The sequence below is a fragment of the Monodelphis domestica genome, chromosome 6 (genome assembly GCF_027887165.1).
Source record: "Monodelphis domestica isolate mMonDom1 chromosome 6, mMonDom1.pri, whole genome shotgun sequence".
Lineage (NCBI taxonomy): Eukaryota > Metazoa > Chordata > Mammalia > Didelphimorphia > Didelphidae > Monodelphis > Monodelphis domestica.
Genome location: NC_077232.1, coordinates 82,425,297 through 82,660,691, shown reverse-complemented (window position 1 = coordinate 82,660,691; position 235,395 = coordinate 82,425,297). Strand labels below are relative to the sequence as shown.

At 40.0% G+C, this 235,395-nt stretch overlaps 2 protein-coding genes across 2 annotated transcripts; both read right to left on the bottom strand.

The window, feature by feature from the left end:
- Nucleotides 1–13,853: 13,853 nt before the first annotated feature.
- DOK7 (docking protein 7) lies at nt 13,854–153,846 on the bottom strand. Its single transcript, XM_007496806.3, has 10 exons — nt 153,542–153,846; nt 153,350–153,395; nt 136,815–137,045; nt 133,714–133,914; nt 94,213–94,332; nt 79,144–79,251; nt 68,909–69,786; nt 41,386–41,428; nt 20,121–20,237; nt 13,854–19,214 (listed from the first exon to the last, which is right to left on the bottom strand). Exons 1-10 carry the CDS (start codon nt 153,593–153,595, stop codon nt 19,078–19,080), a joined length of 1,935 nt encoding a protein of 644 aa, XP_007496868.1. The 5' UTR covers nt 153,596–153,846; the 3' UTR covers nt 13,854–19,077.
- Nucleotides 153,847–175,545: 21,699 nt separating this feature from the next.
- HGFAC (HGF activator) lies at nt 175,546–234,713 on the bottom strand. Its single transcript, XM_007496810.3, is given in 15 exon segments — nt 175,546–175,876; nt 181,566–181,714; nt 182,461–182,601; nt 185,298–185,437; nt 193,251–193,506; nt 196,025–196,110; nt 198,488–198,662; nt 199,831–199,941; nt 205,748–205,879; nt 208,665–208,787; nt 220,582–220,638; nt 220,641–220,654; nt 223,257–223,353; nt 229,130–229,202; nt 234,440–234,713. Coding segments are annotated over 15 exon segments (1,809 nt in total). The 5' UTR covers nt 234,515–234,713; the 3' UTR covers nt 175,546–175,696.
- Nucleotides 234,714–235,395: the final 682 nt, after the last annotated feature.

The following is a 235,395-nucleotide window of genomic DNA, read 5'->3' as shown; positions in this document are numbered from 1 at the left end:
CCTCTGGCACATCCTCTCTGCAAAATTCTGCTTTCTCAATCCAAACAGAACCATTCTCTCACCCCTCCCCCTTGCCCATTTCTACCCATGGAATATTTAGAGGTAGAAATCATCTCTTTCCCCACCTTCCCAAGCTTCTCTTCCTCAAATGAAATAACCATAATCCCTTTGGTCAGTCTCTATAAAGCACGATCTCCCTACTCTCTCTGAGCATACTCCAGTCTGTCTTGTAAAATGTTTCCCAAATCAAACTCTGCTCTGTACTTTGATCAGGACAGAGGGTTTTCGGTGTCGTGTGTTCTAGACATGACACCTTTAATGACTCCAGATCAAATTAACTTTCTCTGCTGCCTTGTCATACTTTTACTTCCTAATGAGTTTACAATCCACCAAAAAAACCCTCGATCTTTTTTCTCCCCAAATCAAAAATCTTAGCCATGCAGCCTCCATCCCAAGTGTGTTCAGTTTACTTTATCCTGTGCAGGGCTTCACACTTATCCCTATTCCATTTCATTTTACTCAATTTAGCCTGTTGAAAGTTTTATTTTTGACTCCAGACTCTTTCATCCAGCCTTAGCAGTGTCTACCTCCTTTGTATTGCCTGTAACCTCACCTGTATATGCCTTCATCTAAGACTTTGATAAACATTTTCAGAACAAGACCAAAGACAATTTAATACTGAAAGTAAACCAAACTGCCAGACCAGCAAGTGCCTTTTCTGCTGCACAATAGCTGCTTTTTGGAAATAAGCAAGCTTGATAGAAAAGGAGATTCCGTGTCCCAAGCATAGACCCAGGGAACCAATTTCTAACATTTTGGCTACTGCAGAAATGAAACCAGTTATTCTTTGACTCGGCTTCCTTTTATGAGGACTTTGTCCGTTGTATCGATTCCCTTAACCACAGACTTTCTCAGGGGTGTCTGTTCCTTCCATATCTTTTCTCACTAATGAACAAAAAGAAAGGAAGGGATAGGTAGAAAGAGATTTCATATTTTTATTTTTCATATTCATATTTATAATTTTATCAATTTTCAATTAATCAAATTTATATTTATATATTCATTATATAATCAAATTCATAATTTACTTTGTAATCACACTTATAAACAGATAGGTGTTTTATGCATTTAAAAACATTTCCAGAAGGATTTCATAGGCTTCAGATTGCCAGATTCATGACTCAAAAAAAAAAAATACATTAAGAAACCCCCTGAATGCAGTGCAGATTTCAAGAGAGATAAACTAATAATAACTCCTATTGATATAGTCTTTTATGGCTTACAAAGCACTTTTCCCACAATAATTTTGTGAAATAGGAAGCACAAATATGTACATTTTACAGATGAGGAAACAAAGGTCCAGAAAGGTGAATTGATTTTCTCCATTTCAAAACAATTAATTTAGAGATTTGAACCCAGGTCTTGACTCCAGGACCCAATACTGTTTTTACTGTTACTACAGCAGTTTAATTTGGCCTAATGAATTTCATACTAACAGCATTGAATCCAGGGCTCTCTAATTGATTAGCGATTAAAGACCAAGCTTCATTCTCCATGGTCTTTGCCTCTATTTTCTTGCTTCATTCCTCCCTTTCCTACAAGTGCCTATCTGTTGCTCTCCTCTTTTCTCTGCTTAGAAAGTTCTTATACTTGGGGGCAAGTGACCTTGGAGGAGTAACTACTCCTGTTAATTCTGGTACCCTCTATTCTTACCCAAAAATATGAGAGCCTTACCAGTTCTTTTATACAAGTAACAAAGATGACACTCAGAGAGAGAAGGAGGAGAGAGTCAGGTAGCTTTTCCCTATAATTATATTACTGCAATTGTTGATGGCTAATTTCCTAATCAAATTCTTATTTTCATTAATGAGTAGAAATTCATTGTTTAATTAAAATGGAGAGAGAATGAATTGGAAACTAATGAACCTTCAAAGGATAAACGAGATTAGGCAGAAGCCCATTTCCCATCCCTTGCCAAGTGGCTATGGGAGGGCAAAAGGCAGAGGGAGTATTTAATGGAATAATCCTTCTTTATTCTCTATGATCATTATAGATTTCCATTAGTGGAGAGAAAAGCCTGGTGAAAGTTCAGGTCCTTCAGGTTAAAGAAAAGTAGAAAATAAGGGGCTGGAATCCAAGAGTTAAGGCCAAAAAGGGAAAAAAAAACTTTTCTTCCAAAGAATCAACCAAATTACATTTAGTGCTCAGGAGGGCCTCGACCCAGAGGTGAACTGATTGAAGAGAGTAAGGACCAGAGTCTAGCTGACCACATCAACAAAATTTAGGCAATATTCATCCTTAAGGTACATGCCAGGTTTGAGTGACCTCAGCTTCCATCCATCCCAGAGGCCAACTCTCGTTCTTGCGAAGGGCCAAGCAGACCTTGTGTTAGCCTCAGCCATGCAGTGAAGTCAGGGAATTCAGCTGCGTTAGGTAAATTCACTTGTGACACTTAAAAGTGTATCACATTCATCCCATTTCCTTTGGTCCGTGGAAGATCCCGCTCGGGATTTTCCCTCTTCCTGGTTAGGACAAGGTCACATCCAAGGAGGTTCACTCGGCTAAGAATAGACAATACCTAATAAAGCTATTCCATAAGCACAGCAGAGTATTAAATGAGTAAAAAATGGGTCCCTTTAAAGCCAGGACACAGGAGATATTGCCACAGCTTCCAGGAAGCCACTTGGACTGAGATCATGGGCCTGGGTGAATCCTGATTGACCAATTGACTGAATCTCCAGAGACAGGCACCCCAACAACCCCGACCCTGGATCTGGTGAGAAACCATCCACTGTTCAGACTGGAGAGCACCCATTTTATACCCCCATGCATTCCCGCTTTCTGATGCTCAATGAGCTTTTCTTCATTGCCACAAGGGCAGAGTTCTATCAAAGTCTGAGTGATAGGTATAAACAGAAAGAGACAGAAGAGGAGAAAGACCTAGAAAGTCCTTATATTGACCACACGCTCAAAGACAACCCACAACACGCTTAAGCTGCAGAATAACTGTCCCGGGACACTAGACCAAGACATTGAGTCCCTTTACAGCCCACAATGCTCCCAAGGGCTGCCGGAACAAGAGTAAAATGAATCTGGGAAATATTTAACAAAATTAAGTGCCAGGGTCACACAGCTAAGAAGTGCCCAAGGCCAGAACTGAATTCAGGAAGATAAGTCTAGCTCTCAAAGCCTCCTAGCTTTAAGGGAGATAACCCATGAGAGAAAGATAGAGAAAAAAAAAAAAACATGTCCGTTCCCCACAATTGATTTAGTAGAGAATGATCCTTCATCGCCTAATCCTTTCTCGATGCCATGGTGCCTCCCAACTCTAGGATTTGACTTGTTTTTGTTGCCAGAGGAAAGCACTGGGGCCAATGGAAGGACATGCTACATCAGCTTCCATTGAAAGATTTGTGGGGGGAAAAAGAAAGATTTGGGGATGCTTAGCCTGAAGGAGAGGAGACCTCACAGGAATGTAATAGGGAGAAAGTGGCTTAGAGTTGTTCCATGTGGCCCCAAAAAGCAGCAGTAGAAGACAGGAAAAATTGCCATGAGATGGGCTCCATGTCAGGAAAGAATTTTTAGCATTTGGACCATTCAGAAGTGGACTTCCTGTCTGGGGAGGTGTACTAGGACCAGCTGGACAAATGGTCATTTTGGATGCTGTAGAAGGAAGAATTCCTTCTCAAATACTAGCTCCACTATATGTTCTCTGAGGACTGAGATTCCCCAAGGCCATGATTCCACATTTTGGTTCATGAGAAGATGCTAGTAGCTTGAAGGAAAAAAAAAAGGAGGGGGGAAACGTTCCTCTGGTCATGAGCCTTTTAGAATGCTTTACTAATTCTTCACCCCCCCTAAAGACCCAGGCAGCACCTTTTTTTTTTCTTTTTAATCCATCTCTAGGATGCAGGAAACTTTGGTAGAAGATGGGAATTTTTCTACTTGAGGGCAAAACCCAAGTGATTAAAGTCATTGCAAATGTCAGGGCACCAATGGCTTAGAGTTGATTTATTCAGCAAGGAGAGATAAACACAGCACAGAAATGCCACAGAGCCTGCTGAAGTCCCCTCTCTCCAGAGCATAGTGGGGAAACCACAGATCAATGGAATCCTAGATCGCAAGAGCTAGAAAAATGTAGTGTATAATTGAAAATCTGCTACCCTAAAAAGAACTACATATCCCAAGAGCCCACTGACTTCTTGTCATTATATACTTCCTGTAGTCATAGGATAAAGGGAATGGGTGTTGAGTTTCTTGCTCCTCTCCTTGGGCATAATGCAGAATCATTGGTGATTGGTGGTAAGGTGGGAATTTTAAAAATGACTAACCAGCCATGGGCACAAGTTTTTTATTTTGTATCTTTATTTGATTTCTAATTAACATTTTAAGAAACCTCATAAAATATATTTTTGTTAGTTGAGATTAAATTTTTATTATTACAGTAGAGACTAGTGGACTGAATCTCCTAATTTTCCTCCTGAAGAAACTGAGACTCAGAGAGGATAAGATCAAAGATCAGCTCCAGCACAGGCCTTTAGACCTCCATTTCAGTGCCATTTTGTACAACTCTTCACTTCTGTAATCTGCCTAAAAGAGATTTTCCCTATTGAGTTCTAAATTGACAGAAATTCAGGATGGACTAAGACAGATTGAATCATGAGATTTAGAGTTGATAAGGGACTCAGAAACCATATTGCCCATCCATGACATTTCTGCAGAGAGAACGTGACTTGCCTAAACTCACATCCATAATATAGGAGATCCAAGATTTGAATCCATGTTCTTTGACTCTAAATCCTTTTTATTTTTTGTTTTTTTGCAATCTAAGGGAAAAGGAAAGAAAAAAATATTAAAGCACCCACTGTGTGCTCTACACTACTGTCTCATTCAATCCTTACAACAACCCTGGGAAACAGGTACTATTATTATCCCCATATTACAGTAAAAGAAACTGAGGCAAGCAGAGATGAATTGACTTGTCAAGGGTCACACAACGGATGAGGAAGGCAGAATTTGAACTCAGGAAATAATAGACAAGTAAGCACAAATCACTATGAAGACTTGTGATCATTAGTGAAAATCATTCAAGCTGCATTTTGCATCCATGAGACAACAGGTTAGGGGTGATCTAAGTGCCCTAAGGAAAGACAGTGCTACTAATACAGGGGCAGAGTATTGGAGAGATGCAGAGATCACTCTCTTCCTCTGGCCTGAGTATCTGGCAGGACCAGATATCTAAACTCTTAGACTATGAAAGATTTGTAAGCTGGCACCATTGAGCTCTGATCCTGAAGATGGGAGATCTTGAGTTTAAATCTAGCCTCACACTTACCAACTGTGTGAACCTGGTTAAGTCACTTACCTAGTCTGCCTCAGAGTCCTCATCTATAAAATGGAGATATAGCATCTACCTCCCAGGGTTGTTGTGAGGATCAAGTGAGATATTTGTAAAGTACTAGATCAAAGCCAATTATTATGATTACCTGAAAGTCTGATAGTAGGGGTCGGGGTCTCTGAATTAGTCACCCTCTTAACTGCCTATTGGCCACCACTCTCATAAGCACAACCAATTCTGAAGAGACCTCTCTACCATGTTTGGTTTCCATTATTCCATTTAAACCATAACCATTCAAAGATGGAGGCAGGAAAAGGGTCATCCTCATCTTGCCCAGAGCCCCTCGGGCAACTCCTAACTCCAAGTTCAGAAGCAGGCTGTCTCTCATAAGTACTACTTCAGTCAAGTTAAACTCCGTGCCTAAACTGGGCTTCTTTTCCATCAAAGCACTCCATCTTCCCCCAGAGACACCCCCCCTCACTTGCTTTTTGAAAAATCCTGCCTTACACCAGTTTCAATCTTAGTAATAGATACTCTTCCCCTTCCATTGTCAGTCTTCTTCTACCTAAACCAATATGTAAGACAAAGGAAATGAAAGAAAATGCAAGACGGAAGTTACTTCAGCACTGGAGTCAAGACTATCCTGGGCCTTCAAGCCCATAGTGTTGTCTAGCTGCATCTGGTACCCAAGCACTGCATCCAGCCCACAGCATTGTCTAGCTGCATCCTAGCCCTCAGCAGCATCACTGGAAGAACCCATACTTGTCTTCCCAAACCCGTGGATGCTATGCTTGAGATGCCCACCAAGCACATCATTCAGAAATTGTTAGATGGAACAAAAAGATAATTCTTGGACTACCAACAACCAGACCAGTTTAAAAGACTCAGTTTAAAAGCAAATCTACCCCTAATGTATATGAAAATATGTACAAATAAGCACAAAATTTGTCCAACTTGACATGTTTCCATTGTGAATCTTCATCATCCCTTGTTTTCTTTTATAACTAACTGGGCTTCGTACCTTATTAGGTCCGATGTGGCCTCTCGGCCTGCGAGAAGCCACAAGGTAGGAAGATAGAAAAAGGAGAGAAGTTTTGGATACTGCAAGGGGTGTGGTGGAGCCAAGTTAGAGATATGAGATGGCAGAAATGAGTCAGAAACCAGGCCGTATTGATTATAATGGAGCCAGAGCAGAACCCCGATCAGTCTGGACCTCTTTCAGAAAGGCTAATTCCATCCAGTGATCCAAATTTAATACCACAGGTCGGAGACATGATAGAGAAAAGAAAGTGCCTGGCAGAAGGCCAGGTCCCAGGTGAGAGAGATAGAGGAGGAAAGGAATTAAAGATGGAGCTTGGCCAGAGGCCAAGCTCCAGCATGGTGAGAGCTAAGATCCAAGAGAGGGCGGAGACTGCTGTGGCTCTGCTTTTAATCTCTTTGATATGCAAATATACACAATACATAGGGATGATTATCATTGATTAATGACAAGGTATAGGTGTGGCTTATCTTAGCCAGGTGAACACAAAGAAACCTGTTTTTCCCACCTCACCTGGGGGAAGCTGGGATCAAGGGTCAGAGGCTTTCCTAGCCATTCCAAGACTGAGAGTGCTCTCTTCTAAGCCACTCTGTACCTTCTGTTTCCCTTGTCCCTAGATAGGGGCGGACTGCTACATTCTCTGTAACTGTGTTGGTATTTTGAAAGAAGCAGGGTTTTTTATTTATGGTCCTGCCTGTGCCAAGCAGCCAGCAGTCAGTCATTCCCATCAAACCCACCAATTCCCCTAACTCATGGAAGCTACTACCATTCTTCCACTGGCCCAGTTTCAACGACCTCAGAATCATCCTTCATTCTTCCTTCCAGTTACCAAATCTTGTTTTCCCTTTTTTAACATTTCTCACCCCATCCCCTTATCTCCATTCAGACTCAAGACCCCCGGGAGAGCCCTCATTACCCAAACCACAACAAAAGTCCCTTCATTGGTCTCCCTATCTCCAATCTCTTCCCCTTTCTAGTCCTGCTGCCAAACTGACATTCCAAAAGCACAGATCTGACTTTGCTCTCTCTCTGCCCAGGAGACTTCAGAGTCTCTCCCTGTTGCTTGAGGATAAAAGACCAACTCTTCTGTTCTAACATTTAGAACCCTTCACCTTCTGATTCCAGCCTCTTCCCATGCTAGTCAGACACCCTCTCTTCCAACCACACTGTCCTGCTCATAATTTCCTAAATGGTGACTCCCTCGAGAGGAGGCAGGATTTGGAGAGAGATCCTAACCCACCTTCTATAGGAAGCCTTTCCCAGCTCTCTCCACTTTAGTGCCTTCTCTTGTGTTGATTCTTTCCCGTTTTTCCTGTATTTAGCTTGTTTGTACATAATGATTTCCTTCTTATCTCCTCCATTAGACTGTGAGCTCTTAAAGAACAGTGGCCATCTTTTCCCTTTGTTACTATCCCCCCAGCACTTAGTGCATGGCCTGGCACGTGAAAATCAATTGACCTGTTATACTATTTTCAACTGAAAAAAATTGGAAGGATTGAATAACTTTGATGCTTTCATTCATCTCTGAGTATACAAGTAGATAGAATTCCTTGTCTTTTGAAGCCAACACAGGCTGTCCTTCATTTCTGGAGTGCTCTTCCTCCTCCCTGGGGCAGCTAAATGGCACAGTGGATAAAGCACTAGAGTTGTGTCAGGAAGACTCAAATTATGTCTTCCTGATGTCAGGAAGAGTTCAAATCTAGCCTCAGACACTAGCTGTGTCACTTAATCCTGTTTGCCTCAGTTTCCTCTTCTATAAAATGAGCTATGACAAATCATTCCAGTATCTTAGCTCGGTGCCCCTGAGCAAGTCACTTAAACCTGTTTGCCTCAGTTTCCTCATCTGTAAAATGAGCTATAGAAGGAAATGACAAACCAGTCCAGGATCTTTGCCAAGAAGACTTCAAAATGGGGTCTTGAAGAGTCTGCCACAACTGGAAAACAATTGGCTGATTTTTGGAATCCTTTGACTCTTGGAACCCTTGGTCCCCTTCAAGACTCAGTTCCAGTGCCACTTCCTTCAAGATGCCCTTCTTTACCCCTGCACTTCCTTAGTGCATACCCCTTTTCCCCATGACTATGTAATTCTTTGTATTTATGTAAGCAACTGGTAGCACAGTGGATAGAGTGCCAAAGACGCAGGTTCAAATATGATTCCTTTTTACTAACAGTCACATCTCTCAGGTTCACTTTCCTCATCTGTAAAATAAAAATATAAAATAAATATAAAGAACAATTTGAAAAAGATTAAAATATCTATAAAATAAGAAAAATAGCAGCACCTGTTTCCCAGGGTTGTTGGGAGGAACAACTGTGCTTTGCAAATCTTAAAGCCCTAAGTGAATTCTAGTCATAATTACTCCTCTGTGAGCAGGTATCTCCCCAGGAGAATGTAAGCCCCTGAAAGGCAGGAATTATTTCCCATCTGTTTTCGTGTCCTATCACAGTGCCCAGTAAATGTGTGCTCACTGATTCATTCTCCTCTTGGGCAATTCTTGCATAGGTTTTCCTAGAAGTCCATCCTGGAAAATCTCCCCTAGTATATTCAGGGAGCCAAAACAAGTTTTCAGAAGAGAAGGCTGGAAAAGTTTTTGTTCCCCTCAAGTTGACTTCCTGCAGTCAGACAGGTTCTGCCTGGCTACAATCATACTGTACAATAATAATAATAATGTATGTATGTATAAGACCACAATAACAATAATAATACAACGATAATATAATAACATACTGAGCAGAATGCCACGATTAGCCAAGGCCTTTCCTATGATCCTCACACCAATGCCATGCAACAGGTGATAGTATTCCCATTCCGTAATTGGGTAAACTCAGGTTCTGAACTGCCCACAGCACCTTGCTAACAAGTAGAGAGCTGGGATACTGATGCAGTTCTCCGGATTCTTATTCTTTACACCCTAGCACTCCCCCACCAATGCAGCTAAACTTGGACTAACAGCATTCCCTTATGCCAACTTTTGATCCTGTAGGAAATGTGGCCGAGAAATAAGTTCACTGGATTTCAAAGCCTGGGGCCCCAGATTTGAACCCCAAGATTCAAATTTACTCTATCACTACCAGAATCAATCACTTCTCTTCTGGGGAGCTCACATGAAAACGAAAGAGTAGCACTGGACCAGAGCTTATTAATCTAGCATCTGTGGGGGCCTGCAGAGAGATTTCAGAAGGCCCAGGAGCATGATGGGGGCAGGGGGGATGACTTTGCTGTTGTCCCTAACCTTTAGCTTCCTTTGTGCTCCCTCTGTATTTTACTTATGCATTTAAAAACATTATTCTGAGACTCATACAGCTGCTTAATACAATTAATTTTGTTTACAAAGTTTCCATTTTGTCTCTTGAGAAGAAATCTAAACTTGAAAGAATAAATGTCAGAGTGGAAGGTGGGCCATAGCAGACCTTGTAAATTACCAGACTTTCTGAAATTGGATCTAAGTCAGCCACATTGGCCAAAGAACCCAAAAAGGAAACTCATTATGCTTAAGTGAAGGAAGCTGGTAAATCCTGGCTTCAGGCATTAACAATCACTGTCACAAATTTATTAGCCAGTTTCAACAACAACAAAAACGTTCCTTGGTGCTGCTATTATTGTATCTAAATGAGTTGGGTCAAATTTCAGTTGTCATCAGGTAGATTCTATCATCTTTCTCATTGTTGGGTATTTTTGTTACTTCCTGTGTATAAAATGAACTGTTTAATAAATAAGAAAAATCTCAGCCTCCCTCCGTGAGGGAAAAAATAATCCTGGCCAAGTTAAACATGCAATACATTGACTCGGCCGGAATTAGCTTTTAGACATCGAACCACAAAATGAAGATCATAGGGTTACAGCACTTAAAAGCCGGAACGGACAACCCACTCCTTTTAGAGGTGAGGAAGCCACAATTCCAGTTAGGCCAGGTGACTTCCCCAAGGTCATACAGGTAGTAAGGAAGCGTCAGGGGCAGGATTTAAACCTAGGAGGTTCAAGCTAGAAGGAATCTTTGAACCAGGAGGCTAGAAAATTAACGCTTCTGGAGACCCCACCCTTGGAGTCTAGCACCCCACCCTTGTTTGTCAAGCAAAGAGAATGAGAGCAGAGAATGGAACTGACCCATGTCCGAGGCTTCAGCGCAAGTTAGCGACAGTGCAGGGACAGGAATGCCGCTCTCCTCACTCTCTCAGGCCCGGCTCTACACTTGTTGGGAACTAGCAGACCCTGTAGTTCTTGCAGGAGACCATTTTCAAGCCTCGGGTAGGAATTTGCCTAAAAGGCTTGCACCTGAGGACTCCCGGGGCTTAACAGCACCGGCTTTGGGTAATCAAATTTTGAGGAGCTTCTATGTGCCTAGCACTGTGCTGGGGCGGGGTGTAACAGAGACTTTGTATCACCTTTGTAATACCATGAGGCACTTTTAGGGATGCATTGTAGCGCCCTTGGTGTTACAATGTTTCGCCTTACTGCCCTGTTATTTCCCACTTATTACAATATATCATGTTCGGTGTCGTTTGTGTTACAATGTATCACCTTGGTGTCCAGCTGTTCCTGCCCCTGTTATAATGTATCCTATTCATGTGCCCTTTGTTGCCCCACTTGTTACAATGTGTCCTGTCAGTTGTCAGTTGTTTCTCCTGTTGTTACAGTGTATCCTATTGTTACCATGTATCATGTTGGTGATACAGTGTGTCACAAAGGACTCCTTTTCTAATTGGAGAGAAAAATCTATATGTGAGCATGTTCAAAATAAATATAAAGACAAATAAATGCAAAGCTGCTAAATACAAGGTCATTTGGGGAGGGAAAAGACTAACAGCTGTGGAGTGGAGTTTCATGTGATACATGTATCTTTTTTTTTAACCTTTATTTTCCATTTTTCAATTAATACTATGTATTAGTTCCAAGGCAGAGGCACAGTAAGATCTAGGCAATGGCAGTTAAATGACTTTCCCAGAGTTACATAGCTAGGAAATCTCTGAGGCTAGTTTGGAACCCAGAACCTTTCACCTCCAGGCCTGGCTCTCTTTTGAAGCACCTGGTGGCCCCCTGTGATGCATGTATCTTGAAGCCAGAGATAGACTCTGAGACGGCACCAAAGAGGGAATGCATTGGAGGCCCAGGGCAGGGCCAGGTGGTGTCACCTATGAGAAACAAAAACCAGGAGGGCTTTGTCTTAAAGTGTAGGAAAGGGAGTGATGTTCAATGAGGCTAAAAAAGACAGGTAGGGGTGGAAGACAGAAGGTTAAGACTTTTAGAAGCTAAACAGAGCTGCTTATATTAAGCCAATAGGGAGCCATTGAAGTTGATTGAATTGTGGAAGGACAGAATCAGATCTGCATTTAAGGAAAAAACATTTGAATAGCAATATGTAGTCGGATGAACTGGAGTCTGTAGGAAAAGATAAGTCTGAGAGACTAACAGATGTTGAGGAGGTAGAAACAGCCAGATTAGCCAACTGATTAGTGGCATGAGGAAGAGTGAAAAGCTGAAGATAGTGCCAGAATTTCAAGACTGAAAGACTAGAAAGAGGGTGGGTGGTTCCTTTGACAAAAATAATGAAGTTTGGAAGATTAGAGGGTTTGGGGCAATGATGGGGGGGGTAGTACTTTCCCTTTATATCAAAGGCATAAGAATGTCTGTTGTGATTTATAAAGTAGGAGTAAGACTAGGGAATAGAACTGTGATTTCATTGATGCAAAGAACTGCTACTTAGAAAAGCTCCCTCTACCTGAACTTTCTACTTTGCACTCTTAGAGTTGCTTAGAACGCTGAGATTAGGGTGACTTGCCCAGGGTCACAGTATATTTCAAAAGAAGGACTTGTACACAAGTCTTCCTGGCTCTGATGCCAATTCTCTTAACTACGGTGTCTCTGTTGATCCTTGCTTTCTACAACAGAGTTTACTGGTGCCCTATTCTCCCAGTGTAGCTGTGGCTGGCAATAGGTTAAGCCCTTGTCCGCTTACCCAGTTTATGTCTAGGGAAAGGCTCGTGGGCCAGCCAGAGACATCAGGGAAAACAACCCCTTTATGAGTTCAGTCCTAAGAATGACATGTAAAAGAATGGGAGTCAGTTCAATGAAAAGCTTATTGCAAGCAATGGGAAAGAATGGGAAGGCAAAAGAGACAAAGGGGACCATACAAACAACTCCAGCAAACACACTAACACAGAATATAGCTCACTTAAGGGCTGTGCCACGGTGGAGAGCACAGAGACACAGGTCCATTAAGCAGAAAGGGGGTGCTCCCGAAGGGAGATGTGCACCTGCTGGAGGCGGATGTTCCAGAGTGCTCTTCTGAAGATGATATTCCTATTCTATCATTTTGGATGGCCTCCCTTAAGCTGACTGAATTGTGTTTTAGGGGTCAAGGCAAAGTATTGGGGGAGGGGTTTCAAGGAGAAAAATAAGCTGACAGTAGACAAAATATATTTTGATGGCTTGCATGTCAGTGAAAAAACAATCTGGTGGTTGACAAAAATATCACTTGGGGGACACAGCTGTACCAGCCTTTGAAAAATATTATTGCCAATAATTTTCCATGAGTAATATTCTATAAGCTTATAGCTTCCCTTAAGGGGAAACTGTCATGGTAGTCTCAAAGCCACCAGGCCTAATCTCATAACAGCCTTTTTTATAAGATTTTATAAAATCCATAAAGATACAGAAGTCACACCATTTTTAATATACCATACCAAAAACCCTAGACCAGTCCCAGTACAAATAACCCATGTAATTTGTGAAGCCCTTTAAAAAGACTATCTTTAGTGATTATAATAGCCAACATTTATTTGATTCTTACAATGTACCAGGCACAGTGCTAAGTAATATACAAGTATTATCTCATTTGATCTTCACAACAACTTTGAAATAGCAAGGAAGGAACAAATGAATGAACAAATGAATGAAAAAGGAAGGAAGGAAGGAAGGAAGGAAGGAAGGAAGGAAGGAAGGAAGGAAGGAAGGAAGGAAGGAAGGAAGGAAGGAAGGAAGGAAGGAAGGAAGGAAGGAAGGAAGGAAGGGAGGGAGGGAGGGAGGGAGGGAGGGAGGGAGGGAGGAAAATGATATAGTATATTTTGTTAACTCAATAGTTTGTCTGTTCAAAGATTTTGTGATTCTTGGATAATTCTAAAGATACTCTCCTTCACTACCTTCCCAGGATTGGTGAGGATATAATGAAGCCCCATAGGAGAGCAAACATGTGAAGAGTCCATTCCACTGTTATGCCACCCTGACCCTGCAGGGAAAGGCAACTCAGGTTCCTTATACAGGTAAAGACTCACAGTCATTAATTTTATGTTAGCATAATTAATTGTTAGGATCATAGGACCTGATATTTAGAGCTAGAAATCATCTTGTCCAGGGGCTCTTAATATGTTTATATACCAGGAGTCACTTGAGCAATTTGGTAAAGCCTGTAGAGTCCTTTCCCAAAAAATAATGTTCATTAATGTATTCAATAAAAAACAACAACATAGGAACAAAGGAAACGAGATGTACTGAAAGACATTTATTAAAAAACAAATTCACAGACCCCACATTAAAATCTGACCCAAACCCCCATTTTACAGATGAGGAATAACAGAGGTCCAGAAGTTAAGTGGCTCGTCTAAGGGACACACAGATAATGACAGATGGGCTTTAAATGTAGGTCCTCTGGCTTCAAATCCAGGATGCCTTGCTAGCTAAAAATACCAGCAATCATCTTGTTCTCTTCCCTAGATAAATACAGTATTTTATGACAGCCCTATGTGGGTAGAAATACTGTCTGTCTCCTGAACTGTGGCCACACCTGTCCCTTTCCCATCCTATGGTTCATCTGCATTGCCTTTCCTGCTGTGCTAACAGCTATCTGTATGTAGAATAAATTCCAAGAATCTATTGCTGGGATTTTGAGCTAGAGTAAATGTTTAATTCATAGGAATCAACTATCTTCCTTCTCAATAATTGCTACTCCACCCCACAAAAAATAAGAAACTAAAAAGAAAACATCCATTTCTTAAGAAAGTTATCAATCCATGAAATTAGGCCAAAACTCCATTTGTGTAATGGAAAGAACACTGGATTTTGTTCCAGAGGACTTGGGGTCTGTTTAGACCTAGTTGGTAAGTCACTTATCTCTTGTGAGCCTTCTATGCCTCATTCTGATTCTTCATCAGTAAAGTAGGGGTTGTAACATGGTACAAAAATCATAGGACTGGCATAGAGAGAGAGCTTTATAAACCTGTAAAGGGCATAGAAAGAGGAGGAAGACAACCAAAAGCTCAACATTGTAAGGGACCTCAGAAGTCAAAAACCCATGCCTTAATAATGACAGCTAGCATTTATATGGCATTTTAAGTTTGGCTAAGTACTTTAGGAGATATGGGCTATTGTTATTATCTTCATTTTACAAATGAGGAAACTGAGGCAGAGGTCAAGTGAATTTCTCAGGATTGTACATGAGTAAATATTTGAGGTAGGACTTGAACTTAGATCTTTCTGACTCCATGTGCAGAGCTCTAGGTATTTTACCACCTATAATCTCCTCAGAAGCATACTCATAAAGTAGTCCTCCTATATTCCCTTCAAAATTTCAAATGCTTTGTTAAAAGTCTATGTAAAATATATTTACAGAATTTCACAATTCGGTAACTTTGCCTTTTGGAAATGAGCTTAGTTTGGCATGACGAAAGTCAAGCTAACTCTTTATTATCACATCTTTTTCTAGATGCTTGTAAACTGTACCTTTGATGGGCTCTACAATCTTGCCAGGAATCAAAGTCAAGCTCATTGGCCTGTAGTTTGGATACTTTGGGGTTGGGTTCTTTTTTTGAAAATAGGGGCACTTACTCTTCTGTAGGCCTGTGGGGACATCTCCTGTTATCCACGATCTTTCCAAAATCATTGTCACTGGTACACCAATCGCATTCACCAGTTTTTTTGGTCACTGGATCATAGCTTATTAGGATCTTGAACTCAGAAAGGACAGAATGTTACTCTTATATCCTTACTTTTGTTTCAGCTCTCTGTTGGTCATTCTTGGTCTGTCATTATCTGTCCAGAGTTTATTCTGGTTGACAGAGAAAGCAATGTAAGAATTAAGTAGTTCTGCCTTCCCCTTGCTATCACTTTTGATTATCCCATCCACCCTATTCAGTGAACTTGTCCCTTCTTTGATCTCTCCTCCTCTAATATAGTTTTTAAGGCTTTGCCCCCCTTGGATCATCCTTAGCATTTGTAGCCAGCCTCAGTTCATTCTGAGTTTAGGGCCCTGACTCCACTTTTTTTTTTTAAAGAACCAGATCATGCTTCTGTTTCCCTCCTTTATTACCTGCCCTTGTTTGAACCAATTGAGGAATGAGTTGAACTTCAGGCACACATATCTCAAGAATCTGAGAATTCTTCCCTGCCCTCCTTAACTCTTCCTTTCAGGAATCCAGTTATTAACTGTTGTTAAAGAGACCATGATGAAGCCTTGTTTTCATAGGAGTGAGAATCTTAGAATGTAAAGTCTAATTCTTAAAGGGACTTACTATTTTTCTTCTAATGGAATCATAGAATACTAGAGTCAAAAGGAATCTTAGAAGTGAAGGGAGGGAGGGAGTAGCATTTATTAATGCTTATTTGATGCGTCAGGCATTGTGCTAAGCACTTTTTTAGTTTTAGTACATTGCAAAATATATTTGCCTTCGTGGATATTAATTAATACATATAATATTAAATAACTAATAGTCAGTTATAAATTAATCGGAAGGTAGGGATTACAGATTATCTGGCTTCTGTGTCTTCTTCACCTTTCTACCTCTAGGCTGCTTTTAATTTTCCTTCTCTCCGATGTTCTTCAACTTCTTTGCATGGACAAAAGAAGTGAAAACCACCTCTCCAATAGGTGGGTTTTCTACTGGAAGAGGTTAATAGTAGGTCCTAAATGGTGTGGTCGGATCATTTGCAAACAATCACTGACTCACCACAAAGGGGATCTGAGCATGTGTCAGGATTCTCCTGCCACCCATTCCCCCATTTTATAAATGATGAAACCAAGGCAGAGAGAGGGGAAGTGAACAGTGCAAGATGGCCCACTGGAGGAGCTCTGGTGGGAGGTCAAGGCATCTGTCTCCCAGGCAATCTTTCCACAGCTTCACAGATACTTCTCTTCCCCAACTCCTGTGGCTAATGAAGAGCTAATTCAACAGGCTATTGAAGAGGTCATATTGCATACCTAGTCACCCATCATGGGAGTATTTAAAATCTAAACCAATATGAACAAAGACCACTAGGTTTGCCCCATTCTGGTCCCTCCACCTTAGCTTACTTTATTCGTTTTTTTCCTCATTTCCCCTAGCAGGTGCATGTGGGCAAATACTTTGCTGGTTGTCACTTCAATTTGGCATTTGAATTTTGCTTTATCAACCCTTTCAAGGACATTAAATCAGGGATAGCACTAAAGCTATTACATTGTAGAGCTTGCGAGGCCAGCTCATGAGGGGACAGGCAACACAGGGCTAGTCCATATTCATAATAACAATCTCAATCCACTAAAAAACTGCCTAATATTCTATCCAGAGTCTTTAGTTCTAGCACTTAACACAGTCTTTGCCCCACAAAGCACCCCTGTCAAGTAGGTAAGCACTGAAGCCTAGTCACAGAGAAATGGAGAGCCTTCCCCTGAGGGAGCCATCTGAGGACCAGGATTGAGATTCAGATGTTAAAAACTCAACACTGGCCTTAGCAGCTGTGGGTTAGGATTCCCCCACCTGCGGGATGGGAGGGCACAGAAGTCATCCCGAAGCCTAGAACTGGTCTGCCCCTCCAGATTCAAGCAGTATAGCTCCCCAAAGTCAGATCTGGGGCATGGGAAGAACAGAGAAAACCAAAATCATCCATAAAGACCCAACAAAACATTACAAAAGAGAACAGTGCCTTCCAAGGAGAAGAATCTGCACTTTAAAATAGAACATCAATGGTTCAAAGCTGTTTACATGAGCAACTACAATAGGTCCCAAGAAGCACTTACAGTCAGGTAGATAAATGATGGGCTTTCTCCAGTATACACATATGGAATGAGGGAACACTTTTAAAAATTCTCTTCATTTGAAAAAAAAATGTATTTCATTCCTAAGTTACAATCGAGTCTCTCAATACCTATACACATGGGAAAGTCCATGATATCAGCTCCTGTGCCCTTCTGTGAGAGCAGGAAGCAAAGGACTTCACATGGTTCAACTAGGAACTGAGCCTGAACCTCAGACTTTGGTTAACTAGAGCAGTCTAACTCAAACAACAAAGTCTATCAGCCCAAGGAGATGCTGCCGCCACAAAATGTAGTCTGTCAGAAAATTCCCTGTGGCCACCACCACCATCTAGAATAATAACAACAACAATTATCATCTCTCACTCTAATTCTCCATCATCACACTGAGGTATCCCTGGGCTCTGGAAGGCTCCACTAGGGGAGCCCAGGCTTCGGCAAGACCTGTGCAGCTGGAAAGGATTCACGCTTGGGCTCACGAATGATCTCCTCATCATCTGAGAATAAGCTGAGCCAAGTGTGGGGGAGCCCAGCACCAGAGGGACCCAGATTGGCATAGAAGGGGTCCTCACACAGAGAACTATCACTCTATAAAGAACAGTAATAATTATAATAATAAATAGTTCACATTCAAATAACACTTTACAGATTATAAAGTGCCTTAGGTACATGATCTAATTTGATCCTTACAACAGCCCTGTGAGGGGCAGGGCAGGGCAAAGCAGGGATCATCATCCCCATTTTATAGGTGAGGAAACTGAGGCCCACAGAGGGGAAGTGACTTGACCAAAGTCAAATCAAACCAGGAAAGGGCAGAGCCAAGGTTCCAGCCCAAATATTCTAACATCCACCACCCCTCCTCCCAAAATGTGCAAAACTGCAATTTCCCTCTTGTCAACAGTCAGTGTCTTCAGTCAGAGGATTAGTGGTGAGTTGCTAGTGGCACTTACTGTCCTTTTTGCCTTTTTTGTTTGTTTGTTAACTGAAACAACTTTGACATTTGTTATTTGCTTTTGAGGGGCTTTTCTCTGCAGTCACTAGGGACTCAGGCTCTACTGCAGCCTGCTTTCAGTGTGATTCCACAGAGAGACAGCAATAAGCACATGAATCAAAAGCCCAAAGCTTCTGGTGCCGCACTCATTTGCCATCATATTATTTAATAGTTGGTGCTTTCTTCCTGAGCATGGTCTCTGGACTAAGACCATTTGGCAATGGGGCCTGCCCCCTCCCACTATTGTAGGAATTTCAGCTAGAAGAACCTTCAGAGATCACCTACTTCAGTATCTTCATTTTAGAAATCAAAAACCTGAAGCTCAGAGAAGGGGATCAACTTGCCCAGGATTTCACAGCAGGGCCAAGATCCAAACCCAGCACTCTGACAGTGGATTAGTGACTGTTGGGTCAGCTTTATCATCTTCCCTCTCTCCAAGGGGACACAAAGATCCAGGGAGGAAGAAATTAACTTGGGGACTCCCATTATGTGGCAAACATTGACCCTCTGAGCTGAAAAAAAATTCAGCCCTTGCTCTACCACCACCTCCTTCCCTGAGTGGGAACAAGGGCTCTAGGAGGTACCTGGTCTGAGGGCAATGTGCCATGGTTGGACCTGAAGGGGGCCCACCCCAGAGGTGAGAACGCAGAGCCCTCCCAGAAGGACCCTGCAGCCCCAGCAAGGCAGTCCTCCAGTGCTCTCCACGGGCTGGTCACCGATGGGCCCCTTTTTGTTTCTGCTCCAACTCCTGCAGACGCTCTTCCCGGGTCTGGGCATGCTGAGCACCCACTTTGTGTGCCGTCTCTGTAGCAGTGATGTCAATCTGTGCATACCGGGTGGCTCCAGCCCCTGGGAACAAAACATTTCATTCATTCCCAAAGCACCCCCTCCTCAGAAAGATGTACCATAGAGGAGGTTCCTATTGGTACAATATGGTGATGATGCCTCCATCAGATATATCCATTCCAGACAAGTACCACTAAGCACAAAATAATCCTGCCTCCTTGTAAGATCATGGGCTGAAGCTGCAGGGGCCTGACGGATTATTTGATCCAGCCTCTTTGCTCTGAATGTGGCCAAGAGAAGGAAAATGTATCCCAGACTACATAGCATGTCATGAGCAAGGAGAGCCCTGTTTCAGTTAAAGCTAAAGAATACTGATTAATTGCTTTGTAAAGAAGCTCCCTGCTAAATTCACTTCCCGAGAGTTTGGAAGTGACTCTGGGTGTGAAACTGGAGGAATGGAGCACAGAACTAAAGAAATCCCCAACTCTGGAAACTGTGAAGCAGATGAATGTGCGCCCAAAGAGGGGCATCCCATCCCTTCTTCTTCTGGATACTGGAGACACCAACAATGGGATAGAAAATTGTCCTTCAGGGATGACTTGAGTACAGGCCTTCCCACAAGCAGGAACGTGAAATAAATGAGGAGAGCCAGGCATCAGCCACATAATTGAACGCTCTCATTTTTTCAGTTGGGAAAATGGAAGCCCAGAGGAGAATGATTTACCCAAGGTCAAATGGCTAAAAAGCAGAAAATTGTACTGACTTTAAGCCCTGTGCTCTTCCCCTTGCATACCCTCTTTTTCACTTGAGGCATCTGTGATAGCATGAAAATAGGTAGTTTGGGGGGAGGTTTAGAAAAAAATGGAAACAAATATCTAGGGTTGGCAACCATGCCTAAGGGGTTTCTCTTCCCAAAGGGGGTCCAAATGTATTTGGAGAAGGTGCAGCATCGTTGGCATCCCTCCCTACCTCTTATTCCTGGGCTGGGTTCCTGAAGCTCCAATTCCATGTAGTGAAGCTGTTTCTTGGAGGTGGGACTGACAGGAATATTCACATAGGTAGGGGTCTCACTGCGCGATCTTTCTCCTATGAATGGCGGGGTTGAAGGGGAAGACAACAAGTAAATGGATAAGTAAATACAAAATATACACACAATTTAATACAAAGTCATGTCAGTGGGCACCTAGGTGACAGGAGATAGAGCACCCAGCCTGGAGTCAGGAATATTCAATCCTAAAACCTTCTTCATGACTTCAAATATACCCCCAGACCCTAACTATGTGATTCTGGGCAAGTTAACTAACTCTGCCTCAGTTTCCTCAACTGTAAAATAACCCAATAAGAGTCGTGAAGAATCAGATAGGACTGAAAAACAACTCAACACATTTCAATAGGAAAGCATTAACAATGAGAGGCTCAGGGAAGCTCATCTACCTTTTGTAGATGGTAACATTTGGGCAAAGCCTTGAAAGGGGCTGGAGGTTCCACAAGGTGGAGGGAAATTCCAGTCTAACCAGAGGTAGGAGATACAGTATTGAGTATAGGAAACAGTAAGTAGAAATGATCAGTTTGGCTGTTATGGGGGAGTGTATAAGGAACAGGGACGGGCTGAATTTGAGATGCCTATGGGACCATTCTAATAGCATGATAAATACCCATATTTCTGGTCTCTGTCCTTTCCAGTCCATTCCTGACAACTGCCAAAATAATCTGCCTCAAACATGGGTCTGTGCTTGAACCCTCAGGGACTCTTACTGCTTCTAGTATAAAATACAAATTTCTCAACTTGGCCTTTAAATCCCACTGAAATTGGACTTCAGCCTACATCCCCAGGCTCCTTTCGGATCCTCTCCCTCCATCCCCTCCACATTCCATTCAGTCTGACCTTCTGGCTATCCCTAGAACTCATCGCTCCATCTCTCACTTCTGTATCTTTCCCCCAGCTGTCCATGGGCCAGAAATGCATTCCCTCCTTCACTCTGCCTCTTACTGACTTACACTTCCTATGAGGCTCAGGTCAGAGCCTACTGTCTATATGAAGCCAGTCCTGATTCAATCATTAAACAATGCTCCCTATGTCCCCAAATGATCTTGTATTTACTTATTTAGGTATTTGTTGTATCCTCTTTTCCCCTGCTTCTGATCCCAAGAATGTGTAAGTAAGTGCCTTGAATCAATCAGTAAACATTGATTGAGCACCTACTATGTGCAGGCACTGTGCTAAGTGCTGGGGATTCAAAAAGAAGCCAAAGAAAGCCCCTGCCCTCAAGGAGCTTCTATTCTTCTGGGAACTCTTTTGAAGGCAGAAACTCTTTGGGTTTTGAAATATCTCTAGGACCTAACCCACTTTCTTATACATTTACTTAGAAGTAGTATGTTGAACTGAATGAGATGAACCAGAAGCCAGGGTCACCTCTGTGACATGAAGAAGCTTTAAAGGATGTTGTGGAGCTACCTGTCATATACCTTATAATGACAAAACTACATTTCTTAAAATGCTATTAACAGTAACATAGCTAATCCTTATATAGCACTTACTGTGTACCAAACACTCTGCTGAGCTCTTTACAATTATTGTCTCATTTGATCAAAACTTGCCCAGAATCAAAAAGCTAGTAAAAGTTTGGGGCTAGATTTGAGCTGGGGGATTCCTAGCTCCAGACCCAACCATCTACCTATCCACTGCAGCACCTCACTTTTTCCCAAATGTTTATGAATCCAAATAAAATAAGTATTTCTATATACAAAGAAAAAGAAGGTATTCCACAAAAGAAATCCCAGATCTCCTATATGTTTAGCTTCCTTTTCTTGATATCCTATCCACTAGTGTCCCAACCTTTTATCACCCTCCCACATCACATAGGATATGATCAGGGAAGCCAAAATGTTCATAGAAATTAAATCTTCCCTATTTCATCTCTCTGCTCACTTTCAAGAAGTAACTTCTCAGTTTATTCTAAAAGAATTCTGTCACTGAGCATAATATTTTCCTGATTCTACTCATTTCACCATTCATCATCTCATATAGTTCTTTCCAGGTTTTTTAAAATAAGTTTGTTCATTGTTTCTTATGCACAGTGGTTTTCCATCACAATCATATACCACAATTTGTTCAGCCATTCCCCAATTGATAGACATCCCCGCATTTTCCAATTCTTTGCCACCACAAGGAGAGCTGCTACACATATTTTGGAGCATTGGAGTTCTTTTCTTCTTTCCCTGATCTCTTTGGAAAACAGACCCAGAGAGAGTATTGCTGGAACTAAGGGTAAACAGTTTTATAACTCTCTGGGTGTAATTTCAAATCTCTCTCCAATAATTAGTTCATAGATCTAATGACAGTGCATCAGTTTCCCCATTTTTCCAAATCCCCTCCAACACTTTTCACTTTACTCTTTCGTCATTTTGGCCAGTCTGATGGATGTGAGATGATATCTCAGAAATTGTTTTGGTTTGCATTTCTTTAATCAGTAATGATTTAGAGCATTTTTTCACATACCTTTATAGATTTGAATTCTTCATCTGCAAATTATCTGTTTGTATCTTTTGCCCATTTGTTCAGTAAGGGATGGCTCTTATTCTTATTAACAAATTTCACTATATATTTAAGATTTGGGAATCTGAGGGGCTGTCTATAAAATTTTTCTCAATTTTCTGCTTTTCTTCTAATCTTGGAAACATTTATTTTATTTGTAAATAAACTGTTAATTTTAATGTATTCAAAATTATCCATTTTAAATTTCACAATGCTCTTCATCTCTTATTGACTCATAAATTTCTCTCTTCTCCATAAATCTGAGCAGCAGTATGTTCCCTATTCTTCTAATTTACTTATGGTATCTCCTCTTATGTGGAGATCATATATTCATTTTGATTTTATCTTAGTGAATGGTGTAAGATATTGGCAGATACCTAGTTTCTGCCAAACTAGTTTGTAGTTATTGCAGCAATTTTTTTCCAAACAATGATTTGTTATCCCAAAATCTTGGATATATTTTGTCAAGTACCAAATTACTATAAGCTTTTTCTGCTGTTTGTTATATGTCTGTTCTGTTCCATTATCTTGCCTTTCTATTTCTTAGTACCAGATAACTTTGATAATTACTGCTTTGTAATACAATTTAAATCTGTCACTTTACTGTTACTGTTACATTTTTTCATTAATTCCTTTGATATTCTTGTCATTTTATTCTTCCAAATTAATTTTACTTTCTTCTAACTCAACAAAATGTTTTTTATCATTTAATTGGGATAACATTCAATAAGCAGATTACTTTAGGTAGGGTTGCCATTTCAATTATATTGGTTCCACCAATCCATGAACAATTAATATTTCTCCACTTATTTAGATGTGACTTTGAGTAAGAAGTGCTTTATAATTATGTTCATGAAGTTATTGGGTTTGTTTTGGCACATGTGCTCCAAAGTATTTTATTCTATCTGTGATTATTTAAAAGGAGTACCTCTTTCTCTCTGTTCTTGAAGTCTTTATCAGTAAAATATAAAAATGCTAATTATTTATATGGATTATTTAATACCCTGCTACTTTACTAAAATGTGACAATGAAATCACTTTAAAAGACTGATATATATTAATTTAAGGTCGCCAAGGAATTCAGCTATGCAATTCCTAAATGAAAACTCAAGTCAGTAGTCAACCTTTTATGGAGTTTAATTACAAACAGGAGGAAGAAAGGTATTAGAGATAGAGAGAGAGAGGGAGAGAGAAAGAGGAGAGAAGGGAATAGGGCTTAAATACCCCTTCTGTTTAGGCTGGGCCAAAAGACCCAAGCCCTTAGATAGCTGAGGCAAAGAAAAGAGATCAGTCCCTATCACTCACGTGACCAAAATGGAGAAACAGTCTCAGGGGCCTCCACCTCCAGCTTCCTTCAGAGCAAGCTTCTCAGAGCAAAAACCTCTCCAACCAACCCCCTTCTAGTCCTCAGACCCCGCTATCTTTAAGGAAACCATCCAAGTTCCCTCCCCTCAGTTCTCACATCTACCAATCACTGTCCATGTCTTCCCTGTGCCAATGGTGGCTCTAGCTTAACCCAGGACTACCCAGAGGTCTGTGGCTTTGCACATGTCTGTTGAAGGTCATATTCTCAAATAATTAAATCTTGATCCTTTGCTACAGCCCTTCCTAAATCCTGTTACCCTGAGTAGGGTGGAGATTGGAATAATTAAATTTTGATCTATGCTGCAGCCCTTTCCATTGTTCAGCAAAAGGTTTCTGTCCTAAAGTAATCTTAAGAAGGGAGGAGGAGGAACCTCCCTTGCCAATGGGGTTCACATTCCAATGGTGAAATTTCCAACATTCACAAGTCTAAGAAATTTTAAGGTTTACAATAATTATCTATAATTTCAACTAATTTTTAGTTGATTTTCTGGGATTTTCTACATCATGTCATCAGCAAAAAGAAATAGTTTTATTACCTCTTTGCCTGTTCTGATTCCTTTGCTTCTTTTTCTTCTTTTATGGCTATTGCTAGCATTTCTAGTGCCATGTTAAATAATATTGATTATAATGGACATTTTTGTTTCATTCCTGGCCTTATTGGGAAGGTTTCTATTTTCTCTCCAATACTTTCTAATAGTTTTAGGTAGGCCATCACCTAGCTTTCTATCGCCTGTACTATCCAGGAAAAAAATTTGCCAATTTCTAGAATATTTAAGTAGTTTGATAGATTCCCCAAAAGTCCCTAAGAACAAAGAACACACTCATTTTTATGAATATATTTGTTAATATTTGTTTATTTGCATGTTTTGATAGAATTATCAATCAGGGTAGTTGGGTATCACATCCTTCCTGAAACCTCTATGTTAATTAGTTTAAAGAAAAATTCTTTGAGAATCCTTAAAAATGGGTTTTAGGATTAGGAACTTATAGAGTACATTTTGTTCTGAGACCACAAGCTTTGTGATATCCATCATCTCATTCAAAATTAATCTGCCAAATCAAAGTTACTGCTTTCAAAAAATGGTCTGTGTGGGGAATCTCAGAAGGCCATTAGGAAAGCAAAGGTCTCATGGCCCAGAGAAATTATGGAGGCCTCTTTTTATACTTCAGAAAATAAAGACACAAACAAGTGGCCTTGGTTGCCTTAGATCACCCACACTGAGGCAGATACAGGATTCAAATTCTCACCTCCTGACTTCTAACCCAGTGATTTTTCTCCTAGACTGGGAGGCAATAGTAGGTTGCAGCCAAAAGACTCCTGATGTCTTGGCCACAAGATTTCCAGTCCAAACTGGGAGTCCACAGACTCCTAGATCTGTGATGTTTTCACCAACCTGTCCAATTATTGATGCTCTTAGTGATGGCTCTGACACCCTGCTAATGCTTTCTGAATTGTCAAAGAAAGATTAGCCCTATAAGGACTTTAATCATAACATTATAAATTTATTATTTAAATATGATTATGATAAATTTATTTTAAAATATCATAAATATTTAAATAAAATTATTATTTAATTATAATACAAAAAGAATTTTCATGTTTAGTGTATTTTACTCCATGTAAAATATCACCTCCAAGTGAAAACCAATCACCTATGCTGATATATTTGTTAGCTCCCTATTATTAGAAAGTATAAGGTTTTACATAAAATAATAATAATAAAAATATGGTCCTGTTTAGCTCTTTGGTTCTCAATTCCATGACCTTCTAGCATTAACATTTTGTGTTTTATAATTCTTTCCATGACAAAGTATTATGCTGTGGGGTCCAAAGTCCCTACTCTGCCTGCCCTACTCTGATGTCCTATGAATTTAGGCAAAATCTGAATATTCAACTGGCTAGATTATCTCGTAGGAATTTACTAGACTTTATTACTTTTTCCCACTCAATCTAAGATAAAGCATTAAAAAATCTCTATCAATCTCAAAACACAAGAAGCCTGTGGCAGACAAAGCATCAGGCCCCATCAGATGCTGGTCAATTAAGTTCTGTCTCCAGCTCCTTAGCTTGCTGAGAACATTGATGTTCTTCAATTCCATCAGGTTCTTCATTGATCCAGATCATTCTCTGCCCTTGTTCCTCTAGCTCTGGCATTCAGGTTCACAGCTTTAATTCATCCAATGCAGCAGGAGAAATATCAGAAGTGAAACAGCACTCCCATAGAAAGGAACTCTGGAGAGTGTTCCAAGCCCCTGCTTTCCCGGCCCCATGTTGGGAAAGGCTCTCATCACCCACCATCTTTTTCTTCCCCTGATGTCCAACGACATCAAGTCTGAGGTGCTGTCAGCCTTCACCCACATCAAAGTTCTATTACTAACGTTCAAATCTTCCAGAGGCCTCTGGCTGTTCCCGGTGCCTCTTCTCTGCCTGGATTCCTGTTCCCACCGGAAGTTGGCTCTCCCCTCTGCCTCACTTTGTTTGTATAGAGGGGTCCTGAGGCAGAGTGAGACAATCCCTGCAAGTGGAGCCAGCTGGGCTGGGGTCCAAGTGCAGCTCTGCTCCCTGTTATCCCACAAAGGGCAGCTGCCCCTCTGCCCGTAGCATCAAGTTTTAAGGGAGAAGAATCATTCCAGGGCTCAGGACCCCAAACTACCTGCCTAATTCTCAGGCTCATTCAGCTCAATGCAATAGGTCCAGTGTTTCCCGAGTATTCCTCATGCACAGATCCAGAGGTAAGAGCTGTGCCCCGAGGGCTGGGGACACCAATTCAACATATGCCAAGCAGTACACGAGGGCAAAGATAAAAATGAAAGGGCCTCCTCTCAGGGAGCTTCCATTCTTTCTCTAAGTCAAAGAGGTCATCTCTCTGCACCTCATCCATGCCATTGCTCACTCTCTTCCCAGGACCAGAAATGACCTCCTTCTCTGACCCTCCCTGTCTGAATTCTACTTCATTCCTTAAAGCCTAATTAAATGCCACACCTCTTCCAGGCAGCCTTCCCTGCTCCCCTAGAATCAGAAAGACCCTTCTCCTCAGGTATAACATATATATTGCTATGGTGTGATTTCTTTGAATCTCATTCTCATACCGAGTGTTTTACTTTTCATCTCTTTGGATGCCAAGCTCAGGTCTTTAAAGACAAGTTAACTAATTAGACTAAAGACAGTGTGACTAATTAGTTGACGGGGTTACCACAATCCTTTCCTCCAAGAGCTTTTCTCCCAAACAAAAATGGTTTACAAACCAATGAATAAGGCAATCACAAAACTGTTTTACAAACTAATATTGAGTGAAATATTTGAGCCTGGGATTGTGGTAGGTTTGGGAGTAAAAAGGAAGAAAACGATTTCAGAATTTTCATTTTGATTACAGCACCTTGATATGTCTCTGAATTAGGACCAAAGTTAAAGTGTGTAAGAAATAAGATTTCTTTTTTTTTTTAAACCCTTACCTTCTGTCTTGGAGTTAATACTGTGTATTGGCTCCAAGGCAGAAGAGTGGTAAGGGCTAGGCAATGGGGGTCAAGTGACTTGCCCAGGGTCACACAGCTAGGAAGTGGCTGAGGTCAAATTTGAACCCAGGACCTCCCGTCTCTAGGCCTGGCTCTCAATCCACTGTGCTACCCAGCTGCCCCCAAGAAATATGATTTCTGTCTTCTGCTGAATGACTGTAGCCCTGACCCATAGGATTTTGTGTTTTGTCTCCCTGAAGAGACTATGAAATTGCTTTGTAATCCAAAATCTGATACAAATCTAAGCAGTAGAAAGGGAGGAGGATTGAAGGTCACAGTCCTGACTTGGCTGCTTCCTAATCTAAGGGAAATTAGGCAAGTCTCTTCCTTCCTCTTGACTTCAGTGTCATCATCTATAAAATGAAGGAGCAGAACGAAATGTTCTCTAAGGATATTGCCAACTCTAAAGCCTGCCATTCAAAGTAATAGACAAATGCCTATATATCTTTTCTCCCAGCTAAACGAAATCTTCATGTGAGTCTTCATATGGGAATCAAGGGCATCTTCAATGAAGGTATTAATAGGGAACAACATGGAACCAGCAGCGAAGTGGCACAGTGGAGAGAGCACTGGGCTGAAGTCAGGAAGACTCATCTTCCTGAGATCCAATCTAGCCTCAGACACTTACTAGCTGTCCGACCCTGGGCAAATCATTTAACCCTGTTTATCTCAGTTTCCTCATTGGTAAATGAGCTGGAGAAGGAAATGGCAAACTACTCCAGTATCTTTGCCAGAAAACCCCAAAATAGAGCTATGAAGAGTTAGAAACAACTGAACAACAAAACATGAAACAACCTGGTGTGTGGAACATGGAATCAGCTGAGATTTGGTTAGAATCCTACTAAGGGACCAGGCAAGACACTTTCTCCTCTAAGCCTCATTCTCCTCTTCTAAAAATATTATACTAGATATGCTAAGTTATAAAATTATAGAATATGTATAATTATGTTTAATATAATATAAATTATATATTTAATATTTAAATATATTTAAATAATTATATATAATCCTATGTTGTATTATTTAATAAATATATATAATATAATATCGAAATATACTAAAATATTTTTCAGTTTGAAATTTTAAATTTGCAATACCTTTTAAATGCAAGTCACCATTAGTAACCTGTTAGGGTCACCTTACACTTGCCATCCTCTTTCCTTTGCCCTCTGAATCACAAATAATGATCATTCTCAGATTTGCACCTTTGTAGCAACACCAAGAGAATAAAAAGTTAGATGTGTATGTGCATATGTACACATCTGATGTCTTAGTCAAGATAAAAGGCCTCAGAGGGATATGTACACAGTTTGATTTAGGTACTTCTGTGATATTTATTGTCCAAAAAATGAAGGGTTTGGAGTCATTTTTTCCTCTTTGACATCTAGCTCCAACAGGATCCTTCATATTTTCCAAGCAAAAGCCAAGTTTATCTCTCTCAATCCCAGTCAAAGCACTGAGCGTTGCTGAGGGATTTCAGTAAATCCTTCAGCATTTGTAATACATGGGATCAATTATTGAAAAAGAAAATGCCAGGCCCAGGCAGACACACCGGGAAAACCAATACTGGAGCTTTGCCAGGAATGAGAGCCATGGAAACTATGCTGAGGGCTAAGCTACAGGCCTCTCACCTTCTTCACTTCTCACACCATTTCAAGTGGCAGGAGGCCAGGATGTAAGGAGTAGAGCTGCAGAAACAAAAAAAATCACCCTTCTAGATAGCAAGCAAAACCTCAGTCTACAGAAGGTTTGCCCAGCCCACAACTGAACTCCTTCCTCCAGGGCCCCCCTAATGTGGAGAGGAGCCTAGAACTAATATCAGCAAAGCAGAAGGTATAGCAGGAAAGGCTGGCAAAAGACTGTCAGTCATCCTGGGATCAGCCTAGCTAAGTCCATCCCTTCATCAGAGGTAATGAGTTGCCTCTCCCAGCTTGGAGGAGCACTTGTTGGAACAGTGAAGCAGGTTCAGCTCATTCTAGCAAATCACTTAATCTCTCTGAACTCCAGCTTCCTGATATGTAAAATAAAGTAATAATACTTACCCACATAATTTTGTTGGAAGGCAAAAGTTCTTTAGAAAACTGAGTTATTAAAAGACCTAGAAGGGATGGTCTGATTTATTTTCTCATTTAACAGAGGAGTCGACAGAGACTCATAAAGATAAAGTGACAACTAAATTCATTCACTGAGTTAATAGCCAGAGGCAAAAGACTAGAAGCTAGATCCTTTGACTCATTAGCCAAGGACTACCATGCCATCCTAAGGTTGCTGGAAATTATAAACAAACATACACACACACACACACACACACACACACACACACACACACACACACTGAGCTGGATTTAGACAAATATTTTGAGGACAGCCAGTTCCAAACTAGTTGTATGCAGATTTGCTTGTTTGTTTTTACAATCTAGTTTATGTGTTTTGAACATCTCTGGCTATTGTCCCATCCCTTTCCTCCCCTTCAACCATTAAGTCTTGAAACGATTCTCTGCACCCAATATTTCCACTTCCTCTTCAACCCATTGCAAGTGAGTTTCCATCTGATCACTCTCCTGAAATTACTTCCTCAAAAGCTATTCTCTAATAGCTTTCCAAAATGCCAGATCCAAAGGCATTTTTTCCCTCAGTCCTTATCCTCCTTGACCCCTCTGCTCCATTTGTCACTGATTCTTGATGCCATTTCTTTCAGTGAGTTCAGAGTTGCCACTCTTCCCTAGTTCTCTTCCTGCCTTTCAAATTGTTCTTTCTCTGTTGATTTCATTTCTCAACTTCTTCCCAACTCCTTATTGTAGGTATTGTCTAAGGGTCTGTTGTGGGTGCTCTTTATTTCATTCTACACTCTCTTTCCCACAGCTTTTGCTACAACCTCTATGTACAGGTCTTCAAAATCTTTATTACCCACTATTGAATTTAACTATGAACTCCCACAATTCCACAATTCCAACTGCCTATAGACCGTCTCCATGGCTGCCTTTTATAAAAACTCAGCAAGTCTCAAATTATGTTCATTAGTTTCTCCCTTTAACATGACTCTCCTTCTGATTTTAATTTTTCCATTTCTAATTCTATCACCTGTGATTACAAAATTGACTCTCCCTCAATCTCTCATTGTTGTGAGGATCAAGTGAATTTTATATATGTGTGTGTGTGTATACTATATATTGCTTTATAAGCCTTAAAGCATTATACATAAATGTTAACTAATATTATTATTACCAGATTCTGTCAATTTTGTTTTTGAAACATCTTTCAAATCTGTCTCCTCTTCCTAAAGTAGTGCAGGATAAAATGATGTTGAAGAAAGCCATTCAAGTCATCTTGAGGACATTTAAGGATGTAATTAGAAAAAAGAAAACAAAAAGAAGGTTAAAAAGATCTATAGAGGGGGCAGCTGGGTAGCTCAGTGAATTGAGAGCCAGGCCTAGAGACGGGAGGTCATGGGTTCAAATTTGACCTCAGCCACTTCCTAGCTGTGTGACCCTGGGCAAGTCACTTGACCCTCATTGCCTAGCCCTTACCACTCTTCTGCCTTGGAGCAGTATTGTATTGACTCCAAGACAGAAGGTAAGGGTTAAAAAAAAAAAAAAAGATCTATAGAGATCCCTCAAGCATACTATTTTCACCCTCCAGAGATATCACAGTCTCAGGTGTGCTTATAGAGGAGGCAGAAATGTCTCTAAAGAAGCAAAGAGTAGAAAAGCAACTGAAGTGAACCACCGTTGGTATATAGAGGAGATCCATGACAAATGAAATACCAATTATGAGAATGCTGACTATCTGAAGGAGGGGAATGATACCAAAAACATTAATAGTAATGCTGGAAAAATGGCAACAAACAATAATAGAGACATATGCCTATTCTCCCAGCTATACAAAATCTTCATGCGAGTCATCTATATGTGGATCTAGGACATCCTTAATGAAGAAATTAATAGAGAATAAATGGGCAAGGCCACAGCCTGAACTAACACAATGAAGATAAGCAGTATGAGGCTGAATATGAACTCAAAGTATTAATTATTTCTTGTTCCTCTCCTTGGACAGGCTGTAGAGGAGGATTCTTAGAGCAGCCAGTTTGAGTGTGAGTTGGTTTGGATAGCCTTTGAAGGTTTTTTCTAGTCAGAAGTTCAGTACTGTGATTCCTTAATGCTGTTCTTCTCCAGAAATTCTTCTATCTATTTTTTATCTGCCTATTTCACTGGGTTAGACTTTAAGTAAGCTCCTTGAGAACAGAGAATGTTTGGCTTTTAGATGTGTATCCTCAGCATGTACACAGTGCCTAACACATAATGGGCACATAAGAAATTTATGTTGATTAATTGGGCTCAAAAAATCTTAGAATCTTGGATCTGCAAAGAATTTTCCAGTTCCTCTAGCCCAGAGGTGTCAAACACTTGTCTGCCACATTCTCAGTGTTGGGGAAATCAGATTAAAATGTAATTAGAAAACATCTAAAAACAAATAAAAATATAATAGATCAGGGTAGATGTTAACACATGGTTTTTTAACTCAACATGGAGCCTACAAGGGATGCTTATGTATGACTCCTGTTTTTATTTAAGTTTGATACCCCTGCCCTAAAATAAAAGATACCTGAAACATAAATGTTCTCTAGATTACTTAACAGTAATCCATACTGATATAGTAGTTTAAATTTTGCAAAAGCAATTTCCTCATAATGATCCTATAAAGCAGGTAGTTCAGTATCATCATCATTTTATAAAGAAAGAAACTAATGGTCAAGGGATATGTCTCACAGCCAATAAATGTCAGTCAGACCTGATTTTATGTCCATTGCTCTTGCCCTCCCATCACACCGTCTCTGAACATTCTGAAAAAGCTAACATCCAGTCTCTCCTTAAAGATTTGCAATAATGGGGAAGCTCAGTTTTGTTTGGAATCTAATTGTTTGGAAGTTTTTCCTTCTATCAAACTAAAAATCAGCCTTCCTGTTGCTTTCCTGTATTACTCCTAGTTAAGTACTACAAAACTGAATTAAGCAAGTCTCTTTCCAACGTAATAGCCACACTAGTACTTGAAGACAACTATGATCCCCAACTAAATCTACTCCACACCAGGCTGAGCATTCCTAGATCCTCCAACTAATCTTTATATGATGACATTCACAATGTTCTTTATAACAATGGCTCCCTCTATCCACTCCAACATGCCAATGTCCTTTCTAAGCATGTGGCATTTTCTTTTTTTTATTTTAAAATATATTTTATTTAATCATCTTTTCAATTGGAACATAAATGTTTTAATTTTTTCTTTTCATATATTCTTAAATTCCAAATTCTCTATCTTTCTCCCTTCCTTCCCATACCCATTGGGAAGGCAAGCAATATGATGAGTTATAATTGTAAAGTCATGCAAAGCATATTTCCACATTTGCTGTGCTTTATTTTTTTGTTGTTGTTGCTCAACTATTTTATTTTATTTTTTATTTTATTTAGTCAATTTAGAACATTATTCCTTGGTTACGAGAATCATTATTTCCCTCCCTCGCCTCCCCCCACTCTGCTCGTAGCCAACATGCAATTCCACTGGGTTTTATATGTGTCCTTGATCAGAACCTATTTCTATATTATTGATATTTACACTAGGATGTTCATTTAGAGTCTACATCCCCAGCCATATCCCCTCAACCCATGTAATCAAGCAGTTGTTCTTTGGTGTTTCTACACCCACAGTTTTTCCTCTGAATGTGGATAGTGTTTTTTCTTGTAGATCCCTCTGGGTTGTTCAGGATCACTGCATTGCCACTAATGGAGAAGTCCATTACATTCGATTGTACCACAGTGTATCAGTCTCTATGTACAACGTTTTCCTGGTTCTGCTCCTTTCGCTCTGCATCACTTCCTGGAGGTTGTTCCAGTCTCCATGGAATTCCTCTACTTTATTATTCCTTTTAGCACAATAGTATTCCATCACCAACATATACCACAATTTGTTCAGCCATTCCCCAATTGATGGGCATCCCTCGTTTTCCAATTTTTTGCCACCACAAAGAGCACAGCTATGAATATTCTTGTACAAGTCTTTTTCCTTATTATCTTTTTGGGGTACAAACCCAGCAGTGCTATGGCTGGGTCAAAGGGCAGACAGTCATTTAGCACCCTTTGGGCAGAGTTTCAAATGGAGCATGTGGCATTTTCAAATGCTTCGATTTAGGAATTATATGTTGGCCCCACAGCAAAGATTTGAATTGACTCCATGAACTCTTAATGGCATCCTAGAAACAGTCCATCTGCGAGCATTTATTAAGCACTAAATGTGCCAGGCACTCTGCTTTTAGTGCTAGAATTAGCTTGTCTAAGCCTCTTATTTTACAGATGATAGAATAAGACACAACCCCAAAAAGTAACCTGCCCAAAGTCACAACAAATACATGGTAGGGCTGGGACTAGAACTGAGGTCTCCTGATTCAATTCATTCCCCTTGTCTGGGTCTGAATTATGAAGATTGGATTTAGCTATCTCCTGATTATAACAATGAAGGTACTTAGCTCTTCTTTTATTGTGAAGATTAAAATGTAATCCCCCATGTCTATTTTTAGATCTTAATCCCCAAAAGTGTTAACTCAGTATTTAAAGTAGATCTAACTATTTTAACATCAAAAAGGTGTTAACTAATCAAAAAAGGTGTTAACTAACTACAAAAGATATAACTAACTACAAAAAGGTGTGAACATTCATTTCATACATTGAGTGGGCAGTTCTAGAGAGGAGCATCTACTGTGATTGGTAGACGTAAAATTTAGGGGAGGTGATACAAGAGAAAAAGATCTTTAAATAGAGGAAACAGAGGCACACACACAAAAAATCAATATAGAGAATTCAGTCACTTGGAGTTGGACTAGAAGAATCAAGAATAAAGAAGAGTCACTTGGAGGAGAGACTGGAAGACAGTCTCTTGAGGGGAGACTGGAAGACAGACACTCAGACTTGGAGTGAAGACACTTGGCTGTGGTACTGGAGCCCTGGAGGAGTTCATGCAGGAGACCTCAGACTACTTTCCTTTTAGATGGTCACCATGGTGAGTGAAAGGCTGACTTGGTTTCCTTGTCTTTCTGGAGGTGTAAACCTCCAAGAAAGCCCCATCCTCTTGAGACTCCTTTCCTCTGTTTAGGGCCTGAGAATTTCTACCTGGCCCTGAGGAAGCCAGAGCTCCCTCTCCCTCTTTCTCTCCCCTTTTCTCTCTTCCTTCATATCTTCCCTCTATTGTAAATAAACTACCATAAATTACATTTCCTTTAATAATTCATTTGGGGATTTAGAAATTAAATCCCTGGTGACCACAAATTAAATATTCAGTCCAACCACAAATTCTAACAGTATCGTCCTACTTAAAAATGAGATGGATAATTATGCTTGCATTACCCATACTACTGGTCTGTTGGGAAGAAAGTGTTTTGTAAATGGCAAGCAGCATAGAAATGGGAACTGCAGTCGTTTTTGTTATTAATTCAATTCAACAGACATTCCTTTTTAAATTTTTATTTAATTAAGAAAACTTTTCCATGGCTACATGATTCATGTTCTTTCCCTCCCCTTCTCCCACCCTACTTCCAAAGCCAATGAGCAATTCAGCTGGGTTTTACTTGTGTCATTGATCAAGACCTATTTCCATATTATTGATATTTGCACTGGGGTGATCATTTAGAGTCTATATCCCCAATCATATCCCCAACGACTTGTTATCAAGCAGTTGTTTTAATTCTGTGTTTCTATTCCCATAGTTCTTTCTCATAAGTCCTTCAGAATTGTCCTGAATCATTGCATTGCTGCTAGTAGAGAAGTCAATGGACATTCCCTAAGTAGTAAATTAAGCACTGGGTTCCAGTTGGACACCTGACTATACCACACTGACTCTACCTTTTTAAGGAGTCCAGGCCTATTACACCCCCAAAGGCAAATAAATATGTTCAGGCATTAAGAATTCACTAAAATTTACAGTGAAAAAAAAATGTGCTAGAAGAAAGGACATCTTGTAATTTCTGAACAGCAGTTTTCTAATAGGATTAACAAATTGGGAAGACAGAAGAGGAAGCCCCAGGCTTCTCTTCTGATTGATTTTGCATTCCTAATCTCCCAAGAACCCCATAGTTCCTCAGCTTACACACAGATGACTGTCTAATAACATGCTTCCCTCTTGCCAAGAATCTTATATGAGACAGGGGCACTGGCCCTCAGTGATCCTTTTACATGTAGGACTTCTGGGTGGGTTTGTTTAGCTTCCCCATTGGCCAGTTCAGCCCTTCTCACTGCTTGGCACAAGCAATTCAAACCAAGAATCATAGAAGCATAGTTTTAGAGCTAGAAGGGACTTCAGCATCCATGAAGTCAAATCCCTTATTTTATACATAAGGAAAATGTGATCCAGGAAAGTTAAGTGATTTGTCCAAAGTCCTATAGGTTGCAAGAACCAGAAATGGAATTTGAAACTGGGTCCTCTGACTCCAGTGAAGGCTGGAGTTTCCTCTACCCCTTGCTGTCTCACTGACTTCTTGATATATCAATTTCCACCAGCACTACATTTTTCTTGGTGGAATGTCACTGATCCAACCATACTCAAAAACTGTCTGTAGTCCATCTAATTCTCCTCTTCCAACCTCTTAGCACCCAGTGATCCCTTTGGATCCAAGAGGAGAAACCTTCACCTTCACCATGCTCAGTATGCATAGAATACAATCTCATGTTCATGTAATTAAGAAAGCTTAGAAGACTAAGATCTCAGCATGCTACAGCTAAAATGAACTTTTGTTGTTCAGTCATTTCAGTGATACCCAACTAACTCTGCATTTGCCCATTTAGGATTTGGCAGAGATACTACAGTGATTTGCTGTTTCCTTCTCCAGCTCATCTTACAGGAGAGAAACTGAAATAAACAGGGGTAAATGACTTACCCAGGGTAAGCTAGTGTCTGAGACAGGATTTGAGCTCAAGAAGATGAGTCTCCATGTCTCTGGGCCCACTACTCACTGTGGTACCACTTATATGCCCCATAATGAACCTTAAAGACAACTTAAACTCTATGCTTCATAGAAAACTGAGGCCCAGAAAGGGAAAGGAACTGACCTAAGGTCATATAGCTAGTTAACTGGCAGTGTCAGGATTTGAACCCAGGTCTTATGAATCTAGATCTAATGCTCTATCTGGCTTATACTACTCTGAGCTTGAAACAGCTCAACTTCTAAGTCAGGAAGCCAGATGAACTGTTGTAACCAGAACTAAACTTTCTTAAACAAACTGCCAAAAAATTCTGATGTCCAAGAACCAAGTCTTCAGTTGGGAATCACTATGGAGAGAGTCTCCCTCTGGATAGGACTGGCAAGTTATAGAAATAGTACAAGGGAGAAAAATGGAAAACATGTAAAACATCATCCTATATACCATCATGGAAAGAGATACAGGAAAGAAATGAATTCCTGTGCAAATGTGGACATAGACTAGCTCAGCTCAAGTCCCACCTCCATCAGAAAGGTCTAAGTCATACATTTCTCCCTGATCCCACTCATTGATGAACTCCCAAGAGCACTTATAATCTGTTTTCAGTGACCCAAATGACTATTTGATTACTTCCTTTCTGGTTGGTCTCTAACTGTTTCATGTGTTGGTTTTGTCTGTCCAAAAAAAAGGAAAATCATAATCCAGAACAGGAGTGATGGCTTCTTCTGTGGCTCCCCAGGGGTGTGACCCTGGTTTTCTCATTATCACAGTCCTTCTAAGAACAGTATTAAATGCTTATTATGTGCCAGGCTTATTATGTGAACAGACGGAAGAAAGCAATAAGAAGGTTCGACGGCTGAGAGGGCGATGCAGCAAAGCACTGTGGAGTGCTTAGGGCGTGTTGGAGCACAAAGGACAACACGGACATCCAATGCAGCTGAGGAAGTCTCCAGGTGTAACGACTTTTTGTGCCACTGGACCCAGGCTTCCAACGCCGAGAGAGTGGGACTGTCTCTGTGCATCGACTTTTCCACTTAAATCTTCATGCACAGGTGTCTTTGTGCACAAAAACGCACAAAGACAATTGTCATCCTCAGTTACCAAGAGACTACTACTACTACTAAAAAGCAGGGACCATTTCATTCTTGCCATATAAATGTATGTATGCATATATATATATATATATACACATAAAAGTATATATAGAAACCTATGTATATATTGTATATTAGATAAGTATAACATAGTCAAGGTATACATATAGGAACAAAAACACAACAGTCATACATACACAGTAACCTTGAGTTTCTATCCACAAAGAGCTTCCATGTTAATGAGAAACATAGGTATATATGTACATACATGCATAAAATATACATGTGTACTTATATGCACATATGTTTATGCACTTATAAATGTGTATTCTTAAAAGTATGTGTATATATACTTATATGTATATCTGTGTCTAGTGTGTTAATCCATATATGTATACTACAGGGATATTTTGTACATGTATATGTAACTATGTGTTCACATGTATAATTCTATGTATGCAAAAATCTCACACAAGGTAACTTTAGGAGGGAAGGCATCAGCTAGCCATTGTAGGGGAGGGGGCCTCAGGAAAGTCCTTTTACAAAATGTGGAACTTTGAAGGAAACTGGGGACTCCAAGAGGTAAAACTGAGAGATGAGTCCATTCTACGTCTGCAAGACAGTCATGCAAAGGCCCAGGGACAGCAGATAGAGTATTATATGTGAAGAACATCACAACATCCATTTTAACTGGACAATAGAGAGAGTGGAGGGGATTAGGTCAAATGGCTAAAAAGAAAAAAGTAAGATGGTACCAGATTGTGAAGAACCCTAAATGCTGAGCAGAGTAGTTCCTATTTTTTCTTGGAGGTAATAGGGAGCCACTGGAGTTCACGGAGAGGAGGAGTAACATGGCCATATTACTGTGGCCACTGTGTGGTAGTTGGGTTAGAATAGAGTAACTGTAAACACAGAGACCAGTTAGGAGGCTATTAAAGTAGTTTAGTTGAAAAGTGAAAAGGTCTGGGACTGGGATCTGTGAGTGGAAAGAAGGGAATATATGCAAGGGATGTTGTAGAGGAAGGAACAAGATGATTTACCAGTTGCTTATATACTGAATAGTGAAATGGAAATTAGAATGGGATGTCAAGGATGACACTGAAGTTGGGGGACTAGTGAGGGAGCAGGAAACTGCCGGACCTTGGAAGTGAATATGTCAAAGGTCCCAGCAGCAGTAGGTCCCAGATAAGAACTTAGGGACCATAAATGCTGGCAAACATTCCAACAATGAGATGTACTAGATAGGGACTGGGGGGGGGGGGCATGCATGCTGGAGGGGATATATATCCCAGCATCCCCAGACTACGATTGGAACTCTATGGCAGGGCTCCCCTGGTGTGTGCTGCTGGTGCACACCAGTTCAATAAACTACTCTTTTGCTTGATTGCATTGTCTTTTGGTCTTCCGTGGTGGTGGGCGAAAACCCAGACCCTAACACTAGACATAAGTATTTGGGAGAAAAAACTAATGTTTTGTTTTGGACATGTTAAATTTGAGATGATTACAGGACATCCAGTTCAAAACATCCAACAACCATTTGCTGTTGGGAAACTAGAATTCAGTAGAGAGCTGAGGGCTGGATTAATACATCTAGGCATTATCAGCAGAAATGATCATTAAATCCATGTGAGCTGATAGAGTCACAATGTAAGAGTATAGGAAGAAAATGAGGTGATCCCAGAAAAAAGATACTTACAATTAGGGAGCATGGACATGGACAAGGATTAAGCAAAAGAAGCTGAGGGTCGGGTAGAGAAAGAACCAAGAGAGAAAAGAATCAAGAGAGGAGAGAATATATAGTAGGAGAGAGTGCCAACATCATCAGATATTGCCAAAAGAGCTAGCACTCAACTCCATGTAATAATAATAATGGTGCTAGTTTACACTCATGTAGTACTTTTATGGTTACAAAAAAATAGGCCCACATCTCATCTTATATGTTTCTAGAGAACAGAACAGGAAAATAAGAAATATAATCATTTTTTTCTAGTATTTAAAAGGCTGTCATGTTCTGCTTGGCCCCAGAGGTCAAAACTAGCAATAATGGGTAGATCTCAACAAAGATTTGGGCTTGATATGAAATAAAATTTACTGATAATTAGCACTTACATTACTTAATTTTCACAAGCAACAGAGATTCACACTGTGAATCTCTTTAGTTGTTGAGTAGAAGGCTTTGTACACATTAAATGCTTAATGAAAGTTTCCTGATTTATTAATCAAAGCAATTAGAAATTAAATGGGCTACTTCATGGTGAGGTAAGTTTCCCAAACTGCGTATCTCCAAGCAGAAGATCATTTGTCAAGGATATCATCCCTGGAATAGGCTGCAGCAGACATCTGGGTTTCTAAACCTCATGATTCCAAGATCCTCAACCTTGTAAAGTAGATGGTGCAAATATCATGAAATCTAATTTATAAACAAAGAACTCAAGATCCTGAGGAAGGAGGCAAAATTCATTATCCTGTGCTATTTCATGTGCTTTGGGGAGGACTTAGACTTAGACTTCCATGGACTAGACAGTCTGAGCCAGTGTTGCTATAAGCAATAAAGCTTTATCAGTAGTATATTTCATCTCACACAAAGGAAAATATTTGACTTGAGTGACTAGGTGAGTGGGGAAGGGATACAAGAAGGGAGAGAACAAAGAAGTGACAAGGAATCCTCAGGAGCACAGTGCCCTGAGGGACAAGAATACAATGGGATTTCCAGTTACATCAGCAATTTAGATAATGGGGAAAGTGGTCTTGAAGCTAAGGCAAGAGGGAGGGAAGGAAGGGAGGCAGGGAGGCAGGGAGGCAGGGAGGCAGGGAGGGAGGGAGGGAGGGAGGCAGGGAGGCAGGGAGGCAGGGAGGCAGGGAGGCAGGGAGGGAGGGAGGCAGGGAGGCAGGGAGGGGGGAGGGGGAAGGGGGAAGGGAGGAAGGGGGAAGGAAAGGGAGGAAGGAAGGAATTCATATAATCACAAAGCTCTCAAGTCTTAGAACTATTGTTACAGAACCTAGGATTCAAAGAATCACAGAACCTTAATATCAGAGAATTTTAAAAGTTATAGAATTCTAGGATCCTAAATCCTTAGAATGAGGGTCATAATTTTAGAATCATAACAGAAACCTGGAGAAGTATAGGCAAGTTAAAGTCAAATAATCTTAGAATCACTAAGTCATGAGGTCATGGAATTAGATTACCATAAGCACTGATTTGCACCAAGCACAGTGCATGACACATAGTAGGGACTTAAATGGTTTTAGAAAGAATAGGCAAGAAAGAGGGAGATCTTTGGAATTGAAAACAGTATTTTTAAAAAAGAAAGACTAGTCATAAACTGATTTAATCTTAGGATCTCTGTCTTAAAATCATTGCCCACAACTACAGTTTTTGCTGGTAAGAAAATGAAGCCTTCAGGTAAATAATGGTAAAATGGTTTCTTCAAGTCATTTAGGCTTGTCAGGGTCAGGGTTAAGAATGGAACCCAGGTCTCCTGGCTTCCATTTCATTGTGCTTCCCACCACACCATGTCATCTGTCTCTCCATAGGCCATCCATCCCACTCCCACTGCAGTTCCTTCTGCTCTACACCTGGAGTCCTCTGGTAGCCAAATCAAACAGGTCAATTTTCAAGGCTAGGTATGGAAGCTACAAATAGTGATTCTGAGTTTTTAATTTAGTTACCCCACAAAAAGAGAAAGTCCAGGATTTCCTTAGCACATCTCCCAAAGGAGACAAAATAAAAACCCTCCTACCCAAACATGCATCCACATTATACCAACCTGAGGGTGCTGGGAAGAGTCGCAGGGGGAAAAGAGCTGCTCCCTAAACAGAAGAGAAAAGGGGAGAATGAGAGTTTTTTTCTCTAGTATCAGAGTCCTTGTTAAACAGCATCCCCTAGAAATCTCCTAGATTTCAAAACCCTTAGACTGAGGCCCAATAAGTCCTGTATCCATGATGTCTGCTAGAGAGCCAGAGTTCCCTACAGATAGCTCTCAAGGTAACTCATCAGGTTTGCAGACTGATCTCTTCTACCCAGGCTTGGTTTGGCCTTTCACAGGCAGGAGGATATTCATCATTTGTGCTTCCTTCTGGGAGGACAGATTGGAAAACCTTCCTCCAATCTTTGGATGTAAAACTAATACAAACTTCCTTAAAGACACCTGAAAGAGCTATGTAGGACTTACCATAACACTTCTTATGGAGAGAAGGTGACCTTCCAACACTGCAGGAGGGCTTTTAGACCCATGTAAAGAATTATGGGGTGATGGGGAAGAAAAGAACAATGATGTGAGAGATAGGAGGGCCCTAAGAATGTAGAACATAGGAGGGAACACTTTAAAAAAGAGGGAAGTGAAGGGGAATCTTTTTAAAAATAAGTAAAATAATGTTAAGTCACTCATTTTATGAAGAGGTCTAAAAATAAAACAGCAAGGAAGATTGAATTATTATTATCTAGGATAGCACTGAGAGTTAATAGCAGAGCTAGGCAACTGCCCCAGGTCTCACTGATTCTCTCTACTCTGTGAAATGTCCTAAAGACTTTGGAGAACTAGAAATAGTTCAAAAAGACCTTTGCAGTTTAGATTTTTGTTCCTTAATCTGAGGCTGCTTCTGTTTCTCATTCATTAGTGATAGAGCTTCACCAACCACTTTCAGAAAAATCAAGACCTCTTACATGATAGAGACACATCAGGGAGCTAAATATCAATTGCTATCTTTCAGGTGACTCTGCTGTTTGGTCAAATCCCCATGTTCAAATGCCATATCTAAGAGATAAAAAATACATTAGAAGAATTTCTGCATTGGATTGAGCTTTTTGAGAAATAATAACAGAAAGCATGTCTGAAGTAAGGGATAGGAACAGAAATTTAACAGGATAGAGGAATGAACGCCAACCTTGGAATTCAATCTATTCTAATGGAGAACCCTAGACTTCCACAGTTTGAAGTGTCTTCAGAAGTTACCTAGTTCAATTCCTGCTCAACACACCTGTCTACCATATAGCATATCCCAAATGATTATCCAGTCTCTGCTTGAAGACCTCAGTGGAGATATATTTCTATATTCTTTCCATTGATCTTCACCCAAATGCCTTCCACCATAAATGCTCTAGAGTCATGGATTTCATGAGCTGGGCATATCTTCTTCACAGGATCATAGAATTACACCACTGTCCAGCAAGATTGTGACCAAAGTTGCATCGTGGTTACAGAGCTTCAATGTGAACCCAACTCCTTTAATTTCCCTCTTCATGCTTCCTACTCTCTCATACTGCCTCCATTCAGGACATAAAATGTGATTACATTTTTCATATTCTGTTCCTTTTAAATAAGATATATCCTTCCAGAGCCATATTCAAGTCGAGTCCCATCTAAAGTCTCTCATATCAGGGAGTATTTTATTAGCTACTTAGAGGATAGCTGGACATTGGGTCAAGGTCTGATTTCAAGGCCATTTCTCTCCTACTACAACCTTCACACTGTTTCCCATTTCAAGAAAGAGTGAATCTGCAGTGACTGAATTTTTGAGATACAAGGACAGTGTGCACTGAAGTACATGAGACTGCCTGAACAAAGACATGGAGATAAAAGGGTTCTGTGTTCCAGCAACAGCAAGCAGGGAAGGGGGAAAGAGTAAACATTTATGTAGCACCACTTTTGTGTCAGGGACTACGCTAACTGCTTTTTACAAATATTAACTCATTTGGTCCTCAGAGCAACCCTACAAGATAAATGCTTTTGTCATCCCCATTTTACAGTTGAGGAAACTGAGGAACACAAGTTAAGTGACTTGCCCACATTCACTGTGTGACCCCACAGTGTCTAAGGACAGATTTTAATTAATGTCTTCCTGCCTATAAGACCAGCACTTTATCCACTGCAATACCAGCAGGTTAGTTAGACTGAACCACAGAGATCATGAAGAAGAATAATGCATAATATTACTAGAAAGGTAAGAAAGAGTCAGATTCAAAGGGCTTTAAAAGTCAAACAGAGGGTTTTGTACTTTATCCTAGAGGCAAGAGAGAATTCCTAGAGCTTCTTAAGTAGGGAAATAGCATTATCAGACATTTGCTTCAGGAATATCAATTTGATAGCTGAATTGAAGACAGATTGAATTTAACATGGTACTAGAAATACTAGCAGTAGGAATTAGAGAAGAAAAAGAAACTAAAGGTATTAAAATAGGCAATGAGGAGACCAAGCTATCACTCTTTGCAGATGATATGATGGTCTACTTAAAGAATCCTAGAGAATCAACTAAAAAGCTAGTGGAAATAATCAACAACTTTAGCAAAGTTGCAGGATACAAAATAAACCCACATAAATTATTAGCATTTCTATATATTTCCAAAACATCCAGGCAGCAAGAGTTAGAAATTCCATTTAAAGTCACCCAGACAATATGAAATACTCAGAGTCTATCTGCCAAGACAAACACAGTAATTATAAGACCATAACTACAAAACACTTTCCACACAATTAAAACTAGATCTAAATACTTGGAAAAACATTAAATTGCTCATGCGTAGTATGAACTAACATAATAAAAATGACAATCCTACCCAAATTAATTTACTTATTCAGTGCCATATCCATCAAACTACCAAGAAATATTTTTACCGAATTAGAAAAAAACTATAACAAAGTTCATTTGGAAGAACAAAAGATCAAGAATATGAAGGAAAATAATGGAAAAAAATTTGAAGGAAGATAGCCTAGCAGTACCAGACCAGATCTTAAACTGTCCTATAAACTGGTTAAGAAACAGAAAGGAGGATCAGTGGAATATACTTGGGGTAAATGACGTCAGCAAGCCCAAAGATTCCAGCTTTTTGGACAAGAATCCACTATGTGAAAAAAAGACTGCTAGGAAAATTGGAAAACAGTATGGCAGAGATTAGGTTTAGATCAACATCTCACACCCTATACCAAAATAAATTCAGAATGGGTGAATGACCTGAATATAAGAAGGAAACTATAAGTAAATTAGGTTAATGCGGAATAGTATACCTGTCAGAACTTTAGGAAAGGAGAGATTCCAAGACCAAGCAAGTGTTAGAAAAAAAATTATAAAATGTAAAATAACAATTTTGACTACATTAAATTACAAAGGTTTTGTACAAACAAAACCAATACAATAAAAATTAGAAGGGAAGCAACAAATTGGGGGAAACCTTTATAACAAAAACCTCTGACAAAGGTAAGGTCAAATATGTAAGGAACTACATTAATTTAATAAAAAATCAAGCCATTCCCCAACTGATAAATGAGCAAGGGACAATTTTCAGATAAAGAAATCAAAACTATCAATAAGCACATGAGAAAGTGCTCTAAATCCCTTATAAATAGAGAAATGCAAATCAAAGCAACTCTGAGGTACCACCTCACACCTAGCAGATTGGTCAATATGACAGAAAAGGAAAGTAATGAATGTTGGAGGGGGTGTGGCAAAATAGGGACATTAATGAATTTCTGGTAGAGTTGTGAATTGATACAACCGTTCTGGAGGGCAATTTGGAACTATGCCCAAAGGACTTTAAAAGACTGCCTGCCCTTTGATCCAACCCTACCATTGCTGGGTTTATACCCCAAAGAGATCATAAGGAAAAAGACTTATACAAAAATATTTATAACTTCACTCTTCGTGTTGGCAAAATGTTGGAAAATGAGGGGATGCCCGCCAATTGGGGAATGGCTAAACAAATTGTGCTATCTGTTGGTGATGGAATACTATTGTGCTCAAAGGAATAATGAACTGGGAGGAATTCCATGTGAACTATAATGACCTCCAGGAAGTGATGCAGAGTGAAAGGAGCAGAACCAGGAGAACCTCATACACAGAGATGGATACACTGTGGCACAATCGAATGTGATGGACTTTTCTACTAGCAGCAATGCAATGATCCAAGACATTTCTGAGGGACCTATGAGAAAGGACGCTATCCACATCCAGAGGAAGAACTGTAGGAGTAAAAACACACAAGAAAAATAACTGCTTGATCACATGGGTAAATGGGGATGTGATTGGGGATGTAGAGTCTAAACGATCACCCTAGTGCAATTATCAATAATATGGAAATAGGTCCTGATCAATGACACATATAAAACCCAGTGGAATTTAGCATTGGCTATGGGAGAGGGGTGGGAAGAGGGGAGGGAAAGAACATGAATCATGGAATCATGGAAAAATTCTCTTAATTAATTAAATAAAAATTTTTAAAAGACAGATTGAATAGAGGAGAGGCTAGAGGCTAGAACATCAATTGGGCTATTATAAAAATTCAGATGAGTAATAATGAGATCGAAAAACAGGGTAGTGGCCATGTAAGTGAGAAGGAAAAGGTAGATAGAACATTTAATGTGGAGGTAGAAGCATGGAGAGTTGGCAGTTGGGTGGAGGTGAAGGGTCAGGAAGAAGTGGGAAATTGAGACTAACTCCACCCTACTTATTCTTTAGAATTTTAGCCACCAGGAATGTATATACTCCCACTTAAGGATTAAGTGTGGGGGAGGAAGGTCTATGACCCACATGTGCCAGCAAGTGACAAATCAGAAAAAACTGCCTCCTGGGCAGGCCAAAGACAAATTTAAACCACCATTGGTACATGTAAAGCACAAGAAATGATGCAAAGAACTGTCTTTAAATTTCATGGTTACTTCCTGTGAGGAGGTCCTCACCTTGGAACTTGACCATGGAGGAGCTCAGGCTTGAGATCTCAGACTGCTTCCCTTTGGACTGTCATGTGGTGAGTGAAAAGGCTGACTCCTTTTCCTTGGCTTTCTGGAGACACTAGCCTCTGGAGAGACCCCTCATCTTGGAGGAGGCCTCTGTGGCTGGAAGTCTTACTAAATTTAATCCTCTGCTCCCTCCCTTGCTAGGGTCTCTGAATTCCTGTCTGGCTCAGACCAAGCCAGAGCACAGATCTCTCTCTCTCTCTCTCTCTCTCTCTCTCTCTCTCTCTCTCTCTCTCTCTCTCTCTCTCTCTCTCTCTCTCTCTCATTTCCTTAATTTCTTCTCTATATCTGTAAATTAACTACCACAAAAGCCATTCTGACTTGGGTAATTCATTGGGATTTAGTTATTAAATCCCTGGCAACAAACTCTCAAATATTCAGTCCAATCATAATTTTTATCCCTTATAGTCAGAAGAATCAAGGAGGACAGCAAGGGCTGGGTGATAGGAAGTGTGGAGGAGGCATGAAGGAAGAGAGGATTTACAAGACAAGCCAAACATGCAAACCAAAGTAAAGGACCTGATCTGTTAATCAAGGTGAACATTCCAAAACAGAATGTTCCCAGGAAAGGCAGTTGGAGCCTGGCCAGAGGGGATGAACTGAAAAACTTCTTCTCTGGGGGTTACTGACCAAGAGAGAAACTTCTTCTCTGCAGTTTTCTGACCAAGGGAGTGACCTGGGTGGCTCTGACAGAGTAGTGGAGAAGAAGCTGGGATTTCTGGCTTTGAACTATTTCTCTTGGTTTTGGAGAGAGACTTCCTTGGCTTCTGGCTGAAGAGGGAAGAAGCTGGGAACAGATCCCCGGTTAGCTTCTGTCCTAGGCTGAAGGACCCTTGGGGGAGGAGGGGGAGGGGGCTTCTGGAATTAGACTGAGAAGAAATTAACTTTTGTTGGTGATTTTGTGTAATTGGAAGAAGAAAGAGGATTTAACGGTTGTCCTCCATCTCTCTGACTGTCTCTGAGTTACAGTTGTGACAGGACTGACATTTTCCATAATCTTCATAACCTTCATTATAGATTAGGGACAACCTCATCCCTCTCACCTCAATTTCCATCTTTGTTCTGTTTTCCCATTAAATCTCCTTACCTGAGAAATGAAGAGTAAAGAATATTTCTCTGAAATCTCATAGTTCCCCTGAGTTACTTAGAAGGTGGCTGACTGAGACTGGGGGAGGAGAAAGGGAGGCAGAAGGGCATGGGTGGAAACTGGGAGGTGAAGGGTGGTATCAAGGGAGGAGGAGGTTAGGAAAAATATTAATCTATTAGCCATCAATAGTGATCAATAGGCAACCCCAGAGTAAGCCCTCTAGAAGCATCTCTATATCTCTCTATTTCTCAGAAGTATTTCTATCTCCATTACATCTAGGCATTCACGAGTGTCCCCTAGCAGCTCTCTAGTCAGCAAAGCCAGAGTATCCATTTACTGCAACTAGAAATCGTTCCACACAGATTATCACTTTTATTACAGAAGGATGGTGATGTTCTCAACAGAAACAGAAAAGGAAGTTAGAAAAACCACAAGGTTTGGATTGGGATGGAAAGGGGATTATAAATTCTTTTTTTGGACATGTTAAGTTTATGATTTCTCTTGCCTCATGCCCAATTGTTTCATCTTTCTCTTCTTTTAAGGCTTAGCTCTTGTGATTCCACGAAGCATTCCTTGATGCCCCAAACAGAAAGTGATCAAATTTTCCTATGGTCTTCTATCTGGATTTCTCCTTTGGCCCCTTCAATTCCATTCAGTTCAGGAGACTGTAACCCCTTTACAGCAGGGACTATCTAGTTTCTGTTTTTGTATCTGAATCTGGGGGCATACAGCAGACTTTTAATAAATGCTTGTGGGATTTTATTAATTTAACAGACATTTATTAAATGCCTATCGTGTGCAAAAGCCTCTTTCTTACCCTATTCTGTATCAAGTCCATATGTATACTTGTTATGTCTCAATTCTACCACCACCCCAACTTCACCTTTCCAGAGACTATAAGCTGCTTGAAGATGGGATGGTGGTGAAGAATAATATACACAGAAAAGTGTAATACAAAGTAGATGGTGAAGGATCATCCCATGAAGCTTCATTGTTTAACTTTCAGACAACTAGAGAAATGTTTGGGGGTCATTGCTCAAAGCAGAGGCCCTGGCATTTTAAATGATTAATTAGCTCCCTTTTAAAAATCTGGACATAGTCTCCACAACATCTGCTGAACATTCATTGGAAGCTCCTCTTTTTATATTCAGATCTGATGCTCAGTCATCCACCTTGTTCAGAACCACCTGTTCCTTTGCAATGATCTCCAAATTGGCTTTTGACTTCAAATCTTATTAGCAAAGGTCAGTCAATTCTCATTTAATTCATTCCCTCATCCCCTCATATCCCCTGATCTTCTAGCACTTCACACTCCTGTGCATTTCCCCTATTTTGATTTGTATGATATTAATCTGTGCACATATCTTATACAGCTTAAACTATAAACTGAGCAAGAATACGGATTGTTTTATTTACTGTTTCCTCCAGTATAGCATTGGTTCACAGAAGGGGTATAATAAAGATTGTGGACTTTAATTGAATCCCTAGAGAACAAGCAAAAAACTCGAGCATTCTTAGTAATAAATAATAATGCATTGAGCATTCATTGAAATGAAGCAATAAAGAATGAAAAAGAATAAACTCCCCGTGATGTCCACCTCCTATGCCCCACCATGGTGTAGAGAAGGACCCAAGGTTTTCTGAGGCTGGGCCAGTGGCTCCCCAAACTTGTCCACATTCTATAAGATGGACAGAAAGGCTTTAACAATAAGCCCAGTGACAGGGACAACTTAGCCTCAGTGCAGAAGGACATGTGACCAGAGAGGTAAACCATTACCTGGCAAATCAGTTTGACCTCCTGAGTTGAAAGAAGACTACCTGCAAAGTTATAGTGGGGCTGGTAATCTTCCACAGAGGAAAGAGTGTCCACTCTACAAAATCTTGGAACTTTAAAACAACATCATTGGTGTCCACTGTTTCAAGTCATAACTTAATATTTCAGTTTAGTTCCTCTGCTTATTTAGTCTGGTTGGCTAGGAAGGGTATATTCAAAGCTTAGATTTTATAGAGTCATGAGTTCAAGTATGGGAGCCTGAAAGCAGTTATTTAGTTATATCAGACTATTCTTAGAGAGTGTGAGGATAATATTAGAAAATAAGTATTGTTTTATTAGTTTAGGGATAAAAAGTAGAGTGCTGGCTTGAGAAAGAATTGGAGTTTGAAGCAGAACTGAGAGAGCATGTTGATTTCAAATGCTGACATGTGTCAATTACTCTCTCTGGCAGTTGGCAGAGACAGTCTCAGAGACTCTCTTCCAGGCTAGTGGAGGTAATATTTTGGCGCTCTCTCTCTCTGTGTCTGAGGGAAAGATCTAAAGGAGCTCAGTGTTTTCCTTTCCCAACTTGGGAAACACTATTGATTATCTATTGTGATTTTTATAGATTGATTTATCTCTGAGAAGACCAAAGAAAAACCTGGTCTTTGGTTTGGACTCTGAGTCTGTTAAGGCTCAGAGTCCTAACTTAATTCTTGTTGAGACTCAACTAGCTAGCCTTTGCTATTTTATAATTTGAAGGTGAAGTTAAGAATTATAAGGATAATAGTGGCAGTGTTTATTTAGATAGTATAAATTTGATCTGGAATAAATATCTGGGATGAATAGTGTAGCCTGTGAAACATAGGAAAAGTGGTTTCTTGCAGAACCAGGGAATTTATTTGGGTGGATTTATAATGCCTTAGAATTAGAAATCCTTTTTTATCTTTATATATTTCAATAATTATTTTATTTTTATAATAAGAGTCTCTTTAGTGTCCTTGTACCTGGCCCTGAAGGGAATTTCACATTTGAGTTTCACTTAATCACTGAGGATACTTTTGATTAAATCTATCAAAAGTATCTGAACAGTTTTGATTACATCTATTTTTATGTACCTTGCCATTGTCATTTATTTTTATAAAAGTAGAGCAGCAAAGTGTTGAAGTGGATAAAGAACCAGCCTTGGAGTTGCAAAGACCTGGGTTCAAATCCAACCTCATACACTTACTAGCTATGTGACCCTTGCCAAGCCACTTAATCCCATTTTCCTCAGTTTCTCACTTTTAAAATGAGCTAGAGAATGAAATGACAAACCACTCCAGTATCTCTGCCAAGAAAATCCCAAAATGGGTCATAAAGAGTCAGACACAACTGACACAACTGAACAACAAAAACTCTTAGAGAGGAAACTTGGTGTAGTAGATAAAACACTTCACTTATAATCAGGATACTTGAATATAACTTTGAGTCTGGACACTTAAATATAAATCCCAGCTATGTGACTTACTGGAAAATCATTCCTCTCCCTCTTTGCTAGTTAAATTTCTACAACACCTTTAGAGCCCATCTCAAATGCTACTTCCTCTAAGAAGCCATCCTCAATCCTCATTGCTTAGAATGACTTTCCCCTTGAAACCTCATCGAACAATTTGATGGCATCTCTCCACTTACTTAATATGTATATTATAGTTGCTTGTGTATTGACTTGGTTATAATAATGTTCATATTGAGAGAGTGCCTTAAAACACTTCGCTCACAGTGACCATTAGGTAGAACAAGAATTAATCTCCATTTTGCAAATGAAGGAAAACTTCAGAGAAGTTATGAAACTTACTCATGATCGGAGCTAGTAAAGGTCAAAACTGGAATTCTTTCTGAGAGACTTTAAATTTCATGAGGGTAGTGTCTCTATCTTGTCTCTCCTGGGACTTACAGAAGCAGTCCTGAAGGCATGGAATAAGGGAGACCTCAGTTCAAATCTGGCCTTAGACATTTACTAGCTATGTGACCCTGAGAAAGTCACTTAACCCTGTTTGCCTCAGTTTCCTGATCTGTAAAATAAACTAGAGAAAAAATGGCAAAACACTCCAGTAGCTTTGCCAAGAAAACCCCAAATGGGCTCACAAAGAGTCAGAAATGACTGAAAAACAACTGAACAACAACAGCACCTACCTCATAGGACTGTTGGAAGAGCCCAGTGCATAGTAGGTGCCATGTAAGTATGTATTCCCTTTACTTCACTTCATGCTTAGCAAACAGTAACTCCTTGGTAATTGTTTGTTGTATTAAACTGAATACCCTCACTCTGACCTTCTTCATTTTTTTTCTCATCTGTCAAACTGGCATCATATCACTTGGACTAATTCCCTCTGAGAGGCAATGCCAAGATCAAATGAGCTAACTCTTCCTCCCTATTGGAGGTATATAATGTAATGGTGAAGTACAATGTAAGTTATTATAAAGAATACTGCTTTGACCAGTCCCTATGAGGAAACTAAAGATTACAGAGTAGAAACAATATCTGACTTGAAGACATAAAACCTGAGTTCAAATTCTAGTGCTACTATTACATGTGTAAACTCCAGTGAGTTACCTTCTCTGAGCCTCAGTTTTGCTCTCTAAAAAATGAGAGGGGTAGACTAAATAACATCAGAAATTTCTCCTGTGACATATAATATCATTTCTAGGATTTGAATCCAAATCCTGAGTCTCAAAAAGTCACAGAATGTTGGCTGAGATCAGCTAGGCCATCCAAATTGTTTTACAAATGAAGAAATTGAGGCCCAGAGAGAGAAAAATATTTGAGCAAAGTCAAAGAGCTACTGTCAAAGTAAAGATTTACAGCTGCGTTCTTTGGCTTTGAGTTTAATTTCTTTCTGTTACTCTATACTGTTTTTCTTTGTTGAAAGGGAGCATAGTTATCCTTCCTGATGCCAAACTCAAGTAACAAGGTATCCCTCAAGAGAGGGAAAGGGGAGGGGAAAGGAGAGAAAGAAAGAAGAGGAGGAGGAGGAGGAGGAGAAGGAAGGGGAGGAGGAGGAGGAAAAGGAGGAGGAGGAGGAAATAAAATAGGGAAGAGGGCAGGAAAGAAGGGGAGGAGAGGAGAGAGGAAGAATTCAAATGAGACAGATTCTGGCTTTTGAATGCATAACTTTGTATAATATGAATGTCTCCTCTTGGCTGCCAAATTTCAAGGACTAAACTGAAAACCACAGGTAACATGGGGAGATAGACTTGTTCCCTTGCAATCAACAATTAGATTTTAGTCTGGCAGCCCAAGCTCAGCCAAGTTCACCATCTGTTTCATATGCCAGATAGGCCTTGCAACTAAATAAACTCTAGACTCCAAGATGAACCCTGGGTGGGATGGTGATACACTAGTGTCTTGTTCAATTTGTATCTGCTTTTCTTTCCTGAATTGTCTATATTTCAAACCTCTCCTTGGCTTGACTGTCTCTGAACAAAGTCTTCCTCTTTGATTTTACAAAGCACCCTCTCATTTCACAAGCAGACCAGCAAAAACAACTTACCCTGCAAAGACAAATGCTCTGCACTTTAAAAATGGGAATCCAAATGCTGTCTTCTCTGCCTTTGACTTTACAAAGAGTTGCCATTTTAAAGAATTAACAAATAGTAACAGCTAGTATTAAATAGCACTTTACAGATATCTCATTTTGTCTTCACAGCCACGCTTGGTGCTATTAGCATTCCCATTTTGCAGATGAAGAAACTGAGGTGAAGTGTTTTTTTCCAGAGTTACACAACTAGTAGGGGGTCTATAGCTAGATTTGAACTCTGGTCTTCCTAACTCCAGGTCTAGAACCCTACCCACTGTACCACCTCTTGAATTATTTATCAGCAGAGTAGTAAGGGATCTCAAAAAAGAGAATGTCAAATCTGTAAAGATCTTGAAACAGTGACTAGCAGAGCTGGAAGGGCTTTTAAATGTCATAGAATCATAGGATCACAGATTTGAGCTGGACTTTGCACACCATTTAGACCAACCAACCCCCTCATTTTGTAAATGAGCATACTTCAGTTAGAGAAGCTAAATGATTTGCTCGAGGTTACACAAAGAACCTGGAATGGCAAAGGTAGATTTTGAGCCAATTTATCTATTCCACACACCCTCCCCTTGTTTTATAGTCCAAGAAACTGAACCCAGAGAATTATTTTCCCAAGCTCACACAGCTGGTGCAGAGCTAGAATTTCAACCCACATCTCCTTAACATCCAAGTTCAATGTTCTTTTTGCATCCTTGTGGGCTTTAATCAAAGTCAAGAAAGTAGGACCTGGAAGTAGGGTGGTTTTCATTTTGAGAATAGGGAGATTTTCAAAGGAGAAAGTAAAGCCTTATCAAAGCAGAAATAGCTCTAAATAAGTATTAAGGCCCACTTGAATGGTTCCTATATAGATTACCCATATTTTAAAATGTATCAACAAATTGAAAAGTAAACATTTTTGAAAAGAGTGATAAGTACCTATCAGTTGAGGAACTTGTTCTAATAAATAAACTTAAATTTTTTTCTGAGCTCCAAAGGAAGAGATCAAAGCTGGAACAATTCCTATCAAGCAGAAAATGATCTTAGGTCAAACCTCTGAAGCTAAGGAGAAGGGAGGACCTCTGTCTAGAAGGAAATATATAGGTATTTCCTGAGCTGCCTGGCACTTCCTTAGCACTCCATCTTCCACTCAATGTAAGTGGAGAACAGAAGATGCATATGAGAAAATGTTTACGTAGAAACAAGACTTGGCAGCAAACTGGACGGGTGGAATAAATACAAGTAAGGAGTTGAGGATGATACTGAGGTTGGGAGTTGGGGTGACCAGGAGAATAGCAGTGCCTCTAACAGTACCAGGAAAATTGGAAAGCGAGAATAGTTTGGGGTGGGGAGAAGATAATGGGTCCTATTTTAGACCTGTTAAGTTTAAGATGTCTATGAGGCATTCAATTTGTGATGTTTAAAAGGTAGTTGGTGATTCAGAATTTCAGTTCAGAAGAAAGATTAGAGGATAAGCAGGTCATAGGCATGTGATAATAATAATACAGGTATCCCTTCCATATCATAGCTCAGAGATGCATAAAATATATGTCTAGTATTGTAGAATATCAACTCCTAAATGCATGTAAGGGATTTTGAACAATAGAATTAAGGTAGCATTCACATAAGAGAAAGAAGCCAATGTTAGAGATATTATGGCAGCCTAAGACTTTGCAACTCATTGAATATTGGAGTAAATGGGAAGAAGAAAGAATCAGAAACAGCCCTGAGTCTGTAAATATAGGTGAGTGAAAAGGTGGTGGTAACTTTAGCAGAAAAAAAAAGTTGGGAATTTTGGAGAAGGGAAGTATTTAGGTTATGGAAGATTAAGATTTAGCTTAGACATGATATCCATTAGAAATCTTGGTAGAAATATCCAGCAGATCTGGGATTGCATTCCTGGAAAGACATTTGAGCTGGGTATATAATTTGGGGGAATCATCTGCCTTGAGAAAATTGTACCCTCAGAATTAATATCTAGAGAGAGAATGAGAGAGAGAGAGAGTGAAAGAGAATATGAACAGGCTGCTCCTGGAAGAGATAAGAAGTTATAGAATCAAGGGCAGAAGGAGAGAATTTGACCATGACAAAGAGAAGGGCCACCTCTACCTGAAAATCAGAGCACAGAAGGAAATAATGAGGGACACGACAAATGGGGTTTTGAGGAACAGTATGGAGATGAGGAGTTACCTGTGAATGACCTTGGCACTATCAGCAAAGTAGGAATAAGACTCTCCAGTGAAATAGAACAAGCAAGGGATCAGACAAAGGGGTTGAGGATATAAGGTAATATTTAGAGAAGAATCTTGGGGATTGTTATAAAGTCAATCAGGGAAGAAAAATTAGACTCCTGTGCATGAGTGACCACCTTGTTTGAGAAAAGAGAGACAATATTATTGTACAGTGGATAAAGAAAGGGACTTGTAGTTAGGAGCCCTGAGTTTGAATTGTGACTTTGCTACTAAATGACTATATGATCTTTGAGCAAGTGACAGCTTTTCAGACTTGCTTTCTTTTCTTTTAGAAACATTCTCCATGCCCCCTTGGAGAAATTTAGTTTTTGGACAATTAACAGGACACATTTCTTCACCTCCTATTAAAATATTATCACCAAATCAGCATATCACCCCTTCCAATTTCTCAAATAAATTTACCTTTCTAGGTTTAAAAAAAATTGCAAACACTTCAGGAATGGTTGGCCTAGAAAATACAAGACTTGGGACATGATAGCTGTGTTCAATTATCTGAAAAGTATTACTCTTGTTCTGAATAACCCGAGAAAGAATTGGGAGAAATGGGGAAATTCTAGTAAGCCAAAAACATCTGCCTTCCTTTATCTTCCCCCCCATTGACCCCAGTTCTGCTCTCTGAAATCATGTAGAATAATTCTAATCCTTCTTCTACTAAACATGATAAAGCATGTAAAAGAGTTTGGTAAACTTTGGCTGGTATACAAAAATGGGGAGAGGCATAATTGTCTTATAGTGCTTAATAATTTACAAATCTCTTTCTGGTTTTTTGTTTCTTTTTGTTTTGTTTTAAGCCCGGATCACATTGTCATGGCCAGAGCCAACCCCTCTACAGATCAGCATGGAAACTTTGACCTCCATTTTTATCTAGACCAATTCGGAACTTTGTAGGCAACTCCCCTGGCTCCTGAGTGCTCATACTATTGGGCCCAGACTTGGTTCAGGTACCCAATTAGCTTTAATAATTCAGAATTCTCAAGCTGAGCTTAAAAGATTCACCCATCTCAGCCTCCCCAGGAGCAGGACTGAGCAGGTGGGTGCCATCATGCCTTGCTGCAAATCCCTTTCACATCCATCTCTTATTTATCCTCAAAATATGTGAGTGACATAACATCCAGGGTTGAGAGCAGCCAAGGCTCAACACCCAAGGGGAAGAAGCACAGAGATATGGCATGATGCCTACATGGAGGCCCAGCAGAACATAGCGTCCAAAGAGATCAGACCAAGAAAGAGCAGTGAGATGACATCACCAGAAGATACCATGTGAGGTATGAATGATCTCACTTGTGCCCTAGTCTGTGTGGGCCCTTCACATGGTTCCTAAGTGTATACCTCCCTGCATTATCCCAATGCAGGTCAATGCTTCTCACTGATAGGTTATGTATTTGTGAGAAAGTGTACCCCAGCTTCTTGGGGGAAATGCTCGACTTGTGATAGAGACATGAAGAGAGAGAGGTTTTGTGTCAATGTCAATCAAGATGTCAATCAAGAGAAGATTCCAATGGAATGTTCCCAGGAGAGGAAGTTGGGGGCTTTTGCTGGTCACACTGAGAGGAAAAACTTGGCTTTTGGACTTGGTCTCTGACTGGAAGTCACTCTCTTTCCCAGGAGGTTTGAAGCTGGCTGACTTTTTTTTTTTTTGGAGACTGAGTCTCTGTCTCTCTGGCTCTGAGCAGTGGAAGCTGACCAAGGGAGAAGCTTTTGAATTGGTGATCTATTTGAGAGTTGAGCTGGCCAGTAGAAAAGGAGAGATTTTGAACTTTATTTCTTTCTGGGGTTAAGCTGAGAGACCTGGCTGATTTGTGAAGAAGAAAGAATATTTTGAACTGCTGTTGTCCTCTATCTCCCTAACTGTCTCAGAGTCACAGTTTGTGACTGGAATACTTCCTCAGACCTTCCTAAAATTATCACTTTAGATTAGGGAAATCCTCATCCCTCTTACCTCAGTTTCCCATCCTGTTATCCCAATAAACCCCTTGACTGAGAAAGCAACTGGAATACCTTTATAGTTTACTCAGGAGGGAGGAAAGAAGCAAAGGCTTCAAGAAGATTTGGGAGGTGAGGGAGGCAAAAGGGAAAGGTTGGTTAAGGGAGGGAGTGAGGGAGGAAGGAGATTAGGAAATACATTGATCCATCAGCAACCAGTAGGAATCAGTAGGCAGACCCCAGTGTAAATAAACCCTAGGGCATTCCTTTATAAGTAGTTCTCCTGTGTACCGGCATCCCTGTGTGGTGGCATCCCCCAGCATTTCTCATTTCTACCTCCATTATCAATAAGTAGGTTTAGATTCCTGTAGCAGTCCTCTCTAGTCAAAAGCCAGAAAACAGTTTACCACTTCCTTTTCAATAAGTAATAGTTTTCTATCAGTTTACTTATTTTATTACATACTGCTGCTTTTATTGGCTATTCTCTCTCGTGACTGATTTTGCTTTAATACACACACACACACACACACAGAAAACATATGAGGGAGACCTATGAGGACAGAGCTGGGGATGTAGAACCAGAAGAGACCTTAGGGATCACCTTAAGGATATAACTCCCTCATTGCAGAAATGAAGAAACTGAGGCACAGAAAGAAGTAACTTGCTCAAAGCCACATTGTTCTTTAGAGTAGTTCCCAAATCCATCATGCTTCCTGCAGCACTGCATCTGATTGCCACTGCCCATAATAATGTCACACATGCAAATTGGGAGGAAAATAAGTAAGAAATTGTCTGCAATTTAACAACTGGATGGTTGAATGAATCTAGTCATTCCTACCAAATAACCTACTGGAACTCTAACATTGCCTCTCCCCACATGGCCAGTCCCTGAAAACCAGTATCTGTGGCATGACTAGAGGCCGGAGATTCAAATAAGATCACCAAACCAATTCCTGACTTCCCTATAAAATCTCATAAAAGACAAGAGGAAACTCATTACTGATCAACAGATGAGACCAAAGGCTAGAAGTGAGAGTTTCCACATGTGCTCTCTGAACACTCCCAAAGAAGAGACGGGCCTCTTGGTGAGGGACAGAGCATTTCACTCAGGGCAAGGACACTTGGAAAGAAAGAGTGACTTTATTCAGAAAAATCATGGTTTCATTTTCTAAAGCACTTTCAGATTTACCAAGTGCTTTTCTCACAACTGACTCAATGAGGTCAGTAGGTGGCTTAAGGATTTTTATCCCCATTTTACAAACTGAGAAACCAGGGCACTAGGCAGAAAAAGGTTTTGCTCCTGGTCCCACTAAGTGTTAGTAGCAAGACTAGAACCCAGGTTTCTTGTCTCCAACTCCAGTGTGCTTTCCTCTACATGGAATTATGAGCTTTATTTTCAGGAACACATTGGTAATATATTCCTGCCCTTTATTTAGAATAAATTTTTCAGCTGGTCCCTTTGATGAGATCTCACATTCCTGATTTAAGATTAGAGCACAGTTTCATTTCTAAAGCACAAATGTATGTTGAAAGAGGAGAGATGTGTCACCAACAGAAATGAAGGCAGCCCTTTAACTAGGCCTTTGTTATTACAGATAATTAAATGCTGAAGAAAGCCCCCAAAAGATTAAAAATCCTGTGGCTCCAAGGGCTGACAGCCATCGAGGCCAGGCATCCTGCAGGAGCCAGCAAAAAGTAACTCTGTTCTGAAGGAAGGAACCAACCTCACTGAACATTGGAAGCTCCCAGGCCTTAGTCCCTGGTTATATCTGCTAGGAAGTTTGTTTGTTTGTTTGTTTTTTCAGAGTTTAGAACACATTTTAAAAAAAGATAAGAAAAACTTCCAGCCTGATCATTTTGAAGTTAGAACAATAGGAGGACCAGAGAGTCTAGATGATTTTATAAAGGAGATGGAATCTATTTAGAAATCTTCCTATTCCTTTTCAAGGATCACAAAAGGTTAAAGCTGGCAGGGTCCTTGAAGATCATCTAATTCTTTTGATTTACAAAGGAGGAAACTGAGGCTTACAAAAAAGGAAGCAACTTGCCCAAGGTTACACCAGTGATAAATTATAGAGCCTGGATTTGAACTGGATTTTTCCAAATCCAGATGATGAGTTAATTACTTTTCATTGGAATTTCTCTAAGTAGGAAGAGCACTGATCCTGGGATCTGGAAACCAGTGTTCAAATCCCATCTCTCTCACTTATAAGTTGTATGACCTTACATAACTCACTTAACTCTCCTAAACTTTAGTTTTCTCATTCTAAAACTATGAAAGTTGACTTTTCAGATCATCTCTTCCTCTCTGTAAGATTTTATGATTAATAGAATGGTTATTGTAAGGAACCTTGGGGGCTAACTACCCAAACATTGCCAAATACAACACCTCCAAGTGGTCACTGAGGGTCAATTTGGAGACTCCTGTTGGTCAATAATGTACTATATTATTGGGGACAGCTGAGTAGCTCAGTGGATTGAAAGTCAGACCCAGAGATGGGAGGTCCTGGGTTCAAATTTGGCCTCAGACACTTTCCAGTTATGTGACCCTGGGCAAGTCACTTGACCCCCATTGCCTAGCCCTTACCACTCTTCTGCCTTGGAATCAATTCCAAGATGGAAAGTAAGGGTTTTTTTTTTAAATACACTTTGTTTCAATTCAGCTCATTTCATTTCAGGAAAGTCCTAATGTTAGGAAGCTTTTTCTTATATTGAGGCAAATTCTTGTATTGAGGCAAAATGTTCCTCCCTGTTACTTAACCCACTGCCCTTAGTTCTGTTCTCTAGGACCATGTAGAATTTGTCTAATTCCCTTTCTCTATTATAACCTCTTATGTATTTGAAGAGATCTACAATATCCCCTCAAATCCTTCTCTGGGCTAAACATCCCAAGTCTTCCAAATAGTTTCAATGTTCTATAAAAAATCATCTAAACTCTCTGGTCCTTTCTTTGTCTTAAATGCAAAATGTTCAGCCTAGGAGGTTTTCTTGTCTTTTTTTTTTTAACATGTCCTAAACCTTGAAAAAAAAAAGAATTTTCCAGGAAACATATTTAGAAACTAAGGTCTGGGAACCCCCCATTTTCACTGAGATTGGCTCACTCCAGAACTAGAGCTACTTAATGTCTGATTCTCTTATGTTCTGATCTTGACTCCTTTCACCATGTGGGGGCCTCCTCTTCAGGACAAGCCCCAGTTTTATTGATATTCTTTCCAAGAAGCAATGTCCAGCACTCAACATCATATTTCAAATGGTGGCTGGCCAGAGGAGAGAAGCAAAGGTATGTCCCTAAAAAGCACGTCCTAGACACTATATTTCTTCTGGCAGAACCACCTCCACCTTGTCTCCCAGAAATTAGAAATATTCTCCAGGGAAATCTAGACTTCTGGAACTAACGCTTCTTGAATTTTCATCTTTCTCACTGGACCAACATTTGTAGCTGGGCCTCAGAGAAGGAGTATCCTTTACACAGATATTATATGAGATCTTTTTAAATCCCATCTAAAGATATTTGAGACAGATTCAAAGTGATCATCTAGATTTATTATGGCAATGCCCTCTCTGTCCTGATTTGGCATTTCGATTATAGAAGTACTTTTTAAAAATCAATAGCCCTCCAAGAAGCACTAGTTGAACCTACTATGTTACATTAAAAAATAAGTGATGATTAGAAGGCATTTTACTAGACAGTGGTTCCAAAAATAAAATAAAAGATACCCTACCTGGGGGAAAATGGTAATAGTTGACAGCATGTTTAGGACTGTAGGATTTAAAGTCAGTTGACACTTAAGAGATATAGTCTGATGACCTAATTTTACAGATGAGGAAACTGAAGTCTAGAGAGACAGAGTAATGTGTCCAAGGTTACACATTTGACAAGTATACGTGTTGTGGAAGATCAATACTCAAGTAAAAAAAGGTGGAATAGGGAGCAGGGAAGGCACAGGGAAAGTCTCTTATATTTCTTCATGATTAGGTATTTTTATATCCATTGTATCATTTGTTCACTCCAATAAACCTGAAAAGCATGTAATGCAAGTATCATTATTCTCATTTTTTTACAGATGAGGAAGCTCATATTCAGGGAGGGGAAGTGACTTGCCCAAGATCACACAGTTTATAAACTATTGACCTGGGCCTTGAACCTGGCTCTTCTGGCTCCAAGTCCTGTGCTATTTCTCTGCCAGGACAAACAGTAAGGAAATCTTGGCTGCACATCTCAGATCTGATAGGGCCTTAAATTTCCCCTTTACAAGGTATGGTTTTCATTCTTAACTGATAAAAACACGGTAGCTATTAAGAAGGGTTTTGATGCAACCAAACTACTTTGTGAAACATATAGAATTAATATGTATAAGATTATGTTATATATATATAAATACATGTGTATATATATATATATATGTATATTTATAAATACAGCTTTCCCTAATAAAAGGAGAGAGACAGAGAAAGGGAGAGAATGAGAGAGTATCAGTCTAAAATCTACCTCTGGTGCCTCACTAGTGTGGTGACCTTGGGTTCTTAAAGACCATGCTAAATGGAGAACAGGCAGGTCCTACCAAGCTAAAGGAACTTCAGACAAGGGTCTAATGATGGACTATGTCTAATCTTCAGGGGGCCAGTCTAGCTAAGTGCCAAGGGATTCATTCCCAGAAAGTTGGCCTCCAGGGAATTCATTTTCTTTTTCAGTCATACAAACTCCTGAAACTACCTACACATATATTATATGTGTCCTCCCCAAAGCCCTGGGGAACAGAGATTTTCAAAACCTTTAAAGGTCTTCTAATCTGACACTCTACAATGATTCCAACAAGTAGTCCTCCATCATCTGTTTGGAGTTATCCCGTGATGAGGAAATCATCACCGTACTGGTGGAAGAAATACTCAGACCTTGATTTATCTCAGTAGTTAGAATCTGAGACTCCTCAGGAATAATCCAATGAGAGACTTAATATGAACAGCCTAGAGAAATGCACCATCAAGATATATAGGGGTCTTCCCCTCCCTCTCAATTTCTAAAGATATTTCATGGTGACTTTAGCCTGAAGATGAGCTGGGAAGGTCTTATAGTTCCTTCTCCCTATTCTTAGAAGGATCCAAGAATTAAAGTAGATGTATCCCAAGGGCTTTCACAGCTCTCCAAATAAGGTCTGGAGCAATGAATGAGTTTGCATTTTCCAGTGCTTGATCAAAGCATTGGAGCAAAGGAGTAGAACTCTAGCAGCGCTCAGGTTTGCTGTATAGCAACACGTTCTTCTCCTATTCCCAGTAATCACATCTCAGAGATGGAAAGGCATTAGATTAGAAGGCATCTAGTCCAGATCCCTCCATAGCTTTCAAATAAGGGTGGTTGCCCAGCCTCTGCTTGAAGACCCCCAAAGATATTGAGCACACCATCTTCAGCTCTATGACATCCTACATTTTTTAACAACTGTTAGGGAATGTTAGGGAATTCCTCCTTATACTGATCCAAAATCTGAATATCTAAGGAGTTGAATTTTGCTCTCAGAACTATAACATGGTCTGATGGAGTTAGTGTTGGATGTGCATTCAGAAGATGAGTGTGGATCCCATCTCTACTCCTTACTCTTTGTGTGACCTTAAAGAAGTGACTTTATCTCTCTAAATTTAAGAGGAGAAATTAAATGATATTTAACATCCCACATAGTTCTAAATGCGACCCTATGATCCTAAGTTTGAATAGTTTGACAGTGGAGAAAGGACCAGGATTGGTTTAAATGACATGAGTTCAAATCCTTTCTCTGCCACATACTCACTTTTTTGCCCATAGGCAATCCATGCTATCACAGAGTCCCAGGTAATTTTCTAAGACTATATATTACAAATAAATCACTGGTGTGGCTCAATGGAGGAAGTCTCCGTAGTAAGGAGTTCCACACACAGATGAAATCACAGGTCTGAATGAAATAGAAAGAGAAAGAGACAGAGAGATGTTTGATCTACTTCATCTTCCATATCACAATTTTTAGATATTTAATTAATGTGATGATGATCTCCAGAATCAACATCCCCAGGCCACTTATCTATTCTTCAGAAAACATAGTTTCTAATCTCATCATTCTGATTGCAATGCAACTTACTGATATCCTTCCTAAAATGTGGCATCTAGAACCAAGTAGAGTAATCCAGTTATGGTCTGACCAAGGGAGAAGATTGTTGGACTTTCACTTTCACTTAGACTCTAGGCCTAAAACTGTTCACTTTTCCTTGATCGCTGACTAATAATGTAGCTGTGCTTATATTTGCTTACTAGTTCATATTGTGTGTTAGCTCATATTCAGTTGCTTGCAACTCACTAAAACCCTCCTCTCTTTTTCACATGCCCCATCATCTATCTATCTGTGTTTGTTCCCATGTGGTTGTTTTTTAACCAAAGTACAAGACTAACTTTATTGAAAACACTTCAGAAACTTTGATTTTGAAATCTTTCATTCCTTTCCACTTCCCCTCAAAGTGTATGTATGTGCATATTTTTTTTTAATAACATGATGTCCTGGGTCCCTCGCAGGCTCCTGGGAGTACTGAAAAGATTCAATAAGGCCATTATTTATGCCTTGGAGGTGGGAACAGCAAGCTATCCATCGCCACCAAGGTTCCAACTGCAGAGGATTTTGTATTTAATTATAGATTTATATCTCATCTGTTTTCCAAATAACCCAAAAGATTTTGATTCCCTAAATTGATCCTTAGGCTGTCATCCTTGGCCTTTGGCACAGACAATGTCACAAGTAGTGGCCTTGCAGACTCAGAACACTGAAAAAGGACAGGAATGGTAAATGCATCAAACAGACCCAGATTTTGTTGTGTCACCTCTAGGCATGTGCAGATGTCATCAAGACCCCTCTCAAATGCCTGAATACCAAAGCACATGCAATTAAAGCAGTGGGTACAACCAGGTCAGCAAAAAAAAATTTTAAAGTGAGGGCAAAGGTTGTTAGTGTATATAAGATTATAGGTTTTAGATTAGAAAGGTTCAAATTCTTGCTCTGTTGCTTTGGCCATGTATGGCAAGTCATTTTGTCTCTCTGAGTCTCAGTTTCCTCAACAAAAAGAAATGGAGAAAATAGATGATCATCCCTAAAGACCTTCCAAACTGTAAAAGCTTATGATCTGCCTGCCGGCTCAAGTTACCAACAGCCTGTTAAACCATGTTGTAGAGAAGCTTCCCCTTCCCCTTCCCTCCTTCAAAAAGAGTCTGGAAGAAATATTCCATTTACATTCCTTTTGAACTGATCACTTCTTGAAACTCTCTTATACTAGCTCAGGATCAAAAAGACCCTATCCTAGAACCCTTGAATTTTGGAATTAGAAAAGACTTCTAAGATAACCAACCATTTTTGGATACATGAGATCACCAAGTGGAAAGGGGATGAGTCTTGTTCTGTTTGGTCCAGAGGGCAGAGCTAAGACCATAGAAGTGAGTTAGAGAGAGAGGCAGATAGCTTTTCAACATAAGGAAGGACTTCCTAACAATGAACTGCCTCATTAGGTAGTGAGCTCTCCATCACTGACTAGAACTAGTGTTCAAGCCAGAGGCATTCTAGAAAAGGCTCCTACATCAGAAAGGTGATTGGCCTGGATGACTCCCTCGGTCTTTTCCAACATGATAGTCTGTGACATTGAATCATGCAGACTAACCTCCCACAAAACATAGGAGTATCCACTTCAGAATCCTTGACAAATGCATAAGCACAATTTCTTTCTTTGTGGCCTGGGTCACATTCATGACATCTTCCTAGGCTTCTGTGGGTATCTCCCTCTAGCTCCAGAAATCCTGATCTGAAAAGGCAGAAAAGCTTCACCTTCCACTTAAAGAAAAAATGAAGGAAACATGCACTGTCACATCTGAAACCACAAATGAGGACCGGTAACACTGACAGCCAGGATCGTTCTCCTATAAGCACACACATATGCATAAAAATACACACACACACACACACACACACACACACACACACACACACACACACACACACATGAGTTCACCCAGAAGCAGAATTAAAGGATTGTTATGGCAATGAAATCTTCAAGGCAGCAGTCCAGCAATCAGCCTAATTTTCTTTTATTGCTGAAAGCTCCTTAAGGTCTCAGGCTCAGAAAAGGAACCTCATGCTGGTATGGTGACGGGATCAGTCAGTAGGCTCGATTCATTAGTGTCTCCATTTAATAAGTTCATTCCATGCACACTCAAAGCCACCTCTGTGAAATGGATCTGATAATATCCATGGAACATGAGTCTGCCCTTGGATCCTAGATTCCAATCCAATCCTTGGATCCCAGTCTCCAATGCCAAATGCTCTTTTGAGGAAGGCATTTCAGATACACTCAAATGACCAGAATATTGGGAGAGGGGTTGGGGAAGGATATTGGCCAAATGGAAATGGACAAGATGGTTGGAAAAGAGAAAATTTTATTTCCAAACTAAGAAGGTATTACAAACAGTGGATGATTAAAAAAGAATAAAAATAGCATCAAAATGTCACCTGATAATAAAGTTACAGAATAAAATATGTACACATTAAGCTACTTTAATCCCAAACCAAAGCGTGGAGAGAAGGTAGCAATACACCTGAAAGGGTACAAAACAAAAAGTGATCATGGTTCCCAATGGGAGATGTCTGGTGATGTGTACAGGGCACTTAACTAATACCTTTCACTGGTGCATCTGAAATCTCATAGCTAAAATAATTAAAATGATGCAAAGAAATTCACACTCCATGCAGTTTGTCATCAAGAAAATTCTCTGCAGAATGGCAGAGTTGAGCTAGAAGATGAAAAGATTGGAAGGATCAAGGCCCTGATCTTTCTTCTCTGATGCTGTTGCTAAGCTCCCAAAGTTCTGGGATTCTTAGTCAAGGGCTTCTCCTTGCCATGAGAAAGTATCTCCCAGCCATCTCCATTCTGAATATGATGCCCTGTATCCTAACAGCCATTCTTCCCAACCCAAAGTCATAAGATGAGGGTCCATTTGGACCTTCAGCTATACCTCATGTTCTATAGCTGAGTAAAATAATTCATTTGGACCCTGTGGTCCTCTTACCACCCGCCAAAACACACTTCCCGTCATTTCCTTCCAAGAAACTTTCAAACAACCAAAAGTTAAGACATCCACAGAGACCAGCCTCCTGGTTGCAGAGAACCAGGTTCTAGACTCAGACTCAGACCACTCCCAAGAGTTCTTTTTTTCTAATATATCTATTCTCCTGAGGAAGATGGGCTGATAATCTACTGTACTACAAGCAACAAAAAGTAACTCCCCCATCCCAAATCCCACTGATAAAGATCACTAGGTTCAAAAACTGAATAAGTCTTATTGTCACTCATTTTGATCACTATGTAAGAATCAAAGTACAAAACTAATGTGCTTCAGCATTTACCATAATATTTCTGGAAACTGCCAGGCTGATTCTGGAGGCATCAGAAGGCATACAAGGTACTATAGAAAATCCTGAGATTAGGGCTACCCAAAGGATGCTCTATCTCTTCCTCAGACATCACTATGTTGGCAACTACTGCTCATGCCATCATGGAGGCAAAGTGGCATTAATATAAAGAGAAAAGAAGATAATAGGACCACGTACTCTTGGGAGCTCCTCACCACTGATATAAGGGGTTACTATTTTAGCATAAAATATAAGGGTAGCACCAGGAAATTAGAACCCTTTATTAACAAGTCTCCCAACTCCATCCTCCTATGAGCCTCTCAAGTGCTCTCTTGGAGAGATCAACCTCTCAGGAAGCCATGCCCAGATGTCATTTTTATGTGAATATCAAAGTAACCTCCTGAGTGATGTTTTGACCAGATATCACCTGATCACAAATCTTCCAGCAGATTACCTTATAGCATGAACATTAAGGAAACCATAAATTCTGCTTATGAGGTTGAGAGAAGTAAATGAGAAAGGAGATTTTGGCAAAACTTCCCTGATTCCTTAGAATTTTACCACTTCCCATGATGGCATTGAGGCATCCAGGGGTATTTCTAAGCTAATTTATACAAAAAGTACAGATAGGATGCTTGCCTCCAAAGGGACCACTGTCCACTACCACTTCTGCATGCTTAACTGAAATCAGTTGCATTGCTTTAACTTCAGCCTTTCAAGAAATCCTATGGAGCCCGGTATTCTCAAAAAAACTCTAAAAAAGAACTATGTGTTTCAGAGTTCTGGGAAATATTGGATAGTTGCAATGGAGAGAAGTAAAAATCTCTTAATGATTTTTTAAAATTTCCATTTTAGGTTTACAATTCAAGAATTGAGGTCTAAGATCTATTATCTGATCAATTATCTGTGGTGTGGTTTAAAAAAGAATCATTGGACTGAATTTTAGGGAAGACTTGGGTTTTAGTCCTGTGTGGCTTCCACTCATGCACTGTGTGTGCTTGGCTATAAGAGACTTTCCTAGTTAAAACCTCAAGTTCCTTAGCCTTAAAATTTGAGAACTGGACTGGACGCTTAGGTCCTTTCCCAGTGTTGTAGATCGTAAGGCCACTTTCTGGTTCAAATTAGTCTAAGACAAACCCATCTCATGTTAACAGAAAATGGTGCTGAGGCAGCTAAGTAGCTCAGCAGATAGAGAGCCAGGCCCAGAGATCCTGGGTTCAATTGGCCTTGGACACCACCTAGCTGGGATCCTGGGCAAGTCATATCACCCCAATTGCCTAAAATTTACCACTCTTTTGCCTTGGAACCAATATTTGCTATTGATTTTAAGATAGAAGGTAAGGGTTTTAAAAAAATAAGTGGTGCTAAGTTACAGTTAGAACATAGAGGGGATATAAATGGCATCACCTATCTCTTAACTCACTGCTTAAGGATGCAGAGCTCTGTTTCCAGAATCACAAGGCAAAGAAGTAAAGTACATGCAAAACACGAGAGGTGCAAAGACCAAGAAAAGCCAAAAATCCTAGGAAGTCTTATCTCTCAGTCACCCTCAGTCTAGGGTCTCCACTATTCTTGCCCCAATCCACAGATGGCAATTCTTGTCCTTTATTGATTGAATATCCTGGCTTAAAAAAAAAGTGTAGCATAATTGGGGGAGGGGGGAATAAAGATAAAAAAGGCACTGGGTTTGGACACAAAAGTCCTGGGTTTAAGTCTCTCAGCTCTACCATTTACTAGCTATGTGACCTTCACAAGTCACTTGATCTCTTCCTACCTCAGTTTTCTCATCTGTACAATGGGGATAACTCTTGAACTCCCTGCTTCACAGCATCCTTACAAGGGACACATTTTACAAATCATCAAGCATTATAGTAAATGTAAGCTATTGATGTGAATATCTTGGAGGACCAAGTCACTTCAGTCTTTTCTATTCTGAAAATTCTCACCAAGAGGCAGCACCAGGAAATGGAATAATAAATTTGGAGTCAAAAGACCTGGGTTTGAATCCTGGCTCTGCCTGTGAAACCTTGGGTAGGTCCATTATTTGCCCTGGGCCTCAGTTTCCCCGTAAGACAAGGAGACTAGATGGCCCCTAATGATCCTTCTAGGTCAAAAATTCCTTGATCTTTGGATCCAATCCATATTTCTGGATAGCACTTAAATTCCTGCTCAAGTAATATATCTTCAGCTGGGGTTCTTCTTTCTAAATACAAGCTTTTCCTCCCTTCCTGAGGCTTTTTCTCATCAAAAGTATGTTAAACACTAAGGAAGTGCTCTTTCCACCCACCTGGTCTCCTCTCCTGAAGGAAAAAAACTACCTGCCTCTTCAAGGCTAAATGACCCCAAGGGTTAGTAGCCCATGGTTGAAAATTACTCCCTGTGCCTTACTTCAAGGCCTGGGTCTCTCTGGTGGGGTTTTGGTCATTTATACCTCACTTTCTAAGCTAATTTATACAAAAAGCATGGGTAGGATGCTTCTCCAATGGGACCACTGTCCATCGCTTTTTCTGCATCCTTGATAAACTGAAATCAACCACATCACTTTAACTCAGATTGAGCCTGGGTTATAACACTTCTACTCAGGGATGGGTATTTACCTTGAGTCCACCACAGACTGGACATGATGTAAAGAAAGCTCTTGGAGCCCCGGGGCGGTGACTACACATTTCACAAGGCTCAGCGGACACTCCACTAGGTGAAACCGACTCACTACTTTGGGATTCTAACACCTGTCCTGGAGGTCTGATGCCTGACCACCTGGAAAGAAAATCTGCATAAGTCTCATCACCCAAGTCTTTGGTGCCTTCTGCAAGGGAGGCAGTGGGCCCCCCCAAGTCTTGGTCAGGCTCAAGGGCAGCTCCTGCCTCTGAGAGGGGGGCTGGTGCTGCTTTGGGGTCACTGGCCTGTTGAGGGCCTGGGGCCTGGTCCTTGGGTCCTGTGGAATCTGCACCTCCATCACTGGGCTGAGTGCCCTTAGCAGCTGCTTGTAATACACTCCTTGGTGTGTCATAGAGATGTCGGAAAGAGCTGGGGACCTGATACTCCAGACCCCTGGGGGGCTCACTGGGTGGGCAGGTGCACAAACTCTGTTCCGAAGCAAAGTTCAATGGCAAGCTAAGCAGGGAGCCAAATTCATCACCGTGGCAGATGTCCAGGCTCCCGGCATAGGAAGAGAAGCTACCAGAGTAGGAAGAGTGACTCCCTGTGGCTATTCCACTGTCAGAAGAACTCTGGCGGCCGATTTCCTGGAGCTGTCTGGACCGGAGAGGTTTTGGCAGTGGCTTGGTGGCACCATGAGTAGCCTCTGCATGTGCCTTGTCTTCCCCAAGGTGGAGGGACTTAGCAGCTGCCAGCCCGTGGCTCTCCTGGGAGGTGCTCGCTGAGGACTGCTCAGGCCAGAGAGTGAGCCGGCTCCCAGCACTGGCATCTGAGTGGCTGGTGTCTGATGATGAGCTGGACAAACTCCTATCATCTCCTGAAACAAAAGAAAAAAAGCAAAATCATCCAGGTGCCAGGAGCCAGAATCACAGAATTCTAAAGGCAAAGAGGGCTTCAGAGACCATCTATGTCCAGCCCCCTCCTTTGGCAAATAATGAAAATCAAGCCAAAGTGGAGTGGAAAGGGTGGGAAGAATGACTTCTCCAAGATCCAACAGCTCATAAATGACAGAGCGAGAACTCAAAGGCAAAGAGGGCTTCAGAGACCATCTATGTCCAGCCCCCTCCTTTGGCAAATAATGAAAATCAAGCCAAAGTGGAGTGGAAAGGGTGGGAAGAATGACTTCTCCAAGATCCAACAGCTCATAAATGACAGAGCGAGAACTCATACCTAGGTCCCCTAACTGATGTTTTAAGTCCTGGTTCTGCCAGTTTCATTAAAAAAAAATTATTATTATTATTTATTTATTATTATTTATTTTTATACTTTTTTATTTTTACTATTTTACTATTATATATATATTATAAAATTACTATTTACTATTATTATTAATAAGTATTCATTCTTACTAGGTTTAGGGCATAGTGCCAGATAATAAAGATACAAAGATTAAAGATAACACCATTCCCTGTCTTCCAAGAACTTACATGTTGACCTTGGGCAGATGTATTGCTATAATAAAAAGAGCACTCTGGAAGGGAGGACCAGCACTCCTCATATCATGCCTGGCACATAGTACAGGTGCTTAATATATATGTACTGTTTGACCAGGGTCTAAGTTCTGCCTTGGAAGCTATCATATGGTGAATAAATGAGGTCCACTTTAAGGGGCTTCAATTTTCTTATCTGCAAAATGGGAAAATGATACCTACATCACCTACCTCCCAGAGATATGATGAAAAAAAAATACTTTCTAACACAGAAAGCATTCTAGCAATAGGAGCTGTTATCACCCCAGCCCTGTCAAATTTACAGGGCCACTGTGGGGATCAAATGAGACAAAGTATGAGAAAGTAATTGTAGGGCTAAAAAATCCTAATGAAAGGTTTTACTATTATCTGGAAGCTAGCAGAATCCAAATAGTGGAAATGAAGAGGAAAGAGAAGACTATATTTCTCCATCTTGCTTTGTTCTCCAGGTCAACAGCAAATCTAAGTCCTTGGAGAAATTGAAAATCCAAATGGTGGCCATTTCTGTGGGCACATGGAGTCACTAAAATGCCATTATATTCTGTGCTCAGGCACAGATTCCAAGGTATCCAAGGAATTCCAAAGCCAAGCTGACTTAAGAGGATGCTCCCATACTGTCGGATGACCCAGAGCTGCTGAGGGCCTCTCTGAGCTGTGTTAGATTTAAAATAGTTTTGAGCGTTAAATTGTTGTAGATAAGAGAGTGGGAGCCATAAACTGTGATAAGTAAAATGTTTGGGAGCAAGGGAAATATATAACAATTATGACCGCTGAAATATGTTTTCTACTGTGTCTTGGTTTTACATAAATATATGATGGTCGCCAGGGAATATATTTCCAATTTATGAATATGCCCAAGCCAACTGGGTTTTATAGAGAATTTAATTTATAATACACTGATTAATCAATAGAAAAAGAGAGAAAGTAAGAAAGGAATAAGAATGAAGGGCCTCAAGCCAATAAGGCCTAGACCTCAGTCCTAAGAGATAAATCAGTCAGTTGTTTTTATCATTCACCCAAGATCTCTCTAGGTAAAGCTTCTCATGCCAACCTCAGGCTCCACCTTCAAGAGAGCCTCCTTTCAAGAAATGTTTCCAGAGAATTCTCCTCCTGACTCCTCCTGAGTTCACCTTCCACAGCCTTCTTCAAAACCTCTCCAGGAACTCTCCCTCCAGGAACTCTCTCCTCTCAGACCTCCTTCAGAGCAAAAACTCTCTCTCTCAGTCCTCAGACCCCGCTATCTTTAAGCAAACAGTCTAAGTTCCCTCCCCTCAGTTCTCACATCTACCAATCACTGTCGATGTCTCCCCTGTGCCAATGGTGGCTCTAGCTTAACCCAGGACCGCCCAGAGGTCTGTCCCCTTTGCACATGTCTGTTGAAGGTCATATTCTCAAATAATTAAATCTTGATCTTTGCTGCAGCCCTTTCTAAATCCTGTTACTCTGAGTAGGGTGGAGATTGTATTTTCCAAGACCTGGTTCTGTCATTCCATGTATCTCTATTGTATCAATTCTAAAATCAATCATGACTCAAAGAACTTCCTGTTCTATGCTTAAGCATAGGTCAAAGCCCTTTCCATTGTTTAGCAAAAGGTTTCTGTCCTAAAGTAGTCTTAAGTAGGGAGGAGAAGGATCCTCCCATGCCAAGGAGTTTCATATTCCAAGAGTTCTTACTATCAGTAGGAAATTTTTTCAAGTATGAAATTTCCCAATGGGGAAATTTCCAACATTCATAAGTCTAAGAATTTTTAAGGTTTACAGCTGTGGGCCACTTTTAGTGCCCCTCCAATTCATCAGAACAAGATGAAGATTTCACAGAGCATGTGGGAAAAGAAGCAGTTGTTCAGAGGTTCATTAAACTTTGCCTTTGGTTGCTAGATGCAGAACACTGGAAGGCTGGCTACTGAGAACCAAGCTCTCCTGCCCAGAACATGGACAGCAAGAAATGCTTCTGGCAAGAATATAGCCTGGTTCACTTCAAGAAGGCTTCATGGAACACCAACATTGTCTGTGTCAAATGGTCACTTTGACAGAAAGCCAGATAGATACACAGACAGGGAGAGAAGCTGAACTTGTGATTTTATCAGCAGAAGGAACTCCCAAGTCGGGGAGCTCCCCTTAGTTTGGCACTTTTTCTGGAGCCTTAGACAGTTGCCTGGAACATTTAAAGGTTAAGTGGTATCCCCAAAGTTATTTACTCAATATGTGGAGTTTTTATTTTTTAAAACCCTTACTTTCTTAGAATCAATTCTAAATATCAATTTTAAGACAAAAGACCATAAGGGCTAGGCAAATTGAGAATAAATGACTTGCCCAAGGGCACATGATAGGAAGTGTCTGATGATGAATTTGAACTAGGTCCTCTGGACTCCAGGCCTGGCTCCCTATTCAACATACAACCTAGGAACCCCTTAATATGTGTTAAAAGAGAGACTTAAACCTAACTATTCCTACTTTTGAATCCATCTCTCTAGCCACTCTTACACACACTGCCTTTTCCACTTTAATGTGAATGTTTTAACAGGTGCAGTTGAGAGAGATTGGGAAATCTTTGACCTAAAGATGAGAAGTCTTGTGGTGAGGGCAAACAATATGATTGCTGTCTTTTAATACCAGAGATCACTTTGTCCAATGTGGCTGAAAAGGAATCTCCTCTCTCATCCCAGAAAAGGAAGCAAAATGTCTAATGGAAGATTCCCCTGGAATGAGAAGCCCAGGACTTCCTGGGACAGCTTATTGCACTTTGAATAACCTAATTATTGGGAAGTTTTTCCTTACAATGAACCTGCATCTGTTTCTCTGCAATTTCCTTCTGTCTCATTCTTGTTCTGAATTTTAGGATCGTGAATGAGTCTACTCTCTTCTACTTGACAGTCCCATAAATACTTGAAGACAGATATCATGTCCATATTAAGTCTCTCTTCTCCAAGCTAAATAGCTTTAATTCCTTCAACTGATCCTCATGCAGCAAGGTCACCAGTCTACGGCCATGCTCACCCTCCTCCAGAGCTGATCCAGTCCATCGAGCTTCTAAAAGTAGGGTAGCCAGAACTGAGTACAGAATACAGAACACAGAACTATACTCTTCCTATAAATGTGATGTCTGACCACAGCAGAAGAGAATGGGGCTTTCATCTCTATCATAAAGGACACTACCTTATCTATACAACCTGAATCAGTATTACTGTAAAATAGCATGTGGAAAAGAAATCATATTTGGTTGGCTTAGCCTCAGAGAACAGGACAAAGCTAAAGGGATGGAAATTATTTGTCCTCTGAAATCTGTCTCACCTCTAAGATTCTCTCAAATACACTAATGTCTCTGTGATCGTGGATAGAGTGCTGGACCCATAGTCAGGAAAACCAGAGTTTCGAATCCTGCCTCAAATACTTATCACTTAATATTGTTCTATAACGTTTGCAAAGTGCTTTGTAGATTGTTCCCTCATTTGATCCTCACAACCCTGGAAGGTGGGTACTACTATAATTCTCATTTTATAATTGAAACTAAGACAGACAGAGATTAAGTGACTTGCCCAGGATCACACAGGTAGTAAATGTCTAAAGCCATATTTAAAATCCAGACTTCCTGAGTCTGGGGCCAATGTTCCACCCACTTTGTCACCCAACTGGTCCAGCTATTGTTGTTAGAGTTACTGTTATGCTATTATTTGCTAAGAGCCAAAATGTAATTTGCCAAGGTCATAAATTAATAAAAGGAGGAGCTAGCAAGGAAATACATGACTTGGGATTCTCCATCTACCTTCCTGAAACTAGCAATAGGAGATGACATATTGAGGTGGACAAAGGGGCAAGCTACAGGTCAGAATAAGTCAAAATTCACAAAAATCATTTCCACACTGTATGTACCCTGTCAGTTGACTCAATTCTGACCTAGATCCCTTGAACAGCCCCCTCACTGGTTTCCTCATTTCCAATCCAGCCTACATAGACCTCCAATCATCTTGTGAAGTCACTGCTATCTCAGAATACTACATTAAAATAATGATGGCTCAACCCTCTGAGAGAGGTAGCGCAGGGATGATTATATCCATTTTAGAGAGGAGGAAACCAGGGCTGGGAGAGCTTGGGATTAGTGCCTCAGCTCTCTGACTCCAAGTCCAGTATTATTTTTATGTCACATTTACTGGTTACAGTAAATCCAAATTTCTCACTATGGTATTTGAGACCTTCCACAATCTAGTTTCATTCTATTTAGCAACATCGTTTTTCTCTTACTCTAATTACACCCAAGTCCTCAATAGGGAATCAATCTCCATTATTATTTTCAATGATCTCCAAGATACTTGCTGCCATAAAAGTATTCTTTAATGCTAACCTTTGCCCCATGATGCTAAAACTGGAAGAGATCACCCTCTTATTTTACAGATGGTGAAACTGAGGACTAAAGAAATGAAATAGCTTGCCCAGGGTCCTAAAATACCAAATAGTATTCAAACTCAGATTCTTAGCCTAATGTTTATTTGGTAAGGTGGGTACCAAGGATAAATAAGTCTCTTTTCACTAAACTATTCTGCCTCTTCTATGGGCTCTTCTAGCATTTATGATCCTCCATACACAATTTATCATTTAATTATATACTGTTTTATTCCTAGTTATAACCTGTGATAAAAGAACAGCTTATACTTATATGGGCTTTACTGCCACAGAACACTGTTATATACATTATCTTGTTGAACCTTCACAACAACCCTATAAGGTAGATAGTATGAGTAGTATTGCTCCATTTTACATACTGGAAAATAGACTCAGAGAGAAGTAACTTGGTCAATGTCACACAATCAAGCTAGTGAGTGGCAAAATCAGGGTTTCTAATCAAGTCTTCTAACTGCAAATCAGTGCTCTTTCTACTACACCATGATTTATTATAGTTATCTACAAAATGTGTCTAACCAAGCTTATTATATTTTAAACTCCATGAGAGCGAAGATTATGTTTTATCTGTACTCTTCACCTCTCATAGACCTACCTCAGAGCTCTCCACATGTACATACTGTGAATCTTTGCTGAACTGAACCACATTGTCCTGTGTATAAATCTGTTCAGTCTGGAAGAACGAAAGCTCCTTGTGTCTTCCAGAGAATGTCTTACACTCCTCTTGTATTACTCCCCTAATCTTCCCCTCTGGGACAAGCACGATGCTTTACATATAGTGCACTACCCTTCAAAAGGTTTCAGAGCCAGTAGAGGAATTTTGGAATATAGTGGTTGGCTGTTGTCTTTCACACACAATAAGGCCAACAATGACATCACTGTGTCAGGGTCAATGTACAGTGTGTCCACCTGTGGCTGATCAGACCAATGTGAGCTTGGAAGGCCCTACCACAGGTCTGGCACAAATAGCCTGCATGAACATTTGGATGGAGATGGCTATAATTTTGAACATCTCACATGTCTTTTGAGCTCAAGAAATTCTGCTTTGCTTTTAGAACACATATCTTCTTTGATGCTACATGGTCCTATGCTGGTGTCTCTTATATATATATATATCACAAAGAAGAACTGAGTGCAACAATGGAAATAATGGGAACCTTGGGAGAAAGTAACTATTCCATTTAGGATTTGTGATAGGAAAGTTGGAAAAAGTGATGTATACACCAAATTGGGGTGGGGTGAGGGAATCTTTCAAAGTTCAGAGAAAGATTAAGTATTACCTAAAGGCAATAATTCTATAGAGAAAGTCAATCCAGGAGAGAGGGGAAGCTCCCAAATATGACATTCTGAAGATACCACAAAAGATTCTTTCAGTGAGAAAGTTAATAAAGGAATTGTCTAAAGATACAGATATGGATGCATAAGGAACTCATTCAAATACCCAGCAAGACTATAAAAAGGCATATTTACAAGTGGGAGCAAGGGAAGGAAATGGATGATGAACACAAAAGCATGGAATGGTTCAGGAAATATAGCATCAGTAACCCTAAAACACAGAATAAGATGGAGTGGTCAATGAAAGTCAAGGACAACAAAAGAGTCAAAAGTTGAGTTTTGATGGTGGCGGTAGTGTGTTACTATACTAGGAAAAAGAGAAAGCACAAAGGACGTGACTGCTGCTCACAAAGTAAAGGACAATGATAACTAATAATGAAAGGAAAAAGACAGGGCTCAGTTCCTCTATCTCTCTTTTCTTTACCAAGAAAAATGATCTTTGAACTAGATAAGATAGAACAAAAATGGCTACTAAAGAGTCAATTGTTGTACAGTCCTGTCTGACTCCTTGTTATTCTTGTGGATCACAGTACACTAATACTGTCCATGGAATTTTCTTAGAAAAGACATTGGAGTGGTTTGCCATCTCCATGTCTAGTGGGTTAAAGCAAATAAAGGTTAAGTGACTTGCCCCAGGTCACACTACTAGCAAGTATCTGAGGCCATATTTTAACTCTGGAAACTCCAGACCAAACATTCTATCCACTGAGCCACTTAACTACTTGGACAGTCAATTATTTGGAGATGGTAAGAACATAGTTGCCCTTGATGAGTTCAAACCATCAGACTCAGAGAATTAAAAATTTATTAAAATCCATTAAATTTTTTAAAAAACTAAAAATTACACACCACCACAGAACACTAGAATGTGGTCTGAATTTTCAAAAGAGAGAAGAGAATGGAAACTAGAGACCTGTGAGTTTGGCTACAATTCAGGGGATATACTATGAAAAGAATAGTTATATTGTAAAATTTGATTGTAAACTCCTTGAGGTCAGGGACTTTTTCTTATTTTTGAATCCCCAGCACTTAGCATACAGTTTTTAATATATAGTATACACCTAATAACTATTTACTGATTGATTGAGAGGAAGCCAATAGAGAAGGAAGCTATAACCACAAAGATCCCCAATGGTTTCATGAAGATCAGTTTATGTCAAATTAATTTCAATTCCATTTTTTATCAGAATATAAGGCTGATAAATCAGAAGAATGGCATAGATAACTCACCTACATTTTAGCAAAGCATATAATAAGGTGCTTCAAGATATTATGAAAAATAAGTAGAGATTTGGGTTAAAAAGAGTACAGTTAGGTGGACTTAGAATTTGTTGAATCAGGCACTGAAAGTCAATGATCAGTTTAACATTAATATGAAAGGAATGATATCTCTAGTACAACATACCAGAGAGCTATAGAAGCATTGATAGCATTGAAAGCATTGGTATAACCTATATCAAACTATTTACTGCCTCAAGGAACAGGAGGAAGGGAGGGAGGGAGAAAAATCTAAATTGTAAAATGTCAGAAAACAATTTTTAAAAAGTATTTATACATGTAACTGAAAAAAATAAATTTAAAAAACTTGTAAAAAAAAGTATTTAGAGAAGCTCTTTTTGTAGAGATAAAGAAACAGAAACAAAAGGAGTGCCTTATAAACCTGTAATGGAATGCTCTTTTATACTCCAGGGAATTATTAAAGATAAACTTCAAAGAAACTTGGAAAGACTTATGTAAATTGATGCATAATGAAGTGAACAGAATCAAAAGAGCAATTTATCCTACAACATGAGAATTTTGGGAAAGGCTTAAAAATATGATTCCAGAGAACCAATGATAAAGAAAGTTACCCAACTCTTTCCAGAGAAGTGATGGATTCGTATGGTGAAAGATATACGCACAGTTTCGGTCTTTGCCAATATGGGAATTTGTTTTGCCTCATTATGCGTATTTGTTACAAAGATTTTATTTTTCTTTCTACCCTACCCCAGGGAATCAGGAAGGGGAAGGAACAAAAAACAAATGTTCCATAATTGAAAATATTTTTAAAAGAATAATTAATAATAATCTGGCTGGGAAGACCTGACCCACTGATGATAGCCAATATTTCTAAGGAATACTAAACAGGCAGCATAATGCAGTAGAGAAAGGGCAAAGTTTGGATTAAGGTGAAGCCTAGCCTTGAATCCAACATTCATTTGCTGGGATACCCTGGACAAGTCTTAACTCTTAACTCCTCTGAACCTTACTTATGAACTAGAAATAACCCATGTACTTCTTACTCCACAGGGATATGATGTGGAAAGTCTGATATAAGTCTTAAGATATTTTGTATAGATGCCAGTAGTTATTCATTTTAAACTCTCCCAGCATTTTGAAAAAAAGGTATAAACAAATGACAGAGGAATAGCAGCACCCTAAAACATTGGCTTTTTCCAATAACTAACATTTGTTGTCCAGTCAGGTCCAAGCCATAACTATCCATAGGGTTTTTCTAGCAAGGATACTCTAGTGGTTTGCCAATTCCTTTTCCAGTGGATCTTTCTGTCAGGCATTCAGAGGTTGAATGACTTGTCCAGGATTATGCAGCTAGGAAATATCTGAGGCCAGATTTGAATTTAGGTCTTCCTGCTTCCAAGCCCAGCTAAGTATATAGGGGTTAAGTGACTTGCCCAAGGTCGCACAGCTAAGCAGTTATCTGAATCTGAAATTGAACTCAGGTATTCCTGACTCCTAGTCTAGTGCTCTGAACCACTGAGCCACATCTTCCTCTACTTATAACTTGCATAATGCCAATCTGTCTTCTGTCTTAAGGACACTGCTTTAGGGCGTTCTGAGAAAATACTTACTAGTTCTGCTAACATAAAAAAATTACCCCTAGAATAGAAAGATCCTTTTTTCTCCCTCTCCCCTAACCCCATACTATATTTCCAGAGTGCAGAGGAAAGTTGCTATTGACTTCAATGACTTCTCACCTCCACTTCCTGGACGACTTGAATGCGAAAGAAGGCTGAGCCTCTTCTCTAACTGTAGGGCTTCATGGGCCACTCTCTCTTCCATGGATGATGGGTTTGGATTTGGATCTAAAAGGCAAAAAATGTTTGGAGGTTGGGGGAGACAGGATATAATGATTAACCACAACAAAATAATATCTCTCCCTAAAATAAAATCCCTTTGCTAGTCACCACTCTATTGCTGGGTCTTCTCTGGCAAAGTCATGTGAAAATTTGATCTTGTGAGGGGCTCAGTCTCTAGAATAGGATGAAGAACCTAGCTTGGTTATATTTAGGCTGCTTCCTGTGGCAGGTTTCTGTCTTTCACACTGTAGAGAGGCCATCTGGACCATTTCAGTTACACCCCTCACTGCACCCCCATAAACTGTTTTCATTTTGTTTTAATGACCAGAGCTAATTTTAAAGAAAGCCCCAAAGATATAAGATAATTATGACACCTTCAGTTTCATTCTGCTAATGCAGATAAAGGGAATATGGGTAAGGAAGACTGAAAAAATTATCTGTTGGCTAAAAAAGAAATTAACTGCCTCTAAAAGAAGAGGACTCATTTCTATAGGTCTCTACTAATGGGTTATCATTAGCTTCAAAGAATAATGGTAAAGTTAGGATAAATTTGTCACTGTTCAGTTGTTTTTCAGTTGAGTATGACTTTGGAATTCCATTTGGGGTTTTCTTGGCAGGTATATTGGAGTGATTTGCCATTTTCTTTTCTATCTCACTTTACAGATTAGGAAACTGAGGCAAATGGGGTTAAATGACTTACCACGGTTCATACAGCTAAGAGTGTCTGAGGTCAGATTTGAATTTAGGAAAATAAAACTTCCTGACTCCAGGCCTAGCACTCTTTTCACTGCATCCTCTAGCTGCTCTTAAGATAAATTTAATTCCATTCAATTTCAATAAAGATTTATTAAGTATCTATTAAAAATATTGTAGCACAGTGTGTGAAGCACAAGGATACAGAAATGAAAAATGGTTCAATCCCACTCCTCAAGGAATTTATAATCCAATGGGGGTATTTATATTGTACATATAGCTAACTAGAATACAGTTTAGATTGAGACTTGGTCTGGGGATACAAATCAGAGCAAGGAAAGTCAAAATCTAAGCCAACAAACTGCTTTGGAGAATAGAAATTGCTAGGGAACAAATTCTTGTATCCCTAGTGCATGATGCTATCATCCCTAAACTCAACTATGGAGGTGTCCAGCTTGATGCAACAGTGTATAGAGTTCAAAATCACGAAAACATTATCTATACTATATTGCACTTTTATTTACTTTGTTAAACATTTCCCAGGTGCATTTTGGTTCACAGTTTTCCTGACTGCCTGGAAGTTTGACACCTCTGTTCTACAAGCTAACTGAAATCAAGAGCTGCAACTATCCGTTACTGATAGGGTTTTTCTCAAGCTCTCGGAGTAGTTAGATGGGTAAGTAGCTGAGTTACTGATCACAGCAAACCCCTCAAAAAAAAACAACAATAATAATGATAATAACAATAAGTAATGTATATACCACCTTCAATTTTGCTTGTTACTTTCCCCACAACAACTAGTATCCAAACCCAAGCTCCCTGACTCAAGTTTAAGACTCTTTCTACTCTACCATGGTGTCCCCAAAAAAGTCCTGAGGCTGAGGCTAGTTCTACCTCTCACCATCCCTTGATTCCTTTAACTTCTGACTCCATAGTGTAAAGGACTCCAAGGATATAACTTCCCAGAAACCCACTGAAGCAACCTGGCATCAAAAAGAATCACAGGATTTTCTAGCCATAAAGCACCTTAGAGATTATCCAAATAGAGGAGCATAGATTTATAGCTGGAAGAGACCTCAGAGGCCATCTAGTCCAACCCCTCAATTTTTATAATTAGGAAGCTGAGATAGAAGGAAATTAAGTGATCTGCTCACATTCAGTCTGTCTCTGTGTATCTCTCTCTCACACACACACCCAGAGTTGTTGCTCAGTCTTTCAGTTGTGTTGGACTCTACAGGACCCCAAAGACATTGTCCACAGGGTTTTATTGGCAAAGATAATGAAGTGGTTTGCCATTTCCTTCTCCAGTATGTTCCTATTTTTCAGATGAGGAACTGAAGCAAACAGAGATTAAGTGACTTGCCCAGGTTCTGAAGCTAGTATCTGAGGTAAGATATGAACTCAAGTCTTCACTCCCTCCACCTAGCTACCCCAGAGTAAGTACAAGAAATGAATTCTGAACCCATATCATCTGACTGCCAATGCAGAGCTCTCTCCCTTATACCCTAATACTGCCTTTTCAAAATAAGATAGGTTCACATTCCACTTTGGACACTTGCTAGCTACATCACTACAGATCATTTAGCTTCTCTGAAAATCAGTCTTCTTATTTGCCAAATGGGGATAATGCTCACACTGTGAAGAACCTTAAAGCAGGAAGGAGACCTGTTGTTAGGAGGTTAGATAGAATAGGAGTGATCAATTCCATTTTTTCTGATGAGAGATTAAGTTTCTTGCTTAGGTGAAATAGTTGATTATCAACAAATTTAAGAATGGAACCTGGCTCTTCTGTCTCTAAGTTTCCTTCTTTCCCCAAGATCCCACCCCACCTCCAAAGCCCTCTGGGGATGATTTCTAGAGCAACTAAAGGAATGTTTCTGCCCCGGCATCAAAGTCAATGTTGGTCAACCATCAGACTTTGCAGATTATAAATACTTCAAAGCTTTAGATTAATATCACTCCCCAACCAGATGTTGGCAGCAATCTGGAGGGTACTTCAATAAGATTACTGTCAACGATTTTTAAATGCCTGGCATCCTCAGCAGCTATTGTACCAATGGCTATCCTTCCCTTTAACTGTAAGCCCACCCCTACCTAATTACATAAGGAATGGATCAGTACAAGGGGAGAGCTTAGCTGTCTCAGAAAATAAAGGCTAATTTATCTTCATCCTCTTAAAAAAAGGCTACAGCATTACCAAGGCACCCTTGAGTCTCTCCATAGAGTAAACAACCTAAGAATCCCAGAACTACATAGGCCCTTAGAGGGCACTTGGTTCATACTGTAACTAAAAGATTTCTGTCTATAATCACTCCAACCAGTGGTCAGTTCAACTTCCTGTTGCTCTCTACCCAGTGCTAGCAATGAGGTACTCATTATCTTTCAAAGCCACCCAGTTCCATTTTTAGACACCACATTTTTAGGAAATTTTCCTTTTATTGAGCCAAACTCTTAACAACATGTAACCTCCGCCCATTGTTCCTAGTCTGGACTTTTTGAACATGGAATTTTAAAACTGCATAGAATCTGAAAGCATGTTGATAAAAACTTTAAAACTATAGAATCCCAAACATCTGAAAACTGTTCCTTCCTCAAGATTTTTGCTATCATGTTTCTCAGAAAAAGTAATCCTTTTCCTTGACAAATTACTTGTTGAAGTAAGGGACTTCCAATCAGGAGTTGTTTGTTCAGTTATTTTTCAATTGTGTTCAAATGTTCCTGACTTCAGGGTTTTTTTTTTTTCTTTCACAAAGCTACTAGAGTGTTTGCTATTTCCTTCTCCAGCTCATTTTACAGATGAGGAAATGGAGGCAAACATGGTTAAGTGACTTGCCCAGGGTCACACAGCTAGAAATGTCTGAGACTGGATTTGAACTAAGGAAGATGAGTCTTCCTGACTTCAGGACCACTCTATCCACTGCTGCCATTTTAATCAAAAGAGTTGTGTATGAATCCTAGTTCTGCAAGTTCTGCAAGCTGTGTGACGATGCAAATGCAGTCACTCTCTCAAAGTCTTTGTTTTCCTTACCTATAAAATAGGGATGATATCATCTACTTCTCAAAACACCTTATCTACTTCTCAAAATTGTTGTGAAGTTCCAATGGAAAAATATAACAAAAATATTTTGACACTGGTAAATTGCTATTTGGTAATAACAGCAGCTCACATTTGAATCTTGCTTTTAGTTTATCGCTTCCCTACAACAACCCTTTGGGGAGATTCATGCAAGAATCTTTTTAAACTCTTACTTTCCATCTTAGAATCAATACTCCATATTGGTTCCACAGAAGAAGAGTGGTAAGGGTTAGGCACTGGGAGTTGTGACATGCCACACACCTAGGACATGTCAGAGGCCAGACTTGAACTCTCTATTTTAAAGAGAAGGAATCTCATTGAGGTAAAGTAAACTAGTCACAAAGCTAATAATAAGTATTGGAGCCAAGATATGAAGCACTGTTATACTTGGAGTTCTTTGTTTGGGGACTGGAAACCAGAAGCATAATTTCCCTTAAATGCTTAAAAATTCTAATCTTTGAAGGCTTAAAATATCTCCCTTTCTTGTCCTTTTGGGTAGTCAATTCACGCAAGTTCCTCAGGGATTTCAAGAGGGCAAGATGAGTCCATAATGTATTGTGAAAGTTAATTCCATACAGACAAGAGAAAGGAAGGAGAAATCCTGGATAGAGCTAAATAAAATACAAACTCTTTGGCTTAGCTTTTAAGACCTTCCACATCTAACTCCAAACTCTCTTTGGTCCTTTACTAGAAGGTCTTCAGAGTACTCTAGATTCCAGCCAAACTTGACTAGGAGTTGGTCCCCTAACTGTGCTCTTCCCTCTCAGATTGCCATATATATTCATGCAGGATCAAAATAAACCCACTCCTCATCTCTGCCTACTGAAATTCTTCCCTTCCTTCAAAGCCTAGCTCAGAGGCCATAACCCCCATGAAGCCTTCCCTTACTCCCCCAGTTAAAAGGCACCTTCCACTCTTTAATTCTTACAGTACTTTGAACATCCCTATCACCTTAGCACATCTTTTTATCTGTGCATTTATGTGCACATACTAGATATCTAGCACAGAGCAATGGGAAGAGTTAGATTTGAAGTTAGGCAGAGGTCCTTGACATCTGCTCCCTGTGCAATTGTGGGGAAGTCATGTAACCTTTCTAGGTGTCTGCTTCCTCATCCTTAAAATGAGAGGTTTGGACTAGATAACTTATAAACTGTAAAACAAGGATCTCCTGTTAGATTATAAGCTTGAGGAAGATAACTTTTTTCTCTTTGTATCCCCATCTCTACGCCCATTGGCTTGCCTATAAGAAGTGCTTAATAAATGGTCATTGAATTGGTTGATAATGGATCATATCTGGATCAATATCTTATGGAACTTCCCAGGCTTCTTCCTTGAGCTCAAAGTCTCAGCTGCTAAAAGGGTGATTTCCTGTATACTGTCCATGCATGCATATGGACAGGATGAGCAATGACCCATAAGAGAGAAGGATCTGGGCAACGTAATGGTTGGAATCCTGGACTTAAAGTAAAAAGGTCTCAAATCCAGCCTTAGACACTTAATAGCTGTTTGACTATGGGCCAGTTGTAACCGCTCTCTGCCTCAGTTTCTTTATCTGTAAAAAGGAGATAATAAAAGCACCTACTTCCCAAGGATTGCTAAACGGCACAGTGGAAGACCTGAGTTCAAATCCAGTCTCAAACACTTACTAGCTATGTGACCCTGGGCAAGTCACTTAACCTTATTTGCACTGTTTCCTCATCTGTAAAATGAGCTAAAAAAGAAAATGGCAAACCACTCTAGTATCTTTGCCAAGAAAATCCCAAATGCAGTCGCAAAGAGTTGGACACAATTGAAAAAATTGAACAGTAATACCCCTGGGAGCATTATGAGTAAATGTGAAATAATATTCACAAAAAACTTTGCCAACCTTAAAGCACTACATAAATACTAGCTGTGATTATCATTAAATCTTTATTTATCACCTACAACTACAGTAGGAGCTTCTATATAACAGATGATCTGCCAACAAATAGTTTCACCTGCACTAACAATGTCTTTAAGATCCCAACTGGCTCTTTGAGTGGGATTAAATTGAGTGTATCTGCCTAATAGAATTCCAGGGTGATAGAATTTAGAACCTTATCTTACTGACATGGGTGATACAGAAACAAAACCAGGATTCCCGTTGATGTTTTCTGGCTCAAAATCAAGACCTTTCTACCAGAACACACTGATGCTCCAAACAGAGCAGCCAAACCAGCTATGTGCCCTGGGTATCCCATTTACAGTAACTTTTACTAATATGGTACTTGAGGAGCTACAGAACACTTTCCTCACACCTATTCTAAAGAGTAGGAAATACAAGAATTACCCCCATTTAATATATGAGAAAAGTGAAGTTAAATACCTTGCCCAGAGCCATATGACTAGTAAAATGGCAGAGCCAGTGCCTGGACCCATGCTCTATCAGTCACATCACTACTATCTGCCTCTATTATCTTTTCTGAAACCTGAAATTCACCTGTGGAATCCAAGTTCAAATGAGCAAGTAGATCATCAATACCTGAAAGTTCTGAAGGAAAAAAGGATGCTGAAATCTACAGATGACCAATTTTGGAAGCCTCTGTTTAAATACAATTTTAAAAAGTCCAATGGAACACAGCCATTTTCCAAATGACTCAGATATTTTCTGTAAGCATGGTAGCCTATGTGGGACACTACAAGGCCAGATTTGTGTTTACTATAAAGAACTCTCAGTAGCAAAGGTGAAGGGGCTATAGTTAAACCATTGGCTAAATCCTGACCTTTATCATGTAGAGTAGCACCAATGGTATCTCAACCTTTTGCTTCTTGGCTCTTAGATTATTATATGTTCAGGGAAGACAATTTTGACCTCTGGGAAATCCAAAGAGAAGATTAAATAGCCATATGACAACCTGGGTCATATTTCCCAAATGCCCTTCTGGCAGAGGGATGGAAACTCTGTCCTTGCCCAAACCCCTTAACAAAAGCCTTTCTTCAGCAAAAAGAAATGCCTTTGGGCAAAATCAAAACAAAGGTTCCCTCAGTTACCTTACATAAACACAATGAGCCTTTGCCTGTAAAAGGCTTTTGCTTCTTAGAGGCCCCTCATCTTGTAACCATCTTCCCAATTTCTCATCTCCAGCTTCATAGACCTCCCTCCTTTGAAGACCTACAGAAATTTCTGGCTATATCAATCATCTCACAAATAGTCATCACTGAATACTGTTTTGGAACAGCTCTTTTGCTGCTGTCAAAAGCAGATATTTCAATTATGTGAAAAAATAAAAAATTTAATTTTGTAATTATTTAACTTCTGAAAATTTAACTGTTTCGCTTTTCCAAGGCTCATTTAACTAATTAACTTTTTGAAAATGAACTGCTTAACTTTTTAAAATTTAACTATTTAACTTTTCCCACCCTCATCTGTTTCACTTTAAAAATTTTAACTGTTTTCCTTTTCCCACACTCATCTAACAACTTCACTTTTTAAAATTTAACCATTTAACTTGTCTCACACTCATGGCCCATCTCTCCAGCTAGAATAAAAAAAAATTAAAATGGTAAAAAACCTCCAGTAACCCTCTAATCCAATTCATATTCTTTCTACCAATTCCTGAGTAATCCATCCTCCAAATGCAAGTCTCCACTGATGGGGTATCAGTGCTTCCAGAGAAGTTCTGCAGAGTTGCTACAGAGAAGCACAGAATCTAAGTATAGAAAAGGACCTCAGAAGTCATCTGGTGTAATGGGTACCCACTAAAATAATCACCAACAATCCTCCCTGTCCAGTGGGGCTATCCAACCCCAACTTGAAGGTCTCTAAGACATAAGGAACTTACCAAGGAGTCTACTGCACTTTGGGTAATTCTGTTTCCACCATGTGAGTCCAGGTCTAGATCCCTATAACCTCCCCACCCCAGTGCTTCTAATTCTGCCCCTAGGGACTAGGCATAGCAAATCTAATCCCCACATGCCAGACCTGAAGATACATGAAGATAGTGAGCATGTTACCCCCTAAGTTGTCTTCTCTTCCACTGGCTAAAACCATTCCTATTTCCTTCATTAGTTCCTTATGTGGAATAGAAGCTGATTCCTTCACCATAATGGGACAGCTAAGTGGTGCAATTGATAAGAGTGCCAGGCCTGGAGTCAGAAGCCTTATCTTGGTGAGACACTCCCTAGCTATGTGACCCTGAGAAAGTCACTTAACCCTGTTTGCCTCAGTTTCCTCATCTATCAAAGGAGCTGGAGAAGGAAATGGTAAACCAGTCTAGTATCTTTGCTAAGAAAACCCCAAATGGGGTCACAGAGAGTCGGACTCGACTGAAACAACTAAACAAGAACAACAACCCTTCACCATACCGGTTGCCCTCCTCTGGATACACTTTAGGTGAGTAATGACCTTCCTAAGAAACAGAACTCAAAAATTATGTGTTCTGACCAGAACAAAGGATAGAGGTTCTGCTGTCTCTCTCACTAAGGATGATACTCATGCAGATTTATTATTCAAATGGTTCTAAAAACTGCAAGGAGGAACAAGGCCACTGAAAGACCTAGTTTGTTTTTTTTAAAGTTCCACTTTGGTTGCCATCTCCAAAATCACACCCATTTTTGTAGCTCTCAAAGGTTTATACAGTACTTTTTCACTCTATGAGGAAGGTGATTCAAGTATCAAGAACTTTTTTGCCCATTAGAAATAGAGGTTCAAAGACTTTAGGTAACTTCCTCTGGAATTGGGGCATGCAGAATTAGAACCCAAGTTTCTGCTGGGTTTACATTTTTTTTTCCTTTTGCTTTACATCATGGCCTTTTTTGTCTCTATCTCCTAAAAAATGACCTTTTTCTCACCTTCTCTTGCCAAATAATAAGAGCAAGACCTCCAATGTAGCAGGACCTGGATAAATAAATGCCTACCCAATTTAGCCAAATTGTATCATCTAACCACAACTGTGAGAAACTCAGACTGGCAGCAGGGGGAGCCAGCGTCCTTCCTTACACAAAGCATCCCATCACGCTAAGGGATTTGAAAACTCAAACTAGAGGATCACAAAGTAGATGGATGGGAGGAACACTACCCAACTTGGGAGGATGCTGGTTCTGATATTCTAGGATGTGAGTCCTAGAATGAAATGCTCCTGTGTGGTAGAAAGAGTACTGGACCGCTATCAAGAGAGCTGGGTATTAAGACTGGAACCCTAATAGCAAGTCATCACACCTCTCTAACTGTCCTCATTTGGAAAATGGAGACATTGATACTGGCACCCACAAGGAAGGTTCTTTGGAAACTTAAAAGTGCTCTAGGAATACAAGTGATTTTTAAAAATTAAAACCTTTACCTTCTGTCTTAGAATCAATACTGTATATTGGGCTTTGGGGTTTTTTTAACTCTTACTTTCCATCTTAGAATCAATACTGTATGTTGGTTCCAAGTGTTCCCTCCTGCTTATTTCCTTATAACACAAGGCAAAAAAAGTAATAGTGACTTGCGCAGGGTCACACAGTTAGTAAGTGTCTAATGTCTGATTTGAACCCAGAACCTCCTATCTCTAAGACCTGGATCTCTATCCACTGAGTCAATTGGAAGGGTCCCTAGAGATCATCTAGTCCAGTGGTTCTCAACCTTTCTAATGCTGTGACCCCACAATACAGTTCCTCATGTTGCAGTGACCCCAAACCAAAAAATTATTTTGGTGGCTACTTCAAAACTGTAATTTTGCTACAGTTATGATTTGGAATGTAAATACCTGATATGCATTACATATTCTCATTGCTGCAAATTGAGAGGTTGAGAACCACTGATCTAGTCCAACCCTTTTATTTTAATTTTTCCTCATATTTTTATTCCTTTCCCCTACCTTATTCCAATTATTTTTTCTTTATTCCCAGGCCAGAATTGTTTATATTGCCTTTCAAGAAAATATAAAATAAAATCCCCTCCCCTACTTTTACAGCTATGGATTCTCATCCCCCTTCTCTATTATTCTCACACACAAAAAAAATGTATTTGTGGTGTTTGCAACCTCACCTATTATTGAGAGCCAGGCACCAGGGATGATTGACAAGAGCCCTATCTTACCTGGGTCAGGTTTGAGTTCTATTTAATACATTCATAAAACTGATCCCACTTGTGAGGTTCCTGTTGCCAAGTCTGGCAAAGTACAGGAATGAATGGCCAGGGGAGGTCCAACTGACTTCCAGTGGATCATCTGCAGTTGTCTCAGATCTCCTGCCATCTCCCTCTGGGTCTGTTTGGGTTGGCCCTAGCTGGTGACCCTCTGGGGAAGGCAGGCAGAAAAGCTCATGTGGTCTTTCTGTGTTCATCTGGGTGTTTGCGTGTGGTCCATATGTGTATAGCACTCTGTGTGAAGCTAAAACGGAGAGTGGTACATCAAAGTGGGAATCTCGCTGTAATGGCATGTCCCATATGGCAGAAGAAGAGACGCTTCCACAGGCTTCCAAAGGCTCAACATCCTGTGGCCAATAAACTCCTTTGTTTAGAACACAAAGCTAATGCAATGAGGTCAAGGTCAAAGACTAAACTACCTTGTGAGCTGGGGAGCCCAGCTCTCCCCCACAGTCACCATATAGCTGGGAGGGGAGGGTATTTGGGAGGAGGAGGAGGAGAACAATTCCTAGCACATGTCCTCATGACAGTGGGTGGACAGCATTCCTTTTGTGCACAAAGGACAGAACAAATTTCCCATACATGATATGCTCACACAGGGCTGGTTCTGGCAACTGCTTTGACTCAATCCATCTGGATGGATGGAGCCAGGAACCAGTTCAAATAGCCATCTTGAAGCATAGACAAGACTGCTGCTAATTGGACCAACAAAAGACTTTGGCCTTGGTGCTTTGTTAATTAGTACATCAAACCTTATTCTGTTCACCAAGGGATCCCACGTCTGAGGGCTAGGTCTGTCTCTACTCACTGTGACCTTGGGCAAGCCAATTCATTTTTCTAAGCTTGTGACCCCATTTCATGGGTATTTACTCATTCTATTGCTTAAGCTTCTACCAAGCCCAGTTCAGATGGCATCTCCTGAATGAAGTCTTCTATAATTCTCCCAAAGGCAAGTGAACTCTGTCTCCTCTCAGCCCTCCCAGGATGGCATCTGGACCTCTAAGGCATTAATCTAGTCCTATATTGTTTCACAGTTTTATGTGTCCCTGTGTGCCTCCTACTGGGCATGGTGTTCAGGGGATAGAGCAATGGACTTGGAGGCAAAAGAGATGAGGCAGGTGGGAGAGGGACATGAATTTAGGTGACTCAGGTCTGAAGCAGGTGGTCATCAGATTCAAATCTGGCCTCAGACAACTCCTAGCTGTTTGACCCTGGCCAAGTCTCTTAACCTCCATTGCCTAGTCCTGATTCTAAGATGGAAGGTAAGAGGTGTTTGTTTTGTTGTTGTTATTGTTTTAAGGGAAGGAGAGATAGACAGACACCTAGGCTCAAGTCTTGACCATGACACTTTCCATTTATGTGTCTATGGATGAGTCATTTAGCCTCTCTAACCCTCAGCTTCTTCAGCTGTAAAATGCAGATAAAGGCATCTGGGTAGTGCAGAGGACCCATCTTCCTGAGTTCAAAGAGAGCTTCAGACGTTTACTAATCTGTGTCCCTTCTCAAGTCCCTTAACCCTATTTGGCCTCAGTTTCCACGTCTGTAAAAATGAGCTGGAGAAGGAAATGGCAAACTACTCCAGTATCTTGCCAAGAAAACCCTAAATGGGATCATAGAGGGTCAGACACAACTGAAAGCAATTATGCAAAATGTGAATAATAAGGGAACCTACTTCACAGAGTCATCCTGAGAAGCAAATTAGATCATGTACATTAAAACCTTTGGCTAATCGTAACGTTCTATATAAATACAGGTGATCAGTAATGCTTTATTATTACTAGATCATAAAGTTTCTTGAGGATAGGAGACAAGAAGCCCTGATTTCAAGTCTTAGACCAGCCTGCCACTTATTAACTCTGTGACCCTGGAAAGGCCACGTAAATGTCTTAATCTGTAATATGGGGTGGTAATATGTATACTACTGATCTCAAAGGGTCTTTGTAGGGGGAAATGGCTTTGTAAGTTGTAGATGATAGGCAAATCAGAGGTAGAATTATTATTTATATCTATATAATATCAGTAATTCATTTTCATAGATTTTAAGTCATCTCAATGAATTGACAATGTCCTATGGCATCCAAACAAGCAAATATCATCACAGGGTATGTTAATTAAAGGCAAAATGTCCAGAAGTAGGAAACTGTGCCCTGCTGCATCTGCCCAGGTCAGACATGATGTAATGAACTCTAGGGCATCCGGGTAGCCATGTCAGAATGGAAAGAATACTATACATTGTGTCAAGAAGGCTCCGGTGCAAATTAACATTTACTTTAGATGTTTACTATCTCTGGGACCCCAGGCAAGTCACTAAACCTCTGAATATCTTAGCTTTTCCTCTGTAAGAGGGGGATAATAATAGCACCTAGCTTCCAAGGTTGCTGTAAGGATAAAATAAGATAGTATTCATAAAGTTCTTTGCAAGCCTGAAAGCAAGATATAAATGCTGTTATCATTATTATTATTAATATTTTTCATAAACATGTAGAAGAGGGCAACCAAGGAAAAGATCAAGAGACTGTGCCTTCTGAGAACTGGTTAAAAGAAACTATCAATATTTAGCCTAAAGAAGAGTTTGACAGGGGGGTGGGAGAGTAGGGAAATGATAGCTCTCTCTGCATATCTGAAATGTTAACCATGTGGAAGAGAGAATTCATTCTGCTTTGACAAAGAGGGCAGAACTAAGACCAATGAGTAAAAGTTACAAAGAAGCAAATTTCAATTTAATATAAGGGAAAAAACTCTTTTAATTGGAGTGCTCCAGAATTAGGGCAGATTCTTTTAGTTGGTCAGAGGGTTATAGATCTAGAGACAGAGGAGACCTCTGAGATTATCTGATCCAACTTCCTTCTTCTGACATATAAGGAAACTGAGGCCAAAAGATGAGACTTGCCCAACAAAGTAGAAATAAGAAGTGGTATAGCTAGAACTCTTAACCAGTTTCTTTCAACCCTAGATGTAGGACCTTTTAAAACTACATCCTCCTATCCTTTTCTGAGTGGTTTTCGGGCCTCTGCTCATTTGCTGGAGAAGTTTCAAAGGGGTTTCTTGTCCAGGTGAGTTTGGATTGTCCAACATAATCAGCATAATCTCTGAGCTTCTTTTTCATTCTGAGATTCTGAGATTCCCTGCATATTGAACTCCTGACATTTGCCACACAGTGAGACCCAGAGATATCTGTGTGTGGCCCCTAATATATCCCATTCCATCTACAGAGTTCTCATCAATATCTTAAGATTTTGACTATGGCCAGTAGTGAAACAGGCTCCAAGGACATCAACAGGACTCGGCATTGCTCAAAGATCTTTAAACAAAACCTTTAAATTTCAATACATGAAACTTGTGGTGGCCAGATTTCCAAAAGATGACCATTTCTACAAGATTTTCTTAGAAATTCAAAACACCTGACAAACATTAGGTTTTCTGTACTCACTAACAAAGGACCTTAGAGGACATCTATCTAGTCCAATCCCCTCATTTTGCAGAGGAAGAAGCTTCAAGGGACAAAGAAGGAAAATAATATGCCTGAAGTCACACAATAAGTTAGCTGCCAGGACAAAAACCCAGTTCTTCTAATTCCCTGTGCTCTCCCTACTAGTAATACTTAAGGCAGCTAGCTGCCTGTCAAGTCTAGTTTACAAGAGTTTGGACAGATATTGTCTCTCTAAATCCTTCCAGCTCTCAGAACACCTCAGTTAATTTTGGTCAGCGACCTATACAAACTCTTAGAATAGCAGCTCTTAGCTACAGCTTCATGGAAAACCATATGATTTGGCACAGCCATCGAAAGGCACCACCCTAAAGCATTATTTCAAAAGCTCCAAACACCCAGATTTTCCCCCTGATGTTGCAGGCTCATCTTTCAGCCTGCCTACTGCTCCCCTTCCTAGGTTTACTCAGAAGCACTAAGAGATGACATTTCTTCATCCCTTCAACTCCAAGGCAACATGAGTCTTTGGAAACCATAAATACCCTAGTGTCTATTTCTTCTGCTGCATCCACAACAAAGTCTGAGCAAATTTTTATTTTTGAATAAGCCAGAGTATTGTGTTTCCCCTAAATAGAGCACTTTTAAGAAAGCAGGATCGTGTGGTGATAAAAAGAGCATTGCGCCTGGAGCCCAACAACCCAAGTTCAAGTGCTAAGTCTGCCTTTACTGAGTCTGTGACCTTGGACCAGCCAATTCATTTTTCTGATTTTCAGCTTCCTTACCTATAACAAAAGAGGGATGTGGTTTAGCTGGCCCCCAGGACCCTTCCTGCTCTGGTCCTCCAATCCTAAGGTTCCTTTCGGCTTAAATCACAGAAGCACAGGGAATATAAATACAATTTAGAGCTAGAAGGTACCTTGGACATCATTTTCCTCAGGAAACTGAGACTCAAAGGAATTAAGGAATTCTAAGACTCAGCATGGTTATTTCCTAGCTTTGTGACTTTCAGAAAGTTATTTTTTCTCTCTCATCCTCAGTTTCCCTCTCTGCCAAATGAAAATGACAATGTGAGGATCGAGTGAGGCAATGTAAGGGAAAAGACCATAATTACCATAAAGCACTAGAGAGGCATGTTCTTATTGAGTCATTTCAGTTGTGTTTGAAACATTGGATCCTCATTTGCAGTTTTATTGGCAAAGATACTGGAGAGGTTTGCCATTTCCTTCTCCAGCTCCTTTGACAGATAAGGAACCAAGGCAATCAGGATCACACAGCTAAGATACCAGAGTGCTTTGTCATTTCTTTCTCCAGATTATTTTATAGATAAGGAAATTGAGGCAAACAGGATTAAGTGGCTTGCCTAGAGTCACACAGCTAGTAAGTATCTGAGGCCTCACAAAGATGAGTCTGCCTAAGATGGTATTATATGGTGGTCCTGTTAGGACAAACAAGACAGAGGCCAGTCTGAGTTGTAACAGGAACATGAATGAGCTGAGGGGGCAGCAAGGGAGAGGAGCTAGGTGACTGGGACTGATAAATCTGGACTGTGGTGACATTTCAGAATGAAAACCACCCCGCATCCCAGGGTGTGGTGTCTGTAACCTGTCATTCCAAGTGGAGCTACAAGCTCTAGCCAGGACCAGCTCCAATACCAAGGGGTCACTCTACACTTCTTATATTAACCTGGGAGGACTGGGCGCAGGCCAAAGGGGCCTTTCGTGGGGGAGATGCCTCGGACGATACAGTCGAAAAGAAAGCTGATCTGCTCTCCTTCTGTACAAGAAAGGAAAAATACACCAGCCCCTGGAAAAGAAGAAAAAGAGGACAACATCAATCTAGGCTCTTGTTTTGACAACTGGGCAAAGCATTTTTTAAAAAAAATCTACAGACATGGTGTCCTAAAGAATGTGGACTGCACGGCACCAGAGGAAATCAGTGTGATTTGTGAGCCAAGAATAAAATGACCCAATCTAACCCCAGCACACACCAAGAAGGAGAAGCAAAGGCAGAGTCTATACTTAGTGAATCACTTCTCTAGTCCAAATAAACCTCAGGAGTGAGAATCATGCAAATGAACTGAAAGAAATTAGAGCAGTTTAAAAGACCAGAACAGAGTTGCTTGATTTTTAGGCTCTTGTTGCTATGTGGATTCTGCTTTCTTTTGAACCTTTATCATTTCCCATTTCTGCTGATTCAAATGATGTTTCAGGTAGGAAAGAAAAGCCTTCCTGCAACTCTGAAAATGAAAACTCTGCAATCGACATGACATCTAATTAGAGTCAATCTTTCATTAGCAATAACACGGATAGAAAAGCTTAATTGCTTTATTGACCAACAAGGGGTAAAAGGGACTAAAAATATTCTTTTTTTCCCCAGAACTTTTTCAGCACATTTTGTTCATTCTCAGAGACCTGGGTTCTATTTAAACAAGATGTGTGACCCTAGTTAAGTGCCTTCACCACTGTGAAACTCAAGTTCCTCACTGTAATATGGGGAATTGGATTGAGTGAACTTAACTTCTAGGATATCTGAGTTAGTTAGACCCAGCTCTCAAGTTTTTAATACAATTGAAAACCTATGAAGGAGTTTCTTGAGTTCTTGAGTATTTATTTTTGCTCTTTATTCTATCAATCAATCAATAATCAATTAATAAACATTTTAAGCACCTACTATGTGCCAGGTATTGTAGTAAGCATAAATAAAGCCCTGATTTGTAAGGTTTGCTGATATCTACAATACAAAAAGAGGCAACAAATAGTCCCTACATTCAAGGAGTTCACACCTAATTCTACTTTATCAATTTCATCCTGGGTTTATTCATAATAAGACCCCAAAACAATCAATAAGTAAACATTTGTTAATAGTTACTGGGTCAGGCACTCTGCTAAGCACTAGGGATACAAAAAGAGATAAAAGATAGTCCATGGCCACAAGAAGCTCATGACCTAATTCCACTTTATCAGCTTCATTCTGGGTCCCCTCATAACAACTGAGATCCCCAAATAAGAATTAAAACTCATGAAAAAGCCAAGGAGGGACAGAGTCAAAATGACAAGGGGTGAGAAAGATAAAGAAGCAAGGTGGCAGAAAGTCAACAATATTTGTTATTCATTCATTATTTATGGAATACCTACTAAAGATTGAGCAAAGCCCTGCCATTGGAACTGAGGAAGATAGTTGAGATAAGCTACAGTCATTGGCCTCAAGTAACTCTCAGTCTTTAAGAAGGATAAGATGTGGACACAAATAGTTATTACAGGGGCAAGCACATGATCAGTGTTACAAGAGAACAAAGAGCAATAGGAAATCAGAGATGTGACAGTATAGAGAGGTCCATGAGCTAAGCCTTTAAGGACAAAAGCAGAGAAGGGTTGGGGGGGGGGGGGAAGATGGGCATCTAAAGCTGGGGAAGAGTATGAACAAAGGTCAAAGAGAGGGAAAGAGCAGATCATTATAATTAAAAAAAATAATACTGTAAGTGTATTACAGAAGGAGAGCTAATAGGAGAATTGTTGAGCTTACTAAAAGAATCATGAAAAAAGTGATCTACAAATGACAGGTAGGCATCCAAAAGGCAAAAGTGAGGAGGAGGGCATCAGAAGCATGGGGAACAAGGCAAATAAAGGCAAGGAGGAGGAATATTTAGGGAGTTAAAGGGGAATGTTATAGGAAGAGATTATTCTGAGGGAAGGTAGATTAGGACCTTGGCCATGCTGGTAAATGTTTTACAAATGACTCCTCTCTCAAAAAAAAAGTTTATACAATGCACTTTTAAGTTTAATCTACATTATTAACATTATCTCCATTGCTTTCTTTGTTGATTATCTCAACAATCAACAAAACAACAAATGAAGTCCTGATTTGTAAGGTTTGCTGATTTCTATGGTTTAAATACTCACAATGAATATTTAACAACATTGCCTCTCCACTAGCCTTCACAGAGAAAACACGTTTTGGAAATAGTGCCAATGAGTTAGTTAGTGTTTGTTTCTTATTAAATATCACAAGTAAATGAGCAATTCATACTTTGTTTTAATTTTAGGAATCCACGATTTTCCCCAACACAGATCTTTTTAAAAATTAGTTAATTAATTAGTTAATTTAGAATATTTTTCCATGTTTACATGATTCATGATTTTTCCCATCCCTCTTTCCTCCCCCCTCCCTGAGCTGACAAGCAATTCCACTGGGTATGTATCATTGTTCAAAATCTATTTCCATATTATTCATATTTGCAATAGAGTGATCATTTAATGCCAAAACTCCAATCATATCCTTATTGAACCATGTGATCAATCATGTTTTTCTTCTGTGTTTCTACTCCCACAATTCTTCCTCTGGATGTGGATAACGTTCTTTCTCCTAAGTTCCTCTGGATTGTCCTGGGTTGTTGTGTTGCTGCTAGTAGAAAAGTCTGTTACATTTGATTATGCCACAATATTTCAGTCTCTGTGTGCAGTGTCTTCCTGGTTCTGCTCCTTTCACTCTGCACCAATTCCTGGAGATCGTTCCAGTTCACATGGAATTCATCCAGTTCATTATTCCTTTCAGCACAATAATATTCCATCACCATCAGATACCACAATTTCTTCAGCCATTCCCCAAGGATGGACATCTCCTCATTTACCAATTTTTTGCTACCACAAAGAGAGCAGCTATAAATATTTTTTTACAAGTCTTTTTCCTTATTGTCTCTTTGGAGTACAAATCCAGCAGTGCTATGGCTCGGTCAAAGGGCAGGCAGTCTTTTAAAGTCCTTTGTACATAATTCCAAATTGCTTTCCAGAACACTTGGACCAATTCACAACTCCACCAGCAATGCATTAGTGTCCCAATTCTGCCACGTCCCCTACAACGTTTATTATTTTCCTTTGCTGTCATATCTGGCCATGCTGGCCAATCTGCTAGGTGTGAAGTGGTACCTAAGAGTTGTCTTTATTTGCATTTCTCTAATCAGGAGTAATTTAGAACAGTTTTTCATATGCTTATTGATAGTTTTGATTTCCTCAACTAAGAATTGCCAATTTATGTCCCTTGACCATTTATCAATCAGGGCCCCAACAAAGATCTTAAGCCTTTTCTACCACCTTAGTAGATGACTTCATGAACTACTACAGCCAAAAAAATATATCCTTAGTGAATTAACCTTCTGGTGATGAGTTTCTCTACACTTAGCAAGGCTGATCCTAAAATGAGAGCCACAGTCCATCAATTGGCCTGTACTTGAAATGTTTCCAACTTGGTGAAATCTACCAAGGCTCCTATTCTGCTAGCATAGCCTTTGAGATGGATTTGGGAGAGGCCTTCAATGAAAGAAACTAGCAATTTACAAATATATATATATAGTCAACTTGAGTTTCTAAAATCACTTCCAACCCTGAATTTCTGTATTCCTGGATAGTTTTACCATTTGGCCAACATCCCACCTTTTGGTGAGAGAAATTGTTAATGGATTGAAGGTCCAGACAATTCTAAGAATTGAGGCACTGACCTTCCAAGGATGATCCTTTAATGGAGTGAAGCAAGAGTGTCTAAGTGATAGGGAAGAAGGGAAGAAAAGGTAGAGAGAAAAAAGGAGGAGGTGTATTACTTTCTTCTTTGCATAGAGTACTCATTCAATAAATAGACTTTGCTTACTAGTACTCCTAATCTCTCCCACTATTCTTTCCCCTTACTGGCTAATGTTTTCAAACAACTGGATTCATCTAAAATCTATCATCCCTATCATACTATCTTGCACTTGATTATTCATTCTTTGGTATCTAGGCTAAATATTTTATGGAATTTAGTCCTGCCTCTCTACTAAGTATGTAAACACCTTAGGGAAGAAAGCTGTATCTTCTTTTTCAATTTGACTCAATTCAGCTAACATTCTTCAAGCCCTCAAATTAAGTCAAGGCTCCCACTGGAAATAAAAAGATAAAAATAACCCAATCTCTCCTTTCGGGGAGCTAACAATCAAATATTTCAATTCAGCCCATGCCTTTCTTACCTAGTGGCATAGGGAAATCCATTCTCTGAACCTGGTTTTTCTTATCTATAAAATGAAAAGGCTAATTAAAAAAAAAACAACAAACATAACACCTCTACTCTCAAGGATGTTAGGATCAAAATAGCAACCACTGTAGTCCCAAGACTGTTGGTGAATTGTTGCCTTTATTGTTACTGAGTCCCTTCAGTGAGCAAGGCATTGTGCTAATCACCACAAGGGAATTTCTCTGATGGTCCCCAGTGTTGAGTCATCCCAAAAAGAAATCTTTGCTGTGGCAGAGAACATGTCCAGTTGCCTTGAGGAAACTGTAATTGAACCCACTTTATACACAGGAAAATGAGGTGCAAAAATGGGAAGAATTGAGAAGTTAAACTGAGTTTTCTGACTCCATGACCAGTATTCTTGCCTTTATGGTGTCCTGCATCAACAACACTACCATCTTTTCTGGCTTGAGTTCAAGGCAAATTAACGTGGGTATACTGAGATTCATCTGTTTGGAAGAGAGAGCAGTAAGGTGTCAGAGCATAGAGTATCAGCCCTGGAGTCCAGGAGATCTGAATTCAAATTTTGATTCAGACACTAGCAATACAACTCCAGGCAAGATACTTAACCTCTTACTGATAAGGAAATTACTTTCCTTATCAGTAAAATGTGGTCAATAATAATAGCAAATACCTCCCAGGGTGGCTGTGAGTTTCAAATGAGATAAGGCAGTGAGGTGTTGCAATGGATAGAGTACCAGGCCTAGAGTCAGGAAAACTCATCTTGAGTCCAAATCTCAAACCTCAAACCAGATAGGAAGTTAGCTTACTGTGTGACCCTAGGCAAGTCACTTACGTCTCTTTGCCTCAGTTCAACTATAAAATAATCTGGGGAAGGAAATGGCAAACCACTCCAATATCTTTGCCAAGTAAATCTCAGAAGTGGAAAGGGACAAACAAGACTGGAACAATTAAACAACAACAAATATAAAGTATCTTGCAAATCTTAAAGTGCTATTTATATAAATGCTAGCTATTATGATTATAGGCACTATTGTTGAGTTTTTAATTGTAGTTCAGGTCTCGGTATCTTACTCTCTATGTAGGCATAGGTTAGGGACTAAAATTTTCCCTTGTGAAAACTCCTTTCATTCTAATTTGTGTCCAAATCTGTCATTCCAACACAAAGAATTCATCCGTATGTTAGGAATCACAGTGTCCTGAAATATTAGCTCTGAAAAGGACATTAAAGGCTTGATAACTTCTCAAGTCCCTCTCAACTCCTTAATTCTATGAGTCACTGATTTAAGGTCCAGGTTATCTTTCTCTCGCTCCATTTCCACACCATCAAGCTATGTGCAGCACAGGAAATAAGAACATAAGATTACTATCTGAAAGTCATAAACCCAGTCCTGCAGTTCGATCCAAGCCTTTTCAGCCACAAAAGCAAACTGAACCCACATGATGTGTTGGCTCTCTGGAAGCCCTGTGATGGGAATGACCACTTCGTAAGGGTCATTCACAAGGGACTCCCTAATGATTGGGCAGCAAACATGAACATGCAGGATCAGACATGTAGTAAGTGTTCAATAAATATCTTTCCTTAACATCAGGAATAAAGCTACAAAGACTGAAAATTGGACATTTCTATTGTACTTTAAAGTTTTTAACACGCTTTCCCTTCACAATCCTGAAAAGTAAGTACAGGAGTATCTCATACACACACACACACACACACATCTCCTTTTGACAGATGAGGAAACCCAAGCTCTTTACACCCGTCCACAATATTGTCACACACAAGTATCCTGATTCCAAGACCAAAATTTTGTCCAATACAGCACATGGGAATAAAAGTTGAGTAATGGAAAGAACGCTGGACTTGGGGTCAGAAGATATGGATTCTATTTCTCACTTGGTCATTTACTAGCTGTATGAATGTCACTTTTTTCTCTGAACCTCAGACTCTTCATCTGTAAAACTGACTTACTAATCCACTTATTCCTCACCTCAGGGAGCTGTTGTAAAACAACAATAAAGTCTCCCCCTAGGAAATAGGAGCTATTCTTCGAAAAACCAACACTGAAATCACAGGTCTGAAACCTTTCTGCATAGATATGTTAAGGATAGGTGAAGTGTCAATCAAGTTAATGAAACATTTTTAAAAGCCCAATGGCCCAGGGTTTAAGGTGACTCAGAAAAATGGAATGGCCACCAACCAGATGAGTTTGAGAAATCAAATACAGGACAGACACTGCCCAGGCACACCATCTTCCCTCTTCCTCCCATCCCACATATACACACACATACTCTCTCTCTCTCTCTCTCTCTCTCTCTCTCTCACTCCCTACTCTGCAATAGCACTTAATGAAATAACACCAAGCATACTCCCAAAGCCTGAGCAATGAATGGGGAGCACAGAGCTGGCTGGCTCACATTCCCGCTGACATTGGGAAGGCCACAAGCACAAATGGCCCGGGTTCTCTTCCAGTGTGGCACCGTCACTGCCCAGGAATTCTCTGATAGAGTTACACTGACTGCACATCTTGCCCAAAGAAAGGAAAAGTAAAAAAGGAGGGAGGGCATTGTGGATGTTGGCTCCAGCAGCCAGGGCCAGAGCAAGGGTGGGGAAGTAGGGTCAGAGCCCAATTGGAACATCTGTCTCCCAGTCACACTCTGAACTCCATGGACCTGCTGCCATGGAGGTTATCCAAACACTTTGCAAGTATGGACTGGATCCCTACCAGATCCACATAAAGTAGGTGGGTTTTTATGTCCAATCAACCCTGTACATTACTCTGGGGGGATCTGGAGAGGCAATAAGAAGCAGAAGCAAAGTTTTAAAGGATAAACAAAAAGGGAGCAACTAAATGTCTCAATAGATGGAGAACCAGGTCTAGAGACAGGAGGTCCTTCGTTCAAATCAGACATTTCCTAGTTATGTGACCCTGGGAGAGTCTCGTAACCTCTACTGTCTCACCCTTACCACTCTTCTGTTTTGGAACCAATACCCAGTATCGATTCTAAGATGGAATACAAGAGTTTAAAAAAAAATAAACAGAGGACAGGACATTAAGGATCATTAGGTCTCAAGTTTGGAAAGAACCTTGAAAGACATCTAGTCCAACCTACTTGATACCCAAAGATCTCAATGGGGCATTAAAAGGATGAGAATTCTCCACCTATTCATATAGCCCAGTAAATTCTGATTGTTGAATTTTCCCTTGTATAATGGCAATATTTGCCCATCTGCAATTTCTGAATACTCTTCCCCATTCTGCCTTCCAAGGCCAAACAGAACAAGTCTAATCCCTCTTCTATAGAAAACCCTTCAAATACCTGAAACAGTGACCATCCCTGACATCCTCAACCCTCAAGTTTTCCAAACATTCCTAATTCCCCAGTGCAAGAAATATAATCAATTTAGTTGTCCTCCAGTGCCTCACCTCAGCAGAGAGGTAACCCTGGGTTCTGCCATGGAGCATAAACACTGGCAGATTCTATCACATTGGAAAGCCTGTGAATATAGTTTTGGCAATGGCCTACACATCTATCATCTAAGGGCCAGCTTCACTAAAGGAGGAAATGTTCTCTCACCAGAAAGTTTAGACAGCAGGAAATGGCTGTCCATTAAATTGTCCAAGTGTGGAGGGGCTATGATCTGCATCAGAGAATGGAGTGAACACGCCAATGAAATACAATCTAGGGGACAGCTGGGTAACCCAGGGAATTGAGAGCCAGGCCCAGAGTCAGGAGATCATGGGTTCAAATCTGGCCTTAGACACTTCCTAGCTGTGTGACCCTGGGCAAATCACTTAACCCCCATTGCCTAGCCATTGCCACTCTCCTGCCTTGAAACCAATATACAGTAATAATTCTAAGATGGAAGGTAAGGGCTTAACAAAAAAAAATTACAAGGTAATGAATTAAGAGACTTGAGATATCAGGGAGCCCAACTGAGGCTCAGAAATAGGAAGTGATTTGCCCAAGGTCACTTGACAAATAAATGTCAGAGCCAGGACCAGAACCCAAGTCTCTTGACCTTCCTTAGCAATACCCACCACAGGCAAAGCTCTGAAGAGCCTAGGGGTCTGCTGACTTAGGACAAGCTCTATTTCAGTGAAGTTCTTATTCTGATGGGAGTTAGTGTAGAACTGCGGGGCTGGAGGAAGGCTGACATCACGAGCACTTGGGAGCACAGAAATATGAGGCATGTGGTACTGTAACGCCAACACAGCTGCTTACTCAGGCTGCAATCCTCCCTCTCTGCTGTGCTGTGGGGGTGAGGGGTTTGGAGAGCTCATGTCACTGCCTCTCACAAAAGGCTGAAAGCCTAATCCCGTGGTTAGGGACAGTTGGCAAGAGGCTGCAGGACAATTAGTCCTCCAACTATAAAAAACATCTTTACTGAAGAGAGACCATGTGCACCGTGTTTGTTCAGGTTCTAATTCACTGCCCCACAGCAGCTCACATTTCTGTGCCACTTCAGACTTCACCAAGGGAAGTCTAGGCAGTAGAAATGTTATTCTCTCCAATTAATAGTCAAGGAAACTAAGGCTCCAGAGAAGGGAAATCCTCTCCCCAGGGGCATATGGGCAGTCCAGTGGAGGGCAGAGGTGTCAAACATGGGCATGAGGCTCACAATACTCCCCACTGCTGCCCAAACTGGACCAAAATGTAATTAGGAAATATTTAATGAAACTAATAAAAATACAATAGAACATAGTGGTAATATGTGGTTTCCTAAATAAATATGCAGCCAGTGGGAACCTGATATACAGTTTAGTGGCCCTGTTTCCATTTGAAATTGATGCTAATAGTATTGTGGAAAGAATATTTGACTAGGAGGCAAGAGGTTAGAGTTTGAACCCTGGTCCCATTCCATGACATTAGATAACCAAGGGTATTCTGTAAGCAACTCCTACCCGTGAGCAGATTGTTAAATTTTCAGCATGATTTCAGTTCAGTTGTTTGTCATGTCTGACTATCCTTCATGATCCCATTTGGGGTTTTCTTGGCAAAGATGCTCTAGTATCTTGTATCTAGGAGTTGGTCATTTCCTGCTCCAGCTCATTTTACAGATGAAGAAACCAAGGCAAGCAGGGTTAAGTGACTTGCCCAGAGGAAGTCTGAGGTCACATTCAAACTGGCCTTCCTGACTTTCAGGCCATTCTCTCCACTGCACCACTAGCTGCTCAAATATAAGCACTTACGCCTCTGAAATCAACAAAAACTACAAATCAGGGCTTATTAGATTATTCCATTGATTCTCTAGATTCAAAAAAGTGATGGAGAAAATGTGAATTACATAAATTAAGCTTAAAACTTTGTCCTGCATACATTTTTTCTCTAAGAGACAATTGTTAAACATTTATCGCAAATATGGCCTCAAACACTTCCTGTCTGTGTATTTCTGGGCAAATTACTTAGCCCTCATGGCCTAGCCCTTACCACTCTCCTGCCTTGGAACCAATACAGTATTGATTCTAAGATAGAAGGTAAGAGTTTTTTAAAAAATAAACACAAACAACAAGCCCGAAAGTAAGAGTTTAAAACATTTATTGGCATGCCATTGGGCAAGACCCTTTCTGACCTTAGAGATGTTCAAGGACAAGTCATTCCCAGTTTTGACATTCTAGGCTCTAAGTTCTTCCAATTGAAACCATCAATGAGTTTATAAATCAGAATTTATAAATCAGACTCACATTGAGTCCAATATACTTTCCATTATACCACACTGCCTCTCTCAAGAAGATGCCATCAATGGGAAAATTATTCTCAAGGACATCTCAAGGAGATTTTTTAAACCCTTATCTTCTGTCTTAGAATCAATGCTGTGTATTGGTTCCAAGACAGAAGAGTGGTAAGGGCTAGGCAACGGGGGTTAAGGGACTTCCCCAGGGTCACACAGATAGGAAGTATCTGAGGTCAGATTGGAACCTAGGACCTCCTGTGTCTAGGTCTGGCTCTCAATTTACTGAGCTACCCAGCTGCTCCCCCCATGGAGATTTTTTAAAAGGTTTCAAATAATTATATCTCATCCTCAGATAATAAGTATACAATATAGCAGCATCTTTAATTCAGCCTGGAAAATTGCCACTCTGTATTGGGTCCAAAGCAAGTGGTGGGGATTCATACCAAGTAGGTAGACAAGAATAGAAAGTCCATTCATTTTACCACAACATCTCTCGCACATTGTCCCTTCCCTCCATTCACATAATTACTACCCTAATTCAGGCCCTATCATCTCTCACTTGGACTGCTGCAATAGTGTTCTCTTTCCTCTCTGTGCCTCCATCCAATCTAGCCTCACATGCAGCCTTACAAACTCCTTTGGCTCCTTATTACCTCCAAGATCACATATAAATTCTTCTGTTTGGCATTAAAAACTTTTTATGATCTGGACCCTTCCTAACCTTCCCAAATCCTTTTAAAAAAAACTTACCTTCCATCTTAGAATCAACACTATCAGTTCCAAAGTAGAAGAGTGGTAAGGGCTAGGCACCTGGGGTTAATGGATTTGCCCAAGGTCACACAGCTAGGAAGGAACAGAGGTCAGATTTGTACCCAGAATCTCTAATCTCCAGGCTTGGCTCTCTATCCACTGAGTCATGTAGCTGCCCTCTAACTTCTCAATCTTCTAATACATTATTCCTTTCCCTGCACTTTGAGATCCTGCCATACTGGATCCATTTTGCAAACTGGACAAATCATTTCTAATGTTTGGGCCTTTCCACTGACTATCCCCTATTCCTAGAATGCCCTCCCTTCTAGTTTTCCTTCAAAACTCAAGCCAAATGAGACCTTCTGCCAAGTGATCCTCTTCTTCCTCCTCACCCTGGCTATCAGAATCTTCTCATCCACAACAATTTCATACTCATTTCACATACATTTTACATCATGTTAGATGTTTGTGTGTTATTCCTGCCATTCGAATGTAAGCTCCTTGAGGGAAAAAACTGTTTCACATCTGAATTTCTATCTCTAGTGCTTAGTATATTGTCTGATGAACAGTAAATACTTGAAAAAAAAAAGGCTTGTTGACTGTCAGGGTGGCCTCAAAGGACAAAAACGGTATGGCAGAGTATGAAGAGCATGATCCTTAGAGTCAAAGACATGAGTTCAGACTTTGCCATTTCTTAACTCTATAGTCTCTGGGCCAGTCATTTCTCCTTGGTCTCCCTATCTTCCTTCAATTTTAATAGTTTTATTTCTATGTTTATTTCTATGCCCCTCCCATGTCTATGCTCTAAAGTTCCAGGTAGCTTTAAAATTGTTTATTTGGAAAGCCTTTCCATCTACTATCTCAGGAGTCCATGCATGGTGGATCACCTACATGCCACCCATGAAATAAGGAGAGCACTTAAGTGTAGGAAGGTCTTAACTTCATATAACATGGATGCCTTTTGGTAAAGCCTTTGGATTTCATAATGTTTTTAAAGGACAAAATAACATATTTATCCAACATTACAAAGGAAATCAATTACAGTAGGGCCCCCTTATCCACAGTTTCAGTTATCCTTGGTCAAATGCTCAGGACACCTCAAGAGATCTGCCAGTGGTTTCAATTACTAGTGCCTTGGTGGTCCCCCACGGTAGCTGTTGTAATCCCAGTTGTAGGCATCTGTCCCTGGCTGCAGTCTCTTCTGCCTTCACTTTCATTGGGGGGGGGGGCACTGAGGAAAAAGGGGGCAGGAGGCTCCGAAGCTCCCAAGCTGAGGGACAAGAGTGAGAAGAAAGCACACAGATATATTTACTAGACACTAGGGGTGTTATGAAGGGAAGATAAACTAATATAGCTAAAATCCCTTTGTTATAGTAACACTTATAGAAATGAATTGTTACTATTACAAGGTCTATTTACAAAGCAAGGATGGGGTCTACCAAATTGTATCATCACTCTCTGGGAAGCATGAGGAAGAAGCCAAAACAGAGGAAGAAATTGAATTTTACCCATTTTTCTGATGCAAAAACTAAGAAAACAGAAACATTAGGTGTAACCAACCAGCAGCCTGGAGATGAAACTCCTGTGTCCAAACACACATTCAGATTTTACTCTAGAATCCTGGGTCATGATTTCTTGGAGAATATTACAAGGGTTTTCAAACCAATGGCTAATGACATAACTCCTGTAGGATGGAGAAGATCAAAATGAAAGGACATTTCAGTAGTACTTTAAGGTTTACAAAATTACTTCCCCACAACAACTTTGTAAGATAGTAGAACATTCAGCCTAAAGTCAGGAAAACCCAAGTTCAAATCCAGTCTCTGATACTTATTAGCTGTATGGCTCTGGGGGATAGTAGAAGTAGTAGTCATTCTATTGTTCTTGTGTCATTATCCTCATTTTATAGGGAAGAATATGGATGTCCAAGAAACTAGAATGACTTTACTCTGGACTCAAAAGCTAAATGAACATCAGAGTAGAATCCTAGTTCTGATTCCAAGGTCAGGATACTATTTCCACCCCTCAGCTGCCTCTCAAAAGGTATTATGTAGCATTATAAAAGGAAATCAAAATGCAACCACAACAATGAAAATACTCTTCTAGTGAAAAATCTGAATTAGTCCCATGACACTGTGCACAGTTTTCTGTCCATCTGAGGCAAGCACCCAAATTAGCTTGGCCTCTTGTTTGCTGCTTCTTCATCTTATTAACACAAGGCATTCAAACCCTTCCACAAACAAATGCCAGACCATTGTGCTTTGGAAACAGTTAATGATACCAACCTGCCATCAGCAACAAAGACTACAGCAGTTTCTGATTCCTCTCTTCTGGGATCTTTTCATGATGTTTCTTCAAATCCTATTGCCCTACATTTTCTCAGCCATTACTCTGAGAAAAATCTGTTGTGGCCAAAAATCAAAACAAGTCAGTACTAGGTAAATATGATGCAGGAGCCAAAAAGGATCACTGGAGCTTGGGATGCACACTCGGAGCAGTGTGCACTGTGAAGGAAGTGAGAGTCCCTCCATTCTCTGCCCCCAGAAAGGGAACATCCTTCTAAAGCAAATATGTGGATACAATATCCCCAAGTTCCACCTGAACCTAAAATGTCATTGGGAAATATTTAACAAAATAAAAATACAACAGAATTTGTTTTATTATTATTATTATATATTTTATATATATTATAATTAACAAAAATACAACAATAATTAATATAGCACAAGGTAAATTTGGGAAAAGTAAAAGAATACTCAGTTGCCCTTCATGAATCAAACCAGATGAACTATATCCATGAGTATGACAGAACTAGCCATTTTGATTAGCGGGGGTCCATCAGTCACATTGGAAAGATGATAGAAAACAAAAGAAGTTTCACAAGAGAAGATGGCAAAAGTTACCCTGATTTTGAAAAATAGAAAGAAAACCAAGTCTATAAACAATAGGCCACTGTTTGATTTTAATTCCTGGGGAAACTTCAGAGTGGAACAATAAAGAGCTAGGCATTTAGAAAAGGAAACCGTGATTACAAAGAACTATCATGGCTTTAGCAAGAACAGGTCATGACAAATTGAACCTAATTTCCTTTTTTTTAAATGATTTTTCAATTAGTAGCGAAGAATAATCCCATGGATTTAATTTATGTAGGGTTTAGCAAAGGTTATGATAAAGTATCTCATATTATTCTTGTGGAAAAGCTAAAGAGATGTGGAAAAGGCAACAAAGAAATTATATTGATTCAGAAGTAGTTGGATGGTTAGAATAAAAAAGTAATTGTTAATGGTTCAATGGAAATGTGATAGGAATGCCAGGAGAAAATCCCAGAAATCTGTGCATGTTTAACATGATCAGTAACTTGAATCAATGCATAGATGGTATGGGCGGCTAGGTGGCACAGCAGATAGATCGTTGGCTCTGGAGTCAGGAGGACATGAATTCAAATCCAGAATCAGATACCTAAGCAAGTCACTTAATCCAGTTTTCTCATCTGGAAAATGAGCTGGAAAAGGAAATGGAGAACAACTCAAGTACCTTTCCCAAGAAACCCCCAAAATAGGGTCATGGAGAGTGGGACAAATTGAAAAACTGAACATAGGCACACACATTGATGGCATGTTCATCAAATTTACAAAAGATACAAAGCTGAAAGGGGCATCTAGCACATTGCATCCAACAGACAGAACTGAAGAAAATTAAGATCCCTAAAGGTTAGAACTTTAGGCTGAATCTAATAAGATTATATTCAATAGGGAGAAACGTAAAATCTTCTCATAGGTATAAAAATTGCCCTCATGAGTACAAAATGAGAGAGGTTTGGTTAAATAGCAGTTCTGAGGGAGTAAAAATGTGATCCAAAATGTGAGTGGACAGAAAATTTGATAACAGTAAGCAGTGATATGGCAGCCTAAAAATCTAATGCAATCTGGGGCTACATTATGAGGCATAGCTTCCAGGAACAGGGGAATAGGGAAGTGATAATCCCACTGTACTATGACCTCACAAGACCTTTCCTAAAATACTGTGTGTATTTGGGAACCACAGTTTAAGGATATCATAGGTCAGAGAGCACCATGAAGAGGGTGACCAAGATGGTAAAGGACGCTGAGTACATATGGTAGGATTGATTAAAGAAAGTGGGCATGTTTAGGATGGAGAAGGGAAGACTTGGGGGTGGGAGTGAGATATCATCTCACTTCAAGTATTTAAAGGACTGTCAGGTGAAAGAAGCATAAGACTGTTCTGTGTGACCCCAGGAGACAGAACCAAAAAAAAAGTTGTCAAAAGGCAAATTTAGCCTTGATGTCAGGAAATTTTTCATAAAGATGAGAGCTGGACATTGATGAAATGGGCTGCCTTGAGTAACTTCTTCCTCCATGGAGTTCTTCAAGCAGAGGTCGGATGATCAGTTGTTGGATACATCATGATTTAAACAAGGTAACTGTTGAGGTCTTCTAGAATGCTCAAAGTCTGTTTTGCTTGGAGGTAATCAAAGGTCAAAAAAGGACTAGAGATAATGTCACAAAAGTACTACTTTAAAAAAAAGGATATTTGTCTTTTGAGGAAATGTGATAGTGGTATTCTAGTATTCAGAGTACTGTTAGTGGGAAGAACAAAAATTTCTCCTTCTTGGGCACAGAAAGAGAACTAAAAACAATGTGTTTGAGCTTGCTTTCAGATAAATTGTTATCCAGGCATTCCTTTTCCATGTTGTACTTAGGAAGTGAATTTTTAAACCCAAGATTATACACTTACACCTATTAAATCCCATCTTATTAAATTCAGCCCAGTGCTGTTCTATCTTTTTGAATAATTGTCTCCATCATTCAATCTACTGACTACCCCTTGTAGATTTGTGCTTATCAGTAAAACTGATAAGCATTACAACTATACCTTTATCTGAGTAATGATAAAGAGTTTAAATAGCCCAGGATCAAGAATAGGTCCCTGCAGCACTCCAATGGAGATGTTCCTTCTGAGCTGACAAAAGAGAATTCATTTGAGACCACCTAAATCCATAAGCCTTCTTTCCTATCCCTAAGTTCATTGCCCCCACAATCTGAAGTGTGATTCTCATATATTTTCTACTTTTCCCATTCTCTTGCCACCCAGTGGGTCTTAAAAGTCCATTTCTGTTATCTCTACTTCTCCTTTCATTTAATCCTCCACTTATAAGATGTGTAACTTTGTATCACTTTATCTCTCTAGGTTTGTTTTCTCATCTTCAAAGTGGAGAAAGTGATATTTCCCCAGACTATTTCACAAGGTTACTATGAGAAATAAGCAAAATAATATAAAATTATTTGTAAAATATTAAATCCTATAAAACCTTGGATTTCTAGTTCTTTTAATGGTCTACTGTCTGAGAGAAAATAAATATCTTTTTTTGGTAAATCTCCAGTTACTCAGAAAATTCATCAAATCCCATTTTCCCAAGTGTCTTAAGGAACTGAAGTAAGACTATTATAAAGGATAGAGACATTATAGAAAATACCTCAGCTAAAATCCCAACCTATTTCCAAAACAATATAAAGCAATCATTTACCAATATCCAATGTAAAGGAATTCCTTATCCCTAAAGCCAAATTCTACCCTGGAGGGCAATTTTAGAATTATGGGAGAAAAAAATTAAGGAAAAGGAACTCTTATTGAAATCATCCAGAACAATCCAAGTAACTCCTGCTTTATTTGTCTTACTTCCTCCTATTCACTCTATTTTCTAGTAAAACTGAACTACTAGTTAGCACCTGACATCATCCTGCCCTCCATGTATTTGTATAGGCCATCCTCCACACCAAAAATGAACTCATTCAGCATCCATACGTTTTAGAATCCTTTTCTTCTGTTAAAGCTGAATTCAAGCATGACTTACTTCTTCCAATAGGAGGAGATTGAATGTTGAGTTCTGGAAACAGTTAATTGGCCAGTGTGGTCAGACCATAATGGTGACAAACATGTTTATGAAGATAAGTGAGAGTCAGATCATGGTGGTTCCTTTAAAAGACTGATGTTTTATCTTAGAAGCATTAGGGAGTCACTGGAAATTTTTGAGCTAAGGACTGACATGACCACATCAATCAGCATGAATAATTATCCTGGTGGCAATGTGAAGGATAGATTGGAGGTGGGAGAGAATGGAGTCTCTTGTAAGGAGACTACTGAAATAGGCCAGGTGGGTGGCAATGGGGGCTCATGCTAGGATAGATGTAGTAGTAATACACAGGAGAAGACAATCAAGATATTGCGTAGGTAGAAACAACAGGGCTTAATAACTGACTGCATATGACATGATGAGGGAGACAATAGCAGTCTTCAAGTTTTTGAAGGGCTGTCCAATGGAAAAAATGTTAGCTTTATTCTACTTAGATCCAAGGGGGAGGGGGAGGCAGAACTAGGATAGAAGTTACCAAGAGGCAAATTAAGGCAAGGGAAAACATACTAAAAATTAAAGAGTTGTTTTAAAAAATGGAATGGGCTGCCTCAATACATAATGATCTCTTCCTCCTCACTGGAGGTCTTTGGGCCAGGTGGCTGGATGGCCACCACTGAGTATGTTATAGAGGGGATTCTTGTTCAGATACAGGTTGGAATAGATACTCTCTGACATATCTCCCAACTCTGAGGTTCCATAACCAGATGAATAAACAGGTCTAGATCTAAAAAGAAAGGTCAGATTTCAGAACAGATTACTGAGTTATCTGCAAAACTGATGCCATTAGAGTATGTCAGATCAGTAATGAAGATAGTCTCTTGAGAGATAAGAAAGACAAGGATAGATCATTGGAGAGAACCAATATTAAAGGTTCAGGAAGATGAGAAGGAACCAAGAAAGCCACAATGAAAGAATAGAAACATCCATGAAAAGGATGTGGTCAGCAGTGGCAAAATCTGCTGAGAATCCAAAGACTTTGGGACTTAGATATTAAGACAGAAATGGTTACATTAAAGGGAACAATTTCTAGAAGATCAGAAGAGACAGAAGCCTAATTGATAAGGTTAATGTGAGAGCAAGCATTTTTTTAAATGGACATGTCAACTATATGCTCCTTTCTCAGGAGGCTTAGCAATGAAGGAGATAGAAAAAGAAAGGACAGCAGCTGGACATCACAGGAAGGTCAGTTATAAGTTTTTCAGGCTTGTGGAGAGCCAGTATATTCATGGGCAAATGTAAGAAACAGCAGAGAAGGAATTAAAGATGCCAGAGGTGGGGGCAGAGCTAAGATGGTGGTTTAGTAGCAGCAAAAGCCAGAACCATTCCAAGAATCCTCCCAAACCATTCTTAAAATAGTACCTCAAAATTACTTAAAAGTCACAGATCCAAAAGGAGATGAAATGAGGGGGCTCTCTTGCAGAAAACAACTTGAAAGGTAAGCAGAGAGAGTTGACTGTCATGATATAAGAGGGAATTAAAACTGCACACAATTAAGGGTGGACCAATCACCCCCTATCTATTGCATCGGGTTCTGAGCCTGAGCATAGGATAACTTGAGGATCCCAAGACCTTACCTAAGCAAATAGCAGAGTTCCCCTCACCCACCAATTGAAGTTCCAGTGGCAGCAGCCTGCAGTGAGACACTGAACCCATAGCACTTGGTCTTTTCAAGGATGAAATGAAGCCCCAATCTCTGGGCAAAATAATTCACAGTGCTGAATCCTGCAAGCCATCAGCAATGGAGACAAAATCATCAGTTTTCAGAATCCCCAGTCCACAGGCAAAAAAAAAAAAGGCAAGGAAAATAAGCAAACAGCAAAAGAAACACCTGACCATAGAAAATGTTTATGGAGATAAAGAACAACAATGTCACCAATTTAGTAGGGAACAGTGAGAGCAAAGCAGGCACATGCCAAACTACAAAGAATTAGTCTCAGGCACTGGAAGAGCTCAAAAAGGAATTCAAAAATCAAATAAGAGAGGTGGAATAAAAATGGGAAAAAGAAATGAAAATAATGCAAAAAGACAATAACAGCTTGAAGATGCCAGAGTGAAAGACCTCTTAAAAGCTAGGAGATAGCATTCAAGGAAATGGAAATTTCCTTGGAAAATTAATCAGAAAAGAGATTTTGTTTAGGGTGAACTACAACAAGCACATCTTAGGTTTTAGTTTTCTCATCTGAAAAACAAAAAGATTGAACTAGATCCTTCCCTGATTCCTCTTCTGGTTCTAGGTCTGTGACTCTACAATGAAGAATCATTATCAGGAAAAAGGAAGAGGTGATGTTATTGGGATTAGAGGGGAAAGTTCCACTTGAATGGCAATAATCTTCTCTTTGAAGTAGGAAGCTAGAGAATATGGCAGGACGATACAGATAGCAAGAAGAGAGACAAAGTTTTGAAATTGTTAATATGTAGGATGAGAATAAGGGTACAGGGGGAGGATTGTCAAGCAGCAATTCACATTCAACTGTGGTCACATACCCATACCTTTTTACTGGATCTAGTCTGACTGTGCTCTAGTCATCAATGGTCAACAATTCCATAGAAAAATCAGGAGAAAAAAACTAGATTACAATGCCTTCCCCAGAAATGAGGATATGTTGGTTGGGATGGGCAGCAGGAAGGTCACAACAACTATAGATAGTGGAGCACATCTACATGCACTCACAAAATGGCACTAACTCACCTGGCAGCATTCACTGGTAACCCATCAGCCTAAAGAAATGACTCTGCCAGTTTATGAAAACAAATTATAGGGGGCAGCTAGGCAGGAAGGTTGAAGGGAAGGAAAGATGAATTGTGGAAATATTTCTTTCTCTTGTTTATTTTTAGGAAAAGGCATACTTTGATTAGACTGCCAGTTATGATTAGATTCCTTTTTTTCATACCTGCCTTTCCAAACTTCTTTTAATATATGTGTACATATACACATATGTCATTTCTGCTCTTACATGTAAAAACTTTTTAACTTTCCTTTTTTAAGTTTTAAGTTCCAAATTCTTGCTACAAGGGAAATTCTTTTTTTTTTTTAAATTTAGAATATTTTTCTATGGTTACATGATTCATGATTTTCCCCTCCTGGAGCTGACAAGTAATTCCACTGGCTTATACATATATCATTGTTTAAAATCTATTTCCATGTTATTCTTGTAACATCAAAACTCCAATCATATCCCTATCGAACTATGTGATCGATCATATGTTTTTCTTCTGTGTCTCTCTTCCCGCAGTTCTTTCTCTGGATGTGGATAGTGTTCCTTACAGGGGCATTTCTTAAGAAGATAGAGATTATCTGTATATATCTAGACAGATGGTTGATCTCATTTTAATTATACTTCTTCTTAGAGAAAAAAGAGCTTTTACAATTGACCGATTCTGTTAAGCTGTATGATTTTGCTTAGTAGGGAGGAAAAAAGAGCAGAAGAAAGCCTCGTTTGTTGATATGAAAGGCACACTTTATGTTGAGGAAAATCTTACTGTGATGTCTGGTAGTAGGGAGAGATAATACTAAGTTGCTCAAAGCCAGCAATAATAAATACTGATGCATTGGAGCTATTCTCCTTTTAGGATCTATTTATAAAACTTTTATTCAGGTTCTATTATCATGTCCTTTTTCAGCCATTCACCTGGGAAAAAAGAACTGTTCTGACTAAGCTAAAACAAGTCAGTACTAACTCTGAAATTGCCACCAAGTTAATATGATCTTCAGTTTCTTTAAGAGAAAAAAAGAATAAGGAATAAGGGTGTGATGTAATGTGATAAACCTTGGAGAGGTCAATGACTTTCAGATCAGAGGACATGAATTCAAATTCTACCTCTGATAATCACTACCTGTGTGAACTTGAGCATGTCATTAATCAATTAGACTATATCTAGAGAAACCATAACCAAAATTAGGAAGAGACTAGAGCCTACTGGAATGGCTGCAAGAAACTGGAGGTATTTAACTTAAAGAAAAGATAACTTTAAAAGGTTTATAATGAAATCAGCTCCCAAGATTTACAAAGAATTCTCATTACAACAACCCCATGATGTAGGTACAGTATTGCAAGGACTATTAACCATATTCTATTGGTTGAAGATTCAGTCTCAGAAAAGTTTTTAAAAATTGCCCAGTCACAAACTAGTAAGGGTCACTAATTAGTGTAACAGTTAAAACTGAGCCTCAGAGCTCTTTCTACCATGCTGAATTTCCAATTATTTTTCTTTAGTGGTCAACCTGATTTTATCCCCAAAGTGTACTGGAGATCTAAACATGTTCTAGACCAACTATGCCAACACCACCCACCAATCACTGGATAATCTCCAGTCCTCCATATTTCTTCTCTGTTTGAGTCATGTCTTTCTGCCTATATAAAGAAAAATAGACAAACCTAGTTGGTTTAGTTGTATTTGAGCACAAGTGGACTTTTTTTAGAAGCTTGCATTCTAGTAGTTCATTCTCTCAAAACTGGGCAAAATCCCTAAATGCAGCTTTGGGATTCAGAGCTTTCACCTTCATTAGTTACTTAGCAACAATAGGCTAAACAGAATGGATTTGATTTTTCTCAAAACCATCTTTTTTTTAAAACAAGGAGAAATATGTTCCTTCATCTTTCTGTTTGTTAAACAGAATCCTTGTAATCTGCTAAATCTGTCCTTAAATGGTCAGACTGAATGCAAATGAAGTATTAGATGCATGTGTTCTCTCTGAAGAGGATAATGTTTAAATCATAGAATCTGAGTGTTGGAAAGGGTCTCAGGAGACCACAAGACATCAGAGCTAGAAGGGATTTTAGAGATTTTCCAGTCCAACCTTTTTTTTTCACAGATGATGAAACTGGGACTGAAATAGGCTATGACTTATTCACACACCACTTCTACATAGTCAAACCTATATATGAGTGGGGAATTCTCTCTAAAACATCCCTATTATACCATACCATGTTCTCCCACTCCCAATACTGTTTAACAGGGTTTTGGCATCTCTTGTGTATCTTGCCACAAGGAACAGGCAAGAGAACCAGCTTCAGAGAGGGGAATGATTGAAAAGTGCTCTCTGCAACATCAGACCCCTATTACACTATTTATTAGTCATCCAGACTCCCCTTGAAAAGTAAATCCAATGCCTCCCAAGGCAAGCCAGGCCCTTTTTGTGCAGTGTTGGCTGTTAGGAATTTGTCCCTGATATGGTTAAAAAAATAAAAAAGCTCCCCACTTGAGGAAGCATCCACTTTGGCTATTCTCACTTCAAACTCTGACTAGCCTATGATTCTCTGGACTACTTCTCTAGCCCCCCATGTAGAGACCCTCCCCTCCCATACCTTTCCTATTATTTAGCTCCCTTTGTATGTAGTCTTCCCCAAAAGATTGGAAGCTCCTTGAGGGCAAGGACTGTCTTTTTGCTTGTGTTTTTACTCACAGAGCTTAACATAACACCTGGCATATACTAAGTACTTAACAAATATTTTATCTGTCTCCTATAATTTTTCTGCATTTGTAGTAACCCTGGACTCTGGAAGCTCACATTCTTATATTTCTATCAAGGCTCCAAAGCATCATCCTCACAGCAATATGTTGTTGCATATATTAACAGCATAGTATTAACCTAAATAAGAGAAAATTTTATAGAAGAACTGACTTCAAATATCTGAAGAGACATCATGACTAAAAGAAATTAAATTTGTTCTGACCATAAAGGACTAAACTCAAAGCAATGAGCACAAGTTACAAAAATAATAACATTGAGTAAACATAGTAAAATATTATGTAATAAAATAATATATGCTGTAACATAGTGTATAATATATATTATACAAGTAATAAATATGAATAATACTATATAAATTATAATATATAGCAACATAATCTAAATTATATAAGATTTTATATCATACTATATGATAAACATGTAACATAACAAAACACAAACATAATACACAACATAATAATGTTGAGTAAAATAAGCACCCTTGAGACGTAGTGAGTTTCCATCACTAGCATTTCCTTGAGAAAGGCTAGATGACCACTTCTCTGGGTTACAAGAATAGAGAAGATTCTTACTCAAGTATGGGTTGGACTAGTTGACCCCCAAAGTCCCTTCTAAGTCTGTGATTCCATGGAGCGATAGCAACTCACCTGTATTTAAAAAACATAGGGGAATAACCCAAATATCTAACACTAAGAGACATATCCTACTGGCCAGAAGATATGAACAAACAGTTCTGAAAAAAGTTACAAACAACAAACAACAATATGAATGAGTGTTTCATATTACTACTAGTAAGAGGAATGCAAATCAAATCACAGCCAGCAAAATGGCAAAAACCAAGAGAGGAGAATAGTCAATGGTGAAGAAGTTGTAGCAAGTCAGATCCACTAATTCATTGATGGTTGAGCAATAAATTGGTCCAATCATTCTGTAAAATAATTTGGAATTATGCTAAGAAGGTGTCTAAAATGTTCATGTCCAAAGAATCACTGCTAGCATAAAGTCCAAGGAGATCAGAGATATAAAGGTAGATCTCACACACACCTAAAGATTCATAACCATACTTTCTGGAATGGAAAATAGTCGACAAAGTAGATGCCCATAGACTGTAGATTGGCTAAGCAAACTGATAAGTGAATATAGAGAAATATTACTGCCCCATGCAGAGAAACATTAAAAAGACTTAAATAAATAAATTTTTAAAAAAGCAAACAGAACCAGGCCCAAATATAATTTGGCAAATAGAAAGAACAAAAAAAAACCCTAATAATATCCCAGATCTCTTAAGAATGTATCCATCGTGATGGAATAATAGTGTGCTAAAAGGAATAATGAACTGGAGGAATTCCATGTGAACTGGAATGACCTCCAGGAATTGATTCAGAGTGAAAGGTGCAGAACCAGGAGAACATTGTACACAGAGATGGATACACTGTGGTACAATCAAATGTAATGGACTTCTCTACTAGCAGCAATGCAATGATCCAGGACATTTCTGAGGGACTTATGAGAAAGAACACTATCCACATCCAGAGAAAGAACTGTGGGAGTAGAAATGCAAAAGAAAAACAACTGCTTGATTATATGGTTCGATGGGGATATGATTGGGAATATAGAATCTAAACGATCACCTGAGTGCAAATATTAATAATATGGAAATGGGTCTTGATCAATGATACATGTAAAATCCACATGTCGGCTATGGGGGGGGGGGAGAGGAGGGGAAGGAAAAAACATGATTCATGTAACCATGGAAAATATTCTAAATTAAATAAATAAACCTAAATTCTTTTTTTAAAAAGGATATATCCATGGAAAATTCTTTTAAATCTAATATAATGAGATTTATAGTGTCTGGACCATATCATGGCTGAAGGTAAGAGTGTCTGTCTGATCACTTTAGACAGAGGAGATTAAGAGACCATTGTTTCATGCCTTTAATCTTGCCTGTGAGGTTTCTTTAAAATAAAAAGTCAACTAGAAATGTAAAAAAAAAAAAAGAATATATCTGTGGTATACATATAATATTATAAAAGTGATATATAACCAGTTTTGCTGATTTTTTCTTTATTTATTTCGTTTAAAAAATCTCTGCTATATGGAATGACTCTTTAAAAGGGGAGAAGGGAAGATATATTGGGAAATGTAGGTGATATAAAATAAAAGATGTCAATAAAATTTTATTTTAAGAGACTATATTCATGGCATGTGAAAAAGTTATTTTTACAGTGGACTGTAAACAGAAATGTGGAGTCATGTTGGATTCTCATCTCAATTCTGCCACTAATGAACTGGGTGACCTTGGGCAAGTCACTTGCCTCCTCTAGGCCTGTCTCTTCATCTGTCAAAAAACAGAGTGTATTAATTTAACTCTAAGGTCGCCTAAGATACACTTAATATTCAACCACAAAATATAATTAGAATTTCAGAATTGGAAGTAAATAGAAGATAGAATTTGAGATCAGAGAGAGTCTTTAGAGATTATTATCTAGCCCCATTGTCTTCCTTTATAAAGGAAGCAACTGAGAACCTGAGAAAGGGAAATGATTTGCCCAATATCACATAGTAAATTAGAGGATGGGCTAAGACTCAGTCCCAGATCTCCTGACTCCCAACCTCAGGGATCCTCAGTTTGTATGGTTTTCTAGTGATATTAAGTTCCAATCAAATGACTTATCAATTAAGCACAGTGCCATTTAGAGAACCCTCTTCTGTAAGAACAGGTCACAGGACATTCCTGATGGCAGATAATTCTAGGGCTGGAACCTAACCAAGATCACCATCCTTTGTAAAAGGGCAAGGAAGCTGGAGGACAATCCACTGCAGAATGCTTTGCCAGTGATTTATAAAAGTGTTTACATCCTAGCGCCGGTGTCTTGGGAACAGTGAATGCAGCTGGTTCAATAACATTCAGCATAACAGGGGTGGATTTATAGGCAAACACAGATTCTGAGGCACACAGTATCTGCTGAGCTTAGCACTGAATGTGAGAGATGATGTCAAAGCAGGGCAGAATTAGGAAAGGGCTTCTCACTACCAGAACTCCTTCAAGCCTTGTGCTTTCCAAATAAGTATCTAAGGAAGGGCCAGCTTTCTTGCATCTGAAAAAAAAGAGAGACCACCTACACTCAGTAACAATTTTAAATTCTGGAGTCACAAGCAAGGGCGAGCAGGTAGGTAGGGCCACACATGTACCTTTGTTGATTTCAGAATAAAAGGGTCCTAAATGCTATCTTCACTACCAGCTGCCACCTCCCCCCCCCCATCCAACTCAAAGCCCACAGCTCCAACATGATAAAAAAAATAATTCACAGATATATAGCCCCTTAGGCTTTACAAACTGTTCTTTTCCCAACAGCCTTATGAGGGAAATAATAAGCAATCATAAATTAACTCCTACATTCCAGGCACTGTACTTGGTAATGAAGGGGTACAGAGACAAAAATGAAACGGCCCCTGCCTTCAAGAAGTCTACATTGTCTCTGGGAAGATAACATACAAGAATGTCATGGGTGACATTAATGCCAATGCCCAAATTGAACTTTTATCAGTGATTTCAAAAACCTCTGCACCATGAAGGAAGGAAGGAAGGAAGGAAGGAAGGAAGGAAGGAAGGAAGGAAGGAAGGAAGGAAGGAAGGAAGGAAGGAAGGAAGGAAGGAAGGAAGGAAAGGAGGGAGGAAGGGAGGGAGAAAGGGAGGAAGGGAGGGAGAAAGGGAGGAAGGGAGGGAGAAAGGGAGGGAGGGAGAGAGGAAGGGAAGGGAAGGGAAGGGAAGGGAAGGAAGGGAAGGGAAGGGAAGGGAAGGGAAGGGAAGGGAAGGGAAGGGAAGGGAAGGGAAGGGAAGGGAAGGGAAGGGAAGGGAAGGGAAGGGAAGGGAAGGGAAGGGAAGGGAAGGGAAGGGAAGGGAAGGGAAGGGAAGGGAAGGGAAGGGAAGGGAAGGGAAGGGAAGGGAAGGGAAGGGAAGGGAAGGGAAGGGAAGGGAAGGGAAGGGAAGGGAAGGGAAGGGAAGGGAAGGGAAGGGAAGGGAAGGGAAGGGAAGGGAAGGGAAGGGAAGGGAAGGGAAGGGAAGGGAAGGGAAGGGAAGGGAAGGGAAGGGAAGGGAAGGGAAGGGAAGGGAAGGGAAGGGAAGGGAAGGGAAGGGAAGGGAAGGGAAGGGAAGGGAAGGGAAGGGAAGGGAAGGGAAGGGGAGGTCTGACAAGACCTGGGAGTTAGGAGATCTGGATTCTAGCTTAGCTTCTGAAACTGATTAGTTATATCACTTATTACAAGTGATATAACTAATCCTTTTTGCAAAACTAATCCTTTAGCTATCCCAAATGGAAATAGCCCTGAGCTTGCCATCAGAAGATATAGATTCATAGTCCATCTTTGTCTTTTACTAGCTGTGTGACCACTGTTAAGTCATATAGCTTCTCTCAGCCTCAGTTTCCCCCATCTATGAAATGAGGTACTTGAACTATATGATCTCTGTGACTAACTTCTGTTCTTTGCTGCTGGGGTCCTCAATTCCTTCAGTGGACATATCTCAAGTGCCTACGGAGTGCAAAGAATTAAAATGCCCTGAAATTCAAGGAGGAACACAATAGGCAAGGATAATTTCCCTAAGTAGCATGGTAAAATAGAATGTTCACCTTTAGACTTGGGAATCCTAGGTTCAAGTCTGGTATCTACCCCTCCACTTATATGTTGATGAACAATTTGCTTCCTCTCAGTAAGCCTCAGTTTTCTTTTCCATAAAATGGAGATAATATTCATTCTATAGACTTCTCCATCTGACTACTCTGGAGAAGTCTGTCTCTTTTGGGCCTCTCTTCTGGTTGGGTAAGCTCTGGTTTATCCCATGAGGCACCCAAACCACGCTCACTTCACTCCCAGTTCCACTTGTCTGTCTCCAAACTTCTCCATCTTCTTACCAGCAACCTTGTCATCCTCTCTTCTTCCCCCTTTCTAGCTTCCCTGTATCTGTTGTTTTCACCCATAGGAAGGGAAGCCTGAAGGCAGAAACTTTTGTTTTTTGCTTGTTTTTGTCCCACCCAAGTTTAGTTCAGTGCTTGGCACACACAGTGTTTAATAAACACACAATTGAATTATCAAATATTGCTACTTGTACTTCCTAGTACAAATGGCTATTGAAGAAAACATTCTGTAAACCGTAGTCATATAGGCAAGATGGAGTGACTAAGTAGATTCTTCAAGTTCTGGCTTTTACATCCACCTGAGGTATGACTCGGGACACTAACTTCCCTTTCTTGGTGCCTTGCGAACCGGGAACTCCCTAAAACTAAAAGTTGAAGAGCAAATACTGATTTGCATTGGTAGAAAAAGTTTCTTCACCAAAAATTCTCTATCCCCAGTGAAACTGCAGGTTCAGTAGCAGAAAAAGGACAAATAAATACGAATTGCTGATTTAGTTAGTTTAGGGTGGCTCAGTGGGTTGAGAGTCAGGCCCAGAGACAGGAGGTCCTGGGTTCAAATCTGACCTCAGACACTTCCTAACTGTGTGACCCTGGGCAAGTCACTTAACCCCCATTGCCTAGCCCTTACTTCTCTTCTGCCTTAGAACCAATACCCACTATTAATTCTAAGATGGCAGGTAAAGGTTTAAAAAAAAAGAATAATAAGCTTCACTTTCCTGGACCTAGCATATTGTATATATGTATGTATGTATGTATGTATAAATATGATGATTACATATAAATTATAAATATAAATACACATTACAAATAATACATAACTTTATATCACAGTATAATATGGTGGCAGTATATGCCTCCCATCTTGACCTCAAATCAAAATTGAATTCAGGAAAATGTCTTTCTAGGAGTTTCCCAAAGTAGCCCCTTCATAGTGAATGTCTAGATTATCCATTCTGAAGGAAATAAGGACAACATAACAACCACCCCAAATAGCAGTTATTTCTAATGCTGCTGACTCTGTGGCCATCCCCAAGGACAATATGTCACTGAGCCCAGTGGATTCTCATTCCCTCCCACTTCTCCATGCTTTGCCTCTACTCTTCCCTGCAGATGAGATGAGATTCATGGGAGACCAGCAGGAAACCACATGAGGGTGAAAGGAGGAAAGAGGAGGAAGATCCCATCCGAGCTGATTAGGAACTACATGGGTTGGGTCTTCCTCTGCCGAGAGACTGAAGCCCAAACTCCCCTGCCTGCCATTCAAGACTCAACACATTGTGCCTTCCATCTATATTTCCAGCCTTGCTTCAAACTAGCCCTAACTGCATTCCATTCAATCCAGTCGTACTAAAGTCCAAGCTATCACCTGACCAAATGCTTCTTGCTTCTTTCCCAGGCCATTAACCCTTCACTGGCTATAATGATCCCCTTTCCTCATTTTGACCTACTGATTAACCCATTCTACACCATCCATTTCTCTTGAGTTTCTTTTTCTCTTACTACTGATAATACCTGCCAAGCTGGAGCCTTTGGATTCCTCCCTCCATGAGTGCCTTCATACCTATTCATATGCTACTGGATAAAGCTGGAGATAAATCAAGAAGCTATGCTAACTGGATCCAATACAGATTCATGTTACATAATCTCAATGGCAGCCAACTCCCCAGTTAACTATCCCACTCATGAAGGTAGCATTTCCAAACCTTTTCAGTTCTCCTCCAATTTCCCAAGGCTCTCTCTCCCCCATCCTCTCAGCTGAGCACTTTGCCACATAGTTTATCAAAAAAAAGTGATTCCACTTACCAAAAACTCCCTCTTCTCCCCAATTCTGCATTTCATATCACTCGGATATCTCCCTCCTCCATCTCCTCCTCTTTACCTCTGCCTCACATGAAGAGGTGGCCTTTCCTGCCAAAGCAAACCCTTCAATATGCACAACCAATCCCATTCTATCTACACTCTTCCAGCAGATTGCCCCCTCTATCATCCCTACTCATCTTTTCTTTTTAAAACCCTTACCTTCTGTCTTTATATCATTTCTAAGAAAGAAGAGCTACAAAGGCTAGGCAGTTGGGGTTGTGACCTACTCAGGATCACACAGCTAGAAAGTATCTGAGGTCAAATTTGAACCCAGGTTCTCCTGATTCTAGGCCTGGTGTTCTATCCACTGTACTACCTAGCTCCCCCTTTCTCACTAATTTTCAATCTCTGTCTCTTGGTACCTATTACCTATAAACATGCCCAGGTCTTACACACCCTCAAAAAACCCTCTCTTAATCTGTCTATTCCCATTCTCCTACTATCCTATATCTCTTCCCCTTCGTTCCTGGTTAATTTTAAGAAGGCCATCTAAATCAGTGCTTCTATTTTCTTTCTTTTCACTCTCTCCTTCACTCTCTATAGTCTGACCACTAACTTAATCATTTAATTTGAACAGCTCTTTCCAAAAGTTATCAGTGATTTCTTAACTGCCAGATCAAATGATCATTCTTCTTGACCTCTCTGCAGTCTCAACATTGCTGATCATCCTCTTCTCCAGGATACTTCTTCCTTTTAGGCGTGGTTCCTCTTCTACTTATCGAAGCATTCTTTAGTTTCCTTTACTGAATCTTCACTGCCTTGTCTCCTATATCCAGAATTCTCTCTCTCCTTGTACTGACCTCCTGGCTTCTCTCAAATCCCAACTAAAATTCTCCTTTCTACAAAAAGTGCCCCAAATGTTAGTGCCTTTTCTCTGTCATTAGCTCCAGTGTATTCTGTTTTACATAGTTGCTTGAAGGTGGATATTGGATTGGATTGTGAGTTCCTTAAGGACTGCCACTGTTTCTGCCTTTCTTTATTTCTGCCAGTGCTTTAAAAAATCCTTGGCATATAGTAAGCACCTAATATTTGTTTGCTGACTTGATTTGACCTGCTTATTCCAGTTCCTATGCTTTTGTTCTTTCTGGGTTCAGCTGTTCAAATTCTACCCATCTGTTTGGGCCCATATCCTACCACCATCATTAAACTTACTCTGGCATATATCAGACTTGAAAAAGAGCTCAGAGTTTGAGTAATTTAATCCATACCTGAGTAGGAATAACTTCTACAATGTCCCATTCTCAAAGGAAAGCTTCCACTCAACTCACTCTTTTACTCTCTCCTGAGACATCCTATGCTACAATGGGACAGCTCCAATTATTAGGAAGTTTTCCTCCTGACTCTAAATTCAAATCTGCCTCTGTAATTTCTAGACTTTATTCTCAGTTTTGCCTTCTGAAGGCAAACAATAAATAGTCTTCCACTGATTCCTCTTCAGATAGGTGAAGATAGCCTTTGAATCTCCCAAAAGAATGTTGATCTCTGGGTTAAATATTCCCAGTTTCTGAAACTCATCTTTATAATGCATGGTCTCCAATCCTTGAACTATTCTGGCCTTTCTCTTCTGGATGGACTCCCATCTTTTATTGTCCTTTCTAAACTACAGTACCCAAATTATAGTTCTCACCTTCTAGTTTCCTCTATTCCTGGGAACTGTGTCCCATTCTATCTTTATGCCTTTGTTCACCCCATCCCAAATGGCTACAACAGACTATCATCTGCAACCTCTTGAAAGTCAAAATAAACAAGCTTGAAAATAAGGCAAAGGAGATGAAAGATGACCTCCAAAGAAAAATCAGACCAGAAGGAGAAGGATGACCAAAAACCCAGGGATGAAGTTCAGTCTTTAAAAACTAGAATACCACAACCTGAAGCAAATAACTTCACAAGGCTACAGAGTCTCAATCATGATACCTGACAAAGCCAGAGTAAAAATAGATCCAGTCAAAAGAGACAGGGAAGGTAGTTACATCCTGATAAAAGGCAGTATAGACAATGAGGAAATATCAGTATTCAACATGTATGCACCAAATAGAATAGCATTCAAATTTCTAAAGGAGAAACTAGTGGAGCTCAAAGATGAAATAGATAGAAAAACTATACTAGTGGGTAACCTGAACCTTCCTCTATCAGAACTAAATAAATCAAATAAAAAAATAAATAAGAAAGAGGTAAGAGAAGTGAATTAAATCTTAGAAAAATTAGAGTTAGTAGATATGTGGAGAAAAATAAATAGGGACAAAAAAGAATACACCTTCTTTTCAGCAGCACATGGTAGATTCACACAGATTGCCCATGCACTAGGACATAAAAACATTGCAAACAAGTGCAAAAGAACAAAAATAATAAATGCAACCTTTTCAGATCACAATGCAATGAAAATAATAATTAGTAAGGGTACATAGAGAGGTAAATTAAAAATTAATTGGAAATTAAATAATACGATTCTCCAAAATCAGTTATAGAACAAATCATAGAAACAATAATTTCATTGAAGAAAATGACAATGATGAAACATCCTTTCAAAATCTATGGGATGCAGCCAAAGCAGTACTTAGGTGGAAGTTTATATCCTTGAGTTCATATATTAATGAATTAGGGAGAGCAGAAGAGGTCAATGAATTGGGAATGCAAATTAAAAAACCAGAAAGTGAACAAATTAAAAATCCTCAGATGAAAATGAAATTAGAGATCCTAAAAATCAAAGGAGAAATTAATAAAATTGAAAGTCAAAGAAGGGTTGATTTAATAAATAAGACTAGAAGTTGGTACTTTGAAAAAACAAATAAAATAGACAAAGTACTGGTCAATCTAATTAAAAAAAGGAAAGAAGAAAACCAAATTGGCAGTATCCAAAATGAAAAGGGAGACCTCACCTCTAATGAAGAGGAAATTAAGGCAATCATTAAAAACTAATATACTCAATTATATGACAATAAATATGGCAATCTAGGTGATATGGATGAATATTTACAAAAATATAAATTGTCTAGATTAACAGAAGAAGAAATAGAATACCTAAATAACCCCATATCAGAAAAAAAAAATTGAACAAGTCATCAAAGAACTCCCTAAGAAAAAATCCTCAGGACCAGATGGATACACAAGTGAATTCTATCAAACATTCAAAGAACAACTAATCCCAATATTATCCAAACTATTTGACAGAATAAGCAAAGGAGTTCTACCAAATTCCTTTTATGATACAAATATGGTACTGATACCAAAGTCAGGTAGATCAAAAACAGAGAAAGAAAACTACAGACCAATTTCCTTAATGAACATAGATGCAAAAATCTTAAATAGAATACTAGCAAAACGACTCCAGCAAGTGATCACAAGGATTATTCATTATGACCAGGTGGAATTTATACCAGGAATGCAAGGATGGTTCAATATTTAGAAAACTATCCACATAATTGACCATGTTAACAAGCAAATCAACAAAAATCAAATTATTATCTCAATAGACGCAGAAAAAGCCTTTGACAAAATATAACACTCATTCCTATTGAAAACACTAGAAAGATAGGAATAGAATAAAATAATAAATATAATAAAAATAATAAACAGTATCTATGTAAAACCATCAGCCAACATCATCTGCAATGGGGATAAACTAGAAGCCTTCCTGATAAGATCAGGAGTGAAACAAGGATGCCCATTATCACTTCTGTTAGTTAGAATTCGACTAGAAACACTAGCAATAGCAATTAAAGAAGAAAAAGAAATTAAAGATATTAAAATAAGCAATAAGGAGACCAAGCTATCACTCTTTGCAGATGATATGATGGTCTACTTAAAGAATACTAGAGAATCAACCAAAAAGCTAGTAGAAATAATCAACAACTTCAGTGAAGTTGCAGGATACAAAATAAGCCCACATAAGTAATTAGCATTTCTATATATTCCCAAAACATCTCAGCAGCAAGATTTAGAAAGAGAAATTCCATTTAAAATCACCCTAGATGGGTGTGGCAAAGTTGGGACATTAATGCATTGCTGGTGGAGCTGTGAATTAATCTAACTGTTCTAGAGGGCAATTTGGAACTATGCCCAAAGGGCACTAAAAGACTGTCTTCCCTTTAATCCAACCATATCACTGCTGGGTTTTTACCCCCAAAGAGATAATAAGGAAAAAGACATGTACAAAAATATTCATAGCTGCGTTCTTTGTGATGGCAAAAAATTGGAAAATGAGGGGCTGCCCTCCAATTGGGGAATGGCTGAACAAATTGTGGAATATGTTGGTGATGGAATACTATTGTGCTCAAAGGAATAATAAAGTGGAGGAATTCCATGGGGACTGGAACAACCTCCAGGAATTGATGCAGAGTGAGAGAAGCAGAACCAGGAAAACATTGTACACAGAGACTGATACAATCGAATGTAATGGAATATTAGTGGCAGTGCAGTGACCCTGAACAACTCAGAGGGATCTATGAGAAAGAACACTATCCACATTCAGAAGAAACACTGTGGGAGTAAAAACACTGAAGAAAAACAACTGCTTGAATACATCAGTCGAAGGGATATGATTGGGGATGTAGATTCTAAATGAACATCCTAGTGCAAACAACATCATTGAAATAGGTTCTGATCAAGGACACAAGTAATACCCAATGAAATTGCGCATGGGCTGTGGAAAGGGTGGGTGGAGGGGAGGGAGGGAAATAAAGTGAGTATTGTAACCAAAAAAATAAAATAAAATAAAATCATCCTAGATAATATAAAATACTTAGGAATCTATCTGCCAAGACAAACACAGGAACTATATGAAAACAACTACAAAACACTCTCCACACAATTAAAATTATATCTAAACAATTGGAAAAACATCAATTGCTCATGGATAGAATAAGCTAACATAATAAAAATGACAATCCTACCCAAACTAATTTACTTATTTAGTTCCATACCCATTGAACTACCAAAAAACTTTTTTACTGAATTCAAAAAATCATAAGAAAGTTCATTTGGAAGAACAAAAGATCAAGAATATCCAGGGAAATAATGAAAAAAAAATTTGAAGAAAGGTGGCCTTGCAGTCCCAGATCTCAAACTATACTATAAAGCAGTGGTCACCAAAACCATATGGTACTAGCTAAGAGACAGAAAGGAGGATCAGTGGAATAGACTTGGGGTGAGTGACCCAAGCAAAATAGTCTATGATAAGCCCAAATATCCCTGCTATGAGGACAAAAATCCCTATTTGATTAAAAAAAACTGCTGGGAAAATTTAGTTTGGATAAACATCTCATACCCTACACCAGGATAAACTCGGAATAGGTGAATGACTTGAATATAAAGAAGGAAACTATAAGTAAATTAGGTGAACACAGAATAGTATACATATCAGATCTTTGGGAAAGGAAAGATTTTAAGACCAAGCAAGAGTTAGAAAAAAAATCACAAAATGTAAAATTAATAATTTTGATTACATCAAATTAAAAAGGTTTTGTACAAACAAAACCAATGCAGCCAAAATTAGAAGAGAAGCAACAAATTGGGGGAAACCCTTCATAACAAAAACCTCTGACAAAGGTCTAATTACTTAAACTTATAAATAGCTAAATCAATTGTACAAAAAATCAAGCCATTCTCCAATTGATAAATGGGCAAGGGACATGAATAGGCACTTTTCAGTTAAAGAAATCAAAAGTATTAATAAGCACATAAAAAAAGTGTTCTAAATCTCTTAGCAGAGAGATGTAAATCAAAACAACTCTGAGGTATCACCTCATACCTAGCCTAGGCTAACATGACAGCAAAGGAAAGTAATGAATGCTGGAGATGTGGCAAAGTTGGGACATTAATGCATTGCTGGTGGAGTTGTGAATTGATCCAACCATTATAGAGGGACATTTGGAACTATGCCCAAAAGGCATTAAAGACTGTCTTCCCTTTGATCCAACCATAGGACTGCTGAGTTTATACCCCAAAGAGATATTAAAGAAAAAGACTTGTACAAGAATATTCATAGCCATGCTCTTTGTGCTGGAAAAAAATTGGAAAATGGGGGGATGCCCTCCAATTGGGGAATGGCTGAACAAGTTGTGGTATCTATTGGTGATGGAATACTTTTGTGCTCAAAAGAATAATGAACTGGAGGAATTCCAAGTGAACTGGAATGACCTCCAGGAATTGATGCAGAGTGAGAGGAGCAGAACCAGGAGAACACTATATACAGAGACTGATACACTATGGTACAATCAAATGTAATGTACTGCTCCATAGTGGCAATGTAGTGATCCTGAAAAACTTGAAGGGATCTACAAGAAAGAACACTATCCACATTCAAAGGAAAAACTGTGGGAGTAAAAACACAGAAGAAAAACAACTGCTTGGTTACATGGATCAATGGGGATATGATTGGGGATATTGACTCAAAATGATCATCCTAGTGCAAACATCAACAACATGGAAATAGGTTTTGATCAAGGACACATGTAAAACCCAGTGGAATTGCACGTAGGCTACAGGTGGGGGAGGAGAGGAAGGGAAAGAATGTGATTCTTGTAATTAAGGAATAATGTTCTAAATTGACTAATTAAATAAAATTTTCAAAAAAAATAGTTCTGAATCCTATGATCCTACCAGATGCCTGATGAAGTACAGTTTGAAATGCATAGCCCCTCAGGTCCCTTTACCTGCAAGCTCCTTGAGTTTAGAGATCAAGTCTTGGATTTCTTTTGTCTGTCTCTAAGTGGCCAACATGGTTCTAGCTTTAATAAATGATAGGATGTTGCTGATAGTAGAGGCAGGAGTTGGCTGAACTGCTTATTTAGTGATGGGTGAATAATAATATAACATAGTTTTCATAGAAGATAGCCAACATACATCTACTCAAGCTCTTTGCAAAGAAAGTAGCAAATATGTGGCAGTTCTCTAGCACTACATACCCCACCTTGCAATATATGGAATCATGTTCTAAAAGTCATAGGCCAGGAGCAGGATTAATTCTGGAAGGTAGTCAAGTCTGCCTGCCTCATTTTATAGATGAAGAAACTATGTCAATTTGCCCAAGACAATACGCAGAGAAGCCAGGATTCTAACTCAGGTCCTCTGCAATTCTGGTGCCTTTTCTACTATACAACAGTCTTCTTATACGAAGGCTAAGATGAAATGGAGGCCAAGTGAACACAGCAAAGCCACAACCTTTTGCCTCTTAGCCCATGCCCACCAAGCTCAGCTGCAGCCATAGCAGCTGATATAAGCATGGGAACCTATACTATCTCAAGCCTCCAATGCCTATTTTTGTCAAAGCAGCCAAAGGCAAGGGTCAGAAGAGAACTGGGACACCAGAGACCTGCCCCAGAACACTCAGAGGAACAGCCATCAGCACCACCATACTGACTCCTCAGTACCTGCTCTGGCTTCAAACTCATGCTTGCTTAAGGAACTGGAGGAGGGGCTCCCTACATGTCCAACCCCAAGGGCTATTTTCAGCCTCACATCTCAGGAACTAAAATTAGAAGTGAACGTTGGAGACACAGTCAGGAGCCTGTGGAACTTCTCTGGAGTTCCATATCCCTGGCACCTTCTCATCAATGTCCCTTATTCCTATCATCTAGGGAAACTCCCATCCCCTCATTTTACAAAGAAGGAAACTGAGGTGCAGAGAGACTAAAACAAGCCCAAAGTCATGCAAGCTAAGGCAGGATTCAAACCCAGCTTAATTCCCATATCAGGTCCTCTCTTCCTTTCCTTTCTGTTCTTCCCCATTAGGTGTTCCATGAACCTCCTTAATAAGTTTGAGGAAGACATCTGGAGAGAAGAGCACATGCTCTTCTGGCACAGTTTTTGAGAACCAAGGGTCATCTTTATGCCACAATGAGAATGAAAAACAAATCCCATATATACAGTTCTTCAAGATCGTAAACGAATGTTACTCACAACCTTCCTATGAAAGGGTCCAGCAAATAAGTATTTTACAGATATGCCCATGGAGACACTGAAAAGTAAAGGCACTTACCCAAGGTATTCAGTAACTAAATGCTAAAGGCAAAATTCAAAGGTTGTTCTTTCCTTCACAGAACACATTGCCCTTTCATCTAACCTCTTGTCCTTGTTCCAGGGAAGAATCTAGTTTGGAAGGAAACACCCATGATTCTTAGAGAACTGTCCCAACCCACTTCATGTTCTACTTCTGAGTCTGAAATGAAAAGGCAAAGTTTTGGAAAAATAAAAGGAGGGGAGAAAAAAAAGAATGGTTCTTATTTTTATGGGAAAAAATCAGGCTTATATTGTTTGGTTTCAAAAGAAATAAATATTTGCCAGAATATGACCTTTAAACAGGGATTGTTCCATTAATTTGCATCCCCACCCAGCATCTAGGCAGTCCCTGACAATATGGTGGATGCTTCATACATATTTGTTGATTGAAATTTTTAAAAATCATTTGGATAATAATTTTTCAAAGGTTCCTACTGTGTATTGAACAGTTCTGTGCTCTGGAGAGTCAAAAATTTACATAAGCCTTCCTTTGTAAAATCCACAGTCTAGAAATGGATGAGGCATATCCAGATAACTGTATAACACAATAATATAAGCTTAAGTATAAGAAGAATACAAGATGCCATGTGCAATAAGAGAGGGAAAGTCATGATCTCCTGAGAGATTGCAGAAGTCTTCCTGGAGAAGATAGGACACAGAAGAGTAAGGATTCAAACAGTGACTAAGAGAAGAGGTGCAGACCAGGACTAAAGCAAAAATAGGGAGGCTTGAGAGGGGGAGAGCATTCTGGGTCATAGTTGAACTGGGCATGGCCAAAAAGGAAGGGAGCACCATGTTTTAGTCAACTGGTCAGTCAACAAGTATTTACTAAATGCTTCCTATATGCTGACCATAATGCTAAGCACAAGTGATAATAAAGAAAAGAGAAATTGTCCTTGCCCTCAGGGAGCTCACATTCTAATGGGATTTGAGACCACTGAAACATAAGGAGATTAACCTTATGTTATAAAGCAAATGTCAATCATCCTTGTTATTGGTGGTTTAATAGTTGGAAAGGGCTAGTAGTAGGAAATAAAAACACTGGCTTAGGAATCTATAAGACTTGACTTCTAAGACCTGTCACTTAATTTTTCTGCCTCAGTCAACTATTTTTTTGAATTCTTATTTCTGTATTAGACTCAATAAATTCCAAGGCAGAAAAGGGGTAAGGGCCTGGCATTTGGGGTTATATGACTTACCCAGGATCACACAGCTAGGAAGTGTCTAAGGCCAAATTTGAACCCTATACCTCCCATCTCCAGGCCTATCTCTCTATCCACTATCTCTCTCAGGCAACTTTTTAATACTCTGTTACAGAGGAATTGCTGGCCTATATCAGGGGAGGAGATTTCCACACCAAGAGTTCCCTACATCAAAGGAATGAAAGGTCTAGAACAAAACCAATTTTTTTTTAAATCAATGCCTTTTAAAAATTATTGTAAAATATTTTGCTACAGATTTCCACTATTTTGTTGAAAGTGAGAGGGGTCAGCCACTGCAGAAACTTTGGGAAACACTACTTTCCCTTAAAGACGCCTGCTCTAGGCACTGACATCAAGGGCATTTGAACCCATCTCTGATTCCTAAAAGGGGGCACTGAATGAGTATGTCCTTCTGAAGTCTGCTAAAGAAAGCATCCAGGCACCAGCACCCAGCCAGATCCTTCTTTGCAGTAAAGGGAGGACAATGAATGACATTAATTTAGTAATTAAACCTTCTAAGAGAGGAGATAGGCTTCAGCAGCATGCATGGGACAAGAATGATGGCTTGAGAACAAAACAAGGTAAAAACAGAAACACCTGGACTAGAGGCAAACATAGCATCTCCTTGTTTGACCTACCAAAAAGAACCATTCTCTCTAAAAATGAATAGTCTCCCCAAAGAGGTAAATTGTTCACACTTGTCCATACCCAGAAACTCATAGAGTCAAGTCCGGATTACTCATTGGAGAGGGAGTTAACAGAAGGAATCCCAACAAGTATTATGTATATTTGACTGAGAATATATTTTTGCACTTGTGATGGACCCCAGAGAAGCCTGGTTTTCTGGGATTTCATTCCAGGGAGAAGAGTAAAAACTGATTATGAAGTCCTAACTCCAGAGAGCTGAAAAAAAAAAAAACACCCAGTTATCTCTCCATCTCTGTTCCACTGTAGCTATCTGTTCCTAGTTGGGAGATGATCAGTCATCCTTCAGAAGGATGCAGGGATATAGTGTTTCTTTCCACCCTCCAATCTTTCCTGCCAAAAGGAAGTATTTTGGTTTCTCTGCATACAGAATAAAGAGGAGAGAAGAGGTCAATAAATCATTTTGTTTTTACTAACAACCGTTAACAATGTCCACGACACAAATATCTGAGATGGGATCATTTATCCAAAAACCAAGATTTGGGGGGAGGGGGATGAAAGAAATCTCATCTCTGCTACCTCCCATCCCCAATAACCAAGAGCTAACTTTATGTATACATATGTCCATGCTGTGCTCTTGAAAAAACAAGTTCACCAAAAAAAGTAATCAGTGACAAATGAGGAAACCTATTCAGAAATTCTAAGTGGATGAAAGGTCTATACCAAGGTCTCATCATACTTACAGTACCCACACCTGGTCCCGCCTTCAAAGATGAAGCCATTTGGCACAGCCCCATAACGCCGCAGGTCAGAGAGCTTCCACTGACCCATGACAGCAGGAGGAATGTCTTTAGCCAGCACCAGAATATCATTGCAGAGATGAAGAGTGGCCAATCCACTTTCTAGCTTGGTGCCTGGGGCCACAGCCACATGAAACCTGTGGACTATAGGAAAAGGATTAAGATGAAGGAGAGGGAAAAAAGAACCCAGTTAAAAATTAGATCACATCTTCCTCCAAGCTACATAGTTGGTTAAAACTATCAAAAATTCACATTTCTATAGAACTTTGAAGTTTGCAAAGCACTTCTGTTTTAATATCCCTGATAGACAAGTAGTGCAGGTGTAATTATCACTTATATTATAGATGGGAGAAGAGAGATAATGGGACTTGACCAAGATCTCATGGTTAAAAAGCCAAGACTAGAACCTGAGTCTGCTGACCCTCATGAGGCACACAAAATCTTAGACTGGGTTTAGAGAAGCTGGTGGCCCTGGTGTTCTTCTGCTTGCCCAGAATGCCAACCCCCTCTCTCCCTCTCCCTCTCCCTCTCCCTCTCCCTCTCCCTCTCCCTCTCCCTCTCCCTCTCCCTCTCCCTCTCCCTCTCCCTCTCCCTCTCTCCCTCTCTCTCTCTCTCTCTCTCTCTCTCTCTCTCTCTCTCTCTCTCTCTCTCTCTCTCTCTCTCTCTCTCTCTCTCTCTCTCTCTCTCTCTCTCTCTCTCTCCATGTCCGAATAACCATCCTTCATGGCTCAACTAAGGTTCCAAGTCCTCCATAACTAACCACTCAAACCCATATAAATTCCCCATCTCTCTCCATTAACAAGGCTTGAACTATGTTCCCTCCTACGTCTTTGTCCAGATCTCAAGTAGGGTTGAGAGAAAATGGACAGGGCCAACATGAACATCACTGGTAGTGGGGAGGGACTGGGAGACAGGGCACACAGCTTACCCAGGAGATCATGAGCCTGGGGACATCTGTGATGAACTCCATAACCTTTTAACTACTCAGAGGAGCACAGGTGGGAAGCTGAAGGTACCAATAGCCCACACTTGGGGGAATCATTATTGCTAAGTAATGAGAGTTTCCTAATAGCCATTCACATATGAAGATCAATGTTTAATGCTACATATTTTCAGGATTTGCTGACTAATGGAGAAATAGAAAACCAAGAAGTAAGAATGGTTTTTGGAGGTTGGAAGATAGCATGGAACACCTCCTGGATATGAAAAATTATAGTTAAAATAAAAAGCACAGGACAGGAAGTTAGGAGAACTGGGTTACACTCCCTATTATTACTTAGAGACGTTAGATAGTACAATGGATAGAGCACTAGCCTGGAATCGGGAAGACTCGAGATCACCAGACACTAATTGGGTAACTCTGGGCAAGTCACTTACTTTGACTCAGTTTCCTCTTATGTAAAATGTAAATAATAATAGCAAGGTTTTTAGGAAGGTAAAATTAAATATTTTAAAGCACTTAGCATAGAGCCCGATGCATAATAAATGCTACATAAATGTTAACTAGCTCTTCTATTGATGGCTCCCATTGTCTGTTATGGGGAAAACCAATTCTCCTCACTGAAATTTGAGTTTCCCCCATATAACGTGAAGAGATTAGATTATGTGTTCTCTAAGGCCCCTTCCAACTATGGCATTGTGGTTTATGTTAGGATTTATTGAATAATAAATAATGTTCTTCTCTTTCTTTGAACTCCACCATATTCTTCTCTTTTTTCAATAAGTCTTAGTAATTCTATATTTCTGAAGGCAGGGAACATGCCTTCCACTGTGTTTCTCATGGTTCCCAGTGCAGAACTCAATGAACTCATGCCAATTTAAGGAGGATGGGTACATAAGAGAGCTTTCTAAGAGAACTTGAATCCAAGAACCAAAAAGCATCAGGAGTCTACTGAGAAATTTTTTTTTTAATACACCAACTTCTGAGTCTCAGATTCGTGGTCTTACTGGGTGCATGAACTTAAAGTAGTCCCTGTTAGCTTTTGGCTTTTTCCTCATTCATCATCCTATTACCTGAAGGTTGTCTTTCCCTGGGCCAATTATTATCCCATTGTTACTTGGAGGCATAAGGAAAATCTTCCTAAAAGCAATCTAATAATAAAATGACCTGGCTTGATGATGAAAAGGAGGAATGGAATTAAGTTCCCCATAACTAGATATCTTCATGAAAATGCTGGCTGTCTACCTTTTAGGAATGCTATAGAAGGGATTCTTGCTTCAGAGGATTGATTGGACTAGATGGCCTGTGAAGTACTTTCCAGTTCTGAGATTCTATAAGCCAATCACCCCATAATCTTATTTACAGTACCAAGAGACTTCAAGAACCCTTTAACCTTAGCTCAGCTGAGGACAAACAATGTCCAATTCTAAATTGCCACCATCCAAAGGAATGAATGAACTTTTGCTGGGAGTTCTTTTAAAGATCCCCTTCTTGGACAGACAGCTCACTATAGGTATTATCTCTAGTGACTCTGCTTTCTGGTTTGCTTTCTCTCTCTCTCTCTCTCTCTCTCTCTCTCTCTCTCTCTCTCTCTCTCTCTCTCTCTCTCTCTCTCAAAAGGAGATAGATGCAGTAGGGGAAAGTGCAAAGAAAACTAGATTAAATGGCAAAAGGACAAAGTTCCAGTCTTGACACTCCTGTTTTGACATTGGGAAGTCACTTCCCAACTCTGGAACTCAATTCTTTCCTCTATAAAATGATGAAGGCTAGACTCTTCCAGGTCTGATATACCATGTCCCATCTAGAACAAGCATGAACTTCAATTCAAAATAGTATTTCTTTCTTTATTCCTAGATTACAACTATACTCAGTACACTGAATTATTAGAGAAACAAAGATGAAAGAAGACCCAAAGTGAGAATAAGACAAATATCCAAATAAACGAAAGCTATAGATATGGTGAGGCACAGTCCAATAGAGTGTAAAACATTCAAAAAAGGAAAAGCTTTCCTTCCATGAGAAATAGTGTGCTTCATACACCTGAGTCAGGACTTGGAAAGGGCAATGGGCATAGAAGGAACAAAAGCAAAGACAACTGGTTTACCTTCCCCCAAAGAGTAGCGAATCCGGATATCCCAGGCATACATTGTGTCCTTGCTCTCAAAGCCCAACATCACAGCCTGGGACAGGCAGATGATGGCTAGTGTGTGAGTCAGACCCTCGTAGGGGAGGCCAGGATCAAGACCACAGATGTCTTCTAGAGTCAGGCTGCTCCTCTCCTTGTAACCTTTGGCTCTTTCAGATCTATCCTTGTAGACCAACATCAACAGACAGTCTAGAAATGACAACAAGAAAATAACAAAAATAGAAAGAGAGCTATTAGAGAAGGGGAATAAGATACAAATGTATAATAAACAAGTATTGATACTAAGAGTCATGGGAGATACAAATGCAAGTTGAGTATAAAAGCTCTGTGACCCCAAGACTTAAACTTCAAGAAGATTATAATCAAGGATGGGGAATAAGATATCACAAAAGCAGAAGAAGAAATCATGGTTTAAGGAGCTCACCAACCATCAAGCAAGGGAGAAAAGACACAGCCCAGAATAACTACAATATGAGTCAGATGTGATAAGTATATAAGAGATACAAACTCAGTGCTATGCAGACTCAAAGGAGGGAGTTTTTTTTTTTTAAACCCTTACCTTCCATCTTGGAGTCAATACTGTGTATTGGCTCCAAGGCAGAAGAGTGGTAAGGACTAGGCAATGGGAGTCAAGTGACTTGCCCAGAGTCACACAGCTGGGAAATGTCTGAGGCCAGATTTTAACCTAGGACCTCCCATCTCTAGGGCTAGCTCTCAATCCACTGAGCTACCCAGCTGTGTGACACTCTAACTTATTAGAGAAAAGTGTATTGGCCTGAGAACTGAAAGATTTGGATTCCATTTGAAGCTCCAATTAGAGCTTACTTCTAACTCAATATGTGACCTTGAGGGGAAGTCATTTCTTTTTGGGCTTGTTTTTCAATGTATAGAGTAAGGAGTTGGACCATCTGATTATTAGACTCTCTCTCTCCCAATTCTAACATTTGACAAGCCAATACGATTAGCTCATAAAAATAAAAGTAAAAAGACAAAAACAAAATGGAATAAGCTGTTAGGGAACATGTTATGCGATTCAGCAAATAGCACTTATCATTGCCAATATTTACCATCATCTTCATCTTTGAAGATGCTGATTCACAAACCCAAATCTCAAATGAATTTCACTAATTGCCCAAATCCTGGCCCAGAGTCTAATTTCAATTCTATTGCATAATCAACATTTACTTTTCAGAATAACAGCTGATGGTATCGCTCAAACTGTAACCAATGCATTTTTCTAAAACATCATTAAGCTCTGATAAAAAAGAGTGGTTTGTGAATGCATTCAGCAGACATTTATTGCACCCTTCCTATACACCAATACAGTGGGGGATACAGAGATCTATATAACACATTGTCCCTGCCCTCAGAGAACTAAAAGTCTATAGGGGGAAAGACCCAGCAATAGAAGGTGGAGTATGAAGTGTATAAAGAGAGGATGGTAGGTGTCTCAATTGATTGAGAGCCAGGCTTAGAGACCTCAAATACTTCCTAGCTGTATGACCCTGGGCAAGTCATTTAACCCTCACTGCCTAGCCCTTACTACTCTTCTGCCTTGGAGCCAATACTTGATAATGATTTTAAGAAGATAAAGGTATGTTATTTTTTTAAAAGAGAAAGTATGTGAAGAGACATACAAAACACTGTTAGCTCATAGGAAGGAAAGCAGAGCAACAAATTGGAGTTTTTCCATCTACAATAAATTCAACTGAGATATAATCAACCAACAAATATGTATTAAGCACCTATCAAGTGCCAGGTACTTCTTAAGCTGAAAGAGAAGGTAGGAAAAGGAATTTGAGTTGGGCTTTAGAAAGATAAGGCAAGGTAAGTAGGACTCCAGAGGGATTCCAACCAAAAGGACAGATGGAGCAGAAACCAAGGGGTATGTGTGGGAAACAGCAAATCTAGCTTGAATGTGGGATACCCATAAGAGTAAAAGTGATTAGAGATAAGAATGAAAAGGTAGCTGGAGACCAAATCACATAGGATCTCAAATACTACTGGTCATGTATATATATCCAAGTATTCTCCAACCCAATTATGAAATAAACCAGCTATTTCACTAAATTTGAGTCCCTGTTTTTATTTTATAAAAAGTAGACATACATATATACATATACATATATATATATAAGAAATAATAAAATATAAAGCACCAAGAATCATTTCCCAATGGATAAAGGTCAAAAGCTATGAACAAGCAGATCTCAAAAGAATTGCAAACTATTGACAACTATATGAACGAATGCTTCCAAACACTAAAGAGAAATGAAAATCAAAACCATTCTAAGGTTTTGTCTCACTGATGCAAGCAAATTGACTAAGGAAATCTCCCTGAGCAAACTGACTAAAAGAAAATATGGGAAGAGTAGATGGTAGAGAGACTTTGAAAAGATAGGTATACTAAAGTAGTAGTCTGTCAGTGGATATGTTTATTTATCCAACCATTCTAGAAAGTAACTCAGAAATAGGCTAAGAAAATAACTAACCAAACCCTTGGATCCAGAGATCCCACTAAGAGTTATATATCTCAAAAAGGTCAAAGATGAAAAGTTAGATTCCAAAATATTCATAGCAGCATTTTATTTTTTAAGTGGCAAAGAATTAGAAGCAAAGGAGAAATCCTTTTTTTTGGAGCCTGTATAAACAGTCTGTGGTCTATTAATTATAATGAAATAGCAATATGCAATAAAAAAATGAAGACTACAGAGTAATAAAGGAAGATTTATATGAACTGACACAAAATGAATTAAGCAGACCCAGAATATTACATACATAATAACTATAGCTATGTAAATGGAAGAAAATGAAAATAAAACAAAAAAATGATTATAACTTTGAGGATCAAGATGTCCCCAAAGAAAATATATTTCCCTCCCTTCTTTGCAGAGGTAGGGGGAATTGTAGGTTTAAACTACTGCATATAATCCTCTCTCTCTCTCTCTCTCTCTCTCTCTCTCTCTCTCTCTCTCTCTCTCTCTCTCTCTCTCTCTCTCTCTCTCTCTCTCTCTCTCTTTCTCTCTCCTCTCTCTCCTCTCTCTCTCTCAATTACCCCCTCCATCCCTCCTCTCTCCTTCTCCTCCTTTATGACTAGGAATAGCACCCTGAGTAAAGGAGAGAAAGCATACATTTAGAAATTAAGGTGATTTATAAAAATAAAAGGTATCAGTAAAGTGTGTTTTCACAGAAAAGTGAGTTTAGGCTTGCATCCAAGCAGGGACTCAGGCAAGCATACAAGCTATTCGTTACCCAGACAGCTGTTCCTCTCACTAGGAATACTAGATAAACAGATGTATAAAAATCTCTTTGGCTCAGAGACACAGAAGTCACATCCTGTCTACATTCAGAAGTCTGAAAACCTTTCAAGAAAACAATCCAACATGCCTCCCACCTCTTTACACAAAGCCTATAGACTAGAGGTATAGAATGAGATATTCATTTTCAGACAAAACCAACATGGGGACTTGCTTTGACCAATAACAATGATAATTAACAGCAATATACCTTTTTAGGGTTTGCAAATTGCTTTACAATATAGTATCTCCTTTGATCCTCACAACTCTGGATCCTCATTTACAAAAGAGAAAATGAAGACTGAGAAATTAAGTAGCTTACCCAGAGTCACCAAATTCCATTGTATCTGAGACATTAATTCAAACCTAGTTCTTCCTGATTCCAAGTAAAGCACTCTATCCACTAGGCTACCTGGTTGTTTTTGTTATAAAAGGAGACATTACACAGAGATTGAAATCTTTTTAAAAGAAAAAAATCAGTAAAACATTTAAAATATATACCAAAAACCAAAACTGAAGTTCAGAAGGGGACGTGAGCAAGGCAATTTTGTTACTACCACATTAAATTTAACATACACTTAAAAAACCTAAACTAACAAAAGTCCACTATTTCATAAGCAATTCTGTTTCTGTTCTTTATATAATGAAATGTCTGTATTAGGTGGCAATTTGTGATTTCACAATAAAGAAAAATTTTCTAAATGAAATAAAACAATGAAAATGGTTTAAAAATTAAACAGAATGCAAGGGAATGAACATGGATCTTTTATCTCTATTGCCTAAAATCTCTTGTCTTTTGGAATGACCACTGTTAATAATATTTATCTACAATGCAATCTCAGTACCTCTCATGCCTTAGAATCATGAAGTTAACAAAGTACCTTCCTCACAATAACCCCAAAGGGGTGGAAAGCACCTTAGACCCCTTCTGTGATTCAGAAAAGCTAAGTAACTGGCTCCTTGTCAAAGAGGTAGTGTTTAAGCCAAGGCATGAAGCTTCTAATGTCAAATCCAGCAGTAATCTTGCCATTACATGACATGGTTTCTCTCCAATATCAATTATTTCCAACTCTGGATAAGGAAAGGCTCTGACTTCCTAAAATGTATTCCCTTTAGAAACATTGAGAATGAATACATAGAACAGCAAAATGAGGTTTAAAAAGAGATCATCTCTTCCCCAAGAACATACTACTGGGATTTCAAAGGAAAGAAACCATTTTATCGAGAAATCTGTTCAAGAAATATTTAAGATAAGGAAGAGACCTCTGAAGGGGCAGTAAGGAAAATAAAGGGGAGAGGAAAGAGAACATAATAAAAACATCATCATGAGGCAAAACTTTAGTTTGTGCACATGCTCATTGGGAACATTCATGAAAGCTGCTCCTTTTAACTAGAGGTACAGCTGTGATTCAAAACTCATCCAAAAAGAGTGTTCAAGAATAGGCATTCACACATATGTACATGTACAGCACATGCAAACTCAAAGACAGAGCCTTCTGAGATTGGAACACTTTCTCTAGGGACCTTAGCATCACAGATATATAGGAAGAGATGCATACAGGAGAAAAAGTGCTAGATTTTAGTCAAAAGACCTAGAGTCAAATTACTTCCTGTGTGACATTGTGAAAGTCATTTATCCTCTCTGTGGTTGTTTCTTCAACTGTAAAATGAGGGGGTTAGACTAGATGACTATGAATATTTTTTCATCCCTAAGTCTATGATTCCATGACTCACCAAAGAAAGGCAGCCATCACTTAGCCACTAAGTGTTTATTAGACATCTACTATGTGCCTGGGCACTGTGCTAGAATAGAACAGTCTATTTGCAATGGGTATTGTGCTATTCTCTCTACTATGTACTAGTCAGAATCAAGATTTATCATCTTCCAACCTCAATCACGTCTCCCTAAACAGGGAGGTATGGAAAGAGCAATGGATTTAGAATCAGGAGAATTGGGTTTGAAACCTGGCAATTTGCAGGTGGTTCATTTCCATACTCAAGAACTCCAATCATAACCTTCCACCACATGCTCTCTCTTCTTATACTACATCCTAACACAGTCTTCCTTTTGCCAAAACCTCCTAACCTTTTACCCTTCAATATTTTCCCATCCATCCTGTTCTATATACATTCACCTCCCTTTTCATGAACTAGTTCCACCCTAAACACCCTCCACTCTTGAATCATTTGTTCCCTACTTTTATCATCATTCATTCCTTGCCAAACTTCAACCCTGGATTATTCCCACCATTGTTCTCTTTGTCACTCATAACTCATGGGCTACTGAATGGCTATGGAAAAAAAAGCGTGAACCCTGCTGACTGGGTCTACTACAAATGTATATTATCTAATCTCAGCCAAGTCCTTACTGCAGCAAGGCAATGTTCTCCCTAATGAAATCTTTATCTGACTCACCACCAAAGCTGTTAAAACCTCTTTCCACAAGCTTACCATACCAACCCCTCTCAGATGAGAACTTCAATATATAACACTGGAAAAAAATCAAGGGTATTGGACATAAGTTCCTTCTTTTCCATTTATGACATCCTCCTCCTGCTATCATACGGCAGAATCATCAATACAGAGGAGGAAGGCAATCTAGTTCAATCCTTCCATTTGTTTTTGTTTTTGTTTTTTTACCTTTACCTGCTTTCTTAGAACCTCAATACTAAGTATCACTTCCAAAGCAGAAAAGCAGTAAGGGCTAAGCAACTGAGGCTAAGTGACTTGCCCAGGGTCACACAGCTAGGAAATGTCTGAGACCAGAATTGAACCCAAGGACCTCATCTTCAGGTCTGGCTTTCAATCTACTAAATCACCTAGCCACCCCCTCTTATTTCATAGACAAAGAAACTGAGACCCAAAAAGGTTTAGTGATTTATCCAAGGTGACACAGGTAGCAAGTAGCAGAAGGATTTGACTTCAGGTCACCTCACTCCAAACCTACCAATCTTTCTGTTGCTCCACACTACCTCTCAGTCCTTAATGAAAAGGTAGTCCCTCTCCTTACTACAGTCAATTCCTCTACATGGACCTTTGATCTCATATCCTCCCATTTCCCCCAGTTTTTCTTATTTCCAGTTTTTCCCTAACAATTGGTTTCTTGCCTCTTGCCTCCCTTATTCTTAAAAAATGCTCACTAGAGGTTATCATTCCAATTACTATAGCTCTACATTTATATCATGGCCACATTCTATCATGGCTAAACTCTTTTTAAAAAGTTATCACAAAACCTCTGCAATTTGGCTTCCAATCTCATTATTCAACTAATTCCATCTCTAAATTTACAAATCTAATGGCCCTCTCTATCCTCATCTTTTTTTAGCATCTCCAAAGCATCAATTATCCTTTTCTTCTTGATACTATGTCCTCTCTGGGTTTTACTGCTCTCTTTTGGCTCTCCTAAGTATCCAACCAATCCTGCTCAGACTCCATTGTTAGATCTTCATCCATCACTAACTGTGGATGCACCCCAAATCTCCATCCCAGGCCCCTTTTTCCTTTTTCCTATATTATATCTAACAAAGTGGTCTTGTCAGCTCCCATGGATTCAATCATCATCTCTCTGAGAATTATTTCCAGACCTATATATTTGCCCTAGTCTTAGACATTTAGAGCCATTTAGAAAGATGTCCAACAGACGTCTCAAACAAAACAATATTTCTCCCCAACTGCATCCCTCTTCTAAACTTCCTATACAGCTTGTGCAAAACTTAATAATTTATAGAAGTTAGAGGTTGAAGGTACCTTAGAAATAATCTAGTCAGGGGTAGCTAGGTGGCTCAGTGGATAGATCACAGGGCCTGGAGATGGAAGGTCCTCAGATCAAATCTGCCTTCAGTCACTCCCTAGTCATTTCACCCTAATTGCCTAGTCCTTACTGTTCTTCTGCCTTAGAACCAATACTTAGTATCAATTCTAAAACAGAAGGTAAGGGTTTTCAAAAATAATCTAGTCTCACCTTCTCTTTTACAGATGAGGAAACTGAGGCCCAAGAAGATAAGTGACTTGCTCTCAATTATATAAGTAATAAAGAATAAAGTTGGTATTTGAACCCAAGTCTTCTGATTCCAAATCCTATTGGACCACTTTGTTGCTCATTAGTATTAGGTAAAGGAGACAGGAAGGACCCTTGAGGTAAAGAAGAAATCCGACTGAGGTCAGATTATCTTTCCTGGTGTCTGTGTTCTCTCAATGCTGGGAAAGTGCTTTTGGGGGAGTCATTTATACAAGCAGCAGCCTAAAGTTCAGTGACTCCAATAACACCATTAGTCAATGGCACAATTGGAGCTAAAAACTAGATTTCCTGATTCCTCATTCTGTATTCCCTTTTCACTCTACAATATTCAACTACTTACTAAATGGAGATCACCTGATACAGTAGAAAGGTCTGTATTCCAAACCTTTCACTCCAAAGCTTAGTGGTTGTAGAACCTGGGCAGATCACTTAACCACTACATGTGCTCATCTCAGCCACCAATTTCTGGACCACTGCTCTTATGCAGTATTGTTTTAGAGTGGGCTTTCTAGCCTTTCTCAATTAACAGGCTATAATTATACAGTGCCCTTTGATCTACAAATCTACAGATTCCTGCCAAGGTAAAGTCCTAGAGCAAGCAGCAGCTACCCGACCTATTTTATGCAGTTTCTTTTTTTTTTTAAACCCTTACCTTCCGAGTGGTAAAGGCTAGGCAATGGGGGTCAAGTGACTTGCCCAGGGTCACACAGCTGGGAAGTGGCTGCGGCCAGATTTGAACCTAGGACCTCCCGTCTCAAGGACTCACTCTCAATTCACTGAGCTACCCAGCTGCCCCCATTTTATGCAGTTTCTAAAGAAATCCAACTTCTAAGCATCCCTCCTCCTTTCTCTTTTCTCTGCACTCACCACCAGGTCTGACCTCTTGCTCTCCCTTGGCTGAACCCCACAGTTCCTGACTATGTGGGAAGTGTTCTGGCAGGTGCTACTAGGAAGGGACAGAAGAAGGATAACACAGAAAAGGGAATTGATTCTCATAAGGTCACAAATGTAGTGAATGATGGCTGAAATCTGACCCCAGTCTTCAGACTCCAAAAACCAAGATTTTTTCTCCTCCAATAAGTCATGGTGCTACAGAGACAACCTTGGGTTCTTGAAGGACATACCAATGGAACACAAAGTATTACAGATACTCAGCCACTAGGCAAAATCTTTCAGCATCAGTAAGGTGATGAACTGGGTAATGGTGACCCAATGTAGCTGAGTCACATACAGAGAAGCTCACTGGGGCTAATAATAATGGCTTCTACCCCTCAGAGTTGTTATGAGGATAAAATAAGGGAAATGCTGGTAAGAATCACTTAGCAGAACGCCTAGCACATAGAAGGTGCTTCTTAAATGTTGGTAATATTATTGCTATTTTTATCATTATCATCATCATCATCATGTATCCATTTTATTGAAAAGCAAGTGGAGTTTCAAACTCAGAGCCCCAGGGTCATTGCTAGTAGTGGGTTGTCTGGTAGAGATGCAAACATGGGTTTTCTGGTTCTCTTCCACATGGTGGGCTCTCTCTCTCTGAAGCATGTTCCCTCTTAGCATGTAACATGGATTTTATTTGTAAGCTCTTCAAGGAAAGGGGCTTTATGCCTTACTTATCTTGCCTACTCCAGAAATATCTAACTCCAGGCTAGGTTCAGGGTAGGTATCCACTGGCTGATTGTGCAAAGCCCTTGTAGGATTTTGAGAGGTCTTTAAAGGGCAGGAGGGAGGGTGGGGTTGGGCAACAAGGGAAGGAGAGGATAGGAGGGCATTCCAGAAGGCAGTAGAGATGAAAAATTCAGAATGAGAAGGCTGGCCAAACAAACCAAGCAGTGAGGTCATTCGCCTGAGTGGGAAGGGAAAGAACAGGGAGGGGAAGAGGAGAAGACAAAGTAGGTGTCTAGAATAATCTGGTGCAGGGGCTCCTAAATGGAATTTGAGGAACTGGAACAGGACATTTACTATGTGGGATTAAGGGTGAATGACAAGTCTGGAACAACTGCTGGGCATGAAGGGCCTTGGATATAGCATTCAGAACAAACACTAGTGCTAAGGAAGGATCCTATCGCCTGTCTGTCCTCACCACTACTCCCCAACATCAACTCTACCCTCTGGCAAGGCTCATCCATTCACTGACCCTCACATATTTCCCTGCCCATTCTCATCTCTATTTGCTTTATTTGGGCACATTCTGTGAGAATTCACTGAAATAATAATGCCTATTTCCCTACTCATGGGTAAGGAGAGACAATGTGGTCTAGCAGGAATAGCACTGGTCACATAGCCATAAAACCTGAGTTCAAATCCTGACTCTTATTCTTGTTATAAATATGACCTTGTCCCTTAAGCTATTTTTTATTGGTAATAAGCTGCAGCCCCATTACTGCTACCACATGTCCCTCCAGTGCCATATGCCCTGCTTGCAGGCTTGATTCTTCTAAGATTTTGATTTTCCACCATCCACAGCCATTAGCATTACTAGAAGAATGCTGGTATTAAAGGGACTGCCATCTGTAAGCAAGAAAGCAACCCATTTAACCGATACCCACCCAGCCTGATCTCCACTTAGAGGTCCCAGGCAGTAATGAGAAGCTCATCCCACTTCATGACAGACTGGCCAGATGATGTGTTCCCTCCACTCTGTTTTTCTAGGTCAGGAAAATATTACACACACACACACACACACACACACACACACACACACACACACACACACATACACACACACACACATATATATATATGTATATATATGCAGTTCACTAAATAGGATGCTCTGGGGTTTAGTACAATTGTTACATTATCATATTAGGAATTATTCTGTTAAACCCCAATCTACTTAGGAGATCTGGTTTTTGTTTGTTTAAACCCTTGCCTTCTGTCTTAGATTCAATTATAAGATAGAATAAGTGACAAGGATAAGGCAATCTTGGCCAAGGACTTGCTCAGGGTTGTAGAGTTAGAAAGTATCTAGTAGTAGTAGTAGTAGTCTCTCGGTAACCGAGGATGACAATTGTCTTTGTGTGTTTTCATCTATGATAGTTGAGTGTGCACAAAGACATCTGAAAGTGTCTTTTCATCCAATGATGCCTTCTCTAGTGCAGGACAGAAGGGAAGGTGGGAATCAGCTGGGTATTTTAATGTAACCAAGTAACTAATTAATTTAATTTTTTTTAAAAGAAGGAAAGATGGGGTAAGTATGGGAGGTGTTATAGGGGCAGAATTCATTAGACCTGGCAAAAAAAAATAATTAAATGTGGTGAATGGGGAAGAGAGAAGAATCATTCAATGAGCATTTATCAAACTTACTATTTGCCAGGCACTGAGATAGGTATGTCTTGAGACCCAGCATTCTCTCTGCTGTACCATATCATTTCTCTTTATAGCAATAATGAGATGCCAGATCTGGTCCTTTATTGCTCTAAAAGGCAAAGAGGCAGGGGAGATGGAATGCTGGGCCTTAGGTCATGAAGACTTGAGTTCAATCTTACCTTATGGCCCAAAATTGGAAAATGAGGGGATGCCCATCAATTGGGGAATGGCTGAACAAATTGTGGTATATGTTGGTGATGGAATACTATTGTGCTCAAAGGAATAATAAACTGGAGGAATTCCATGGAGACTGGAACAACCTCCAGGAAGTGATGCAGAGCGAAAGGAGCAGAACCAGGAAAACATTGTACAGAGAGACTGATACACTGTGGTACAATCAAACATAATGGACTTCTCCATTAGTGTCAATGCAATGTCCCTGAACAATCTGCAGGGATCTAGGAGAAAAACACTATCTACAAGCAGAGGACAAACTGTGAGAATAAAAACACTGAGGAAAAGCAACTGCTTGACTACAGGGGTTGAGGGGATATGATTGAGGAGAGACTTTAAATGAACACCCTAATGCATGGAAATGGGTTCGAAACAAGGACACATGTGATACCCAGTGGAATAGCGCATCAGCTATGGGGGGTGAGGGGGAGGAAAAGAAAATGATCTTTGTCTCTAATGAATAATGCTTGGAAATGATCAAATAAAACTTTGTTAAAAAAAAAAAACTTAGGATCACCACTTTTGTTTGTTAATTTTTTTTTGTCCATGACACACTTCAGTTATATGTTGCTAATAAAGAATATATGTATTGTCTTAAAAAAAATCTTACCTTACCTGGGTGGGGAGGAAGAGAAAATAAATCATTGTTATCTAGGACCACGTCACCCCTCCTATTCAATCCACTGGCTCCCTTTTTTCTCCAGGATAAATTGTTGGTCAGTCACATCCAACTCCTCGTGTCCCCATTTGGGATTTTCTTGGCAAAAAGTCTGGGGTGGTTTGCCATTTCCTTCTCCAGCCCATTTTACAGGTGAGAAAACTGAGGCAAACAGGGTTAAGTGGCTTGCTAGTATGGGGGGGGCTAGATTTGAACTCAGATCTTCCTGACTCCAGGCCTGATGCTCTATCAACTATGACACCTAGCTTTTCCTACCAAGATAAATATAAAATCCAAATGTTTGACTTTTAAAGTCCTTTATAGCCTCACCCCCTTCCTACCTTTCAGTCTTCCTGTATCTTTTACACACACACACACACACACACACACACACACACTTCAATTCAGGCACTGGCTTCCTGACTATTTCTCAAACTAGACATTCAACTTCAAGCATTTTCCCTGGCTGTCCTGGATGTCTGGAATGTTCTCTTTACCTCCTGGCTTCCCTCAGGTCTCAGCTACAATTACACCTTCTGTACAAAGTTTTTATCATCTTAATGCCTTTGTTATTTTCAATTTATCCAGTAAATATCCTTGTTTTGACTATGTTTGTACATAGTCATTTACATGTGGGAATCTAAGTTCCATGAGAATAGGAACTGTCTTTCACTTTTCTTTGTATTCCATGCTTACAAGAATATCTGACACAAAGTAGACATTTGATTTAAAAAAACTTCTTGTAAAATCTGTTAAGTGAAAACAAAATAAAATTTAATTTTTAAAAATTTCATATCTGACCCTTAGAAGCATTGTGATCCTGGACAAGTCATTGACTTTGATATGTCTCGAAGTTTCTAGGAGTTTGAAAATAAGTCATCAAGGGGTCATAGATGTCCAGGGAAGTCTCTTGTGGGCCAAATCACAGAACTGTCAAGTATTGTTATTAGAAACAAAAGAGAAATCTAGGCAAAGTGCTGCAAGCAATCTGGAGTTAACAAACACTTTCTATTACAACCCACTTATTTCAAAGAGTTGTCAAATTAAGTGTTCTATGAGGTCAGTGAAGGAAAGTTAATTCTAGAACTGCCTAGCACTAGAACTTCAAAAGTTGGATGGTTTCAAGAAGTAAATGACCCTTTCGACAAAGGTCTATGATCCATGGCTGGTAGGAAAACCAGGCAGCATCTAATGATGTGGTTTTTTTTTTTACCCACCCCAATGCCACTTGAAGACTCCAAGTAAAGTTCTTTCTCATTTTTCAGGGATCTCAAGGCTTCCAAGGAAAACTCACATTTTACAACACTTAGAAGGTTTACAAAGTAGTCACTCAATCCAAAAAGAGTGGGATCCCTTGCTTTGACATGCTGCCTTCAAGGAAATCACTGAATTTAGAAATTGTTGGATTTCAATGAATTCTCTCATTCGCATTCTCTCTCTCTCTCTCTCTCTCTCTCTCTCTCTCTGTCTCTCAATATATATATATATATATATACATATATATATATATATATATATATATATATATATATATATATATATATATATATATATATAACCTGGTCTGGAGTTCACTTACTTATCTAGTCCCCTCTCCTCTTAACAATAACCTACTGAAAAGTGATACCCAAAACTAAGCTCAAAACTCAAAACATCAGAGGCAGAAAGGCACAAGACTTTGGTGTAGTGGAAATAGCAGGCATAGAAGCCTAAAAGATTAAGAAAACAACAGAATTCTGGTCCTAGCTCTGCTACATAATCATCTAGATTGACTTGGGCAAGACCCTTCTCTGAACCTGTTTCTTTATCTTTGATAAGAGTTACTCCAAATGCCCTCTAAGGTTCCCTTCCAGCTCCTCCTAGCTATGCCTTTATTCAGAAGGTTGTCCTGGGATTCAATGAGTATGATTTCCTTGAGAGTTTGTAAATTTAGAGACCTTGCTGTTGGTTAGATTTATTGAGGGTCTAGGGGACTGTCTCCTTCCATTCTTGGAAACTCTACAATTTTTCTAAGAATTTTCCTTCCTTGGGTTTTTCAGAGAGGTGTTCCAGGTTCAAAACCCCAGAAAAGGTGTATTGAGGTGAGTACCCTTTCAAGTAGGGATATGTTTTAAGGGTCTACACATCATAAGGTGAACTTAAGACACAAAAGGAGGAAAGGGAGCATGTGCAGGTTTGGGGAATTTCCCTTGACTGCAAAGAACTCCCTACCCACTCCACAGTGCACAAGTGGTATGTTCTCTCCTGGGTCCTGCTTAATATCACCTGTCAGCCTTCAAAATGTCTTGGGTATTCTCCTCTACAGATTTGGAATGTTTGGCAATCTTTTATCAGCCAGGTGGAAAGCACAGGGTGGTATGTATTGCGTGTGGAAAGCACAGAATTGGTATATACTTTTCTTCATTCCATTTAGCAATATTTGGTAACTGGTAAAAAACACAGAATCTCAAAGCACAGGGTCCCATCTCCATCACTGCCCACCCCCATCAGATTTATTATTAAATGTTCACTAGGTGCTATACTAAACCCTGGGGGTACATAGAAAGTCAACAAACATGGGTTTTACCTTCAAGGAGTTCACATTTTAATGGCTCTGACATAGGAAGTGGCTTTCCCACAATCACTTAGCATCATCCACTTCTTATATCAATACCAGGATTCAAATTCATGTGTCCTGACACCAAGTATCCAGCTCTTTCTAATAGACAGAGGAACCTCTTATGTTTTAGTTCTGAGGAAGTAAAAAACCTGAAAAGAGCTCTATTCATTAATGCCTAAAATGATTTAAAATATGGATAAAGGAAGAAGCTATACTTCTACCACTTCCTACACTAAAGAGAGAACATCCCACCATCTTCATTCACTAGCAATACACACACACACACACACACACACACACACACAACTCTGGCATGCATGATGGTATGGAGACACCTGTTTCTTCAAACAGCTGCAACTCTAACAATGCTTAAAGACCGCACAAGTGTGCCCACAGTATTGAAACCAAAGAACTGAAGGCCAGAATTCATCCAAGAAACCAGCTCAATGAGGTCTTCAGATGGATAAAGCCAAGGCATGTTGACTAACAATTTTCTAAAGAAAAGTGAATTTCCACTTCTCTCCCCCAACCAACCACAGAGGATAGACAAAGAAATGAAAAGAAAAAAAACCCCACTTTTGCCCAAAATATTCAACATCTTTCAAGTGGGGAAGAATAGTCAGAAGGTAAGCCATTCTGTGAACTGCCTTAAGGACTTATAAAGACAGAGATCTAGGAGGGAGAAGACTGGGGGGGTGGGGGGCAGGGTGTTGCAAGTTTTAAAGGAGTTCATCAAACAAATAATCATCACTTGTTTGTAAAACTACAACAGACTCGAGATACAGGGATGCCTAGATCTTATGATTATGAGTCCACTTCTTTTTTTCTTTTAAATTAGTTGCTTGGCAATAATTCAACTGACAATTCAATTCAAACTGGCAAGATGACAAGAACGAAAAACTTCACAAGAATGCATCCTACAGCTGCACAATTCAGTTTAGAAATGCAGCTACTTCTGAGACCCAACACCTGTTCTCTCTGAGTTTCCTTCCTATCTAAGGCTCCACAAAAGACTTCCACTCCAGATCTGTTTCCCCATCTGTAAAATGAGAGGATTGGGCTCCCTGGTCTTTAAGATCCCTTCCAGTTCTGACACTGTTAAAGGAGCCGCCATATCTTAGCATATAGCCATTTAAGTGGTTTGTAAACCATGATGCCCTTTAGATACCTGAACTATTGCGTTTTCGAGGTCTCTCCTGACTCTGATAGTCTCTGATGGCCGAAGGGTGGGGGAGGTAGGGAACAAAGAGATAGAAACTCCAGATCCTAGTGTCCCGCTTCATTTATGACTCATTCCCTAAAAAGACCCCGGTAGTAGCCGAGGTGTCCCGCCCCACCCACGCCAAGCAATTGGGGGAGAAGGAGGGAGTCCAGAAGCTGGAAAGGCGGCTCCTAGCCTTTCTGTGGGGGAGTGCGGCCCAAAGTGCCCTCCTCCCCCATATCCTGTTACCTTCCCCTCTTCTCTCTGTTACACTTTGGGTCTACTTCAATATCCTCTTTCTATTTCGGGCGGCCCAGGGCTCGCACCAAGAGGCTCGCAGATAATGCGGGGCAAAGAAATCAGGGCCTGGGGAAGGGTAGAGAATCCAATCCCCAAGGGGGCCACTAAGGGTAAGGCGCTTCCTACTGAGTTTGGGGAGTGGAGAAAGGGGAGTCTGGGTCGAGCTCCTAGCTGCGGCGACCCCCCTCCAATGCCAGTCAAAGTGTCAGTTTCTTCCCCACCCCCAGCTCGACTCTCCGTAAGAGAAAGAGAAGGTCAGGTGAAGCAATCGTTCCCTACAGCCTGGGACAGTTTCTTGGGAGACCTGCCCACAGGAACCCAGCAATGGGACTCACAGCTGGGCTGTCGCGCCCCCAAGCCAAGCCAGGAGACCCTGTCGAGGCTAAAAAGGCTAGCTACTTCTGCAAGGAGCACCCTGTCTCTATTCCGCGCCGTGCTCCCCTCACCAAGAACCCCAAACCCCGAAATCTCGTACCAAAAGCCGTCCCCCACCCAGAATTACCTGATGTCTCGCCACCTCATTTTCGCAAGTCAAGCACCATTGCCTAAAAGCCCACCCTACATCGTGCCCTAAACACCTACTCCCTACGCCAAGAGCTCTTCCCAAGGAGCCTGAGGCTACCCGCCCCTCGCCAGCAGCTGTCCCCAAACCTTACCTAGTCACCTGTTCCTCGCCTTGTGCCCCTCACCTGGAATCTCCCAGCTCCCACCCCAGCCCTCTTTGGTCACGTGCCCCCTCTTCACGCGCCCCTCACCAGGAGTCCTCAGGCCAAGCGCCCCTCACCTGAACCTCCCCCACCCCCACCCCTCACTACGCACCCCTTCCCAGAAGTCCCCAGGCCACGCGCCCCGCTCTCCGCGCCCTGCTGCCTTACCTGCTACCGGGGAGGGCTTGCGCAACACCAGCCACCTAGTTTTCCACTGCGGAAGAGATACAAAAGCACAAGGTTATGCACTGGGCAGGGAGTCGGGGGCTTCGACCCTGTCCTGCCCCCACCCCCTGCTGCCCGCGTGGAGGAGAAGAGGGTCTCTTGAAGGTAAAGGGAAGTATAAGGTGTGCCCCCTACCTTTTTTCCATCTCTCAATTTGACCTGACCCTCCACCACCACCGAATCCGTCATCTTCAGTCATGGTTCCAAACAGCTGCGCCCTCAGCTCCGGCCTCTCCCTCCTCGAGCTCTCCCCCTCTGGGCGCTCGGGCAGCCAGACCGACTGGGTCACTTTCAAAATAGCTTTATTAGGGCCCTGGACAGGGACAGGGAGGGAGGGAAGGAGCTGACAGAAGAGGGAACTGTTTGACAAGCCGGGGGGAGGGGGGAGGGCGGGCAGAAAGGAGAGCAAAGTGTATGAGAGGCCCGAAAGAGAAGCGATCACATAATGACAAGAAGTCACATTTCTAGTGCTAAGAAGTCACGTTTACAGCGCATTTTTCTCCCAAGAATACTGGGAGCTACGGAGTACAGCTCTCATTGTCCCCATTTTACAGATGAGGAACTTGAAGTTTCACAGGTGGCTCACCCCAACCTCCACTACAATTGCAGAACTGAGAAATGAACCCAGGTCCAAATGCAGATGCTTTCTTTCACAGGGGCTGCCTCTCCATCAATTACATGCTGCCCTAAAGTTAAGGTCTTCCTTTTATGCCCTTCCTCAACTGCTCACTTGGGAAGAATGGATTTGCCTGAGAGTCTCTAGGCTCTCAAGAAATTCAAAAGATGGCAACTTGCTGAGAAGGTAACAGGAAGACAGGGATGTAGAATATACGAACAGGTACCTGTATAAATAAAGTATGTGCACAGGAGAACGGAAAGAAGGATAAACATTTTTAGGTACTTAGTTTATTCCATGGACTACTAGGTGTCCCCTAGCCCTGGAGTCAGGAAGACCAGAGTTCAAATCTTGCCTCAGGTTCTAGCTGTGTGTGACCTGGGCAAGCCACTTAACTGTGTTTGCCCCCATTTTTTCATCTATAACATAAGCTAGAGAAGGGAGTGGCAAACCATCCAGTATCTTTGCCAAGAAGACTCCCAGAGGGGTCCTGGAAAGTCAGCCAGGACTGAAAAATAAACCACACACTGCTAAGCAGTAAGGCAGATCTGGGTCCTGGGAGAAATGCAAAGTCAGTGTTTGGGAGATCTTCTGTCAAAAGGCAATTCATGTTCCTAACTGTTAGTGGCCCTGGGGGATTTCACTGACTCTTTTTTAAAGGGTTTCTTTGTTTTGTTAGTTCCTTCATAAAAAAATTATGCAATATTATAATTGCTCTCTGGGAGTGATTTCAGCTGCCCCATAGTTTGTCATCCTTTTGAGGAGATTCTGGGTCCTTGACAGTTAAACTGATAGAGTATAAGTCCTGGAAGAGCCTACCATGTCAGAATATGTCTTTCAATGAACTCTGTGCCTGTTGACCACAGATCAGCCTATATACAGAGAACATTCATTTTCACTAGAAGCATCTGAAAATAAATATTTTGGAAACGTCTGCAACAACCCATATGTACAAAAGAATCCATGTATCCATGTACCCCACCAAAAAACTCATAAAACCACCTACTAAGGAATGGAGGAGCTGTGATGTATGTCCATGAAAGAAATGTCTTATATAACTCATAAGGGTTTTTGGTGAGAAAACCACTCTGCATCATATGGATAAAGCTTACAAAAAAAGGGAAATGTTGGTGGGGCTACATGCACTGCTGACAAAGCTGTGAACTGGTCCAGCCATTCGGGAAAGCAATTTTGAACTGTGCCTAAAAAGTCACTAAACTGCATGTACACTTTGACTTGACACAACTAGACTTACAGTTCAAAGAAATCAAAGCAAGAGGAAAAGGACCCATTCGTTCAAAAATATTTATGATAGTTCTTTTTTGTAGTAGCAAAGAACTGGAAGTTAAGTAGGGGTCCATCAATTCATGAAAATTAAATAAAGTATGGTATGTGGATTGTAATAGAATGCTACTGCACTGTAAGAAATAGCAAAATGGACTAGTTTAGAGAAAAATGGTAAGATCAATAGAAGCACTCTGTAAACTATGAAATGTTATTAAAAAGTTAGCTATGATTACCTTAGAGCTTCAAGGAGTACAGGCATGATCTGACCTGTTTTCTTATCCAATATCTAGACTAAGCATGGTGAGCCTTATTATCCCCAAAGTGTTAGCCTTACAAAATTAACTAACAAAATTATTCTAGCCACAGCAACTAATAAAGGTGATCCAATAAAGTAGGAGTTCTTATCCTGGGGACTATGAACTTTAAAAAAAATTTTTAATAACTCCACTTAAATATAATTGGTTTCCACTATAACCCTCTCTGTTTTATTTTTTTCATTATTAAAATATAAGTCTGAGGTGGGGGGGGGGGGGAGGCGGAGTCTTTAGGCTTCACCAGATACTACCAAAGGATCCAGGACACATAAAAATGATTAAGAAACTCTATCCTATTAACAGAAGCACTCATGATAAAAACACAAAATATTTTAAAAGGCACTGGACTCTGCAGTAAAAAGAATAAATAAATTAGCATTTCTGCCTCAAGAAGCTTCCAGTGTCTATCTGCTCCAGGGCTTAGCACAGTACCTTGCATAGACATTTCAAAGAACCCACAATTTCATTCATGTTGATATTCCCTCCCCTGGTACATCCACACCTCATCCAGTTCAATTCATGGTCATATTCTCCAACAGACCCAAGGGTCTACCCAATGTGTAGGTTGGTCTGTTTATATTCTGTGGGTCCCAGTGCAGCACACAGGGTGTCCATCTTTCCAATCCTCCTACATAATTGGCCCTCTTCTTTTTCCTGTCCTGATAAACTCATATCTCTTTCTGTACACATGTAAGTCATCATTAGAAACATACAGCAGTCTATTTTTACTCAACACTTAATTCTCAATGTGTACTGAATAATTGGAGATATCACCCTTGGGACTCTGGATCTTATAGTTCTTAGGAAACCCTTGGGTTCACATAAACCAGGTTTGACTTTTGGGACTCAATGAAAAGGGGTCACTTTTCCCCAGCCTGTGGTATGGTGAGTGTAATTTGGCAGGATCCCCAGCTTTCACACAAATACTCAATGTACAACATTGGTTTAAGGTATGAGATAGCTTGTATTTTGCTTGCCCCAGAAAGAACCCAAGATACAAAGGACTCAGGTGTTTATGAGCGTACATAGGAAACATGAAATGCTCAAATAGCCCATCACACCTATTAGATTCCCCAGGAAGGTAAAGGTCCTTGATAAAACTACTGAAGAAACATATCCTGTTCATTTTTTTTTTAAACCCTTACCTTCCGTCTTGGAGTCAATACTGTGTATTGGCTCCAAGGCAGAAGAGTGGTAAGGGCTAGGCAATGGGGGTCAAGTGACTTGTCCAGGGTCACACAGCTGAGAAATGTCTGAGGCCAGATTTGAACCTAAGACCTCCCGTCTCTAGGCCTGGCTCTCAACAGCTGCCCTTTTTTGGATTCCACACTGTATAACAGCAATATCTGAGAGAGCTAGCTAGCAAAGTATTGATCTCTTGTCCTGTCATGATATAACTTTAGGACAGCTTCAGGACAGTCTTCTTCCTTCTCCAAATTGCATGATGTCAAGGAAATTTTTCCTAGTGCTGACTCTAGAACTCAGTTCAACCCACTAGGTAACCTTCACAGCTAGATATGTATTTATTTTCAGGATAACTGGTCTCTAACCTCTACTCAAAAAAGGAAACTGAAAGAAAGAAGGCAGCCAGACACTTGAGGTCTTAGAGCTGCCCTTTAAGACATATCTGGGCACACATCAGTCAATTGTCAGGAACATTTCCTGCACATCATTGTCTTCTGTGTCTACTCGGACCTTCCCCACTTTACCCTCCTTTGCTGCACTCTTGAATGGAAATCTAAGAGAGAAAATCCGTTCCATTAATGGAAAAGAGTTAAAAAGGATGGGCTGTTCCACAGTTCCCTCTTATAGACCAGAGACAGGACAGGTTGTTCAGTCACAATCTAGAGCCTCAATTGCCCTATCATCTTAGAGGTTGAGGTAGACTTGATCATTTGGACACAATTAGATAAATTTCCTCTACTTCTCTCCCTATTCCAGCAAAGGATTAGAATGTTTGTCTACATCCATGAGAAGTAGATTCTTCCAGAAAGGCCTACACTTTCATTAAGACCTATAATTTCATTAATTTGCCTGAGAACAACTCATAGATTTGATCCCTGACTTTCCTAATCAACTCCTATTAAACTGAATTGAACTGATAAAGCAATATGATACCCTGAAAAGATCACTAATCTGGAGTTAGAACATCTTCTTGGCTCTGCTACTTACCACCTCTGTGGCCTTGCGTAATTTGATTTAACTATGCTGAGCCTCAGTTTCCTCAAGTATAAAATCAAAGATCTGATCAAGGTGGTCTTTAAGCTCCTTTCCAGCTCTAATTTCTAGGATCCTATGAACTGAATTGAATATAGATTGCCTCTAGCTGGTAGAGAGCCCAGAATGTCCCCTTTTAAAACATTTAAACTTTATCATGTGAAAGAATGGCTTTTACGAGCATTGCAGACTATAAAGCAGTATGTAAATGTCAGATATTACCATTGTTATTTATCTTTTAGTTTTAGTGGATTTCTCTGGTCCATTGATCCTAGTCCCCAGTTCAGCACACAGTGAAATTAAGAATAGTCTGTCAGACTGGCGCCCACTCAAGGACATGAGAATGTAGGAAAGGGAGGGGCCAGGAAGAAGTTCATTCATCTTTTAGCTAAGAGGTCATTCACCTCCCCTATCAGATGCTGCCATGCCCATAACTCTGTCTGCCTCTATAGATCTCCCTCCCACAAAGAGGGCAGACATCAACAACTCATTTGCCTCTGCATTGAGAGAAGATTCAGATAAAACACTAGAGGCAAAGCTATGGGAACTCAGAAGACTCTGGGAAGACAAGGCAGAAAGGAGCTCTACCAATGCTTGCCCTACAGGCAGGTCAATCTGAAAGAGTAGGTAGAAGAAATGTTTTTTGGGTTTTTTATTTTTTATTTTTATATTTTTATTTAAGATTATCAGGGAAAAACAATAAGGCTGTGGAGCTGTTAGTGGAGGGTGAGAGGGAAAAGATTGAAAAGAATTGGTTTTAAATTGTTCCTGGGCTCCAGACAGCAATAAGTCCAAGAAATAAAAGTCAAGCACATAGTCCAGAAGTCTACTGGAAACTGGCTTTTGCTGAATGCAGAAATATGTATTGGTAAAATAGTTTTACCATGGGTAAAAGGAGAAATTTGCATTGTGACATTCTTTAATCATTTAAAAATATTTAAACCGAGGAGGTGAGACTAAAAATTTTTCTCTCCTTTCCCCAATCTCTGAAGATTTTTCTCCTCTAGATTTTGCTGAAGTCACAAGGCATTTTGTGCCAAGTCAGTCAAACACTACCACCACTTAACTACCACCTCTCCTAAGGCTCCAATAGAGATATTTCAGGATCATGAACACCAAGAGCCTTAGGGGTAAGCAATGCCTCCCCTACCTCCAAGTCACTCATCTTGCTTCCAGCCTGGACCCTACTATAACCAGCATTTACTATAGAAAAGAAGCCCATCTTTCTCACCACCACCAGTACTAACTTCTGAACAACTGCCCCCAATAGCCAGGTAACTCCAGAGCCCCGGGGGTGGCAGTACCTTCCAGATAACTTATCCTGCTTCCAGTCCAACCCCCATAGCCTTTTTCCAGACAAGCAACCCCAATGGTAAATGCTTTCTGTTGTTGCTTCAGTCAAGACTACTAGAGATAGGAAAGAAAATTCTTGCCACCAAAAGCCCTTGGCACTTTCAAATGATTCAACATAAGAAACTGATTCCACCCAACAATACCATTACTGGGTCTGTTTCCCAAGGACATTAGGGGAAAAAGAAATGAACCTATATGTGACAAAGTATTTACAGTAGCTCTCTGTGGTAGCAAAGAACTGGAAATTGAGGGGCTGTCCATCAATTAGGGAATGGCTGAACAAGTTGTGGTCTGACGCACCATAAGAAACAATGAGCAGGTTAATTTTTTAATTTTTTAAAACTTAGCAAGAACTACAAAAGCTAATGAAGAATGAAACAAGTTTCAGATTCAAGAGAACATTATATACAGCTACAGATTTAATATTGGAAAAATAACTTGTAAATGTTTCCCTCCAGAAAATAAAAATGGAAACATGAAAAACATAATATATATGTACATATATATATATATATATACACACACACACACACACACACACACATATCTGTTTGCCAGATGATGCCTTCTGTAGAAAGGGAAGGGAGTTGCTGAGATACCTGGAAATAAATTCTATTAATAATAAACATTTAAAACTATAATTCCATTAGTAGAAATGACATTAAAGATGATACATTGATTATTTGTAACCTTGGAAAGAGTAGTTTCAATTAAGTAGTGGATTCAGAAACTAAATCACAAAGGTTATTTAGTATCAAAATTAATGTCACTTTCTTTAATAAACCTGTTGTTGCAAAAAAATTTTTCTTTTAAAGATGTTACACGATCTGCTTTGTCACTATACCTTAAGGACTATGGGACCTTTCTATCTGACTTGCAACTAAAGCCTTCCATATGTGATTTCTCCCCCATCAGAATGTGAACTCCTTGAGATCAGAGACTATTTTACTCTTCTATTTGTAGCCAGCCCTAGGATTAAGCACAGTACACTTTGCCCGTAGTAAGCACTTACTGGGTTGTTTTTTTTCATTCATTCATTCACTCACCCATTCATTCATTATTTCATGTTGTCCCATTTGCTCCAACTTGAAATCAAACTCTTACCTCTTCTCTAGGACTGGGAACTCCTGAAGGACTGGTTCTCACACATCTCTGTATGTACCTGAGCAGCTGACACTATTTCTTGAATAGAATAATTACAATAGTTTGAGTTCTTCAGCATTCTAAAGTCTCTACTTTCCTTTCAGCAACCCTACAAGGCAGGTAATGCCACTATGATCATCCCCATTTTTATAGATGAGGGAAGTGAAGAGTCTTTTCCTCCCTACCCTCCAAGAGAAGCTGTGAAGAGGTACTTAGAGGACGATTAAATTGAAACTGTAATCCTTATAGGAATTCATTGGGGGAAATATGAGAGTGGACTAGAGTTATCATGGGGAAATTATTAATACTGAAAGATTAGGCTAGATTTAGTAAGCATTTGCTATGTGTGAGGCTGTAGGCTAAGGGTTGGGAATGCAGCTAAATCCATATTGTTGAAAATTATGAACTCCCGGAAGTGGTAGAATGTATTTAAACTAGCACTATCTGGGATTGTTAATTATGTGTGATTAGAGTTGCAATGCCCATTAGTGTGGAGATTGTCTCCTCATTGGGGAAGATCATTGACCTGTGCCTACATGGGGTAGGCAGGGAGCAGGAATTGGTGAGACTGGAAGAGAGGAGACTTCATTCTCTTGAGTGTCTTAGCTGAATAGTCTTTGGGCTCTACATTTGCTTCTGATAATGCTTCTAATTCTAGCTTCAAGAAAGAAAATGGATGTCAACTCTCCTTCAGATTGTGGAAGGGAGAATTAAAATCTGGGAAGAAGCCAGCAGAAGAGGAGCTAGCATCCTCCATCATGTCCTTAGCTCCAGCTTGCTATACTAGACACTTCTGGGAATTTCCCCTGTCAATATGGAATCTAGAAACCCCAAGCTTGTAGCCTAGTAAAATCTGATGTATCCCAAGGTTTAGGACTAGCTTGTAAGTTGGAGACCCCAAAGCTTGTCCATGTTTCCTGTTCCCCTGAGAATCCACCCTGAAGGGAATCTTAGGCTAGCAGTTTCAGACTAAATAATGGACCCTAAGGTAAAAACAATCCTAGTTAGGCAAGGCTAAGCAAAAAGTTGAGTGCCTTCTTAATGCAGTAGACAGTGTGTCAGTCTCATAAAGTGAAGGTCCTGAGTTTAATCCTCCAAACAGGGATGTGATAAAATGGGAGAAGCGTGAGATCCGGAACTTTCTAGGTTGAGCTGACTAATCTTTCCCTAATGGGAGAGCTCTTTCATTTTGTAAAATCTGATATATATTCTCCTATGTATACATTCTCTAATTTCTATTTTGCCATCAGCTTGGATAAATGGGTTTGTTTGTTGCTTAACTATTCGTGTTCATTGTGAAACTAGTAGGAAGAGAGTCAAGATTCAGATATAAAGCTTGGGTCTTCCTTTCTCCAATAATAAATAGCAATCAGGAGTTTATGTTGAACTGGAAAACTTCATTTCCTAGCTAATAATATTTAAGGAAATAAATAGATATAATTCTAGCCCAGTACCCCTCTCTATATGGAAGGCAAAGTGGCCAAATTTCCCCTTCTGGCAGGAAATGGTCTCCCGTAGAGAAGACAATGGGGAAAGAAGAGGCTTGTTGCTTACAATTATGTCCAATTCTTCATGACCCCACTTGGGGTTTTCTTGGCAAAAATACTAGGGTATTTTACAATTTCCTTCTCCAGCTCATTTTGCAGATGAGGAAACTGAAGTAAATAGAGTTAAGTGACTTGCCCAGGGTCACACAGCTATAAATGACTGAGGCTAGATTGGAACTAAAGAAGATGAATCTTTTTGACTCCAAGCCCAGCACTCTAGCCATTGTACCACTTAGTTGCCCATAAGAAGAGACCAGAGATTTATTATTTCTTCCCTTTTAGCCATACAATCACAACTTCATTCTTGAGTCAAGAGATTCCAGAGACCGAAGAGACTAAAGAAACTGAGCTCTCCTCTCTTCCACTCTTACCAACTACTCCTCTCTGCCCACTCTACATAGGCACAGGACAATTATCTCCACCAATGAGGAGACACTCCCCATACTAATGGGCTTTGAGTCTTCAATTACTCTCAATTACAACTCCAAATAGTACCAATTTGAATTGATTCTACATGTTGGGGACAAACTTGTCACATATTTAAAATATAATCATTAGTTCTAGCCCGGTGGAAAAATGCAATGCAAATTTGAATAGCTTCATCATTTCTGAGGGATTCATAATTCTCCTTATTTGGAATCTAGCTGTAAAAATACAAAGGAAAAGGAAGACAGTCATTGCTCTTAAGGAGCTTACAATCTAATGGGAGGAGTCCCGAAAACCTCTATATCATAAGGTGAACTTAAAAGCAGAGAGGAGAGTGAAAGTACCAGCTCAAGGTAGAAAAGTAATCAGGAATTTAGGTTGGAAATGCCAAATGGTATGATAGAGCAGAATTTGGATTTGGAGGCCTTGGAGTTGAATACCTTTGTGCCCATGACAAGTTACACTGAGCCTCAGTCTTCTCATCTGTAAATGATGTGACTGGACTACATTACCATTAAGGTCTGTATGAGCTTCTAAGTCTCTGATCCTTTTACCTTGAACAGGTAACCTCTGCTCTCTGGGCCTCAGATTCCTCATCTTCAAACTGGGGATATTATGGTAGAATATGGGAAAACATCTTATATAGCAGCATAGTCATGGCAGTAGTTGCCCATCACTATAACTTGATTTAATAATGAGGGAGCATTCATTGGTACTTGTTAAGTTCATTGTGTGTTCATACTACAAAATTTGAAAAGAAATTGCAAATTTGAGGTTAGGGTCTTTCTCCCCAGGGATTCCTTCTTCGGCCATCACCTGTACATACTGGTTCCCTCCCCAGAGCAGTTGCTTGGTTTTCAAAATCCTTGCTTACACCAACTCTTGCATGTATCTCAAGCACTAGAGCTGGGGTCAAGGCCAAGTACCTTGGCATAAGGACAGTGAGCAGGATTTTTCTGGCTCAGTGGCCACTCTGTCATACTGACATATCATGGAAATGTAGGATTTAAAATTAATATCCAATAACTCCGATTTTTAGATTTTATAAGATTTATTAATAATCCCTTGAAGTAAAGGAATAAAAAGGTAATTGTCTAACAAAATAAAGCCACATGCCCAAACTTTCTCTACCTGCTCAAAAACCCTGCATCCACAGCTCCCACCACAGGAAGAGAAGAGAGCCAGAGATGAAACTATACAGATTTTATATCCTGCCTACATCAGCACATAAAGACAGGAGGAGAGTGGGGTGCTGGGAATCATAGTTCAAGGGTACAGAATTCTAATTACATGCCACTTTAATTCTTTGAAACTTGGCTTCCAGAAACCATTCCCCCCACCACTGCCATGGTCATGTTCTTTGTAGCCAGGGAGTTCCACCTTCCGTAGAAAGGAGTTTGGAAAATGCAAGAAGAAGATACAAGGCTAAACATTCCATTTGGAACACCAAGGACCTGGGAATGGACAGGAAGAGAGAATAACTGAAAAAAGCAGCTATACATTTGGTACTGGACTCCTTGGGAAACAGAAGTTGGGTCCTGCTTTCTACTTTCAAGATGCTTAGAGGGTAGCTGTATTTGGTATTCCTTGGATGGACTAAGGAAAAACCTTTCAGTTCCCTCTGTGGCTGTCTTGAGGTACCTACCTGCTTCCTGCTGATCACACTACAAAGAGAACCTGGATTTCTTCTGGAGGTGTTGACATCTTTCTCTGGATCAAAGGAGGGCTCTTGTGAGAATCCCTTAGGGCTCTGGATTGACTTTCCCTTACCAAATTCCTCTCCATTTTAACTATCCCTTTTAGTAGTCAGATTAAGTTAGATTAGAAATCTCGGTAAATTAATATCTAGGTGGGTAATAGTAAATTGATCCCTCATTCCTTGTCATTCCCATGCCCTTTGTTAATAAAACTATTTTATATAATTGTGTGATCGCTTCCTTAAAACCTTCCCTTCCCCCAAATCCCCTTATTTCACTTCCCACAATCTCAATCCTGCTGCCTTCTACTTTTGTACCTTTTCCGGTGTTGTCTTAGTACAATTAGAATGGAGGTTAACAGTTGGGTAACCATCAATCAGTCAATAAACATTTTTTTTCAAGTGCCTACTATGTCTTACGACACTATGTTCAACATTGGCTTTCACTTGTATCTGTTTTAGGGGTCTCAGAATGATGGCGGTGTTTGGATTAGTCCTGGTGTAAGATAGCATAATAGTAGCAATGGTTGGAGTACTAACACCATGATTTCCTCCAGGCAAGACCTCTGAGACATAAGGAGAAAGCTATGGTAGAATACGTTAAGAGACTTACTGGCATCCTGAACTCATAGCTCAATGGAGAGAAAACTTTTAAAGCAATTAACACATAAATAATATCAGCCTTAATGTATACTTTTAGAATTATGAAATGAACCATAACATAACAGATTTGGAAATTATCCTAACAAAAACCCAATTGAATTAATGAAACCGAGGCCCATGCTCTAAAATAGTTTTAGAAAGATTATATTCTCCCTAGATGGAAGAATATTGATGGACTTTTTCAGAGCCTATAATCCACAAGTCAGCACCCTATAGAAACACTTTTGGAATAAGTAAAGATTATTTAACCTAGTATTATAAGGTATGATAACAGTTATATGCTATTGGATTTGTCAAATATAACAAGGAGCATGTATTACTGGATGGATCCCATGAAAGGAGGAAAGGAACAAGTATTTATTAAGTATCTTCTATGTTCCTAGCACTGTGCCAAGTGCTTTACAAATTTTTTCTCTGTTCCTCACAACAGCCCTGGGATTCAGGAGCTATTATTTTCATCCCCATTTTACAGTTGAGGAAATTGAGGAAGACAAAGGTTAAGTCTTGCCCAGCTAGTAAGTGGATGAGGCTGTATTTGAACTCAAGTTTTCCTAACACCAGACCAAGCACTCTTGACACAGCACCACTTAGCTACCTCAGCAGAGATATCCAAATAATATCCAAGATCAGAATAAAAAAATTGACAGCAGTAAGAAAGGTAATTGCTATGGATGCACCCCTGCTGGCTTCAAGAAATCATCAAGCAAATTGCTATGAGAAACTGGAGGAGAGAAAGAGCTTTCATTGTGGGAAAGGGAAAAGGGAAGAATTCCAGAAAATCTTCCTGAAGGCACTTCCTAACTATGTGACCCTGGGCAAATCATTTAACCCCAATTGGCTAGTCTTTATCATTATTATGCCTTGTTAGTATTGATTCTACAACAGAAGGTAAAGATTTAAAAAAAAACTTCATGAAGAATATAACACTTGGGTTGAATCATGAAAGAAGGAGAGCATATCAACAAAAGAAGATGAGAGTAGGAGTGGGTAATCCATTGGGCAAAGAGAATGATAAGGGAATGGAGAGTTTGGCATATTGGCCTTAAATACAACTGACAAAGTAAGATAACAACAAACTGAAGACCTTGGCTTCTAAGATAGGAATTTATACTTTATTCAGTAGGCAATAGGGAGCAACTGAAGGTTTTTGAGTGGTGGAGTGACATAACTATTACTTGCATTATAGAGATTATTTAGGTAAGTGAAAAAAGGATTAACCATAAATTTCTAAACCAGGTCATTCTCCTTCATATTCCCTATGTTATCCAGGTACCAAGGTGGCCTAGGAAATAGCGTGCTGTATTTGGAGTCAGGAAGACTTATCCTGAGTTCAAATTTGGCCTCTGACATTAGTCTCTATGACCCTGGGCAAGTCACTTACCTTGTTTCCCTCAGTGGAATGAGAGAGAAGGAAATGACAAACCACTCCAGCATCTTTGCCAAGAAAACTCCAAAATGAGGTCATGATGAGTTGAACATGACTGAAATAGCTGGACAACAACAAAATGCTCCTTCCTCTGCTTCTCAGTCCTCATCTAAATCCTACCTGATCTTCATGACTCAGCTCAAGTCACATTCCCTAATCCTCTTGTTATTTTATTAGCGATTGCCTAGCACTCATCTCGGAAGTCAACCATCTAGTTCTTAATTATGTGGTATCTTTATTGTTCTCTAATTGCTTTAGATGACTGACATCACCTCTTGGTTGCCCAAGAACAAAGTTGCCACAAAAAGTCCAAATACTCTCTGATATTTGGCAGGTGGATTATAATAGGTCATTCAAGTAAGGGAGTTTGAGATCAGCTCCAAGTGACCTCAATGCTTGTGACTGTTGACTATCTATTCCTGTTTTGGCTAAATAAAAATCTCTTTTGTTAATTTTGAATTCTCTATAAGGGCTTCATTTGGGTCCAATATCAAACAAGGTACCAGGGCACTGTCTTGATTTAGGGAGAATCCAGTAAAAAGGCACTTAGTAAATGCTTATCAATTCTGCTATTATTCATTTATACTCAGTGTTTTATGGATTGTTGAGTATAAGGATAAAATAGCTATATTTTTGTTAAATAAAAATATTAGAATATGTGCTCATCCTCTGTGACCTCACCGTTAGCATCCTTGATACAAGTCCCACATGATTTTGATGACCTCAGGCAAGTCTCTACATTTCATGGTTTTTAATTTCAGGTAGCTTAGTTATTATGATTATCTTGCCTACCCCCCACAGCTATAATTTTTTAATGTTTTTATTTTTTCAGTTACATGTAGAAACATTTTTCATAACTTTTTGGCATTTTAAAATTCAGATTTTCTCCCTCCCTATCCACCTCACTGAGGTGGTGAATAATATGATATAGGTTGTACCTGTACTTTCATGTAATATATATTTCCATATTAATCATGTCATGATAGAAGACACATGTCATACATACAATAGAAATCTCATGAAGGATATATAATGGAAGATGTCATATTTGGATCTGCACTCAGATTCAAATAATTCTTTTTGGCAATGGATAGTTTTTTCTTGCTTTGTTGCGAAAGGTTTAGTCCTTCACAGTTGATCATTGTATAATTTTTCTGTTACTGTATATATTATTCGCCTGGTTCTACTCACTTCACTTTGCATCAGTTCATATAAGTCTTTCCAGGTATTTCTGAACTCATCCTGTTCATTGTTCCTTATGGCACATGTGACAAGGAAATCACTTTAAAAGACTGATATATATTAATTTTAAGGTCGCCAAGGAATTCAGCTATGTAATCCCTAAATGAAAACTCAAGTCAGCAGTCAACCTTTTATGGAGTTTTTAATTACAAACAGGAGGAAGAAATTAGAGAGAGAGAGAGAGAGAGAGAGAGAGAGAGAGAGAGAGAGAGAGAGAGAGAGGAGAGAGAGAGAGAGAGAGAGAGAGAGAGAGAGAGAGAGAGAGAGAGAGAGAGAGAGGGAGAGAGAGAGAGAGAGAGAGAGAGAGAGAGGGGGGGGGGGGAGAGAGAGAGAGAGAGAGAGAGGAGAGAGAGAGAGAGAGAGAGAGAGAGAGAGAGAGAGAGAGAGAGAGAGAGAGAGAGAGAGAGAGAAGGGAATAGGGCTTAAATACCCCCTCTGTTTAGGCTGGGCCAAAAGGCCCAAGCCCTTAGATAGCTGAGGCAAAGAAAAGAGATCAGTCCCTATCACTCACGTGACCAAAATGGAGAAACAGTCTCAGGGGCCTCCACCTCCAGCCTCCTTCAGAGCAAGCTTCTCAGAGCATCACCTCCCAGAGCAAAACCTCTCCAACCTCCCTAGTCCTCAGACTCCGCTATCTTTAAGGAAACCATCTAAGTTCCCTCCCCTCAGTTCTCACATCTACCAATCACTGTCCATGTCTTCCCTGTGCCAATGGTGGCTCTAGCTCAACCCAGGACCTCCCAGAGGTCTGCCCCTTTGCACATGTCTGTTGAAGGTCATATTCTCAAACAATTAAATCCTGATCTATGCTGCAGCCCTTCCTAAATCCTGTTAGACTGAGTAGGGTGGAGATTGTATTTTCCAAGACCTGGTTCTGTCATTCCAAGTATCTCTATTGTATCAATTCTAAAATCAATCATGACTCAAAGAACTTCCTGTTCTATGCTTAAGCATAGGTCAAAGCCCTTTTCATTATTCAGCAAAAGGTTTCTGTCCTAAAGTAATCTTAAGTAGGGAGGAGAAGGACCCTCCCATGCCAAGGGGGTTCACATTCCAATAGACTATCAGTAGGAAATTTTTCAAGTATGAAATTTCCCAATGGTGAAATTTCCAACATTTATAAGTCTAAGAAATTTTAAGGTTTACACACAATAGTATTCCATTACAACCATATACCACAACTTGTTCATCCTATCCCCAATGATGGACAACCCCTTAGTTTCCAATTCTTTGCCAGTATAAAAAGAGCTTCTATTAATACTTTTGTAGAAATTGGTCCTTTTCTCTTATCTCTGATCTCTTTGGGATACAGATGCAGTAGCTCCACAGCTATAATTGGAGGAAGTAAGCATTGTGGAGAAGAGGTCCAATATCCTTGAAATCACCAATACCAATGATCACTTGCAGCTTCGTTGATGTAGCAAAGCTTCCAGAGTGAAGGCAGCAAATGCCAGGCAGATCAGACCATCCAGACCGTGAACTTGAACACAGTCTCAGAAGAGATCATAATGGGTAACTCAAGGCAGGGAGCTTGAAGTCAACTCTAGAGGACCTCAATGCCTGTGATAGTTGACTATCCTGCTCCTGTTTTAAATAAATAAATAATAAATATCTTTTCATCCATCAGTCAGAAAATAATTAAGTGTCTACCATGTTCCAGGCACTATACCAAGTGCTGGAGATACAAAGAATGGTAAAAGACTGTCCTTGCCAGTGAGCAACTTATAGTTTAATAGGGAAGGGAGGTAGAGAACATGCAAACAGTCATGTTCAAATAGTACAGTGCTCAAATGTCCAAAAATCCTAGAAAACTTCAGTGTTACCAAGACCACTGATCCAACTTTTAGCTTGGACCCCACAGCCATCATCCAGTGAAATAATTCCTGTGGAAATGTAACCTTCTAATTGTCTCAGCAGCCTCTTTAGGATCTGAAGACCCAGAAAGTTTTTATCACCAAAGTCCTGAGAGCCAACAGAAGACATGGCAGCAAAAACAGATAAGGTTTTTGCAATGGAAACAAGATTAAAGAAGATGCATTACCATCTACTTCACCACTGTGCACTAATCTGACTGGCCACTGAAACTTGCCCCTAGGTTCCCTTCCACATCTATCTCCCCAGTAGGGTGGGAGTTTCCTGAGAGCATATACACTTAAATGCTGTTTCATTTATTTCATCCATTCATTCCCATTTTTATAGTTTTCAGCCAGTAAGTGTTCTAAAACATACTACTATTATTTCCATATAGTCAGTGTTCCATGGACTATTGTACAGCTGGAAAAAATAGCCAGTTTTTTGTAGTTAAACAAAGGTATTAGGATATGTGCTTAATTTCTAGTCCAGGATTTCTTTACTTTATTTGTGTCATGGATCCTTTTGTCAGTCTGGTGAAGAATGATGGTTCTAAATTCATAAAATAAAATACAAGGGAAAGCATCATATTAAAATACAGTTTTAAAAATATTTTTTAAAAAAACATATTCAAGTAATGAATTTCAGCTCTAGTAAATAGTTTTCCAGGAAGCATCCTTGGCATAACTTCAGTGGCAGATAGAACAAAAGGTTCTCTCTCTCTCTCTCTCTCTCTCTCTCTCTCTCTCTCTCTCTCTCTCTCTCTCTCTCTCTCTCTCTCTCTGTATATATATATACATATATATATATATACATATTGTTTGTTTTCCCACTTGATTTTGATATCTAGGACATTATGCTCTGAAAATTTTTTGTTTTACATATCTTATAAATTGTGATTATTTGGGATGGGAACAGCTAATAAAAATATCCGTCTTTCATTTTCCTGCATCAAGATTAGGTCTAGGCTGTTGTGAAGGACAGTTGAGTTTGTGGTAATGGTCCAGTTCTAATATGATATGTTGATTGAATTTTCGGAGATATTTTGAGGTCTCTATTTGTAGTGTAAGGATTTGTCATTTGTCAATTCATGAAAGATAGCAAGCTTCTGATGTATAATGTTAGTAGCCACCAAGTCATGTCTTAATCGGTATTCGGCAGGTGCTAAATTTTTATAGCCTGCAGTGATAATGATGGTGATGATGGTTTTAAAAGCCCTTCTCAGCTCTGATATTCTGCGGGGCTCCAAGTTTCAACTAAGAGCTAAAATCTGTTAATGGAATGCTGGTCCGGTGCAAACTATCCTACGCAGGATATCACTCTTCAAGGAACTGTGTGGGTGGGAGGAGACAGTTTTCACCACCCTGAAATGTCTGCCACCGGAGGTTATATGAAACCACTCCCCTCCCCTCCAAACACCCCCTATCTCCGGGGTTAAGATACAGGATTTGATTTGTCTTTTAGATTCCAAACTGCTCTGGGGAGAGAGATTGGCTTCAGCAGATCTGTTTATGAATTTGTTGCTGACTCCAGACATCCAGGATCCGGGTACGTGGATAATACACAAATTATCATGGTGAACCCCTTAAGCATAAGGAGTCCTCTGAAGGTGTTTTTTCTGTTTCTTTCTCTCTTTTCAAAGAAATCTCCGGAATCGATTTCCACACTCGTCTTTTACAAGTACAGTGACACCACCAACACTCTGCCCTCTTATTGGTGTTTCTATCGGTGCTTCGTGCTTTCATGGCACTTTCTAAGGAGTCGATTTGGAGACACCACTCAGTAGAGGGATGCTCTCTCTCTTACCCACTCCCACCCGCCTAAAAATCATCAGCAGAATCAAAGCGCTTGACTTGAGTATAAATTTCGATCGTACAGAAGTCAGAGATAATTTGGGGATATTATTATATGTTTTCTCTGTTTCACAAAGGTGAGTTTTAGCTTCCCATCCAGACTGTAATCTCCTTGAGGGCAGGTACTGCATCACATTTATATTTGTGTGCCTCCTAGTGTCAAGCACAGTGTATTACACCTAGTAAACATTTCAGAAATGCTGAATGAATGATTCATCTTGATCTATGCCTTTATCGGGTGTCAGTGTGACCCCTACCCTTCTCCTCTCCCTGGCTCCAGTCTCTGATCCCTTGAACCAAGTGGAGATGCCTCTTCCAGTCAGCAGGGGGATTCTACCTGTGTCATATCCATTTAATCTAGCAAGAGCTAAGTCTGAGCAAAAGAAACTAGAAAGTTCGTAGATATCAAAATTTTGACCCAAGCTTGCTTTCCACATTTAGAATTCAAACCCATATTTCGACCAGGATTAGTTCAGGGATTTCCGATACTAGATCCCAACCTGGTGCTGTGGTTGCTCCTGTTCTAACCCCTTGATTTTTCCAGAAAGGGATTGTATAAAACAGGGATTCTTTAACCATTTTATCATGGACCTTTCTGGTATTCTGGTGAAGTTTATGGCCCTCTTCCCAGAATTAAGTTTTATAAAACAAAATACATGAAATAAAGACAATTAAGCTAAAATATAGTTATCTAATTAAAAAAATAAATCACACTGGAACAACCTCCAGGAAGTGATGCAGAGTGAGAGGAGCAGAACCAGGAGAACATTGTACACAGAGACTAATACACTGTGGTATAATCGAACGTAATGGACTTCTCCATTAGTGGCGGTGTAATGTCCCTGAACAACTTGCAGGGATCCAGGAGAAAAAAACACCATTCATAAGCAAAGGATAAACTATGGGAGTGGAAACACCGAGGAAAAGCAACTGCCTGAATACAGAGGTTGAGGGGACATGACAGAGGATAGACTCTAAATGAACACTCTAATGCAAATACTATCAACAAAGCAATGGGTTCAAATCAAGAAAACATCTAATGCCCAGTCGGCTATGGGGGGTGGGGGTGGGGGGAAGAAAATGATCTTTAACGAATAATGCTTGGAAATGATCAAATAAAATATATTTTAAAAAATAAATAAATAAATAAATCACAGAACCCAGGTTAAGAACCCCTAGAGGTATGGCAAACAAAACTAAAAATGTAGAGGATGGTTGGCAAAATCTTATTGTGACCTAGTCAAAGAATGAGATAGCCGAATATTGGTCCATGAGAAGAGATTCTTAGAGTTGTTTTTCATCTGAAGGACATAATGACAAATTCTACAATATTCTCTAATTCAGTTCAATAAACGCTAAAGCCCCTACTATGTCCAAGGCATAGTGCTGGATACTGGTGATATAAAGCAAAATTTGTAAGCCCTCAAGGAGCTTGTGTTCCACTGTAGAGATAGACTTAGCATATTCATACTAGAAAATCGAATTAAAGTTATCTCGGCTTGTGTTTTGTCCCTTTTTTAATTTGGAAAATTTTATTTAATTAATTAATTTAGAATATTTTTCCTTGGTTACAAGATTTATGTTCTTTCCTTCCCTCCTCCCCCCCACCCCATAGCCAATGCACAATTCCACTGGGTTTTACATGTGTCATTGATCAAGACCTAGTACTATATTGTTGATATTTGTACTAGGGTAGTTGTTTTTTGTTTGTTTGTTTGTTTTTTAAGTTTTAATTTAATTTATTTTATTTGGGGGGGATTTCTATTTATTTCATTAATTAAGAATATTTTTCCATGGTTACAAGAATTATGTTCTTTCCCTTCCCTCCCCCTAGCCCACTCCCATAGCCAAGATGCAATTCCACTGGGTTTTACAGGTGTCAAGATCTATTTCCATCTCGAATTGAAAAATGGGCAAGGGACACGAATAGGCAATTTTCAGTTAAAGAAATCAAAACTATTAATAAACACATGAAAAAGTGCTCTAAATCTCTTGTAATCAGAGAAATTCAAATCAAAACAACTCTGAGGTATCACCTCACACCTAGCAGATTGGCTAACATGACAGCAAAGGAAAGTAATGAATGTTGGAGGGGATGTGGCAAAGTTGGGACATTAATGCATTGCTGGTGGAGTTGTGAATTGATCCAACCATTCTGGAGGGCAATTTGGAACTATGCCCAAAGGGTGATAAAAGACTGTCTGCCCTTTGATCCAGCCATAGCACTGCTGTGTTTGAACCCCAAAGAGATAATAAGGAAAAAGACATGTACAAAAATATTCATAGCTGCGCTCTTTGTGGTGGCAAAAATTTGGAAAATGAGGGGATGCCCTTCGATTGGGGAATGGCTGAACAAATTGTGGTATCTGTTGGTGATGGAATACTATTGTGCTCAAAGGAATAATAAAGAGGAGGAATTCCATGGGGACTGGAACAACCTCCAAGAAGTGATGCAGAGTTAGAGGAGCAGAACCAGGAAAACATTGTACACAGAAACTGATACACTGTGGCACAATCGAATGTAACAGACTTCTCCATTAGTGGTAATGCAATGACCCTGAAGAACTCAGAGGAACCTATGAGAAAAACCACTATCCACATCCAGAGGAAACACTGTGGGAGTAAAAATACCAAAGAAAAACAACTGCTTGAATACATGGGTTGAAGGCATATTGCTGGGGATGTAGATTCTAAATGAACATCCTAGTGTAAACAACAACATGGAAAGGGGTTCTGATCAAGGACACATGTAATACCCAATGAAATTGAGTGTTGACTGTGGGAAGAGTGGGTGGAGGGGAAGGAGGGAAATAATGTGATTATTGTAACCAAGGAATAATGTTCTAAATTGACTAAATAAACTCATTCAAATGGGAAAAAAAGATCTATTTCCATATTATTGACGTTTGCACTAGGGTGATCATTTAGAGTCTACAACCCCATTCGTATCCCTATTGAACCATGTGATCAAGCAGTTGTTTTTCTTCTGTGTTTCCGCCCCACAGTTCTTCCTCTGAATGTGGATAGCGTTCTTTCTCATAAATCCCTCAGAATTGTCCTGGGTAATAGCATTGCTGCTAGTAGAGAAGTCCATTACATTCAATTGTACTACAGTTTATCAGTCTTTGTGTATAAAACTTTGTGTATTTGTCCCTTTTTTAGACCTTGAATTCCATGAAAGTAGGGCTTGGATCTTCTAACCTCAGCTTTTTATCTCCCTTAGCAATGAGAATATGCTCTACACCCAGTTGTCATTTAACATACATTTTGTAATGAAGAGGTATGTAATAACTGCTTTGGTTTATTTGTCCAGATTCCTAATTTCAGTACAAGGAGCTCACCAGCATGGCTAACTATTTCCACAATGCTAAATAGAAACTCCTCTCTATCAAATAGCTTTAGAGAGTTCCCTCGAGGACTAAAAAGTTAAATGAATTGTCCCAGGATCTTGCAACTAGTATGTCTCTGAGGCAAGACATTTTCCTCATGTTATACTGAATCCAAGATAAGCCCTTTCTCCACTATACCAAGCTGTCTTCATATAAGTTCATACATGCATAAAATCTTAGTGTTGGAAAGTATTTTTGAGTTCATTTCAAATAACTCTCTTTTGTTCTATTAGATGAGTGAAAAATTGTCTTCAAATATCTGAAAATTTTTCAGAGAAGAGGTTTAGACATATTCTGTTTGACCCCAGAGAGTAGAAGTTGGACCAATGGATAAAGAAACATTCATTTATTCATTGGATAAAGAAATATTTTTCCTTCTCTTCTTTCCTTTCTTTCTTCCCTTTCTTCCTCTTCCTTCTCTTCTTCCCTTCCTTTCCTTCCTCCCTCCTTCCCTTCCTCTTTCTTTTTTCTTTTCTTTCTCTTTCTGTCTTCATTCTTTTTCTTTCTTCTTTCCTTCTCTTTCCTTTCCTTCCCTTCCCCCTTCCTTTCCTCCTTCCCTCCTTTCTTCCTTTCTTACTTCTTTCCTTCCTTCCTTGCCTCCTTTCTTTCTTTTTTCTTTATTTCTTTTTTTCTTCCTTCCTTCCTTCTTTCCTTTCTTTCTTCAAATATTTTTTCTTTTCTTTCTTTTCTTTCCTTCTTCAAAGATTTATTAAGTCAACTTAAGTGTAGAATCCTATGGCAGACCCATGAGAAAATACAAGGTATATATAAGGCATGGTGGTCCCTGAACTTAAGGACCTTAGAGTAGGATAAGACACAAGTACAACTACAAGATACAATATCACATACATGCATTAGAGCTGTAAAACAAAGTAATGAGAGAGGGAAAAGCACTATGTGAGTTAAAGCGGTGGGGAGGATTTTGTCTCCAAATAAAGAATTTCCCAACATTCCAACCTATCCAAGAGTGGGGAAGGGTTGCAGTCACTGGAAGTGTTAAAGAAGAGGCTGGATTCCCAAATGGGAAGGGATCTAAAAATCTGTGTGTAGTAGGACACTGGTTAAAAAGATCTGTGAACCTTTCCTGGAGTTCACACTTGTAGACAATGGCTCAACTAGAACTTTCAAAAATGCTTTATTGTTGTCATGGCAAAGTATTCTTGCAAAAGGTTAGCACAGTTCCAAGCAGCCAGGCCCTCGTGATGAAGAATACATCCAGCAATGTCCAGAGGCCGAGCAGGGCCAGGAGGATTCCTCAGGGCTTCTCTCAGGCATCAGGGGCTCCTTTCTTGGGCCGTATTTTTTCATTGATCCAGTTGACGTAGTTAGTCACTCGCGTATAAACGCCAGGCTTGTTGAACTTGCCGCAGCCGTCACCCCAGCTGATGATGCCATAAAGGTAAGAAACCCCATTCTTTTCACAGGCGAGGGGCCCCCCTGAGTCACCCTGTGTTGGATAGAGACAAGAGTGAATCGCCTTAATTTCGGGGGATGGTTATTGTCCCTACAGAAGGCTGGGGGAAGTGGGAGGATAAACACAACTCCGGGTTCTGGTCCTTTCTCCGCCACTAATGATGCTGTTGGCCAATCTCATTCTTTTCTGGGATTTACTGAATTCCCGGCCAAGATAAAAGTAAATAAATCCAGGTCCCGGTTAGGATGGATAATGAATCCTCTGAAACGGTTTCATGTATTCAAATGTATGTTATTCAAAGTTATAATTATGTAAAATATGGTCATTGTTTCCAGTTCGGTGGGGAAAAAAGCAGTGTGAATTTAAATAATGTAACTTCTGCAGGGGATTCATTATTTGCACTAATTGGAACCTAGCTGCACCTCATCATTCAAAACACATGCCTGAACATATATATAAACACACGGACGCCTACATATACTCACACATAATACCTTCCCCTTCATTACAAGATGCAAGCTTCAGTCATATAAATTCATTTCCCCTGATTTCAGACTCCCCCTTCTCAGAGAAGTTTTGGCATAAAATTCATTTGCATTTTAAAAGATGAATCTATTTAACCCAAAGGAATAAAGCTCTAATGATGGATTAAAAAAACAAAACACTTTTACCTTCTGTTTTAGCTTCAATTCTAAGACAGAAATGCTGCCAAGGCCAGGCAACTGGGGTCAAGTGACTTGCCCAGAGTCACCCAGCCAGGAAGTACCTGAAGCCAGCTTTGAGCCCAGGTTCTCCCCACTGGCTGTCTCTGTCTGGCTGTCTATCCACTGAGCTACCTGCTGCCCTGAAGGATGGATTGCAATGACCAATCGGTGAAAAACAATCTTTCCCTTCCACATAAGGAAAAATGTCTTATTAAGTAAAACTGTTCAATAATAATAGCTATTCAAAAAGTGCTTAAATCACAGTAACCTTAGGAGGAGGGAAGGGATATTATCTTTATTTTGCAGGTGATGAACAGAAGAATAAGAGAGTAATTTGCTTCCCAGTGACACAGCTGGCGAACAGAAGAGTCTGAACTTGAATTTGGGTTTCTGGAATTAAAATTCTTTTTTTCCCTACTATATAATACTGCCTCATACTACACAATGGAAACAGAATGGCTTGCCTCCTGAGGTGGTGAGAGGCTCACTCTTGGAGGTGTTTAAGCAAAGGCTGAAGCACTCCAGGGGCAGAGATTCTGCCACATGACCTCCAACGTCCCTCCAAGCCCATGGATTCTATTATATCGTCCTTCCATTCGGATGTCCTTGTAATAAGAGATATTTAATCTGCTAAATATACAGTCTGCGAAAACTTTGCTGCTCTGTTTCAATTATGTTTCATATTCATGAAGCAGGAAACCGTGAAAATATTGTGATTCTTTAATAGTCAAATAAACCCCCTGATTTCTATTATACTAAACTATGACCAGAGATATTGACCTTGCCCAGTGACTTGGAACCAAAATTAATCAGAGACAGTAATCCTTAGAGAGGGGAGGGGATACTATGAAGAGTCCAAGCCGGAGAGTTGGGAGATCTGGTTTCTGGTCTCTGTTCTCACACTGACTGGAGGTGTGACCTTGGGTCATTCACTGTACCTTTCTAAGGCTCAACTTCCTCATCTGTAAAATGAGAGAAGTATCTGGCATGTGCCAGACTGGGGCAATGAGATGGTGCATTGGCTAGAGTCAAGAAGACTCATCTTCCTGTGTTCAAATCTAGCCTCAGATACTTAGTGACTGTGTGATCCTGGACAAGTCATTTCACCCTAATTTCCTCAGTTTCCCCATCTGTCAAATGAGCTGGAGAAGGAAATGGAAAGCTGCTTCAGTATTTTTGCCAAGAAAATCCCAAACGGGATCCTAGAGCAGTCAGACAGCATTGAAAGGAGTGCTTTGCGAATATTATTTCATTTGATCTTCACCACAACACTGGTGGGGTAATAATCCCCACTTTACAGATGAGGAAATTGGAGCAGACAGAAGTGAAGTAACTTGCCCAAGGTCACATAACTGGATTTGAGGCTGGATTTGAACTCGGGTCTTCCTGACTCCAGAGCTGGAGTTCTAGCCATCACATCACTTCACCGGACAGGGTCCTACTCAGCTCAGACATTTTAAGATATGAAGCCTCCTCATGGAACAGCTCCTCACCCCCAGGGAAAGGCAGGAAGAAAGCACTATGATATCATGCCATCAGAATGGTCCTGTGATCCCAGCAGGCTCTAAGGATGGAGAGGGCCCAGAATTCTAGGACACTCAGTAAACAGGGACATTCACTGTTTGGAGCTTAATGGGCCAGATCTGAAACAGGTGCTCCTGGGGGCGGAGGGGGAGGGATGTATTACCAAACTGCTCTAGGAGTCACAAGAAGGGGCTTTAGGTTAATTTCCTGCTTAATGGAGCTGGGAAGGCTTAAATGGAGCTTCAAAACCTTGCTTTATTATGCATTATAATGGCCCATAATTGAATCCAGTCTCCTTTCCTTGGAACTCAACTCCCTGGAGGCTAAAGACAACAGATTAAAATTTGGATAAATCTCTTTGACTAGAGAGACACTTGTAGGGATATGGAAAGAATTATGGTCTAGAAGATAAGAAGCAAGATTCTGAATTTCAGCCCTGCCACTTCACTGTATGCACCGTGGGCCTGTTTCCTCAGCTGAAACTTGGACTAGATGGTCTCTGATATGCTTTCTATATTTTTAGGAGCCTTCCAGCTCCAGCAGTCTGTTTTAGATTCGAGGGCTCTTCAGAGTATAATATTCGGTGCTCTAACATCCCTACATTAGTCCAGGGCCATCTTCTCTAGACAGACAGTTAGCCTGCTGGGTATCTCTTCCTGGATATCTGATAGGCATCTCAAATTCAATGGATCCAAAATGGAATTCATTATCATTCCAACAAAACTTATTTCTTCTCCAAACCCCACTATTTCCATTAAGGACACCTCCATTCTCCCCAGGAACCTAGGTTCAGAATCTTGGAACCTTCCTTGATTTCTCTCTCTCTCCCTCTCTTCTCCTCTCCTCTCCTCTCTCTCTCTCTTTCCCTCCTTCTCTTTCCTTCTCTCCCTCTCTCCCCCCTCTCTTTTCCCCCTATCCCTCCTCTCTATCCCTCTCTCCCACCCCCTCTCTCTCTGTACTTCTCTCTCTCTCCCTCTGTCCCTCTGTCCCCCCTCTCTTTCCCTCTCCCTTGCTCCCTCCCTCTTTCCTTCTCTCTCCTTCCCTCTCTCTCCCCCTCTCCTCCCTCTCTCCCCTGCTCTCCCCCTCCCTCTATCTCTTTCTCTGTCACTCCCTCTCTCCCTCTCTCCCACCTCTCTCTCCCTTATCCCTCTCTCTTTCTCTTTACCTTCTCTCTCCCTCTCCCTCCCTCCCTCTCTCCCTCCCTCTTCCCCTTCGTTCTCCTTTCCTTTCTCTCCCCCTCTCCTCCCTCTCTCCCCTGCTCTCTCTCCCTCCATCTCTCTCCCTCTCCCCCCTCCCTACATCTCTCTCCCTTTTTGTCCCTCCCTCTCTCTCCCTCTCACTCCCCGTCTCTCTCCCTCTTCCCTTTCTCTCTCCTTCCCTCTCTCTCCCCCCTCTCTTTTCCTCTTTCTTCCTCTTCCTCTCTCTAAATCTCTCCCCTCTTCCTCCCCAACTCTCATTCCTTTCATCCCATCCATTGTCTAGTCTTATAAATACAACTCCTCAATAACCCTCACACCTAGTTCTGTCTTTCCATTCATTTGACTACCACCATCATTGAGAGCATTGTCACCTCTTCCCTGTACCCTATAACTGACTTCTCCTTGCTTCCAGGTCCTCCCAACCCCAGCATATACAGTGGCCAAAATAATCTTCCCAAGGCATAAGCCTGAATATATCACTTCCCTACTCAGAAAATATTTATTGTCTTTCTATTATCTTTGGAATAAAGTAGAAATCCCTATCCTGGCATTCAAAGTTCTCCTTAATCAGCTCCTATTGGCCTTTCATACTATCTACCCATTTCATGACCTTTTCCTAGGCAAATGCTGTGTTCCCTCCAAACAGGACTACTAGCTATTCTCTTAACTAGATATTCGAATCTCCCACATTTATATGGATAATATTTCTTTAGTATTATGGATTTAGAACTAGAAAGAAACTTGAAGATCATCTAACTTAATTCTTCTATTTTGTAGAAGAAACGGAGGCACCAAGAGTGGAAAGAGTTCTAGACCTGGAGTCAGGAAGACTCATCTTCCTGAGTTCAAAACTGGCCTCAGATACTTACTAGCAGTGAGACCCTGGGCAAGTCTTTTAATCTCTGTCTCAGTTACCTCATCTATAAAATAAAGGGGCTAGCCTACTCAATGGCATCTGAGATTCTTTCCAACTCTAAATCTGTGATCTTATGAAAGAAACCAGTGTGGTGCTGAAGATGACTAACTGAAATTTGTAAAGGAAGATGGAAGCCAGTGGAGGTAATTTGAGCCCTTTGGAGAAAAAAAAAATTGTCTTTTGACTTTCTTTGTATTTGATTAGCACAGGACCTAAAACATGGCCGGCACTAAATAAATGTTTATTCAGGCAGCAAGGTGGTGCAGTGGATAAAGCCCCAGTTCTGGAGTCAGGAAGATTCATCTCCATCAGTTCAATCTGGCCTCAGACATTTACTAGCTGTGTGACCCTGGGCAAGTCACTTAACCTTATTTGCCTCAGTTTCCTCTTCTGTAAAATGAGCTAGAGCAGGAAATGACAAACTACTCCAGCATCTTTGCCAAGAAAACTGCAAGGGGTCATGAAGAGCTGGCTGGGCTTGACTGAAAATGACTGAACAACACTAGCTTATTTCCTCCCCATCCTCAGCATTCCTCAGGAGCCTCTGCCTACACTGGACTTTAGGCCTCCTGATGTTGTTCTTCCTGGGACATGATTCTAAGGCAGAAGGTAAGGGTTTCCAAAAAAGAAAGGCTATAGTGGAGAAAGAGAGGAAAAACCAGGAAAGGAAAACATGCTAGAAGCAGAGAAGCTCATTTCTCCAAGTGTGGCCGCAGCAGCCTTCTCTGGAGGTAGGGAGAAGCTGCCTTGCTCTGTGAAGTAAACATTCACATGGATGAAATTGGAGATCACTGCCCTGAGTAAGACAACAGACATGCACTTGGCTTGGTCTAGGGGCCATCACAATGGCAGCTTGTCAGAGTATGATGCCTTTAGGACCACACTTAAATCATGGGACTTAAATCTGAAAGGGTACTTGGAAGTTATCTATCCCAATTCTCCCTACCCCCTACTTGGGGCAGCTAGGTGATATAGTACATAGAGAACCAGGCCTGGAGTCAGGAAGACCAGAGTTCAAATCGAGCCTCAAGACACTAGCTATATGACCCTGGGCAAGTCATTTCACCCTATTGGCCTCCATTTCCTCATCCAGAAAATGAGCTGAAGAAGAAAATAGTAAACCATTTTTCCAAGAAAACCCCAAATGGTGTCATGGAGAGTTGGACACATCTGAACACTAACTGAACAACCACAAAGATAAATGACTTGCCCACAGTCATACAGCTTGTAAGGTGAAAAGCCACAATTCATTTTCAAATCCCCTTCTACCAATCCAGTCCTCTTGCCATTATACCCCACTGTTTCCTTCCCTTTCTTGGGATGAAATAAATCAAATCTAGGATAAGGCATGACCTTTACACCCCCTCTCCAAGCCTTACCTGGCAGGCATCTGATTTGCAGTCAAAGTAACCAGCACAGAACATGTTGGCAGTGATGTCTGCACCATAGACTTCAGGGCTGCTACATTTGTGATCAGGAATGAGAGGAATCAGAGCTTCTCGTAAGTAGCTGGAGTAACCTGTGACATCTTTTAAGGAGAAATGGAGGGAAAAGCTTTGAATTGGAGTCAGGATTGGGGAAATCCTGAAAGACAGAGGGAGCATGGCCCCATGAAGGGAAGATGCCCAGGCTCTGGCTAGAAGCATCATTACTTACCTACAAGTCTGAAGGGGAAATACTTAGAAGCCAGCTAAGGATTTCAGTGGAACCCACTCGACATGCTTAGAGAGCTGCCTGGGACTTTTTACTTATATTTTACCAACACCAAAGCAGTACTCAGGGGAATGGCCTCTAGCATCCCTTCATCCTCCTCTGTCATTGGCTGGTAGTATTGTAAATCAGCATCAGACCTACCAGTCGTGCCACAGCCAGCAATGGAACCCGTAAGTGATGGGCAGGATTCATGAGTAGAAAGAAGAAGACCTGGTCCTCCCCTTACAACTCAAGTAGTTGCTGTTATCATGGTTTGGTCACTTTTCAGTTTTGTCCAGCTCTTCATGACCCCATTGGGGTTTTCTTGGCAAAGATACTGGAGTGATTTATCATTTCCTTCTCCAGTTATAAGTAGTATCCAATAACTATTTCCAGGCTTCCTCAGTATACAGTTCTGACCTATAGCCCTAAATGTAGCATTTGCATATTATCTCATTTGATACTGAAGACAATTGAACAGAAAGACACTCAGTTCAGAGGAAAATGCCCCATGGTAGGATCTGAGCCAAAGGAGAGACGAGCAAGAGGCCCCCAGCACCGACAGCCATCAATGAGACTCACTCTCATACATGTGTCCCCATCCCGCAATCTGGCATTTGTGATTATCAGGAAATGTGATGCCATTCTCTGGGAGGCAGATGGGCTGGACAAACTGGGATTTCACAGCACATCGGTCCCCCTTCTTCTTCAGCCTAATCAGAGCTGCAGAGAATTGGAAAAGGGAATAAGATTGACCATTATAGAGGCAAAAGTATTTCTGTCCATCAGGAATGCCCATTAAAGTTAAAGGGCCAAGAAATCATTCCTGGGACTCTAGCCCTTTTAAAGGAAAAAGAATGTTGTAGAATCATGACCTTCAGAGATCTGAATAGCACACTAGAAGCCATCTAATCCCACTTACCCCTTCATTTTACAGATGAGGGAACTGAGGCCTAAAAAGTTTAAGCATTGTGACCAACTTCACCCAGCTCATGCGACATGGAACTAGAGAATTCAAATCTGACCTCAAACTGAATGGTCTTTCCTATATGTAACATCACTAGGAGAGTGAAGAAACTGCCCACAGAGGAGCCAAAGCAATCATAAATTCAGAACTTAGTTAGCAATACCATTCCTATGCTACATATAACTAAAGAGTCCTATGTTCTGTCATCTGACCTATTGACAACCTCGGGACTGTGGGCCTTGACATTTGCCCAGTCATTGACCTTTCAGGATCTCTAGACTTTTCCAGCCACTCCAGGGCTTAAACTTCTTTTATGTTCAGGCTCTCTTGATTATGAAATGAGTTCCATATGGCTTTTTTTTGTAACATTAATGCTTGATACATGGTAAGTCCTTAATATGGTCTTTTTTATTCAAATCACTCATATCATTATAATTTTCTAATGGTTTTCTTCTAGTCTTTGTCCTTAAAGTAATTATTACCTTCAGCCTTATAGGTCTTGGCTTGCTCTTTAGGAGAACACCTGTCATCAAAAATAATGGGCCACCTCAGGATAGCATGTCCTCTCTTCCCCAACCAAACTAGACATTCCAAGGAATGGAAGTACAGGAACCACTGGGGAAATTTGTGGAGTTAAATTCCTTCACCCAACATTGAACATATTTATTGAGCCCCAAATATGTGTGCAGCCCTGCTCTAGGGACTAAATGGGTAGTAAATACTTCCAACTAAATCTGGGTTTACCTCTTATGGCAAAACTAAAATTCACCCACATAGAGATTTAAATAATCCAAAGAAGCCATGGACTGGTGCCATGTGTGATGTGGACATTAAATACATTTGGGGTTCAGAGGTCACACACAACTAAGAAATACCAGAGCCACACCTAAGAGCCAGGAATTCCTGCCTCCTTCTCTGATGCTCTTTGCAATACATGATAATAATAGCTAGATAATATTTGCTTTTTGCCAGGTGCTAATGCTAAGCTCTTTTTATAAATATTCTCTCATTTAATCCTCATAACAATCCTGTGAAGTTGATGCTATTATTATCCCCATTTTACAGTTGGAAAAACTGAGACAGATGGCAGTTAAGTGACTTGCCCATGATCACCCAGCTACCAAGTATCTGAAGCCAAATTTGCACTTGGGTCTTCCTGAGTTGAGATTTAGTGCTCTCTATAGATTGCAGTCTTACCTACTTATGAGCTTGAGTAAGAAGTATATAAGGGACCCACACACACACTTTGACTCTGTAACAAAGAAGGCAGTGTGGATGCAGTACCGAAGGTTAGTTTTCACAGCTGTGAAATGGGGATGATCATACCTACATCAATAGATAGTGTAGAGAGAATGGAAAGTCATTCTTGGAGGCAGCAAGCCCCAGGGTTTAGTCATGCTTGTCCCTCCTCCAGCTGTGTGACCACAGCCAGGCAAGTCATTGGTACTCTTGAATATCTCAGGAAACTCTCTAAAACTATTTTTACAGAGTTATAGAGGACTTGGATTCAGCATAGTACAGGGGGAAAGTCTAGGATTTGGAATCAAAAGACCAGGGTTCAAGGACCTGGCTCTGTCACTTTATTCTTTCTTCAATCTTGAGCAAACTACTTCATCTCCTCAACTGTAAAATGAAGGTATTGAACTAGATGACATCAAAGGGCACTTCCATCTCTGAATCCCTGATAGTTCACCTATATCCACAGAGGAATTTTCCACACTGGGAAGATCCCCACACTGACAAAATCACAAAACTAGTGGGGAAATAATTCCTGCTCTGGACTTGGAGTCAGAAGATTATGGTTTGAATCCTTGTTCTGCTATTTACTAGCTATGTCATTTTGGGCTAGTCACTTAATCTCTCTGAGCCTTGATTTCCTCATCTGTTAAATGGGAGCCTGAATTGATATTCAGACCTAGATTTTCGGATTCCAAATCAGTACAATTCCCCTTAAACTGAAGATGTTAAAGAATCTCATGAATAAAAAGTTAGGAAATTGGTTTTGGCCACCACAGTTCCCGAAGGCCATCAGCAAAGGTATGGAAGAGCCATGGTCTTCTTCAATAGAGGAAGCTTCTGGACTGATGACATGAATTTTTTTAAAGTTTTGAAGTAATTACTATTGTTGGTAATCAATGTCTATTGCCCAGTTTCTTGAGTGTGATTTTATTGTCTCTCTCCCAAATTCTAACCCATGTTTATGATCTCCTCATCTTTCCTGAACCCAAAACTGAAGTTGACTCTCTGTGATACTTCTCCAGAGATGACTCTGAGACCTGCCTGGTCCTTCCTATTTTAACTGCATTCTCCAGCCTTGACCTCTGTTCCCCCTGATTGGATGTGCCCCGGCTTTCTCACCAAAATTCCTGCCTCAGCCCTCCCTTGTCAGCCCTGATCTGTGGACACCCCAAGCTGTGCCTGACATCTGGGAGAGAAGTCTTAACACACTCACCAACGTCATGATTGCTAGGACTAAAGACAGAGTACAATGGATACTGTATATATTTCTCAATTTCAAAGGATTGTGTCACATCTGTGGATGTATTGAAGAAATGCTGGCCAAGGACGACTGTGACACTTGACTTGGGTGGGCTGGAAAACAGAGAATAACATCAATAATAGTTATTAGTTGGCATTTCTATAATACTTTATAGTAGTTATGTTTTTTTCACGTCCATCATTTAATTTTAGATGGCAGAGGAAGGTAGGGCAGATGTTAACAAATCTATTTTTTCTAGTGGAAAAAATAAGAGATTGAGGTAAGACTTGAACTCAGGTCTGCTTATTATAAAGCCGGTGGTCCTACTATGCTATGACTGCTTGTCAAAAAGAAGAGCTATGTACCTAGTCCTTGCCCCTTGGGGGATCAATCTTGATGCTAAATATTTTGGGGAGGGTTCTGTGGGCATCACATTAGTCCCACGGGGAAGTGAGGGTAAGGGTTTGGACTCTCCAAAGCACAGGGTCCTGCCCTATAAGGACTTAGTAAAACCTCCAAGCACAAATTCACAGATTTACCAATACTTAGAACACTGACATCAGATTGGAAGGAACCTTAGAACCCGTAGTGTCAGACCTAGTTGGGACCTTAGAGAATAGAATGTCAGAGCTGAGGAGGACCTTAGAATTTAGAACATAGAAAGTAAGCAGAACCAAGAAAACAATATATATGCTACATAATATAAATAGCAAGAACAATATGAACCTTATAAAATTAGGAATAAAAATCTTGACCCAAAGGAGAAAAAGGAAAAGTCATCTGCTGCCACAACTTGGCAGAAAAGAGAGATATCATTAAAAAAAAACAACCCTTATCTTCTGTCTTAGAGTCAATACTGTGTATTAGTTCCAAGACAGAAACTCAGTAAGGGCTAGTCAATTAGGGTTAAGTGACTGCTCCAGGATGACACAGCTAGGATATGTCTGACCTAGGACCTCTCATCTCAATCAACTAAGTCATCTAAGTGTCCCCATAATGTCATTTTTTAATGTATTGATTGATTTTGTGGGATTTTCCCCATTCTACATCTTTTTCTTTCAAATCTTTTAAAATTCTTTGTTATACAAAAACCTCTGACAAAGGTCTAATTTCTCAAATTTATAAGGAGCTAAGTTAATTGTACAAAAAAATCAAGCCATTCCCTAATTGATAAATGGTCAAGGGACATGACTAGGCAGTTTTCAGATAAAGAAATCAAAACTATCACTAAACACATGAAAAAAATGTTCTAAATCTCTAAGAATTAGAGAAATGCAAATCAAGATTCTTCCTGAGGTGGATCCAAGATGGAGGAGTAACTAGAGCCACAACTCTGTTTTACCACAAGTATCCTGTCTGACCAAGATTAAAATATCACCACAAAATGAACACAGGAGTGAAAGAACCAATAAGGAGACAGAGTAAAACAACTTTCAAGAAATGAAAAACCCAAAATGTAGTCAGAGAATACCTGGGGCACTGAGGTGAGAGGAGAGAAGTGGTAACAAGGAATAAAGAACAAGCCAAGAGAAAATAACAACCCCCACACCCTCCACCCCACATCTGCTTTCATAGGTTTCAAACTTAAGCCCAAAATACCATTCAGACCCTGAGATCCTGCCAAGCCAACTCACACCCTTTGAAATTTCAAATCTGTGAAAAAGTCCAGAGTCCCAGCCCAGAGCAATCTGGGCCAAAGGGGGTTGATCTGCATGGACCCATAGCAAAGCCAGGAATCCCACTCTGGGCTTGGTATGAGAACATAATCCACAGTTTGGGGTGAGGACACAGTTCACAGGAGGAGCCCATCTGGATCTGTTTGCCCAAAACTAAGGGTAGAGCTCCAGGACAGGGCAATCAAGGGTGTGTCTGATTGGATCAAGCACACAATGAGACCAAAACCCTGAGCCTCAGCCTGGGGCTAGAATCTGATCAGTCCCTTACCTGATCAAGTTCAGAGTGAGATCAAAAGCTTAAAACCAAGCCTGAGGAAAGTCTTTAAGCTATCAGCATCTCAAGAATCAATTGAATCATCAGGGGGAAGGGACTCCCAGAGCTCACAGCCCTCAGAAAATCTGGTAAACTAGTAAGGACCCAGAAAATAAGCTGAAAATACTCCAACTTCCCAGAAAACAGAGCCTATCTAATTAGATAGGGAAAATGAGCAAACAACAAAAAAGCACCTAATTCTAAAGAATTTTTATGGAGATAAAGAGCAAGACAGATACAGAAGGGGACAGTAAAAGCAAGGAAAACACATGCAAAGTTCAAAAGAAAAATATGTATTGGACACAGAGTCTGGAAGAGCTCAAAAAAGACTTCAAAAATCAATTGAGAAAAACAGAGGAAAAGTGGGGAAGAGAAATGAAAGTGATGCAAGAAGAAATGAGAGTGATGCAAGAATAAATGGTCCACTTGAAAAGGAACCAGAAACTGACAGAGGAAAACCAGGTCTTAAAAATCAGAATTGACCGTCTAGAAACTAATGATTTCATGAGAAATCAAGAAACAATAAAGCAGAATCAAAGGAATGAAAACACAGAAGAAAACATGAAATATCTTATTGAAAAAAAAAACAATTGACCTAGAAAATAGATGTAGGAGAGACAATTTGAGAATTATTGGACTACCTGAAAGCCATGATGAAGAAAAAACCTTGGACATCATATTACAAGAAATTATCAAAGATGACTGCCCAGAGATCCTCAAACAAGAGAATTAAATTGAAAGAATTCACAGATTGCCCCCATAAAGAAATCTTCAAATGACAACTTCAAGGAATGTATTAGCTAAATTCAAGAGCCAGCAAGCCAAGGAAAAAAATACTTCAAGTAGCCAGAAAAAAAAACCCTTCAAATACCATGGAGCTACAATCAGGATCACACAGGACCTAGTGATTTCTGCATTAAAGGACCAAAAAGCATGTAATATGATTATGCCTTTATGAAGGCAAAAAGATTTGGATTTACAACCTAAAGTCACCTCTTCAGCAAAACTGAGTATATTTTTTCAGCGTAAAAAAATGGTCATTCAATAAGATAGAAGATTTCTTTCTTTTTTTTTTTTAACTCTTACCTTCTGTCTCGGAATCAATACTATGTATTGGTTCCAAGGCAGAAGAGCAGTAAGGGCTAGGCAACATGAGTTAAGTGACTTGCCCAGAGGTCTGAGGCCAGAATTGAACCTAGGACCTCCCATCTCTAGTCCTGGCTCTCAATCCACTGAGCCACCCAGCTGCCCCCAAAATAGAAGATTTCTAACCATTCCTAAACAAAAAATTTGAAGTCTAAACACAAGACACAAGGGAAGCCCAAAAAGGTAAATAAGAAAGAGAAAATTTAAGGGACTCATTAACATCAAAATGTTTATATGTCTACATGGAAAGATTTCTGTAATTCTCAAAAATTACTCTTAGTAGTAGAGATGAAGAGTGGAGAGGTAAGATATTATGAGGATATGATGTGTATGATATGATATATAAGTAAATATGCTGATATGGAACAATATGTATGTATGATATGTATGCATATGAATGATAAATAAAAAAATCAAGGGCTGAAAGAGGGCTGCACTGAGAAAAATGGGAATGATAGAATGGGGTAAATTATTCAAAATAAAGAATCATGAGAAATCATTATAGAGAGGGGAAGATAAGGGTGGTGCTGGATAATGCTTAAACTTTACTTTCATTGTACCTGGCTCAAAGAGGGAAAAACAAGTATACTCAGTGGGTTATAGAATTCTATTACCCTACAGAGAAGTAGAAGGAGAATAAAATGAAGGAAGGGGTAAGTGGAGGGCTGACAAAAAGAAATGCAAATCAAAACAACTCTGGGGTATCACGTCATACCTAGGAGATTGGCCAATATGACAGTAAAGGAAAATAAAAAATGTTGGAGGGGATGTGGCAAAATTGGGACCCAATACACTTCTGGTGGAGTTGTGAATTGATCCAACCATTCTGGAAGGCAATTTGGAACTGTGCCCAAAGGGCTTTAAAAGATGGCCTGCCCTTTGATCCAGACATAGCACTGTTGGGTTTGTAGCCCAAAGAGATAATAAGGAAAAAGACTTGTACAAAAATAATTCTAGCCACACTCTTTGTGGTGGCAAAAAAAATTAGAAAAGGAGGGGGTGTCCATCAATTAGATAATGGCTGAACAAATTATGGTGTCTGTAGGTGATGGAATACTATTGTGCTCAAAGGAATGATGAACTGGAGGAATTCCATGTGAAATGGAACAACCTCCAGGAATTGATGCAGAGTGAAAGGAGCAGAACGAACTAATAAATTTTCACACAATTGAATGTAATGAACTTCTCTACTAGCAGCAGTGCAGTGATCCAGGACAATTCTGAGGAACTTATGAGAAAGAATACTATCCACATCTAGAGAAAGAACTGTGGGAGTAGAAACGTGGAAGAAAAACAGATGATCAATCATGTGGTTTGATGGGGATATGATTGAGGTTATGGCATTAAAAGATCTCTACTACAGATATGAATAATATGGAAATAGGTTTTGAACAATGATACATGTATAACCCAGTGGAACTGCTTGTTGGCTTTGGGAGGGGGGAGGAAAAAATGGAGGGGGGTTTTGAATCATGTAACCATAAAAATCTGTTCTTAATTAATTAATTAATTAAGAGATAAAATAAATTCTTTGTTTGAGGAGATACCTCTCTGAGAGGAGGGACCAAGGAGTGATATAGGAAGAAATAATAAATAATGAAATATAAATGAAAATCAGTTTTTTAATTGAGAACACAAATATCTGAACTCAAAATGGGTCTAGGAATATAGAATGTCAGAGAGAGCAAGGACCTTAGAATATAGAATATGGACCAGTAGAGCAATCCCATATCAGCAGACATATCAGCCATTAGATTGCTCACATTTTAACAATATTTTTGAGAGTTATAAAGAACTTTCTTTCATATGAACTGTGTGATGCAAGTATGATTATCCTTATTTTTCATATAAGGAAACTGAGCTTTAGAGAGTTAAAGGAAACCACACATTAACCCTTGGTAAATTAGCCCACCACCTGTAGAGTATTGACATAATGGTAACTACTAGACACCAATATTATATGGAATCTTTTAAGATCGTCAAATCCAAAAATCTTGTTTTGAAGATAATTAGTGACCACATTGGACTCTGACTTGGTCTCTGACTCTCCATGAGAATGCTGTCAGTTCTGGCAAAGGAAGACCATTCTCAAGCCATGCACCAGAACAAGAATCCACTTCATAGAATCAATCAGTGATGTACTGGTGGTAAATGTTTAACAATAAATTCCTCCTTCTCACTCCTATATCTCCCCCTGCAAAAATGTACCCACATTATTTTTAATTTTCTTCCATGCTTATATGATTCATGTTGTCTCCCTCCCCTCTCCTGGAGCTAACACACAATTCCACTGGGTTATACATGTATTATCACTCAATACCTCTTTCCATATTATTCATTTTTGTAATAGAGCAATCTTTTAAAAATCCAAGCCCCAAGTCATAAACCCAGATAAACAAGGGATAAATCCTGTATTTTCTTCTGCATTTCTACTCCCACAGTTCTTTCTCTGGATATGGATAGTGTTCTTTCTCATAAGTCCCTCAGAATTGTCCTGGGTCATTGCATTGCTGCTAGTAGAGAAGTCCATTACATTTGATCATCCCACAATGTTTCAGTTACTATACACACATTTAAAAAAATATTTTTACCTTCCATCTCTAGATTGATTCTAAGATATAAAGGTGGTAAGGGATAGGCAACAGGAATTAAGTGACTTACCCAGGGTCACATAGCTAAGAAGTGTCTGAGGCCACATTTGAACCCAGGACCTTCAGTCTCTAGGCCTGGCTATCATTCCACTGAGCTACCCAGCTGCCCCTATACATAGACTTTTAAATTTAATCTACCTTAGTGCCATTTTCTCCATCACTTTCTAAAACCTAAAGGCAATCAACAAAATCACAAATCAAGCCTTGATTTTTAGCATTTACTGATTTCCAAGGCCTAAATGCTCTTCCCATTTACAGCCCATTCCTCCAGCACACTCCTACCCCCAGAATTCTGACAGATGCCCAGCTCCAAGACCCAGTATAATGCTGTAAGCTCTGACTGTGGGTAGTGTGACTTTGCCACCGTGTGGCCATGCCCAGAAACTACCATTTCTCCAGTCTTCGTCAGGGATGTACTCTGGATAGCAGCTTCCTTCCTTTGCTGTGACTCTGGAAATGTGAAGACCCAGAGATCGTTGCCACCCTGACCCTTCCCCCAATCCCGAAGGCCTCCCCTTTCCAGGGTTCCATTCATACAACTAGTTGTGCTAAAAGGAATCTTTTAGACCCTAATAATCCAACCACTTTCTTTTGAAGACAAGCAGGGACACATGAGGTCTATCCCTGGCCAATCTACCCTAAAGCCTTTTCATAAACATCCTCATTGAATCTTAGAATCTCAGCCCTGGAAGGAATTTCTCCAAATATTTCATCCAAGAAAACAAATAGAGGCTGACACTGGACGTGGAGCCAGTGGGTTGAGAGATACCTAACAATCTTTTATATGATATAGAAAGAGATTTAGAGTGAGAAGCAAGCTCACAGGCCATCTAGCCCAAATTTCATAAATGAGAAATAAAAGCCAAGAGGTCAAGAGACATTCTCAAAGATAAAGAACAGTAAATGGTAGATGTAGGATTTGAACCTAGAATTTCCAACTCCAACACACTTTCGACTCTACCACGCTGATCCTCCATCTAAAAGAGCTGATCATTGCATTGCTGCTAGTAGAGAAGTCCATTACGTTCAATTGTGCCACAGTGTATCCATTTCTGTGTACAATTTTCTCCTGGTTCTGCTCCTTTCACTCTGCATCAATTTCTGGAAGTCGTTCCAGTTCACATGGAATCCCTCCACTTTATTATTCCTTTGAGCACAATAGTATTCCATCACCAACACATAGCACAATTTGTTCAGCCATTCCCCAATTGATGGGCATCCCCTCGTTTTCCAATTTTTGGCCACCACAAAGAGCGCAGCTATGAATATTTTTGTACAAGTCTTTGTGTCCATTATCTCTTTGGGGTACAAACCCAGCAGTGCTATGGCTGGATCAAAGGGCAGACAGTCTTTTATTGCCCTTTGGGCATAGTTCCAAATTGCCCTCCAGAATGGTTGGATCAATTCACAACTCCACCAGCAATGCATTAATGTCCCAACTTTGCCACATCCCCTCCAGAATTCATTACTTTCCTTTGCTGTCATTTTAGCCAATCTGCTAGGTGTGAAGTGATACCTCAGAGTTCAAAATGGGTACTCTTAGGATTCCTTCTTTTACTGTTAAGGAAACTGAGATAGACAGAGGTTAAGTGACTCATCTAAGTTCACACAGCTGGCAAGTGTTTGAGTCTAGGAGACTTGGGATTCCACGCCAGGTCCTCTGACTCCAGATACAGTCCTTTATCTAGTATGTCACACCACTTCGCCATCATGTGCTTTCCTATGAGCTCTCAATCAGCTTTCTCTTTCTCAAGTGGTCCCGAAGACATAGCTATCCTTTCATGGGAGAGAATAAGCATCCCACTAAAGACTCAGAAGATCTAATCCTGACAAAGTCCTCCCTGGCCTCCCTTTTCCCCTTTATCTCCATCAGCTACTGAAGGGTTCTTCTTCAAAAGAGCTTTTCCCACCCCAAGGGAGAACTCAGGCTAGGAATGCTCAGGGAGTTCAAAGTCTTTTCAGAGAATAGGAATCAAATTGATGTGGCAAAGGGGAGAGAACATATCAGCAAAAAGGGAGAAGGTTCCATCGAACTTCTCTCATCTTAGCTGAACGGAGTCCATTTTCACCAAATATACCGTTTTGCCCAAGAACTGGCTTTGCCCACTGGCAATGCAATGAGGTAAAAGGAAGGGCTTACCTATTGGAGAAACAATGGGCAGCTGTTACAACCCAGCAGGATTGGATGAGGCTGCCAGCACAGAAGTTTTCCCCTATGTACAAGGCTGCCATCCATGGGTGGGATCCGGGCAAGGAGGATGAGCCTCCAATAATTCGAGGCCTCAGGAACGTCCTCTTCTTGTGCCTCTTCCCACAGCCCCGTCTGCTGGTCACAGGAACGTTGGGGATCATCAAAAGTTCCATACCGGGATTTGCCCCACTCCTGGGATGGTTCACTGGGGGCCGGAGAGAATGTCAAAGAGAGAAAGGTCTAGTCCAAAGGGACATTCAATAGGGGTTCAGGTAAAGTCCCCCATGCTTTAAAGAAATGCTTTAATAGATAAAAGCTTTGCACTTGGAGTTCTACTCAGCTTCAAATTCCTGCTGGGTGACATTATGGAAGCAGATTTGGACTGGTCCCTCCTCTCTGTTTCAGTTCTTTGTAAAAATAAGAGTGAGACAAAGGATCTCTAAGCTCCCTTTCTAGATCTAAATCCTCTGATTCCTTATGAATAAAAAAAAAAGGCACAGCGTTTCAGTAATGGCAAAGGCAAGAGGAGTCGATGTCATGATATGATGGCCAAAAAATTTGACTCCCATTCATTTGCATTAACAGAAGCCAAATATCAGAATAAAGGAGGTGATAGTGTGGCTGTCCTACATGATGACCAGACCCTACTAAGTGCACTAAGTACTAAGTGCACACATTTGGGAGATTGTCTTTTTAGAAGGACAATGACCAACTGGAGTGCCTCTGGAGGGGCAAGGATGGGACAGTGAATGGGCTGAAAACCATATTATATAGTAGAATGGATTGAAGGGACCAGGATGACTCATTGGATAGACTTGATGTCATAAAGACCTGAGTTCAGATCTTGTTTCAGATAGTTATATGACCCTGAATAAATCACTTAATTTCTGTTTGCTTCAGCTTTCTCAACTGTAAAGTGGGGATCATAATACTTCATAATATCTCACAGAAGTACTGTGAAGATTAAAGAAGAAGACATATAAAGAGACAAAGGAAAGGGATTAATTCTTTAGTAAGTGCATGCCAGGTACTATGCTAAGCATTATTTAAATAATGTCTCATTTGCCTAGCTGTGTGACACTGGGTAAGTCACTTAACCCCAGTTCTCTAGCCCTTACACCTCTTCTCCATTGGAACTGATATTTAGTATTGATTCTGAGATGGAATTATATATATATATATATATATATATATTTCATATGTTATATATAATATTTACATTAACTATTAAATTTGTTAAATTTAATATTAAATCATTTAAATTTGTTATAAAAATAATTATTTTATTTTATATAAATTATATATGAAATGTATATAAATTTAAATTAAATAATATGTAATGTATTTACATGAAATATTAAATTTGTTAAATTTAATATTAAATTATTTAAATTTGTTATATAAAATAATAATTTTATATAAAATTATATTAATTTAAGTCAAATAATACATAATATATTTATATTAAATATTAAATTTGTTAAATTTAATATTGAGTTATTATTTAAATTAAAATGATAAAATTAAAATCTATTTAATGTATGATATGTGATATAGTTATATATTATAGCAAATATATCTATAAAATATAAATATAACAAAAATGTAGATGTATTTATAATATACTATTTTAATATTATAAATAATAATATATATTACCTACGTAATCTTATTTGAATCTCACAATAATCCTGTCCAAGTTCTCATTCTTAGATATTACAATTAGCCTGGAGAAGACTCTAAGGACAAGGTAGGATGGGGGATTAGAGAGCCGTCATAAATATTTAATGGCCTGCCACAGAGAAAAGATATTAGACTTGTTTTATTTGGCTCTGAAAGGCAAGAACAAGGACTTAAAAAAAGGCTGATTTTCTTAAATATGAGGAGATTTTTCCTAACAATTTCTGAGCTCCTTGTCACTGGGAGTCTTCAAACACAGGTGGGCACTTTTCAGGTAAGACTCCTGTTTTGGGTGTTCGTTGGGCTAAATGATTTCTTAGGTTCCTCTCAGCTTTATGCTTCTATGATTGATCACAGATGAGGAAATTGAGGACTAAAGTCAGGCAATAACTTAGCCAAGGTCAAACATTTCATAGGTAGCAGGGCTGGGATTAGAATTTGTGTCTTTAGGGTCAAAGTTCAAGTTGTGTTTTTATTTTTCCATTATTTCTATCCGTTTGGGTATCACAACCCCCATCCTTCCCCCTTCACAGGGCCAGAGAGAATGAAAGTGAAAGTCATGTATAAACTTGAGCTGATTGTTAAATTATCACTGTGAGCATTCACATCTCAGAAATCAACAAGCACTACCAATCAGGGCTTGATTTATTGTTTGTTTGATTGTCTAGAGTTAAGAAAGTAATGGAGTAAAAGTTAATAATGTAGATTAAAATTAAAAAGAAAAATTATTTAAAAGAAATCATTTTAATTTTAATTTTTAGAAAATTATTAAAATTGTCTTTTGGGAGAGCCTGTCATTAAACATTTTTCAGCATACCCCTGACTACAAAGCAAGTAAATAAGGCATGCTAAAAGGTGTTATTCCTATTCCTCAGACATTTCCTAGAACTATCTTCAGGTCAAAAAATTCTACATCAGCTTTTGAGAATGCATCTCATTACAGAACTGGTTTTTTTTCTTTATGGAGCTGGATGACACTGCTTCATGTCCATGAGTTAAAACAACAGTGGTCCTCCCCACTTCCTGGCTCAGAGCCCACCTACCACAGGCTGAGATGTTGCAGTACTCCCAGGAGAGAGTGTTGTCCTTCATGATGTAACACCACGGCTTCTCATCACTGTCGGGATTTCTGACCCAAGAGAGAAAGAATTCAGTGTGGTTGTGGGAACCCAGACTCTTAAACCCCTTAGCCCTCCCATCCCTAAAGAATATGACCAGGGGCCCAGGGGGCAGAGCTAAATTCCACCTATACCAGAAAAGAGAAAATAGCCATGGGAACCAGGACCTCAGAAAGACATGTATAAAATAACCCTTAAATTTTCTATTCAAATGATGAATCATAGTTTTTGTTTTATCCCAATAACTATTTCAACCTAACTGACTTCCTTTGTAGATTTAGATATTTTATTTTATCCATTTAAAAACATTCTAAAAATTGTTTCATGGCCTCCACTAGACTGCCAAAGGGTCTAGGACTCACCAAAAAAGTCAAGAACCTTAGAAGACAATGTTATGGCTAATATGGAAATGTTTCACATGACTATATATGTATTATCTAGATCAAATTGTTTGCCTGCTCAAGGTGGGGAAATGAAAGAGAGGGAGAGAATCTGGAACTCAAAAAAATGTATGAAAGGTTAAAATTTTTGTTCACATGTAATTGAGAAAAAAAAGAAAAGAATCTCCCCATATTAAAAAAAATGTTATAACACAGAAAATTAAATACCCAGAACTCAAAAAACTTAGTGCCCATGAACAAAGAGTGCTAGAAATAGAAAGATCCTAGAATCTAAGATGCTAGAATTGGAAGAGTTCTTAGAGATAATTTAGTTTTTATAGAGGAGGAAATTGAGACCGAGGGAGAGGTTGTTCAAGGTCATCCCATGAGTTAAGGTCAGAGCTAGGATGAAAATATCAGGTCAGTGCGCTTCTTGACAAGGTGAGCTAAGCTTGCTTAGTCTCTGTGGAGTGAACTCATTGAATCTAAAAAAATTGTCACAATTTGATTTGATATTATTTAGATTTTCACTGGTCTTTTAAACAGATGCTCTACCCAGACCAGTAGGTCTTTGATGAAAAAAAAAGAAAGAAAGAAACTGATCCAATAAACTGGTAGAGTTTATAAGTTCTTCCACAAACATGGTGTTGCATCCCTCTTAACAGTAATTACATTTGTTAGGTAAGAGCTCTTATTGATTCAATCAATCAATCAATAAAGTCTCTGTGTGTGTAAAATCAATCATAAGCTGTGAACAAAACATATATCTTCTAAACCAATCAAAGGCATTGTGAGAGACTTTATCACATCCTAGACAACTTATAAAAGGTCTAATTCTACCTCACCTATTTCAGAACTAGAGAGAGATTCCAAAGAACAAGAAACAAAGAGGAAAGAGTGACATCAAGCTGGAGGGAACCCATAAAAAATCAGTAGTTTAGGAACCACCAGGAATAGGAGAAAGAAAAAGTAGGGCTGAATTATGGCAAATAAAAGTGGTATCTAGGAAGGCATTCAGTCCTACAGGCTCAAGAAGAACACAGACCCTGTAATGAAATCTGCTATTATTCAAATAATTATACTTCATCATTATATATACCCAAATTCATTACCCAAATGTTTGCAGCAACCTGAATCTTGTCTCAACTACAAAAGTGGCAGAGGTTAACTAGAAATAAACATAAATGCTTAAATATTAAGGCGCAGAGCTAAACTTCTTTCTTAATGTTAGCAAGTCTTTCTAAGTAGAAGTCTTGAAATGATTGTGATTGAACTCATAACTTTTCAACTAAAATAAACATCCTAAAAGTCACAAAGTAGGGTAATTAGGTGAACCTTGGGAATCTTTCCATAGACTTAAAATGAGCTAATTTTTATTTCAGGCTGTTACATTTTCTTAAAGTATCTCAATTCATATTTTCTCAATGTCTCCTCCATAGCCTTGCCAGCTCCCTCACTGGCAGGCAAAAATAGTCTTTCCTCCTTGATTCTCTCCAGGTTTGAACCATCACTAAATGAAATCTGCCATTGTACCTGGATGGGCTGTGTCATTCTACTTCCCTGTGGAAGTAGATGCCCTATTCCTCATCTCAATTTTACAGGGTGATATGATTTTAAAATTTTAGAACCAGAACATATATCTGATTCTAGTTCCTAAACTCTTAAAAAACTTACTTTCTGTCTCAGAATCAACATTAAATATTGATTCTAAAGGAAAAGGAATGGTAAGGGCTAGGCAATTGGGGTTAAGTGACTTGCACACAACTAGGAAGTATCTGAGGTCAAATTTGAACCTGGGACCTCACAACTCCAGTGTCAGTGCTCTATCCACTGTGCTACCTAGCTTCCCCTAGTTCCTGAACCCTTTCCTGATCCACAACACAAATTCTGTCTCCCCAAACGTTACTGGCTTTTCTATTTGCAGAGAGTCAGCTTGCCTCTGTGATGGGGTGAGAATAGACCCTAAGGAGTATTGGACATGTGGAGAGAAGCTCAGCTAAACACTTACCTGCAGTAGGAGTGAGGACCAAGCCCCAGGTGCACAGCCTTCTCTACACTGTCCACATGGAGCTCCTGATACAGCACATCTGAATTCCAGGGCAAACAGCTCTGGCCCGAGATGGTCTTCTTGGCAATGCCCCGATATTCTGTGCCATTGCCGAAGTAACAGGTCTCACTAGGGACTGAGGGCAGGAAATACCTGCTGAGCACTGGGCAACATGGGATCTGCCCTCTGTCTCCTCTTCCAGGCTTGGAAAAAGTATGGGGGTGGCTTCCCAATTCCTCTTCCCACTTAACCTATCAAAATGGTCCTGGGAAATCAAGCTTTACCTGAACCAAAGAATCTATCTGATTGTGAACTCTTTGAGGAAAGGGACTATCTGTTGCTTTGTTGTATCCCTCATGTTCTGTCTCATTTTACAGATGAGGAAACTGAGGCTCAAGGAAGCGTGGTGACTTGTTCAAGGTGACGCAGCTAGTATGAGTCAGAAGTAGGATTGGATACCAGGTCCTCTAACCAGAGAGTCAATATTCCTTGTACTGTACTACATTTCTTTTTGTACCTTGTTTTGCTCCACTGTAAAAAGAAGAGGGTAGACTAGATATTCTCAAATGTTCTTCCCAATATTAACCTATACTTTTTAGATTCTTTTCAGCTCTAGAAGTCTACATTCAAGAGCTGTAATGAGGGTAGGAATGACTGGGGCTGCTTTCCTCTGAGATCCTCAAATTAAAGGACCCTTTGGGTCCTTTAGTCTTACAGAAATTATTAAACTTAGCACCTAGTAAGCAAAAAAGAAATAGATATAATGGGAAGTGACCAAATGGTTGTCATCCTTCCTTCTGGCAGCAAAATCCTAGTTGAGCTTCTTCTTGGCTCATTTCTCTCCTGTTCTTCATAGTATCCTGGGGGTTCTACCAGACTCAGTTGTATTGATGGTTCATTTTTTTTAACTGCTTGCTCCAGGTACCATAATACTAGTTAGAACTCTATTAAATTTTAAGATCTCTTCCAGTTAAAACTGTTTTTGTTCTATCATCTCCTCCAGTTCTAATATTCTATTTTTCACACTCCAAGATCCTTCTCAGTTCTGATAGTGTATGTTCTATATTCTAAGTTCTCTTCTGCCTCTGATGTTCTATGTTCTCTGGTCCCTTTTGGCTCTGGAGTTCTGTGTTTTAAGTCCTCTTCCAGCTCTGACATCCTGTGTTTTATGTTCTAAGTTCCTATCCAGATCTAAGGTTCCATGTTCTAAAGTCTGCATAGTGCTAACACTATTTTCCATAGTCCATTCCATCTTGAAGGTTCTATGAAATGTAGCAAATCCTTTGGGCAGGGTCTTGACTTACCAATGTTGCAGTATTTCCCTACGTTGATTCCATGGCAACCACAGATGGTCTTCCCAGTGGAGACAATCATCCTACAGACACTGTCATGGAGGCATGGGTTATTCACACAGGCTGTAGGTGAGAGTGGATGCAAGACCCATTAAAGGGAGCAGGGACTTGAACCAGGTTTCCTTTCTTTTTACTATTTTGAGGTTCATGAGGGCTATACAGACTGGACCCCTTAATAGGGGGCCTCTCTCATCTCCCACCTACTGCTCTGTTCTGTTCTCTCCATTCTCACCTCTGCTCCCTTTCCCTGGCTTGTATCCCTCCCACGCCCCTACACACCAACAAATGTTTGGTAAGAATTCTTCTGTTTCTTCAATGCCCCGTTCAGGTGTTACTTGCTTGAAGCCCTCCCTAATACCTCAACTGGAGATGATCCCTCCCTTCCTCAAATTTCTCCTATTAGTCTATGTATATATACTCCATATTGTATACTCACCATATTGTAATAGGAATCATATTTATTTCTTTTCTAGAAGATAGCAAGCCTCTCATTGAAGGCAGAGACTATGACATTTTTCATTTTTTCTCTCTCTAGTACTGAGCACAGTGCCTTAATAACTATTTCTTTTGTTGTTGTTTTATTTTTTTTTTTTGAAATTTTTATTTAATTAGTCAATTTAGAATATTTTTCCTTGGTTACAAGATTCATGTTCTTTCTCTCCCCTCCCCAGTCCTCTCTTGTAGCTGACACACAATTCCACTGGGTTTTACATGTGTCATTGATCAAGACCTATTTCCGTATTATTGATATTTGCACCGGGCTGATTATTTAGAGTCTACATCCCAATCATATCCCCATTGAACCATGTGATCAAGCAGGTGTTTCTCTTCTGTGTTTCTGCTGACACAGTTCTTCCTTTGGATGTGGATAGTGTTCTTTCTCATAAATCCCTCAGAATTATCCTGAATCATTGCATTGCTACTACTAGAGAAATCCATTACATTTTGTTGTACCACAGTGTATCAGTTTCTGTATATAATGTTCTCCTCGTTCTGGACCTTTCACTCTGCATCAATTCCTGGAGGTCTTTCCAGTTCACATGGAATTCCTCCAGTTCATTATTCCTTTGAGCACAATAGTATTCCATCCCCAGTATATACCACAATTTGTTCAGCCACTTAATAAGTATTTCTTGAATAAATGAATAAGTGATCCACAGCAATGTATAATCCACTTTGTTGGAAAGGTATTAGCTACACTAAATGATTTCAGGTGTGAGGAGGTCCTAAACATGCTTCTCTCTCCCATCAGCTCAGGAGAAGGTCTGAAATTCCACCATTAGAACTTTATTCATTTGGGTTCAGCATTGTCCTCTCCAGACATCTTTTGTGCCAAACCCCACCCTTGACCACAAAAAAAGCCTTTCTCTTTCACTGACACTTTAATCTGAATTAGTTTACCATATTATTTGAATCAGAGTACTAAGGGAAATATTTGTGGCAGGAAGGGGAAAGGATGAAATAATTATTTTGAAATGCAGAGAACTTGAAAGTTGACAGAATAGAAGGAACATTATCTTTGGAGTGAGAAGATAGGAGTTCTTATCCCATCTCCTGACCATAGTTGCACAATTTTAGGTAAATCACCACCCCAAGTTCCTCAAGTTCCCCCCTGCAAAATGAGGGTGATAATCCCTATACTGTCCACCTAATACAGATGTTGTGATAATGATACTTTTCTCTCAGTACGATTTTGGAGAGGGAAAAGGTGTGATTTAGAGCCTCCAACCACAATCAGCATTAGTCATAACAATCAGGCAATGCCATAAGGTATCAGCCTCTGGGGATGCTTAAGCTGCCCCTCATCTCAGTGCTCAGGGTTACAAGGTCAGACAGAAAAAAAATGTACCTTAGGGCACAGTGTTCTAGACCTGTGAAGAACAGGGGTTCTCTGAACCTAGGAGTCAGTACTCTGTTGTCGGGTTGGATGGGATGTTGTTGGATGGGACCATGAGAATCATTTAATGGCTCCATGATCTTTTCTAATCTTAAGGTAGATGTGGAAATGACTTAATATTGAGTTCCCTTTCACGAGGAAGTGGGAAAGTCTCAGAAAAACACAATGGATTTCTAGGACCCCTCTTTTTTCCCGACCTCCAATATGGCAGAGAAGAGAGACACATAGAGGGAAAAGATATTGGAACTCTCATCTAAAGAGTTTTCTGTCTTTGAGAAAGATTGGGTCCCTGAAGATGAATTAGATGTAAAGTCAATGTTAATTATGAGCATAGCTGGATCAGATGGAGAACAGGCTGTGGTTTATGCTAAAAGAAAGTGGGAAGGGAAGTAGGTCCACGATCATGAGTCTTTCCAATCTTGTTTAGCCATCTCAGCCCTTGTCATTTGCAAAGAAAATTAGAGCATTATAAGGGAAAATAAAAACAATTTTATCACCACAGTTTTCTTCAGTTCCTTTTCCATTTAAGGAAGTAGAATCCTGGATATATTTGCCTAAGCCAGAAGAATAACAAGAATTAAAAACTAGAGTAAATTTCTGTCTTTCTTTGTATCCCTAGTACTTAGCACAGTGCCTGATGCATAGTAAGTAAGGGCTTAAGTGTTTATTGACTGACTTATTGATGTTATCATTGAAGTAAAGGATTTGGAAAAGATAGGAAAAGGGAAAGCAATTCAAAGAAAAGTTCAAAAAGCAGATATGGCCTGAGTCTAAGCCTCTTTCATTTTATAAGAGCATTCTGCCTAAGAGCTGTCATTCTCTCCTTCAAGAGGCATCTTTACTAATCACAGAATTCCCAGGGGATGAAGGACAAAGTAGTCAATGGTCCTGAAGATATATCCTCAGCTAGAGACTATAGCTGAGCCATAAATGGGAGGGTGAAAGACCTGAAGCCCTCACTGAAAGAAAGAAGCTTTTCAATCACAATAAGCCCAATGGGTGGGAGAATGATAGCTGAAAGATCTTACTGGGAAACACTAGCTTTCCCTCAAAGGAAAGTATTACTTACATCCCTTTCTAGTTGCAACTTTACTTGATTTGGGCACCCCAAAAGAACATGAAATTTCCTAGTGGTCCCCCTCCCATTTTCCAGTTGCCCCATTAGATTGTAAACTCCTTGAAGGCAGAAACCATACCGAGCACCAAGTAGGTGTTTACTAAATGTTTATTCAATTGAATTGATTTGATTCACCCTAGTGAATGTTGGACAGGGAATTTGTTGGCTCTGAAGGAAGCTGGATATCAAATAGAGCAGAAATGTGATACCCATAGGGGAAAAGTTGACATGTAATGTTTGTCAGGGAGCAGAAAAGAAGTAATATCTGAAAATGTGAAGGAAGGTGGCCTAGTAGTACCAGACCTTAAAACTGTACATAAAGCATTGGTCATCAAAACAATATGGCACTGGTTAAGAGACTAGAGGGAGGATCAGTGGAATATACTTGGGGTAAGTGACCTCACCCAGACAGTCTATAGTAAACCCAAAGATCCAAGCTTTGGGGACAAAAATCAACTATTTGGCAAAAACTACTGGGAAAATTGGAAAACAATATGGGAGAGATTAGGTTTAGATAATCATCTCACACTCTATACCAAGATAAATTCAGAACGGGTGAATGCCTTGAATATAAAGAAGGAAGTTATAAGTAAATTAGGTGAACACAGAATAGTATACTTTTTAGATCTTTGGGAAAGGAAAGATTTTAAAACCAAGCAAGAGTTAGAAAAAAGTTACAAAATGTAAAATAAATAATTTTGATTACATTAAATTAAAAAGGTTTTGTGCAAACAAAACCAATGCAACCAAAATTAGAAAAGCAACAAATTGGGGAAAATCTTTATAACAAAGAACTCTGACAAAGGTCTAATTACACACACACACACACACACACACACACACACACACACACACACACACATATATATGGAGCTAAATCAATTGTACAAAAAATCAAGCCATTCCCCAATTGATAAATGGGCAACAGACATTTGCCAACATGGGCAATTTTCAGATAAAGAAATCAAAACTATCAATAAGCACATGGGAAAGTGTTCTAAATCTCTTATAATCCAAGAAATGCAAATCAAAACAACTCTGAGGTACCACTTCACAATTAGGAGATTGGCTAACATGACAGCAAAGGAAAGTGTTGGAGGGGATGTGGCAAAGTCGGGACCTTAATGCATTGCTGGTAGAGTTGTGAATTGATCCAACCATTCTGGAGGGCAATTTGGAACTATGCCCAAAGGATGCTAAAAGACTATCTGCCCTTTGATCCAGCCATAGCACTGCTGGGTTTGTACCCCAAAGAGATAATAAGGAAAAAGACATGTACAAAAATATTCATAGCTGCGCTCTTTGTGGTGGCAAAAAAATTGGAAAATGAGAGGATGCCCTTCAGTTGGGGAATGGCTGAACAAATTGTGGTATATGTTGGTGATGGAATACTATTTTGCCCAAAGGAATATTGAACTGGAGGAATTCCATGTGAACTGGAACAACCTCCAGGAATTGATGCAGAGTGAAAGAAGCAGAACCAGGAGAACATTGTACACAGAGACTAATACACTGTGGTATAATCGAACGTAATGGACTTCTCTACTAGCAGCAATACAATGATCCAGGACAATTCTGAGGGACTTAAGAGAAAGAACACTATCGACATTCAGAGAAAAGACTGTGAGAAAAGAAACACAGAAGAGAAATGCCTGTTTGATCACATGGTTCGATGGGGATATCACTGGGGATGTAGACTCTAAACAATCACCCCAGTGCAAATATCAATAATATGGAAATGGGTCTTGATCAATGACACATGTAAAACCCAGTGGAATTGCATGTCGGCTACAGGAGGGGATCGGGGAGGGGAGGAAAAGAACATGAATCTTGTAACCATGGGAAAATATTCTAAATTAATTATTTAAATAAAACTTTCCAAATTAAAAAAAAAGAAGTGATATCTGACTATAAGTGGGCATAGCAGAAAGCAATGTCTGAGGTATAAATCATTCCTTTCACATAAGAGCTTCAATCCCACATGTTCCTCATGTGTGTATGTATAATGAATCATCCTATGCATGTCCACACTTCTTATTAATTTGCATGTATTTAATGGATAAAGAGCTCAAGGGTTTATAGTAGAAGTGTTTTGCTGTTATTTTTATTGCCATCTAATTTTATTAAATTCCTTTATTTTGAACTAACTGAATCTCTGTGCTGACTAAAGTATACACATTAGTAGGAGTTCTTGAGATATTATTTAAAGAAGATTCTGACTCACCAAGTTTCTAGAATCCTGGGTAATTTTCTAGAGGCCCTTGAGAAGGGAAGAGGACAGACAACATGGTGATGGTTTCACTTTTTATTACCTTTCTATTTAATCCAATTAAATTGTTCACTAAAATAATGATTCCTAAATAGAGGTGTTTGATTCACAGCAGTCTGTAAATGTAAGTGAGGGCAATGTTGAGATGCCAGTAGAGGTTCATATCTCTAGAGCCAGAATTTAAGTCTAAGTTCTGAACTCCAGATCTAGGGCTCTTTCCCAGGAGATGTAACATAGAAGAATCAGCAATAGGTGAGTGGCAATCGGTACAAACCTAGTTCACGTTGGCACCATTGGAAGTCTATGCAACTAGGTGTGCATTTCCACAGTGCCATTTAGTGGCTGCATTCAAAAGTCCTTTCTAGTCCAGTCTGTGAATTGCATTCTAAAGTTAATTAATTCCATCTATAACATTCTATGCTGTTTTCTAAAGTCCTTTATAGTTCTGGCATTTCATGACGTTTCTTGTCCCTTTTGTCTCTCTGTCCCATTTGGCTCATTTCCCTATTACTCATCCCTTGGCAACTGCTTCCTCCTTCCATTTTGCTCAGTTCCATATTTTAAAGGCAGGAGAGGCACCCACTACCTGTGTATCGTATCGTCTCACAGTCAATGTGGCCCCTGGAGCAACTGCACCATTCTACGACCCCTTGATGGATTCGAGCCCAACTTTCATCTATGTCAAAGTACTCATAACGGGTTTCATCGAAGCATTTTACTGTTGAGGAGGAGAAGGAAAACAAAAAGTTATAAAAATAAAAATTTTATTAAAGAAAAGTAAAATGGTAGTAAATAAAATATAAATAACAAATATATTAAAATAAATATAAATTATAAATATTTAAATAAAAGTAACAAAAGTAAACCAGTTCTTAATAGCATTTTCCTTCCCCGACAAAGCTAATCACATTAATAAACATAACATAAAAAGATAGTAAAGAAAAACAGCCTACTTTCAGCAGACACAATTCATTCGTCTTGGTCAAAATCATCAGATTCAGAGCTGGGACTTTTGAGCTTACCTAGTCCAAATCCCTTATTTTAGAGATGAGGGGCTTGTGACCCAAAGAGAGGGGACTGTTTTGTTTGCCCAAGCAATGAGTGAGCTATGGGCTCAGACCTAATGGTTTCAAATCTTATTCTTTCCTTTCCAATTTACTGTAAAGCTTAGCTCTGGTGATGGCCACCTTTTGCAGATTTCCTCTTTCCCTTTCCCTTTGTTCATGCTATTCCCTATTCAAATAATACCCTCCCTTCAGCTCAGTCTACACAAATCCTGCATATATTTCTAGGTCTAGCTCAACTGCCATCTCCCCTAGGAAGCCTTCCCTGATCTAACAGAATGTAAGTCCCTTGAAGGCACTGATTGGTGTGTTTTTGTCTTTCTATTCCCAAAGCCAGACAAAGTGTCTTATATAAAGAAGATGCTTAATACATACTTGTAGAACTAAATTAAATTATATCCATCCCGTTGTAAATGATCTGAATGACTCTTCTTTAGTACCTCTCCTAGCCTGGTTTTGTTTTAGTTATTTAGACGTGAGAAACTGCATGGAAAGAATCTTGGAATGGAATTGTGTTCTGCTACTCACTAACTGGGATACTTTTGGCAAACCACTTTCTGTTCCTGGTGCCTCAGTTTCCCTATCTGCAAAATGGAGATGGTACTTGCAACACCATTTTATAGGTAAGGGGAGTGTTTGGTAAACTGTAAATACCTTAGTAAACATGGGCTACTTTTATTGATCAACATTGTCATCATTTTGATATGGGCTGGCAGTAAGGGGTGGTAATAGGTCTCACATTTCTCACTAGTTAGCACTAGCAAAACATCAACTGCAAACCCTGTACTTTCAGCATTAGTCAAGCATGAATTGCAGATTGTTCAATTATTCCATCGGTAATGGTCTGTGCTAAGCATTCGCTTTGTACCCATTCTGTTTTATAATTGCTTGTATTGTTCTTAGAAATAATTAATTACCTAGAGTGGACCCTGTCCCCATTCTGGAAGGGTGTCAAGACCTCTCCCTGACAAATGATGCCAAGGTGGACAATGGAGGAACATGGAACTTGCGCATGCCCTTTATTCCCTAAGGCAACAAAGCCCCAAACATTCCTCCACCTGAATTTGGGAAGGGAGATGCTAAGCTACCAGACCGCAATAAGTGTGCCAACCCTGATCCCTGGCGGAAGCTCCACTCTTTGGAGGAAGCTGCCTTTCTACAGGGGAGCTGCTACTCCACACTATGAGCCCCAAAGAGGCTACTCTGCCAGCCCCTGGGCTACCTGAGGAGCCCCCAGACTAGTCCACCAACTATTGGGCTGTTATAACACCAACAACCTCTTCTTCAAATAAAATTCTTTTTTTTTCTTCTGTATTGAACAGAGTTTGAGAATCCCATCCTTGGGATGAGACCCAGCTACAAACTTGACTTTTCTCCCACATCACTTTTTCATCTTTTCTATTAAATAACAAATACAGCACTCTGTGCAAAGTAGGCACAAGAATAATAATAGCTAACAGTTATACAATGATCCCTTTGGGCCAGGCACTGTGCTAAGTGCTTTACTATCATTCTCTCTTTTAATTCCAACGACAGTCCTGGAAGGTAGAGCTTATTATTATCCCCATTTGCAGATGGAATAACAGGGGCTGAGAAGGTCACCGAGCTAAAAAGGGTCTGAGGCAGAGCTCAGCCTCAGGTATCCCTGGATCTTAATTTCATATTCTAACGGATTTCAGTCCATTCTTCAGTGGGGTCTACCTCTTGGTGACTCCATTGGGAGTTTCTTGGCAGATATGCTGAAGTAGTTTGTTATTTCCTTCTCCAGTTCATTTTATAGATGAGAAAACTGAGGCAGACAAGATTACGTGACTTGCTCAGTGTCACACAGATGTATCCAAGGCCAAATTTGGACTCAGGAGGATGAATCTTCCTGACTCTAAGCTTGGCACTCTCTCTATCCACTGTACCACCCCTAAATGCTTTAACCACTACACCAGTCGGGTGCCCCAAATGTTACTTAAGAGTTGGCACACATGTAAAGATGCCACGACTATCTGAGGGGTACTAGATTGTTCTTCTTGCCCTTAAATATCTTCTCTATGGAGGAAAGAGGCAGTGTTGCCTAGTGGGTAGAGGAATGGCCTTAGAATATAGAGGATTATTATATTTAAATCCAACACTTTAAAACATAAATTGCCAGTTTGCACCAATACAAGTGAATTCATCAATGTAGAAGAGCCCACTTAAGTGAAGTCACAGGTACACCAAAAACATAAAAAGTAAACTAAATTGCAACTAATATATATGAGTAAACTGAGGCCCAGAAACTATGTAGGTAGTATAGCAGGCTCTTATCTTCCATGCCAGGGCTCCTTCTACTCTGACTTCCCTGCCTCTATCACCCTAAATGTAGCATCTTCTCTTTTGCCTGCCCATCATTTGCCGGTCCCCAGCCTGTTCCCCGGGACTTGGAGTGAGTGACAGGAGGCTCCTTACCCATTTCGCAGTCCTTGCCAGTGAATTCCTCAGGACAGGCACAATGGTAAGAAGTGGAGTCATGGGAGTTGGAGCAGGATCCTCCATTTCTGCAAGGGCTGGAGGCACAGTAATCCAGACTGCCTGGAAGACACAGGGAGGTAAGCCAAGCCTCCATTCCCCCCTTCACCTCCCTCCCGCAGGCATTGCCTATGAACTGGAAATTCTGTTGGCTTCTGGGTAGACACAAGGCTCGGTTTGTATAGAAAATGCTCCTTTGAGGATCTCAAAGCCCTGATTTATTAGAGCAAGAAAAATAAAGGAGGGAAAAAATGTTACAATGTGGCTGGGTCTATCAGTTCTCTAACTGGAGGTGGATAGTATTGTATAGCGTGATTTGTATCGATTCAAGCTGCCAAGACCTTCCTAATTAATTTTCCTTACAATATTAGAAAACAAGAATTCATGAGTTTGTTTTATAAAAAAATTTCAATAATTACATTCCTACATGATTGGTTTCCTTTATATTTAGTTCATTTGAAAACATTATTTTGGGAAGGGATTCACTGGACTACCAAAGGCACCCATGACACCTAAAAGTCAAGAAGCCCTGCTCGAAAGTATGCTATTCTGAGAGAATAACTGGTGTGTCACACTCAGCACCCCAATGTTAGATGACTCGAGCCAAGGAAGAAGTGATGAGGTCTGGATGAGGACCTTGGGCACTGATAGAGGGAAGGACCAATGAGAGATGAGGGAAAGGATTATGGGGGCCACCAAAGACAAGATTCCCCTACATATTGTTTGTTGGCTCTGGGAGGGGGGAAGGAAGAGGGAAGGGAAAGAAAATGAATCATGGAAATATGGAAAAATAGTTTAAAATTAGAACTTGATTTTTGTAATCCTGGAAAAATACTCTAAATTAATCAATTAAATAAAAATTTAAAAATATGTAGTTAAAATATAAAATAAAACATATGTAATATAATATATAAAATTAAAAATATAGTTAAAATTAAAATATCCCCCTATATAATACCACTTTTGCTGGTGATATATGGAGACCTGTCTAGCCTAGTAGTATTTTAACATTAACCCTTAGACAAACATGCACACAAACAAGGAGAAAGCTGTTCAAAAGAGGTAGTGAGATTTTTGTTCCTGCTGGTCTTCAAGTAGAGACCAGAATGATACTCTAAATGGAACCTCTTATGGAATCCCCAGACTATGAGCTTATGCAGAACAAGTTGAATCTGGGAATTTTTGTTGTTCAGTCATTTCAGTTATATCTAACTTTCTATGATCTTATTTGGGATGCTCTTGGCAAAGACACTTGAGTTGTTTGCCATTTCCTTCTCCAGCTTATTTTACAGATGAGGAAATTGAGGTAAACAAGGTTAAGTGACTTTCCCAGAGTCACACAGCCAGTAAGAGTCTGAGGCCAGATTTGAACTCATGAACATGAGTCTTCCTGATTCCAAGCCCAGTGCTCTATCTGAGTCACCTAGTCGACCCATCTAGGGACTGGTTCCCCAGAAACATTTTGTCTTTCATCCTTTGGCTTCTACCAAATTTTTTCTGGGAAATCTTAGAATACAACTGGAATGTAAGTGTCCAGGTCTCCCCCTATGAGCCTAAATGGGTCCCCATTTCCCATGTAAGAATTCAAGTTAATATATTGGGTAAGGTTAGCCTAGTTCTACCCCACAGGCAAGGAAGAAAACTCATGAAGGACTCACAGCAATCGGTAAACCACTGATACCTTCATCCTCCCTCTCTCAGGAGCCTCACTTTTCCCCAAGATCTGAGAGTCCTCCAAACCCAGAGGACCAAGGGGTAGTTTGGACTCTCCCTTGAGGGGACGTGGACAGGAACCCAGAGGACATCTGGTCAAACTTTTCATTTTACAGATAGGAAATCAAGGCCCAGAGAAGGCCACTCGGGGAGTAACAGGGGTGGGCTTCAAACCCAGGCTTCTCACTCAAAACCCAGCACTCTGTCTGCTCCTCCGACCCTCTCATGTTACAAAAGAGCAAACAGAGAACCAAAAAAGGAGAAAGTCTTTGCCCCAGACGTAGGATTATGAGTGCCAGTGCCCAGATGCAGAGGAATCCGGCTCCTCCCAAGCCAAACACTATGCCTCGTGCCTTTTTCCTCTTCCTAACCTTTCCCCTCCTGACTGGGCCACAGATGGAAATGTGTGTGTTTGTATAAAAACACGCAGCCAAAGCATGAACGCACGAGTACATGTGGGAATGCGCCAGACACAAACACGGGCTCACAAGCAGCCTCACTTGTAGATGCTGAGAGACACGCATGTGGAAGAACTCACACAGTCCTGCTAAATCCTCATTTTTGGAATTCAGGGTCTAGTCCCTTTAAAAGGGTTGTTATCAGGTGGCCTGTTCTCAGAGCTGTCCCAGACTTGAGCCTGTGTACATTTTTAGATATGAACGCCAGATGGCAATGTTGGCTCACAAATGGCCAAAAGAGGGTGGCCACACACACACATATTCGTTCCTATCCTTCCCTTCATCTCTCTCTGTGTCTGTGTCTGTCTCTGTCTGTCTGTCTGTCTGTCCCCCCCCTCTCTCTCTCTCCCTCCCTCCCTCTCTCTTTTCATCTCTCTTCTTCTCTCCCTCCGTCTGTCTATCTCTCCCTCTCTCTTCATTTCTCCCTCCCTCCCTCTCTCTCCCTCACTCTTCTCCTTCTCTCCCCCCTCTCCCTCTCTCTCTCTTTTTGTCTCTCTGTCTCTCTCTCTTTTCATCTCTCCCTCTGTCTCTCTCTCTCCTTCTCTCTCTCCCTCCCTCCCTCCTTCTCTCTCTCCACCTCTCTCTCTCTCTCCCTCCCTCTCTTTTCATCTCTCTCTCTCTCTCTTTGTCTCTCCGTCTCTGCATCTCTGCTTCTCTCTCTCTCTCTCTCTCTCTCTCTCTCTCTCTCTCTCTCTCTCTCTCTCCCTCCCTCCCCACCCCCTCTCTCTCACTCTCTCTCTCTTTCTCTCTCTCCCTCCTTCCCTCCCTCTTTCCCTCCCTCTCCTCCTTTCCTCTCCCCCTTTCCCCCAATCTCTCATTTCTAGACTTTAGGTCTCCTCCTCACTCCTCAAAAACCATCAAAGGATTCTCAATGAAGTATAAACCCTTTATCCTGACATTTAATGTCCTTCATTTTTTCATTCCCAACCCACTTTCCTGGATTCATCTATCGATTTCTTCCCAGCACAAATTCAACATCCAAGTCCAACTGGAATAAACCTGCTTCCAATCATATTTTGTTCCCATTCAATTCTTCAATCCAGACAATTCAATATACATTTATTAAGTACCTAGTATGTTTGGGGAAAGGCCAAGCTGATCTGGACCACTTTACAAATGCTCTCAGCCTCTAGTTTTAGATTTTTTTGGGTCAATTTTTATTTTTTATTTTTTTCTGGGTTATACATATTTTCACACAAAACATATTTCCAAATTATTCATTTTTGTGATGAATAATCATATGAAACCAAAACCCCAAATCATATATTCAAATAAACAAGTGAAAAATTGTATGCTTCTATCTGCATTTATAATCCAGCAGTTCTTTCTCTGGAGGTAGAAAGCATTCATAAGTCCCTTGGAATTGTTCTGGATCATTGTATTTCTGTTAATAGCAAAGTCAATCACATTTGATCGTTCCATAATACTTCAGTTACTGTGTATAATGTCCCAGTTCTGCTTATTTTACTCTGAATCAGTTTCTTTCTAGCTCTTTCTGAAATCATCCTGTTCATCATTCCTTATAGCACAATAGTATTCCATTACCATCATATCCCACAGTTTGTTCATCATAAGGGAGAAAAAAGGAGGAAAAGAGAGAGAGAGGGAGGGAGGAAAAGAGAAAGAGAGAGAGAGAGAGAGAGAGAGAGAGAGAGAGAGAGAGAGAGAGAGAGAGAGAGAGAAAGAGAGAGAGAGAGAGAGAGAGAGAGAGAGAGAGAGAGAGAGAGAGAGAGAGAGAGAGAGAGAGAGAGAGAGAGAGAGAGGGAGGGAAGGAGGAAGGAAGGAGGGGGGGAGGGAGAGAGTGGAAGGACATCTCTTTAGTTTCCAATTATTTGCCACCACAAAAAGCACAGCTATAATAAATATTTTTGTAAAAGTAGGTCCTTTCCCATGTTTTTTTTTTATCTCTTTGGGATATAAACTTAGTAATGGTATTGCAGGATCAAAGGGCATGCATTCTTTTATAGCCCTTCTGGCATAATTCCTAATTGCCCTCTAGAATGATTGGATCAATTCACAACTCCACCAACAATGCATTAGTGTCAGTGTCCCAATTGTTCCACATCCCCTTCAACATTTATTATTTACTGTCATATTTCAGCCCCTGTTTTCAATCATTGAAATCTTAGTTAGCTAACCCCTCCAGCTTTGTGGTTTGGGTAAATTTAATAATCACACCATTAACCCCTTTATTCAAGCCACTGGACATTTAGGGAATGCCCAAGTCCCTAGGGTACTCCCATAGAAACTTCCTTTCAAGTCAACATCAAACCATTAACAATTCTATTGGTCCAGCCACTCATCCACTTCTAAGTCCTCCTAACCATATGGCCAGCTATTATACATTTCTCTCTTTTTTATAAAAATAACTAACTAGGCTTTGTCAAATGCTTTGCTAAAATTTTAGGTAAATTCTCCATATAGCATTTCCTGACCTGCTGGTCTAGTTACCCTGCTTTAAAAAAAAGAAAAAAGACAAAAGCAAACAGAATTGGTCTTCTTAATGAAGCCCTAGTGGGGTTTTGTGATCTCTGCTTCTTTTTCTAAATTTTCAATTATTGTTTTAATAGCAGATCTTCAGATTCTGACAGTAATTTAAAGCCACTGGCCTATAGTTTGCAGGTTCCATTCTCTTTCTCTCCACTATCTTTTTTTTTAAAGTCAAGTTATTTACCCTTCTCCAGACCTGTCATACTTGTCACATTCTCCAAGAACTTTCAAAGATCACTGAGAGATGCTACAATCCCATCTGTCAATTCTCTAAGAATCTCTACTCCTAATTCATCTGGATCTAGTTAGTATCAAGGGCTCTTGATATCTTCCTGCTTATCTCATGTATCAACTCCTGATTAGTCATTTTTCTTCTAATCTTACAGTCCAAAAATAATTCTCCTTGGCAAGAAAAAATAAACAAACACAGAAATAAAATGAGAGTTTAATAGTTCTGTCTTGTTTTTCTGTAACTTAAAAAGGTCTTTTTTTAAAACCCCTACCTTCTGTCTTAGAATCAATACTAAGTTTTTAGTTCCAAGGCAGAAGAGAGATAAGGGCTAGGAAATAGGGGTTGTTATGTGACTTGCCCAGGGTCACACAGGTAGGAAGTGTCTGAAGCCAGATATGAACCTAGGACTTCTTCCCTCTAGGTCTAGCCCTCTATCCACTGAGCTACCTCCCTGCCCCAATCTGAGGATATGGTTAATTATTCATCTAGTATGTTGGAGACAGGATTTCTGGTCAGGTCTGAGTTTAATTAAATGACTTCTGTGGTTCCTACCAACTCTAAGATTCCTTTAACTTTAGTGTATTATTTGCTCTGTCCACTTGCCTGAAATTCCACCATTATAACTCAATTCCTTTGATTTCTTCTTCCTGTAAATACCTCTGGAAGGTAGCAATTTTTCAAACTCATTTACATTTACATTAAGATCTAAGCTCTAAAAATGTGAGAACTGGAATGAGTCTTAGAACACAGACTGTCTGAACAGGGCTGAGCCTAGAACAAATGTGGTAGTGATCATTTTTTCCCCCTCTACTCTTTTGGTATATGGTAACACTAGGGTGTATTTGGCTCCTCTCACCCAACCAGAAAGACAGTGGGAAGCAGCTCTGAGTAATTGTAATAGCCCTTGCCTAATCAATGCCAGAAAAACCCACACTCCCACAATTGTCCTCAGAGACAATTGGAGAAAAATTAGGTCAAGTTTTTTAAGTTAATGGGAATTAATGACATGGGTGGGAAATGCATCACATTGGACTGTGAAGTTACTCAGTCCCAACACAATGTTGATGAAGTTTAGAGATTGAAAGGATAAAGGGCTTGCTCATGATTCCAAGGCAAACTTTTGTGCAAGGTCAGAAGTCTTTAAGAAGGAGAATGTGAAGGGAAAGTTTCAAAGTGGGAGCACTGTGGCTTGGAACTGGAATTCAATCAATCATGCCATCAATAAACATTTATTAAGCACCTATTATAGAGGTAAAATACAATCTGTAGCCTCTAGGAGCTTACAGAGAGAGAGAGAGACAGACAGACAGACAGACAGACAGAGAGAAAGAGAGAGAGAGAGAGAGGAGAGAGAGAGAGAGAGAAGAGAGAGAGAGAGAGAGAGAGAGAGAGAGAGAGAGAGAGAGAGAGAGGAGAGAGAGAGAGAGAGAGAGAGAGAGAGAGAGAGAGAGAGAGAGAGAGAGAGAGAGAGAGAGACAGACAGACAGACAGACAGACAGAGAGAAAGAGAGAGAGAGAGAGAGAGAGAGAGAGAGAAAAGAGAGAGAGAGAGAGAGAGAGAGAGAGAGAGAGAGAGAGAGAGAGAGCCTGTGTCTCCTGCCATGACAGAGAAATTGAAATATTCCACCTCTGCCAAACTGAGATGGGAGTCAGAAATCACATTCTCTGAAAAGGGAAGCTACTGATTCCTGGCAGCAGTAGAGAATATCAGGAAATGACAGACACTACTCCCTCCTGCTGGTGATTATGGAATGGTGCAGGAGGAGAGACGGCTAGAACCACCTGTCCCAAACTACATAGACTGGCCTCAGACAATGGATGGGCTGAAGAATTGTGAATGTCCATCATTTGTAGGAAGCTAAGGAGCGTTGCCATGGATGGCTGTACCTCCTGGAAATTCCATGACTATAAAAGACAGACCCTCCTCAGGGTGCTGGCAAGGGCTAGCAATTTCGATGAGCTCAACCTGTTTCTTTGACCCATACAAATTTTTTTAATTAAAAAATAAAAACTTCCCTTGTTTCATTCTTGGTGAACCATATGCTTGCAAGGGAGGTGCTTGATGGAATCATATAGTGAAGTTCCCAGATTCTCTGGGTGGGAACAGTAGGCGAGAGATGTGAGAAATGCTTCCAAGTGTTGGTGAGCTCTTCAAGTGATGTGAGAGTTTCCGATATATGAGTTTCACAGTGAAATGTCTACCCCAAGCACCCACGATGAAAGCTCTGGAGGGACAGCTGTGGCAAAGAATTATCTTCTTTTGGTTCCCAGGATAGGATTCCTTCCCTTTGCATGAGATTGCTCCCATTTTCTTTCTGTGATGGCTGAAAGCAGAAGGGGTGGTATTGGGGGAGTTGCCGACCCATCTGAGAAGAAGTCACAGGCAGGGGAGGGAGGAGAAAGGATTCTTCCCTTCCCTCAAGATGGTACCATTGGCTGGCCCTGAATTCCTTGCTTCCAAGTCTCTGTGGAGGATCTTTGTATCTTCCCTGTGTAGAGAGGTTCATTGACTAAAGGTCCCTCAGTATCCTTGGCTAGTTCTGAACTGTTCTGTGTATAAATAGAAATTTTGTACTTTTGAGCTACATCTCCCAGCATCCCTTTCCTCCTTCATCCCCACCTTGCGTACTTGCATATTGTATATAGTTGTGTAACTCTGCCTCTCGCTTTCTTCTCTCGCGAATGCGGCTGAGTTAGTTCCCCTTTTACTCTAGCTTTTTATTTTAGTTATTATTAATAAATCTTATTAAATATAATACTTGGAGTATTTGGATATTAATTTTTAATCTTACATCTGGCCCTGTTTTGGCAGGCTTGGGCTCCTTCTCACTTCTTTCCCTACCATTGCTGCAACCTGGCAGGCCCAGACCAGAAGCCCAGGGAGTCTGCTTCCCTTAAACCTAAAAAAAAAAATGCTGACATTGTTTTCGGTTTTTGTTTGAATCAATTCTTCTTCCTCTTTCTCTCCCCTTCCCCCAGGCAGGAGAGGTACAAGGAAAGGTGGTTTGGTCCAGGAAGAATCTCTTTAAAAAACATTAACTGACTCCTTCAAGGTAAATCATTAATAGGAATTGGCAGAGATTTCACTGAGGCCCAAGAACTAACAGAATTTCCCTCGGCCACCAGCTTAGCAGAAAGAAGGCTAATTGGTGTATGAGAAAGCCACAGGGGAACCCAGCCAACTGACTCCAGGGCCCACTTTGAAATAACTGACTGCCCATTGAGCTGGCGCTATAACTCAGTTTGGCACTTGGCACTTCACCATACACTGAACCAGCATTTTGGCCGCCCCCAACATGATTCCACAGAGTGATACAGGACATAAAAGTCTAAGGTATTGAAAGAAAGAGGCAGATCCTTCCCGACTAAGGGAGACGAGAGTCCTCTCATCCCGTCCTGGTCAGACCATATCTGGCATATTGTTTTGTTTTGTTTTTAATAATATTTTATTTGATCATTTCCAAGCATTATTCATTAAAGACAAAGATCATTTTCTTTTCCTCCCCCCACCCCCCGTAGCTGACGCGTGATTCCGCTGGGTGTCACATGTGCTCTTGATTCGAATCCATTTCTATGTTGTCAATATTTGCATCAGAGTTTCATTTAGAGTCTCTCCTCTGTCATGTCCCCTCAACCTCTGTATTCAGGCAGTTGCTTTTCCTCAGTGTTTCCACTCCCATAGTTTATCCTTTGCTTATGAATGGTGTTTTTTCTCCTAGATCCCTGCAAATTGTTCAGGGACATTACACTACCACCAATGGAGAAGTCCATTACATTTGATTGTACCACAATGTATCAGTCTCTGTGTACAATGTTCTCCTGGTTCTGCTCCTTTCGCTCTGCATCACTTCCTGGAGGTCGTTCCAGTCTCCATGGAATTCCTCCACTTTATTATTCCTTTTAGCACAATAGTATTCCATCACCAACATATACCACAATTTGCTCAGCCATTCCCCAATTGATGGGCATCCCCTCGCTTTCCAGTGTTTGGCCACCACAAAGAGTGCAGCTATGAATATTTTTGTACAAGTCTTTTTCCTTATTATCTCTTTGGGGTACAAACCCAGCAGTGGTGTGGCTGGATCAAAGGGTAGACATTCTTTTGTCGCCCTTTGGGCATAGTTCCAAATTGCCCTCCAGAATGGTTGGATCAATTCACAACTCCACCAGCAATGAATTAATGTCCCTACTTTGCCACATCCCCTCCAGCATTCATTACTTTCCTTTGCTATCATGCTAGCCCATATCTGGCATATTGTGTTCTGCACTAGGTACCCTATTTTAGGAAAGGCATTAACAAATGAGGCTGTGTCCAGAGGAGGCAACCTAGACTGGAAAAGAATAGGAAACCAGCCCATCCCAAGATTGGTTAAGGAGCTCGGGATGTGCAATATAGAACGGTCAGAGAAAGGTTTAAGAAGAACCTAAGAATGTCTTTGGGTATTGAAAAAGCTGTGCCCTATAAGGAGGATTGGAGTTGTGCTTCTGAGCCCCAAAGGGACAAAAAGGGAGCAATAGGAGAATTTTCAGGAAAGGTGATTTCAACCAGTTAGAAAGAAAAACTTTAATTATTAGATCTGACTCATTGTGAAAGAGGAAGCTTCTGAAATCATCACTGGGGATCTTGTAGAGGAAAGAGAGGTAGTCTTGTGGGAGGAGGTTGCAAGAGGAATTCCGTTGAGAGAAAGGTTAGGCTAGATGATCTCTGATTCCAGAATTTTGTCACTGATATTCAGAGTCAGTTTATGAACTCCTCGGTACGGATGCTTTTTCTACCTGTGCAAGTCAAGCCCCTCTAGACCTTCTGACCCTGAGCAATTCTTTCCTATGTCTTTCTAGAAATCCCCCATAAAGGATCTAGATCTTTCTCTAGTTCTTTAAAAAATGTTATGAGTGCCGGCATCATGCTTGGGCTGTCCATCTGTTATTTTTCACTCCTACTACCTCACCAGCCCACATCATTCTCCAGTTGTACATGTCCTTAGTGATGTCTTTCATGCTAATTCTTACATATGGGTCATTGCTAATCACACGTTACAGCTGACTTACAAATACCATGAATCTGTGGGTCACCTATAATTGGGGGACTTCGGATGCTTCAGAAATTGAGGAATTGAATGATTCACCGCCAAATCATATCTTGGGTATCATGGGGGAGATGGTGTGAAAAGATGGATTTTCTATTCATTTTTGTAGAAATATCAGGGAGAAACTTGGGCTCATTGAAGGTGTCGTTATCTTCATGGCAATCTGTTTGCTTATGTTCAAGATGGTGCATGTCAAGATGGACAAGTGTCCCATGAAATCTCTCTTCTTGCTGCCTTTGTGTGCACCATGAGGCTGGCTCCTCCAACCTTTTATCCACATGTGAGTCACTGATCCATTGAGATTTGCTAGTTTTACTTATTGCAACTGGCTGTGCCATAAGGCACAGAGGCACATATAGCACACCATATGGATGTGCATTTGGCACCAAGGATACAAAAGTGGAAAGACAATATGGCCCCTGCCCTCAGGGACTAGGGAATCAATTGGGGTGGAGGTGGGGGAGATATGTGTACAGAAACACTCAAATAAGTATATTATAAAAGAGAGTGTGGTTACAAAGACCAATTCCCCTTTTTCTTTTTGAAGTTTTACATGTAGTTGTTTGGAATCATACCATCTCCTTTTGGTTCTATTCTTTGTCCTTTGTCCCCATAGAAATTTTCTAGAGTTAAATGTTTTTTTATCCGCCAGTTTTGCTCATTTTTCCAGCTCCCCCCTCCCTTTTTTGCCTGTGGCTGGGAATTCTGAAAGCTGCTTACTGTTTCTGACTTCTCCTCTGGCTTGCAGAGTTTTGTCCTGGGGCTAGATCTTCAGTATAGCCATGGATGCATGATTAACTTCTAGACTTCACTGGAGGCTGGTGCCAGGGCCTGGGACTTCAAGGGGGTGGATCTGAGGTGCTCTTTTGTTGGTTTAGCCCATATCCTGGGATCCCAAAGTTAGTCTGTGCCTAGGTTCAGAATCTAGCACAGTAGGTTGGGGGGGATTGGCCAGCACCCCCTCTGTGTGCAATTTTGTTTCCTGTTCCCCCTTATCCTCTGAAAAGCAACTCTCTCTGCCTACCTTTCAATTTGTGTTCAGTGGGAGAGCCTCCAACTCCGACTTGCTGTTGGATTTTGATTCCTGTCATTTTGAAGTGTTTTTTTTAAAGACTGGTTTGGAAAGATAGTCCAATGGTTTCAGCTTTTGTGACTACTAAGCCGCCATCTTGGCTCCAGGCAAGAGTGTGATTACAGAAAAGGAGAACATCAACTAAAGAGTCATTAGAAATCTGGACAGATCATTGTCAGTTGAGTGTATGTTCAGAGTTGTGGACAGATATGCTGTACTCAAGTCAGGAAGACCCAAGTTTCAAATCTTGTCTCCGACATACTAGCTGTGAGACCTTGGGCAAGTCATTCAAACTTCCCAACTTTCTGTTTCCACATTTGTAAAATGAGAAAAATACTATGTCTTTCCACAAGGTTGTTTTGACACAGAGTTGTAAAGCACTATACAAACCTTCATGTGCCACAGAAACATGAATTATTACTATTATTGCTAGTGAATTCCATAAGGCAAAGACTTCTCATCTAAGCTGTGTTGCTCCTTTAGTCCTCCTAGCACAGGGATTTGACAATAGTAGGTCAGTCAATATGTATTTTATTTCTTTTTAGTCAAAATGTATTTATTCAGGATCAGCTATGTGCAGAACCCTGTGCTGTGTTCTGGAGATATAAAGAAAGGCAAAAGATAGTTCCTACCCTCAAGAAGCATCCTGTGAAGTCTGATACAGGTCGGGGCTCGTTAATGTTTCTCTTGGGGACCCATCCCACCCCACCTCACACCACTTGTACAGAACCAACCACCAGCCCCCTCTCCTCCAGAGACATGTGTCTACTCACACCTTACACCAATGAGAGGGAATCTTATTTACTTGAGTTCTCTTTGGGTGCCATGATGCAATATCCCCACCTCCGGTCCCGATCATAATGTGTGTGGTTGCGCACCTGGAAACAAAACAGCAAACATTGTCATCTAAGGAAAGTTGGATAATCTGGGTCTATTGGGGACACTTGGTGTCTGATTTTTCTGTGTTTTGTTTAGGCTATTTTACCTTCTAGGCATGATAGATTTTTCTTAAAAGTTCATTCTGGTACATCACTATTCTCAGTTACTGAAAGTACTTTTCTAGTCTTTCCTTTCACAGAATATAAATCTTTTTTTCAAGGTAAGGTATCATGCTCTTCTACATCACATCTACACTTTTCTACGCTGTATCTCCCACCAGTCATACCTCTACCTAACCAGATCCCTCCTGGGTATGCACTGTGAATTTACTTTGCATATGTTTTATATTTACATATCTATATTTATTATAGAGATAGTGATAGATGGAGAAAAATGGAATAATTCCTACCTTCAAGAATCTTATATTCTTTTTTTTTTAAATAAAAACCCTTATCTTCTGTCTTGGAATCAATACTATGTATCAATTATCTATTTTTCTGTATATTCTTCTATCTATCTGTCTAGCTATTCTATCTATTCTTCTATCTATTCTATTTTTCTTCTGTCTATTCTATCTATCTATAGGGTTAGGCTTAGATAGATAGATAGATAGATAGATAGATAGATAGATAGATAGATAGATATAGATAGATAGATAATCTGTCTGTCTATATATGTCTGTCTGTCTATATTGTCCCATCCCACCCAAAATAGAATGTAAGCTCTTAAAGGCAAGAACTATATCCTTTTGTCTTTATATCCCTGGTGGATAACACAATGCCTGGAACACAGTAGTCACTTAATAAATGCTTGTCTAATTTAATTGAATTAAAATTTTCAATTGAAAACACTTTCCACTGGGAATCAGATAAGCTGGATTCTAATCCTGGCCCAATATTTTCATTGGTCAAGTCATAGCTTCTATGAGCCTCATTTTCTTCCTTTTTCTTTTTCTTTTTTTAAGACAATGGGGAGTTAAGTGACTTGCCCAGGGTCACACAGTTGGGAAGTATGTGCGGTCATATTTGAACCCAGGACCTCCCACCTCTGAGTCTGGCTCTTAATCCACTAAGCCACCCAGCTGCCCCCTTTCTTCCTTTGTCCAATGAGATGGCTGGACCAGATAGATGATCTCTAAAATTCCTTCTAGCTCTAATAATTTATGTGCCCAGGGGCAATGAGGTGGCTCAGTGGATAGAGAGCCAGATCTGGAGACAGGAAGTTCCAGGTTCAAATGTGACTTCAGACACTTCCTAGCTGTATGATCCTGGGCAAATCACTTAACCCCTATTGCTTAATCCTTATTATTCTTCTACCTTAGAACCAATTCCTGATATTGATTCTAAGATAGAAGGTAATAATATTTATTTAATATTTATATATTATAATATTATATATAATATAAATATAACATTTAAATAATAGTAATCCATGAGCCTAGGAAATTAGGGATATTATATAAGAAACTCACAGTTATATATGGGTTGGACTAGATGCCCTCTGATAACCCTTGCAACACTGAAATTTCTGAATGTTTGAGTTTATGAATTATCTAAAGCTTTTGTCTCTCTCTTCCTCCATTTCTCCTTCCTCCTTCCCTCTCTTCCCTTTGTTAAATCCCCACCCATTTTCTAGGGCCTCCCTTTCTTCCATTTCTAGCCTTGTTATCTTGAGCTTTCTAACTGAGGGGGCTCCTTGAGCTGTGTCTTTTGCCTTATCTGCCAGGTCTCAGAATTCATAAACTATTGCCCAATGGGTGGTTTGGGGGACTTCTTGGCCATTTCTTCTCTCTTGGATCAATCCAAAGGAGCCAAAGTAGGGGCCAAATATCTGAAGTTTGGGACCACACCTTGTACTATAAATAAATAGTACAGGAATGGGGGCATCGGGTGGAGGGAGGGAGGGGAGAAGCCTCAATCTGGCTCTTGCCCAAGATGGCTTGAATTTTCAGTTCTCTAAAGCCTTCCTAAGACTTCCCTGTCCCTCAGAAAGTCTGTGGAAACCCCAAGTGAAGGGTGTTTTCCAGATTTACTCATCCATAGACACATTAGGCAACTACCTCCTTAGGGTAATATGAGGGACCATATCCCTCAAAAAATTATTTCACTGTTAGTCTTCTTCCTATCGTTCTTCAGGCTTAGATTTAGAAATTCCTACTTTTGTGCCAGTCTTGAAATTTCTCCCTTTCTTCAAGATCAGCTTAGGTGCCACTTCTTCTAGGAAGCCTTCCCAATCCCCACCCAGTGAAATTTCTCCCAAGTTTCTCATAACACTTTCTGTGGACCTCTCCTCTACACCTCCCAGTCTCTCTTGTGTCCAAATTATACACACAGTGCTCTACTCCCCTCATTCTATTTTAAGCTTCTTGGAGGGAGGGCTTATGTCAGTGTGTGTGTGTGTGTATGTGTGTGTGTGTGTATGTGTTCCAGGTGTCTTGATCATAGTAGAAGATTAATAAATATTTGTTTTAGCATGTTACATCCTGTCTTTCCCATCGACTTGCTCAAATTTAGTAAGGAGTGAACCTTCTTGGGAAATACTTGAAGCATTGATTATAAAAGGGGGAAAGTAATAAGGTAAGTGAAGGCTGGACTGACCCACCATTTCTTCAGGGACCTGACATTAGAGGTGCAAGAATGGTGCATCCGCCCACCGTAGCGGAAAGGAAAACTGCAGAGCTGGCCATCTTCGGTGAACACTGGAAGACACAATGGAAAAATCCAACAAGGTTAAGTATCACCCCTAAAACTATCTTTACAGCTAATCAGAGAAGAAAGAGGAGGTCTCTTACATATCAGTCCTGTCCTGTATTATCTATACCATCTCACTAGTCTTCATTCACAAAATCATGGAATTTTACTCATAGAATTCTAAGTCCCATCTCTATGGCTTTGTCTATGCCAGGAATGCACTTTGCACTCCCTCCACATCCCGGGGTCTTGGAATCCCCAGCCTCCTTCAAAGCTTACTTCAAGCGCTGCTTGCCAATGAGTGTTTTCTTCATCACTCCAGCTTCTAATGCCTCCCCAGATTGCTGTGCCTCTATTTTGTATCTATCTTCCCATGTGCTTCTTGTTTCTCCAGATAGAATATAAGCTCTTTGAAGGTAGGGACTTTTTTTGTCTTATTATCCATAGTCCCCAGTAGAGTGTCCAGCCCATAGGAAATGTTCAGTAAATGCTTATCAAGTTGATAGAATTCCATCAAATTAATTTATGAATTAATCAAGCTCATAATTAGAATTATAGAATTTTTAGACCCAAAGAATCTTAAATCAGAGGGTTGAACAGAAAAAAAAATTGCGATTCCTTCTTCCTCTTGATTTCCATGCAAATATTTGAAGATGCTGTCCTATCCTTTCCAAATCTTCTCCAGACTAAACTTGCCCAGAATCTTCAATGATCTTCACATTGTCTGATCTTTAATTCCCTCACCATCCTCTTCTAGTCAAGCTCCATTGTGTCAATGTCTTTCCCAAAATGTATCACTTGGACCCAACAGAACCCAATACTTCACTGCAGGTCTGATCAGAACAGAATACAGAGTACATCCTAGACATTCTGTCTCCATAAGGAAGTTATGTTCTCCAGGAGCTTCAGAGAACATGAATGGTAGAGTCCATTAACACAATTGCACTTTGTTAGGGACTAGTACCTTGGATCAGAGAGCAAGGCTAGAAAGCCTTAGAGGATATCTACTAAAAACTCATGGATGAGGGATGAGTTGCAGGACAGGTAAGTTTTTATTGCCAAAGGAAGGGAGAGTGGAAAAGTGTCAACAACAGACTAAAATAAAAAAGGAGGAGGGCAGCTATATGGCTTGCTGGATTGGAAGCCAGGCCAAGAAATGGGAGGTATCAGGTTCAAATCTAGCCTCAGACACTTCTTATATGTGTGACCCCACCAAGTCACTTAACCCCATTGCCTGGCCCTTACTGCTCCTCTGCCATGGAACCAATATAGAGTATTAATCCCAAGACAGAAGGAGAGGATTTGCTAAAAATGAAATGAAATGAAATAAAAAAAAAAAACAAGGGTGCCACAGTCAGAGTTGGATTTCAGATCTCAAGCACCTTAAGCAACTTCCACATCCCACGTGTTTATATTCTTTTGTATTTTGTTTTATTGTGTTAAATATTTCCTAATTATATTTTAATCTTATTTGGACCACATTCTGCAGTGTTCTAGGTAGCAATGTAGCCCCTCGGCTATATGTTTGATATCTTTGAGAAAAAAGGACTGATTTGGAGTCAGAAGAACAGGGAATTAGAACAGTTCAGAACAAATAAAAGATATAGAGGAACCTCTAGTCCCCAGCTCTACCACTTCCTACCTATATTACCATCAGCAACCCATTTTCTTGTCCTACCTCTGCTTCCTCTGGTGTAACTGACAGGGCTAGACTAGACGTTCTCTAAGACAAACTTAAATGAAATCAGGGTCCACTAAAGTGAACATAAGGATCTCTGCTGTGGTATATTGCTGTAGTTTTACACCAATTGGTGTAGTTTTAAGATGTATGTATTCAATAAATAAAATGTATTCATGATACATAAAATAAAATGTATATATTAAATAAATTAATAAAATGTAAAATATATCTTTTTATTGTATTTTTTATTTGGTTTGTTAAATGTTTCCCAATGGCATGTTCATCTGGTTCTGGCTATACCGGGAAGTGTTATAAGTTTCATGCTGGACCTCTTTGCCTTAAGGTTCCTTTGAGTCCTCATACTCTATGACCTTAGGCCTTCAAGACAACTCTGTTCTTCTGCTTCCCTTCTCAAACCAGGGATTCCATTGGGGGCCAGTTGCCCCTATTCTGCCTTAGCATTTTAAAACAAATAGGTCACAAGAAGCACCCACCCCTAAAACAAAATCATGTACCCGTTCTCTGGGGAAGCTGGGTAGCTCAGTGGATAGAGAGCTGGGTCTAGAGATGGGACATTCTGATTTCAAATCTAGCCTCAGACACTTCTTAGTTCTGTGACTCTGAGAAAGTCACTTAACCCCCATGGTCTAGCCCTTGCTGTTCTTTGACATTAGAACCAACTTAGTATGGATTCTAAGATAGAAGGTAAGGTGGGGGGGGGGGGAGGGAAGGAGGAGGAGAAGGAGAAGGAGAAGGAAAAGAAGGAAGAAGAAGAAGAAGAAGAAGAAGAAGAAGAAGAAGAAGAAGAAGAAGAAGAAGAAGAAGAAGAAGAAGAAGAAGAAGAAGAAGAGAAGAAGAAGAAGAAAAGAAGAAGAAGAAGAAGAAGAAGAAGAAGAAGAAGAAGAAGAAGAAGAAGAAGAAGAAGAGAAGAAGAAGAAGAAAAGAAGAAGAAGAAGAAGAAGAAGAAGAAGAAGAAGAAGAAGAAGAAGAAGAAGAAGAAGAAGAAGAAGAAGAAGAAGAAGAAGAAGAAGAAGAAGAAGAAGAAGAAGAAGAAGAAGAAGAAGAAGAAGAAAAGAAGGAGAAGAAGGAGGAGGAGGAGGAGAAGGAGAAGGAGAAGAAGGAGATGATGATGGTGATGATGATGATGATGATGATTTATTTCCTTCTCTATATCTCAGTTGTTATTTTTCATTTTTAAATGTGAACATTAATCTCTACTCAGTTTATCTCACAAGATTGGAGGTGAGAGAAATGAGATAAAATCTATGAAACTATTTTGGCAACCATTAGGCACTACAATGGCTATTATTCCTAAAGAACCACACAATACCTTAGTCAGGACCAGTCTCCCTGGTTCACATGAAGATACTTGTTCTACGTATTCTCCCCTGCAGACACCACCAAATCCCTATTTTCTGTTGGCAAATGGTCAATCCCCCATCTCAGCTCAGAAACTGAACTTCCTCCCATGCACTTAGGCCAGGTCAGAAATGACACGATATCTTCCCCAAAAAGGAGAAGCAGTGGGGTCCACCCTTGGTCTATGCATAAACTGTTGGGGCCACATAAGTCACTGGATCTTTCTCCTGGATGGAGAATGCAAGGAAAAGGATCCTGGCCAAAGAACTAAGAAGCCCTATTCTACCACTAGCAGCTATGTGACCTCTTCCTTTCTGGGCCTCCCTGTTTCTGCAAACTCTGTAAAAATATTGAACTAGATAACACTAAGCTCTGTTTCAGGAAGGAAGAAAACATTTATTAAGCACCTACGATGTTGCCAGACACTCTGCTAAGTGCTTTACAAATGGTATCTCATTTGATCTTCACAACAACCCTGGGAGCTATTGTTGCTATTATTCCCATTTTATAGTTGAGGAAACTGAAGCAGAAACAGCTAGCAAGTATCTGGGGCTGGGTTCAATGTTCCCAATTCACCACCTCGCTTCTCTTTTCAGAACTGATATCCCATATTCTATGTTCTCTTGTCATCTAGTCTAAGTTCTATGTTCTAAGGTCCCTTCCAGATCTGATTTACAATCTGAGATCCATCTCAGGTTAAACATTCTGCACTCTCTGGACCATCCCTGCTCTGACATTCTGTGTTTCTAAGTACTTGTTGAAGCTACTGGATTCTTCTCATTTTTTTCCATTTGGCTTTCACCTCTCTGCCCTACTTACCATTCCCCAGGTCCCATTTTTCTAGCCTTTTCTCCTCAGTCTCCTCCACATGGGTCCTCTGTCCTAACCAAGATGAACTTCTTGATCCCCAAAGGGGCCATGCTTATTTCTACCTCCCCACCTTTGCTCACGATGTTTTTTTTTCTATTTCCAGTATCCTCTCTTGCTCCCTTTGTACCTTTCTCTCCTCCCATCATAGTATTTTCTCCTATTAAAATATAAACTTCTTGAGGGCAGGCAGACCTTGTCCTGTATGTTTGGATTTTTATCCCTAATTCTAAGGATAGTGAATGATACATAGTAAGTACTTAAAAATCTGTTTCTTACTGCCTGTCTCACATTCTTTCTCTTTCAGTAAAAATATCTATATCCACCTATCTCTATATCTAGTTACTAATATATCTAGTTATATTATATAATTATAATATAATATCTAGTTACATATATAGTTATTGTAAGATTAGAATGAATCCAATAACTCCAAGTATTATATTTATAAGAATTATTAATAATCACTTGAAGTAGAAGAAATAAAAAGAACAAAAGGAAAAACCTGATTAAAGAGAAGTTTTCCCAACCACATTAGGGGGAGAAGAGAGAGCTAGGGAGGGGTTACAGAAATTTTATCTCCAAAACATAAGGATGTAACGTGAGGATGAAAATGGGATTCTGGGAAATGGACTCCTGGGGTACAAAATTCTAATTATACAATATAAATATATAGTTATATTATATCTAGTTATTAATATATTTAATCACATATGTATCTAGTTATAAATATAGCTATATAAATATAAATAAATACATATAAATAAATAAATGTATCTAGTCATAAAAATCTGTCTGGCTACCCTTCAGATATTTCCCATCCTTCCAATCCCTGTTGAAACTCTACCTCCTCCATGAAGTCTTTCCTGAGTTGTCCTGTTCATGGTGATCTGACCTCTGGCCTCCTGACCATCTGCACCACCAACATGGCCATTCTCACATACGGGTGTGAGGTGTAGAATGCAAGTCAATCATCCTCTCTCTGCTTCTGCCTCTGTTCCCTCAGTGTATAATGCTCCTTCTATTGTCCATCTCACAGTGTTGCTGTGAGGAAAGTACTTTGTAAACCTTAAAGCAGACTAAATCCACAGCCTTTGAGTGCTCACTTACTACGTGCCAAGCACAAAGTTAGCCATTAGGATACCAAGAATAGGAAGAGATTGTTGCCATTTACAAAACAAGGCTCTTCAGTGGCTCAAACCTGAGGAGATACTTAAGTACCAATAGGTTAAACCATGTGGGGACAGGGGAGGAGAAAGTCACAGAAAGAAAAGTGGGGGCTTCTTAAAGAGGGATGAGTCTGCTATGGACCAGATGGTCATCGTCATCATCATCATCATCATCATCGCTAGCATATACATTGTGTCATAAGGGTTAAGGAATCTGAAATGGGTTAACTCATTTGATTCTCTCAACTCGGTGAAGGTTTTCTTTCAACAGCCCCATTTTATAGTTGAGGCAATTGTCCCTCAGGGAGGATCTGGGATTTGCCTGAGACAGGTAGCTAATAACAGGCATCTGAGGCTACATTTGAACTCAGGTCTTCCTGACTTCTAAACTTGGCTGCCTCAGGTAGAGTTAGGAGGTTCTCTCAAGGCAGCAGACCAAGAATCACAGAGTCTGAGCCAACATGGACTAAATAAATCATCTCAAAGGGCTAAAAGGAACCTGGGAGGTGTGTCTGACCCCCTCAGTTTTACATTTGAGGAAGTGGGAGACCATTGTTGTCAGATGAATTACCCAAAGTCACACAGGAAGTGAGTGGGGATTCAAAGTCAATTCCTCTGACTCCAAGTCCAGTGCACTTTCCTCTGTACCATACATCCTCTCAAGAGTTCAAAGGAAGAGCCCCTAAAGAAAGGCTCCGGAGCCCGTACCTCTGGGTTCTGTATTTTCTTGTTCCACAGGTCTTTCTCCAGTCACATTGAAGGCAGGGGATTCAGTCCTGTTCTACAAAGAAAACGAGAGGCACAAATCAGCTTGGGAGGTGCCAGGAAACTCCCTTTTCCCAAGTCCTCTCCCTGTCTCTATCCCAATCCCGGGAGCAGAGAAACTTTGACAGAACCAATGAAAGAGAATTTAGAAGAAGTCAGGAGCTTTTCCCCACACAAACAAGTTCTAGGAACATTAAACACTGGGCAAAAACAATGGGGTGAATTCCTAAAGGCCTCTCTGAGATCTTCTCCCACTCCCACTGCCACTCCCTCTCCCTACCCCCTGCCTAATCTCCCCAGGATTATTGGCAGGGTCAATAAGGGAGAGTCACAAAACTCCCACCATGTGGGACTTCTTCTTATCACCTGCTTCATTTTGGGGATAAGAGATTTGGAACTGGAAAAGACCTTAGAGACCATCTACTTCAATTCATTCATTTTATAGATGAGGAAAGTGAAGCACACACAAGTTAATGAATTTATCCAAAATCACAAGGCTACTAAATGTCAGATTTAAACCCAGATTTTCCTGATTCCAGGTTTATCCAGGATCCCCTATGTTACCATCATGGAGTGTGGGCTCACAAAGTTCTATTGGGGGATCTTTAGCACCCACAGAACTCTATAACCAATGGGAAACCTGCCCTTAAAGGGTTCTCTAATCATTCCCCTTCTGGTGAGTTCTCAGTAAAAATTCCCTCCCAGTGGCCCCATTGCAAGGGAAGGGAAATCTTATGAAAGGGGATAAATAAACAGTTTTGGATGAAAGGTCACTACTTGTGTGGGAGGTGAGCAATGTGAGAAAGGACTGATAATACTGTGTTGCCTAAAGGGAGATGGTTCTCTAAGGGTTTGGGGCCCTCTATTTGGCTGAAATAATGGGTGGAAAAAGCTTTTTTTTTTTCAGTAAGAGCAGGAATTCCTCACAGTGTCAAGGAAGAATTCATATTGATTATTACTGCCTGGGAGTGGGCTTTAGACTTGTTTTCAAGGACAGAGCTCTGAGCTGAAGGCTTCTGAAGGAAGCCTTCCATGTCTGATGACTGAGGACACAGATGGAAGGGGTTCTCCCAGTCAAGCTAATGATGGTAAGTCTTACTCTGTGTGCTGGCCACTAACTTCTTGCTAACTCAACAAGTATCCAAAGTGTATTGAGATTAAAATCACTGAAATCATTCCCAATGCCTAGCTGCCCATTCTCCCTCCCAAGACAACTCTGTGGTCCATTTGTACCATTGTACAAAACACATTGTATAATAATATATCTATGCATGTACTTTAGTATTCCTATTCCTTGTCTCCCTCTTTAGAACAGGAACTCCTTGAGGGTGGAAGCTTTTTAGCTTTTGTCTTTGCATTCTCAATGCCTAGCATGGTGCCTGATACCTAGTAGCTGATTGATTGATGGTCAAAGGAGATGCCAAAGTTGAACTCCTCTAAACTGGAGTCTGGTCCCAGAAAAGAACACCAATCCTCAAACTACTTTGTGAGTATCTAGGATCAGAGCAAGGAAGAGCCCCACCTGACGAGGTACAAGCCTTACTCAGGGATCCATCCATCTCTCTGCACCTACGCTAACCCCATCATACCACTTATTAGAGCCAACACTCACGATATACTTTTCTCTCCCCAACCTGCCACCTCCCTATGAAAAGTACTCATAGATGCACAAAAGGGTTAGAGCTGAATGAAGACCTTAAAGTATGGAACAAAGAATCCCCTTCATTTGAAAGTCAAATCAACAAGCACCCAGGATGTGCCAAACACTAGGGATACAAAGTAAGGGAAAAAGAATTCCTGATTTCAAGGGGCTCACGGTCTAATGGGACAGAATATGCCAATATCTAGGTACAAGCAAGATGTGGGGAAAATAAACTAGAAATCATCTTAGAGGGCAAGTACTCGTCTTAATGGGAGAGGGAAAGGATTCTCACAGAGGGGCAGAGATGAGGAGGGAGAGAAGTAAGCCAATGGAAATGCACCGAGTAGAGAAATGATGGGTCTTGTTCAAGATACAACAAGAAGGCCAGTGTCACTGAGTCACAGGATAAGCCTGAAAGGGAGGAAGGGGCCAGTTCTAAAAGGCTTTAAAGCCAAAGAGAGCATTTGATGTTTTATACCAGAGGCAATAATGGGAGCTTGGAGTTCATTGGTTAGATGGAGGTGACAGCCCTAGAGTCTAAGGACGCTAGAAATCCTTCTGCCACTCTAGATGAAGAAAGTAATGGGTCCACTTTGGTTCCTGGTAGTTTCCTACCTAGTAGAGGCCCCAGGTTTTTCTCCCTGTTTTTTTCATTGGCTCCCCACGGCACTCACACATACTATAAGACCAAAAGGAGCTTTGAGAGTTCAAAAGTTTAAAAAAGGCATTTCTTCCAGGCTTCCTTAAAGCCCCAGCAGAACAGAGGAAGGGGCTCTAACCACCACCTTGTCATTTCTGGGGAAATACACTGTTGGGGAGATGGGAAGGTGGTGGGAAAGGGGTGGGGAAGGGAGACAGGAAGAAGGTTTGGAGGCACGAACAGTGAGGACTGAGCTCTGCTCTTTCGGGCTTCCAGACCACACAGCACTGCCCGAGCAGGAAGGAACCAAAACCTCACTTAGTGCTTCTGGCTTGTCCTGGGACACTGCCCGTGTGTGCGAAAGAAAGGCAGCCTGGAATGGGAGAAAGAACCTTGAACCAGCCGGTCGGATGGGGCTCAGCCTCAAACCTGGGACGTGACTTTGGTCAAGTTGATTGCCACAGCACAAACGGATTACCACACGGCTCTTCACGAATCGGAGCTCTGACACCTCCTAGCTCTGTGACCTTGGGTGGCTGCTTTCCTCAGTGCCCTCCTCTGGGAAGCTGATCCAATAATAATAATCCCATCTCCTAGCTCATAAGATGGCCGTGTGCATACATGTGCGTGCCTGCATGTGTGTAAGGAGATGTTCTGTGGCTAATAATGCTCTGTGGGAATAGAAACTTCTTTTATTGTTGGTAACTGTTGTTGGAATCAAAACCACTTACCTCATGGGAGACTCAGTCTCTCCATCTCTGAAATGAGGATGATATCCCTGACTGATCTCCCGACTGAGCTCTGACAGATGATAGATAGGCAGATAGATAGATAGGCAGATAGACAGACAGACAGACAGATAGATAGATAGATAGATAGATAGATAGATAGATAGATAGATAGATAGATAGATGGATAGAAGGATAGATAGATAGATAGATAGATAGATAGATAATGTATAGATAGATGGATGGATGGATGGATAGAAGGATAGATTAGATAGATAGATAGATAGATAGATAGATAGATAGATAGATAGATAGAAGGATAGATAAAGAGAGAGATGGAGAGAGATAGATACATAGATAAATGGACAGGAGGATAGATAGAGAGATGGATAGATGGATAGATAGATAGATAGATAGATAGATAGATAGATAGATAGATAGAAGGGAAGAGAGATGTAGAAAGAGAGATACATAGAGGGATAGGACAGAGAGACCAACAGGAAGAGAGGCAGTCAGATGGATAAACAGATAGATAGACAGAAATAGATAGACAAATAGATGAATGGATGGATATAAGAATAGATGGAAGAATAGATAGATAGATAGATAGATAGATAGATAGATAGATAGATAGATAGATGGAGAGAGAGTTGGATAGATAGAAGGATAGATAGATGGATAGACACATAGAGACATACATAGATAAAGATAGATGAATAGTGGATAGATGGATGGACAGATGGATTGAGAGAGGGAGAGATGTATATAGGTAGGTAGATAGTTGATAGATACAGAGAGAGTAACTGATAGACAGAGGCAGTAGGTAGAGGATTGTTAGACATGGGTGCAGACAGACTAAATAGACAGAGAGATTAGTTGGCTGGTTGGATGGAGCAAGACAAACAGATAGACAATTTAAGTGCTTGACATGTCCCAGGCACTGTGCTAAACTCTAAGAACATATATATGTGTGTGTGTGTGTGTTATTGTATATCTGTTGTATATCTATATCTATTGATCTATGCAAAAAAAAGTAATTAAGTCAGGAATCAGTAAATCAAGGGATTGGAAAGCGCTTTGTAAAGTTTCTTTTTAATGTACCACAGGAGGATGGTTCCCATTCATGTACTCATCTGATGCTTCATAGGTTTAGAGATTAAAAAGACCCTGAACATGATCTAGTCCATCCCCACATTTTCCAGAGGAGGACACTTGGGCCCTCTGAGGTGGTTTAATCAATCATACATACAGGAAAGAAAAAACAAGCAGGCTTTGAACCATATCCCATTGACTCCAAATCCATTTTCCTTTCCACTATACCATGATATTTCCCACCTCCTGGTGTGGGCATGAGTTATTAAAGGCTATGCCCCATCTGAGGATGACCCCAACCACAGGGGGAGAGAGGCTCAGCACCAGAAAGGCTGCCATCAGGGGGTGCATGTCAACACATAAACACACACAGGCAAAGATGTCCATATGCACGGATATACATTTGGCCCAGCAGTTCATAAAACCATTTACTAATGCACAGAGCAGTTAGGATCATGGGCCAGTAGAGACAGGGCACACTTTGATAAGGGCCCAGATCCTTGAGGTCCTAAAGCAGAAGTACCAAATACACTGCCCACAGCTCACCACCCTCCTGAGTGCTGCCTGAATCACATTAAACTATAATTGGAAACTATTTAACAAAATAAATAAAAACACAATAAAACATGGGTAACATCGTTTAAAATCAAGCCGATGCATGACCCTAAAGGACCCTTATGAATTCTTAGTGGTCTCTGTTTTCCAAGTTTGATACCACTGCCCTCAAGCTTGCAAAGAAGAAAGAATATCTGATTTCATCATCAAATGTCCTGGGTTCAAATTCTTTCTCAGCCACTCACTGCCTATGTGACTCTAGGCAAGTCCCTGTAACATCTTGGGGTGTTGGTCTCCCCATCTCTAAAATGAAAGAAGTAAAGAATCTCTAGCATCTCTTCCAATTTAAAATTATATGATTAGAGAGTTCTTATTGCATCCCTTTCCAGCCATTGCCCCAATGTTGTAAAGACACAGTCTCTGCTCCTAGCAGATCTCCTTCCCAAATGATTTCCCCAATGTCACAAAGCGAATTAGACATGGCACCTGAATTGTTCCTGCCCGGTTGGTTCCATTTTTACCATTAAGAACTTGTGCCAACTCCCTGGAAGACCCATTCCCTCCCAATCAGGGGAGTGTCTGTCCACAAGACTCACCCTGCTAGCCTCATGCTGGGCCCCACTCTGGGTCAGAAGCAGCAAAAGGCTTAGTCTCCAAATCCAGCATTTCATGGTTCCTCCTCCACCACTGGCCCAGCACAATGGAGCAGCTGGCCAGCCACAGATACCCTTCTCCCTCTCCCTCTCCCTGGCTCCCGGACTTGGAGAACAGAGAGAAGAGCCAAGAGAAGGGCTTCTTGGAGAGTCAAATCAGAGGCCACAGTGACTGGAAGCCCTTGTTCCTTCCACTGAGCAACCAAAAAGTGTATTTGGGAATAGCAGGTTTGCTTACTGCTATTAATGATTAACAACCCCAGGGGACAGAGGAGAAAGTTGTTTTTAGAAAAAAAAAAACTGAAAGCTCTATTTGCTCCCAATCCTCAGAGTTCTCTTGCTCCCAAGCCTTTGGGCATCTGCTTGCCTTCTTTCCACCTTCAAATCATCCTTGCCCTTTAAAGTGCCACCCCCTCCAGGAAGCCTTCTCTGACTACTCACAACGTCCATGATTTTTCTCCCCTTGGAGTTCTGGAATTGGGATCTGTAATGGAGAAAAAGGTTTGGGGATGGCAAAGGGAACAGGATCTAGGAGAGGACAGCTGATGTTTAGGGTTGGCTCAGAGAGAGGAGAGGGGGTTTGGACATAGTTTGGATTCCTTTGAGCTTGGACAATGTGCTTCCCTGGGCATCGATTTCTTCAACCATAAAATGAGAATGTTAGCCTAGGTTTCTCACCCAAATCCCTTCCTGCTCTAAATCTTTGAACTCCTGCAGTCTTGGCTGTCTATGTCACCTGTGTGATCTCTTTTTTCTTAACCCTTACTTTCCTTCTTAGAATCAATACTGTGTATTGCTTCTAAGACAGAAGAGAGGTAAGGGCTAGTCAGTGAGGGTTAAATGACTTGCCCAGGGTCACACAACTAGGAAGTGTCTGAAATCATATTTGAACCCAGGAC

Excerpts from the sequence above, each read along its gene's own strand:
- DOK7 (XM_007496806.3), bottom strand. The coding sequence starts at position 153,595 with ATGACGGATTCGGTGGTGGTGGAGGGTCAGGTCAAATTGAGAGATGGA. Across the intron at positions 137,046-153,349 it reads CAAGCCCTCCCCGGTAGCAG|ACTGTCTGTTGATGTTGGTC; the intron begins GTAAGGCAGCAG and ends TGTCATTTCTAG. Across the intron at positions 133,915-136,814 it reads TCGCTACTCTTTGGGGGAAG|TCCACAGGTTTCATGTGGCT; the intron begins GTAAACCAGTTG and ends CTTTTCCTATAG.